The 270,540-nt window shown below is 43.3% G+C and overlaps 2 protein-coding genes across 3 annotated transcripts; one reads left to right on the top strand and one right to left on the bottom strand.

Annotated features, from left to right (window-relative positions):
• Positions 1-13,262: 13,262 nt before the first annotated feature.
• Positions 13,263-59,399, bottom strand: LOC143982500 (uncharacterized). The gene is made up of 5 exons (XM_077481292.1): positions 59,319-59,399; positions 28,719-28,977; positions 25,825-25,858; positions 19,487-19,607; positions 13,263-19,417 (listed from the first exon to the last, which is right to left on the bottom strand). Exons 1-5 carry the CDS (start codon positions 59,365-59,367, stop codon positions 19,122-19,124), a joined length of 759 nt encoding a protein of 252 aa, XP_077337418.1. The 5' UTR covers positions 59,368-59,399; the 3' UTR covers positions 13,263-19,121.
• A 61,585-nt stretch (positions 59,400-120,984) lies between these two features.
• Positions 120,985-250,889, top strand: AXL (AXL receptor tyrosine kinase). Of its 2 annotated transcripts, none has more exons than XM_077481279.1 (20): positions 120,985-121,476; positions 153,868-154,069; positions 159,556-159,656; positions 161,775-161,957; positions 180,296-180,376; positions 184,874-184,989; positions 197,985-198,180; positions 206,060-206,199; positions 206,300-206,444; positions 206,526-206,543; positions 206,947-207,079; positions 207,166-207,257; positions 213,189-213,284; positions 222,747-222,824; positions 223,225-223,317; positions 231,599-231,720; positions 235,453-235,562; positions 236,529-236,688; positions 242,879-243,015; positions 247,051-250,889. In XM_077481279.1, the coding sequence occupies exons 1-20, from the start codon at positions 121,413-121,415 to the stop codon at positions 247,454-247,456; spliced, it is 2,673 nt and encodes an 890-aa protein (XP_077337405.1). In that variant the 5' UTR covers positions 120,985-121,412; the 3' UTR covers positions 247,457-250,889. The 2 variants fall into 2 exon arrangements, with proteins under 2 accessions (XP_077337405.1, XP_077337394.1); XM_077481268.1 differs by having other exon boundaries at positions 206,944-207,079.
• Positions 250,890-270,540: the final 19,651 nt, after the last annotated feature.

Here is a 270,540-nt window from a genome sequence, read left to right as displayed (position 1 = left end):
TGGACTGTGAGTGCAAGTGTGATGTCTTGTTGAGAACCTGTGTATTGTTGAGTATTAGTGTCAGGAAACTAGTTGTTAGTTCATTTGAACAGAGTATAACCCCCAATCCCCATTAAATTAGTGGGTACCATGCCCATCAGGTGTGGAGATGCGACTCAGTGTACATCTTGCAGCATGTACGCGTTCCTTGATCATCCGATCATGGGCAAATGCTGCTGTGCAAAATGTAAGCACATTGTTTCCCTGGAAGCCCAGGTTCTGAATCTAGGGAAGCAACTGTCAACACTGAGAAGTCCCTCCATACTAAAGGAGAGTTGGGATCGTACCAGGCAGGTGCCAGCAGGGGCCACCACAGAGGTGGGTGGAGATAAAGAGGGGCAGGCACCAAAGCAGAGTAGATTGGTGAGAGTCAGGAAGGATAGAGGTGAAAGAGTCAGGGAGGCCGGTCCTGGACTGGAACTTCCCAATAAGTATGCCACGTTGAGTGACATTGGTGAAACCAGTCAGGGACCAACACTGCTGGAACTGAGTTACTCCCCTAGCTGCTAGGGGTATAACTCCTCCAGTGAGGGTGGGAGTAAAGCCAAGGGAAAAGAAAGACAGATTCTGGTGGTAGGGGACTCAATTATTAGAAGCACAGAGAGGTCACAAGACCTGAAGCGCCGAACTGTATGTTGTTTATGGGGTGCTCGGGTTTTACACATTACGGATCTGGTGGACAGATTACTGGGAGGGGCTAGGGAAGATCCGGCTGTCATGGTGCACGTTGGCATCAATGACAAAGTCAGAGGAAGATGGAGTGTCCTAAAAAACGATTTTAGGGACTTAGGAGCTAAATTGAGGAAAAGGAGCTACAAGGTAGTATTCTCAGAAATACTACCGGTACACATCAGAAAGACAGAGGGAGATTAGGGAAGTAAACAAGTGGCTGAGGAGATGGTGTAGAAAGGATGGGTTGGAGTTCCCGGAAAACCAGGGCGATGTCTCAGTAGGTTACCAGCTCTATAGAAGGGACGGACTGCACCTAAATGGGAAAGGTGCAGATCTGTTGGGAGTGAAGACGGGCAAAAAGTAAGAGGGGCTTTTAAACTAGGAGATGGGGGGAGGACCCAGAGATAGGGATAGTGAGCGCGGAACATATTCCAGAGGCTAATATTGGGGGTATTAGTAGTAGGTTTACTAAAGCACCTAAACCCAAGGTAAGTATAGTAACATGTCCTATTTTGAAACCCCAGAGCAGCCAATAAAGAGATAATATGCGACCGGTCTAAACTACGTGGCATGTTCACCAATGCCAGGAGTCTGGTGGACAAGATGGGAGTACTAGAGCTACTGTTGTACGAGGAGAATTTCGATTTTGTAGGAATAACTTGGTTAGACAGCTCTCATGATTGGCTGGCAACTATTCAAGGGTATTCCCTAATCCCAGGGATAGAGAGGGTAAAAAAGGGGGAAGGGTATGCCTGTATATCAAAAATGATGTACAAGTGGATGTGAGAGATGACATCACTAAGGAAGGGAGGTGGAATCCTTATGGGTAGAGCTACAAAGGGAGGAAACTAAGGGGAAAGTAATACTGGGAGTATGCTATAGGCCCCCTAACCAGAGGGAGGAGGTGGAGGCGGACCTCCTATCACAATTTGGATTAGCGGCAAGAATGGGAAGTGTCATTATAATGGGGCATTTTAATTATCCAGACATAGACTTTGTGGAATGAACCGCGCATTCATCTAAGGCTCGCCTGTTCCTAAATGTCTTGCAAGACAATTTCATGGGTCAGATGGTAAATGCACCAACTAGAAACAAAGCATTACTAGACCTACTGATTGCCAACAATACAGACCTGATCATGGATGTGGAAATACGGTGCAATTTAGGAAACAGCAATAAAAGGTTAATTCGTTTTAGTATAAATCACACAAATAGGAAACATGGCGGGAATATGAAGACACTGAATTTCAAAAGAACCAACTTCCCTAAACTACGAGCCTTGCTAGAAGATACTAATTGGGATAAAATCTTAGGAACAAAGAACACAGAGGAAAAATGGGAATGCTTTAAGAGAATATTAAATAAGGGAATTAGCCAGTGCATCCCAATGGGAAATACATTTAAAAGAGCTAATAAAAGTCCTGGGTGGCTTAACTTGAACATAAAAATGCATATTAAAGCAAAGGAGAAGGCCTTCAAAAAATACAAGGCTGAGGGATCATCATCAGCATTCCAACTTTCCAAAGAATGCAACAAGAAATGTAAGGGTGCAATCAGGACAGCTAAGATAGTCCACGAAAGGCACATAGCGGAGGAGAGTAAAGAAAATCCTGAGAAATTATTTAAGTACATAAATAGTAACAAAGGGAGATCAGATCATATTGGTCCCATAAAGAATGATGAAGGGAATCTGGTTACTAAGGATGGAGAGATGGTGAAGGTATTGAATTTATTTTTCTCCTCAGTCTTTACGAGGGAAACTGGGGACTTCCGTACCCAAAACTGCAAGGTTTATCCTCATGACATGTCACAGGAAGTACCTTCATGGCTAACAGAGGTCAGAATTAGAAATAGACTTGAAAAACTTAACATTAACCACCTGCCGCCCGCCATATAGCAAAAGTGGTTTAGATATCCTGACTGGACGTCATATGACATCACCAGGATATCAAGCTGCTGCGTGTCCCCAGGGGTGCATATCACAGCGATCGTTGTTGCGGTGTGTCAGACTGACAGAGACTCTTTACTACGTGATCAGCCGTGTCCAATCACATCTGATCACAATGTAAACAGGAAGAGCTGCTGATTGCCTTTTCCTCACTCGTGTCTGTCAGACTCGAGTAGAGGAGAGCCGATCGCCTGCTAATCTGACAGGGGGGTCTGTGCTGATTGATTATCAGCACAGCCCCCCGAGGATGCCAGCACTTGACTACCAGGGAGGCCTCCAGGACCACCAGGGATGTCACCACCAGGTATGCCACCCTAGACCACCAGGGATGCCACCCTAGACCACCAGGGATGCCAATCAGTGCCCACAATGGATGCCAATCAGTGCTCACAATGGATGGCAGTGCCCACAATGGGCATCACTGATTGGCAGGCATTATTGTTTAGCACTGATTGGCATCCATCAGTACCATCTATTAGTGTACATCAGTGCCACCTATCAGTGCCCATCCATGCCCATCTGTGCCACCTATCAGTGCCCATCCCTGCCGCCTATCAGTGCCCTTCCGTGCCACCTATCAGTGCCGATCAGGTCCACCTCATTGGTGCCACCTCTTTGGTGCCCATCAGTGCCCATCAGTGCCCGTCAGTGCAGCCCCAGGAGTGCCCATCAGTGAAGGAGAAAACGTAAGTCTTGTAACAGAAACAAAAAAAACTTTTTTTTTTTTTTTTTTAATCGGTCTTTTATTTATTTGTTTAGCAGAAAATAAAAGCAATCTCTATTGTGCGAACAAAGTTATAAAAATGTAGTTTGGGTGCAGTGTTGCCTGACCGCGAAATTGTCATTCAAAGTGCGAAAGTGCTGAAAGCTGAAAATTGATCTGGGTAGGAAGGTGTATAAGTGCCCTGTATTGAAGTGGTCAATAAGTCACCGGGACCAGATGGCTTGCACCTGAGGTCCTTAAGGAACTCAGTCAAGTAATTGCCAGACCATTGTTCCTCATTTTTACGAACAGTCTGCTGACTGGAATGGTACCAGCTGATTGGAGAAAAGCCATTGTAGTACCAACATTTAAAAAAGGCCAAGATACATCCCTGGGAATTACAGCCCAGTTAGCCTAACATCAATTGTATGCAAGCTCTTGGAGGAGATGATAAGGCACTATATACATTTTATAGCTATGACAATGGTATCGTTAACAGTAATCAGCATGGATTCATGAAGATTGAAGATTCATGAAGAATGAAGACATTCTTGCCAAACCAATCTATTAACCTTCTATGAGGAGGTGAGCCACCATCTAGATAAAGGAAGGCCCGTAGACATAGTGTGTCTGGATTTTGCAAAAGCATTTGATACAGTTCCCCATAAACCTTTACTGTACAAAGTAAGGTCTGTTGGCATGGACCATAGGGTGAGTACATGGATTGAAAAATGGCTACAGTTCAGAGGGTAGTGATAAATGGGGAGTACTCGGAATGGTCCGGAGTGAAAAGTGGTGTCCCTCAGTGTTCTGTCCTGGGACCAATCCTATTTCATTTATTCATAAATGACCAGGAGGATGGGGTAAACAGCTCAATCTCTGTATTTATAGACAATACTAAGCTAAGCAGGGCAATAACTTTTCCACAAGATGTGGAAACCTTGCAAGAAGATTTGAACAAATTAATGGGGTCAAAACAACGTGGCAAATGAGATTTAATGTAGAAAAATGTAAAATAATGCATTTGGGTGGCAACAATATGAATGCAATCTACTCACTGGAGGGGAACCTCTGGGGCAATCTAGGATGGAAAAGGACCTGGGGGGTCCTAGTAGACAACAGGCTCAGCAATGGCATGCATGGCTGCTGCAAGCAAAGCAAACAGAATATTGGCATGTATTAGAAAGGGGTTTAAGTCCAGAGATAAAACAATAATTCTCCCAATCTACAAGACTCTGGTCTGGCCAAACCTAGAGAATGTTGTCCAGTTCTGGGCACCAGTCCTCAGGAAGGATGTGCTGGAACTGGAGAGAGTCCAGAGAAGGGCAACAAAACAAATAAAGGGTCTGGAGGATCTTTGTTATGAGGAAAGGTTATGAGCACTCAACTTATTCTCTCTGGAGAAGAGACGCTTGAGAGGGTATATGATTTCAATGTAGAAATACCGTACTGGTGACCCCAAAATAGGGTTAAAACTTTTCAGTGAAAGGGAATTTAATAAGACATGCAGACATTCACTAAAATGAGAAGAAAAGCAGTTTAACCTTAAACTGCATAGAGGGTTCTTTACTGTAAGAGCGGTTAGGATGTGGAATTCTCTTCTGCAGGCAGCGGTTTCAGCGGGGAGCATCGATAATTTCAAAAAACTATTCGATAGACACCTGAATGACCACAACATACAGGGGTATATACAATGTAACACTGATATAAAATCACATACTGTACATAGGTTGGACTTGATAGTCTTTTTTCAACCTTGCCTACTATGTAACTATGTAACTATGTTTGCTTATAGCAGTGAATGACATTGCTATAAGCAAGCATTTTACTGAATGAAACTGATTCAATCAGTTTGTTTTGTTGTGATTAGCTGTGATTGGTCAAAGCTAATCCCATGATACAGGTGGGCTTTGATTGGCCCTGTCTGTACCATGTGATCTAATTTGACCAATCACAGTTAGAAACACAATTGTACACAATGGATGGCATGAAACAAAGCCATCTATTGTGTACAACTGTCATGTGACCTGCTGTGATTTCTCACTGTGGTCACAAGGTACCACAGCACCTGTACACCATACCCCCCCCCCCCCCCCAACTGTCCTGGATTCCGCAGGACTGTCTTGAGTTTGCAAGTCAGTTCCGGGATCCTGCGGATCTGGGCTGGAGTCCTGGAATCCACAGCTGGAACAAGTTCCTGGCAGTGGGATTGATTCAGTGGGGGTATTTCTCAATGAATACAATGCACGCTCTTGTGCACTGCACCTGTTGAGCATTCTGGTATATCTGCCCTCTCCACCCCCTCCCTACTTCAATCAACTTGTCATTGGTTGCTAGGACCACGTTATCACACACTAGAAACAATCAACCTCCTTGGAAGACGCTTTAGGACCTCCCAGCCTCCCTCCCAGGACCTCCTAGCCTCCCCAGCTTTTGGCTCCTGCTTCCAGCTCGGTAAGGGGACTTTGACGCGTACAGTATATATTTTGTGCTGCCAGCTTGCAGACATCCCAACCTGCAAATGCTTATTTCAGGGAGGTTTCAAACTCATTTCAGGGAGGTGACGCTTCCCGTCAACGCTGACCCCCTCCCCAATAAAATAAAGCCTTACCAGTGCCAATTAGTGCCAATTAATTCAGCTATACCAGTGCCCAATGAAATGCTGCCTGTTCACACAGCTGCTGGGGCTGGGCTGCTGGCTCTGGGGTCTGGCTGCTAGGGTCTGGCTGCTGGGGCCAAGGTCTAGCTGCTGGAGCGGGGCTGCTGGTCCTGGGGTCTGGCTGCTGGGACAAGGGGTCTGGCTGCTGGAGTTGGGCTACTGGTCCTGGAATCTGGCTGCTGGGGCCAGGGGTCTGGCTACTGGAGCTGGGCTTCTGGTCCTGGGGTCTGGCTGCTGGGACCAGGGGTTTGGCTGCTGTAGCTTGTCTGCTGGTCCTGGGGTCCGGCTGCAATGGGGCTGGTGAGCCATCCCAGTTAGAGAATTCCCCAGAAAGAAGGGGGTGGGCTGAGGCAGAGGGGGGACAGTCCATACTGCTGTCCCCAGCCTTCTGCATGGGTACTATTTTGGGCGGTCGGTTTGGCCGATTCAGCAGATAAGGAAAGGGGTGGGTGGAGGCAGAGAGAAGACTGTGATCTGCAGGCTGTAGTAATTAAAAGAAAAAAAAAAAACTTTCCCCTGTCAAGCGGACTTTTTCTCCACTTTTGGGTACATGACAGTCCTGGTCTGCCTGGCGGATTGATATAGAAGGGATTATCATGTACTTGTTGCACAGGAGATCACTGCGCAGCAGCACCCGAAAATGGAGAAAGAGTTCCCCCACTGCTCACACACCCTAGTGACTTCTGGTCCTCTCCTCCTCTCTCCTGAACTGTCCACTGTCCTCCCTGTCTTCTCCAGGCTGCCACCTTGCCACTGCTTCTTTCCACACATGCATGAAACGGTCTTCTATCTTGCACTCCTCTTGTCACCTTGTAAGTTTAACAGCACAGCACAGCTCCTTACCCATCCAAAGCTTCTGCTCTGCCACTGCCTTTCCTGACCGCACTGCCTCCAAGACCGCACTGCCTCCAAGATGCTGAGAATGTCCTCTTCCCCCAGATGCATTTTCAGGGGTCCGCAGAACAGTGAGCACATTCCTAATTCTACCAGGAATCTATCTGTGTGCCCCACAACAGCCCACCAACTCTATAGTTGTTTCCCACTTTTTTTGCCGGACAAAAGACAAACATGCCCCCTAGGCACTAATGTCGTGTACACACGGCCGGACTTTTCGTCGGACAGAACTTCAAAGGACTTTTTGACGAAGTTCCAACAGAGTTCTGCCAAAATGGACTTGTCTACACACAATCACACCCAAGTCTGACGGATTTGACCGTGATGATGTACGACCGAACTAGAATAAGGAAGTTCATAGCCAGTAGCCAATAGCTGCCCTAGCGTCGGTTTTCGTCCGTCGTACTAGCATACAGACGAACTGATTTTTCCACCGGACTCGAGTCCGTCCATCTGATTTTTCAAGAGCAAAGGTACTATGAAGCCCACACGTGGTCAAATTGTCCGGCATTTCGTTCCGACTAGACATGTGCATTCGTTTTCGTCCGAATGCATTTTCGTCCGAATTTCAGCTATTTTCGTTTTCGTTTTGACAAACGATAACGAAAGCACAGAGTCCGAAAAACGAAAGATCCGACATAAATAAATGCTTTATTTTCGTTTTCATTGTTACAACAGTTCGATATAGAATAGGAGATTTGACGGGACTCTGACAATAACAATCTGTCTATAGAACCTGTGGTCGAATGTGCCTAACCTTACCTCTATTAGTCCAAGATTATATAGAGAAAATATTTGACAGAGAAAAAAGATTTGACAGAGAGAAAAGATTCTGCAAGTTACTGTCCTAAAAAGTGTTTGGGGACCCGGGTCCTGCCCCAGGGGACATGTATCAATGCAAAAAAAAGTTTTAAAAACGGCAGTGATTTTAATAATGATTAAAGTGAAACAATAAAAGTGTAATATTCCTTTAAATTTCGTGGGGGGGGGGGGGGGCGTGTCTATAGTATGCCTGTGAAGGGGCGCATGTTTCTGGTGCTTAGAACTGTCCCTGCACAAAGTGTAATTTTTGCAGGAAAAAAAGTCCTTTAACCACCTCCCGCCCGCCCTATAGCCGAATGATGGCCGTAGAGCAGGCGGGTTCGTTCGAGCGGTCGTCCCTGGACGTCCTTGTGTTTACTTCCGCAATGCGCGCCGCCGGGGGCACGCATCGCGGAAGTTTTGTACTCGCCGTGTCTCCCGGAGACAGGCAAACATAGATCGCCGTGAACGGCCAATCAAAGCGGCCGTTCACAGCGCGATCGCAGCTGCCAATGGGAGATGATCTCAAATGTAAACATATGAGATCATCTTCCATTGCCGTGTCTCTCCCTCCTCACACAGAGACAGCGTGAGGAGAGAGAGGATCTGTGAGTGACATATTTCATACTGTGACTAAAATCTGTCAGCCCCAGTGCCAACTGTCAGCCCCAGTGCCATCTGTCAGCCCAGTGCCAGTGCCATCTGTCAGCCCAGTGCCATCTGCCAGTAGTGCCATCTGCCAGTAGTGCCAGTGCCGCCAGTGGCACCTGCCAGTGCCACCTGCGAGCGCCAGTGCCATCCGTCAGCCCCAGTGCCGTCAGCCCCAGTGCCGCCAGTGCCAGTGCCGCCAGTGCCAGTGCCACGTGCCAGTGCCACCTGCCAGTGCCACCTGCCAGTGCCAGTGCCACCTGCCAGCGCCAGTGCCACCTGCCAGCGCCAGTGCCATCCGTCAGCCCCAGTGCCGTCAGCCCCAGTGCCGCCAGTGCGAGTGCCGCCAGTGCCACATGCCAGTGCCACCTGCCAGCGCCAGTGCCATCCGTCAGCCCCAGTGCCGTCAGCCCCAGTGCTGTCAGTTCCAGTGCCACCTGCCAGTGCCACCTGCCAGCGCCATCTGCCAGCCGCAGTGCCATCTGCCAGCCCCATTTGCCAGAGCAATTAGCCAGAGCAAATAGCCAGAGCAAATAGCCAGCACCATCTGCCAGTGCGCCTCTGTATGTGGCCAGGCTGTGTAAAAGTCTCACACATTTGGTATCGTTATACTCAGGAGGAGTAGTAGAACGTATTTTGGGGTGTCATTTTTGCTATGTACATGCTATGTGTTGGAAATATCTTATAAATGGACAACTTTGCGTAAAAAAAATGCGTTTTCATTTTTTTTCCACATTTTCCCAAAACTTCTGGAAAAAAAATGAACCATTCAAACGACTCATTATGCCTCATAGATTATACGTTGGGGTGTTAGCTTTCCAAATTGGGGTCACTTTGTGGGCATTTCCATTGTTCTGGTGCTCCAGGGCCTTCAAAAATGTAAGAGGTGGTTGAGAAATGAAATGTGTAATTTATGCTCCTAGAACGCCTGATGGTGCTATTTCAATATTGGGCCTCTGTATGTGGCCAGGCTGTGTAAAAGTCTCACACATTTGGTATCATAATACTCAGAAGGAGTAGCAGAATGTATTTTGGGGTTTCATTTGTGGTATACACATGCCATGTGAGAGAAATAACCTATTACATTGAAAATGTTGTGAGAAAAAAAATAAAAATAAAAATCTTCATTTTGCAAAGAATTGTGGGAAAAAGATGACATCAAAAACCTCACCATGCATCTTAGTAAATACCTTGGAATGTCTAATTTCAAAAAAGGGGTCATTTGGGGGGTATTTGTACTTTCCTGACTTGTTCGGGTCGCAAGAAATGAGATAGGCCGCCAGTACGTCAGGTGTGATCAATTTTTTATGATTCGCACCACAGCTTGTAGACTCTCTAACTTTCACAAAGACCAAATAATATCCACTAATTTGGGTTATTTTTACCAAAGATATGTAGCAGTATAAATTGTGGCCAAAATTTATGAAAAAAAAAAATTATAATTAACAAAATGTTATCACAGAAACAAAGAAATATGCGTTTTTTTTCAAAATTTTCAGTCTTTTTTCATTTATAGCGCAAAAAATAAAAACCCCAGAGGTGATCAAATACCACCAAAAGAAAACTCTATTTGTGGGAAAAAAAGGACACAAAATTCATTTGGGTACAGTGTTGCATGACTGAGTAATTGTCATTCACAGTGTGAGAGCACCAAAAGCTGAAAATTGGTCTGGGCAGGAAGGGTGTTTAAGTGCCCAGTAAGCAAGTGGTTAAAATCACTCGCAGCTATTATGAATTGTCGGCTCCGTAATACAGAGAACACTCATTGAAAGTCATTGATAAAATAAATAAATAAAAAAGCGTGGGGGTACCCCAAATTCAATTACCAGGCCCTTCAGGTTTTTATTTTTTATTTTTTATTTTTTTTTTATCAATGACTTTCAATGAGTGTTCTCTGTATTATGGAGCCGACAATTCATAATAGCTGCGAGTGATTTTAAAGGACTTTTTTTCCTGCATAAATGACACTTTGTGCAGGGACAGTTCTAAGCACCAGAAACATGCGCCCCTTCACAGGCATACTATAGACACCCCCCCCCCCCTACGAAATTTAAAGGAATATTACACTTTTATTGTTTCACTTTAATCATTATTAAAATCACTGCTCCCGAAAAAACGGCCGTTTTAAAAACTTTTTTTTGCATTGATACATGTCCCCTGGGGCAGGACCCGGGTCCTCAAACACTTTTTAGGACAGTAACTTGCAAATTAGCCTTTAAAATTAGCACTTTAGATTTTGAACGTTGGAGTCCCATAGACATTAATTGGGTTCTAAAGTTCACACGAAGTATGCTATATACTAGCTCCGTCGAATCTTCTTTATACATTCGACAGACACCATAAGCCTTCAAAGACAGATTCGACCGTAATTCATGTGGATTTTCGGACGAATGCAATTTTTGAAAGAAAAACTAAATAAATAAAAACTAATTTCGGGAGTTACTAAATAAATAAATAAATTTTTCGGACGAAAACGAAATTCCGAAACGAAATATTTTACTCTGCACATGTCTAGTTCCGACTGACCTTTGCTGTTGAAAAGTCTGGCCATTTGTACATGGCTTAACAGTTCTGCTACATCATCTTTTCATCCTCCAGATTCCACACGGCAGCACTGACAACTTCCTTCACACCAGGTGTGCTTTGGAGGCAAGAGCATTTGTATTTAGGGGAGGGGAGGTGCTTGTAAGGGGGATTAAGTGAGAGCATTTATGCTAGAATGAGGGGTTTGGGGGATAATTTTTGCTGGGAGGAGGCTTTGTGTCTGGAGGCAGAATTTGGTTTGGGGAGGGGGGATAAGAGGATTTTTGCTAGAAGAAGGGATGGGGGGGGGGAGTATTTGTGCTGTGGGGATGATTTTGGGGGGAGAAGAGGATTTGTACTAAAAGCATGTAATAATTCGGGGTGGGGGCTTTGGTGAAGACAGGGATTTGTATTGAAATGGGGAACAGATTTGTTCTGGGAAGGGGGATTTGGAGGGGGAAGGATTTGTGCTTGGTGGATTTAGAGAGGAAGGGGATTTTCACTAGAAGGGGAATTAGGAGGGGTGGAAGAGGATTCAGGAGGGGAAATTGTGCTGGGAGGGGGGATTGGGATGGAGAAGATCCTTTCTAGAATGGGGGAGAGGATTTGTGCTGGGAGTGTGCAGATTAGTGCTGGATTTTGGAGGGAGGAGAGTGTATTTTAGCTGAAAGGGTAAACTGGGTAGACAGGATTGTTCAAATGGGGGGATTTTGCGGCCTCCTGACACCTACACTGAACATTACACATCCCTGCATTCTTTCCATTTTGTTCTTCTCATCCTGCTGCACATTAAACACTCCTGTCCCCATTCATTCTGTGCATTACATATTACTGACTTCAGCACACACTTCATGCATTACACACCCTGGACCCCCGCACTATGTGCATTATGTATTCCTAAACCTGACACTGACTGCAGCACTCTTTGCATTACATACTTCTCACCAAAGTCTTCATTGTCTCCATAGTTCCTGGTTGCTGTGCAGTCCCTGGCTAATTTAAGTCTTATTTAATGTCAGCTCAGACAAAGTGTCAGCTCTTTGTCTGTTTTCAGTGCAAGCAAAACTATGTAATGGAAGCTTTTAAAAAAAACAATTGTAATGATTGTGCTGAGGTTTATATGTGTCTCTTGCCTTTGGCACAGCAATCAAATCATATTTTGTAGGTACAAGGATGGGCAGGTTTTGTAGCCTATCACCTTGCCTGGCACTACTGTATATCTCCTAGCCTGGCACTGCTGTCTATCACCTAGCCTGGCACTACTGTATATCACTTAACCTGGCACTACTGTGTATCACCTAACCTGGCACTACTATATCACCTAACCTGGCACTAGTGTATCACCTAACCTGGCACTACTGTATATCACCTAGTCTGGTACTACTGTATATCAGCTAACCTGGCACTGCTGTATATCACCTAGCCTGGCACTACTGTGTATCACCTAACCTGGCACTACTGTATCACCTAACCTGGCACTAGTGTATCACCTAACCTGGCACTACTGTATATCACCTAGTCTGGTACTACTGTATATGAGCTAACCTGGCACTGCTGTATATCACCTAGCCTGGCACTACTATATATCAACTAACCTGTCACTATATCACCTAGCCTGTCACTATACCACCTAACCTGGCACTATGGTATATCTCCTAACCTGGCACTACTGTATATCACTTAACCTGGCACTACTGTGTATCACCTAACCTGGCACTAATGTTTCACCTAACATGGCATTACTGTATATCACCTAGCCTGGCACTACTGTATATCACTTAACCTGGCACTACTGTATATCACTTAACCTGGCACTACTGTATATCACCTAGCCTGGCACTACTGTGTATCACCTAACCTGGCACTACTGTATCACCTAGCCTGGCACTACTGTATCACCTAACCTGGCACTACTGCATATCACCTAGTCTGGCACTACTGTATATCAGCTAACCTGGCACTACTATATATCAACTAACCTGTCACTATATTACCTAGCCTGTCACTATACCACCTAACCTGCCACTACTGTATATCACCTAACCTGGCACTATATCTTCCCCTTACTTTTGTCCTTGTCCCCCCATGTGCCCCCCCCCAAATATAAAAGCTGGTGATGCCACTGGCCAGTGCCCAAATTCTATTGCTTAACTGCAGCCGAGAAATTTGAAATTTTTGCCCGTACTATGCTAACAGGGGAGCCTGGATTACAGGATTGGCCTGGAACAGAATAACAAATCTTTGGACAGATATATGCACGCATCATATATAGATTTTTTAACAGCATTCTTTTCTGCTGCCTGTTATTTGACTCCTATGAGACTTTTTCCACCATGGTTCCGTGGCATATAGTTACAACTCCATCCTCTCATATGTTCATTACAAAATTAAGTTTATTGAGCAAATATTGTTCTTAACAATCACGTAGGCTTTTTTAACTCCCATTGTGACACATATATTTATACAGTACTGTCAAATAAAGGATACATAAATATGAAACAGATCCTTTTCCCCACAATGGTTACATAATCACCTCAAAAACAAGTCATTTGGCATCACGAAACTTTCAAAAATCACAAATTTCTCACTAATACACAATAGAGGTACAGTCTTCTGTTAACATAACAAGCTCTGTTCTATACAGAGAGGGCTATAGTAACATTAGATATATGCATATGTGTAGAGGTGCATTTATTTTAGTGTTGGGCAGATGTATTGCCATGCACCAACATGCATTTTATTTGCACAATAACATGCATTATTACTACATTGACATAGGTTTCCAAGGGGTTTTTGATTTTCAAATTTGGAGTGGATAGGGTTAAACACCATCAGCCAGGGCTTGTTAATACCTGTTATTAACACATCAAGAACACATTTGATGCATTGCTATTGACATCTATGGGCCTCCCAGCACACTAAAATGCATACAGTAAAACCTTGGATTGCGAGCATGATTCGTTGCGGGAACATGCTTTTTATCCAAAGCACTTGTATATCAAAGCGAATTTCCCCATAAGAAATAATGGAAACACAGATTATTCGTTCCACAACCATTTATTCATAAGTCCTTCAGTTTATGGTCCATATAAAAAGATTATAGAAATGTGATGGGTTGTGTAACCATAAAATGTCCATCCCCAAATGGAAGCCTCCACAAGGGGATTAGAAGCAAAATCCAGCAGGAAATACAGAGTATAAAAGAGAAGAGAGGCACCGGACTTTCCGGCAGACTAGGCCCGTCGGTCTTCCCGACAGACTTTTGGCAGAGTTCCGAAAGAACTTTCCGAACTAACGGACTTGGCCACACACAAACACACAAAGTCCATTCCAAAGTCTGTTAGTTTTGAACGTGATGACGTAAATGGGACTAAAGGAAGTTCAATAGCCAGTAGGCAATAGCTGCCCTTGCATTGTATTTGTTCCATCGGACTAGCACACAGACGAATGGTTTTCCCGATTTTTAGTCCGTCGGAATTGAGTCCGTCAGATAGATTTGAAACATGTTCTATTTCTAGGTCCGTCTGATTTTTATTTTTTTTTCAAAAAACGAGCGGACTAGCCTACACACGATCGGATTGTCCGATGGACTGATCCCGTCGGACCTAGTCTGCCGTAAAGTCTGGTAGTGTGTATGTGGCATAAGTGTAGCAATATGGTTACATTTAATGAAGGTACGACATTTAGCAACGTACATGGTTGATGATTAAAAGAGACACATCTAAGTATGCAGACATCCGGGGTAAAGCTGTCCACATAGACCATCCTCCGCACAGCCAGCTCTCATCGCTATCAGACTGCAATTGTGACCAGGAAGACTACCCTGCAGTAGAGCGATTTGAAAGAGAGGCTTGAAGCACTGGAAGGGATGACATCAATGGTGGTGTGGTGGATGGTTTGTGGACAGATTTACCCCAGATCCCTGCATACTTAGATGTGCCTGTTTTAATCATCATCCGTGTGAGTTGCTAAATGTTGTACCTTCAGTAAATGCAATCATATTGCTACACTTAGTGGCACCTCTCTTCTCTTTTATACTCAGTTGTGACATGACGCTACTTGTATATCAAGACTTCACTTGTATATCAAGTCAAAATGTATTAAAAAATGTTGCTTGTCTTGCAAAACTTTAAAGATACAGGGAAGAGAAAAACAGGGGACTGGAGGGTAACCAACCTCCGGGACTTTTAAGACGGTACCAGATATAGAGGCAAGATAATCACATGCCAAAAAATAAAATCAATATAATTTTATTAAGAGTACAAATACATAAAACATTTCCGGAAAAGGAAAATATAAATATATGTAACAAGTCCTAAAGTACAAAAAATGGTACAGAGTCATGAATAACTACACATGTTACCGAACTTGTACATTAAATATGCTGCATTTTTCTCTACATGTTTCGCTCTCCTGAGCTTCTTCAGGATTTGCAGCGTATACAGTTACACAAAGAAACTGAAAAAAATACAAAGTAATAAATAAATTTATTAGATGCATCTCAGAAATTTGAAACAAATATTTCTGTGTTAGATTAGGTATCTGCTCTGACCAACCTCAGTTGATCAAGGCAGATACATTCCTTATTAGTTGAATTATTAGAGCAAGGACATATATTACAAAGTAATATGGAATAAAGGCATGTTAATATATTGAGGAACTATATATACATCATTTCCAGCATTGAAACAGAACAGAACAGTCTTAAAGTTGACCTCCAGTCCCCTGTTTTTCTCTTCCCTGTATCTTTAAAATTTATATTCTGGGATGTGGTACCATTTTACTCTCTGATCAACTTCATCTTTTTAAATCTTTTGTCTGTATTGTCTTGCAAAACGCTTTCAAACCAATTTACTCTCAAACCAAGCTTTTACTGTAATTGCATTAAGAGGCTCTTAGAAGTCAATGGCAGTCAGGGCCGCTGATAAGGGGGCACCACCAGCCCTCCTGTACGAGGTCTGGCCCCCATAAGTTCAACAGGGTGCCTGGGTGATTTATAAAGCAGGCAGTTCTCTGGAGCATTGGGGAGGGCAAAATTACTGTAACCGATTTCCCTCCCCTGTGCACCCCCCCCCCCCCCACAGCGCTAATGACTTCTTCTATCCTCCCTCTGGCTGGCTTTCAGCTGCTGTAGGGGAGTCACAGGAGGATTATTTCAAATAAATCCTCCCCCAGCTCTCCCATTACCCCCTCAGGGTCCTACCTTCCCCTCTTCCTGCAGCTTCTAACCCCCCCCCCCCACCCCCCCCTGCAGTACTTCCAGCTTCTCCTCCTCTCTCCCTCCTGTTGGATGTCAGCTGCTGTGTGATGCAGGGGGATGTAAGGAACAAGAGCAGGGAGGAGGGCAGAAAACATCATGCTTACCAGTCCCTTCGTTTCCTGAATGAACATACTAAGTGTTGCTCCTGTGTCCATACATAACTTAAGCATAGTAAACTGTGTTGGATGGGAAGTCTCTGTACAGAGTGCTTCATGCTCATTTATTCTAAAAAGAATAGGTTAACCTATCATAACATGTGACATGTTACACCCATATTCGGACCATCCCCTGCTCCCTCACGATCTGACAGCTAGTGAGGATCTTCCCCCTGCTAGCTGTTACCAGCCCAGCCGTATCACTCCTTTACAGTATTCTGTAAATGGAAAACTTTTTAAGTGCAGCTAATGCTGCAGAGAAATACGCAGGAAGAGGAATTGAGAATTCTGCATCTTCGATTTCTTTTTCTGTCTCAAAAATAAGATATCAGGGGTTTGTTTAGACCCTAGATATTTCACCAAAGTTTTGCTTAAAGTGGAGCTCCACTCAAAAGGGGAAGCTCTACTTATTTGCCATCTCTCCCCCTCTGCTGGCACATTTGGCACCTTTCGGGGGGGGGGGGGGGTGATTTTGACAGGTACCTGCTCCCACTTCCAGCTGACTCTGCAGCAGCAAACTCATCTGGAAGTTCAGCCCCCTCCTCCGAGGCTGGGCAATTCACAAAGTGATTTGCACATGCACAGTAGGTAACTTGCTGTGAAGCCGTGAGGCGGCGACAGCAGCACCCAAGAGCAGATTGAAAAATTGGTTCGGGTGAAGACCCCACTGGATTCGTTTAACAGGTAAGTGTCCTAATATTAAAAGTCAGCAGCTACAGTATTTATTTTTTTCTGAAGGAGCCTGGAGCTCCACTTTAAGCACACCACAGGGCTGTCAGGTAGGCTTTACCGGGTTCTATGATTTCTAACAGCACTGCCCTGATGGCAGTGCATTAAAAAGCATATAAGTGTTTTATGTGTTTCGATGCATTGTCAATAATAATAAGACTTGGCCGAAGGTTGTGTACCCTATCCCCTCCAGATTCTAAATTGGAAAAAAACATTGGAAAAGCATATCAATAATGCATGTCAACACATAAAGGAAATATATGTTGATGCATGACAAAGCAAATGTCCAACACTACAAAAAAAAGACCTCTATGCACATGCACAGATCTAAATGGGCCATCAATATTTTCTGAGTCAATGATTAGGAACAGATGTGCAGATCAGAGTTTTGACTTTACTCTGACCTTCTAATCAGAATGCTTGAACATACTGAAGCCAAAGACGGACATAGTTTTAGACTTGATCGTTATGCCCTCTAGTGGGCCTTCTCCTAAATTTTCACTAATACTTGTAAATGGATGATTTATTTTTTTTACTTCCTTTCTCTTTTATTCATGATCTCGATATTTTTTTTGAATCTACCTTCATGTATTTTGTAGGCCTGATGAAGGAGGATTTTAAGCCCCCAAGACACATTGACTGCCTTTTGCCGTCCAGTTGTCACTTGTGATACTAATAAAGAACTTTGGACTCTTGAGACAACTTTTTCTCCTTTTGATAAATCTCTGCATGAATTTCTCAATTTAGGTGACCCCCTACATATCTTGGGGGTTCCATGCTTTGTAAGGTGCTGATGAATCCAAGCCACAAGGCTCAATTAAAGACTAATTTGGACAGTTTGAAGATATTAATCCAGCACCTCACCTACACTACCTACCCCTCAGACTAACATAATTTGTTTATTCTGTGACCACTGGGGAATAACTTAGCCCATTTAGGCCATAACACAAAATAGAAATTTTGACTAACGCGGAACATGGGCAAAGCACACGTTTGCTTTAAGACCTTTGACTTTCCTGCTGCTAGGTACACTGTGGAAGCAATACAAAGATGCAGATATGATATGCCGGCATAATTTACAAGGTACAGAGTAACAGGAATGGCTAAGACTAATAAGGGCTTGTTTCAAAGAGCTGGGCTTGCTGTGCTGACAATTGAATTAGCGCTTAATGGGTAAGTCCACCCAAAAATGATATTTTAGCTATGCATCAAAGCTGGAGGGCTGAGACAACCCCTGGCGCCTCATATGTTTTGGAGATCTACTTGTCATAATTCTTGACCACTTAGAAATTTTTCAGTGTTCTTCTCCATCTTTGCATGTTTTAGAACCATCTTTGAAATATAATAGGGGTTATGGAACCCTCATAATGGCCATTGCAGGTGTGCAAACCCAAACACAGAGATGTCACCACTAGAGTTCCCAAGAGATATATAAAATGGATAGGTGGTTTAACTCTCCACCATCTACCAAAACCTACAACATTAGCTCTGGTGGACTTTTTATTATAGGAATGTTTCTGACCTATACTTAGCCCAATCTCCATGTAAGCTATTTTGCTGAATAGGTCACATGGGGATTTTCAAAAATTCTATAACATGTCTGCTATTGGCTCTTTCACATCAGGTGCATTGTGCTAAGTTGATTAGCATTAGAACCTTTGATCAATTGTTGTTTTTAGCCTCACATGCTCAGAGCTGATAGTTTTATGAGGTTTGGTAAAGCTGCTTGTAGTGGGTTTAGTTTAACCAATAGGATTAAAGTTCAATTATTTTAGTGATTCAAATAAGGTTTTAGGGGCTCAGGTAGAGAGAAGGTGTTTTAGAGTTAGGGACATTTTTTAGGTTGATTGAGACAGTTCTGCTTTCAGAAATGTTTTTAACTTCTTTTTGCTTCACATTAAAAAAATCAATAATTAATCCACCAAGGTAAGTTCTTATGGCCTAGAACAAATATTTACCTCTGTAAAAAAAATAAAAAAAAATATACACATTTTCCAGGGATGTGAAGCAGTTTTCCCACTGTCCTTTGACCAATATCAAGTTCCAAGAAGAACAATGTAGTCTTACTGGGGGTTACAAACAGAAATCGCTTAAAAGGCAAATCCACCGAAATCAAAAGCATTGTAATCCTGGTCTATACCCTCAAAATCCACATCATACTGGCCACCCTCTGCATCTGCTGAGGGATGATACCCTAACTCCCGAAAATCCGGAGAAGCAGGTTCAACAACACGGGTCCCATGACTTGAGGTGACCATGTATCCCAGGGTTGGTCCAGCTGCAGCTCCACCCATAAGCACACATGCCGTCTTCACACCCCAGTGCAGCTGGGAGCCATGGCGGAGGCAATGAGGGGGGCACTTCCCTTTACAGTGAGCTGCTCTACCTGTAAGAAGCAACAGGAGTTAATGAGAGCTGCTATAAAAAAGAGTCTCACAGTAAAGGTATCACCTACCTTCCTTCTCTTGAGTTTTATCCTTACTTTGGCTGGAAACATCACTAAAACAGCATCTTCGGATGGGTGATGTATGGTGGAGCATGCAGCTGGTTGGAGAGAGTGGAGGCTGATACAGGCTCTAGAAGAAAGTTTAAAGGTTTGACTTTTTCAGAAAGAGAGTAACTAGTAAAAGAAGTAACTATTAATATGGTAAAATTCCTGTAGAACAGTGACAATGCTATTTTTATGTCAGGAAAATTAAAACTGAAGCTCCACACCACTGATACGAGGTCCAGATCCATTTTTTTGCATTAAAAGTCAAGGGTATCTTTTAGCCCCCTAAAAGAATGAAGACATCTCCTCGATGGTACCACTGTGGCGGTTCTCATTCTTACTGACTATAAGAATCTCACATTCTTGTCTGAGACTAAACCCCAGAAGGGCGCGATGGGCTCTTTTCTTTTCTAGTTTCAATTACATTGTCTCATTCTTACCCGGTACTAAGGATGTAAGGGCTGACACTTTGTCACAACAATTTTCCTCCACTTCCAAGATGGAGCCAGTTTCAGTTCCTGTGATTCCTCCTGATTGTATTCTGGCTATGGTTCGCACCAGTCTCCCTTCTCCTTTGGGTGCCAAAATTCTTTCTGCTCAGTTCCATGCTCCTCCTGAGAAACCTTGTGACCGCTGCTTTGTCCCAGACAGTCTCGGTACTGCCATGCTCCAGACTTACTATTCTTCCAAGGCTTCTGGCCCCCCTGGGAAGAATCAACTCTTTTGGGCCATTTCCCAGCAATTCTGGTGGCCTAGTCTACTTGCTTATGTAACCACCTTCGTAGCTGCCTGTTCTGTGTGTGCTCAGCCTCAGAGTAAGACTCCATGACACATTCTAGTGGGCCTCCTACAACCCATACCCAATGGAGAGAGGCGCTGGACCCCCCTGTCTATAGATTTCATTGTGGAGTTACCCAACTCCCAGGGCAACACAATTATCCTTATGGTGGATGACCGGTTCTCGAAAATCTCCCATTGTATTCCACTTAAGAAGTTGCTCATTCTAAGGAACTGGCTTTCATTTTTGCTCGGGAGATCTTTCGCTTACATGGGCTACCCGAGGTGATTGACTCGGACAGGGGTAGTCAGTTTGTGTCCCGGTTCTGGTGAGATTTTTGTGCTCAGTTGGAAATTCAGCTTGCTTTCTACTCTGCATATCACCCGCAGTCTAATGGGGCCGCAGAACGAGCCAATCAGTCCTTGGAGCAATTCCTACGTTGCTATTTTTCTGACCATCATAACAACTGGTCAGACCTCTTGGCATGGGCGGAGTTTGCTCACAATAGTGCCTTGAATTCTTCTTCCTGATTGTCCCCGTTTATGGCGAACTATGGTTTCCAACCTTCCATGTTGCCTGACTCATTTTTTTTCCGCAGAGTATGCCTGCGTTAGATAAACATCTCTGTGGTCTTCGTTCCACTTGGGTACAAGTCCAGGATGCTTTGCGACATGCTAATGATAGGTACAGACTCCATGCTGACTGCAGAAGCCTCCCTGCGCCTTCCTACCAGGTTGGGAACAGAGTCTGGCTGTCATCTAGCAACCTCTGACTTTGTGTTCCCTCTCTGAAGTTCACACCTCAGTTTATTGAGCCTTTCCATATTCTTTGTGCGATCTCCTGTGTTCCTGTTAAAGACTTGCTTGGCTGACATTCTTTCTGTCTCCAGATCCTGCTTGCTTTTCTACTACGCTCCTCTCTGGCTCCCTGACGTTTTGACTTGTCTGACTATCCGTTCTGGTTCCTGAACTCTGGCTAAGTTTTAACTATGTTTACTTTGTTTACCTTTTTTTATTATTATTAAACAAGTGTGATTTAACTGTACTTCGGTCTCGATCTGATTCATGGTTTCTGGCAGGGATATTGTATTGAATTCAGATTAATATGGAGATCTTCTTTTGTTGTATCTGGACCTCTTAGCAGTGGTGTGGCACTTCAAATTCAATGTTTGTTACATTACACTACAAGACAAGGAGACCGTGGAGATTCCTAGGTGTGTAGAAGCAGCCTGCCCGGGAACCAGATAATTTACACATCAATACCTTAAAGGCTAAGTTCATCTTTGTTTATCTTTTTTTCTTTCTAAATTCCAGCTCCCCTATGTACCAATATATCATTAATGTACTTATTTTGCAAAAATAAAACAGTTTTCCATTAATTCTACACAGTCTTACATAATTCTCTTCATAGCCGTCTAAACACACTGCTCAATTACTTCTGCCTTACTTCCTGGTCAGACTTACCTAAGTCATGACACAGGAAGGGGTTGACCAGCTGAGGGTAGATGATGCAGGGTGTGTGCTAACAAGATCAGCTGGTCAACTCCTTCCTGTGTCATGAGAGAAAAAGATTGTGAGGGAAACTGTTTCTTTGATCATAAAATTCATCTTCTGTACTGAATAAAAGTGCCACTTGGTTGCCTTTTACATACTTCATTACTCCTATTTCTGCCTCAAAATTCCAAGAGGGCAGCCTCTATTGCACCAGCTGCAGTGTGTTTAAACAGCTATGAAGAGAGTGATGTAAGACTGCATAGAATTAATGAAAAGCTGTTTTACTTTTGCAGAATAAGTACATTAATGCTATATTGGTACATAGGGGAGCTGGAATAAAAATAAATAAAAAAAAAGTGAACTTAGCCTTTAGGATAACAGTACCAGCAAGATAACCCTACAGGTTCAAGGTTATCATTCTACATTCCTCAAATGCTATTTTTATTTTGATAATGGCATTTATTCTCTCATGTAAAGTGCACTGAAGTTTGGTATAAAACAGTTTGCTGCAAACAAAGGGTAAGAATGTCTCATGGTGCCTATATATACCGTATATACTCGAGTATAAGCCGAGATTTTCAGCCTCTTTTTTGAGGCTGAAAGTGCCCCCCTCGGCTTATACTCGAGTCATCGCTGTCTGCCTGCTCGATCAGCGTGTCGAGCAGACAGACAGCGGACATTCTAAAATTCAAAAGCCGCGCCTCCGCCTCCGCCTTCGCCTGTGATAGGCGGAACACTGAATTTCCCAGCAGTCAGTGTTCCGCCTATCACGGACATCCGCTCATCCTCGTACTACGGACGAGGATGAGACGATGTCCGTGATAGGCGGAACACAGGCTGCTGGGAAATTCAGTGTTCCGCCTATCACAGGCGAAGGCGGAGGCGCGGCTTTTGAATTTTAGAATGGCCGCCGAGGCGCTGACGAAGAGCGGCGATCCTGGCAAGGCACGGGACGGAGGCAAGGCAAGGCAAGGCACGGCACGGGACGGGACGGAGGCAAGGAGGCAAGGCACGGCACGGGACGGAGGCAAGGAGGCAAGGCACGGCACGGGACGGAGGCAAGGAGGCAAGGCACGGCACGGGACGGAGGCAAGGAGGCAAGGCACGGGACGGAGGCTCGGGACACAGGCTCGGGACACAGGTAGGCTGGACACACACACACACACACACATGGACACACACACACAGGGATGGATGGATGGAGACACACACACACAGGGATGGATGGATACACACACACACAGGGATGGATGGATGGATGGATGGAGACACACACACACAGGGATGGATGGATGGAGACACACACACACAGGGATGGATGGATGGATGGACACACACACACACACAGGGATGGATGGATGGATGGACACACACACACACAGGGATGGATGGATGGATGGACACACACACACACAGGGATGGATGGACGGACACACAGGGATGGAAGGACACACAGGGATGGACGGACACACAGGGATGGACGGACACACAGGGATGGACGGACACACACACAGGGATGGACAGGCATGTCTCACCCTCGGCTTATACACGAGTCAATAAGTTTGCCAGTTTTTTGGGGGGTAAATTGGGGGCCTCGGCTTATATTCGGGTCGGCCTATACTCGAGTATATACGGTACCTGAAATAATCTTAAAATCAGTTTCTGTGTCCTTGTAGAGCCCCTTGAATTTCAAGCGTAGGTAGTACACAGTGGTGTTGGGTACAGCATAGAAACTGATCATCTTCCAAGTTTTCTTGTTAAAGCTTAATTGAACAAGCTGAAGTTAGAAGCTGATTGGCTACTATGCACAGCTGCACCACATTATGAGTGCTCCAGTTTTAGTAAATCTCCCTCTACGTGTCAATGGTCTGATTTTACCCTAGATTTGCACTACAAACAAGGTATGCCTGTTTATTGATGGACCCCTCCTTAATGCTTAACTTCTACATTAAAATTAATAAACGACTGTATCAGTGTAAAATTTAGTTAATATACTCATTCTACCCCTGGCTTCTGTATTGTGCCATTCTTCTGACCAGATCTTAGATAATGTCGAGTAGCCCAGATTTCGCCAAATTTTACTTTTATCCAACTATGAATTGCTAAACAGGCTGAATGGTTCAAGGCAACCCATTACCAACATCTTCCATTAAAGTCTAAGGACAAAATGTTTACCATTATCATTGAAAGTAAAAGTAAAAGAAAATCCCACATTTCCCCCAGAAAAGTAATAGCGTGGTAATCTTCCAATGGGGACACTAGTTCTGTTGACCTGGGGGGCCCCAAGGACTTCCTTTTTAATTTGCAGGGATTTCCTCCCACTTCCTGTTTGGCTATGGGATAGGACGTGAAGGGAAATCTCCCCAATGGGACACAGATGGCAAGAAAAACAAAACAAAAAAAAAGACAGGGGTTATAACCTTCCCTGGCTCTATCCAAAATGAAAAAAAATATATATTTTGCCTATATTTTTTTTTTTTCAGTCAAAATCTGGTTTAAAGTGATTAGAGTGATTAGGGGTTAATCACATCATGTGTGGTAATCTGCGTTAATCTGCACAGATCAACACAGGCTCACCTCAGATCATAGGGCTGCCTTGAGGTTGCTGCGTTTTTCCACAATGCACTGCAGTTTATCTGAAGTCACCACCTGTCACTGCACCACATTGAATGACATTTCAATAAAGTTAAAAAAAACAATGCAAGGCACCACCCGGCACCACCCTTCACCACCCCTGCACAATGAACTCCAGTCTGCACAATAAAACAAGCCGTACGACTAGGGTGAATGAGCCCTTACAGTTACATTACCTGCTGCCAAAATTAGGGGATTATGTAAAAAATGTGGATGAAATTCTATGTCCAAAGCAAGAAAGTAGCTTCCAACTGTCATTTCTCAAGTTCTGGTCTCAAAATGAGCCAATGATTTTGACTATTTGCAATGGGCAGCAAGAAATGTTCCTGTTAGTAAGCCTTGCACCCAAAAATGTACTGGTTTTCTCATAGCTTCCAACTGTCCCTGATTTTGAGGGACTGTCCCTGATTTGGAGCAATGTCCCCCTGTCCCTCATTCCTCCTCATTTGTCCCTCATTTTGGTCTAATCTATATAGATGTATATAAAATGCACTTTTTATCTATTAAAAATGGTTTTCCAGTGCTAAACCTTTCATCTGATTTCTAAATTGCTGCATTTGTAAATTCCAAAAGCCAATATAAAGGAATAGTAGTGGTAAAAAAAAAAAGAACTTGTGGGTTTAACCAATATTGTTTTTTTTTGTACAATTCTCCTTTAAGGGGGTGTGGCGAGGGGTGTGTCCTATGCCTGCATACTTTTGCTGATGGGCGTCCCTCATTCCCATCTCAAAAAGTTGGGGGGTATGGTTTTCTAAATGTAATATTAGGGTTAAGGCCCATACACACGATCGGACTTTTTGACAACAAACATGCAAATTAGCTGTTTTGGAGCAACATTGGACAAACTTTTTCCGTTTTCATCGGACTTTTGTTGGCTGTGCGAACGGACAAACTTTTTGACAACATAAGTCCGATGGAGCAAAGTCCGATCGTGTGTACGCAAAACCATCGGACTTTTGTACAAGGTACAAACACGCATGTGTATGAGGCTTTAGATTGTGACAAAATAATACTTAGCTGGTTTCTTCTTATAGATAGTGTCTGCAAGTTCTGTGAACTGCCACCCAACAACACTGCCTATGTCACCTTTCCAAATGCCTATGTCACTGCCTATGTCACCTTTCCAAATCAAGGTGATTAAATGCTATATATGGGGAGAACATATTATTTAGCTAGAGGACAAAGACACAATAATACACACAATCACAATTTACAAATCTTACACACAAGGATATGCATACTTCTTTTCAAAGTAGAGCCCAGTAAAATTAAAAATTGCAATCACATGGCTGAAATAAAGGTTTTATCCATGTGATACAGCATTGTTAATTGAATCTATAAAACAAATATATATATTTTCAAAACAGGATAATGTTGTTCAGTGTGGTTTTACTGACCTCTTTCACTTTCCTTAAGATATTTATCCATTTGCTACAAAGGAAACAGTAAAAGGACTAAAGTCATAATTGTAAATTTGTTAAATCATAAAAAAAATACAGAACTGTCACTAAGCCTGTATACTATGCACAATATTCTACAAATTCTGCTACTTTAATAAGGTATGGTGCAGGATAAGGAAAATATATAAAGTTAGATATGCAGGGTTTTTTTTTCAGCAGGAACTAGGGGGAACTCAGTTCCACCACCTCCGCCTCAGGTCTTCTGCTCCCTGCTCAACACTACCAATTGGTAACACTGAAGTCCAGCTTCTGCATTTACAACTGATAGCTTATCACCCAGTAGCTCCCATAGGTCAGATCTCCTGTGCAGATCCCACTGAGTATAGATATGTAAAAGATATATATAAAGTTACAAACAATAGAGGGTACATTTCCATATATGCATCCCTGTTTTTCTAAAAACAATTTCATCCTTACTGGTATTTTACATATATAGCTTGCTTAGCTTCTGACTTCAGTTCAACCCCTTAAAGTACCAAAGTTATTGTACACCTACTACAGTCTAAATTAAGTGTCCCCAGATTGGGACTGAGATTTTATATCTAAAAAATCATAAATGTCAGCTTCACAGCAATTATGAAAAATATAAGGCACACTTACACTATATTATCAAATGTATTGGGACGCCTGCCTTTACACACACACATGAACTTTTATGGCATCACCGTCTTAGTCCGTAGGGTTCAATATTGAGTTGGCCCACCCTTTGCAGCTATAACAGCTTCAACACTTCTGGGAAGGCTGGCCACAAGGTTTAGGAGTGTGCCTATGGGAATTATTGATTATTCTTCCAGAAATACATTTGTGAGGTCAGGCACTGATGTGAATGAGAAGACCTGGATCTTAGTCTCCACTCTAATTCCTCCCAGAGATGTTCTATTGGCTTGAGGTCTGGGCTCTGTGCAGGCCAGTTAAGTTCCTCCACCCCAAAGTCGCTTATTCAAGTCTTTATGGACCTTGCTTTGTGCACTGGTCCAAATCATTTGGTGGAGGAGGAATTGTGGTCTGGGGTTGTTTTTCAGGGCTTGGCCCTTTAGTTCCAGAGAAGGGAACTCTTAAGGTGTCAGCATACCAAAATGTTTTGGACAACTTCATGCTCCAAACTTTGTGGCAAGTTTGGGAATTAACTCTTCCTGTTCCAGCATGACTGTGCAACCCGATAGAACACCTTTGAGATGAATTTGAGACTGGGAGCCATACCTTCTTGTCCAACATGCCTGACCTCACAAAAGTGCTTCTAGAAGAATGGTCAAACATTCCCATAGACACACTCCTAAACCTTGTGGACAGCCTTCCCAGAAGAGTTGAAGATGTTATAGCTGCAAAGGGTGGGCCAACTCAATATTGAATCCTACGGACTAAGAATGGGATGCCATTAAAGTTCATGTGTTTGTAAAGGCAGATGTCCCAATACTTTTGGTAATATAGTGTATTATGGGCACAGATTGCTGCAGATGAAGAACAATTGCATTGACTTCCATTTTTAAGCTGATTGCCAAGGAGAAAATAAAACTCTTGTTTACCCAACCCTGCATACCTAATCTATATATATATATATATATATATATATATATATATTTTTTTTTTTTTTTTAATAGAAATCTAAAAGCTCTAATTACTTACTTAAGGCATGTAACTATGTAGTAATATAGTTGCCAATGTAACTATGTATATGCCATAGCTGGTCGATGTCTCTGGAAGTTGTTAATCACTGAAGTAAACACCACTACTCCAGTGATCTCCACTTGCTTCCAAGTCCCGTGCCAAACAGCTGGCCTGCTTGGTGAACACAGGAGGTGGGCAGCTCAACACAGGAGCTATTCATAGAACGATTTGCATTTTCTAAATGAAGGCAAAGCATTCTCTGATTGGATGAGGTGAAGAGCAAGCCTCTCTCTCCATTTCGTCCAATCAGAGAACTCTTTGCATTTATTGGGAGAATGCAAAGCATTCTCTGAATGGCACCCATGCCAAGCACCCGACCTGTCTTCAAAATGCAGGAGACCAGCCTTAGCACTGAACTCAGAAGTGAGTGGAGATCACTGGAGTAGCGATGGCTCATTCAGTGATTTCCATATTCCAAGGTCATTAGCCAGGTTTGGTATAGGTATTGTTACATTGGTTCAAAATGGACCAGTGTAATTATGTATAAAATACCCATACCTGGAATTCTACTATACTGACTCTCATGGGTTATTTTAAATATGTAACAAAAAACTGGCCACTGCCCACACCTATAACTGGCCTTCACAGTGAGGAGCCCATGGAGGGCATATGGAGGGCATATACATATAAAACAAAGACAATTCCAAAGCTCAACTCACCAACCAGTCTGCTGACCAACCAAATTAACCTGTCTAACTGTCTGTTAAAAGCAGGGGTTTAGTTAGCACACATTTGCAAATGCATGTGTAAGCTGCAAGGCCTATTTTAAATATGACCAGAAGCTTGGTTCAGCATGCACAGCCAATGTGTTTTAACATTTAGCCCTATTCAGCCTTTCTCAAATGTTTTAACATGGAGGATTCCCTTTCAGTCTCAGGGAACTTCTGCTAATAATTACTTTATTTACAGATCATATACATTAATGTGATGGTCAGTGGGAAGAATGATCCTTACATTTGTGGTCAGTGGGAAGAATCCCCATCTTACAGATAGCTAAAAAGAGCATTGTTGTCAGTAGGAACCTGAATGGAAAAAAAAATCTCCTTGCTTAAGGAACTCCTAGCAAACTCTGGAGGGACCCTGGTTTAGAAAGAATAGTCCCAGTCCTTCAGACCAATCTTTAAGCAATTAGATGAATAGTCCAGGTCTGCTAAATGTCCAAATACCTGCATTCCTGTGAATCTGGAGCCAGGAGCAGTAGTGTTCTCCCATCACTCAGAGACAATCCTAAACAGCTGCTCTTCTGTGTTCCAGCTGGCAGCTTGGGCATTTCTCCCAGCTCAATGCCCTCTAATATTGCTTGGCATCGAGAGAGTAATGGGATCTCCAGGTCAGCTGAGGAATCGGCATCCCGGGACACGAGGAGGCTACCTTCCTGTGTAAGTTGGAGATACCTTTCTTTCCACTGCTTGAAAAGGAATCCACCTATGGATGAAGAAACATATGCCTTATTTGACAAGAAACACATGAGGTGTTGCTAAACTGAAAGTGCAGTAACCCATAGCAACATCGTCAGAATTCATGTTCAGGAGGCCCATTTCTAAAATATTGTTTTGACCTTACCATAACAATATGGCTACTTAACAAAAACACGCACACATATGGCACAGTGGAGTGCTTCCCGAATGTGTTTAGCATAGCCAAAGCCCAGTTTTGTTACCATCTTGGATAGAGTGGCGTGGAGAATATATGGATGATTCCGCACATAGTCCAAGATTCCAAAAAATATTATCCACACAAAGGCATACAGCTAAAAGCCTGCATACACTAACTAACAGGTTTAACCTTAAAAAAGGTTCTCAGTCATAGCTATGATTAAAATGGCTTTTTTAAGGTTGAAAAATGTTAGCAGACACAGGGGTCAATCCACTGATGTTTAATATATGCGATAACATGGTCATGTGATTAATTTAAATAAATGATCGAATGGGGTAAATAAAATACAATTCACACCAAAAAAATAGCGATTGTGTGGTATTTACCGTACCATGAAATGTAAAATATGCCAGTAAATACGGTCAAAAAACTATGCCGTATGCTCTTGAGTCTAATTCACAAACAAAACATAGAGTTAAAAAAAACACGTAATATTTATCACCAGGGTTTTGCTGGCAGTATCACATAAGCTATTTGTCAGAAACAGCCTGCCCCCCCCCCCCCCAAAAAAAGTTGGTTGCTAAGGAGTGGGCCGGGAAATCGTTTGCTGAGTCTTTAAAAACGGACTCCACAGCTGTCAGTGGAATTCCCTGATGACAGCTGAATGTAAAATAAATATGTTGTAATTAAAAATTATGAAAAAAAAAAACATACCAGGCCCTTTGAGTCTGGTATGGATTTTAAGGGAAACCCCATTTTTTTTCTTTTTTTTTTAATGGCCTGGGCTTCCCCCAATTCCATACCAGACCCTTATCCGAGCATGTAGCCCGGCAGGCCAGGAAACCAAACCATACCAGGTCACAGAGCCCCCTGCCCCTAAGCACCTTGTCCCCATGTTTATGGGGACAAGGGCCTCTTTCCCACAATCCTTGGGCTGTAGGTGTGGGGGTCTTATATGAACCTGAAAGCCCCCTTTGTGAATGAGTAGGGTACCCTAAAAAAAAAGTGTAAAAGTGAATAAAGACAGTACAAAAGTTTTTGACAATTTCTTTATTAAAATATGCAAAAAAACTGTCCCCCCATGTAAATCCATCGACAACAATGCTGCTGCCAAACTGAATTTTTTTTCAAAAAAGGTCCGCTCACCACAACGCTCCCATGATCTGGCTTCCCCGCTGTGTGACGTTTCTTAAAAAGCTTGTGAAGTCACTGATCGCTGCATGCTGGGCCTGGTATGCATTGGGGGGGACCTCCATGCAATTTTTTTGCCGGCATGTTTTTTTTACATTCAGGTGATGAGTCGCCCGTTGTTAAGGACAAGGAGGCCTTAGCAACCAGCTCAATGTGGTACATTACCTCATGAAAGAATGCAGCAATTACCACTCAACCAAACAAATACATTCTTAGTGAATTGCACTTTTAAAACTGATTCACTGCAATCGCTATTTTACCGCATTTTGGCCATTATTGAACTCTTAGTGAATTGACCCCACAGACATTTACCGTATATCTTTATATAGATAAACAACATTTTTTGGAAACTTGGATCCTGTGGCATCATCCATATATACTCTGCAGCTTGGGTCACGAAAACCTTTCCCAGCACCGGTGCTTTCCCTCAAAGCAGAGGACAATGGAGGTGGATCAGATATACTTTTTGTATAACCAATAGAATTGTCTGGTCACATTTTTATTGCTAAAATCGCAACATACAGGCAGCATACCAGAGATTACAGATTTCAAATCTATACTGAGATTTTAGTTGTAACAACAACAAAGTTTGCAAAAGGAGAGAGAGTTGAGGGCGTTCTGGTGGAGGCGAGTGGCTGGTCTTGGGTGATGGTGAAGAGATGGCACTTCAGGCAACACTTTATGGAGGAGAAGCAACTCTGGAAGATTTGTGGAAGAAAGAAAGGCGTCTCTAAGTGCAGTATTAAAAGGTTTAATATAGCATACAAGGGGTTAAAAATACTTACAATATCGTAGAGATAATCAGGCATGTAATTATCGAGTCCTCATATGATATCTTGGTCCTTCCTCGGGTGTAGAGCGTGGAGAGCCATCCAGAAGCTGTCAAGAATCTCCAAGTATGTGCAGGAGTGAGGAGGCAGTGAGGTAGCCTAGGTTCCGGGTCCACGCTGGAATGCACAAGGCCAAGGGTCTGACGAAGGAGCCGTGCATGCTCCGAAATGCATTACTGCCCTTCACTGATGCCATTGGCCTCATGCGTTCCAGGGTGGACCTGGGAACCCAGGCCGTCTCACTGCCTCCTCGTTCCCGCACATACTAGGAGATTTCTGACAGCTGCTGGACAGCTCTCCCTGCTCTCTCCACCTGCGAACAGAGGAAGGACCAAGATATCATATGAAGACTCGATATTTTCATGCCTGATTATCTTTACAATATTGTAAGTGTTTTTAACTCCTTGTGCGCTATATTAAACCTTTTAATACTGCACTTAGCCCTTGTACACACATTCGGACATTCCGACGGAAAATGTCTGATCGGACTGTGTTGTCGGATAATCCGACTCTGTGTGGGCTCCATCGGACTGTTTCCGTCGGAATATCCGATCGACAAAATTTTAGAGCTGGGCTATAAAACTTTCCGACAACATGATCCGATCAGACTTTGTCCGATTGTGTGTAGAGAATTCCGATCGGACAAAGTGCCACGCATGCTCAGATCAAATTCCTAGACCAAAGCTATTGGCTACTAGCCTGAACGTAGTCCCGTCGTAACGAAATAACGTCATCATGTTACGTACGATCGGATTTTCCGACAACTTTGTCCGACCGTGTGTATGCAACACAAGTTTTGGACAAAATCCGTCGGACAAAATCCGACGGATTTTGTTGTCGGAATGTCCGACCGTGTGTACAAGGGCTTAGAGACGCCTTGCTTTCTTCCACGTGGTTTGTACAAGCTTTTCTGTTATTACAACTAAGATCTCAGTAAAGATTTCAGATCTGTAACCTCTGGTGCGCTGTCCATTTTTGGAAACTTGGATTCTCACGGTAGTGGCTGTGCACACTCTTCAAAGCATGAAAAGTGAAGGTACAGGGTGGATTTTTGCTTATGTTTTTATTGCTGTCTGTGTCCCTGCTGGGGAGATTTGGCCTCTCTGTTTTCCATTGCAAGTGAGATTTTGGGCCGAAACAAACTTTTGCAGCACTATGAAGTGTACATTTTTATTAATACCTGTACGTTTGTTTGTCTATTTTATGGTGCTGCCTTAATGCAATGCATGTTAAAGCTTGACATCAGACACAACATACATTAACACATAAAACAAAGAACATTAACATAACACACAAGAACAGAAAGGTGTGAATAGGTCCTAAAAGTGAGGGAAAATCTACAACTATGAGCTGTCACCAAAACAGGAATAAAGGAGAAATCTATCCATATGGACAATTCTGGTTTATGTGTGCGTACATATGTGCGTGTACAGTGGGCTACATAGTAATATAAGAATAAAATGTTAATAAGAGACTAAATCTGCTGGCTGAAAAAGCTTTTTAATATACAATATTACATATGTAAAGAAAAAAAGAAACACATTTTCCAAATCTTTTTTTTTCTATTTTTGACCATAATAAAGTCTATAAGAATTAATGTATATGGGACAGTCCTCTGATCCTCTTATCTCACTGCTGACTGAAAATAAATTTCATTTCTAGGCAGAGACCATGTGACCTAGACTGACTATGATAGGAGATAAGGGAAAATGTATTCATGGCAAGCATAAGGTTACTTTTTTTTTTTTTTTTTTTTTTATTCAACGTATTTTTAATTTATGTCATCACCCTCCACCTCATGTAAAAAAAAATCCACGTTCTGTGCATTTTGGAGTGGGCCTTTTTGCACTGAAATTAACAATGAATTTCTTTGTTAACTCTTATGCCGCTTACACACGATTGGAATTCCGGCCAGAAAAAGACCGATGAGAGCTTTTCATCGGAAAATGCGACCATGTGTATGCTCCATTGGAATTTAGCTGTCCGAATTTCCACCAGCCACAAATTGATAGCATGTCCTAAATTTTCCCGACGGAAAAACTTTCTATCGGTAATTCCGACCATGTGTATGCAATTCCGACACGCCAAAAATCACACATGCTCAGATTTAACTACAAGACAGAAGCTATTGGCTACTGGCTATTGAACTTCCTTTTTCTAGTCACATCGTACGTGTTGTATGTCACCACGTTATAAATGATCGGAATTTGATGTGACCGTGTGTAGGCAAGACAGCTTGAGCCGAATTCCATCGGAATTCCATTGGGAAAACCATCAGAGCTTTTTTCGACGAGAATTCCGATCGCGTGTTCGCGGTATTAGCCCTTGTACACATGGTCGGACAAAGTTGTGTTGCATACACACGGTCGGACAAAGTTGTCGGAAAATCCGATCGTTCAGAACGTGGTGACGTTATTTCGTTACGATGGGACTACATTCAGGCTAGTAGCCAATAGCTTTGGTCTAGGAATTTGATCTGAGCATGCGTGCCACTTTGTCCAATCGGAATTCTCTACAAAGGATCGGACAAAGTCCGATCGGATCATGTTGTCAGAAAATTTTATAGCCCAGCTCTAAAACTTTGTCGGTCGGATATTCCGACGGAAACAGTCCGATGGAGCCCACACACGGTCGGATTATCTGACAACACGGTCCGATTGAACATTTTCCGTCGGAATGTCCAACCGTGTGTACAAGGGCTTATTCTAACAACGTATTACCTATCCCTAACTCCCCAAAGGAACTGTATTATTGTGGTAGCAATTGGGAAGGTTCTCCGCACAGTAGTTGGGTCTTTTGGAGGAGCTGTGTGCCATTAGGCTCCTGCCCAGCTGCCTGCATGCCAGCTCTGAGAGTGAAGGGTCTTTTACCTGGCTGCAGGTTACCAGGTAAATGTAAAGATAATAATGTGGCGCTTACTCAATAAGGAAAACAAAATAAAGTGCAAATATGAAAAGCAGTTATATCAGTACACATAAATGGTGAAAAAATATTGAAAAACATGTGCAAAGTTGGAAACACACCACAAATGTGTATGGGAAGGCAATACTAAATGCTTAAGAACAATAACGTAATGAATCCAAAAAATATAATAAAGTGCTTTTGTAGAAATCCTTGGTGCAAAAAGTTCAGTTCATTATAAGTGATAGTAGCTTCCACCCTCCGTAGTACACCAATAGTGTGCCCCAGCCTCTCACGTCAAGTTAAGACCCCTACAGGTCTAGTAATGCCTCTGTTGTTACACAGGTTACTAGGTACCTCTGCCTATTCACAGGTGTGGCCTCTTTGAATTGCTGAGGGGGTGGAGCAGATAATCTTATCTTTCACGTATATTATAGGCCAAAAAGAAAATACAGCCTCATAGTGAAATACCGTTTAAAACTTTTATTAACATTAAAAGCCTAAATGGGTACTCCCATATTACAGGCAAATACAAGCATGGAATTAAAATCTGGCAACGCAGTAGCATCAACGAGCCCTTCCCAACGCGTTTCTCCTACACAGGCATCATCTCCTAAACAGCCATCCCCAGATGATGCCTGTTTAGGAGAAACGCGTTGGGAAAGGCTCGTTGATGCCACTGCGCTGCCAGATTTTAATTCCATGATTGCATTTGCCTGTAATATGTGAGTACCCATTTAGGCTTTTAATGTTAATACAAGTTTTAAACGGTATTTCACTATGAGGCTGTATTTTCTTTTTGGCCTATAATATACGTGGAAGAATCTCTGTCCTCAGTCACCCCAAAAGGTGGATAGCCATTTCATCTATTTTTGGGTCATCTCTATGTCTACTCTGGTACCCATGATAAGTTACAAGTTTGCCAGCTGTTTTTTCGTGTGGATTTACATCAATCAACTCGTGTGACTCACTAGTAGGGATGAGCCGAATACCCCCCGGTTTGGTTCACACCAGAACTTTCGAACGGACCCCAAATTTGTACGAACTTTAGAACCCCATTGAAGCCTATGGGACTCGAACGTTCGAAATTAAAAGTGCTAATTTTAACGGCTAATATGCAAGATACTATCCTAAAAAGGGTTTGGGGACCTGGCTCCTGCCCCAGGGGACATGGGTCAATGCCTAAAATGTTTTTAAAAATGTCCGTTTTGGCGGGAGCACTGATTTTAATGACGATTAAAGTGAAAAAAAAGTGAAATATTCCTTTAAATATCGTGCCTGGGGGGTGTCTGTAGTATGCCTGTGAAGTGCCACGTGTTTCCCATGTTTAGAACAGTCCCTGCACAAAATGACATTAAACAAAAATAACATCATTGAAAACTGCTTGCGGTTTTAATGTTATATCTGGTTCCTGCAATATGGTTGAAAACCATTGAGAAAAATGGCATGGGTAGCCCTCCCTGCCCATTACCAGCCCCTTTGGGTCTTGTACGCATATTAAGGGGAACCCCCTACCCATATTAAAAAAGGAAATGCGTGTGGCCCCCAGGCCCTATATACTCAGAACAGCAGTATACAGGAGGTGCAAACAAGACAGGGACTGTGTAGGTTTGTTGTGTTAAGTTGAATCTGTTTGTAATTTTCAACTACCGTATATACTCGAGTATAAGCCGAGATTTTCAGCCTCTTTTTTGAGGCTGAAAGTGCCCCCCTCGGCTTATACTCGAGTCACCGCTGTCTGACTGCCCGAACAGCGTGTCGAGCAGACAGACAGCGGCCATTCTACCTTTCAAAAGCCGCGCCTCCGGCTCCGCCTCCGCCTGTGATAGGCGGAACACTCAATTTCCCAGCAGCCTGTGTTCCGCCTATCACGGACATCGTATCATCCTCGTACTACGGACGAGGATGATACGATGTCCGTGATAGGCGGAACACAGGCTGCTGGGAAATTCAGTGTTCCGCCTATCACAGGCGAAGGCGGCGGCGCAGCTTTTGAATTTTACAATGGCCGCCGAGGCGCCGACGAAGAGGGCACGGGACGGAGGCAAGGCAAGGCACGGCACGGGACGGGACGGGACGGAGGCAAGGCACGGCGGCAAGGCACGGCACGGGACGGAGGCAAGGAGGCAAGGCACGGGACGGAGGCTCGGGACAAAGGCTCGGGACACAGGTAGGCTGGACACACACACACACACACACACACACACACACACACACACACACACACACACACACACACACGGATGGATGGATATACACACACACAGGGATGGATGGATGGATGGAGACACACACACACAGGGATGGATGGATGGAGACACACACACACAGGGATGGATGGATGGATGGAGACACACACACACAGGGATGGATGGATGGATGGACACACACACACACAGGGATGGATGGACGGACACACAGGGATGGACGGACACACAGGGATGGACGGACACACAGGGATGGACGGACACACACACAGGGATGGACAGGCATGTCTCACCCTCGGCTTATACACGAGTCAATAAGTTTGCCAGTTTTTTTGGGGGTAAATTGGGGGCCTCGGCTTATATTCGGGTCGGCCTATACTCGAGTATATACGGTAGTACATTTTTAAAGTGTAGCTCCAGTCAAAAAAACTATTTTTAAGCTTTTTGGAAAACATAGGGAAGGGTTATCACCCCTGTATAATTTGTTTTGTCGTACATCTTTTTTCATCTCACTTGCTGTTGTCTCCTTCCGTTTGCAAGTAGGAGATGTTTGTAAGTTGGATGTTTGAAAGTAGGGGCCTGCCCTATATGCTCTGCAGAAATGGCGGAACAAGGTGTTGGTTTTGCCACAACATTGTAAGCTCTCAAAGTGACTCTTGGTGGGCGCTGGAGCGATGCTGTGAACGATTATATCAAGAATTGTAATTACATGCCATTGTTGAACAGTGGTAGAAAAATTGACCTTTGGTGGTTGTGGTGCTGGTGCCACAACACTATAAGTCCTCGCAGTTACTCTGGGTGGGCACAGGAACGGGCCCTCCTGTGAAATATTATATCAAAAATTGTAATTAAATGCCCCTGTTAAACAGGGGCAGAAAAATTGGGCCTTAGGCATTGGTGCTGGTGCCACGACACTGCAACCTCTCCCATATACTCTAGTTTTATTGCAGAAATTAGCCCTGCTGCAAAGCATTGCATCAAAAATTGTACTTAAACGCCCCTGTTAAACAGGGGCAGAAAAATTGGGCCTTAGGCACTGGTGCTGGTGCCACGACACTGCAACCTCTCCCATATACTCTAGTTTTATTGCAGAAATTAGCCCTGCTGCAAAGCATTGCATCAAAAATTGTAATTAAACGCCCCTGTTAAACAGGGGCAGAAAAATTGGGCCTTAGGCACTGGTGCTCTTGCCACGACACTGCAACCTCTCCCATATACTCTAGTTTTATTGCAGGAATTAGCCCTGCTGCAAAGCATTGCATCAAAAATTGTAATTAAACGCCCCTGTTAAACAGGGGCAGAAAAATTGGGCCTTAGGCACTGGTGTTGGTGCCACGACACTGCAACCTCTCCCATATACTCTAGTTTTATTGCAGGAATTAGCCCTGCTGCAAAGAATTGCATCAAAAATTGTAATTAAACGCCCCTGTTAAACAGGGGCAGAAAAATTGGGCCTTAGGCACTAGTGCTGGTGCCACCACACTGCAACCTCTCCCATATACTCTAGTTTTATTGCAGGAATTAGCCCTGCTGCAAAGCATTGCATCAAAAATTGTAATTAAACGCCCTGTTAAACAGGGGCAGAAAAATTGGGCTGATGGCATCACCCAGAACCAGAAATGTTCTTCCAACATATCAGCGGAGGAGGAAGAGGATAGACAATCAACATAACAGGACAGTCACTCAGCATCAGCATAGGCAGTCTTGAAGGGATGTGATATTTCAAAAAAAATTATTCGGTTACATCAGCTTCAGGTGCTTGGTAGCTGTGGGTTATCCAAGACTGATTCATCTTGATGAAGGTCAGTCGATCAACTGATTCGGTGGACAGGCGCACCCTGTGATCGGTAAAAAAAGCCACCAGCAGCACTGAAGATGCGTTCCGAAAGAACGCTGGATGCAGGACAGGCCAGTAGCTCAATTGCATACTGTGCAAGCTCTGGCCAGTGATCCATCCTCAAGACCCAGTAAGCCAGAGGATTTTCGGTGGGAAAGGTGTCCAAGTCTGACCTTGTCCCTAGGTATTCCTGCACCATGTAAATCAGACGCTGGCGATGGTTGCTGGAACCGATCATACCTTGGGGCTGCGGACTAAAAAATTGCCTGAAAGCATCAGTCAGACGGCCACCTTCTCCATCCTTTGGACCGATGCCTCAGCAACACGTTGTCCAGGACCAGGAGTTTGTAACCTCCCAGTCTCTGGGAACGCAATGCACAGACCTTTCTGCAAGGCCTCCCGGAGATGTCTCATCCTCTGCTCCCTCTGTGATGGCAAGATAAGGTCGGCAACCTTACCCTTGTACCGTGGATCAAGGAGAGTGGCCAGCCAGTAATGGTCCCTCTCCTTGATCCGAAGAATACGAGGATCCTTCCGCAGGCTTTTCAGGATCAGGGAGGCCATGCAGCGTAGGTTAGCTGAGGCATTCGGTCCGGAGTCCTCTGGGTCACTAAGGACAACATGATCCACAGCTACCTCCACCCAGCCACGTACAAGTCCACGGGTTTCTTGGGACTGTAAATCATCCCTACAAGACTGCTGCTGCTGCTGATGCTGAGTGCCAGCCTCCACCTCCATGCTGACACAATCATCCTCCTCCTTCTCCTCCTCCTCCTCATCCTCTTTCTGTGTGATGGGTGGCACAGCAGGAACACTGTCTGGATAAAGGGGGCCTTGAGAGGCAAGGAAGTCCTCCTCTTCCTGCCTCTGTTCTGCCTCAAGTGCCCTGTCCATTATTCCACGCAGCGTATGCTCCAAGAGGTGGACAAGAGGTACAGTGTCACTGATGCATGCACTGTCACTGCTCACCATCCTTGTGAGCTCCTCAAACGGTGACAGGACAGTGCATGCATCCCTGATCATGCCCCACTGGCGTGGTGAGAAAAAACCGAGCTCCCCTGACCCTGTCCTGGTGCCGTAGTCGCACAGGTACTCATTGATGGACCTCTGCTGCGTGTGCAGCCGCTGCAGCATGGCCAAAGTTGAGTTCCACCTGGTGGGCATGTCACATATAAGGCGGTTCTTGGGCAGGTTCAACTCCCTTTGGAGCTCAGCCAGCTGAGCACAGGCATTAAATGATCGGCGGAAATGCACACAGACTTTCCTGGCCTGCTTCAGGACATCCTGTAAGCCCGGGTACCTGCCCAAGAACCGCTGCACCACCAGGTTAAAGCGGAGGTCCACCCTAAAGTGGACCTTCCGCTCATTGGATTCCTCCCCCCCTCCGGCGCCACAATTGGCACCTTTCAGGGGGGAGGGGGGTGCAGGTACCTGTACAGTACAGGTATCTGCACCCACTTCCGGGATAGCTCTCTGCGGAAAGGGGCATAGATTACGCCTCTTTCTGAAAGTCCCCCGCTGCCTGCTGGGAAACACACAGATCCCAGAGGCAGCGGGTCCATCCTTATTGTGCAGGGCGACTCACGCATGCGCAGTAGGGAACCGGGAAATGAAGCCGAAAGGCTCCACTTCCTGATTCCTATACCCAAGATGGCGGCGGCAGCACCCGAGAGATGATCGAGAGATCGGCTTCGGGTGCCGACATCGCGGGCGCGCTGGACAGGTAAGTGTCATTATTTTAAAAGTCAGCAGCTGCAGTATTTGTAGCTGCTGGCTTTTAAAAAAAAAAAAAAAACGCTGACTCCCGGCGGACTCCCGCTTTAAAGACGTGAGCTACACAAGGCACAGCTGACAAAACATCCGCCCCAGTGTGGCTCCTGTCCCCCAAACAAACCAGCGCAAGCACGGCATGGCATTGTTTTTCCTGCGTACTTGCGCAGCCCCTGGAACGCCTACGGAGCACCGCTGGTTCTGAGGAAAGAGCACTGGAAGAGGCCATGGAGGAAGAAGAAGAGGAGGGGGTGGAGGAGAGAGGTGTGTCACAACCAATAGTAGCATTTTGGAGGCGTGGTGGCGGAACAACCTCCAACACTACTGCACCTTGTCCTGCATCCTTCCCAGCTGCCAGAAGAGTGACCCAATGGGCCGTGAAAGACAGGTAAAGTCCCTGTCCATGCCTGCTGGACCATGAGTCAGCGGTAATATGCACCTTACCGCTGACCGCCCTGTCCAGCGAGGCAAGGACATTGCCTTCCACATGCCGGTAGAGAGCCGAAATCGCCTTCCGTGAGAAAAAGTGGCGTTTGGGGACCTGCCACTGAGGAACCGCACATTGTACAAACTCACGGAAGGGGGCCGAGTCTACCAACTGAAAAGGCAGCAGTTGAAGTGCTAGCAATTTAGCCAAGCTAGCATTCAACCGCTGGGCATGTGGATGGCTGGGAGTAAACTTCTTTCGCCGGTCCAGCAGCTGGGGCAGGGACATTTGTCTGCTATAATCGGACGTGGGTGTACTGCTAGCAGAGTGCCCGGAAGCACTTGGCTGTGACACACCTAATTCTACACCTTCATTCCTCTCAGAGCAGGTTTCAGAGAGGACTGAAGGTCTAGTGGGGTTGGAGATGCCAGCTGATGAGGAGCAAGGAGAGGTCCGCTTTGTTCTTTGGTGTGGGTCTTTGAGGTGCGCTTGCCAGCGAGCTGCATGGCAGGTCAACATATGTCTGGTCAAGCATGTGGTGCCCAAGCGGCTGATGTTTTGGCCACGCGAGATACGCTTGAGACATATGTTGCAAATAGCAGCAGTGCGATCTGATGCACTCGTCTCAAAAAAGGCCCACACCAAAGAACTTTTAGAATAACGCGCAGAGGCAGCGCCCTGCACAGGCGGAGCTCTGATGTGTGATTCAGTCGGTGTGCTGACCCTAAGCTGGCCCCCGGAGGGCATCCTGCCTCGTTGGACATGTGCCTCCTCCTCCTCCTCCTCCTCCTCTCTCCTACCAGGCACCCACGTGGAGTCAGTGCCCTCATCATCCCCTCCCTCTTCATCGCTGTAGCAAACCTGTCAGTATGCTGCAGCTTGTGGAACATGACTGCCAGATTGCTGTCCTTCTTGAGCATCCCCTCTCTCTGCATTCACACTACTGCCTTCCTCTAGCTGAGTGTCATCATCAGAGCCTACAAAACACTGGGCATCCTCCTGGAGCATGTACCCAACACTGTGCTCAAAGAGTTCAGGAGACTCCTCAGGAGGACGTGGTGGGTCTAGGGAAGGAGTCACTGATGATGACATTGAGACGAGGGAAGACGATGCGTTGGCAGCTGCTTTGCTAGTACCCTGAGACTGGGTGAGAGAGGATGAGGAGGATGAAGAGGGCTTGGTCATCCACTCTACCAAGTCGTTGACATGTTGCGGCTCAACATGTCCAGCTGCCGGAAAGAAGGACAAGCGTGTCCCATGGCCATGTGCTGATGGCGATGCACTGCGTCCACGACCAGCACTGTTGTCTCTAGACACAGAGCCTGCTTGCCCTCTTTTATCGGCTCATGCCTGTCTGCCTCTCCTTGCTGGCCTTCCAGACATGGTAATGACCTGAAGGGAGTTGGGAAAACAGCAATTGGGTAGTGTATATTGTGCTGGAGGCACACAACACCCACTAACTCCTGCAGATGCCTTTATTATAGAACACCAGCAATAAAGGGTAGATAAAGGGGTATACTGTACTGGAGGCACACAACACCCACTAAGCCCTGCAGATGGCTCTATTAGAGAACAGCAATAAAGGGTAAATACAGATGTATACTGTGCTGTGCTGGAGGCACACACAACTTCCAATAACTCCTGCAGATGGCAGATGGCTCAAATAGAGAAGAGCTATGTAGGTGGATATAGCAGTTTGTACTGGGTACAGAGCACGCAGACAGCACGCACAAGCTCCTAACACTGACTGCAAGCTCTACAGAAGAGCAAGATCGAAAAATCGGCCGATAACGATCGGTGTATACTGTGTTGAAGGTACACAGAACACCCACTAACTGCTTCAGACGCCAACACACTACACAAGGCCGCCGCGCTGGCGGCCTTATATAGTGTGGGGCGTGTACTACACAGCCTGAGCTATGATTGGCCACAGGCATCCTGCCTGTGGCCAATCATGGCTCTCCTCGCTGCTGGCGCTGTGATTGGCCAAGCATGCGGGGTCACAGTGCATGCTTGGCCAATCATGAGCCAGCAATGCACTGCGCCATCGCAGTGCATTGTGGGCCGTGAGCGCCACACGAATTTGACGTGAACGGCCCATAATGTTCGGAATTCACCGAACAGGCGAACAGCCGATGTTCGAGTTGAACGTATGTTCGACTCGAACACGAAGCTCATCCCTACTCACTAGGTATATACCTAACTGGGTCCATAACATCTGGTAAGCCTCCTCTCAAGTGGTGGTGGATTTCTGCAAAGCATTCACTGAAGTCACTATAACTTCTCAAGATATTGTACTTTGTCACCATATTGTTTCACTTATGGACTCTTAACACGTTTACTTTGGTGGATATACAAATATAAAAAAATGTTTTTTGTATATTTGGATATAGTGTTGTCTAAAACATAGAATCATTAATAGTGTTAATTTATGAGGAGTTTTTTATCACTATTAATGTTGATTGTATTTTATTATATATTTTTTACACTGGTAAAAGATTATATAGATATTGCCATATATATAATCTAAGTGCTGCACCTTTTTTATTATTACACCATTTTGTTTGTTGCAGTAAGTCTGCGGTGCTGGCAGCTATTATTTATTAATTTATAAATACCATACTGGTGACCCCACAATAGAGATAAAACTTTTTCATGGAAGGGAGTTTAACAAGACACGTGGCCACTCATTAAAATTAAAATAAAAGAGGTTTAACCTTAACCTCTTCCGATCCGCACTATAGCCGAATGATGGCTACAGTGCAGACTTGCTGTGGTGGGAGGGCGTCAATAGACGTTATCCCATGCTCGACCAGCCTGTGCACCCCCTGCAGGGCGCACGACACGCTCTGTGATCCCGACCCCTTACCATGTGATCAGCCAATGACAGCTGATCATGTGATGTAAACAGAGCCGCTAATCGCTGATAGCGCGAGAAAAAAAAAAAACGATCACAGGTGGCTGTGAGAGGGACATTGATTCCGATCATGGATAGCCTCTGCAGAGTTCTGTGCCCACCTGTGCCACCTGTCAGTGCCACCTACCAGTGCACAACAGTGCTGCCTATCAGTGCCCACCGGCTCCACCTACCAGTGCCCACAGTACCCCCCATCAGTGCCCACAGTATCACCGATCTGTGCCCACAGTGCCACCTATCAGTGCCCGCATTGCCACCTATAAATGTCACCAATCAGTGCCTCATCACCAGTGCTGCCTATCAATGCCACCTACCAGTGCCCATCAGTGCCATCTATCAGTGTCCATCAGTGCCATCTATCAGAGACTCCTCTTAGTGTCACCCATTAGTGCCACACATCAGTGCCACTCATCAGTGTCACGTATCAGGTCCCATCAGTGCTGTCTTATCAGTGTAGCCTTATCTGTGCCTATCAGTGCAGCCCATCAGGGTCCATCAGTGCCCATCAGTGCAGCCTATCATTGCCCATCAGTGCAGCCTCATTAGCGAATGAAGGAGAAAAATTAACTGTTTTGCAAATTAAAATGAAAACCCAAGTGGTGATTAAATAGCACCAAAAGAAAGCTCTATTTGTTTGAAAAAAAATGATAAAAATGTAATTTGAGTACATGCATGACCACGCAATTGTCATTCAAAATGTGACAGCGCTGAAAGCTAAAAATTGGTCTGGGCAGGAGGGGGGTTTAAGTGCCTCTAGGGTTCCTGGGTTCTTGGGTTCCTTCCCTCTGGATATCATGCACTAGCATGCCTGGAATGAGTTCTTATAAGACAATTCCAGGGATTTCTTTCTATGGTATTTGCAAATTTCCTTGCTTGTGTTCAAGACCAAACTAAACTCTGTGGAGGCCACTAGACAGTCGATACCTTGGGGCACCTCTTGCAGGTTTCTGGAGGTGTCTTGTGCATGTGATCTAGTGGGATAACTTTGAACTAAGTAGTGTGCATGTCAGCTGCTAGATATAGATGACCATCATTGTACATTACACGCACATAGGTTGCACCAACATTTTTTTACAAACAACAGCTGAAAGGTGAGCTTTTAAGAGACAATGGGGGTTATATACTAAAGGCAAATCCACTGTGCCCTACAAGTGCACTGCAAATTCATTTGGAAGCACAGTCACTGTAGATCTGAGGGGGACATGCAAGGACAATTAAAAAAAAACATTTTTGCTTGCACATGATTGCATGATAGAAATCAGCAGAGCTTCCCCTCATTTAGGATCCTCCCCACAGATCTACAGTGACTGCACGTCCAAGTGCACTTGTAGTGCATAGTGGATTTTCCTTTAGTAAATCAACTCCAAACTGTTATGTGAACCAGATGTCTATGGTTTATGTACATTAAGATGTTATTGTGTACATTACATTAATGTATTTTCTCTATAGAGTCTTTTATGTAATGCTGCGTACACACGACTGGACTTTCCGGCAGACTAGGTCCGACAGGATCAGTCCGTCGGACAATCGGATCATGTGTGGGCTAATCCGATCGTTTTTTCAAAAACAAAATCAGACAGACCTAGAATTAGAACATGTTTCAAATCTATCCGACGGACTCAATTCCGACGGACTAAAATCTGGAAAACCGTTCGCCTGTGTACTGGTCCGACTGACCAAATACGACGCAAGGGAAGCTATTGGTTACCAGCTATTGAACTTCCTTATTTAGTCCCGTTTACGTCATCACGTACAAAACGAATGGATTTTCGAACGGACTTAGTTACTTAACACTCACTTAGCGAAATGGGGTTCACATTTTGTCTCACATTTTCTAAATGAACCCTTGGTATCAATTCTAATCATTTTACACATCATCTCTTCTCTAGAGGAGTAGTACACGATCCAGTATCATCTCTCCACCCCGTTCAGTGCCTGGGTATATTGTGTGTGGCCAAGTCCATTCGCGTGTACGCGGCATAAGGCTTTCATTTCTTTGATTTTCTTTTTCAATCTTTTGTAAACAATTAAAGAAAGTTTCATTGTAATTTTCTTTCAAGATCAAATAAATATTGTTTTGTATTTTGATCCATTGTTGCAGGCCCCTTAAGCCAAGCCAAAGGTGGAATTTGGACCTCAGCAACCTTTGACAGTGAACAGATCACACAGTGTCTGCAGAGTTATTCTACCAAATTGAAAACGATATGTCACCAGCACACCAACAAGCTTGTTTCAGTGCACAGCTGTTTTTTCTTATATAATCACATAGATAAGTAATGTTTCAGGACAGTGTAGGGATTCCTCCTCAGACATGTGATGAGTCTAGGAGGTTCTGAAATGTCTGATGCTTCGGAGGCCAGATAAAAAATCTGGGGTCTAAAAGACCCCAGATTTCTCCATAAAGAGGACCTGTCAAGGCCCATGCTATCACAAGCGATGAACAACAATAAAGTTGATAAAAAAAACTAAAAATAAAGGTACAGTGATTTAAAAAAAAAATGAAATGATTTTTTTTTTTTATCACGCGCAAAGGTGAATGCACACATCGGTCCCATATGCATATGTAAACAGAAATTGCACCACACATGTGAACGTCAGAGCGAGAGCAATAATTCTATCACCAGACCTCCCGTGTAATTTTAAACTGGTAACCTGTAAAGCAGGGGTCCCCAACCCCCGGGCCACAGGCCAGTGCCAGTCTGTGGCCTGTTGATGACAGGGCCACACAGGGCTGTCACATGCCTGTTTGTCCTCTCCTGGCTCCTCCGTCCACCTGGCCGACAATGTCATCCAATCAGGGAGTGGATTGGAATGCGGAATCGGATCGAGCTGCAGATCGGAAAGGAGAGATCCTTCTACCCCCCTGCCCTGCTGAGAGGATAACATTGTTGGGCTAGTGGGGGAGCTGGGAGAAGACACAGGGACTGATCACAGCCTCTGCCCTGCCAAAGGTATGAGTCCAGGGGAAGCAAACAATAGGATGGGGAAGTGTCACGTTAGAGATGGGGGGGAGGCAGGCTGCAGGGGCACTGTGATGGAGGAGGCTGTGATTGCTAGGGCACTGTAACATAAAGGGGACTGCACTGTACAGGGGCACTGTAATCATGGAGCCCCCTTTATATCACAGAGAAGTCCCCTGTACATCACAGCTCCCCTTTATAGTGCAGTCCCCTTACATTACAGTGCCCCCTTTACAGAGCAGTCTCCGTTACATTAACCACCTTCAGACCGGACCATTTTGCTGGTAAATGACCAGAGGTCTTTTTACAATTTGGCACTGCGCTGCTTTAACTGGTAATTGCGCGGTCATGCAATGTTGTACCCAAACAAAATTTGCGTCCATTTCTTCCCACAAATAGAGCTTTCTTTTGATGGTATTTGATTGCCTCTGCGATTTTTATTTTTTGCGATATAAACGTAAAAAGACCGCAAATTTTGAAAAAAAATGATATTTTCTACTTTTTGTTATTAGAAAAATCCAATAAACTCAATTTTAGTCATACATTTAGGCCAAAATGTATTCAGCCACATGTCTTTGGTAAAAAAAAAGTCAATAATTGTATATTTATTGGTTTGCGCAAAAGTTGTCACATCTACAAACTAAGGTACGTTTTCTGGAATTTACGCAGCTTTTAGTTTACGACTGCCTATCTCATTTCTTGAGGTGCTAAAATGGCAGGGCAGTACAAAACCCCCCCAAATGACCCCATTTTGGAAAGTAGACACCCTAAGGAAATTGATAAGTGGCATGTTGAGCCCATTGAATATTTTATTTTTTTGCCTCAAGCGATTGAATAATGACAAAAAAAATTTTTTTTTTTTTTTTACACAAAGTTGTCACTAAATGATATATTGCTCACACATGCTATGGGCATATGTGAAATGACACCCCAAAATAAATTCTGCTGCTTCTCCTGAGTATGGGGATACCACATATGTGGGACTTTTTGGGAGCCTAGCCGCGTACGGGGCCCCGAAAACCAAGCACCTCCTTCAGGCTTTCTAAGGGCGTAAATTTTTGATTTCACTTCTCACTACCTATTACAGTTTTGAAGGCCATAAAATGCCAAGATGGCACAAAACCCCCACAAATGACCCCATTTTAGAAAGTAGACACCCCAAGCTATTTGCTGAGAGGCATTTTGAGTCCATGGAATATTTTATATTTTGCCACAAGTTGCGGGAAAATTACAAACTTTAATTTTTTTTTATTTTTTTTTCACAAAGTTGTCACTAAATGATATATTGCTCACACATGCTATAGGCATATGTGAAATGACACCCCAAAATAAATTCTGCTGCTTCTCCTGAGTACGGGGATACCACATATGTGGGACTTTTTGGGAGCCTAGCCACGTACGGGGCCCCGAAAACTAAGAACCGCCTTCAGGTTTTCTAAGGGCGTAAATATTTGACTTCACTCCTCACTACCTATTACAGTTTTGAAGGCCATAAAATGCCAAGATGGCACAAAACCCCCACAAATGACCCCATTTTAGAAAGTAGACACCCCAAGCTATTTGCTGAGAGGCATGTTGAGTCCATGGAATATTTTATATTTTGCCACAAGTTGCGGGAATATTACAAACTTTTTTTTTTTTTTTTTCACAAAGTTGTCACTAAATGATATATTGCTCACGCATGCCATGGGCATATGTGAAATGACACCCCAAAAAAAATTCTGCTGCTTCTCCTGAGTACGGGGATACCACATATGTGGGACTTTTTGGGAGCCTAGTCGCGTACGGGGCCCCGAAAACCAAGCACCGCCTTCAGGCTTTCTAAGGGCGTTACAGTTTTGAAGGCCATAAAATGCCAAGATGGCACAAACCCCCCCCAAATGACCCCATTTTGGAAAGTAGACACCCCTAAATTTAGGGGTACACTAGTGAGACTAGGTAATAAATGGCGGGTGCCCTGAAACTATAAAAAAAATAACTAACCAACCAGCATCACCTGTAACAGTTATATGGTGATCACTGGTGAAAGGGTTAACTAGGGGGCAATCAGGGGGCTTTATGCGGTAGTATATGGGGGTCCCTGGCGCTATAAAAAGCTGCGGCGAACCTAAATACCTACCTGCCTAACTAGCGTCACCTGTGACACTAATACAGTGATCAGAAAAACGATCGCTTATTAGGCTGGGTTCACACTGGAGCGATGTGGGAACGCCACGAATGCGCGGCGGGTTCCCGCATCGCATGCCTCCCGGCGGCAGTTCACACTGCCCTATGCGAACTGCTGGGAGTGTCAGTGAAATGTTAATGACACCCCCAGATCAGTTCGCATATCGCAGTGCGATCTGCAAACTCGGATCGCATGGTGTGAACACCCATGCGATCCGATTCTGCTGCGGACCAAAAAAAGGGTCCCGTGCGAGTTTGCGGCGGGTGCGGCGGGTGCGACACGAATTCAGCCATACTATCTGTATGGCTGAACTCGAATCGCACAGAGATCGGATGTGATTTGCACTGCAGTGCGGTGCGAATCACATCCGTTCTCATAAACCGCTGCAATGTGAACCCAGCCTTAGTGACACTGGCGACGGGGGGTGATCACGGGGTTAAACCTTTATTGGGGGGGTTAGGGGGGTACCTTAGAACTAAAGGGGGCTAACCCTAACTGCCCTAACAGTTATTACAGTCACAAATGACACCCGCCGGGTGATCAGGGGGTTAAACCTTTATTAGGTAATAAATGGCGGGTGCCCTGAAACTATAAAAAAATAACTAACCAACCAGCGTCACCTGTAACAGTTATATGGTAATCACTGGTGAAAGGGTTAACTAGGGGGCAATCAGGGGGCTTTATGCGGTAGTATATGGGGGTCCCTGGCGCTATAAAAAGCTGCGGCGAACCTAAATACATACCTGCCTAACTAGCGTCACCTGTGACACTAATACAGCGATCAGAAAAACGATCGCTTATTAGGCTGGGTTCACACTGGAGCGATGCGGGAATGCCACGAATCCGCGGCGGGTTCCCGCATCGCATGCCTCCCGGCGGCAGTTCACACTGCCCTATGCGAACTGCTGGGAGTGTCAGTGAAATGTTAATGACACCCCCAGATCAGTTCGCATATCGCAGTGCGATCTGCAAACTCGGATCGCATGGTGTGAACACCCATGCGATCCGATTCTGCTGCGGGCCAAAAAAAGGGTCCCGTGCGAATTTGCGGCGGGTGCGGCGGGTGCGACACGAATTCAGCCATACTATCTGTATGGCTGAACTCGAATCGCACAGAGATCGGATGTGATTTGCACTGCAGTGCGGTGCGAATCACATTCGTTCTAATAAACCGCTGCAATGTGAACCCAGCCTTAGTGACACTGGCGAGGGGGGGTGATCACGGGGTTAAACCTTTATTGGGGGGGTTAGGGGGGCACATTAGAACTAAAGGGGGCTAACCCTAACTGCCCTAACAGTTATTACAGTCACAAATGACACCAATGCAAAAAAAAAAAAAAAAAAAAAAAAAGCAATTGGTGTCACTGTGACTGGGGGGGCAGGGGTAATTGGGGGGTGATCGGGGGGTAAAGGGGGGGTGTGAGTGTGCCTGGCATGTTCTACTGTGTAGTGTAGTGCTTGTGCAACTCACCGATGCTCTCTCCTCGGTGCCGGAACGAAAAATACCGACACAGAGGAGAGAATACATCACTTCCTCTCCTGTGTTTACATTACAGGAGAGGAAGTGATGTCACGGGACATTTTCATTCGTCGGGAGCGATCGCGAGGGGGTGGCCATGAATGAATGGCCGTCCCCTCGTCCGGGATCGCTCCCGAACGAATACCGACCGCCGCAGGCACCGGGCGGGGGCCCGATCGGGCCCCCGACCCGCGGGCAGGCAAGGACGTACATGTAAGCCCTTATGCCTGCCCGTGCCATTCTGTCGACGTACATCGTCGTGCGGCGGTCGACAAGTGGTTAATGTAACAGGGAATTGTGATATAAATGGGACTGCACTGTAAAGGAACACTGTGGTGTAAAGGGGGGGGGGGGGGGCTGTGATGTGAAGGGGAAGTGAGGACATTGATATAAAGGGGGAACTGTGCTGTAAAGGGGGGCTGAGGACAGACTCCAAGAAAGTTTGCCAAAGGAACTCAACTCTCTGTAACGACAATACATAAAGAATCCTGAGTTTATATGCCTCGTACACATGATCAGACTTTCTGACAACAAAAAGGTGGAATTTTGTCCAAAGAGTGTTGGCTCAAACCCATCTTGCATACACTCGGTCACAAAAATGTTGGCCAACAATTACGAACGTAGTGACGTACTACGTGGTTTTTCAGCTCTTTAGCACCACCCTTTGGGCTCCTTCTGCTAATTTCGTGTTACTAGAAGTTTGGTGAGTGTTGATTCACACTTTTCATTTTGCGTTTTCATTTAGCGCTTTTCAGTTCGTTTCTGAACGGATGTTCGTCAACCAGACAGTAATCGGAGGAGATAACGTGTTATTTATTATTGGCCTTGGAGTTATTGCTTTGACATTATTTGTTTAGTTGAATAATGATTTGATTTGGTATATTTTCTATATTTTTGGATGCATAGAATGCACTTTTTGGTTAAGTTCTATTGGCAGATAGCATGTCTAATTTATTTTTTTAATGCACAATAAAAACAATTGTGGAGAATAATACTTGTCTATGTGTTTTACTTCAAATGACAGTTTGGGAGTAGGCAGTTACATTTAAAAAAAATACAATGTAAAATTAACAAGGGACACCAACATAGTTGTATCTTTGTTCATAAAAACTACAGGATAATGGTGTTGTGGTAACGTGCACAAATAAAAAAAATAAAAATAAAAAAAAACATAATAATAATATATCACTTGAAAAAAAAAGCCTTTGAAAATTAGTTTGCAATAATTCCATCAGTATCACCAGCAAAGCAGCTTTATTATTATCCCATTAAAGAAGAAGAGAATTGTGCGCTGCATTTGGAGATTTCATAATTTGCCACGTCACGAATGTTAATTCTCCATTACGAATGCCAGTTTACAAGACCGACCGCTTCTGCTTCCGAGCATGCGTGTTTGTACTTTGGACTTGTGTCCGACAGACTTGTGTACACACACTCAGAAAATCCGACAACACACATTTGTTGGCGGAAAATTTGAAGACATGTTATCCAACATTTGTTGGCAGAAAGTTCGACAACAATTGTCCGATGGAGCGTACACACGGTCGGATTTTCCGCCAACAGCCTGACATTGAACATTTCCCGTCGGAAAATCTGATCGCGTGTATGGGGCTTGAGACTGCTTGGGAGATATTCATTCGGCGGAGGTCTGTCTGTCCCTCTAGATGTATTCGATTCTGCCTGCCGTCTCGTTCTCATATTTATTCTGAGCTCTCGGACATGTGTGGATTACAGGACGTTCCCAGAGCTCAGGAACAGTTTCTATGGATTAAAAAGCAATTATATCTGTAGCAGTGACACTAATCTTCAGCAGGACACACAATATACCCAGGCACTGAACAGGGGTGGAGAGATGATACTGGATCGTGTACTACTCCTCTAGAGAAGAGATGATGTGTAAAATTATTAGAATTAATACCAAGGATTCGTTTAGAAAATGTGAGACAAAATATGAACCCCATTTCGTTAAGCGAGTGTTAAGTATCTAAGTCCATTCGAAAGTCCATTCGTTTTGAACGTGATGACGTAAGACGGGACTAAAAAGGGACATTCAATAGCCAGTAGCCAATAGCTGCCCTTGCGTCGCATTTGGTCCGTCTGACCAGCACACAGACGAACGGTTTTCCCGCTAGGAATTGAGTCCGTCGGACAGATTTGAAACATGTTCTATTTCTAGGTTCCTCAGATTTTTAAAACGAAAAACGATTGGACTAGCCCACACACGATCGTATTGTCCGACGGACTGATTCCGTCAGACCTAGTCTCCCGGAAAATCCGGTCGTGTGTACGCGGCATTTTGTTCTTGTAATATTACCCGCTTAAGGACCAAAAGAAATTGCCCCCTTAAGGACCAGACCATTTTTTACGATACGTCACAGCGTCACTGCATCGCATTAACTGACAATTGCGCGGTACCGAGACGCTGTACTTATTAAGGGGGTATTGTATTTTATTTTATTTCAAAAACGAGCGGAAATTTTTTAACAAAAAAAAATATATTTTTTACTTTTTGCTATAATAAATATCCCTCCAAATTTTAAAAAACAAATTTCTTCCTCAGTTTAAATCAATATGTATTCTGTTACATATTTTTGGTAAAACAAATAAGTGTATATTGATTGATTTTCGCAAAAGTTATAGTGTCTACAAGCTATGGGATAGATTTATGGCTTTTAAATTTTTTTTTTTACCAGTAATGGTGGTGATCTGCAAGTTTTAGCTGGACTGCGACATTGCGACGGACAGATCGAATACTTTTGACACTTTTTTGGGACCAGTGATATTTATACAGCGACATGTATACATGTCACTGGCAGGGAAGAGTTTAAAACTAGGACGATCAAGGGGTTAAGTGTGTTCCCTGGGAGGTGTTGCTAACTGTATGGGGGCTGGGCTGACTGGAGGAGGAGAAAGATCCCTGTTCCTAATTACTAGGAACAGACAAATTGTCTCTCTTCCCCTGACAGAACAGAGATCTGTTTGTTTACATTGACAGATCTCCATTCTGCATGTCTCCTAAAGCGATCGTGGGTGGCCGCCAGACATTGAGTCGGCCAGCCCTCTGGTTGCCTCCCCTGCTCGTGAATGGGAAAATCTTTGTGTACATGCCCGACGTACAATGTCGATGATTCATGCAGGGGAGCCAACTTGCCGCAGTACAATTGCGGCGGGCGGTCCATAGCTAGTTAAAGTGGTTGTAAAGGCACCATATTTTTACCTTTGTGCATTTTAGGTAAAAAACCTTGTGTGCAGGAGCCCCCAGACCCCCCTATTACTTACCTGAGCCCCCTCTCGATCCAGCGATGTCCAAGAAAGCCTTGCCTCTCTGGGGACTTGCATTCCTGATTGGTTTTTGGCAAATTGGCCATTGGCTCCTGCTGCTGTCAATCACAGCCAGTGAGCTAATAAGGAGATGGAGGAGGCGTGGCCAGAGGTGCAGGCTCGGAATAGGGGTGTCATGCCCTCTCCACTGGTCAATCTATTATGGGAAAGGCATGTGACTCAAAGCAGCGACTGAACAGAAATACAAATATTTTGTCAAAAAACAACCCCCATACAAGTGTCTCAACTGTGATTTAGCTGTATGGCTAGAGTTACCCTTTATTAGGGCAGTACAAAGAGTAATGTGATGACTGATAAAGGACAGCAACTCAGAAAACCTTTCATCAGTTCAGAGTGGTCAAAAAAATGACAATGATTGCTGGCTGATTGTTATGAGCTATGGCACTTTGTGATGTCCCTTATGGTGGCTATACACACTTTGATAAATGATTGATTTACTTTTCGATTGATTTCCTGATATTTATCTCCTGATTTCAATCTATAGCTGACAACCTATTCATTCACTACGACACCAGGGAAGTGGATCAAATTCAAGGCCAGCACTACCAATAGGCAAGGTAGGCACCGGCCTAGAGCGCACACCAGTCGGGGGCGCTGGAGGTGCCTCCTCTTCATTGGCTGGCTGTGCGGGACAGCCTGAGAAGGAAAGGAGACTCTCTCCATGGACAGGCCCCCTCTCCCTGTGTCTCCCCAAAAATAAGGGAAGTTGCCCGGGTCTGGCTGTCTGACTATCAACACCTCCCCCTCCTCTTGTCTGCAGTATCCCCAGGTATGGCGGGTCCTGGCGCAGTGCCCAGGAGGAGGAGTCTTATCCCTCAGCATCAGGTGAGGTCTACACAGTGCCCGGGGACACCCATCTGCCCCCTCCCCCGATCTAAATAATGATGAGGCCGTCTGTCTATATACTGCCATAGCCTGCCTGTATGCTGCCCTAGCCTGCTTGTATACTGCCCAGCCTGCCTGTATACTGCCCTAGCCTGCCTGTATGCTGCCCTAGCCTGCTTGTATAATGCCCAGCCTGCCTGTATACTGCCCTAGCCTGTCTGTATACTGCCCCAGCCTGCCTATATACTGCCCCAGCCTGTCTGTAAACTGCCCCATCCTGCCTGTATACTGCCCAAGCCTGCCTGTATACTGCCCCAGCCTACCTGTATACTGCCCCAGCCTACCTGTATACTGCCCCAGCCTGTCCGTATACTGCCCCAGCCTGCCCGTATACTGCCCTAGCCTATCCGTATACTGCCCTAGCCTGTCTGTATACTGCCCTAGCCTGTCTGTATACTGTACTAGCCTGTCTGTATACTGCCCTAGCCAGTCTGTATACTGCCCTAGCCTCTCCGTATACTGCCTTAGCCTGTCCTTATACTGCCCTAGCCTGTCCTTATACTGCCCCAGCCTATCTGTATACTGTCCTAGCCTGTCCATATACTATCCTAGCCTGTCCGTATACTGTCCTAGCCTGTCCGTATACTGTCCTAGCCTGTCTGTATACATCCCCTAGCCTGTCTGTATACATCCCCTAGCCTGTCTGTATACATCCCCTAGCCTGTCTGTATACATCCCCTAGCCTGTCTGTATACATCCCCTAGCCTGTCCGTATACTGCCCTAGCCTGTCCGTATACTGTCCAAGCATGTCCGTATACTGTCCAGGCCTGTCTGCATACTGCCCTAGCCTGTCTTTATACTGTCCAAGCCTGTCTGTATACTGTCCAAGCCTGTCTGTATACTGTCCTAGCCTGTCTGTATACTGTCCTACCCTGTCTGTATACTGTCCTAGCCTGTCTGTATACTGTCCAAGCCTGTCTGTATACTGTCCTAGCCTGTCTGTATACTGTCCTAGCCTGTCTGTATACTGTCCAAGCCTGTCTGTATACTGTCCTAGCCTGTCTGTATACTGTCCTAGCCTGTCTGTATACTGTCCTACCCTGTCTGTATACTGTCCTACCATGTCTGTACACTGTCCTAGCCTGTCTGTACACTGTCCTAGCCTGTCTGTATAATGCCCTAGCCTGTCCGTATAATGCCCTAGCCTGTCCGTATACTGCCCTAGCCTGTCCGTATACTGCCCTAGCCTGTCCGTATACTGTCCTAGCCTGTCTGTATACTGCCCTAGTCTGTCCGTATACTGCCCTAGTCTGTCCTTATACTGCCCTAGCCTGTCCTTATACTGCCCTAGCCTGTCCTTATACTGTCCTAGCCTGTCTGTATACTGCCATAGCCTGTCTGTATACTGCCCTAGCCTGTCTGTATACTGCCCTATCCTGTCTGTATACTGCCCTAGCCTGTCAGTATACTGCCCTAGCCTGTCTGTATACTGCCCTAGCCTGTCTGTATACTACCCTAGCCTGTCCATATACCTATGGACCACAACTGAAGAAATAGGTGAAGAGGCGCCACCAAAATCTCCACCCCGCCACCTCCACTGTATACATGGAGAGGGCAAAGGGGATGGACTCAGGGGCAGAGTCAATGAGGGTGTCAAAATGAGGTTTTGCCTAGGGTGTTAAAAATCCTTGCACCAGTCCTGATCAAATTCATGAAAAAAACATCTCAGTGCTGCTGATTAATGCAACCCGATCAATAATTTTCTGTACTGGACGATTAACTCATCCAAGTCTAAAATCATCAGAATAGAAGCTACAGTATTCTTGCTCCAATGTTTGCCACTTTGATCATTTTTATTAAATAACGTGTTGCTCAGATAATAGCATTGAAACATGTATGGCCACTGAGCTTACACATGGTTCACAAGTGTAGTTCTGGACATATTGTTTACCGTATATATTATGGTATATATTATAACAAAATTCTGTTACAGAGACCTAGGTACCTCCCAAAAACATCAAGTCAACTACAAGTCAAAATATCCACCTGGGGCGTGAATAGGGTAGCCATCCTTTCTTCAAGCCAAACCCTGAACACTTTAGCGGTGATTGTGATAGTGGCGGACAATCTGTCACTAACAGATCCTCGCTGGGAGGTACACTAGTGGACTGACACTGACATCTCTAGTGACACTAATACAGTGATAATACTGTACACTGTCATTGTACTAATGACACTGGCTGAGAATTGGTTAACATTTAGGGGCAATCAAGAGGTTGACTGTGTGTCTAACATTGCATAATTTGTGCTTTTTGTGCTGTGAGTTGTGCTTATATACAGAGTGCAGAGTTCAGGTCATAGTACATACAGGGTTCAGGGCACAGTATATACAGAGTGCAGGGTTCAGGGCACAGTATATACAGAGTGCAGGGTTCAGGGCACAGTATATACAGAGTGCAGGGTTCAGGGCACAGCATATACAGAGTGCAGGGTTCAGGGCACAGTACATACAGAGTGCAGGGTTCAGGACACAGTACATACAGAGTGCAGGGTTCAGGACACAGTACATACAGAGTGCAGGGTTCAGGACACAGTAAATACAGAGTGCACGGTTCAGGACACAGTACATACAGAGTGCAGGGTTCAAGGCACAGTACATACAGAGTGCAGGGTTCAAGGCACAGTACATACAGAGTGCAGGGCTCAGGGCACAGTACATACAGAGTGCAGGGTTCAGAGCACAGTATATACAGAATGCAGGGTATAGAGCACAGTATATACAGAGTAAAGGTTTTCGGGACACAGTACATACAGAGTCCAGGGTTCAGGGCACAGTATATACAGAGTGAAAGGTTTCAGGGCACAGTATATACAGAGCGAAGAGTTTCAAGGCACAGTATATACAGAGTGTAGGGTTCAGGGTACAGTACATACAGAGTGCAGGGTTCAGGGCACAGTACATACAGAGTGCAGGGTTCAGGGCACAGTATATACAGAGTGCAGGGTTTAGGGTACAGTATATACAGAGTGCAGGGTTTAGGGTACAGTATATACAGAGTGCAGGGTTTAGGGTACAGTATATACAGAGTGCAGGGTTTAGGGCACAGTATATACAGAGTGCAGGGTTTAGGGCACAATACATACAGAGTGCAGGGTTCAGGGCACAGTACATACAGAGTGCAGGGATCAGGGCACAGTACATAAAGAATGCAGGGTTCAGGGCACAGTACATACAGAGTGCAGGGTTCAAGACACAGTACATACAGAGTGCAGGGTTCAAGACACAGTACATACAGAGTGCAGGGTTCAGGGCACAGTATATACCGAGTGCAGGGTTCAGGGCACAGTACATACAGAGTGCAGGGTTCAGGGCACAGTACATAAAGAGTGCAGGCTTTAGGGCCCAGTACATACAGAGTACAGGGTTTAGGGCACAGTAAATACAGAGTACAGTTTAGGGCACAGTAAATACAGAGTACAGGGTTTAGGGCACAGTACACACAGAGTTCAGGGTTCAGTGCACAGTAAATACAGTGTGCAGGGTTCAGGGCACAGTATATACAGAGTGCAGGGTTCAGGGCACAGTATATACAGAGTGCAGGGTTCAGGGCACAGTACATACAGAATGTAGGGTTCAGTTCTCTCTCATTACTCCTTTAAATTGCATTCTCATGAACAGATGCGTTGACGTCACGCCAGCTGATCAACATATCAGCTGGAGTGGCTTTGTGCTCTGCGCATGAGCAGACCAATCTAAGGCATTTTTCGATGGAGGCCATTTCTTGATAGAACACCAGCACATCCCCACATTGCAAACGCTGCCTCTCTGCAGCCAGATCGTCCAGGAGGTGTAGGCATTCAGGTACCAGGATCAGAGAAGGTGCAGCCTACCTCCCGAGGCCCCCCTCTGGCCCATGACAGTACTGCATTCAGGGAGGCAAGCTATCAAAAAGCTCCGATCCTAGGAGGGCAGATTTAACTGACAGGCTGGGAGGGACTGATGTTGTGTCTGGGTTCCATCCCGTGCTGGTGGCAACCCTAGGTGTCAAGGCAAGCTGAGAGTAGAGACCTCAAAGTGGCTCTAAAGGCAGAAGGTTTTTATTTTAACCTTAATGCATTCTCTACATTAAGGTTAAAAACCTTATATAAGCAGCCGTCCCAGCCCCCCCCCCCCCCAATACTTACCTGAGTCCTACCGTGATCCAACGATGTGCACAAGAGCCTCAGGTCTCCGGGGACTCTACCTCCTCATCGGCTGAGTTATTGGCTCCTGCTGCCATCAATCACAGCCAGTGAGCCATTGAGGAGAGAGAGGGGGTGTCGCCAGGGCACAGCTCTGTGTGTGAATGGACACGCAGAGCAGCAGAGAGGAAGAGGAGGATTGGGGCTGCTCTGTGCAAAATCACTGCACAGAGAAGTTAAGAAATTACATATTTGTTTTGTTTTTTAAAAACAAGTGATGGACTCAAGGTGTGACCACCAGCCTAGATGGAAAAGATGTGAAATTTACAACTATGTTTTTTTTTTTTTTTTACGAAAGGCAAATCCACTTTTACACTGATAGTGCACTTGGAAGTGCAGACGCTGAATCTGAGGGGCGGATCTGAAATGAGGGGAAACTCTGCTGATTTTATCATCCAATCACGTGAAAGCTAAAATGCTGTTTTTTATTTTCCTACATGTCCCCCTCGGATCTATAGCGACTTTACTTCCAAGTGCACCTACAGTGCAAAGTGGATTTTCCTTTTAGTAAATAACCCCCTATATGCAAACATGCATCGGAGTCCTACACAGATCCAAAATTCAATGTTTTTACCCAAAAGTGGTTGCATATCTTGGAAAGTGTGGACTGGAATGGGACAACCTGATGAAAATCAAGATTGTCCCTACTTCACATGGACTAGATGTAGTAGTAGCTCTTCCATCACGGAAAGGCCCCAGGCTTTCTAAATCTGGTATATAATAATGAATGCTTTCATTCCTAGATGTGCAATCCGTTGGGTCCTGATGGGTTCCAACAAAATATTTTAAAGCAGTAGCTTGAACATCCCGACTGCTGGGGATAATATCCGTTCAACAGTTAAATTCTCAGACCAGCTAGTATCCCATGAAACAGACATTTAGGCCCCCTAAATAAAAAGGTTGCTCCCAACAAGATCACCGCCACATTATACAATAAGCACTGTAGATATACAGAGAAGATAGAGTCATCACAATGATCGGCACCAAGGGATGACCTCAGGCTGCTGGCTGGCATGGCTTACTAGCTCACTCACCATATTTCTTGAGGTAGCCTTGGTGTATGGGGGACGAATCCATCTCCATTCAGATCTTCCATCAGAGACAGAGAGAGACAGATGGGAGTGGGGGGCAGCGCAGGGATGCAGCAATATGACTGATCCCTTAATCCCAATGGCATCCTATCAGAGAGTAAACACATCACCCCCCCCCACACTGCCAGCCTGATTCACATCAACATCACACACAGCTGGATGGATGGCAATACTACTAAATGTCTGCATCCCATAAGAGAGACTTATGGGGACCCTCATCTGGCTGGCTCTACAACGAGCATTTGAAAAACATAGTCATACTGTAAAGGTATCCGAAACAACAAATCTTAAAATCGATATTTTCATTGCCTTAAGAATGTAGGTGAAAATAATAAAAATGATATGTGCATTAGCACAGGATTATATATAAACCACTGCTCTTTACAGCACTAGTATCATTGCCCCATTTATACAGTATACATTCAATTACTATTGTAACCCATTCAATGTGATTTGGGTATATATTACATTATTATTATTATACAGGCTTTATATAGTGCCAACAGTTTGCGCAGCGCTTTACAACATGAGGGCAAACATTACAGTTACAATACAATTCAATACAGGATGAATCAGCTCGTTAGAGCTTACAATCTAGGAGGGAGGGTATTACATTTCTAGGAAAATCATATCCCAATATTAGACTTAAAAAAAAATATATATTTTCCATCAAATAAACCTATTTTTCAAAAAATCCTTGACTTATTGTAGGGAAGGAGCAGCCTATGGGACCAGCGCCCCTAGTGCCATGTGCCATGGGAGGAAGCACCATCCTCTTCTTTTAGGCCACACATGCGCAGTATGTACTTTATTCTGTTGCAGTCACTGAGCCCATCATAGGTGACAAGAAAAAGTATGCACTGCTTATGTGTGAGCTGAAAGAAAAGGGTGGCATTCCCTCTCATGGCACTAGGGAGCGCTAGTCCCAATGGCTGCTCTGAGGTTAGAATAACTCAGGACTGAGCCATTGTTTGCTGTAGAGGATTTTAACAGAGTTTACTTTCTCTTTAAAGCGTCCCTGCTCTGCCCTGTTCTGCCACACACAAATGCTCACGGGCAAATAGGTCCAGCATGCGTTTGTAAATGGCAATTGCACCACACATGTGGAATATCGCCATGAATGGGAAGTAATTTTAGTGTCAGACCTCCTCTGCAGCTTTAAAAGCCTTTTAAAGTGTCACCTATGGAGATTTGTAGGTACCGTAGTTTGGCGACATTTCACAGGGAGACGCAGTTTTGTGAAATGTTTAGTATCTAGTCGCGTAACCTTATCTTTTATATTTCCACAAACAGTTGGGTATTATATTTTGTGTTTTTGTGTGTTAAAATTCATTAAAGTGTAAGGCCGCGTACACACGCGGGGACTGTTCGCTCAACTTTGTCCGCTGAACAGTGTTTCAGCGGACAGTCCGCTCGTGTGTGGGCTTTCAGCGGACAGTTTCAGCGAACAGTCTGCTGAACAAAGTTTTTCGGAATTTCCGAAAAACTGTCCGCTGAAACTTTGTTTCAGCGAACAGTCCCCTCGTGTGTAGGCTTGTTCGTCAAACTAAGTTCCGCGCATGCTCAGAAAGGATTTACACGCCGAAGGTTGCATTGCAGTGTATAGGACGTCGTTTTCTAGTCCCGTCGTACGTGCCGTTCACGTCATCGCGCACGGTTTCAGCGGACTGTTCGTTCATCGTGTGTGGGCAAGTCCGTCCATGCTAAGTTTGAGCGGACTGTCCGCTGAAACTGTTTGACAAACAAAGTTGAGCGAACAGTCCCCGCGTGTGTACGCGGCCTAAGAGAAAGGGAATGTGGGACTTTAAATGAGGCTATTGATTTGTGGAGGTAGAGTAGTTTGAAAGTATATTTAATTGGCATATTGAATGTGACAATACATAACAATGATGCACATAGTAAAAATGATTTCATAGATAGATAAATAATTGAAAATTCATATATATATATATACACATGTCATTTAAATGGCGCTATGCAGTGTGGTAAATGATAAGAAAGAGGGTATGGTATTTGGTTCTAGATGATGAATCTAAATTGGTTCCTATTAACGGGCATATGAATGCATCCTGAAAGCCCAACGAGTTTCGTGTGTGAACACTTCCTCAGGGAGGGATGCTCAAATTTGGTCTACAATAAACAAAATGGAATTATACTAGTAAGGCACTGAACATACCAGGAAAAAGCAATTGCCAATCCTGATTACTTACATAGAGTGGAATGCAATGGTATGTAGCAGGGCCAGGACCAGAGGGTTGTCTAACCCAGGAGAGGAGGTATTCTGAAGCCGCGTGTAAGAAAGGCACACAACAAGCACCCTCAGAACACAGATTTCCAATCTTCATAGTGTATACGAAAGATGGATACAAGTGATGACTGCCAAAGAGTCTGGATAAATATAATATCCATAAATAAATGGTTTTGGTGAAAAAGTGGATAAGAGTAACCAGGTTAGAGTGTATATAAGAAGGTGAAAGCCTTGTGAGGTGGTGATAGTATACGGAAAACCAAGATATCAAAGTGTGACTATTGAAATGAGAAAGTATATACAGAGACATCCAGGGCAGTACCAGATTACCATGTTCATATTTGGTTGTAGATGATGAGTCTAAATTGGTTTCTATTAATTTTCAGGATGCATTCATATGCCTGTTAATAGGAACCAATTTAGACTCATCATCTACAACCAAATATGACCATACCCTCTTTCTTATCATTTACCACACTGCATAGTGCCATTTAGATGACGTGTATATATATATATATATTATATATATATATATATATATATATATATATATATATATATATATATATATGAATTTTCAATTATTTATCTAAAGATCTGGGGCTAGAGCCCATAGCAACATGGTAAAAGTCACATGCTTGGGCGGGCATACACATGTATATAATATGTGTGTGTATATATTCCCAGAGAGACTCCCCTTACATTAGGATCCCCAGAGAGCCTCCCCCTTGCATCAGGATCCCCAGAGAGCCTCCCCCTTGCATCAGGGTTCCCAGAGAGCCTCCCCCTTGCATCAGGATCCTCAGAGAGCCTCAGACTTAAATCAGGGTCACACGAGAGCCTCCCCCCTGGATCAGGGTCCCCAGAGAGCCTTCCCTCCCCTTGGGGACCCCTGCAGAGACTCGGGGCTATGGGCCCGAGATTCGGGGCTATAGCCCCAAAAGCCACCCCCTAGTGACGCCACTGATCTGTACTAACATTTTGTCATTAATATATGCCTCTTAATCAATATGTATTTGTCTATGTATTCATGAGGTCCACAACATGTGTGCATATGTGTGTATATACTGAATATGAAATAATTTTTACTATGTGTATCGTTATTATGTATTGTCACATTCAATATACCAATTAAATATACTTTCAAACTACTCTACCTCCACAAATCAATAGGCTCATTTAAAGTCCCACATTCCCTTTCTCTTAGCCCTTGTACACACGGTCGGAGATTCTGACGGAATGTGTCCGATCGGACCGTTTTGTCGGATATTCCGAGTATCCGACGGACCAAGTTTATCAACTTGTTGGTAAAATTTTCCGACAAAATGCTCTGATCGGACATACTCCGATCATATGTAGAGAATTCCGATCGGACAAAGTGCCACGCATGCTCAGATCAAATTCCTACATCAAAGCTATTGGCTACTAGCGTGAACATAGTCCCGTCATAACGAAATAACGTCATCACGTTCTGAACATCGGATTTTCCGACAATTTTGTCCGACCGTGTGTATGCAACAGTTTCGGACAAAATCCATCGGACAAAATCCGACGGACAAAATCCCACGGATCTGGTTGTCGGAATGTCCGACCGTGTGTACAAGGGCTAACACTTGAACCAGGGATGGAGGCACATTTAAAGTCCCAAAATCCCCCCATATTTCATAAAATTAATTAAAGTGTATTTTTTCTAAAAAAAAATATGCGTTTGATGAACTGCAGCGCAAATATTGCATGACATAAAAATATGTAACACCCACCATTTTATTCCATAATGCCTCTGCTTAAAAAAACTATATAATGCTTGGGGGTTCTAAGTAATTTTCTGGCAAAAAAAATTTACATGTAGGAGAGGAATGTCAGAATTGGCCCATTCATGTCTGCCAAATAAACTTTTAACTTCTTGCCAAAAAAGGCGAGGCCATCGGGTAATGCCACCATTTATGCTTATAGGTACCACTATCCAAACAATTTCAGGTGTGATTTTAAATGGCAGATTGTCTTTAAACAATATTGTGCTGTGTTCTATATGCAGTTTTATGTATGACCACAAGATGGAGAAGATAGATAACCAGAATACAGCTCCTACAAACATCACCAAATCACATAACACTGACCGCTGTCTCGCCCATGGCTGCCTGTTTCCTATTATTCCAATTTTACAAACCCACTGGTACCCACCGTACTAGAAAAATATGCAGATTCATGTAATTGCTTGCTGCGGGTGACTGTATTTTTCTGCCACTTTTCATAAGTTATCAAGGGAAAATAAATGGAAATGTAATTAAATGATTTTAGAAATTTTTATTTTAGTTGTTTTGCTTGTCCCCAAACTTCTTTTTTCATATCTTGTTTTACTGCATAAAGATGTAAACCACTAGCTTTTTTTATGAATAAATTTTTAATAAACATATTAAAGGTTTCCCAGAGCACTTATTTAGCTCAAGAGGTAGCTCAGCAGGGATTGTCTTCCTTGCAACTCAGTTTATCTAAGCCAATGAATACAAAAGCAGTCACCACTTATGGGTCATCAACATATTGATACATATAATGATATAGCGCTCTTTAAAAAATAAAAATAATATATGAAATTATTTAAAAGTTCAATTAAATAATAAGCGACTTCCAATGCGATATCCTCGGATATGGTAATCAAATTAATACGCAGAAGAAGGAATAGTCATAATCCATTTAGTATGTAAAGGAAGAGGGGAACCATCACTTTTACATACGAAATGGATTATGACTATTCCTTCTTCTGCGTATTAATTTGATTACCATATCCGAGGATATCGCATTGGAAGTCGCTTATTATTTAATTGAACTTTTAAATAATTTCATATATTATTTTTATTTTTTAAAGAGCGCTATATCATTATATGTATTTGTGTATATATATTGTTTCCAGCAATATTTGTGTTAGCAGCTATTTTCGTTTTATATAGACTTATTTTGCTTTCAGCGCAACAAATTTTTCTTATATTTTTCATCAACATATTGAGTTATGGAGTCTGTGAACATAAAGCTTTTTTCATGAAGCTGTAAATAAATATAAATGCATATGTGAAAAGAAGCTTATATATCCACCTGCTGGCTCAAAAAAAAAAAAGCGCAAAATGTGAATATGTAAACAGTGCCTTGAAAAAATTGTATTCATACCCCCTTGACATTTTCCACATTTTGTCATATTACAACTAAAAAACATACATGTATTTAATTGGGATTTTATGTGACAGACCAACACAAAGTGGCACATAATTGTGAAGTGGAAGGAAAATGATAAATGGTTTTCAATTATTTTTTTACAAACAAATATCTGAAAAGTGTGGTGTACATTTGTATTCAGCCCCCCTTTACTCTGATACCCCTAACTAAAATCTAGTGGGACCAATTGCCTTCCGAAGTCACCTAATTAGTAAATAGAGTCCACCTGTCTGTAATTTAAAGGAGTTGTGAAAGCAGAAGGTTTTTTTTATCTTAATGCATTCTATGCATTAAAATAAAAAAACTTTTGTGTGTCAGCAGTCTCCCAGCACCCTCTAATTACTTAGCTGAGCAATGTCCACAAATGTCTTAGCTGTCCGGGACACTCCTCCTGATTGGCTGAGACACAGCAGCAGCGCCATTGGCTCCCGTGGCTATCAATCAAAGTCAGTCATTCAATCAGTGGAAAGAGGGGGTGGGGCCGGGCCGGTACTGACTGTCTGAATGGACACACGGAGCTGTGTCATGGCTCGGGTGCCCCCATAGGAAGCTGATGACCGTGGGGGCACTCAACAGGAGGGAGGGGCCAGGAACAGCAAAGAGTTATCTGAGCAGAGGAGGATCCAGGCTTCTCTGTGCAAAACCAACTCCACAGAGGAGGTAAGTATAACGTTTGTTATTTTTTTTTTAAACGAGACTTTACAATCACTTTAATCTCAGTATAAATATGGCTGTTCTGTGAAGCCCTCGGAGGTTTGTTAGAGAACCTTAGTGAACAAACAGCATCATGAAGGTCAAGGAAAACACCAGACAGGTCAGGGATACAGTTGTGGAGAAGTTTAAAGCTGGTTTAGGTTATGAAAAAATATCCCAAGCTTTGAACATCTCACAGAGCACTGTTCAATCCATCATCTGAAAATGGAGAGTATGGCCCAACTGCAAACCTACAAAGACATGGCCATTCACCTAAACTGACAGGCCGGGCAAGGAGAGCATTCATCAGAGAAGCAGCCAAGAGGTCCATGGTAACTCTGGAGAAGCTGCAGAGATCCACAGCTCAGGTGGGAGAATCTGTCCACAGGACAACTATTAGTCGTGTACTCCACAAATCTGGCCTTTATGGAAGAGTGGCAAGAAGAAAGCCATTGGTGAAAGGAATCCATAAGAAGTCTCCTTTGTAGTTTGCAAGAAGCCATGTTGGGGACACAGCAAACAAGGTGCAGACAAGATCAAAATTGAACTTCTTGGCCTAAAAGCAAAATGCTATGTGTGATGGAAAACTAACACTGCACATCACCCGGAACACACCATCCCCACCGAGAAACATGGTGGTGGCAGCATCATGTTGTGGGGATGCTTTTCTTTAGCAGGGACAGAGACGCTGGTTGGAGTTGATGGGAAGATGGATGGAGCCAAATACAGAGCAATTTTAGAAGAAAGTCTGCAAAAGACTTGAGACTGGGGCAGAGGTTCACCTTCCAGCAGGACAACGACCCTAAACATACAGCCAGAGCTACAATAGAATTGATTCAATTAAAGCCTATTCATGTGTTATAATGGCCCTGTTAAAGTTCTAAATCCAACTGAGAATCTGTGGCAAGACCTGAAAATTGCTTTTCAAAGAATCTCTTCATCCAATCTGATAGAGCTTGAGCTATTTAGCAAAAAATGGGCAAAAAATCTTACTCTCTAAATGTGCAAAGCTGGTAGAGACATAACCAAAAAGACTTGCAGCTGTAATTGCAGTGAAAAGTGGTTCCACAAACTATTGACTTAGGGGGGCTGAATACAAATGTATGCTGCACATTTCACATATATTTGTAAAAAAAAAATGAAAAAAATTTATAATTTTCCTTCCACTTCACAATCATGTGCCACTTTGTGTTGGTCTATCATATAAAATCCCAATAAAAAACATTTACGTTTTTGGTTGTAACATGACAAAATGTGGAAAATTGCAAGGGGTATGAATACTTTTTCAAGACAGTGTATATAGCTGTATATAAAATGCACTATTTACCTATCAAAAAGTTTCCCAGTGCTAAACCTTTCATCTGATTTCTAAATTGCTGCATTTGTAAATTTCAAAAGCCAATATAAAGGAATAGTAGTGGCAAAAAAAGCACGTTTGAGTTTAACCCCTTCACACCTAAGGTTAAAACAAATCCTAATGCCTAAGCACAATTTTTCAAATTTGACACGTGTTAGTAAATAACCACATTGTGCATCAACCTTGTTGTTTTCAGAACAAATTGGTCTTTTATTTGGTAGTAAATGGTTATGGATATCTCCTGATTTTGTTTTTATTACCAAAGTAAAACTGGCCCAAAATAGTAAAAAAAAATAAAAAATGTTTTTAAATGCAGCTGTATATTTCTTGTTATTACCATAACCTACCACCAAAGAACAACCCAAAATAAAGTGTCCTGCTCCTGACGATCGCAGCGATACCACATACGTACATGTCAGGTGTTGTTTGATACATAGTGCAGCCCAGAAGCAATAGTGTGCATTTTGCTTCTTTTTTTTGTTGTCCTAGCTAAAATATACTGATCCTGACCTTTGGCCCTGACCCTTGACCCAATCACTAAAACTGGCACTGACCTAAATCAAACCTTGATCTGCTGTAGGTATTTTTTCTTTATTTTTTTACACCACTTTTTTCTTTACCTTTATGCAAGGAAAGGGAATGATACAATGTATCTTTCCTCTCCATTCACAGAAAAACATAGGGGCGTGCTTCGCAGTGACTGATCACTGGGGTAGCCAATCAGAGGCTATCACAGCGATCAGCTGACCTGGAACCAGGAGACATGGGTCCTGATCATTAGTATGGAGCCCGGGCTCTTGGTGAGACCCCGGTCGACCCCGGTCTCTGTGCTGGGAATGCTCTGTGCGGGGAGATACACATATATGTGGCCCCACGGAAAAAAGCTCAGTGCAGTGAGGCCACAAATATGTGTTATGTCAACGGGAAGGTCCAAACCAGTCATTTTTTTTGTAGAATTCTCCTTTAAGGGGACATAGCTGGGGGTGTGTCCCAGGGCCCGGGACAAGGAGTGGGCAGGAGGGGCGGCTGCCCCTGGCACAATGGTTTATTGCAGGGGTAGGGGGCACCCTGACCCTAACCCTAAGGGAAAGGGGTGCGCAGTTTGGCATTTTGCCCTGGGCACTGGATGACCTTGTCCCGGCACTGGTGTGTCCTATGTCTACATACTTTTGCTAATAGGTGTGCCTCGTCCCCATTTCAGAAAGTTGGGAGGTATGCCTATAGTATATTTGATTCTCAATAATTTGCCATTTTTTTTTAGATTATAAGAAATTTTAAAACCAAGTAAAACAAAAAAAAAAAATGCACAATAGCAGTTCAGATATTCACATCACGAGCCTTCCATAGGCTGCTAAAAGCCTGATGAGGGCTACAACATTGATTGCAGGTTCAGCTGCGTGCTCTGGAACATGCACAAATGATTTGCCAAGAAAAGTTTTCCCAGGCACATTTTCTGGAATGTTTTGAAGAGCCTCCATGGGCCCCAAGTAACACAGCCACACTGCTGAGTCCAATGAAATAAACATCAATAGTAACAGAAAATTGTTTATGGAACAGAAAGGCATAAAATCACTTTACTTCCTTTCCTTATCGTCTACCACCAAAGATGGTCATAGAAAAAAAAAAAAATGTTCTTATGAATAAAGATTCAATGCTGGTCTATTTTTCTATGTCGCGTACACAATCGGACATTCCAACAACAAAATCCTGGACTTATTTCTGACGGATGTTGGCTCAAACTTGTCTACACGGTCACACAAATGTTGTCGGAAATTCCAAACGTAAAGAACTCGGTGACGTACAATACGTACGACGAGCCGAGAAAAATGAAGTTCAATAGCCAGTGCGGCTCTTCTGCTTGGTTCTGAGCATGCGTGGAATTTTGTGCGTTGGAATAGTGTATACAGGATAGGAATTTCTGTCTGCTGAAGGATCTATTGATGCTTGGCTGCTGAGAGATTCGTTGTTGCTTCTGGGGGTCTATTGTTGCTGGGGTGGGGTCTATTGTTGCGAGGAGGATCTGTTGGTTTAGGGGGAACCATTGTTGCTGGGGAAGCAGTCTAATGTTGCTGAGCAGGGAAAGGGGGGGTCTATCAGGGCTGTCTTTAAGGCAGGGCAAAAGGGGCAGCTGCCCTGGGCCCTGTCATTGTTGTGGGGCCCAAAGTAGCTGCCTCATACTTGCCAACTATCCCAGTTTAGATGTCCTTGTCCCTTGAAGTTTTAGCCCTGTTGTTGTGTACAGATGACTCACCTGCAGACTCTGTGTTTACATGTAAATAACTGGCATTCATATGCAAATAGCAGCGGAATTACTAAGCAAATAGCTGTGGCCAGCTGCATTGATATGTAAATAAAGGTGGCATTCATATGTATATCCTGCTTCCCTGCAGTGAGAAGATTATATGCTGTAACCTCTAGCAATCAGTGAGCAGTATTACTGTACAGCAGTGTTTCTCAATTCCAGTCCTCATGGCCCACTAACAGGTCATGTTTTCAGGATTTCCCTCAGATGAAACAGCTGGGGTAATTACTAAGGCAGTGAAACTGATCAAATCACCTGTGCAAAATAATGGAAAGCCTGAAAACATGACCTGTTAGTGGGCCATGAGGACTGGAATTGAGAAACACTGCTGTACAGTAATCTCTAGCAACTAATTAACAAGCAGAAATCATTTGCTGTAACCTCTAGCAACTGATCAGTGAGCCATAATGTGTGCTGTAACTTCTAGCAACCAGTCAATAAGCAGTAATGATATGCTGTAACCTCTGGCAACCAATCACAATCACAATTGCTGCCTGATCTGATACAGTAAACTGATTTTAAGTTCATCTTCTATTTATTGTATGTCTCAGAGCAGGTGGAAAGTGAAATTGCATGGGAGGGGGCCCCCCCAAAAAAAATTTGTCCGGGGTCCAATCAATATTAAAGACGGCCCTGGGGTCTATTGTTGCTAAGGAAGATCAATTGTTCCTGGCTGGGGTCTATTGTTGCTGGGGGGATATGATATTGCTAGGGGGGGTCTATTATTGCTGGAAGCAGAGGATCTATTTTACCGCTTTTCTTGTTATAATTAACAAATTCCATAAAATTATTTAGCACCACGAAATGGAACTTGGTTCTGTATTCTCTAAAAGGGGCGATACTGGGAGGTAGGTAGGTGGTGGAACCAATGGTTGGTGATCTTAGGTGGGTATGTGGCAGAGACAAGGGATGACTCTTGGGGGACCTATTCTCTGAAATAAAAAAACTGGATATTAGAAGGTGGCTGGTTGTACAAATATGATTCAACCAAAATCGGAATGCTGTGAGGGGGTATCAGCTGAGGGGTGAAGGTACATCCCAGAGTCCTGGTTATCTCTGGGAACAATAGTTGTGATCAATGATTTTCTTATGAGCTGTTGGCCGGTGTTCTGTCAAATTCTCCAACCCGTCAGAAACTCCAACTACTTAACTTCCGGTTTCTTGAAACGAGCAGTAATCTGAGTTTTTGACGAATTGGTGGTTGGACACAACACTGGCGACCGAATAGAGTCCGGTGCAGGATATTATGAGGGGAGTATCTTACTTCGCTTTGATACTAGCCACATGGCCGCCTCCGAAGCGATGACAACTTTGTCCTCATTAGCCGCTGTGCTGTCAAAACAGCTCAATCTTCCTGTACTAGACTCTATTTGATTTAAAGAGAAAGTAAAGGCTATTTAAAAAAAAAATGCAACCTGCAAGGCAAAGGCATATTGAGCTAGTATGCATAGCATACTAGCTCATTATGAATAACTTACCTGAGAATGAAGCCCCTGAAGCGGTCCTCCGTCTTCATGTTCGCTGTTGCCATGTATCCCGGAGTGACTTCCGGGTCTCGCTGCTCCGGCGCTGTGATTTGCCGGAGCCGTGATGACGTCACTCTCGCGCATGTGCACGGGAGCCGACACGAGCGGCATATGGCTGTGATCTGCGGCCTGCCCAGTGCGCCTGCGCGCCGCTGTCTACGGCTGTCGGCTGTCTTTTTGTAAATATCTCCTAAACCGTATTTCTTTGGACCTACAGGTAAGCCTTAATCTAGGCTTACCTGTAGGTCAAAGTGGTTTGTAAGGGTTTACAACCACTTTAAATAAACCGGAAGTGATGTGGTTGGAGTTTCTGATGGGTTGGAGAAATTGACAGAAATTTAAAGTGGTTATACACCCATACATACATTATACCCGGTAAAGTAACTGGCCTCAGGCATACCTCCCAACTTTTTGGGATGGGAATAAGGGGCGCCTAATGGAAAAAGTATGTAGGCATAGGAGACACCCCCTGCCACACCCTCTTAAAGGAGAATTATACAAAAAAAGTGTTAAACACACAAGTGCCTTTTTTTTTTTTTACCACTACTATTCCTTTCTACTGGCTTCTGAAATTTACAAATGCAGCAATTCAAAAATTTGATGAAAGGTTTAGCCCTGGGAAACACTTTTTTAAAGCTAAATAGTGCATTTTATATACAATTATATAAAAAGGGACTGGAGGGTAACCAACCCCCAGGACTTTATCAACGGCACCAAGTATATTCAATCAATACTTAAAATCAATGAAATTTTTATTAGTGTACAAAAAACATTGTTTCAAACAAGTGAGACGGTTACATCTGTTTACATATAAAATACAAAATACAAAATGTGGGTATACAAAAATTGGTATATGAGCCTACAAGACTTCATGAATTACCACATTTATATACGATTTGAACTGCATTGTTTCTTTCCTACATGTTTCGCTCTTCAGAGCTTCCTCAGGACAATTGCAGCATACAGCAATCAACAGAAAACTGAAATTGTACAAACAAATTATTAATTTAAAGATACAAATACACAGATAGTTTTGTACACAAAAAAAACCAAAAGACCAAAATCAGGGACAGTCCCTCCAAATCAGGGACAGTTGGGAGCTATGCTCAGGTGATACACAGAGATTAAACAAATCCTCCTACATACGTTATACGTGTTTATTTTCAGCCATCTGTTCTCTACAGCTGTTCAAAGAGCAGAATTTGTAAAGCTTGTCTGAGAGTTCAGAAAAAAGAGGGCAGAGAGCTGAAGTTACACTCTGCATTGCTCAATGAGAGCTCTGATTCCGCGTAAACACGATCGGAATTCTCGGCGGAAAAAGCGGTGACGTACAACACGTACGACGGGACTAGAAAAAGGAAGTTCAATAGCCAGTAGCCAATAGCTTCCATCTTGTAGTTGAATCTGAGCTCCTGTGATTTTTGGCGTGTCGGAATTGCATACACACAATCGGAATTTCTGCTAGAAAGTCTTTCCGTCCGGAAAATTGAGAACATGCTATCAATTTTTGGTTGGTGGAAATTCGGACAGTTAAATTCCAATGGAGCATACACACAGTTGCATTTTCCGATGAAAAGCTCTCATCTGCCTTTTTCTGTCCGGAATCGTGTGTACGCGGCATTAGAGTTGATTGGAGGGAAGGGACCTGCCCCCCTTTACACAGCACAAAGGAACAGGGCTGAGGCTGTCAATTACAGGCGGTGTGCTGGTGCTCCCTCCCAGTAACCTTTTTATCTCTTGGTGTCAGGAGAATGTTGCAGAAGTGATTCATGCTAATAGCAAAGAAACGAGGCAGCAGACAGAAATGACACTTTGTGCTCTTAATTGTGACAAGTACACACTATAAAGGGATATGCTTTATTTATATTTCATGTCTGAGGTTTACACCCACTTTAATCCTTTCCCAACCAAAGGTCATGCCTAGATACTTTGGCCTAATTCAGAAATGGCAGCATGTGTCCGTTACCTTTATAATAACTCTGAACTGTGAATAACTTGCATGCCTAAATAGTTTTTCGATTTTTTAATGGCATAAGGGTTTTTGATAAAAATCCTGCTCTGTTTTTTTTAATTATTATAGTTAGATAAAAGTGCAAAAATATTATAACAATAAGGGTATTGCGAAGAATAGACCTCCTATTTCAGAGTGCTAAGATCTGCACTGTCACACTGGTAAGGATGGCATATGGGGGTCGAGGAGGAGGCCTTCTGTAGAAACACTTTAAATTGGCCCAGGTAACAAGTCCTCTTTAACCAGTAGAGATCCGCGCTATAGCCAAATGACGGCTACAGCACGGACCTCCTTTGCCGGGACTACGTCTATTGACGTCGTCCCGTGCACAAGCGGCCTGCGGGTCCGAGAAAGGGGTCGATCCCGACCCCTTACCACGTGATCAGCTGTCAGCCAATAACAGCTGATCATGTGATACAACGGAGCCGGTAATCGGCTATTATTCCTCCTCGCGCTGACAGCGCGAGGAGAAAAAAAAAGAGCCGATCACCGGCGGCCGTGATCGGGACATCAGTCCCGATCACGGCCAGCCCTGCCAGTGCCCACCTGCCCCCTGACAGTGCCAGCTCATTAATAAATAAGTGCCCCCCGTCAGTGCCACCCAACAGTGCCCATAGTGCCACCCAGCAGTGCCGATAGTGCCACCCAGCAGTGCCCACAGTGCCACCCATTAGTGCCCACAATCTGCCTCAACAACGGTGCTGCACCCCAGTGCCACATATCTGTTCCCATCAGTGTCATCTACCAGTGCCCATCAGTGCCCATCAGTGCCGCCCATCAGTGCCCAGCAGTGCCACCTATCAGTGCCACCTATCAGTGCCCATCAGTCCCATCTATCAGTGGTACCTATCAGTGCCCCTTAGTGCCACCCATCCGTGCCACCCATTCGTGCCACCCATCCGTGCCATCTTATCTGTGCCCATCTGTGCCCATCAGTGCCGCCTTATCTGTGCCCATCAGTACTACCTTATCTGTGCCTATCGGTGCCACCTTATCTGTGCCTATTAGTGCCGCCTTAACTATGCCTATCAGTGCCCACCAGTGCAGCCTATCAGTGCCCACCAGTGCAGCCTATCAGTGCCCACCAGTGCCGCCTATCAGTGCCGCCTCATCAGCGCACTTCAATGAAGGAGAAAAATTACCTGTTTGCAAAATTTTATAACAAACTATTAAACATGATTTTTTATTTTTTTTTTGCATCTTTTTTTGTTTGTTAAGCAAAAAATAAAACTCCGAGCTGTAATTAAATACCACCAAAAGAAAGCTCTATCTGTGGGAAAAAAATGATAAAAATTTCATTTGGGTACAGTGTTGTATGCCCGCGCAATTGTCATTCAAAGTGCATCAGCGCTGAAAGCTGAAAATTGGTCTGGGCAGGAGGGGGGTTTAAGTGCCCAGTAAGCAAGTGGTTAAGCAATCATTGTGGCCACAACTTTTTTGCTTAACATGAAGAATTTCCCTTCCGAGAAATCCATGTCCTCTGCCTAGGAATTGCTGGGCATTATCGCAACTGGGTGTAACTGTTGTTTTACAGTCTGAGGTGACGTTCTAAAGCTGGATTGCTGACCCACCCAAATGACATAAGGGAGACCCTTGCAGAGAATTAACCCTGTCCTAGCTCGGTCATTATATACCAGACAGGGACAGCTGTCATTAAACTGAGATCACCATCCTGTGAACATCAGAAGACATATATAACACTACAGCTTACCAATCCTTATGTGGTGGTTGCATTAGCTTTCTTTCTACAGTCAAAGAACATGTGCACTAGGTACAAAAAATACCACTGATCCTTCCAGACGTGCAGTGTCCTTGTCACTTCCCATGAACTGAACTGTGATTAAAAGCAATGCTATCATTCTCCTGTAAACTAATAACCCCCCCCCCCCCCCCCATATAATGGAGATATGGAGAAGAATTCAACTTGGGTGAATCTATGACTCCCTCCATAGACACGGTGGACAAGTAAATGTAGCCACACTAGGACAGAAGGTGTGTAATCACCAAGTGTAAGGCCTCATTTACATGGGTGGCTGAGGGTCAAGCAGTCACTGCGCGGTGCTGCAGAGTTTGAGTGGTTAACACAGACAGATAGAAACCAGCACAAGGCTTTTAAACAGTCTATCAATTTCTGCTGAAAATCTATCCACCATGGATCACTTTTCAGAGTGGCAGTAAATACCGTTGCATATCTAAACAAGCCCTAAAGTAGGGATATGCAATTAGCGGACCTCCAGCTGTTGCAGAACTACAACTCCCATCAGACATAGCAAGACCCTGACAGCCACAAGCATGACACTCTGAGGCAGAGGCATGATGGGACTTGTAGTTTTGCAACAGCTGGAGGTCCGCTAATTGCATATTCCTGGCCTAAAGGAAAAAAGTCTGAAAAAAAGAAAAGTAATGCCACCTCATCTAAAGCCTGGTAAGCTGCAATATACTTTCCTAAATCAAAAGACTTTGGTAAGTTTGCTCTATACGTAGTAATGTGGTCAATGCAATAAACGTGTAGCACTGACCCCCGAAGGAGCGGCTGGTTTTGTTTGGGCTTACCGTTACCTTCACCACCTCGTTGCTCGTCTAGGGGTATCCCGAGGTTGATGGCCCAATAAACTGCAGAGACCAACACTTGAATCCCTTTAGGAATTTTTATTTGCAAAAACCGTTAAACAGAACTCAGTTGGGAAAAGAGGGTATGGGTAAGAAAGCTCACGTACTCTTGGAACTGCTGACACTTGAAATTTTTCTCTCTAGGCGATCCATGGAATAGCCATTCGCAACTGGATATTTCATCTATCGGATAGTTTTTTAGTTTTCACTTTTAGTGAATTTAGCAGCCGACAGGTGATTTAAGTTTAGCAAAGTCTCTGCCACAGATTTGGTTGTAGAACTTTAAAACAGATCAGAAAGTCTCTCACAGAACTTAGTTGTAACTGAAGGATGAAATTAGGAACTCTCTTACGGTACCAGTATCTTGCAGCTGGCCTGGCGATACAGTAAGAATGTGGATTCACTTGGTGTCCTTTCAGCTTAGCTTCCAGGCTCTTACTGAGCAGGCAGCCTCGTGCATGGCTCTCTTCTGAAGAGTCCCCCCTGGTTGCGTTTGCAGTTGCTGGGCCTCTCCAAACCTGAGACAGCACCGGACCACCTCGGAGCCCTCCTTCCAGTTACTGTGCCTCTGGCTAGCCAGCCCCGAGACTCGGAAATGGATGGATCTGCACCCCAGGCCATGAGGGCCTCTGGGGGCTGGTCAGGAGGACCAGGACCAAAGAGTCAGCACATACTTCTGGACCAGAACCCAGAACCATGTGATCTCAGCACCTTAAGTACCCTCTCCCGGAATACACAGCGAGACAACGCACCCGCTGATTGGCTCCAAAAGAGAGATCGGTACCCAATGCGTCCAACCAGACTGCGTTTCAATGCCTGTCAAAGGTGACACCTACACCTATGACCAGGCAGAACATAGTACAGTCCAGCCAAACTGATGCCAAAACCATAATTTACTGAAATCAACCCCAAAACCCAACTAGGGTCTTAGGAAAAAACTAAATTTACAAAACATAGCACGTGCTCTTCAGGAGCCCGGCTCTACAAACAGAACAAGCATGTCAATCAATAAATGATCATTTTCATAGTGAAGGAACAAATGGTGCTGTTATCAAACTCTGTCCCTTGCTATCGCATAGGATGCACAACATCTCTTGTGATAGCGTGGGCTGTGACAGCTACTCTTTATGGAGAGATCTATTAGACCCTATATCTCTCCCCTGGCCGCCAAAGGATCAGATCAAGCTGAGATTAATTTGATCTGATGCTTCAAAAGCTGGTAAAGGCTAGTTTACATGAGACTGGTTTCTGACTTCGCACAGTGGTGGGAACAACATCAGTTTTTCCTCACCGTGTGCCTGGAACCGGATGCCACAAGTCACATCCTTACGGGGCTCCCTGATCGAACAGTAGAGCCTAGTAAAGATGTTGTGTGGGAGGGGGAGCTCCTGTCGCCTGTAAAAGTAATCCAGCAGCTGTAAAGCTGATCAGCTTACTTTTACTAGAAATAAAATCATTGGCTGCAAAATCAGTCAAGATGGACACCTGAGCGGATTTTCCGTCGGAAAAAACTCAAATGGTTTTTCTAACGGAATTCCGCTGAAGCTTGGCTTGCATACACACAGTCACACAAAAGTTCTCGGAACTTTCGACCGCCAAGAACACGGTGACGTACAACACTACGACGAGCCCAGAAAATGAAGTTCAATGCTTCAGAGCATGCGTCAAATTGTTTCCGAGCATGAGTAGGAATTTTGCTCGTCAGAATTTGTTCAGACGATCGGGAATTTCCAATCTGAACTTTTTCTGACCGAAAAATTGAGAACCTGCTCTCAATCTTTTGCTGGTGGGAATTCCACCAGCAAAAGTCTGATGGAGCATACACATGGTCGGAATTTCTGACTGAAAGCTCACTTCGGACTTTTTCTGGCGGAATTTCCGATCGTGTGTATGGGGCACAAGACTCATTATCATTGAAAGTGAAAGTAAAAGAAAATCTCAAATTTTGGGTTGTCCCCAGAAAAGTAATATAGGGGAAATCTTCCAATGGGGACACTAGTTCTGGTGACCTTGGGTCCCCCAAGGAATTCCCTTAATTTGGAGGGATTTCCTCTCGCTTCCGATTTGGCTATGGGACTGGAAGTCAAGGGGAATTTCCCGAATGGGACACAGATGGTGAGAATAAGTCTTAGCCCTTGTACACACGGTCGGAGATTCCGACGGAAAGTGTCCTATCGGACCGTTTTGTCGGATATTCCGACTGTGTGTGGTCTGCATCGGACTGTTTCCATCGGAATATCCGACGGACCAACTTTTCCAACTTGCCGGTAAAATTTTCTGCCAAAATGCTCCTATCGGACATACTCCTATCATGTGTAGCCTACTCCGACGGACAAAGTGCCACGCATGCTCAGATCAAATTCCTAGACCAAAGCTATTGGCTACTAGCCTGAACATAGTCCTGTCATAACGAAATAACGTCATCACGTTATGTACAATCAGATTTTCTGACAACTTAGTCTGACCGTGTGTATGCAACATCACTTCCGGACCTCTTCCGGAATTAATCTGTCGGAATTACTCCGACAGATTTGGTTGTTGGAATCTCCGACCGTGTGTACAAGGGCTTATAGGGGTTACCCAAAATAAAAAAAAATGTTGCTTATAGTTCTACTTTTTTCTACTGTTGAGTCATGGAATGTTTTGGAAGAATTTATAGAGCTCTAGTCTTATTATCATTGAAAACCACTGTCCTAGAGATAGGCTTTCATTGTTTTAGATACATTTTGGTTTGTTGCATACTGTCATTTTATCATTTCTTGTCTCCGTTAATACAACGAATGTACTTTATTTTTTTTCTTATCCCCTGTAATCTAGTGTTTGGTTTCTGTTAAGGAGGTAATTCAGTGAAAACTAAGTCTGTTCCTGCTAAAACACTTGGCTGTTTACCTTGGTTACTGATACTGAGAGCTCCGGGGAGAACAAGCATGACGTATAGTAGTGGGAATTCGGTGCGCTGTATATTGATTTATGTGTAAAGGTGTACAAAGAGGTCATGTAATGATGTAGTAGCGTGTATACTGGACCTGGGTTCTTTGTATACAGATATGTGTGTTGAAGAGGCTGTATGCAGTTCAGGGTATTGTGACATTTGGGACTTGGGCTCTGTGTATATACAGTATCTCACAAAAGTGAGTACACCCCTCAAATTTTTATAAATATTTTATTATATCTTTTCATGTGACAGCACTGAAGAAATTACACTTTGCTTCAATGTAAAGTAGTGAGTGTACAGCTTGTATAACAGTGTAAATTTGCTGTCCCCTCAAAATAACACAACACACAGCCATTAATGTCTAAACCGCTGGCAGGAAAATTGAGTACACCCCTAAGTGAAAATGTCCAAATTGGGCCAGACTAGCCATTTTCCCTCCCCAGTGCCATGTGACTCGTTTTATAAGGTCTCAGGTGTGAATGGGGAGCAGGTGTGTTAAATTTGGTGTTATCGCTCTCACTCTCTCATACTGGTCACTGGAAGTTCAACATGGCACCAAAGTAAACTCATTGAGGATATCAAAAAAGAATTGTTGCTCTACATAAAGATGGCCTAGGCTATAAGAAGATTGCCAAGACCCTGAAACTGAGCTGCAGCATGATGACCAAGACCATACAGCGTTTAACAGGACAGGTCCCACTCAGAACAGGCCTTGCCAAGGTTAACCAAAGAAATTGAGTGCATGTGCGCAGCGTCATATCCAGAGATTGTCTTTGGGAAACAGACGTATGAGTACTGCCAGCATTGCTGCAGAGGTTGAAGGGTTGGGGGCCTGTCAGTACTCAGACCATATGCCGCACACTGAATCAAATTGGTTTGCATGCCTTTCATCCCAGAAGGAAGCCTCTTCTAAAGATGATGCACAAGAAAGCCTGCAAACAGTTTGCTGAAGATAAGCAGACTAAGGACATGGATTGCTGTCCTGTGGTCTGATGAGACTGAGATAAACTTACTTGGGTCAGATGGTGTCAAGCATGTGTGGTGGCATCCAGGTGAGGAGTATAAAGACAAGTGTGCCTTGCCTACAGTCAAGCATGGTGGTGGGAGTGTCATTGTCTGGGGCTGCATGAGTGCTGCCGGCACTGGGAGCTACAGTTCATTGAGGGAACAATGAATACCAACATGTACTGTGACATACTGAAGCAGAGCACGATCCCCTCTCTTCAGAGACTGGGCCGCAGGGCAGTATTCCACATGATAACAGCCCCATAAACACCTCCAAGATGACTACTGCCTTGCTAAAGAATCTGAGGGTAAAGATGATGGCCTGGCCAAGCATGTCTATAGACCTAAACCCTATTGAGCATCTGTGGGGCATCCTCAAATGGAAGGTGGATGAGCACAAAGTCTCTAACATCCACCAGCTCTGTGATGTCATCATTGCCAACCTGTGAAGCTCTAGTGAACTCCATGCCCAAGAGGGTTAAGGCAGTGCTGGAAAATAATGGGGGCCACACAAAATATTGACACATTGTGCCCAATTTGGACATTTTCACTTAGGGGTGTACTCACTTTTGTTGCCAGCAGTTTAGACATTAATGTCTGTGTGTTGACTTATTTTGAGGGGACAGCAAATTTACATTGTTATACAAGCTGTACACTCACTACTTTACATTGTAGCAAAGTGTAATTTCTTCAGTTTTGTCACATGAAAAGATAGAATAAAATATTTACAAAAATGTGAGGGATGTACTCACTTTGTGAGATACTGTAGGACATGCTGTAGTAGTGTGTATACTGGTTTGAATGTAGTGCTACTCTATGTATACTGGATTTGGGCTATGCATATACAGGGTATGGTGTAGAAGTGTGTGTAGTGGGCCTGAGTCATTTGAATACATGTCTTCCTGTTTTAGTCTACAGTATGTTTTGGATCTGGTGTGTATATATGACAGTCTTTCTCAACCATGGCTCTGTGGAACTCCATGGTTCCTCCAAAGGTTTCTAGAAGTTCCTTGAGCAATGATCAATGTCTGCCTCCTAGATAAATAAGAACTGACACCAATTCCTTTTTTTTTGTTATCTCTAAGGGGGCATTCTTCCCACTGACCACCAGTGTAATTAGATTTCTCCCCACTGACCACCGATGTAAGGAGCATTCTTCCCACTGACCACCAAGGTAAGGGGCATTCTTCCCACTGACCACCAATGTAAAAGAACCAATCTTCTTATTGACCCCCAATGTAAGGATCAGTCTGATCACTTACTGCCAGTGTAAGAAGCATTTTTCCAACTGTCCACCAGTGTAAGATGAATTATTTCCACTGACCACCAGTGTAATGTGAACCATCTATCTTTGACCACCAGCGTATGGAGGCCCTTTTCCCACAATGTTAGAGACACTTTCCCAATGGGTAAGGGGCTCTTCACTGACCTCAAATGTAAGACAGGACTTTTCCACTGACCACCAAGGTAAGATGGTCCTTCTCCTACTGATCACTGATCTAAGGGGCCCTTCTCTGCTTTATAAGAGGGTTCTTCACTGACCTCCAAAGTAAGGGGGGACTTTTCTATTTACTACCAGGGATATTAATCCTCTGACCACCAATGTAAAAAAAAATACTGTTTTCACTAACTGTAGTTTCTTTCTGACCATTTGTATCAGTATTCATTTTTTTATTACGGAAAATAATTTTACGATATAGAACAACCATGGGTGTCAAATATGTGATGAATGGCATGTTCCATATTCATCATTTATCTGCTACTAACTATTCACTGTGATCTACCATGAGATGTAGATATAATTATTTGCAGGAGTTCTCTAAATCTGAAAGTTATTTTAAGGGTTCCTCTGTATTAGGAATGTAGCTGGCTGCTGCCACGGAGTGTGTGTTAAGAGTGGGCTGTGCATTCTTGTGCCCAATCTCCTGCTTCACCCCCTGCTTTCCTGAACGGCTGCCATGCTACGCAGATTGTGTGAGATCTTGCCCACCTTTTCTGTTTCTCTCTCTGCCAGGCTGCTGTGTACAGAGGGACTATGCTTTGATTACAGAGCAGTTGGAGGAGCGGGCTGTGTCCCTCTCACTCCTTGCTTCGGGAGCACTGAGACTTCTGGAACAACTGAGTTGCAAGAATATGGGGGCAGACCTGTTGCATGCAAGCAGTGGCGAGTGAAACTACAGAGCTTAATCCTTTACTGCACACAGATAATGCAATAGTGACTGCTCCTTACCGACAGCCCATCAGACATCCATTACACACTCTTAAAGGGACAACTTCACGTGTACCACCTTACAGAAGGGCCCCGATACAAGACGGCTAATACTGACAATTAGGCACTGGGTACTTTGTAGCCACCCACAGGGGTATCCCTTTGTCTAGAACATATACACCCACCCACTATTGGGGTTGTATGCATAGTGGGTACACAAGGACCTTTATTTTTTGGGGTAGTTAATAACAATATTCTTAACCCTGTTTGCACCAGTTATAATTTGGTTTAGCATCACTACAGATCAGTTGCGTGCCACTGCCATCCTATGGGTCAGTGTTCACATTATCTAGTACAGCATCTTTACGCGTGTTAAATTGACTGTGCATTGTGTAAATGCATTGCCATAATACATCCTTTCAATCTACATTGTTGCAGAATATTCTCTGTGAATTATTATAGAGCAGTAGCATAGTCTAAGCTGCACAGGTGTGTCAGTGGGGACCAAGCAGCTTAAAGCGTTGTGGCAGAACTGGGTTCCCCACCCCTGCACAGCCAGGCAACAAGCTTTTTCCACACTTTCTCCAAACACAAAGAACAGTCATTGAGCTTGGATTTTGTTGTTTTATTAGGGGTAATAACCTAGATGGGGAATATAAATTTTGGGATGCCCGTCTGGATTGAAACAAACAACCAGGGACAACTTCCTCACTATGTACACCCTCCAGAACTGTCTTCTTCCTGAACACTGACGGTCTCTGATAATCAAAAATGCAAGAGCCCCTTAAGGACAAGAGACTTTCAGTCCCTTTAGAAAGTAGCACAAAGTGTTGTAGGCTGTAGACACTGATGTCCTCTGTAGACATTGATCCCAGCTCTACTGACGGCAGGGACTACCAGCCCACCTGGCTACTCTGAAGATTTCTCAGGGAAAGAGAAATGAAAGATTAAGAACAATGCTATCTTACAGAAAGGCTTGCTTCATGTGGTATTCTCCACCCTTGCATATCTCTAGGTGTGCTGATGTACTCACACTGTCCTCCTTGCTGCTCCTTAGGCCAGCCGGCTTGAGCTTCAGTCTAAGGCAGAGCCCCCTCCCAGACAAGGGGCTCCCCTCCAAGGTCACCAACAGTCTCCTCCGCACTCTATCTTTCACCGAACTCCCCTGCTGGCATGACACATCCATCTTTAAGGGCTGGCTCAGCCATCCTGCAAGGCCCACTGCCTGGGGATTGGCCAAGCTCCCCTAAGTATGCAGATCAACCCTTCTGGCCTCTGCCCTTTAGCTTCTGGAAATTTCTTCAAACTTCCAGAACTAGGGAGAGGCACCAGACCTTGCCTGTATGAGTCATTCAGAATGACCTGCAGTAAACCCATGACCGAATTAAGACTCACAAGTTAACTACAAGCCAAAACATTAATATTCCTATACTCACACCAGCATACCTCCCAACATTTTGAGATGGGAATGAGGGACACCTACTAGCAAACGTATATAGGCATAGGACACACCCCTTGCCACACCCTCTTAAAGGAGAAATTAACCAAAACAAAAGGTTAATTAAATCCACAAGAGCTTTTTTTTACCACTACTATTTCTTTATATTGGCTTTAAAATTTACAAAGGCACCAATTTAGAATTTGGATGAAAGGTTTAGCACTGGGAAACACTTTTTGAAAGATAAAAAGTGCATTTTATATACAACTATATAGATCAGACCAAAACGAGGGACAAATGAGGGGGAAAAAAGGACGGAGGGACATTGCTCCAAATCAGGGGCAGTCACTCGAAATCAGGGGAAGTCCCTTGAAATCAGGGACAGTTGGGAGCTATGACACTAGTAGCTCACTAGAGGGCACAATATATTAATTCTAGGGCCCGCAGCTAAGCGGAGTAAAAAAATGAGCGCTCATTCAGAGTTCGACTAGAGATCTCTATATCCCTTACATCCTCTGACAAACAAACATGGACACTTATTTAGCAAGGGCTCGAAAACACACCCTTCCATTACATACCTGACACTCACACACATGCAGGATATACAGTATATATACAGTAAACAATTTTAAACAAGCTGTATACAATCACAAATGACAACATATACACAAACACATACACTGTACATGAATGGGCACACAACTCTCAAAAAACAGACACACACTAGGGTTAATTTACTAAGACCCCTTTCACACCAGGGCGTTTTGCAGGTGCTATAGTGTTAGAAATAGTGCCTGCAATCCGCCCTAAAAAAGCTGCACCATTGTCTGTAGTGTGAAAGCCTGATGGCTTTCACACTGCAGTGGTGCGCTGGCAGGACGTCAGGGAAAAGTCCTGCCAGCAGCTTCTTTGGAGCGGTGAAGGAGCGGTGTGTTTACCGCTCCTCCACCGCTGCTCCCCATTGAAGTCAATGGGGCGGCGCTGTAATACCGCCGGCAATACGCCGCTATTGCGGTGTATTGCCTGCGGTTTTAACCCTTTCTCGGCTGCTAGCAGGGGGTAAAAGCACCCCGCTAGCGGCCGAAATGCACCGCAAATCCAGCGGTAAAACGCCGCTATTTTTTACACCCACGCTATGGGCGGTGTGGTGTGAAAGGGGTCTAAAGGCAAATAGACTGTGTACTTTGCAAAGTGCAGTTGCACTCTACAAGAGAATTGTCTCCAGAGTTTAGTAAATGAGGAAAAGCTATTGCATTCATGTGTACATGTTTGATACACACACACATTCTGACATGTACCACATATAGGGTTGCCACCTCATCCCTTTAAACCCGAACCCATATGAATTACTCAGGTTCTGAGGCTAATTTAAGGCAGATAAGGCACCAAGTGAGTTTAATTACCATCTTAAACGCTTGCCTAAACCGCCTCACGCCGATATACGGCAGCAGAAGGGCTCGTACAGGCAGAATCACGTACCTGTACATTGCCCTTTAAGAGGTGGTGCACCCGCGCGCCCGCGGCAAGCTCTGCGAGTCGGGTCGCGGGTCCCGCGGACTCATTCGCCGTGTGCATACCTGCGATTGCCTCACGGGGAGGAAGAACAGGGAGATGCTGATGTAAACAAGCCTGTCATCGGGAGCAGAGATCAGTGACGTGTCACATGTAGCCACGCCCCCCACAGTTAGAAACAGGCCAAGGGAAACACTTAACCTCTACACTACACTGAGTCGGGTCGTGGGTCGCACAGACCCAGTCGCCATGGGGATACCCGTGATCGCCTCACGAAGAGGAAGAACGGGGAGATGCTAATGTAAACAAGCATCTCCCCATTCTGCCTAGTGACAGTGTCACTGATCACTGCTCCCTGTGAACCATGATGTGTAACACGTAGCCATGACCCCCACAGTTAGAAACACTCCCCAGGACACACTTAACTTTTACACTGCCCCCTAATGGTTAACCTCTTTACTGCCAGTGTCCTTTACACAGGAATCAGTGCATTTGTATAGCACCGATTGCTGTATAAATGACAATGGTCCCAAAAATGTGTCAAAAATGTCTGATGTGTCTGCTATAATGTTGCAGTCATAATAAATATCACTGATCGCCGCATTTACTAGTAAAAAAAAAAAATTATTAATAAAATGAATAAAAATGCCATAAAATTATCACCTATAAACGCTATAACTTTTGCGCAAACCAATCAATAAACACTTATTGCAATTTTTTTTACCAAAAATATGTAGAAGAATACTTATCGGCCTAAACTGAGGAAAAAAAAAGTTTTTTTATATAATTTTGGGGGATATTTATTATAGCAAGATGTAAAAAATAATGTGTTTTATTCAAAATTGTCGCTCTTCTTTTGTTTATAGCACAAAAATTAAAAACCTGCAGGGGTGATCAAATACCACCAAAAGAAAGCTCTATTTGTGGGAAAAAATGCCGTAAATTTTGTTTGGGAGTCACGTTGCACGGCCGCGCAATTGTCAGTTAAAACGACGCAGTGCCGAATCGCAAAAAAGTGCTCTGATCGGGAAGGGGGTACATTCTTCCAGGGCTGAAGTGATTAATGAGCCACAGAACCTGCGTAACTAATATGTGTTCAGGTTTAAAAGGATGAGGTGGCAACCGTAACCCCATATACACAACATATACACTGACATATACACCCATGCATATATACAGACACATACACACACAGCGCACTGTTTCCCTCTGGCCTCCCTCCCCGCTCGGCCCCCTGCTCCTTTATCCAGGCTTTTTTTCTCATACTCTCCCAACATACTGAGGAATTTCTAGGTCAGATCTGTGCGTCTCGCTGAGTTCTCAAACCCTGTGTTATTATCATTCCCCCCTCCCTCCCCTTCTTCCCACCAGCCTCCACCCTGTGTGTGTCTGCCCTCCTCTTTGTTTACCTACTCCCATGCCCATCAATCCTGCTTCTTGTTTTCCTAGTAGCCCTGTATGCCCCCCCTGATTATCCCCTGATCCTTCTTCTCACATCAGTCACAAATGGGGGAGGGAGGGGGGTACACAGTTAAAGAGGTGCTTTTGAGGTGCGTTACCACTGAACGCCATATAACGCGCTTTTTCAAAGATGCAGCAAACAGGATTTTAATGCACAGCGGCCTGGATTCCATCTAAAATGTACAGATGTGAATGGGGCCTAAGAGGCAAGAGAACCACCTCCATGGACAGCAATGTAAACATACCTGTGTGTGCCTTACTTTGAATACAATTAGACACAATCCTGCTGGTTCACACAGCTTACACTTTGTTGTAGTTCACATCAAAATCATGTATCTTTTGAGCCACTTTGTAGGAAATATGAAGTGAGTGTGAATAATACATCACCATCTCTTCCCAACTGTGTTTGTGCGTGTATGCAAAGAACGCATTTTTTGTGTCAAAAGTACACAACTATGCAAAGTGAATGGCAGCTGGTCTTCTGTATTTATTTGTCCCTTAGACCCCTTTCACACTGAGGCGCTTTTCAGGCGTTTTAGCACTAAAAATAATGCCTGTAAAGTGCCTGAAAAACGCCTCTCATGTCTCCCAGTGTGAAAGTCCTAGTTACATAGTTACATAGTTAGTCAGGTTGAAAAAAGACACAAGTCCATCCAGTTCAACCAAAAAATAAATAAATAAATAAAAAAAATATATATATATATATATATATATATATATATATATATATATATATATATATATAAAATAAATATCATACCAGCCCATATACCCAATTCTATACCCACAGTTGATCCAGAGGAAGGCAAAAAAACCCAGCAGAGCATGATCCAATTTGCTAAAGCAGGGGAAAAAATTCCTTCCTGATCCCCCGAGAGGCAATCGGATTTTCCCCGGATCAACTTTACCTATAAATTTTAGTACCCAGTTATATTATGTACACTTAGGAAATAATCCAGGCCTTTCTTAAAGCAATCCACTGAGCTGGCCATAACCACCTCTGCAGGGAGTCTATTCCACATTTTCACAGCTCTTACTGTGAAGAAACCTTTCCATATTTGGAGATGAAATCTCTTCTCCTCTAGACGTAAAGAGTGTCCTCTTTGTTGACTGTAAAGTGAATAACTCGACACCATGTTCCCTATATGGACCCCTTATATATTTGTACATTTTGATCCTATCCCCCCTTAATCTCCTCTTATCAAGAGTGAATAAATTCAGTTCCTCTAATCTTTCCTCATAGCTGAGCTCCTCCATGCCTCTTATCAGTTTGGTTGTCTTTCTCTGCACTTTCTCCAGTTCCCCGATATCCTTTTTGAGAACTGGTGCCCAAAACTGAACTGCATATTCCAGATGAGGTCTTACTAATGATTTAAACAGGGGCAAATTATATCTCTCTCTCTGGAGTCCATACCTCTCTTAATACAAGAAAGGACTTTGCTCGCTTTGGAAACCGCAGCTTGGCATTGCATGCTATTATTGAGCTTATGATCTACCAAAACCCCCAGATCCTTCTACACTATGGATCCTCCCAGTTGTACTCCCCCTAGCATGTATGATGCATGCATATTCTTAGCCCCCAAGTGCATAACTTTACATTTCTCAACATTAAACCTCATCTGCCACATAGTCGCCCAATTAGACAGAGCATTGAGGTCGGCTTGTAAATTGGAGACATCCTGTAAGGACGTTATTCCACTGCATAGTTTGGTGTCATCTGCAAAGACAGAAATGTTACTTTTGATCCCAGACCCAATATCATTTATAAAGATATTAAAAAGTAAGGGCCCCAGCACTGAACCTTGGGGTACACCACTGATAACCTTAGACCATTCAGAGTAAGAATCATTAACCACTACTCTCTGAATTCTGTCTTTTAGCCAGTTTTCTATCCATCTACAAACTAATGTTTCCAAACCTGTAGACTTTACCTTATACATGAGCCGTGGGTGTGGAACTGTATCAAACGTTTTTGCAAAATCCAAATATATCACGTCCACCGCCACCCCTCTGTCCAAGGTTTTACTTACCTCCTCATAAAAAGAAATCAGGTTTGTCTGACAACTTCTGTCTTTCATGAATCCATGCTGTCTGTTGCTCAAAATTTTTTTTTCCTGCAAGAACTCGTCTATGTGGTCTTTTATTAATCCCTCCAGTATCTTCCCAACTATAGAAGTTAAACTAACGGGTCTATAATTACTTGGTAAAGACTTTGTTCCCTTTTTAACCACATTGGCCCTGCGCCAATCCAGTGGTACTATTCCTGTCATTAATGAGTCCCTAAAAATTAGATACAATGGCTTTGAAATTACAGAGCTCAATTCTTTTAGGATCCGTGGGTGGATGCCATCAGGTCCAGGTGCTTTATCCACCTTTATTCTGTCCAAATATTTCTGGACCATATCACTTTTGAGCCATTGTGGATTTGGGGCTGCGTCAGTACTACCCCCATTATGGACATGAGCTCCCCATGCTCCTTTGTATACACAGTGCTGAATAAAGTATTTAATAAATTAGCCTTCTCTTTGTCCCCAGTCACCCACTCCAGATTATTTTGCAAAGGGCCTACATGCTCAGACTTAACCTTTTTACTATTAATATATTTGAAGAATTTTTGGGGGTTTGTCCTACTGTCTTTTGCAATCTATCTTTCATTTTGAATTTTTGTATCCTTGATAGTTCTTTCACACTGGGGCGATGCTCTTGTGGGACGTTCTAAAAAGTCCTGCAAGCAGCAACTTTTGCGCAGTCTGGGAGCGCTGTATACACCTTTTCATAAACACCCTGCCCATTGAAATGAGCAGCGCTTCCGAAGTGCTTGCAAAGAGCTGCGGCATGCTCTGCAACACGGGCACATTTACCCTTTCTTTGGTCGCTAACCCTGCTAGCAACTGAAATGATCTGCTAAAATGACGGTAAAGCACCGCTAAAACTGGCGGAGCTTTACCACTAACGCGGAGCAGCTACAATGTGAAAGTAGCCTTATTTATATTTTTCTTTATTTTTCAAAGAATATTTAGAATTGGGGTCTGCGTTTTTGCCTCCCACCAACTCCCCCACCCCCTTAAGATGCATTAGGCAGCAGGCATGCTGCTCCCATGATGCTTCGCTTCATGCCCATGGCAAAATTGACCCAATTTATAGCGACCATTGGGTGGCAAGCTCACCAAACATTACACAACGCCATGCAACCACAATGCATGCGGTTGCGGCATTTTCGTTGGCAAAAATGGGGTTATAACAGGCAGTGAGGAGGCATCGCATTACTTCCTTAGGCTGGATTCATACCTATGCATTTTTAGTGCTTTTTGCATTTTGCAGATTTGCACTACAGTCCATTTAACGTGGTTTCCTATGGAACACGTTCTGTAGTGTAAATCTGCAAAATGAAAAAAGCACTAAAAATGCATAGGTGTAAATCAAGCCTTACAGTGCTTTTTGCATTTCGCAGATTTGCACTACAGAATGTGTTCCATAGGAAACCATGTTAAATGGACTGTAGTGCAAATCTGAAAAATGCAAAAAGCACTAAAAATGCATAGGTATGAATCCAGCCTCACCGCCTGTCAGTAGGCTCTGGAGCGCAATCCGAACACGTATCAGGGTTCAGGCAAGGGAGATTTATATGCATGTCTAAATCTACCTTTATAATGCTGAATAGTATTGTGCACACCACTGAGGCCTGGTTCACACCCATGTATTTTTTAGTGCATTTTCAGTTTTGCAGAAACACACTACAGTACCTTTAACATGGTTTCCTATGGATCACGTTCACATCTGTGCATTTTATGGAAAGGGCCAGGAACTTTCTTCTGGTTTTTGGTTCCATAGACTTCTGTAGCGCCGGGCTCCTAAAGAGCACGCGCTATGTTTTGTAAATTTGTAAATAGCTTTTTCCTAAGACAGTAGTTGGGTCTTAGGGTTAATTTCACTAAATTGTGGTTTTGGCATAATTTTGGCTGGACTGTACTATGTTCTGCTTGGTCATAGGTGTAGGTATCACCTTTAACAGACATTGGAAAGCAGTCTGGTTGGACGCCTTGGGTACCAATCTCTCTCTCGGAGCCAATCAGTGGGTGCATTGTCTCGCTGTGTATTCCGGGAGAGGGTACTTAAGGTGCTGAGATCACGTGGTTCTGGGTTTAGGTCGAGAAGTATGGTCTGACTCCATGTTCCTGGTCCTCCTGACCAGCCCTCAGAGGCCCTCATGGCCTGGGGTGCGGATCCATCCGTTTCCGAGTCTTGGGACTGGCTAGTCCGAGGCGCAGTAACTGGAAGGAGGGTACTAATGTGGTCCGGTGCTGTCTTGGGTTTGGAGAGGCCCAGCAACTCAAAACGCAACCAGGGGAAGACTCTTCGGAAGAGGGCCACGCACGAGGCTGGCTGCTCGGTAAGAGCCTGGAAGCTGAGCTGTAAGGACACTAATTGAATCCGCATTTCTTACGGTATCGCCGGACCGGCTGCAAGATACTGGTACTGTAAGAAAGTTGTCCTCGGCTATAACTAAGTTCCTGTGAGAGACTTTTCTTTGTGCATCTAAAGTTTTACAACCAAGTCTGTGGCAGAGATTTTGCTATGCTTGAATCACTTGTCGGCTGCTAAATCCACGAACAAGGATTTATCCGGTAGCTGAAATATCCAGTTGCGAATGGCTATTCCCTGGATCATCTAGAGAGAGACATCTTTAAGTGTCAGCAGTTTCCAAAAGTGCCTGAGTTTTCCTACCCATACCCTCTATTCCCAACTGAGAGACTGTGTTTATGTTCAACGTTTTATGCAAATAAAAATTCCTAACTGGATTCAAGTGTCAGTCTCTACAGTTTATTGGGCCATCAACTTCGGGAACCCCTAGACGAGCAACGAGCAGGATAAGGTAACGGTAAACCCAAACATAACCAGCCGCTCCTTCAGAGGTCAGTGCTAGACTTCAATAAATCAAAAATGTGTATTGAAAAACGCAAAATGCACCTGGAGTATGCAAACTGCAACCTGCATAGGTGTGAATCAGGCTTCCGGGCTTATTTCCGCACTGGAAAAACACCATTCACCAATAGGAAGCTTTGAAAAAATATATTCTATGTGCCATGTTCTTATTGCAATACAGCTAGGAGGTACAGCGCCGTTTTACTGCAGTACACTAAGGGCTTTTTCACACGTGAAGTTGGGGGTGGTAAAACCCTGTAGTCGAGCTGTGGTTTTACTGCCCCCCCCAACCACTACCCCCCTTAAGCTACTGAGCTATTGGGGATGTAAATAAGAATTATACCCCCCTGTCACTTTCAGTGGGTGACAGTAAATGGGGCTGCTCTAGTGATGCGACCAAGCTGTTAAACAAGGCTGTGAGGAGGCAATAGAACATCTTCTCACCATTTGTCAAATGCCCTCTGAAGAGCAATCTGAATATGGAAAACTGCTCAAAGAGTACAGTGCATGTGAACAAGCCCTCAAAGGCACCACCTGTCACAACACAGCGGGGCACCACTGTTTATCATTACCTTTGATGGGTGGTACAGCTGGCCAAGCATGGCCCTTTCAAGTGACTGGGGGCACGCGGAAACTGCCCCACAACCAAGTGCAATGCAAACAGTTACATCACAGAAAGTAATTTAGGGGTTTCAAAAAGGAGTTAAAGAGAAGCTTTAGTGCCTCCTTAACACTTGTCAAGTGCGTGGACAACACTAGAGTAAACGAGTTCTCACATCTTTCAATATAGGCACTTTGCGTAAAGACAGCCTATTTTTTTCCATCACAGTACTCTGTGGTGTAGTAATGTACATACAGTAACACTGCACTATTTACTGCAAGGCATGCTAATGCACATTACATTGCTTTGCTGCAGTGCATTTCCAATCAACATGAATGGCGTCTCAATGCACCTGAACAATGCATGAGTGCTGCAAACACCACAATGCAGAACAATGCTTTTTGTTTTGCGTTGTGCTGTCTGCAGGAAAATGCAGTCTGCCCCATTGTCATAGACATTTATTCTGAATGGAATGTTTACTGCAACACAATGTCAAAGCATGACAACACCTGCATTGCAGGGCCCTTAGTACATTGGGTGCCACAAGGTTTAGGAGTGTGTTTATGGGAATGTTTGACCATTCTTCTTTCTTTTGTGAGGTCAGGCACTGATGTGGACATGAAGGTCTGGCTCGCAGTCTTCATTCTAATTCATCCCAAAGCTGTTTTATGGGGTTGAGGACAGGATTCTGTGCAGGCCAGTCAAATTCCTCCACCCCAAACTCACTCATCCATGTCTTTATGGACCTTGCTTTGTGCACTGACCCAAATCATTTGGTGGAGGGGGATTATGGTGTGGGGGTTGTTTTCAAGAGGTTGGGCTTGGCCCTTTAGTTCCAGTGAAGGGAACTAAGGCGTCAGCATACCAAGACATTTTTCCAACATGACTGCGCACCAGTGCACAAAGCAAGGTACATAAAGACATGGGTGAGCAAGTTTGGGGTGGAAGAACTTAACGGGCCTGCACCGAGTCCCTACCTCAACCCGATAAAACACCTTTGGGTTGAATTAGAGGGGAGACTGTGATACAGGTCTTCTCACAAAGCGCGTCTGGACAAATGGTCAAACATTCCTATAGACACACTCCTAAACCTTGTGGACAGCCTTCCCAAAAGAGTTGAAGCTGTTATAACTGCAAAAGGTGGGCCAACTCAATATTGAACCCTACAGACTTGAACCCTACAGGCACGCGGAAACTGCCCCGCAACCAAGTGCAATGCAAACAGTTACATCACAGAAAGTACACACGGTCGGACATTCCGACGGAAAATGTCCGATCGGACCGTGTTATCGGATAATCCGACCGTGTGTGGGCTCCATCGGACTGTTTCCGTTGGAATATCCGACCGACAAAATTTTAGAGCTGGGCTATAACATTTTCTGACAACATGGTCCGATGGGACTTTGTCCTATCATTTGTAGAGAATTCCGATCTGACAAAGTGCCACGCATGCTCAGATCAAATTCCTAGACCAAAGCTATTGGCTACTAGCCTGAACGTAGTCCCGTCGTAATGAAATAACGTCACCACGTTCTGAACGATCAGATTTTCCGACAACTTTTTCCGACCGTGTGTATGCAACACAAGTTTCGAAAAAAATCAGTCGGACAAAATCCAAAGGATTTTGTTGTCGGAATGTCTGACCGCGTGTACAAGGGCTTAGACTGGGATGTGGCCCAATACTTTTGGTAATATAGTGTATGCGCTGCTGTGCATTGCAATAAATGTGCACATTACCACAGCGCATAGATGTGCAGGGGCCCTAGGGTACCCAGTTAAAACATTTTTGGTCTTATGCAAAGTATTGGAAGTAATAATGAGGTGTATAGCAAAGGTGTGTCTCATTTTGACCCTAAAATATGTCAATTGAGTTGGGAGGTAGGTCATACCAATTTGTTGAGCTGAATAATATTTCTCCAGAAAAGAAAGGTTGAACTCCACATTGTAAGCTTGCAGTCTGCTTTATATAAGACCTGAAATGCCTCTTGGAAAGGATCTCTGCGTTGGAATGCCACAGTTAATTCATCCCACCAGTGATAATAAGATTTAATGCGACCTAGTGTCCGCAGCAGCTGGCTGATCCTTCCAACAATTCCAAACAATGTCTAGAGACAGGGTGGTCCTCACTCTAGCTGCTGTTTATGACAAGTGTAAAGGTGACCACCACGCATTTGAAGATTTATGATGCACCCAATTTGATTATACGGAGCGATTATAATATGTGCGATATTCCAACTGCAGCCAAACAGCTATATGTTGGTTGTGGATAAAGAAGGGGCTACTGTTGGGTTTTAAATGCTATGTGCTCACTCCAGGTTTAGCTATCCCCATAAACTGATCACATCCCCTCACTCCTAGGAGTCCACCCTACCCATTAGGTTATCCTGTTTTGAATACATTTACCTTTTTCCAAAGACTTTAGGTTGGTCACTTGGCTCTCTAGATCCTCTTCAGTATTTCCTGGGTGGAGGGTGGTCCTCCAGATGCAGAGATCGGCATTGACATGGCATCATCTCTCAGCTCTCTGCATGAATACATTGCGGATGAAGGGCACAGTGGTGATGCTCATCATCATGAATCAGCATGAATACATTGTGGATGAAGGGCACAGTGGTGATGCTCATCATCATGAATCAGCATGAATACATTGTGGACGAAGGCTCATGAGTCATGATACCTTAGGATCCCCTTATTCCATTGTTGGGTGTTATTCAAGCCAGAGACATGAGGACATCTTCGGTCCAATGAGATGCACCACGGTGGAAATTTCAGACCAAAGGTGAGTATTTAAATTGATTTTTTAATTGAAATTACTTTTTTTTTTTCAAGAGTGGACCTTGAAAAAAAACTTTTCCTTGCTCCAATGAGGAGATTTCTCTTCCTGTTCTCTTTGACACGTGCAACCTGGACAAGAAATGAGGGGAAGGGTTGCTCTTGATAATTGGGACCAGTACCTAGACAGATTTGTCCAGCTACATAGGACAGGATGCAGAACTGTGCCCTAATGCAGAAGGGGAGGGAGCACAGAGGATGGGTGTACTCTTCTGCACCCATTCTCTGTCCCCTTGATCCGACCACCCATGGATGGCATGGAGGGTGAAATGCACATGTGTGGCCAGTTGCTTGCTTTCTAGCAGCTAGAAGTTAGTTGCTAATGAGTGTTTTTGTGCCAGTTGTGGGTGGATGGGCATACCTCCCAACTTTTTGAGATGGGGATGAGGGACAGCTATCAGCAAAAGTATGCAGGCATAGGACACACCCCTTGCCACACCCTCTTAAAGGTGAATTGTACAAAAAAAACAAGATTGGTTAAACCCTCAAGTGCTTTTTTTTACCATTACTATTACTTTATACTGGCTTTTGGAATTTACAAATTCATCAATTTAGAAATCAGATGAAAGGTTTAGTGCTGGAAAACACTTTTTGATAGAAAAAAGGTAAATTTTATATACAACTATATAGATCAGACCAAAATGAGGGAGAAATGAGGGAGAAATGAGGAGAAATGAGGGACAGAGGGACGTTGCTCCAAACCAGGGACAGTCCCTCAAAATCAGGGACAGTTCGGTGCTATGGATGGGGTGGAGAGTGGGCATGTTGGAGTACAGTGTGGCACTTTAGCTGTCAGAGCAGAGATGAATCCATGGCCCTCTGGTTGCCAGCCACTGATCAGGAGTGTGTGTATGGTGACCAGGTGCCCCCCTCACCACTGCGCCTGGGGCAGCTTCCCCTCCTGACTTCCCCTTACTGATGTAATATCCTGTCAAAGCTTTTAAAAAGTATTCCCCTTTACTAAAATTGATGTTCCTGTTGTTGTCTGTGTCCCCATTGGGTGAATTCTTCTCAACATTTTCCATTGATCTGTGGTCCAGTTCTGATGCTTACATGCCCATTGTGGGCACTATTGGCAGTGGACACGGGTCAGCATAGCCACACGGACCAGTCTGCGAGTGAACAGCGCCATACACAACAAACTGCAATGCCCATGTTTTCTGCTTTCAACGCATAAACTTCAGGAACAACATGTTTACCTGCTGCCTAATATATCCCACTGAATTTCAGATGTAAAAAGAAAATCAATGTAATTCACTAAGGGTCAGTTCACACTAGGACGACTTGTCAGGCGACTTAGCCGCCTGACAAGTAGCGTCCCGCTCTGTACAATGGAACCGTTCTAATCGGAGCGACACAAGTCGACTTAGAAAGGGTTCCTGTACGACTTTGGGGGCAACTTGCATTGACTTCTATACAGAAGTAATTTTGCAAGTCGCCGCAGCGGTCGCGTCTGGGTCGCCTGAGGCAGTCGCGCTGTAAGTCGTGCTGCCTCAGTATGAACCGACCCTCAACCTGTGCTGAATTATTTTTTTTCTTTCCTTGCACGTGATTGGGTATTCTTTGCGAAGTGAAGCGTTACTCCATTTACTAAGTCGGGCATTAACTGCATTTTGCAAAGTGCACAGTCTATTTGCCTTTAGTAAATCAACCCTTTAATCATGTTGAATTAGAATGGATTTGCTGTAAAATGTGCTCTAATAGACATCTGTCTCTCTCTTTTTGCAGCTTTTCTGTAGCGTTGCGATAATATCCCTCTGGCCTGTGGGAAAATGTGTTAGCACACAGAATGGGCAGCGCTGTTCCTTTGACTGCAGTCCGTGGCATTGTCCCAGCCAGCACACATCCAGGAAAGCTGAGTCAGAGGAGACGCGTGTGAACCACCGCCGAGTCACCCTTCTCCTTTCACCCCACAGCCAGCCATGGCCTTTGTCTATTCTTCTCCCTGCCCACAATTCACCTGAATGTCAGAATACCATCCATCTCTCCGCTCTCCCTGCTCCTCAGCTCACCCCCCAGGATAATAACTCACCAAGTCACTCTGAATTCCCCACACTGAAAGCACTATAAAATCCAAAAGCAGATTTATTACAATGCAGCTTACCAGATCTTAAATGCGATGGCTGCATTCAATTTTCTTCTTTAGGCTTTCTTTCTTTTATTTTTATCTGGGGATCCAACCAGTATGTCTGTTGACTAATGCCGGGTACACACGATCGGAATTCTCATCAGAAAAAGCTCTGATGGTTTTCCCGATGTAATTCCAACGGAATTCCGCTCAAGCTGTCTTGCCTACACACGGCCACACCAAATTCCGACCGTTTAGAACGCGGTGACGTACAACACGTACGACGGGCCTAGAAAAAGGAAGTTCAATAGCCAGTAGCCAATAGTTTCCGTCTCGTAGTTGAATCTGAGCATGCGTGATTTTTGGCATGTCGGAATTGCATGCACACGATCAGAATTACCAATAGAACGTTTTTCCGTCTGTAAAATTGAGAACATGCTATAAATTTTTGGCTAGCGGAAATTCGGACAGCTAAATTCCGATGGAGCATACACACGGTCGCATTTTTCGATGAAAAGCTCTCATCGGTCTTTTTCTGTCTGGAATTCGTACGCGGCATAAACCTTAAAAACCTCTCCTGAATGATTTAACTTGACATATAGTAACCCACGTTTAAAACATCCATTTGGCCGCGTTTACATGCCACGTTTACGTTCAGAAGCGTTTGAGAATAATTTTTTTTTATTATTATTTCGAAATATGGTAATAATAGGGGCGCTAAAAAATATAAACATCAATTACAAACAAGTGTGAAACTTAGTGCTCATGCACACGGACGTTTTAAAAAACTGGCTGCAAAGCTAGCTCCGATGCCTGGAAAAATTGTTGTTAAAAACTTGATTTTTACCACGTTTTGCATTGGCGTTTTTGCGCGTTTTTGCGCGTTTTTGCGCGTTTTTTAGCGTTAGCGTTAAGTAGCGTTTTTTAAGAAACACATCTCTTGGCTATAGCACTCAGAAAACAAAGAAAATATGTTGCGCGTTTTTGCGCGTTTTTGCGCGTTTATGCGCGATTCGCGTTTTTACAGCTCTAGCTCCACGCCACGGAACGCACTGGTCCTGGGTTTTTTTTACAGCTTAAAAACGCCTATGCCATTTGCAGCTCAAAAACGCCTAGGTGGGCATGAAGCCATAGACTAACATGGACAGCCGTTTTTAAGCTGCAAAAAAAGCTCAAAAAAGTGGCTGTAAAAACGTCCGTGTGCATGAGGCCTTATTGATCATAGACAACTAGAGTGATAGACAGCCTATCACCATATATTAATAAACATGAGACAATTGCAAAAAAAAATAATAAATAATAAAGTCCCAATTAGATGCTAGAGAACAACATATATCCACAGTCCATACAGTGATTCATTTAGTGATAAACTCCGTCTATATCCATATGCCAAAAAACGACTGAAATCTTCTACAAGATTGTGAAACATCGTGAAGCTTCCTGAGGACGTGAAAATGAAACGTACGTCGAGGCGGTACCTAGTCACGTTCGTATACGCACAGTTCCAGACGTTTTGGTTGTCGGCTGTTTTCGGTGGAACGCACGCCGTACACAACGAGGAACTACGCATCTACCACGAAATGATTGGTTTAAAACAAGCAGCCCCAGTGCCAGGTCGGGCACCGGGAAATGTAAGCAACCATTTGGCTTTATGTTTTTAAATTTTTTTAATTAAACGGTGTTACACTATGGATATTGTTTGCTCTCCTTTTTTTTTATGACCTGTCTGAATCTATGAGGAGGAAGGTTCTTTCCATAAGAGATCCATCTTATTCCATGTGAGCAGGGAATTCACCTGCATAAGCTCATTTGACTATCTTTTTAAGTAAAGTAGTCAACACCATCTGGTAAGAAGACAACTTTATCTTCACGGTTGGGGTGTTTTCTGTGTCCAAAATTTGGTGAAGGGACGTTTCACAATCTTGTAGAAGATTTCAGTCGTTTTTTGGCATATGGATATAGACGGAGTTTATCACTAAATGAATCACTGTATGGACTGTGGATATATGTTGTTCTCTAGCATCTAATTGGGACTTTATTATTTATTAATTTTTTTGCAATTGTCTTATGTTTATTAATGTATGGTGATAGGCTGTCTATCACTCTAGTTGTTTATGATCAATAAGTTTCACACTTGTTTGCAATTGATGTTTATATTTTTTAGCGCCCCTATTATTACCATATTTTCAGCACGACAAGTTTTTTTCTCTTGTTTCTAGGGAGCAGCTATTAGTGTTTCACTTAGCATAGTATTGAATCACTGATTATTTATATATATTTTTTTCACATGGTATTTTATTAAGTGGCGCGGAGTTTATTTGCTGCTGTTTTTCAGTCGTATTTACACATTATTTCAAAATAGCCAAAAATGAAAACTGTAAATGAAATTGGCTAAAATCAAGTTACCGATTTTCGCCACGTTTAGAAGCGATTGGCGCTTGAAATGCCTCTAAACTCAGCGTCTGAACTCATTTTCTTTCCAAAAAAGGCCTCTAAACGCAACTGCCTAAAAACAACATTAAACTAAACCTGTGCACATGTACACATGAGAAAACATTGGGTGAGTTCAGGGGCAGCTGAAAAACGCATCCAACTGCCTCTGAATGTCCGTTTACCAGCAGCAATCTACATGAGGCCTAATGCCTCCTACACACAATCTGACTTTCCGACAACAAAACCGTGGATTTTGTATGAAGGGCTTGGCTCAAACTTTTCTTGCATACACACACACAAATGTTGACCAACAATTACGATCGTAGTGACGTACTATGTGGTTTTTCAGCTCTTTAGCGCCACCCTTTGGGCTCCTTCTGCTAGTTTCGTGTTGCTAGAAGTTTGGTGAGTGTTGATTTGTGCTTTTCTTTTCGCGTTTTTCATTTCGCGCTTTTCAGTTCGTTTCTGAACAACCGTTCGTCAACCAGACATGTTGCGGAATCGGAGAATATAACGTGTTATTTATTATTGGCCTTAGAGTTATTGCTTTGACATTATTTTTTTGGTTGAATAATGATTGGATTTGGTATATTTTCTATATTTTTGGATGCATAGAATGCACTTTTTGGTTAAGTTCTATTGGCAGATAGCATGTCTAATTTTTTTATTTTTTTTTAATGCACAATAAAAAAACTGTGTAGAATAATACTTGGCTATGTGTTTTACTTCAAATGACAGTTTGGGAGTAGGCAGTTACATTTAAAAAAATACAATGTAAAATTGACAAGGGACACCAACATAGTTGTATCTTTGTTCTTAAAAACTACAGGATAATGGTGTTGTAATAACTTGCCAAATAAAAAAATAAAATAAATAACAAGCATAATAATATTATTCTTGACATCAATAGAAAGAAAAATCCTTTGAAAACGAGTTTGCAATAACTCCATCAGTATCACCAGTAAAGCAGCTTCATTATTATCCCATTAAAGAAGAAGAGAATTGCTGTATTTGGAGATTTCATAATTTGCCACGTCACGAATGTTATTTCTCCATTACGAACGCTAGTTTACAAGACCAACTGCTTCTGGCTGGTCCTTGCTTTCAAGCATGCGTGTTTGCACTTTGGACTTTTGTCTGATGGACTTGTGTACACACGCTCGGAAAATCCGACAACAGACATTTGTTGGAGGAAAATTTGAAGACATGCTATCCAACATCTGTTGGCAGAAAGTCCTACAACAATTGTGAGATGGAGAACACACGGTCAGATTTTCTGCCAACAGCCTGTCATCAAACATTTCCCATCCGAAAATGTGATTGCGTGTATGGGGCTTTAGAGTTCTCTTACAGTTAGAGGGACACAAATTTACCACTGACAGGGTTGCTTACAATTATCAGCATTTATTTATTTGTGTAAAACCCTTATACCAATAAAAAAAAAAAACAGGTGTTCTATCGAGAAATGGCCTCCGTCGAAAAATTCCTCCGATGCATCTGCGCGTGCGCAGTATGCAAATGTAACTCAAGTTGGTATGTTGATCAGCTGGCGTGACATCAACACGGCGCATGAGCAGATCGTCAGAGGCAGTATCTGGCGGCCCGTCCATTAGGGGCTCCCAGGTGCCATCCCCTCTCTCCTCGCCACCCCCTATATGCAGTGAATATGTCGCGGCCACCCCCTATTCATGTGTCTGGCCCCTTTCAGGACGCCGGGCGAATGAATTACAGCGGCTGGGGGTTTTTTATTAAGCACCTGATTAGAGCCAGAGTGTCTAATAGTAATCAAAATACGGTGGGCAGAGGATATGACCGGAGCCCACGCAGATGTGTTGCAACTAGGGTTGCCACCTTTTCTTCAAGCCAAACCCGGACATTTTACGGCACAAGGCATTTTTATTTATTTTTTTGCAGTAAACACGATAGGATTGTAAAGACCTGGGACACATTTGAATGCCCCAAGGAGAGGAGTAATATGGAGCGCAGAGTGCAACGTGGCAAACAGCGGGTGTGGCCAAATTGGTCTTGCTGACATCATTCAGACCCCTTTCACACCACACCGCTGATAGCATGGGTGGTAAAACGCTGCTATTTGCGGCGCATTTCGTCCGCTAGCAGGGCGCTTTTACCCCGCGCTAGCGGCCAAGAAAGGGTTAAAACCACCGGAAATACGCCGCAATAACGGCATTTTGCTGGCGGTATTACAGCGCTGCCCCATTGATTTCAATGGGGAGCAGCGGTGGAGGAGCGGTAAACACACTGCTCCTTCACCGCTCCAGAGAAGCTGCTGGCAGGACTTTTCCCTTACGTCCTGCCAGCGCACCGCTGTAGTGTGAAAGCCCTTTGGGATTTCACACTACATACAATGGTGCAGCTTCTTTAGGGCGGATTGCTATTTCTAACGCTATAGCGCCTGCAAAACGCCCTGGTGTGAAAGGGGTCTCAGTGATGTTAAACCTGCCCCCAGACAGCTGCCCGAAGCCAAATCTTTGATGATCCCTAGGAGCACCATCAAATCTATCATAACCAAATTGAAAGAACATGGCACAACAGCAAACCTGCCAAGAGACGGCCGCACACCAAAACTCGTGGACCAGGCAAGGAGGGCATTAATCAGAGAGGCAGTACAGAGACCTAAGGTAACCCTGGAGGAGCTGCAGAGTTCCACAACAGAGACGGGAAGATCTGTACATAGGATGACAATAAACCATACGCTCCATAGAGTTGAGCTTTATGGCAGAGTGGCCAGAAGAAAGCCATTACTTTCAGCAAAAAACAAAATGGCTCGTTTTGAGTTTGCGAAAAGGCATGTGGGAGACTCCCAAAATGTATGGAGGAAGGTGCTCTGGTCTGATGAGACTAAAATTGAACGCTTTGGCCATCAAAAAAAATGCTATATCTGGGGCAAACCCAACACATCACATCCCCAAAGAACACCATCCCCATAGTGAAGCATGGTGGTGGCAGCATCATGATGTGGGGATTTTTTTCAGCAGTCGGGACTGGGATACTGGTCAGAGTTGAGGGAAAGATGGATGGTGCTAAATACAGGGATATTCTTGAGCAAAACCTGTACCACTCTGTGTGTGATTTGAAGCTATGACGGAGGTTCACCTTCCAGCAGGACAATAAACCCAAATACACTGCTAAAGCAACACTTGAGTGGTTTAAGGGGAAACATGTAAATGTGTTGGGATGGCCTAGTCAAAGCCCAGATTTCAATCCAATAGAAAACCTGTGGTCAGACTTAGGCCCCTTTCACACATGCGGACAGTATGTCCGTATTTCATCCATCCGTCTGCGGATGAAATACGGGCATACATTCATCCCTATGGGATAGCGGGTGTCTGCGGATGAACATCCGCAGACACCTGATATCGTCCGCCTCCGCTACTGTCCGATTCTGCAGACGGAGGAAAATCCTATTTTTCTATCCGTCTGCAGAGCGGATTGGATGAACATGGACAGACGGTCCGTGCTCGTCCGATCCCCATAGAGGAGAGCGGAGAGCTGACAGGTCGGTCCCTGCACAGTGTGCGGAGACCGCCCTGTCCGCCGCCGGCTCAGCGGGGACAACGGAGCGATCCCCGCTGAGCGAGCGGATCATCACGGGGCGGATCATTACTGATCCGCCCCGTGTGAAAGGGGCCTAATAAAAAAAAAATCTTCATAGTTGTGGGCATGTTCTTTAAATTAAATGATGCAAATCCTCAAACAATCCATGTTAATTCCAGGTTGTGAGGCAACAAAACACGAAAAATGCCAAGGGGGGTGAATAGTTTTGCAAGGCACTTTAGCATAACATGAGAGTTTATTGACTGACTGTAGAAAAAAAACATCTGAAGCCAAATACAGCAGCTGTAAAAACGTAAAAAAAATGTCCAGTGTGCATGAGGCCTCACTGTAGCAGGGCGGGTTTTGGCTGTATTGAACGGTGTATTTTCTGTCTGTTGCACGGAGGCTTGAGTGTGTTAAATGGCGGGTTTTGGCTTTGTCTAAGGGTGGGTTAAAACACACACAAAACCCTCCCTTCAACACACCCACAACCCGCCCTGCAATAGGCAGAATCTGACAATTATTCTCCCTCTGCACTTAGCAGATCGTCGGATACTGCCTCAGGCGGTTTGCGTATGCGCCCTGTTGACATCATGCCAGCAACATATCAGCTGGAGTGACGTTGTGTACTGCGCATGTGCAGACCCATCAGAGACATTTTTCGATGAAGACCATTTCTCAATAGAACACCGTAACTTATTATAAAGCGTGACTTGGAGGTTAGCTTCAGTTTGTTAGTGTATTTAAATCTGCTAGTCAGGGCTTTTTTTCTCAAAGAATAGGTGCAGGTATTCTCTATTCCGAGTAACCCCTTGCTTCCACCTCCAATCCACCTGCTATTTTTAGAGAGTACAGAAGCAAGTATCATTTTATGGTGCACTTTAACAAAGTAATTTGTTAAAGGAGTTTAAAGTCAGAAGGCTTTTTTACCTTAATGCATTAAGAAAAAAAATCTTCTGTGTGCAGCAGCAACCCCCCCACCAGGCGCCCTAATACTTACCTGATCCCCATCCTTGTCCAGCGATGTCCTTCAGCCATCCGGGACTCTCCCTCCTGATTGACTGAGACACAGCAGTGGCGCCACTGGCTCCCACGGCTCTCAATCAAAGTCAGTCAACCAATGAGGAGACAGAGGGGGTGGGGCCGAACAACAGCTCTGTGTCTGAATGGACACATGGAGCTGCAGCTCGACTCAGATGCCCCCATAGCAACCTACTTGCTGTGGGGGCACTCAAAAGGAGGGAGGGGCCAGGAGCACAGAAGAGGGACCCAAGAAGAGGAGGATCTGGGTTGCTCTGTGCAAAACCAACTGCAAAGAGCAGGTAAGTATGACATGTGTTTATATATATATATATATGTAGCGGGGTCTCTTTAAGAACTATAAAACTACTGTTCCCAGAACCCCGCTGGTTCCCAGGATGCTTTGAGTTATGCCCCAGAGACTTATGGGGGAGGAAATATAAGGAGGGGGAGAGGCCTAGTTCGCTCTCTTTGGACACCCCCCTCTCTTCAAGCAAGAGGAGATCTGTGCTGAACTGCTGAGGCACAAGGCCTGAAGCCTGGGCCTTGTGCTCTTTTCCAAAGAGCTCTCTGCCAGCCTAGTTGCACCTGAGAGACATTTTCTCATCCTTGCTGCAGTACACCAGAAGGATTGAAGACTCGGAGGTCGGTGGATTCCTGTTCCTAGACGAAAAGGCAGAGAAAACGGACTTGGACTTGGTGAGAGCTGTTTAAAGACAGATGCTTTATCTTTATTATTCGTTTGGATTACAAAGTTGTTCTTCAAGTGCACCACCGAAAGATTGCTAGCGAATATTGTTTTACTGGACTTCCATCTAGATCAGTCAGGCCTGACTGCATAGGTAGACAGTGCTGGGTGTTTACCCATGTGGGGAAGTAGCTGAAAAAGGGCAGCGCTAGAGTTGCATAGCAATACTTTATTATGCTGATTACTCTGTTTATCTTTATTACTGGTTACTGCAGGGACCTGCTTATGTGTTGCAATCCAAATGTTTGATTCATGTTATTCCTTTTATAAAAACAATAAGTAAAGTCAGTTATATACTTTCAAAGATTGTCTATGAGCTTGAGTTACCCACGCACGCACACACACATATTTAGAGTATAAGCGATTTAATGTGTATTGCTAGATACTAACTGTGCCAGAGTGGGTAGTGCAGATTGCTGGGGGGTTGGCGGAGCTGTGCTCAGGACCCAAACCAAACTTGCGGCCCTCTTAAGTGAGGGTATCGCTATATATATATATGTATATGGAGAGAGAGAGAGAGAGAGAGAGAGAGAGAGAGAGAGAGAGAGAGAGAGAGAGAGAGAGAGAGAGAGAGAGAGAGAGAGAGAGAGAGAGAGAGAGAGAGAGAGAGAGAGAGAGAGAGAGAGAGAGAGAGAGAGAGAGAGACTTTAATGACAACATGGAAAGCTGTAAAATAGATCCCCTGCAGCCAACAACAATTGACCCCATCAGCAACAATAGATCCTTCCCTCAAACGTAGATCCCTCCAAGCAACAATTGCCATCTCCCCGAACCCCTCCCCAGCAACAAAATCCCCCACCAGCAACAATAGACCCACTAAAACAATCAATCCTCACCAGCAACAATAGATCCCCAAGTAGCCACCATCAATAGACCCTCCAGCACAATCCCTAATACCAGTACTTACAATCAATGCTGGAGGTGTCGGAACTGTGTTCCTGCTGAGAAAAATGCCCTGCTGCTAGTACTCCTAACACTCCCCTCCCCCCTACCCAGATTAACAATGCTGCTGTCCAAAGGTGTCCCCTGTGCTCCTTCATCCAGAGTGGGGCACTGTAAGACCTGGTTCACACCTATGCGTTTTTGGGTGCTTTTTGCAGAAACGCACTGCAGTCCATTTAACATGGTTTCCTATGAGACACGTTCACATCTGTGCGTTTTTCAGCCGCTGCATTTTTGGAAAGGGTCAAGGCCTTTTTAAATGCAAAACTGTGCTTTTTGGGTTCAATAGACTTCAATGGAGATGCTGCAGAAAAGCATGTAGTGTATTTTTGACATGTTTTGATGTGTTTTTGACGCCTTTTGCGCTTTGCATTTTTTAATCCGCCCAGCAACACATTTTTCCAAATGAAAAACAAAAACATAAAAAATGCAAAACCCATCAAATACTGTGTGTAAAATGCATGTTCAAAAACACAAATAACTGCAGAAACAGGTCAAAAGACAACTGCATAGGTGTGAATCAGGCCTATTACAGGAGGTGTGTTACTGGCCAGATCACCAGGTGAAAAGCCTAAAAAAGAAAACAAATGCTTCCACCACATCAAATGATTGGTAAACTGCAATATACACGGCATATACACTGTAATATTACATTTTTGGTTTTGGGTTGAATATTGCTTGAAGTCCAGAGGCAGGCTTAATTCTACAGGGAAGTTGTAGCAAGTTAGAACCTGAAACAAGTTTAAAACGCCCCAGTCAGTCTCTTAACCACATGCCGACCAGCCATCGCAGTTGTACCCGGTCAGTCTCTTAACCACATGCCGACCAGCCATCGCAGTTGTACCCGGTCAGTCTCTTAACCACATGCCGACCAGCCATCGCAGTTGTACCCGGTCAGTCTCTTAACCACATGCCGACCAGCCGCCGCAGTTGTACTGTGGCAGAATGGCACGGCTGGGTGAAATGATGTTATGTAACGTCGCTTCACCCTGTGGCCACTAGGCGGCGCATGTGCACCCCCCCCCCCCCCCCCCGCTTGCTCCCAGAGCTGATGCAAGTGCCCAGCGGTCTTGATCACCGCCGGGCTCCTGCGATTGCTCAGGGCACACAGAGAACCGGGAACTGTGTGTGAGTTATTTTGTAGATGCTATAACTTTTGCGCAAACCAATCAATATACGCTTATTGCGATTTTTTTTTTACCAAAAATATGTAGAAGAATACATATCGGCCTAAACGGAGGGGAAATAAAACAATTTATATATTTTTTTGGGGATATTTATTATAGCAAAAAGTAAAAAAATAATGCGTTTTTTTCAAAATTGTCGCTCTTTTTTGTTTATCGCCCAAAAAATAAAGACCATAGAGGTGATCAAATACCACCAAAAGAAAGCTCTATTTGTGGGATAAAAAGGACGCCAATTTTGTTTTGGAACCACGTCGCATGACCGCGCAATCGTCAGTTAAAGAGACGCAGTGCCGAATCGCAAAAAGTGCCCGGGTCTTTGGCAAGCCGAATGGTCCGGGGCTTAAGTGGTTAAGGTGGCCATACACTATACAATCTGTACAATTTCCTTTAGATTTTCCATTGATTATGTAGTAGAAGGGTCTGTCTGCTTTAATTGAATTTCAGTAGTTGCTTAGCTGTGTCCTCGTATGACAAAGTGTTGGTAAATCTAAAGGAGAATGTACAGAGAATGTAAGAGTGTATAGGGACCTTCAGGCCTCTTGCACACTAAACCTAAAAAATGCCACGTTTACCCGTATTTGACTTTTTTTTTCAGCCTGTAAACGCACCTCTGTGTGGCCCTGCACAAATAGGCATTTACAAACGTATAAGAAGAGCGTTTCGAGAGTAAAAAATAATCACTGGTGCATTCAGGAGAGAAGCTTTTGGGCAGAAAAAACTCTAAGGCTGGGTTCACACTTATGCAATGCCAGCCATCGCATTCGCACCACATTGCTGTGCACATCACATGCGATGTCTGCGTGATGCAAATTCAGCCATACCATTTGTATGGCTGAAATCGCATCGCATGGTGCAGGAACCTTTTTTTGGTCCGTGCTGGAATCAGATCCCATGGGTGTTCAGACCCGTGTGATCCGCTTTCACAGTTCGCACTGTCATTAACTTTACATTGACACCTGCAGCGGTTCGCAGAGAGCAGTGTGAACTGCCTGCGAGTTTGATGCGATTCGGGAATCGCTGTGGTTCCTGCATCGTATAAGTGTGAACCCAGCCTGAAAGTGCCTAAGCGTGTGTAAGGCTGGGTTCACACCATAGCGATGCGGGAACGCCACGAATCTGCGGTGTTTTCCCGCATCGCATGCCTCCCGCCGGCAGTTCACACTGCCCTATGCAGACTGCTGGGAGTGTCAATGAAATCTTAATGACACCCCCAGACCAGTCCGCATATCGCAGTGCGATCTGCAAACTCGGACAGGAATCAGATCACATGGTGTGAACACCCATGCGATCCGATTCTGCTGCGGACCAAAAAAAAGGGTCCTGTGCGAGTTTGCGGCGGGTGCGATGCGAATTCAGCCATACTATCTGTATGGCTGAACTCGCATCGCACAGATAGATCGGATGTGATTTGCACTGCAGTGCGGTGCGAATCACATCCGGGTCTCCCACCCGCAGCGGTGTGAACCCAGCCTAAAGGTAAATAAATGCTTATGCCCTGTACACACAGTCGGAAATTCCAACGGAAAAGGTCCGATCGGATTATGTAGTCGGACAATCTGATCGTGTGTGGGCTCTATCAGACTTTTTCCATCAGAAATTCTGATGGAAAAAGTTTGAGAGCTGGATCTAAAAAATGTTCCACAAAAAAATCTGATCGTTTGTAGAGAATTCCGACGGACAAAGTGCCACGCATGCTCAGATTAAATTACGAGACCAAAGCTATTGGCTACTAGCTTCTACGTAGTCCTGTCGTACGTAACAAATGTCACCTCATTCCGAAACTATCGGATTTTCTGACAACTTTGTCCGACCGTGTGTATGCAACACAAGTTTCGATCAAAATCCGGCGGCAAAAATCAGACGGATTTTGTGGTTGGAATGTCCGACCGTGTGTACAAGGGCATGAGGTGTGTTTAGCACTTTAGTGTTCATTCATACCAATGGCCAGAATAAATTATTATTTAGGCCAATGGAACTAAGAAATGCCCAAATGCTAGTGTTCAAAAGGCGGCTTTAGGTGTATTTTTTAGGCTGCTTTTTTCCTACCATGAATAAAGTGTCCCGTGTGCATGAATCCTTAAAGCGTAGATCCACCCTAAAATAAAAAAATTACATTAATATTCTCAAAAGATATTTTTTTTACTTACCAGACACCCCTGTTGCTAGGCAATCTTCCTAATCTGCCTCTTCCTATTCCGCTGCACTTCACTTCCTCCTCTTCGGCGAGCTGCCCCGTTATCTTCTGGGAAATGTCTGTGTCCCAGAATTCAACAGGGCCATTCACAAAACACTGCACAACTCACGCATGCGCAGTAGGAAACGGGCAGTGAAGCCACAAATCTCCACTGCCTGCTTCCCTTTGTTAAGATGGTGGCGCAGGCACCTGAGCCGATGGATGGATCAGCCTCGGGAGGGGGGCGACATCGCGGGCTCCCTGGACAGGTAAGTTTCCTTATTAAAAGTCAGCAGCTACAGTGTTTGTAGCTGCTGACTTTAAAAAACTAAATTGTGGCTGGAACACCGCTTTAAAGTGGAATTAAACTCAAAAGGCAGCTTATAAGAGAAACGACATGCTGTATCTGACTGCTCTTATGCCGCGTACACATGGTTGGATTTTCCGACGGGAAATGTTCGATGTGAGCTTGTTGCCGGAAAGTCCGACCGCTTGTATGCTCCATCAAACATTTCCTGTCGGAATTTGCGCACACAAATGTTTGAGAGCAGGTTTTCAAATTTTCCGACAACAAAACTTGTTGTCGGAAAGTCCAATCGTGTGTACACAAGTCCTTCACACAAGAGTTCACGCATGCTCTGAATCAAGCAGAAGGAGCCGCAATGGCTATTGGACTCCCTTTTTCTCGGCTCATGGTAAGTGTTGTACGTTACCATGTTTTGGGCCAAATTTGTGTGACCGTGTGTATGCAAGACAAGTTTGATTTTCCAACAACAAAAACCTAGATTTTGTCCCGAAGGATGTTGGCTCAGATCGTGTGTATTGGGCATTAGTCTTCTATTGAATAAACATTCAATAAACAGTGTGCATTCAAATCACATTTTGGTTGTGCTGGAATGATGGACTCCCGTGCACATACACAGGATAACATATTTCCCTAATTGGCCAATCAAGAAGGCGAAAACCTGACACCCAGAAGTAGCCGGGGAGAAGATGTCAGAAGCCGGAAAGGGATTTAATTGCTGCATCGCTGGAATGAGGAGGTGAGTATTTCTGGAGGTTTAGTTCCACATTAAAAGGTCCAACCTGAAGTTCCCTGCATGAGGAAGATGGTCCATGTTTCCTGCCGTCTCTCCATCCCATCACTGCATCCTTGGTAAAGTTGGCCGAGCACTGTAAAATCATAAAGTACAATCCCCAACTCCAAAACTATGTAACATATGGACATACACTATATTGCCAGAAAGTATTGGGACGCCTGCCTTTACACTCACATGAACTTTAATGGCATCCCAGTCTTAGTCCGTAGAGTTCAATATTGAGTTGGCCCACCCTTTACAGCTTCAGATGTTCTGGCAAAGTTGTCCACAAGGTTTAGGAGTGTCTATGGGAATGGTTGACCATTCTTCCAGAAGCGCATTTGTGAGGTCAGGCTCTGGTTTTGGACGAGAAGGCCTGGCTTACAGTCTCTGCTCTAATTCACCCCAAAGGTGTTCCATTGAGTTGAAGTGCAGACCAGTCATGTTCCTCCACCCAAAACTCGCTCATCCATGTCTTTATGGACCTTGCTTTGTGAATTGGTGTGCAGTCATATTTGAACAGGAAGGGGCCATCCCCAAACTGTTCTTACAAAGTTAGGAGCATGAAATTGTCCAAAATGTCTTGGTATGCTGACATCAGTCAAGTTCCTCCACACCAAACTCGCTCATCCATGTCTTTATGGACCTTGTTTGTGCCTGGTCCAAATCATTTGGTGAAGGGGGGATTATTATTATTATACATGATTTATATAGCGCCAACAGTTTACTCATCGCTTTTCAACGTATAGGGGGGGACAACACAATTACATTACAATACAAAAGGTACAGGAGGGCCCTGCTCGTAGAGCTTACATTCTAAAGGGAGGGGGTGGTGGTACAAAAGGCAATAGCATTATGATTAGGATTATGGTGTCTATTTATGTGGCATAACATCATCTTTTATCTTTTTAACACTTGGGTATTATATATTTTTTTGCACATTCAAATTCAAGTGTTTTCTTAAAAAATTGTGTTTTAAAAAACGCAGCGTAAATATTGTGTGACATAAAAATATGCAACACCCTCCATTTTATTCTCTGGGGGCTCTACTTAAAAAAATATGGGGTTTCTAAGTAGTTTTCTGGCAAAGATTTTTACATGTAGGAGACGAATGTCAGAATTGGCCCGTGGTGGAACTAGTTTATAAATTGCGTCTGCAAAAAGATGCAAAAAAAGTTTATATTCAAACTATAACGACAGTAAAACACTACTGGGCTGTGCTTAGGCTGCAAGGAGGACGTTGGCCAATTGCATTTGCTGTAATTATTGGGCACATTCCCTGTTCGATGCAAAAAGATAAATATATTGAATGTGTTCCAAATTGAAATACTACTTAAATCACGAGGGACGGTGATACCAACAAAGAGAATGAATGGACGCATTCCATGCATTGTATCTGTCGCATTTGTATTGATCAGTTTGATTCCTAATGACTAACAGACCTTTCTTGTCAGACGAGTCCAAGGATTAAGTCCTCAGAGTGCCACACATGATGTCCCCTCACTCATTAGCTAGTTAGGAGATCGAATAACTGAGATGCCTCTCCACTTCCAGCCTGGGCACTGACTCCCTTCTACCTCCAGGGACTGGATCAAAGGTTCTTCCTTGCTGCAGGCATCTTTCACACCCTTTGCTAAGGGAGTTAATCATGTTTTTGTAACCTACAGGGTCAAGAGATCAGTGTCACCTAGTGAGAGGGTCTGTCCAGAGACGGCCACATAGTGTCATGTTTAATAGATTAACTTCACTTTTTAACTTGGACAGTCAGGACACATGCTGGCCATACACAATCAAAATTTCATTGGCCTATTAAACCAATTTGTACCAGCAACTGTTCAAAAATAAGCTCATCCTTCTGGACCTAACTTGACGTGTTGCTTAAAGGAAGCCTGTTCTTTGCCCATGTGGGGCAAAGCAATACGTTTACATTAATGGTGGTCCCACTAGAAGCTCTTCTTCCCTTTGTTTCCACACCGCTAGGCGTTAAGAGAAATAACCATTACTTCTGGAAATGATGCAGATGCAACTGTCCCTCCTTCTCATGTGACGGCTCTGGTGCTTGGTGTTTGGCCAGTTATACACCCAGTGTTTGGCCAGTTATACATGTCACATGGAGGCAGTGAGAGGGTATTAGTCCTGTGTATGCCCAAAATCAAGACTTGGGAGTTACTTGGGGTAACTCTCTACTGTCCTGGTGGCCAAATGTGGTGATGGGATGTGAAAGAAAGGTGAGTATAAGTTGCTGTTGGGGTTACCTGCATAGAAAAAGCATAGGTTCTCTGTGAAGGAAAAGTTGTGAAATATGAAGGCTACCGTTTCTAACTAGTGATGAGCTAAGGTTCCAGCCAAACCCATATCAGCCTGACCTAATGGAAGCTGTGATAGCAGGCTGCCAGCCCAACCAGGTGTGTCCATGAAACCACCTGCTGGCCGAGGGCATAGTCTAAATATGGCCATATTTCAACAGTATCATTGACTAAATGTGATCATGTGGCCATGTTAGGCCAATCATGTTACTAGCATTCCGCCACTTTGTTCCGCATGCTGGGGGGTGGGGAACTCTATGGCTGAAGCTGGTTGGGCTGGTGGCCTGCTATTATCTGACTATTTCCTGTGGGGTTGGCCTGAACTTTGGGCCATCACTTTTCCTAACCTCTGAAAATGCTAACTCCTGGCTGTCGTGCTGATCCATTGGATTCTTGGAACAAGTATACATATCAGAAGCTCTAGCTTGCCTCAGTTCCTATGCTTAGATGGGTTCAGTCACTGTAAAAACATTAAAGCAGGGGCAGAACTACCAGGGTTGCAAAGGTCATGTTCTGCCTCTGCAGGGGGGTGGGGGGAAAAGTCATATGGCTTGTTTGTGACTTTCTGGCGACTTTGTGTTTTAACGTTGCAGTCTATGGCAAACACCAAAGTCACAGGGGCTTATAAAGGGCTATGCAATGGGAGTAAAAGGCTCCAGGATCAATGGGTAGGGCCCTGGGCCCAGAGGGAAGGTCCCCAAGCTTGGAGGGAAGGGCTCCAGGGCCAAAAGAATGGGTAGTGGGACCGATGGAAAGGGCCCCGGCGATCAAGGGGACCATTTATGGTTTCTTGCATTGGGGCCCTGAATGTTCTAGTTATGCCGCTGTATTAAAGGAAACCTTTCCAGGGAAAACCATACAAATGCTTTGACAAAGCGCAGGAGCGCGAAACATGTAAGCAGGAGAGTCGGCATAGCAACCTTCCCCTTCACAGCCTTCCACGTGACAAGCCTCTCATGTGATCCACAGCCGCTCGGACAAGCGGCGCTGCAAGCAGTGCAGCATTCTCTAAGCTGCCTATGTGTACAGCTGATATCATCTGGTGACTAAGCTTGATCCTTACCACCCAGCGTGCAGCACTACACCTCTGCCTCCAAGCCGAACGCTTCAGATGGAGCTGAAATAAACACCTCCCCCTCGGTCATCAGACTGGACTCATCAGCTCTGCAGCCCATTGAACACCTATGAAGTGAGTGTCCCTAGGAACGTTGTTCCATTCGTTTACACTGACTTTTCATACAACGCTCTGGGTTCTTTCAGATGATTGATTGCATTCATTAGGCATTCGATAGCTGTACACATTGGTCTTTGGTTTTCACCTTTCCAAAGTTTTAATTGAGAGATCTGAGGAGCTTTTCATTATCAAACATCTGTCCGTTTTATGATTGGTGTTTTTTATGTGTTTTAGATCCTGCAGGGATCAGATGTCTGTGTTCATTGTTTACATTTAATAAATGACATTTTAAAGTCTTTTTCACATCAATCTACTAGTCCCTTTGATGCGCTGTTTTTGATCATTTTTTCTGCTGCATCCATTTTTTGCCAAGTCCATAATGGGTTAACAGCCGCACATTGAGACCATCTACAGGACATTTATTTAAATAAACGAACATCCCACGAGATAGCCAAGCGCTCTTAAAGAGTCCAGTCATTTGTGCGCCAACTTTATATTGTTTTGTAAAACCATACAAATGTCTATTGCCTGGACATCATCTTGACCCTTTGTCTTCAGTACCGTGACTCACAGGCCCGGAAAAAGCATGCAGGTCAAAAATTCTAACTCTGTGGGCGAAAGGGAAGGACTGTTCATCAATCTGAAAACCAGCTTGTAAGTGGAAGTTCCTTGAGCTGGTATAAAAATGACTTGAAAAGGGGAAGAAGGAAGATTAGGAGAAACAAGTTGCATGAATGAATTTCATTTTCCTCTCAGGATATTTCACAACTTATTCATTGAGTTCTCTAAAGACAGAAATAATGTAAATTACGTACCTCCTAACTTTTCGAGATGACAAATAACAACACCCTTCTGAATAATGTATGTAGGCAAATGACACATCCCCACCCCACCCCTAATCTTACAGACCGAGAAGAGTTTATCCGTAAAAAACAATAAATAATCTAGAGGTTGGATAAATGATTTAGTGCAGGAAAATGTTTTATAGAGTTCTATACAGCAAACCAAAATGAGAGACAACCGAGGAGAAAAGTGGGGCAAAGAATGAAGATGAAGGGATGAAGAATCTGGTGCGAAAAGATGGGACTGTGAGGTTGATTTACTAAAACTGGAGAGTGCAAAATCTCCAAATAAAAAGCAGTTAGGAGCTATGATATTACAATATAAATTCAACTGATTCTGAGTCTAAAGGCCCGTACACACGATCAGACTTTTTGACAACAAACATGCAAATTAGCTGTTTTGGAGCAACATCCGACCGCGTGTACGCTCCATCGAACAAACTTTTTCCGTTTTCATCTGACTTTTGTTGGCTGTGTGAACGGACACACTTTTTGACAACATAAGTCCGATGGAGCAAAGTCCGATCGTGTGTACGCAAAATCATCAGACTTTTGTACAAGGTACAAACATACATGCTCAGAACCAATGCAAAAGATCAGACAACAATACAGAAGTTGACCAAAGGGTGGCGCCGGAGTAATTGAACATCCTCTTTTGAAGTGTCGTCAGTACGTTGAAACATCACTACGTTCGTGTTTGTTGCCTAAAAAGTCAGATCGTGTGTATGAAATACAAACTTGTGGACTACGCCCTTTGTACAAAAGTCCAGGGGAAAGTTTGTACAAAGTCCGATCTTGTGTATGAGGCTTTAGAACGACAGATTCATTATAGTGCCGACCTCTATGTACAGTCTTAAGGCCCATACACACGATCAGACTTTTTGACAACAAACATGCAAATTAGCGGTTTTGGAGCAACATCCGACCGTGTGTACGCTCCATCGGACAAACTTTTTTGGTTTTCATTGGACTTTTGTTGGCTGTGCGGACGGACAAACTTTCTGGCAACAAAAGTCAGATGGAGCAAAGTCTGATTGTGTGTACAGAAAACCATCAGACTTTTGTACAAAGTACAAACAGGCATGCTCAGAACCAATGTAAAAGATCAGACAACAATACAGAAGTTGACCAAAGGTGGCGGTAAAGAGCAGAAAAACCACATGATTTGGTGAAAGTTGGCTGAAAAAGTCCTGCTGTGTGTATGCAATACAAGTTCTCGGCTGACGCCCTTTGTACAAAAATCCACAGGAAAGTTTGTACAAAGTCCTATCATGTGTAGGAGGCTTAAGTAAGATTTGTCTAGACCAGTGTTTCTCAACTCCAGTCCTCAAAGCGCACCAACAGGTAATGTTTTCAGGATTTCCCTCAGATTAAATGGCTGTGGTAATTACTAAGGCAGTGAAACTGATTAAATCACCTGTGCAAAACAATGGAAAGCCTGAAAACATGACTTGTTGGGGCACCTTGAGGACTGGAGTTGAGAAACACTGCTCTATACATTGATCAATGTTTATGTTCAACAAGCGGGTGGAATGAAAAAAAAATAATGATTCCCCCATTCACACATTCGACCAAGTCTTCTGTGCCATTGCGTTCTGATGGCATGGAGCCTTCCCCATCAGAACACACTGATTTGTATTGCTGGCTTTTTTTTTTATTTGATCAGCCAGCAGGCCGATCGTAAAAAACTGAATAACGCTGTGTTATTGTATTCTGACAGCAGGGACTCCTCCACTGTAAGAATACACTGATCAGTGCTGCAGCCAATTGGCTGCAGCACTGATCAAACACACATTTTTAAGCAAGCCCAATCTTGAGAAGTCAATCATTAGATCGGCTTCTCACAAATGGATATGGCCATAGATGGATTGAAACCTGAACTGGATGAATTTTGACCCATCTATGGGCAGCTTTACACTGGCTTTACATGTTAATATTTCTCTAGTTTAACTGAGCAGGCTGATAGTACGTTCTCAAGTGAAGTTTGTCGAGCCAGGTGGTGTCGACAGGACCATGCACTGCTTGAATTTCAGCTAATTCACAGGAATCAGTCAAAACTTGAACCGTGTGTGGCTAGCTTTACTGGAACAAGGGGGATGAGGATTATGGAATATCTTTTCTACAAACAATACTCGTTCAATTGTTGCAGTGACAGAAATGTACGTTTGTCTGGTTTTGTGTTTTACGTCACTGTGATTGAATGTTTGGTCACATTCACTATTTTATAAATATTTCTTGTTAAAGGGGTCTTCCAGATTCCGATAAGCCCCCTGTCCTCAGACCCCCACAACCACAGCCCAGGGTTGTGGGGAAGAGGCTCATGTCCCCATCAACATGGGGACAAGATGTTTTGGGGGGGGGGGGGGGGGGGCAAAGCTTTCCTATCCCTAAAGCATTTGCGCATGTGGCCTGTTATGGTTCGGGGGGGGAGGGGGATGCTCACTCACTCCCTTCCTTTCCTGACCTGCCAGGCTGCATGTGTGGTATTTTGGAAGAGGACCCCACACCATTTAAAAAAAAAAAATGTTGTGGGGTTCCCCTCCAAATTGATTCCAGACCTGAAGAGACCCCATATGGTTTTTTTCCCCAGATTTTTTTTGATGCATTTTGTGTTTTTCTTTCTTCACTTTAACATACTGTATAGCTGGTTTCTAAGGAGTGGCCCGGGAAGCCAGACACCGCATCTTTAACAACCGTTGAGTCATAAGCTGTCTGCGGGGTTCCTCTCCCTAAATGTAAAAAAAAAGAATTGCTGGCGAAAAAAAAAAGTCCATGACTCTTTCCAAAAACGCACCAGCTGAAAAACGCATAGATGTGAACGTGTGCAATAAGAAAACATGTTAAATGGACTGTAGTGCGTTTCTGCAAACTGCAAAATGCACTAAAAAACGCATTGGTGTGAATGTAGGGTAAATAGTAGCTGCTTCTTTGCACATGCAGCAACTGGAGTTCAAATTCCAACAGGGACAACATGGGATCTTCTGCGTGTCTATGAATACACTGGTCTTCACCTACAATTTAGGTTTGATTCTGACTAAATTGGACTTAAGTTGTCCATACACATATAGATTTTTTTAGTTTTTCTGCTGAATGAAAAAAAAATCAAACAGATTCCTCCATGCATGCTATAGAGCATGGATGGAAGAATCTCTCCCTGCAGCTAATACCCCAACAGTGGCTGAGTCTGATTGGATGCAGCCTCTGTTCAGCCAATAATTTTCTACCCAGCTACTTTGATATTTCGTTTGAAGTATGCTGGACAGTAGGGTGTAAACAAAGCCACTCACTGATTGAATTTCACCTGTTTCTTGATGAACTGGATGACATTTGTATAGTATATGGACAGTTAAAGATATCTGTATATATGTTTCACTATTCCTAGGAGCCGGAACATCAGAAAATATGAAAAAATGTAGGACTGGTCAGCGCTGGATTTATAAGGGGGAAAAAGGGGCAACTGCCCTGGGCCCCCCTCTATACAAAAAAATTATATAAAATGAATACTAATAATAAAATATAAAATGTATAATAAAAAAAAATACTTTATTTTATTTAATGTATCTTAGGAAGTAATATTTTGCCTGCCATCATCTGTAAAAGTTTTTACTCTTAACTTTTATATTGTGTAGTTTTTAAAAAATAATTTTGGCTTGACCTCAGAATAATGTTGCGTCATGGATTTAAAAAATGTGTGACCGTCATTGAGAATGTAAATCAGCTCTGTGTAACAGCCCCCCCCCCCCCCCAGAATCTGGAGTGCCCAGGATGCCCCAATGTCTAAATCTGGCCCTATGCTGATTCACACCACAATTTCTGCATTCTGGATGCTTAATTTGCATTTGCGTTTACATGCATTTTTGTTGCGTTCTCAATGCGTTCCAGTGCGGTTTTCCTCTTTTTTTTTTTATTTTGACACTTGAAAACATCTTTATTTTAATTCAGGACAATGTGGAGGGGGATTTACTAAAACTGGAGCACTCAGAATCTGGTGCAGCTGTGCATAGTAGCCAATCAACTTTTACCTTCAGTTTGTTAAATTAAACTTAGACAATAAAACCTGGAAACTGATTGTTTTCTATGCGGAGCTGCATCAGTTTTCACACTTTCCACTTTTAATAAATAACCCCCAATGTGTTCAGGTGCTTTGTATTTGTACATTTATGTGCATTCTAATGCGTTTACATGTGTTTTGCCATGTCCCAGATCTGTTCTATACAGAAAAAATGCAGCAAGTTCTACTTTTGTTGACTGCACTGGTGTGAACTAGGGCCATTGGAATACATGGGAAATCAGGAAAGATTTTTTTCCCCTGCTGGAGCAAATTGGATCATGCTTTATTGGGGTTTTTTGCCTTCCTCTGGATCAACTGTGGGTATAGGATTGTATATATATATATATATATATATATATATATATATATATATATATATATATATATATATATATATATATATATATATATATAGGATTGCACATATATTTTTTTCCCCTTTTGTTGGTTGAATTGGATGGATTTATGTCTTTTTTTCAGCCAGACACTAGACATGGGCGCCGTCAAAAAATTTGTTTTGTTTCGTTCTGTTTTTGTTCCGTACGAAAAAAAAATTGTATTTCGGAATTTGTGTACAAAATTCAATTCGGATTCGTACAAAATATGAATTTTCATTAGATTCGCAAACTTTTCGTTAAAATAATGAAAGTTCGTTATGATGCATTTATCATTATGAGGGGTCCCCACCATCCCTGTGCTGTGCTGACTTCCTCTGATTGGTGAACAAAACACCAGTCATGTTTCTGTTAATTTGGATCCGAAAGTCATTAACGAAATTTCGTATTTCATATGAAATTTGTAAGCATTGAAATTCCCATAGGGTTCCCATCATCCCTGTGCTGAGTTCCCAGGTCTGTATACCTGCTGTGCCCATTATGAGGGGTTCCCACCATCCCTGTGCTGATTTCCCAGGTCTGAGTGTACACCCGCTATGCCCATTATGAGGGGTTCCCACCATCATCCCCGTGCTGTGCTGACTTCCCCTGATTGGTGAACAAAACACCAGTCATGTTTCTGTTAATTTGGATCCGAAATTCCGAAATTCGTTAAAGAAATTTTGTATTTTGTATGAAATTCATAAGCATAGAAATTCCCATAGGGCTCCCACCATCCCTGTGCTGACTTCCTGGGGTTTTAACTTTTAGGTTCGTTAACTTTTCGAAACAATTCCGAATTTTCTTTATGATGAATTTATCATTATGAGGGGTTCCCACCATCCCTGTGCTGTGCTGACCTCCTGGGTTTTTAACTTTTCGTTAATTATGAATTTTCGTTATGAATTTGGATCCGAAATTCGTAAACAAAATTTTGTATTTCGTACGGAATTCGTATGCATAAAAATTCGTATTTCGGATTCGTATGAATCGCACATGTCTACCAGACACTGGGGGAGATTTATAAAGACTGGAGCACTCAGAATCCGCTGCAGCTATACATGGTAGCCAATCAGCCAATCAGCTTCTAACTTCATCTTGTTCAGTTAACCTCTAAAGCGGAGTTCCCACTGTTACATTTTTTTTTTTTTAAGATCCATATCTTTTGTTTATAAGGCTTATTTAGAGCACTCACGCTTATGTTATTAATCGACACTCGATTGCCGATTTTATAGAGGAATATATCTTATATTCCCGTTTTGTGTCAGTTTCCATAGTGCTTGTGGGCATGTGAAGCCCACAAGCACTATCTTTTGGGCTCTGGTGCAGCTGAGCGACCAGCATGTATTGACTGTTCTTGCACATGCGCCGTATGTACGGCGCAGCGCCATATACTTCTGACATTGCCATCACAACGGGCATCGTCGTTGGAAATGCCTGCCCCCATTGTGATGGCAGCGAAGCCTTCGGTGCTGCCCTGTGACTCCTGGGAAATGATGACAGACATCTCCCAGGAGCACTAGTGAGCACACGCGTGGGAAATGACGTCAGGCACTTGGAGAGGAAGAGGCAGATTACGAGGGACCCCCTACCCCCTGAAAAGGTGAGTAAAAAGATTTTTTTTTCTCCAAAGGTTGTTATTGATATTTAAGGCAGCTGAAAAATGTAAAAAATAAAATAAAATTATGACTGGGACTCCGCTTTAACAATAAAACCTGGAAGCTGAATATTTTTTTTCATAGCTGCACTTGATTTTTCACTCTCCAAACAGCTTGTACATGATTGGATGTTAAAGCGGAGCTCCACCCTAAAGTGGAATTTCCGCTCATTGGAACCCTCCCCCCCTCCGGTGCCACAATTGGCACCTTTCAGGGGGGAGGGGTTGCAGATACCTGTATAATACAGGTATTTGCACCCACTTCCGGCATAGATAGCCGCAGATTCCGTGGGTATTTACGGCACTTCCTGCGGGGCCCCCGCTGTCTGCTGGGAAACACACGGATCCCAGAGACAGCGGGGACCATCCTTATTGCGCAGCGTGACTCGCGCATGATTCCCCTTCTCCAATGATTCCCCTTCCTGAAGATGGCGGCGGCAGCACCCGAGAGCTGATTGAGAGATCGGCTTCGGGTGCCAAAATCGCGGGCGTGCTGGGCGGGTAAGTGTCCATATTTTAAAAGTCAGCAACTGCAGTATTTGTAGCTGCTGACTTTTAAAAACAAAAAACGGCGGAACTCCCGCTTTAAAATCAGCAGACCTTCCCCTCATTTCAGAGCTTCCCCTCAGATCTAAAGCGACTGCACCTCCAAGTGCACTTGTAGTGCAAAGTGGATTTGCCTTTAGTAAATCAACCCCTGTGCATGTGTTTCTGATGCAGATTAAAAAGCATGTGGTGTGAACTAGCCCTAATGTTTTATATATTACATAAAGCACAGTGTAAAATTTAGGTGACATGCTCATATGGGAAATACATTTTTTCCAATGTCCTCCTGGACTCGATGACAGGTGTAGGAGTCACCTCCATGTCATAATTGCATTACGATGGAAGTTCAAGTGCAGATCCTATAAATGCTGCGGAGCCTACACTTCCCAGATCTGACACCAACTGTAAATCACTTTGCAAAGCGCACAGCTGCCTCTAAAACACATTGGTGTGACTGTAGAATGGTATGTTGTGCCTCTCTGATCTCCTGTGTTCTACTCATTCCTCAGCCTCCTCCCTCCCCTCTTCAGCTTCTACATAGGAATGCTTCCTTTGCTATTGTACAAAATCTTCCAGTGGGTGTGTGTGACTCACAAATGGAAGGGCAGACTCCAATGAGCATAGACAATCCTCCCTTCTCCCTCGCCCTCCCCATCTAACGTGCACTCCCCAATTCACTTTCCACAACTTTACAGCTATTGGAGACGGGGACAATCTTCCCTTTTATCGTTAAAAGTTAACTTTGTCATTTCTTATGGCCATTTAAAAGCTTTGACCTGGTGCTTTAGTGGCTGGTGGCATTTCAGACCTGCTGTGATTTGGATTTACAAACCTTCCTGGAGACTTTAACACTCTCTTCTGTTTTCTTTTATGGATTTTGGGGCATATTTGAGTTCATTGAATACATCGTTTTTGGAAAGTTGTTGAGAACTTTTTGGATTTTTGTCTTCGATGAGGAGTTAACATCTTCTGAGCCGTACGGGGATTTAGAAAAGGAGAACGCCTCGTCTCCGGGATGGGTTTAACGTTTGGGGTGCTCTTTCTCCTGGGAATTCTCAGGGCTTTGTTGGCACAGAGTGGTGAGTACAAACAAAGCCATTGTGCGCTGATTAGAGGACCAGTGACAGGGAGACAGTGTAAAGAATGTGTTGTCTGAAGCCTAGACAGATAAAAAAGAATGCTTTATGTTCCAAAACTTCTACCAGTTTCTTGTATAGAGATTTCAGGTCACAAACCTGTCACTTGCTTACGTACAGACAGACATAGACGTCCTACAGATGGGAAAATTGGGCCACCGCTTCTCAACAAAGGGTTTTAATGATGGTCAATCTGACAGATGTGGGCAGTCCACTCAGGTGATGACTTCCAATAGCTTGAGATTGGTTATCCCACATATATGCACCCATACAATCATTGAAAGATCTTTCATCACCTTGAGCAATATCTACGGTAATTGTTGACTCAACATTGTAGATAACTTAAACATGTGTGTACATCTCCAGGGTCTATACCAGGGATCTGCAATTAGCGGACCTCCAGCTGTTGCAAAACTACAAGTCCCATCATGCCTCTGGCTCTGGGTGTCATGCTTGTGGCTGTCAGTGTCTTGCTATGCCTCATGGGGCTTATAGTTCTGCAACAGCTGGAGGTCCGCTAATTGCATATCCCTGCTCTATACTATCCTTTGTCAACCAGGGTTCTGTGGAAAACTGTGGTTTCTCCAGAGGTTGCTAGGTGTTCCTTGAGAAGTGTCAGATTCATTTCATGCCTACACTGACCACCAATGTAAAGTGTCCCTTCTACATTGACCACCAATGGAAGGGGTCACTTTAAAAAGATATTGATAAGATAGAGCAAGTCCAGAGATGGGTAAAAAAATGGTGAAAGGTCTGAGATAAAACATGTCAGGAGAGAATTCAGGAACTTAATATTCAAAGTCTGGAGGGAAGAAGGGAAAGGGAAGACATGACCACCAATGTAAGGTGGACTTCTATACTGACCACCAATATATGGGGGGCTTCCACACTGACCATCAATGTACTTCTACACTGACCATACATGTAAGGGTGACTATTACACTGACCACTAATGTAAGGGGGACTTCTACACTGACCACCAATGCAAGGGGTCACTTCTACACTGAGCACCAATGTAAGGGGGACTTCTACACTGACCACCAATGCAAGGGGTCACTTCTACACTGAGCACTAATGTAAGGGTCACGTCTACACTGACCACCAATGGAAGGGGTCACTACTACATTCACCACCAATGGAAAGGGTCACTTCTACACTGACCACCAATGTAAGGGGTCACTTCTGCACTGATCCCCAATGGTAGGGGTCACTTCTACACTGGCCACCTCTGGAAGGGGTCACGTCTACACCGACCACCTCTGGAAGGGGTCACGTCTACACTGACCACCAATGGGAGGGGTCACTTCTACACTGACCACCAATAGAAGGGGCCACTTCTACACTGACCACTGATGTAAGGGGGACTTCTACACTCACCACCAATGCAAGGGGTCACTTCTACACTGAGCACTAATGTAAGGGTCACTTCTACACTGACCACCAATGGAAGGGATCACTACTACATTCACCACCAATGGAAGGGGTCACTTCTACACTGACCACCAATGTAAGGGTTCACTTATACACTCATCACCAATGGAAAGAGGTCACTTCTACACTGACCACCAATAGAAAGGGTCACTTCTACACTGATCACTAATGAAAGGGGTCCCTTCTACACTGACCACCAATGTAAGGGTTCACTACTACACTGACCACCAATGTAAGGGTTCACGTCTACACTGACCACCAATGGAAGGGGTCACTTCTACACTGACCACCAGTCCAGAGACAGTAACAAAAATGATAAAAGGTCTGAGGGATAAAATACATGAGGAGAGACTTCAGGAACCTAATACGCACAGTCTGGAGAAAAGAAGGGAAAGGGGCATGATTGAAACCTTTAAATACATCAAGAGAGTGAATAAGGTTTAGGCAAATTACCTTAAACTAGCAGGAGGAAAGTTAAAAACAAATTTTAGAAGGTATTCCCGAAAGGGTAGTTGATGCTTGGAATAGACTTCCAGCAGAGGTAATAAGTCAGTCAGCAGTAAGTGGGTTCAAACATAATTGGGACAAACATAGATCAATGCAAAAAAAATGAACAAAAACAAAAGAATGCAAAAACATGTATAAATAACAAAAAATAAATAAAATAAAGGGCAGTCTTGATGGGCCACTTGGTCATTTTTTCTGCTGCCACTTTTCAGTGGAACTGGTAATTTTTACACTGACCACAAGGGTCAGTCCAATTTTTACTCTGTGAAGTTGATTTACTATACTGGAGAGCACAAAATCTGGTTCAACTCTGCATAGAAACCAATCACAATCAGCCTGCAGGGTTTATTGTCAATTTGTTACTTAATTGAACAAATTGAAGATAGAAGTATATTGGCCGCCATGCACAGCTGCACTGGATTTTGGACTCTCCAGTTTTAGCAAATGAACCTTTGTGTGTTTCTTTTCTGGCTATTATTATTAATTTAATTTAATGACTATTAGTTACTCATTATGTGTTTTTTATTTAAGAATCTCTACAACCTTCTGATGACACTTACGTGCCATTAGCTGTAGGGCTAATATTTTTAGTAGGAGTTCCCTGAGAATGTGACCTAATGACTATTTCATTGGTTCCTCCGTGGTAAAAAGGTCGAGAAAGGCTGGTTTATACATTTTATATTGTACATTTGTATCAAAAGAATTTGAGGCATTTCACAGTACTTTTCAGGTAAGATAGTGATGATTTTATTGACAACCAGCAAAGGCCACCTTCCTCAAGTAACCCCCTTTCCTGAGGAAATTGGCTGTGTTCCACCAAAACATTGATTGTCATTTAAATCATCACTTCTTCACCGTACAAGTTCTGTGAGTAGCTCAGATTCCTTCATACCACAAGTTACACCCAGGCTGCTGCTATTCAGCTTTGTGTCAGTACCTATTCATCATCAATGTTATTGCATCTATGTCTTTGTGTTTACATCTATATAATGGAGTAAGAGCCGGTTCACACAGGGGCGACTCGTCAGGTGATTTAGCCGCCTGACAAGTCGCGTCCTATTCTGTGCAATGGAACCGTTCTAATCGGAGCGACTCAAGTTGCTCCGACTTAGAAAAAGTTCCTGTACGACTTTTGGGACGACTTGCATTGACTTCTATACAGAAGTTATTTTGCAAGCCGCCGCTAAAGTCAGATCCCGGTCGCCTGAGACATTTGCGCTGCAAGTCGTGCTGCCTCAGTGTGAACCGGGTCTAAAGTAACCCTGTAGCAAAAAAAAAAAGAAAAGAAAACCAAAAACTAAGTTTGCTCATACTTCAATCTTGCTTATGGTGCCAGAATTTGCCACTGGAGGCCCCCATAAATTCCCGTGCATATTCCAACTTACTCAGAAAATCTAAATTTGCTCAGGGCTCAGCAAGCTGCCCCAGTGTGTCTGTGTTTGGGTCTAGGGATTGGCCATTCAGTCAAAAAGTGCTACATTGTAGGAGGTCATACACACATACCTCCATACTTGGAAGTACCAGGTGTCTGTGGAGGCTCTGGTGGCAGATCTTAGTGGCATAGGAGCAAGACAAAGTCACCTCGTTCCGTTAAGCCCGAACACATATGAATTACACAGGTCCTTTTTCTTTTTTTTGCTGAATTACTTTAATGATGGCAAAATTAATGCAAATTAGTAGGCTTCATGCAACAGCTATGCCTTGATCAGCAACTGTTCCTTTTCCTCAACAGTAAAGGGAATCAATGTTTCGCCACATATATGCTGCTTCACGAAATGAGATGAATCAGGGGGAAGCACAGTGTTTGTCTCTTGGCGTAGTGTTATTTTTAATGAAACGGGCAGATTTCTCATTGCCTGCCTGTCTTGATAGGAATTCTGCCAGTCATAGAATAGGCGTACAGCAACCAATATTTGCAAGTGATTCAAGCATCGCCGTTTGTGATAATTGGCAGTCTACACTAGACACCATCATGTGCATTGGAAGCACTTGTTGCCTTGGGCAATTTTCCAGCAGGTTGGGAAATCTGAGACCAGTCTGTGATTGTTATTCAGTGTCTACATAAAAAAGAACACTCGCTGTTTGGTTTCAGGATTGTCTCAAGAACAAACGGTGAATGTTTTACCATGGCCTGGTCAAAGTCTTGAACTCAGACCAACTGAGAATCTGTGGTACTATTCGGTAACGTTTGGCACAAGCATCATCTACATAACTTGAAAAACCTGTTACAAATATGCCAAGAAGAACAGATCAGAATCACTCCTGGACAATGTAGAGTTAATACATATATAATGGGAGTGACAGCTTCAGAACTCCTCTACCTTTAATACATATTGATGGTATAGAGGTAGGCCTCCCACTGACAGTAGACGGGAGAAAACTATTCAGCCTCAGGTCACTCAAGAAGACACGTGGGGACTCAATGAGGTTGGACGAGAAGCGGTTTAACCATAAGCGAAATAGGGGTTAGCCCTTGTACACACGGTCAGAGATTCCGACGGAATGTGTCCTATCGGACCGTTTTGTTGGATATTCCGACTGTGTGTGGTATGCATCGGACTGTTTCCGTTGGAATATCCGACGGACCAACTTTTCCAACTTGCTGGTAAAATTTTCCGACAAAATGCTCCGATCGGACATACTCCGATCATGTGTAGCCTACTCCGACGGACAAAGTGCCACGCATGCTCAGATCAAATTCCTAGACCAAAGCTTTTTGGCTATTAGCCTGAACGTAGTCCTGTCGTAGCGAAATAACGTCATCACGTTATGTACAATCGGATCTTCCGACAACTTAGTCCGACTGTGTGTAGGCAACATCACTTCCGGACCTCTTCAGGAATTAATCCGTCGGAATTACTCCAACGGATTTGGTTGTCGGAATCTCTGACCGTGTGTACAAGGGCTTAGAGTGGAAAGGATGTGGAACTCCCTTCCACAATTTATGATTTCATCAGGAAGTGTCACTAATTTCAAAAAACTTTTCCGATGGGAATCTTATTGACCATAATAGAGGAACCTGGGAAGTGATAGAGGCATAAATACACGCACACACACACACACAGGTTGAGCTAGATGGACTGGTGTCTTTATTCAACCTTACCAACTAGGACAACACCACTAACATAGGACTAATAGTGCTTTATCACTTGGCTTGGGGGGACTTCTCTTTTTCAATGAGGTTTGTTCTATTTTCTAAAGGGGTAACGGGGAACAATAGTTGCCACAGTAATATTCCAGCCAGGATAACTTCAACCAACCCATTGGTCTTCATTCCCTATAAGGCATGACTATGGGTGACAATTGGAAGGTAGCTATCTCCCTGAAGAACCATATCTTTCTGCCGGTCCTTGAGTAAGCCTTTAAAGCCAAAGAACAATTTTTATCAGATGTTGACAGTGGCATACATGTCTTTTTTGATCATTCCCTCTACTATAAAGCATACGTAAGGAATGGATCTGCTTTTAGAAAGGTGAGCCATTTATGGTATTTTTAGCACAAGCTATGGTTGAACAAGTGGCATTGGTAGGAAGAATAATATTGGCTTTGCCTTATACACAAAGATAAAGGTACTGTACAATCTTGTTGCCATTTCTCATACTGGGGATATGAGGCTCTTGATACATACACATTTGCTCTGTTGAATAACACCATCTTCTAAAATCTAGATAACTTAAGATGGATTTCTCTCTTTGGCACATCAGAAATCACATCCGATATAGCATGGACCTTTCTTTACTTTCCTTATATACACAGCAATCAGATGCCTGGTTGTCATAACTCAGATTGCAATTTGATCTTATAGCTCAAAGTGTTCTAAAAGGGGTAGAAGCTTTCATATAAGCTGAACATTGATAGGCAGCATTGCATTGCAGCACATACTTCTATAGACTTTTATGGCTGCACACCCAAGTACAGTATATAAGCTTATGGTCCATCTGCGCATCATATGTGTGGTCAATGGTGCTTTGAAGATCAGATTTGAAGATCTTTGAAGATCAGATCATAAAAGAGCATGTCATGCAAAAGTGAAAACAACATTTTACACTTTTTATTGCCTTACTACTCTCCTTCCATTAACTTGAGTATTACTATACATAATGCATACAATATTGAACTTATTTTTTTTTCCCTGTGATGTCTTTATTGCAATTCACAAATATCTAAGTATCTTTTGAAGCTTTTTTATGTCTGTTTTCTTACCGCTTAAGGCAAATTCCACCAAAAACATAATTTTCAATTTCAGGTAGCGACAAATGATTAATTATCCTGCCTATTATATAGTTCATTCAAAGACTTCAATGCTGTGCCCTTCCCTAAGCCCCTAAAGTAAGGCAGCCCTTAAAAATATTTAAAAAAAAATTGTTCAACCAGTGGGTTAAACAAAAAAAGTGCTGATTTACCCATCCACACATTTGAAGTGGTGGGGAATCACTCCCGCTGCGCTACTGTGTTCTCATGGTGGTGAGTCTTCCCTGCCATAGGAACACAATGATCAGTGTTGCCGGCTACAGAGTGGTTGTATCAATAGATCGACTTCTGAACAACCAGAGCGCCTATACAGCGATCAAAATTCAGCCAGTCTCTGCTGAATGTATGGTCGGCTTAACACTGTTGCTACCGTAACTAAATCAAAACAGCAGCACCCTGTAGATGAAGTTGATTCATACTTTCCAGTGGGTTGTTTGTTAAATCATGGCTCTCTTGAAAGGCTATACAAGCTGCTTGTATCTGACATATCCAGGTCTGTTGGAAACTTGGATCCCTGTTGTGCACTCTGGTTCCTCCTGATAATCTCTATGTCAGTATAGAACACAGTAATGGCATGGTGGCTGGCAGGAGCACCACAGCAGATAGTTGGGCTTACCCTCTAGAACAGAGATTCTCATGCAGGGTTTCATGGACCCTAGGGTTCTTCCAGAGTTTGTCAGGGGTTCTTTGAGCTGTGAATGATTGACCACTTATTTGATTAAAGCTTCATAGTTTCTGTTCTATCGCCACTTGGCAGAGCAAGCGAGATGACACCAATTATTTTTTTTAGCTATATGTAAGTGTGGCATTCTGACCACCAGTGTAGGATGGGCATTTCCCCATTCCCATAAATATAAGGGAATATTGTAAGGCTAATTTTTTCCAATGACCCCTGATAAATTTATTTTAGCAGTAGTTCCCCAAGACCTGAACATTATTTCAAGGGTTCCTCTTGGGTAAAAATGTTACAAAAGGCTACTCTACAAGTTCTAGGCCCTAGTTATTTGCACTACAATATGACTGGTTCATAATACCACCATTTGACTTTGGAATGGCCAAAGCAGGCACAATGCGAAGTTCTGATGGGGTTAGGTTGATAGTGGAGTCCTTAAAACATAAACAACATAAATAACATTATTCTGCTTGTCAGTATCCACGCAGAACTGAAATTACAGTTTTTGGTGTAGTTGCTCCTTACAGAGCCAGATACAGTAGGTTATCATGGTAGGAGACCAATATTATATATGTGCGCTCCACCTTTGTGGCTGAAGAATTCCCTATGCTTCAAATAACATCTACATATGGATGGACCTTTGTCTTTTTCACTCTTATCAACTATGTACCTTTGTATTCTAAATGGGGTAAATGTTAATTTCTTAATATATTCCCCTAAAAGGCTAATACATTGAAAAAAGGGTAGTAGTAAATTTTGTCACCTAGGCCCTTGCCTTTCCTAAAATTTGGGCCTGGTTTTGGGGAAGAAATCTCTCAATCGTGTCTTATATCTCTTTGGCACAGGTCACTCAATGGGAGAATTTGGTTCTGCCTTCCTAAATATACAGTTTCATTCTTCTTGCTGCATTTAACAGGGAAAGTGAAGGTCTCTAATGCCTTGTACACACGGTCAGACATCCCGACCACAAAATCCGTCAGATTTTTTCAGACGGATTTTGTCCTAAATTGGTGTTGCATACACACGGTCGGACAAAGTTGTCGGAAAATCCGAACGTTCTGAACGTGATGACGTTTGTTCGTTACAACAGGACTACGTAGAGGCTAGTAGCCAATAGCTTTGCTCTCGTAGTTTGATCTGAGCATGTGTGGCACTTTGTCCGATCGGAATTCTCTACAAGCGATCAGAAAAATTCTGATCGGATTTTTTTTCCGGAAAATTTGAGATGCTCTCAAATGCTCTCAAATTTTTTCCATCGGGATTTCCAACAGAAAAAGTCCAATAGAGACCACATACGATCAGATTTTCCGACAATATAATCCGATCGCACCTTTTCCGTTGGAATTTCCGACCGCATGTACAAGGCATTACAGCAGTCAGTCTGGAACTCATGTTTATTGATTGTGCACATAGAGACTCTAGAGATATAATAAAAGCGGTGAATGGGTTAAGCTCGCTTCTAGCCAAAGCTGTTTTTTATTTTGTACAGAGCAGTAAGTAATATTTTTTATGATTTATTGATATCTGTGTCTCCATTAGGGAGATTTACCTTTTCTTCCTATCCTCCTGTCCTAATAGCAGAGTAGCAGAGGGGCAGGGAGGGAAGGGAAGGAACAAAGACAGTAACGAATGGGAACGTATTTAGTAGACTGGAGAAGGATCAGAACATTTGTTGGGGTTTCCTTGCTCTCTGTGTCTTCCTGCTCCATTGATACCCACACACTCTGTTTTCTTATCCTGGTGTTGGAAGAACAGGAAGTTAGGTGAAATCTCCCCACAGACAGCTACACAGTAAAAACAATGTGGAGGTTCTGATGATTACTACTGAAAATCAAAAATTAAATAAATAAAAATGTTTGGCTAAAGAGTTTGGCAGTAATTTAGGAAATGTATATACAACAAAAACATGAGATTTGGATGGACTAATCCTTTAAAATTGAACTCCCTGAAAACCTTTAATTTTCAGTATATCAAGGTGTGCCAGTCAGCCAATGCCCCATGTGCTCAGTTTGAAATTCATTGTTTATGTCCTTACATGAATATTAAGTCTTGTGGGTACATGTATACAGACGCTTCCTTTGTGCCCATGGTGTGTCTGCTCTGATTGTTGGCACTGCATAGAGGGATCCCTGAACAATGCAAGGACACTGCTTGGCAATGGACATGAGAACTCAGGCTAGACAATGAGTTGAACCAGTGATGAAGCTCTTGGCAGTAGGGTGTACAATAGCCAGAGGTTATATACCAGATGCCAATCCCTTAGTTTATATCCTACCAGAATCAATCTGGTAAAAGGGAAGAGATACCTACACCACTGGTAAATGAGAGGGAGCATTGACAGTTTTACCGAAGATGTTGCCTATTGCACCATGGAGGTTGTCTGTCCAAAATTTCCCACTGCTGCATGTTTGAACTCTGTTTGCATGTTGGCACTCTGCTTCAATGCTATGAATTGTTTCTGTTCAGAAGCTAGACATGTCACCAAACCAGTCTTTAGCTTTTATCATCACCCTGTCCCTGAAAACCTTTACCTTACGTTTACAGGGACAAGGTAATTGCTCTGGTTAAAGTCCCCCCTGGGCACATAGGCTGTCTTCACCTTAATGTGATTGTAAGGATTTGTTTAAAAAAACAAAAACAAATATATTATACTTACCTCCACTATGCCTGCTCTTCTGGAGTTCCTCAGCGGCTCTCGCAGCTCTCGTGGCTCTCACGGCTCTCGCGGCTCTCGCGGCTCTTCTCCACATCAGATAACCCCCTAGGAGAAGCTTTCTCCCGGAGGGTTACCTTGCAGGCACGCTCCCGATTTCAGCATTCGGCACCCATAGAGGCCAAATACAGGACTCGGCCCCGCCCCCCAGGCTCTGCGTCATTCGATTTGATTGACAGCAGTGGGAGCCAATGGCTGCGCTGCTATCAATCTATCCAATCAAGAGCCGAGAACCCCGGGCAGAGAGACAGCGCGTCCCCTTGATTCAAGTTCTAGGGGTCAGGTAAGTAAAACGGGGGGCTGGGGGGTCGGTCATTGCCAGATGTTTTTTTACCTTAATGCATAGGATGCATTAAAGTGAAAAAACACGTAGTTTTACAACCCCTTTTAGCTGGCCACACACCAGGAGAATTTAATTAGAAAACTCTAGTTTTCGGAACGTTTGATTTTCTAACGGTTAGTGGGGCCAAATCGATGTTCATTTTCGACTGTAGTAATGAGAAAAATCAAATGAGCAGATGGAAAATTTTTCTGAAACATACAAAATTCTAACTGTAAATGTGTTTTTTGTTCAGAAAGAAATGTACATATTGTAATAAAACCTGGTTACTGCATCTGGGATTTCATTCTATTAGCAGATCTGGATGAAAATTGAAGGGCTTTTGATGAAATTAGTTGACTCAATGATGTCAAGAAAGAATGTTTCTGACAAATGATTTTTCAGAATTTCAGCTTTCAAGACAAAAGTTAGATGAGGGACAACAGAAGGAGAATGTAAATACATGTGCACTTATGTGGCTAGATATTTAGAAAACAGCCTTAATGAATACGTAAACCCAACATTTCATATTCCTGATATGTGCCTGCTGTACTTGTATGAGAATGTCTCCTGTTCATTGCTTCCTTTCTGTGAAATCCCTGGTGCTCCTGCCAGTCCCTCTGCTTTCCTATTAAAAAAAACTGACCACACTAAGCTGGTCTTTCACTGAGAAGATCAGTGTAATTCTGTTTCCCCTCCCCCGTGATTTTTTTTAAAGAAATTGTTGTATTCTGGTGCCTACAAAGCCCATGGTTTTGTTAAAAATTGTTATGAGAACAGAACAAATGTGATCACGTATTAAAAAAGGGAAGAAAAGGGTAGTTATAATGTTTTTTTATATCTATACACAAATGGTTTGCTTTCACTTCTATTTTAAATGGAATGGGTGGCTTTACAAGGTCATCATTTATAATCACTTTAGGAGCTTCCAATGATATTAGTTGGCCCAATGATGGCAACTTTTTAAGACTTCTGTCTGAACATTTGAAGCAAAATCTCTGCCTAGCTTTAGAAACAAAAAGTAGGTGATGGACCACAGCAGGAGGTTATAGATACAAGTGTACTGATTTGGGTAAAGCAGGCCATACATGATTAATGAAAAATTAATAGACTCCCCCATCCACACATTCAAGGAGCTATTGAAGGCCTCTTAAACCCCCCCCCCCCCCCCCCCCAGGGAAAGAGAGCCTTGACTGATGGGGGCATGGCCAGATGCCGGACAAGGGAAATGATTGGTGGAAACATGGGGGGTGGGATGGGAACGTGTGCCCCAGGGAATTCTGGGTCTTTCGGAAGAATCAGATGGAAGAGCTGCCCACCCTCCCACGTTTGAGTGATTTCTTTACTGGTTAAATGTGTTCACATGTTACGTGTTGGAATTTAATAAAGCCGTGGCCTTGTCCTTTCCAACCTAATGGTTGTGTTTTATTTAATGGGGTAAAAGGGCAAGGGTAGTGGGGGATTTATGCCATTGGTTACATTCCTTTGGACCTGGGTCCATTGCGCCTCAGCAATAATGAATTCTGACAGCGGGGAGGTTTTCCTGCCATCAGAATACACTTATCAGCACCACCGGCACTAGCTGCTGTCACTGACTGAGCGATCATTTTCCAAGAAGCTGGTTGTACAGAAATCAAATGAGATAATGGGGTTGATATACTAAAGGCAAATAGATTGTGCACTTTGTAAAGTGCAGTTGCACTTTGCAAGAACAGTTGCTCCAGAGCTTAGTAAATGAGGTGAAGCTCTGCTGACTTGCATCATTTAATCATGTACAAACAAAAATGCTGTTTTTTTTTTTCCCTTGCATGTGATTGGGTATTATTTTCAAAGTGAATCTTTACCTCGTTTACTAAGCTCTGGATCAACTGCTCTTACAGGGTGGAACTGCACTTTGCAAAGTGCACAGTCTATTTGCCTTTAGTAAATAAACCCCCATTGACTTCTGTATAACCCCTGCTGAACCAACCAAATTTTGATCCATCTATGGCTCGCTTACATCTAATGCCGCGTAGACACACGACCGGACTTTCCAGCAGACTAGGTCCAATGGTCTTTCCGACTGACTTTTCAGCGGAGTTCTGACGGACATTCCAAACGAACGGGCTTGGCCACACACGAATGGACTAAGTCCATTCGAAAGTCCGTTCGTTTTGAACGTGATGACGTAAGACGGGACTAAACTAGGAAGTTCAATAGCCAGTAGCCAATAGCTTCCCTTGCATCGTATTTGGTCCAGCATATAGACAAACGGTTTCCTGATAGGAATTGCGTCCGTGGGACAGATTTTAAACATGTTCTATTTCTAGGTCGGATTAGCCCACACACGAACGGATTGTCCGACGGACTGATTCCGTCGGACCTAGTCTGCCGGAAAGTCTGGTTGTGTGTACGTGGCATTAGAAATAGAAAACAGTCTTCTGCCTGGGATTTGCCACACTAGTTAAAAAGGATATTTTTTAGAAAGAGCAGGGAAGGATTAGAACCTCTGTCAGGTTTTAATTGCAGTATCCTAGATTAGTGGTTCTCAACCCTGTACTCAAGTACCCCCAAAAGGCCATGTTTTGGGAATTTCTCTTAGATAAAATAGCTGTCCAAAATACCAAGCCATTGACTCTGATTTAAAGCACCTGTACGTGATAAAAGAAGACCTGCAAACATGGCCTGTTGGGGGTACTTGAGGACAGGATTGAGAACCACTGTCCTAGATGGTCAGGATTTCACACAAAATGATATCAGGTGTTCTCTGAAATGGACACATAAAGCAATAAAAATACATTTGTAATAGAATAGGGTGGCAAATCTATATAATTTGTATTGCTGTCTGTGATCTTGTTGGAAAGATTTTCTCTCTCTTGGGACCAGAGAAATGGGGAAATCTCCCCCATGGACACCCAGATAGTAGTTAATACCTAAAAAGGATTTTCCAACACTTCCCACTCTATAAAAAATTTAAAGAAAAATAATAGTTTTCATGGAATGCCACTTTAACAGTTTCAATACCTTTTTTGGTAAAGGTCCTTTTATCCAATAAATGTCATGACACCTTCTAATATTCCCTGGTTTAAATTTTTTTTATAATAAAACCTAAATCTAGTACAATGTCCTACTGTAGCAGTACAAACATGGAAAGTACGTTTTCAAGGCCAGCTGCTTTCTTTGTACCTTGTTAGCATGCTCTTAATGGTCAAACTGTAACAAAAGATAGGCATAGCGAGATGTGGGGGGTCCTTGGCCTTGGAATTGTTTCAACATTACTAAATATTTCTGGAGAAAAGTATGCTGGAAGATTGACATACATTTGCAGATGCCTGTAGAAATAAAGTTGCCAATACACTAAGGTTCTATTTGTATCTTTGCATACCGTATGAGTTCATTTTTGCATTATCACTTGTTATGATGTGCATTAGTGTAAGCAAAGTAGAATGAGAGCTACTGTATATGGTCATTGCTATTTATTCCAAATTACACTCCAATGCACATATATACTTTATCTCACAAAAGTGAGTACACCCCTCACATTTTTTGATGGGTGAAAGAAAAGAACCACTACTTTTTCTTTTATATTGGCTTTTGGAATTTACAAATGCAACAATTTAGAAATCAGATGAAATTCTAGTGCTGGAAAACACTTTTTGATAGATAAAATATGCATTTTATATACAACTATATAGATCAGACCAAAATGAGGGACAAATGAGGAGGAATGAGGGACAGAGGGACATTGCTCGAAATCAGGGACAGTCCCTCGAAATCAGGGACAGTTGGGAGGTATGCTGTAGGGTATAGCCCAGTGATTCTCAAACTGTGTGCCATGCCACACTAGTATGCCACAGGAGATTTGCAGGTGTGCCATAGGATTTAAAATTGCTAGCTTTTGAAACCTTAAACATATCGAAAAATTAAATGGTAGATCGATGTTGCAAATGTTAAAACAGTAACATATATAAAAACACAATCTCTGTCAGTCTGTCATTCATTGGTTCTTTTCATATCGTGAGAATTGTGCGAGATCTCGGAAGAACTCGATCCCTCTAATTATATTATAATAATTGAGATCGCTCCATTCCAACTTTGATGCTTATTATAAATAAAGTTTGTTCATTGTTTAGTGATGGAGAAATACTTAATCAAGTGTGGAACTCTGAAAAGAAACTGTTAAATGAAAAGCAAGGAAGCAAGCAAAAGTAAAACTAAAAAAGTTCTTCATCACAAAAATTGTTAAATCTTTTCTGGTGTGCCATGAAAATTTTTAGATCTTTCTGGTGTGCCGCAAGACAAAAAAAATTTGAGAAACACTGCTGGAGTTGATCGAGCGGGGAAAATATACCGGGCGGTTGTACAGAAATCGATTGGTAGATCAACTTCTGTACAACACCCTTGCCCATATACGGCCAGCTTTAGGGAAATCCCCTTTCAAAGTGTTACTAAACCCAGGACCCCGCATTCACTATATCAGGTCTCCCAAAGTACCCACTGTCTGTACAGTGCTGATTGGCCCTGTGCTGATCACATGCACCCTTGCCCAACAAAATAAAAAACTCTCTAGCAATACATACCAAACTGAGCATGTGCAGAGTGCCTCCGAGGCTTTGATTTATCAGCATATGGATTGGGGATAGTTAAAAGAAGGGGAAGATCAGAGGAGATTGGATCAGACAGCCTTTTTACACAATGCAGAGAATTAACCCTTAGGTCCCACAGTGAGTATAACAAGCATGCTTTACTGTATATACAGACTGATTTCATTGTTGTGGGTTTACTAATGCCGCGTACACACGACCAGACTTATGTCCGACAGACTTTCGAAGGAGTTCTGCCGGAGTTCTGACAGAGTTCTGACGGACTTTCCGAATGAGCGGACTTGGCCACACACAATCACACCAAACTCCGACGGATTCGAACGTGATGAGGTACGACTGGACTCGAATAGGGAAGTTCATAGCCAGTAGCCAATAGCTGCCCTAGCGTCGGTTTTAGTCCGTCGGAATAGCATACACACAAGCAAATTTTTCGGTAGGAACTGGGTCCGGCAGAGTTCTGGCGGAAAAATTTGAAGCATGTTCCATTTCTAAAGTCTGTCAGACTTTTGCGAATCAAAAGTCCGTTGCAGCCCACACACGATCGAATAGTCTGCCGGAATCATTCCGTCAGACTTTGGATGTTGAAAAGTCTGGTCGTGTGTCGTGTGTACGGGGCTTTATAGAGCTGCCCATATAGAGCTTGGCAAACTGATGGAGAAATCTAAAGCCTTGTACACACTATAGCATTGATGGAGAAATCTAGGGATTGATATCGTGTATGGCCAGCTGTCACTGGAACAGGTTTCCCCAATTAAAGATTTGTCTTCTATTATTTTTCTGGGGACAACTCAAAATTTTGAATGGTTCCTCATTATTACCCCTGGTGACAATAAAGTTGAAGCCGTTATAGTTGCAAAGTGTGGGCCAACTCAATGTTGAACCCTATGGACTAAGACTGGGAACCCATTAACATTCATGTGCATGTAAAGGCAGGCGTCCCAATACTTTTCGTGATATAGGGTATTTGTTCATGCTGGAGTGCCAGAGTCCAGTTGGCAGAGCAGTGGTTTGGCTCTCAAGCATGCTGATGTCACTGGGCAGCTTATAATACAACATTAACCTCCTTAGCGGTATTCCAGAGTGTGGCTCGGGGTGGATTTTTAGTACCAAAAGTGGTAACCCGGAGTCACACTCGGGATTGCATCGCAGGATCCAGGCAAAGTTACTTACCTTGTCCCCAGGATCCTGCCATGTCTCCCCGCTATGTGTGCGAGCCGTGTCCTCCGCCGTATTTATCACAGTGCTGAGCTCCGTTCCCTGCGAGCGCTGCGACGCCCGGGGACGGAGCATGGCGCCAAATTCAAAAAGTTAAAAACACAAAATACATACAGTACACTGTAATCTTACAGGTTACATTACTTTATGAAATTATTTCACATCCCTTTTGTCCCTAGTGGTTTGTCCAGTGCCCTGCATCCAGTTTTATATTATATATACTGTTTTTTCTTCCTGGAAACTGGAGATTGTCCATGGCAACCAAAAAGTGTGCCTTTACTTAAAAAAGCAGTTTTAGACCAGCTAGAAAACAGCGATAATAAATTAGAATCACTTGCGGAATTGAGCGATAGTAATTTGTGGGGAAATTCATCATCAAACACTGAAAAGTAATGACAGTGACAATTCTGAAACTGAGCAAATTTCAGTGTTTTTGATTTGATTACATTATTGAATAATTTTTATTATTATTATATTATTATTTGTTATAATTATTTATAGTTATTTATTATATTATAATTTATGATTTTGTTTCAAACTTTATCATACCCGGGATGTCTACTAGACTCTGATTTGGACAGATTTAAGTGAGTTATTCCTAACAATTACAGGACTACAATATAAAACACCAAATTTCCATGCAAAACAATGTACTGCTTTGAGCATCAAAAATCTGAAATAATCATACCGCCAGGGAGATTAACCACTTGCTTACTGGGCACTTAAACACCCTTCCTGCCCAGACCAATTTTTAGCTTTCGGTGCTCTCACACTTTGAATGACAATTACTCAGTCATGCAACACTGTACTCAAATGAATTTTTTGTCCTTTTTTTCCCACAAATAGAGCTTTCTTTTGGTAGTATTTGATCACCTCTGGGGTTTTTATTTTTTGCGCTATAAATGAAAAAAGACCGAAAATTTTGAAAAAAAACGCACATTTCACATTGTTTCTGTGACAGAATTATGCAAATTATTAATTTTTCTTCATAAATTTTGGCCATAATTTATACTGCTACATATCTTTGGTAAAAATAACCCAAATTAGTGGATATTATTTGGTCTTTGTGAAAGTTAGAGAGTCTACAAGCTGTGGTGCGAATCACACAAAATTGATCACATCTGATGTACTGGTGGCCTATCTCGCTTCTTGTGACCCGAACAAGTCAGGAAAGTACAAATACCCCCCAAATTACCCCTTTTTGGAAAGTAGACATTCCAAGGTATTTAGTAAGAGGCATAATGAGCTTTTTGATGTTGTCATTTTTTTCCCACAATTCTTTGCAAAATTAAGATTTTTGATTTTTTTTTCTCCACAAAATTGTCATTGTAATAGGTTATTTCTCTCACGTGGCATGTGTATACCACAATTGACACCCCCCCCAAAAAATTCTGCTACTCCTCCTGAGTATTACAATACCACATGTGTGGGACTTTTTCACAGCCTGGCCACATAGAGAGCCCCAACATGCAGGTAGCGCCATCATGTGTTCTAGGAACATAAATTACATATGAGATCATCTCCCATTGGACACGCCGATCACGCTGTAAATGGCCGCTGTGATTGGCCGTTTACAGCGATCTGTGTTTGCCTGTCCCCGGGGGACACGGCGAACACAGAACTTCCGCGATGCGCGCCCGCGGCGACGCACATAGAGAGGCCCAACATGCAGGTAGCGCCATCATGTGTTCTAGGAACATAAATTACACATCTAACTTGTTGACTATTTATTACACTTTTGAAGCACCAGGACAATGACACGTGACACTGATGACAGATGGCACTGATACATGGCAATGATGACACTTATACGTGGCACTGATGACACGTGGTACTGATGACAGATGGCACTAATATGTGGCACTGATGACAGATGGCACTAATATGTGGCACTGATGACTCGGGGCACTTATACGTGGCACGGGTGACACGTGGCACTAATACGTGGCACTGAAGACACGTGGCACTAATATGTGGCACTGATGACAGATGGCACTAATATGTGGCACTAATACGTGCCACCGATGACAGATGGCACTAATACATGGCACCGATGATGCGTGACACTGATGACAGATGCACTGATAAGTGGCATTGATGACACGTGACACTGACAACAGATGGCACGTGACACTGACAGGTGGCACTGATGACAAATGGCACTGATACGTGGCACTGATGACAGATGGCACTAATACGTGGCACTGATGACAGATGGCACTATGTGGCACTGATGATAGATGGCACTGATGACAGATGGCACTTATACGTGGCACTGATGACAGATGGCACTGGGGACAAATGGCACTGGGGGCAGGTGGCACTGGGGGCAGGTGGCACTGGGGGCAGGTAGCACTGTGGTGGATGGCACTGGGGGCAGGTAGCACTTTGGTGGATGGCACTGGGGGCAGGTAGCACTGGGGTGGATGGCACTGGGGTGGATGGCACTGGGGCGGATGGCACTGCTGGGGGAAGATGGCACTGCTGGGGGAGGATGGCACTGCTGGGGGAGGATGGCACTTTTTTTTTTAACTTTTTTTTTTATCAACTCCAGGCAGAACGGCTGCCGCTGCAGCCGTTCATCTCTCCCCTCTCACACTGTCTGTGTGAGGAGGGAGAGCGGCGCTGAGAGATGATCTCATATGTTTACATATGAGATCATCTCCCATTGGACACGCCGATCACGCTGTAAATGGCCGCTGTGATTGGCCGTTTACAGCGATCTGTGTTTGCCTGTCCCCGGGGGACACGGCGAACACAGAACTTCCGCGATGCGCGCCCGTGGCGACGCACATAGAGAGGCCCAACATGCAGGTAGCGCCATCATGTGTTCTAGGAACATAAATTACACATCTAACTTGTTGACTATTTATTACACTTTTGAAGCACCAGGACAATGACACGTGACACTGATGACAGATGGCACTGATACATGGCAATGATGACACTTATACGTGGCACTGATGACACGTGGTACTGATGACAGATGGCACTAATATGTGGCACTGATGACAGATGGCACTAATATGTGGCACTGATGACTCGTGGCACTTATACGTGGCACGGGTGACACGTGGCACTAATACGTGGCACTGAAGACACGTGGCACTAATATGTGGCACTGATGACAGATGGCACTAATATGTGGCACTAATACGTGCCACCGATGACAGATGGCACTAATACATGGCACCGATGACGCGTGACACTGATGACAGATGCACTGATAAGTGGCATTGATGACACGTGACACTGACAACAGATGGCACGTGACACTGACAGGTGGCACTGATGACAAATGGCACTGATACGTGGCACTGATGACAGATGGCACTAATACGTGGCACTGATGACAGATGGCACTATGTGGCACTGATGATAGATGGCACTGATGACAGATGGCACTTATACGTGGCACTGATGACAGATGGCACTGGGGACAAATGGCACTGGGGCAGGTGGCACTGGGGGCAGGTGGCACTGGGGGCAGGTAGCACTGTGGTGGATGGCACTGGGGGCAGGTAGCACTTTGGTGGATGGCACTGGGGGCAGGTAGCACTGGGGTGGATGGCACTGGGGTGGATGGCACTGGGGCGGATGGCACTGCTGGGGGAAGATGGCACTGATGGGGGAGGATGGCACTGCTGGGGGAGGATGGCACTTTTTTTTTTAACTTTTTTTTTTATCAACTCCAGGCAGAACGGCTGCCGCTGCAGCCGTTCATCTCTCCCCTCTCACACTGTCTGTGTGAGGAGGGAGAGCGGCGCTGAGAGATGATCTCATATGTTTACATATGAGATCATCTCCCATTGGACACGCCGATCACGCTGTAAATGGCCGCTGTGATTGGCCGTTTACAGCGATCTGTGTTTGCCTGTCCCCGGGGGACACGGCGAACACAGAACTTCCGCGATGCGCGCCCGCGGCGACGCGCATTGCGGAAGTAAACATTAGGACGTCCAGGGACAGCCTCCCGGACGAACGCGCCTGCTCCACGGCGGTCATTCGGCTATAGGGCGGGCGCGAGGTGGTTAAGCATAAACACAATAAAACAATAATAATAATTAAAAATAATAATGCCACATTCTTTACTGGTTGTGCAGCCTGGCCGTATAAAGTAAAAATAAGTAAGACTGCAACTGGACTTTCAGGATCTGATCTGATTGTTCAGAAAAGACCTTTTGGCGATCCACCTGACATGCACATCTGTTGTTTGGTCAATGTTAGGAACTCTCTGCATCATCCATTGGTATAGAGCAGGGGTCTCAAACTGGTGGCCCTCCAGCTGTTGCCAAACTACAAGTCCCATCATGCCTCTGCCTGTGGGAGTCATGCTTGTAATGGTCAGCCTTGCAATGCCTCATGGCACTTGTAGTTTTGCAAAAGCTGGAGGGCCGCAAGTTTGAGACCCCTGGTACAGAGGGAACTGGGTTATAGCATTCCATCCTACTTTGTTATTAAAGATATTCACAAAGTTGGCTGAAAAAGTCCAACCCGCCACATCCCTGCCAACTTCTGTAACCCGCCAGCATGACCATTCATGTCCCATACAAGGGAAGATTGTTCTAAGATTGCAAGAAAAGTTCATGACTGATGAAATTCTTCACCAACGCATTTCCATCCGGGATGATCAAAGCAAACTGCAGTATGTTTTCAACTTGTAGTAAACTGTTGAGTTTAGCAAAGTTACGAATTTGTCTTTTTTTTCCCCTTTGTCCTGTATTCTGTGTCATGTGACCAGCATGTCATGTCACCAAACCAGTTTGTATCTTGTATTATTTTACAAGACTGAGAGATTATTAACAGAACTAGAGCTATATAGATTGTTAGTTTGGGCAATTGTTGCCTCTCTTGAGCAATGAATTGTTAGGAAAATGGCCCACTATGAAATGGGTGTATATACATTTAGGTGTCTATTCACAGTAAATATAGCTTTAGGCATTAGATTATCCTTAACAGGGGACTATAATGTATGTTTAGTGAGCGCACTTTATACGTTACTATTGTAAAAGCCATCTGAAAGTAGTTTTTACTGTAACTTTTACATTTTTCTGTGCTTTCTGTACTATATTTTTATGTTTGTATTCAGATCTTTCTCTAGTGGCTGATCGGCATATCAGTCATGCACTCATCATCAGTGTTAAATATCTGCTAATCCAAAATATAAAGGAGTATGTTACTTCCAGTTATATAAGTTTAGACTGACATATGAAATCTGGGCATGCAGGGGTTGATTTACTAGCAGCAAATATACTGTGTACTTTGCAAAGTGCAGTTGCTCCATAGCTTAGGAAATGATGCGCATCTTCACTTTGCAAAGAATACCCAATCACATGCATTCTGTGCTTGCACATGATTTGATGATAGAAGTCTGTAGAACTTGTGCTCATTTACTAAACTCTGTAGGAACTGCACTTTGTAAAGCGCACAGTCTATTTCCCTTTAGTAAATCAACCCCAGACTGTGCAAATTTCCTGATGAGCCAGCTAAAATAAACTCCCCGCTCCCACCCCCCAAAGACAGAAAGTCCTCTGAGGCTCTAATCCCCCTCAGCCTCCAATGTCACCCAGGGAAAATCCTGGCTGGAATGTGGGACCCTAATGAAAAATGCTTATGCAGGGAAAAGCCACAATGTGGGGTTTCCTCCTTTTTGGGCAAAAGTACTTTTCCAGGGGGCATAGGGAGGGGTTTGTGGGTGACACTGATGGATGCCATTGTGTGTTTTATACTATTTATTTGTAGCACCCCCTTTACATGCAGGTGAATTTAGTTGGCCAGAGGAGCCAGGGTTAAGTTGTTGTTGTTAGTTATTTGAGAGGCTATGAAGACTCAGTCACTGCTGCCTTCCCCTGGCTTCTGGAGCTTAGGAAGGTTCTGGAACTTGGAGGGTGGAGAGACAGTGATAAGGCCTGAATATTTATGGAGTTTCTTCCAATCCCTGGGTGAGGATGACCCAGAAGGTGGAGAGATGACCCTTAAGTATTGTGGAGCCTGGCCATGTGGGAGCAGAATCCAGTATCCAGAGGCCTAGAGGAGATCCCTTAGCTGGGGGGCTCTGCTTCCAGGAAAAAGGGGCCAGACAGGAAGACACATTGAGACAGAGAGAGAGAGAAATCAGCAGGTGAGTCCTCACGCCATTCAGCTAGGCTTAGCTGAGCCAACCTGGGAGCCATTGGGACCTGTCCAGCAGGATGCCTACTCATAAGTCACCATATACAGTATGCTACAGGATATTTACAAGGGACTGAGTGAGTAATCTCAAATTTTCCACAACACAAAGCCTATAGAGAAGAAGAAACCCGGTGCAATACCCAGCTAGCTATCTGGAAGGGACAGCTTAAAGCTACTTAGCCTACTACAGCTACCCTACACCTTTGGGGATCCTAAGTTGGAGCCAGGTGCTTTGGCATTTTGAAGATAGAATACCTGCAATCAGTAGTTGAGTCTATCATTGCCAGTCAGGCTGTAAAACTTTTCCCATGGAAACACAACCTTGTGATCTTTGGTATAAGTCAGAGACAGTTACTATATGTCATCAAGTTCTACTTTACCACAGTTCATGGCATACCACACCACCTCAATCCCATCCAAGTTGATTACCCTAATAAACTAAAACAAAGCCCTTGGACTGGTTTTATGATTGGTGTGCTTGTTTAACCTCCTTAGCGGTAATCCCGAGTCTGGCTCGGGTTGGGAATTTCATTACAATAGCGGTAACCCCGAGCCAGACTCGGGCTTGCACCGCTCGATGCAGGGGAGGACACAGGTAACGTCACTTACCTTGTCCCCTGGATCCAGCGATGTCCGCCGCGCTGTGTGATCGAGCCGTCCTGCGCTCGATTCACAGTGCCGAATGCCGCCGAGCTCCGTTCCCTGCGACGTTACGGCGCACGGGAGCGGAGAACGGCGGCAAATTCAAAAATGTAAAAAGACACAAAAGACACACAGCACTGTAATCTTACAGATTACAGTGCTGTAGTAAAAAATACACACCCCCTTTGTCCCTAGTGGTCTGTGCAATGCCCTGCATGCACTTTTATATTATAAATACTGTTTTTTACTGCTTGTAATTTGGAGATTGTCCATAGCACCCAAAACATGTCCCTTTTTCATCTTTTTTTGGATTTGATTACATTATTCAATAATTTTTATTATTCTTTATTATATTATAAACTTTATCATACCCGGGATGTCCGCTAGACTCTGGTTTGAAGAGATTTCAGAGCGTTATTCCTAAGAATTACAGGACTACAAAATAAAAGCCAGATTTCCATGCAAAATAATTGTACCGCTTTCAGCACCTTATTCCAGACTGAATCATACCGCCAAGGAGGTTAAAATACCTGTGTCCTGGCTGTGCATGCAAAGGGGGACCCAAAATCCAGCAGACCCTAAGGGGGTAGTGCTACACACACAATATTACCAAAACTATTGGGATGCCTGCCTTTACACACACACATGAACTTTAATGGCATCCCAGTCTTAGTCCATAGTTGGCCCACACTTTGCAGTTATAACAGCTTCAACTCTTCTGGGAAGGCTGTCCACATGGTTTAGAAGTGTGTCTATGGGAATGTTTGACATTCCTTCCACCCCACAAATGTGCTTCTGGACGAATGGTCAAACATTCCCATAGACACACTCCTAAACCTTGTGGACAGCCTTCCCAGAAGAGTTGAAGCTGTTATAGCTGCAAAGGGTGGGCCAACGCAATATTGAACCCTACGGACTAAGACTGGGATGCCATTAAAGTTCATGTGCGTGTAAAGGCAGGTGTTCCAATAGTTTTGGTGATATAGTATATATTTTATATATGATGAAAAAAATTGTGGTCGATACAAGAAGGGGTAATTTCCAATTTTTGCTTCATTTAGGTTTATTATACTTACTTCCCCAGTTGCCTGTCCGTTTCAATGTTACAAACTCTTCAACATTCATTACTTTCAGGATTGTTGGGTGCCCATGTTCTGTGCTGCATATTGTAGTTCCATCACCCAACCCCGCCTACATCATTATAGAATAGAACAGTAATGTAGGAGTATGGAGACTCAGGATGTAGTGGGGGACACAGCCATCCGACCTTCTTGGAAGTGTCAAATGCTGAAGATTCTAGGCCCTTGTACACATGGTCGGAGATTCCGTCAGAATGTGTCCGATCGGAGCGTTTTGTCGGATATTCCGACTGTGTGTGGTCTGCATCGGGCTGCTTCCGTCGGACCAACTTTTCCAACTTGCCGGAAATATTTTCCGACAAAATGCTCCGATCGGACATACTCCGATCATGTGTAGAGAATTCCGATCGGACAAAGTGCCACGCATGCTCAGATCAAATTCCTACACCAAAACTATTGGCTACTAGTGTGAACATAGTCCCGTCGTAATGAAATAACGTCATCACGACGGATTTTCCGACAACTTTGTCCGACCATGTGTATACAACAGTTTCGGACAAAATCCGACATCCGATGGATTTGGTTGTCGGAATCTCCGACCGTGTGTACAAGGGCTAACAGAGGCTGGAGTGCTGGAATGGAACGGAAAGGTAGGAGACAGGGGCTGCCAGAGAGGTACTAATTCTTCTATCAGTGTAACTTTCAGATGTAATTTTGCAACTGAGGGGGTCACTTTAAAGTTTTTAGTTTTTTTTTAGTTTGGTTGTGTTTACTCTAACGTATCCTTAGCTTTGCTCCCTGCATAGGCTTATTGAATAGATTCACAGACTTTCCTGCAGTGCTGTGTCCTTTGTTTGGAGAATACAGTTGTGTATTACTGCCCAGCAGATTCATCTCATCAATGAAGACTGTCTCATTCAGCTGCATGGTCTCCCACACTTTGTGTACAGATGGAATTATCGCAGAAATCTTAGTCATTTTTGACTAATGCAAACAAGCTGAATGAGTGTGCTGCCATGGATCTGACTCATTCTCCCAACATCTCCAGATCAAAGCTCCTTCACGGTTTAGGGGAACTCCAAGTCAATCTAACAAAAGGAGACTTTCTACCTTATAGGGTACTGAGCGTTCTGCTTTTCTGTGTTATGTGCCAGAAATCACTGAATAGTAAATGTGAAGAAGAATGTTATATAATCTCTGGAAGATTATTCATTCAGAAACTGAACAGAACTATGTTCACTTTTACAGCATAATTATTGGTGAGGGTTGGCCTAAAATAGGCATATGTACTAAAAAGCAGCCAATACAGTAGATGACTCGATTTCCTTCCACCCAGAAAGAAAATCAATTGATTTCCCCATCAACACAGTTAGTATTGATGTTCCTCCCTCAGCACTATTGTGTTTTATTGTGTTGGCTGGCAGAACTCAATAATTACGGCTAGATGGCTACAGCCACCCGCAGTAGTGAAATGCAAAAAAAACAGCACGTTGCTTGTACTCAAGTCGATCAATGGTTTGGATACAATCAGCCTACCCATACATGGATCAAATACTGGCTGAACCAGCCGAATTTCAATCCATGTATTGCTGGCTTTATAAGAGAAGCCATCTCCACATGGGCAATAGTAAAGCTGTAAATTCACTGTTACATACAGTAACTAATGTCCTGGTGTACTCTTCTGGCAGGAGCTCAAGCATCTTTGCACTAAAAATAGAATTGCGCGTTCTCATAGCTCCACCACTCAGGTGAAGTTTACACTTGAGTGTAGCCTGCCAATAACGTTGCACTGTATTTTGCAAAGAGGAACAGTGCATTTTAATCAGGGCTTTTTTTCTCAAACAATAGGTCCTGGAACTCACCCATAACCCCCCAAGACCCCTCCACCCACACACACCCTCCAAATCACATCAAATAATGGGTGTGGTCAGTCAAATTTCACGAACAGTAGGAGGGTCTTAAAGGGGCATTAAATACCAGGAGTGCAGAGTTCAGGGGGGGGGGGGGACACACAGAGTGCAGAGCTGTCGGAGCCAGAGGTGGTGGAACTGAGTTCCACCAAGTTCCCCCTGAAAAAAAGTCCTGATTGTAATATACTTGGGCTCCTTGCCTGTATGAGTTATTATACTCAAAAGTATGAAAAACAGGATAGAGAATAAAGCTGGCCATAGATGGATCAAACTGCAGCCAGTTCAGCAGTGACTGGCTGAATTTCGATCCATCTATGGCCTCTCTAATGATCAACTCCAACCGAACAGGACTGTAGTAAATTTTCATTCAATCAGTGCACACAGCCCGCATGCAGCCCGGATCAATGTATTCTGACAGCACCTCCTAACACTATACAGAGGAACAGAGCTGAGGCTGTCAATCACAGGCTGTGTGCTGAAACTCCCTTCCCCTGCTCCTTTTTTTCTCTTGGTGTCAGGAAAACTTGTCAGAAGTGATTCATGCTGATAGCAGAGGAATGAGGCAGCAGACAGAAATTACACTTAGTGCTCTTAATTGAAAGAATTACACACTATAGAGGGATATGCTTTGTTTATATTTCGTGTTTGAGCATACAAACACTTTAAAAAGGAAGTAAAGCCTCCTAAAAAATATATATATATATATATATATATATATCCTGCAAGGCAAAGGCATAATGAGCTAATATGCATAGCATACTAGCTCATTATGAATTACTTACCTGAGATCGAAGCCCCGACATTGGTCCTCGTTCGTCTCTTCCGACGCCATCTATCCTGAAGTGACTTCCGGGTATCGCGGCTCTAGCGATGTGACTGGCCAGAGCCGCGATGATGTCACTCCCACTCTTGCGATCTGGTGCTGCCACTAACGGCATGATCGCTGTTAGAAACGGCACGCTCAGTGCGCCTGCACCCGATGTCTGTTGTTCTGAGCATGTTCTGAACAATCTGGGGAAAAACTTGGGATATATTTCCCAGGAAATCATTATTATTGCTGAGATAAGACTCAGTCCAGGGATGTGCACAGAAGGCAATAACGTGTAAACTTGGCTGGTGTTCAGAACAATAAACAAGGTCTAGCAATCTGGAATTTAAACCGCCCTATATCTATTGGTATTTCAACTTTTACCTACAGAGATTTGTCTTTTAAATTTAGCCTAGGTTCCTCCAAGAGCAATTGTGAGCCTGTAGTACATGAACATCCTCTCTATAAAGCCTAACATGTGTGACAGGGTCAGATCATTTATCATTTCTGTCGCAGTTATCAGGTTCAGTCATCGGAAGCTCTCACATGGCCTTGTCCTTTGTCCAATAAGACCTGTTTGACAAGCCCCATCCCTTGGGAGGTGGGGTGGGGGGGGGGGGGGGGTCTAAAAAGTTATATGTGCACCAGATTTTAGACAACTTTCATGTATTCTGCTGACAGGACAGAGATAAGCCATTGTTTGGGGTCTGCATTCTCCCATTACAAGATTGGCAGGTAGAATGTAAGAAAAGAAAAACAAAAACTTTTACCTTAATTTGCAAAAATCAGCCTGAGAAAAGTACTACTAGCGAAACTGACAAAATTGTGCAAGAGGTACTTCTTCTTTCTGGTTTTTATAGATGTTGTTTTTCTAGTTTTAAACCTCAAAATTCCATGTGACTGTTTCCACTAAATTGACTATATATGCAATTATGGGTTTTCTGTGCATGAGCTAAACTATATTACCAAAGGTATTGGAAAACCTGCCTTTACACGCACATGAACTTTAATGGCATCCCAGTCTTAGTCCATAAGGTTCAATATTGAGTTGGTACCACCTTTTGCAGCTATAACAGCTTCAACTCTTCCGGGAAGGCTGTCCACAAGGTTTAGGAGAGTGTCTATGGAAATTTTTGACCATTTTTCTAGAAGCGCATTTGTGAGGTCAGGCACTGATGTTGTGCGAGAAGGCCTGGCTGGCAGTCTCTGCTCCAGTTTGTCCCAATGCATGTCTTTATGGACCTTGCTTTGTGCACTGGTCCAAATAATTTGGTGGAGGGAGGATTTTGGTGTAGGGTTGTTTTTCAGTGATTGGTCTTGGCTCCTTAGTGCCAGTGAAAGGAACTCTAAGCCCTTGTAAACACGGTCGGAGATTCCGGCAACCAAATCCATCTGAGTGATTCCGACGGATTGATTCCGGAAGAGGTCCGGAAGTGATGTTGCATACACACGGTCGGACTAAGTTGTCGGAAAATCCGATTGTACATAACGTGATGACGTTATTTCTTTAGGACGGGACTACGTTCAGGCTAGTAGCCAATAGCTTTGGTCTAGGAATTTGATCTGAGCATGCGTGGCACTTTGTCCGTCGGAGTAGGCTACACATGATCGGAGTATGTCCGATCGGAGCATTTTGTCTGAAAATTTTACCGGCAAGTTGGAAAAGTTGGTACGTCGGATATTCCGACGGAAACAGTCCGATGCAGACCACACACAGTCGGAATTATCAACAAGACAGTGCGATAGGAAACATTCCGTCGGAATCTCCGACCGTGTGTACAAGGGCTTAAGGCATCAGCATACCAAGACATTTTGGACTATTTAATGCTCACAACATTGTAGGAACAGTTTGGGGATGGCTCCTTCCTGTTCCAACATGACTGCGCACCAGTGCACAAAGCAAGGTCCATAAACATTCCATAACATAACATAAAAATGTGAGGGGTGTACTCACTTTTGTGAGATACTCTATATAAGTACCATAAATAAATCATTTTTAACAGGGGTTCCCTGAGACCAGAACATTTTTTCAAAGGGTTCCTCCGTGTTGAAAAGGTTGAGAGAGGCCGATCTATACAGTGATAACAATCAAAGCTTTTCCTAGGTCATTATCTTTATAGTGATAAGATTGCACCATATTGTATAGTAGTAGAACATATCTGTGCTGATAATCAACACTCTGTTCTATGTATTAACAAGATAATAAGAGCCTATTGAATGTCCCAACAAACACGCTGCTTTGTAACACAATGGAAAGTCTTTGGATCTGTTGTGCTCGTAGTAATCTTTCCTAAGGTAGAATTGTGTGGAAATTATTAGACAATCAGCTTGCAGTGTATGTTGAATGAGTCAGTAGGTCTTTGGCAAGGCTCACCCAGCCAGTACATGAGGAAAGCCATTCATTATCACAGAGAAAAGAGTGATTCAACTACACAGAGTTATCGGTCAAAGGCTCCGGCTCTCTTCACAAAGTTACTCCGGGACAATGACATCTCTACACACAATGTCCTCACAGTGAGCCCGCTGCTAGAAGTTCATATGAGTGCAAGACAAAAGGATATGAATAAAAACATTCCCGAATATGTTAAAACCCAAGTCTTATTGGGGAAACTCTAATGTTCAGTTCAGTAAGCACTGAATAACTATTGGATTTTTTTTTTCTAAGTTTCTTTATTCAAGTTTGATAGCCCTATACAATGTTAAAACTTGTATTATTAACTTGTATTGTATAATTCTCAATAAATTATTTTAAAAAGAAAAAAGAAAAAAGGAATTATTTTTCTTTAAGGGAAAGAATTTTGAATTAATTTTCCTTTCGTTAAACTTTTTAAATGAATACATTTTTAAACTGATGCATTATATCCATCTTCAAATAACATAGTTCAACTAAAGATACAAAAGAAAGTAGATCTAAACACAATTACTAACATTTCCTACAAGCACTAACATTAAGGCTCGGTTCACACAGGGGCAACACGACTTTTGGAGGCAACTTGGACGTGGACACGACTTACAACACTACTTTAAGTCGCCCCAGGCCAGGTGACTTGCCGTGGCCAATCAGAGAATGAGCTCTCAGGGGGGAACTCCTTTTGAGAGCTGATAATTCTCTGAGAGTCGCCTCCGTATAGACGGAGATCCGACTTGTAGGCGACCTCCATTGAAATCAATGGGTACCAGTCGCCTACAAGTCAGATTGAAGTAGTACAGGAACCTTTTCTGAAGTCGGAGCGACTTCAGTAGTGCGCATTAAGACAGCTCTCATTCACTTACATTGATTTCTACATGTTGTGCGAACCTGAGGTGACTTGGGGCGACTTGAAGTCGGATCTGTGTCGCCCCTGTGTGAACCGGCACTTAATGTAGTTTCAAAAGTTTTTTTTTCTTTTTTTTTTAATCTGCAATTTGTATAACAAAAATCAAATAATTGATTGTGCTCAACCTAACTATACCTACTATAATAGCTGCCGTATCAATATCACTGACAATATTAACAAATTATTGTGCAAAAAATGACAGCACTTCTCGAGCATCCCAAAGCATATAAAAAAAAAACTGCAATAAATATAATCAATATGAAATAAAATACAGTAAAATAAAAAGTGAATAAATAATTTATAAATGGTGAATATATAAATTAATTATAAATTAATCTTTCACTGTTATTCACTAATATGTTATTTATTCACTAAGACCCTTTTGGGCTAAAAATAGCGACGTAAAGTGCCTGAAAAACGTCTCCCCTGCAGTCTCAGGGTAAAAGCCTGAGTGCTTTCACACTGAGGCGATGCCCTGGCAGGACATTAAAAAAACTCCTGCAAGCAGCATCTTTGGAGCAGTGAAGGAGCGGTGTACACACCGCTCCTACACCACTCCTGCCCATTGAAATGAATGCACATCACTGCCGAACCGCACGGCAAAATGCTGTTGCAGCGGTGCTTTGCGGGTCGTTTTAACCATTTTTCGGCTGCTAGAGCGGGTTGCTAGCAGCCGAAAACACCACAGATTTTTTTAGCGGTGCTTTACCGCCGACGGCGCCGATGTCCCAGTGTGAAAGCAGCCTTATTTATTATATAATATGAGTTATATTTATTGTATGTATTTATATTATTTAAAGTGGTAGTAAAGTCCTATGACAAAAGTTTGGGCTCCCACCACATACTAGCACATTATAATAGACTTACCTAAAAGCGAACCCCACCAGCGGTGTACACCACTGTCAGTGCCTCCATCTTCTCCAGTCTTCCTTCCAGGTTTGCACTCTCCAGCCATTTGAATGGCCAGGCTGCTATTATGTCACTCGCACATGTGCACAGTAGTCACAGTCATGGAACAGTGCTCTCTATGGACGGCATACTCCAGTGTGCCGCCCATTCAGAGGGCAGTGTGCATGTGCAGGTGACATCACAGCCACCACAAATGTGAATATCTCCGTCCTAAACTGTACACATTGAGGAGATATTCACTGTACCTACAGGTAAGCTTTATTATAGGCTTACCTGTAGGTACAAGTCACAAAACAGAGTTGACTACCGCTTTAAGGTATCTGAGTAGCACTGTAATGTTATGCACAATTGTTTATTAAAATAAACCCTGTTGACTTAGCCATGGTGTCCCTTTTAGGCACTCCCTGTTACAGGATTACAACTGTCTCTCAGTTGTGCTTCTACATTGCCATCCTGTCACATGCCCAGGGTAGAGACTAAAAACTGCTGATTGTAAAAATGGTGAAAAAAAGTAGTTTTATAATAAAAAGGCAATTGATTATGATACATAGTGATTTAGCTAATTAAATGCCACCCGGTTAGGCTTTAGCTTTTCTAATTCAAGTTGTACCAATGACACAGGCTTTATAGAGCACAATGGCATTTGCTGATTGCATGTGTGTGACGTTCCCTGTCAATTAGGTCTCCCTGTTTTAGTGGTGCAGTCCCCTGTCGTTCAGGTGAGGTAGTAGCTGGGTATTTAAGGGAAGCAAGGTCAAAGTGTAGAGGTCAATAGGAGAACTGAAGAACTAAAGAACTCTTACTTGTGTTTCTCTTGCCTTTACCACATTTTTGGAAACATTCTGGAAAGCATTGATAAACTATGCAAAAAAAAGAGTAAACTTTTTTTGTAATTTTGACTCTGTGATGTGTTTGGTAAAGCTATTAGCACAGGTAGGCCAAGCTTGACTTGGCGGGTGTCTATATGCAGCAGTAGGGTAATTCTTAGCACTGCTCTCATAAGTGCTGGACTGATCAGACATTCTTCCAGAGATACCTCCCATTCAGCCAAAGCCTGGAAATACAGCCAGATTTGGTTTGGGAGTGATCTAGTAGGGCAAGTCTGTCTGCTTGGAAAGAAGGTTCCCTTGGGTGCATAGGCCTGATTACTCAGGCCCCAGTGTGTCATAGGCCTCGGATGTTTGGTAGGACCCTCTGTGAATCAGGCATAAAACCACTGGAGACAGAAAAACCTCTTGCAATTGTGCAACCTGAATAATATAGGAACCTGAATTATATAGTGAACCAGAGGAACAATTGTTGGAGTCTCAGATCTGCCATTATTGAAAACTTTAACTGCAGATCTCGGTGTGGGAACTGGATTAACAACCTACAGTAAAAGGGTGCTTGAAGGCAGCTGGCAGAAGAGTTAGAATCTGAATATGTCCTTTTTGCTGTTGACCGCCTCCACCTCCCCCCCCCCACCCCCATTATATGGGAGAGAAGTGGCATTACCATTCCACTCTCCTCACTGTGAGAGACCATATTTTGTAATATGTTGCTCATCATATATACAAAGATCATATAAAATATATTTGAAATGTTGCACTGGAGGAAAATTATTTTAGGTGTACCTATTATGTGGGTGTTTAGACTGACTTAGTGGAATTTTATGTATACATTTTGTGTCCCTGGAAATCCCAAAATATAATAACATTGCCTAAACATCTATCCACCAAACAGTTCATTGACATTCAGATAATGTTTTGGTAGAACTACATGGACCAATATGATAAATCTATCTAACTCTCCATTTCTGCATTCTAGATATCTATTTTACACTGAATCCACTCAATGTTACCTCCTCACTTGGGAAGGATATTGCTCTTCGATGTGATGTACGTGGAGAAATGGAACCACCTCCAGATGTGGAATGGCTGAGGGATGGACTAACTTTGGCCTTTGCCGACACTAACCAGATCCAGGTGCCAGAAGATGATGACAAATGGCTGCTCATCAGTGAATTGAGGTAGGTGGAATATTTAACACTGGAGCCGGGTCAGTCATTCGAGTGCAAATCTGGAGATGAGCGATGAGAGGTGGCTAAGCAACCTGTCACTTTTCTAAAACATGTCTATTAATAAACTGCCAGTCTTGGATTTTGGAAGATCCTTCACTACATTAAAAAGAAACTATGTGCGTTTATAGACTGTGCACTTTTAGCAACTGATAACATTAGGTATATCATTTTAGGGATTTGTTTAGTGTTGGGGTTAGGTTAGAGGAAATTTATAGGATGGCATTGATACTTGATCTGACATTGTTACTAAATCTGCCAATACTAATTGCCTGGCTGTCATGCTAAACGTTTTGCTTCTGCATTTTCAGTCATATAAGGACTTCTGACTTTACTGATCTGAATATCTGTACCATGTCAGCGACACAGAAGGCAATGAAGCCATTAGGTTAATGCAAAAGCTAGGCAACTAGTATCTTCAGAAGTTGGCCAGCAATGTCTGCTCATGGTCTAGTGATTTCAGTATTCTTTGAGTCACAGACCCACACAAAATAAAGTCAAAACTCCTGATTACCACACTCACTATGGGTCAATGACTTGAAAATAATAATAGCCAGTGGAGCAATTGGCAACCAATCAGCTAGGATTTTTAAAGTGCAAGCTCAGGAATGACTGCCTGCATATTGCTCTCCGATTAGGTTTCCTTAGGCCGCGTACACACGGGCGGATTGTCTGGCCAACTTAGTCCGCTGAAACGTGTTTCAGCGGACAATCCGCTCGTGTGTGGGCTTCAGCGGACTTTTTCAGCGGACAGTCTGGCGGACTAAGTCTTTCGGAATTTCCGTAATACAGTCCATCCAAACTTGGTTTCAGCGGACAGTCCGCTCGTGAGTAGGCAAGTTGGACGGACTAAGTATGGCGCATGCTCAGAAAGGATTTACACGGCCGAAGGTTGCATTGCAGTATATTGGACGTCGAATTTCTAGTCCCGTCGTACGTGCCGTACACGTCATCGCGCAAGCTTTCAGCGGACTGTCTGTTCGTCGTGTGTGGTCAAGTCCGTTCATTCAAAAGTAGGACGGACTGTCTGTCGGATTGTCTGACGAACTTAGTTGGGCAGACAATCCGCCCGTGTGTACGCGGCCTTAAAGTGTAACCTTCCTCAGAACCTCTGAGGAAGAGGGTACTACCCACGAAAACACATAAGCCAGTTGGATCTAGGAGATGTCCCCCCAAGCCCAGGAGCATGTGGAGTGGACAGAACAACTTTGTCACTTTGATGAGCCTTGTCTGTTTTATAGTCTGTAAGTAGATATAGGCTGATTTTTACAATAAATGGTTATTGGGATAATGTGCTAGGCTGGTGCACTCTCACTTTCTTAGTTACTTCCTGTCCTAGGCCTGTCCTAAGGTAACACTACTTAGCCAATGGAGTGTGCCTGGATTAGCAAAGCTATCATCCTAGAACAGGAAGTATGTTAGACCTATGAAACACCTCTCCCTCTCCTCATCTCCATTACATAGAGATACAGTGTTCTTTAGATCTCAGAAGAAGATAGCTAGGAAAGCTGATAACATTGTTTGAAATATTAGTTCAGTGCACAGGAAGTTCCAAAGACACTGCATTTTTTTTTTTTTTGGTGGGATCAATGAGTATTTGCATTCTTTGTATTTGCAGAAATAATTCTTAGCCTGATTAAAAAGATAACCAATGCAGTCACCGTATCCTAGGACCAATAGGCTTCAATATATAAAGCTTTCATTCTTAGGTTTTCTATATCCTGTAAGCCCAGCCTACATACCATAAATAAAGCCAGATAACCATATCAACTTTCATAAAAAATGAAACAAGTACAAGCCAGAGATAATTTATATCTATTTAAATATAAAAATACACATGAAAATCTTTCATATCTTTTTATTTCCTGGGTGAAAAGGTTGAGTGTCAGAAATATAATTTAATATCTTGTTAGGGCAACTATCCTAGTGACCGGCACATAGCATGCTATAAATATCAACCTGACCAGTCACCACAATAAGCTGTATGTTATGTGGAAATTCTGTAATCCGGTACTGGAATGCAAGTATTAACATATCTAAGTGCAGGGAATTTCAGTTCTGTAAACATAAATGATTTTGGTAATATCTTGGAGGGACTTGGATTTCAGAGAAAGTAAAGGACACGAGGTCAAAGCAGAATGTGGAAGGAAAATTAAGTAGCCTATGTGAAGCAATAGGAATAGCTGAGTCTGGGCTGGTCCTACCATAAACTTTTGACCCTATGATTCTATTCTATTCTTACGTCTAAGCTCGCACTGTCCAGCTTTTATATTTCCTTCCACGTTAATGTTTGTACAACCCAAGCAAAACGTTGTCACTGTACTCCCAAGCTGCACTGCAGATATGCCTGTACTAGCATTCGCCATATTTTTTATTGTCTTATATGGGCAGAGGTTTTTAATTAACTAGATTTATTGTGGTTTTCACCAAGTGGAGTGTATTTCTGCCCTTACATTGAGCACTTCCTGTACTGTTAACCAAGCCTCCTTCTCAATCCAACATTTCTATGGCAACCCTGCTTCCCTGTTCATAGCTTACTTGTTTTATTTCATAGTATTTACTTGTGCCAATGTCTACTGTTTGCCTTTGTCAGACTTATCAACTTCAGCTGATAAGACTGCAGTAATGGCCAAGTTTAGACTGTATGTGAGGTCACATGGTGTGTAGGAGGAAGCTCTGAGTGATTAGCAGAGTTCAGTGCTGTGCATAGGAAGTCCTGATAACAGATAGATAAGCACATAGAGAGTGTGCCATAAATCAGGGGAGATCTGGGCATGCTCAGTGACTTCATTCTACAGAACAACAAGGATTACAACAATACTAAGCAAGTAAGGAGATATCTACAAGCAGTGTTCATTAGGGTTTTTTATGCTGATTTACATGGGACAAAGTTGTGGGGGAGGGTTTACAACCACTTTAAGACATCAAAAGGGGGCCTTGGCATGATCAACTTCTAGTATATATGGACTTCTAATTTCCAGAGGTCTACTTCCTCTATTTTCAGCAAACTTGTCGTTTTTTTTTTCCAATGTTTGGCTCATGCTTTATTTATTTATTTTGCCTTCCTTTGGAAACAACTGTGGGTATATGATTTGATATATAGGATTGTGTATGTATATATATATATATATAAAATATTTTTTTTCCTTCTTCTTCTATCGGCTGAACTAGATGGACTTGTGTCTTTTTTCAACCAGACTAACTATGTAAAGTCAAGGTTGGCCTCCACATGAAACAGCGAAGATGGATGACTCCCCCTGCTGGGCTATTGTATTCTAACAGCTGGCAGTGGTGGATGTCAATATGCCAAAACAGTGGCTGCATTCGATTGGATGTAGCTGCTGTTCAGTGAAAATAATCAGTTGAATGATCGACCTTTGTTGAAAGGAATTGGGATGATAGGGCCACTCACTATGCAAATTTTGGCCAGTAACTGGCCAACAGTTTATGGCAAGAGGAGAGGGGAAATTAAGATGTGACTGCTCCTGGTTTCAGGGATCCCAGGGCACTGACATCACAAAGGTGTGTGCATTGCATTCTGTGTATCACTTTAGAGCAGGGGTCTCCAAATTTTTCAGTACAGGAGCTACATTGTATATTTTACAAATAATCATGGGCCAAAAAAAATCCCCTAGAGGGTCCTCCCTTACATCAGAGTTCCCACTAACATCATGTTTCCCATCAGAATTCCCCTAATCAGGGTTCCCATCAGACTCCATTCTTACATTAGGGTCACTATCAGCGACAACCTTATATCAGGGTCCCTAATAGGGTCCCTCTTTCATCAGAGCTGAAGCAGAGACCTTAGGCAGCCTCTGTTGACCTGAATTTCCAATCCGTGCATATCGCTGGCCCTAGCTGTGGGCCGGATAAAATCTTGTATAGGGTCAGATGTGGCCCATGGGTTGTAGTTTGGAGAACCCTGCATTGGAGTATTTACAGTGAAAAAGGGATACTTTAATGCTCTTTGTAATTCTGTTTATAGACTTTTTAGCTGCAGGCCAATTGGTTGCCCTTGTAGTCTGCCTATTGTGATTGATTCTTTCCTAAAACCAATTGTCACTGTTTTCTTCCCTAACATGTGGAAAACCTCTTTCAAACTCACAGCACAGCTGCATTAGTGGTAAAGCGCCATTTACCACTAATGCAGCTGCAGCACTTTACCGTTGTTTTAGCAGCACTTTTCAGCTGCTAGCGGAGCACATTTAACCCCTGCTAGTAGCCGAAAAAAGGATTAAATGCACCCGAAAAGCGCCACTACCGAAGCATTATGCAGGCACTTCAGCAGCGGTGCCCATTGATTTCAATAGGCAGGGGCGGTGCGGTGGAGGAGGGGTGTATACACAGTTCCTTAATGCTCCAAAGCTGATGCTTGCAAGACTTTTTCTAAAGTCTTGCAAGTGCACCGCTTCAGTGTGAAAGCACTCAGGATTTCACACTGGGGCTGTAGAGGAGGCATTTTTCTGGCGCTTTACAAGCGCTATTTTTAGCCCTTTAGCACCTGAAAAACGCCTCCAGTGTGTAAGTGTTCTTAAGAATTCAAAATTTTGTGAAATACTATTTGGTGCATTCAAATATCTGTGTACAGTAATCATACTTTAATGGTCTTCTGTCAGTGTCAATCCTTCATTTTTGGTTATTTAAAAAAAAAAAAAAATTATTCAAGACGTGGCTAAACGCGGCATGTAAATGTGGCAAAGCGGACATTTTAAACATTGGTTACTATCTGTCAAGTTAAATTGTTCAGGAGAGGTTGTAAAAACGCCCGGTGTACATGAAGCCTTAAAGCAGCAAAGTCTCAGTGTTTTTTCACATCTTGCTCACGTTCCCTGGTTGGCCTTCATATACTTCTATTGTTAGATTAAGGGCTAAACTACATTTGCAATTGCAATCTCACGATTCAGAGTTTTGGCAGTGGCCTCATCTACAGCACATTAAGTTCCATGTGTTGCTAATTAAATGTTTGCCAAAAACAGGTTTAATCTCATAGTAGTGAGAGATTAATAACTCTTTTAGTTTGTCCTTTGTGCTAAATGACCTGCTATATGCTGCCATCATTTTGTAGTGTCACTTTTATTATTGTTATTGCTTTTTTTTTCTTTTTTTTTGCTACGCTCCCATTAACTTCTTTTATTGTGCTATACCCAAGGCTGTTGAGTTTTGTGACAACACTTTACATACAGTACAATGCTCCTTATATAAATTAGCTAATCTCCAAGGGTAATGAAATGTTTATATTGATTGCACCCTTGGTGCTGTATTCCCCGTACTGCTGTGCCTTGCTCTCATTTCTGTCTCTGCACCTCCATCTTGAATTGGCTGATAGATTTGACCATACAGTCTCTATACTGGTCCCTCCATCCTATAAAAAATATTGTTTAATTAATTGTATAACTAATTTTCTTATTATTGAAGCTATTTCATTTGTTCTTTTTCAGTATTGGCTCTCTTACGTTGTCAGACTCAGGCTGGTATCAGTGTTCTGTCTCCGATGGGCAACATGTAGTGCTGTCTGATGCAGCTTTTTTGCAGCTAGAAGGTAAGACGGCACCTGAGGTCTGTTTAGAGGACAACCAAAGGTTCTTGTAGTAGACAGTCTAAACAGGAGCTAAATCCAGGTACTATACGATGAACATGCCTTATGTAGTGAGAGAATAACTACCTTAACCTCCTATAACTGAGCCACATCCTCCATTTATGTCTCATACGCTCTCCCTCCCAGACACTGCAGCTCTAAGTGGGAGAGTTTTAGCAACAGAGCCAACTCTGCCAGTCCAGAAAGCAGTTGGTGGTACAACCAAAACTTTACAGGTTTGCCAATTAGCAGTGACAATGCTTAAAGCCACCCATGTAACTTTTTTCATCTCGCTGTAGTACAAGACACAGCCTACATGAGAGCAAAAACTCTGCTCTGAAGGAGCAGTGCAGCATCGTTGCCACACAGGAAGCTGCATTAGGTGGACTTCACTGGAAGGATCAACAGTTGTTTTGGGGAATTTTCAAGAGACTACACGTACACACAACTAGTTTTTTGACTGACAGTTCAGGTCGGAGCTGCTGAACTAGCAGTCTGATGTTAGTACAGTGATCTCCCCTGCTGCACTATTGTTTACTGACAGGGGGGCAGCCATTGACTGAGAGCACTTATCGGAAGCTGGTGGGCAGACCTTTTTCAGTGATGACCCTTCCACAGAAGGGCCGACTTCTGTCAGACTGGGCACATATCGACCGGTTTCTATTAAACCAGCTGATGCCATCCAACATTTGGCCCATGTGTACTAGGCTTAAGAGACAACTTTTAGTGCAGAGGCACTTATAAATATGGGTGCAGAAAATATATTTTTTTTCTATGGAATGCCATAGTTCTACTTTAATCAGAAGTAAAGTGGACCCAACAGTAAGCCTCATACACACGATTGGACCTTCTGCCAACAAAATCCTGGAATATTGTCTGAAGGGTGTTGGCACAAACTTGTCTTGCATATACACGGTCATACAAATGTTGGCCAACAATTACTAACGTAGTGATGTACTAGATGTTCTACGTGTTTTTTCAGCCCTTAGCGCCACCCTTTTGGCTCTTTCTGCTAATTTCATGTTAGTAGAAGTTTGGTGAGTGTTGATTCGTGCTTTTCATTTCGCGCTTTTCATTTCATTTCTGAATGCCCGTTCATCAACCAGACATGTTGCGGAATCAGAAGAGATAACGTGTTATTTATTATTGGCCTTGGAGTTATTGCTTTGACATTTTTTTTTTGGTAGAATAATGATTTGATTTGGTATATTTTCTATATTTTTGGATGCATAGAATGCACTTTTTGGTTAAGTTCTATTGGCAGATAGCATGTCTAATTTGTAAAATTGACAAGGAACACCAACATGGTTGTATCTATTATAAACTAGGGGATAATGGTGTTGTGGTAACTTGCACAAATAAAAAAAATAAAAATAATAATAATATTATTCTTGATATCACTAGAAAAAAAGCCTTTGAAAATTTGTTTGCAATAATTCCGTCAGTATCACCAGCAAAGCAGCTGGCTCTCAAATTTTCCGACAACAAAACTTGTTGTTGGAAATTCTGATCGTGTGTACACAATTCCAACGCACAAAATTCCACGCATTCTCGGAATCAAGAATAAGAACTGCACTGGCTATTGAACTTAATTTTTCTCAGCTTGTTGTATGTGTTGTATGTCACCGAGTTCTTGACATTCGGAATTTCCGACAACATTTGTTCGACCGTGTGTATGCAAGACAAGTTTGAGCCAACGTCTGTCAGAAAATCCACGGTTTTGTTGTCGGAGTGTCCGATCGTCTGTATGTGGCATTAGGCCCCATTGAGTCCCAATGCATGAGGCTCTGTCTTTTAGGGTAAGCAGTAAGAACATTTAGAACGCCCTTAGTAATCTAATATGGACATCTGCATCACCATTTAATGGCCTTGAAATATTATTGGGCGTGATTGTATTGAGATGGGGAGAGCTTAGCTAATAGGAAGAGTGCTTGATTTGGAATTAACAGTCTGACAAAAATACCTTTTAATTTAGTTTCTCTTTATGTTATTAATTTTGTGTTAAAACACTTAGATATTTGTTTTAAAGAACTATGCATCTGTAAAGCAAAGTATAATATTATCACAATTTGGTTCTCCCAGGTTTGCCGATCTTCATTGATGAACCAGAGGACATGCATGTCTACTCCAATCTGCACTTTAATCTGAGCTGTGATGCTCATGGACCTCCTGATCCTGTGCGGGTAATATGGCTGCAGAATGGTGCGCCTCTCAACTCTTTGGCTGATGAGCTTGCACTGACACCTTCATTGCTTCAAGTGAGAGGTAAGAGGCCCAAAGAACAGTGGTGTAGTGGTTAGCACTCTCACCTAGCAGTAAGAAGGGTTGCTGGTTCAAATTCCAACCACGACACTACCTGCCTGGTGTTTGCATGTTCTCCCTGTGCCTGCGTGTTTTTCCTCTGGGTACTCCAGTTCCCTCCCACAATCCAAAGACATTCAGGTAGGTTAATTGGCTTCTTTCCAAAATTGGCCCTAGTATATGAATGGGGACATTGGATTGTGGGCTCCTTGAGGGTAGGGACAGATGTGAGTGTGAAATGTACAGGGTTAGGGACAATTGTAGACAACTCACTCAGGTTGAACTGGATGGACTGGTGTCTTTATTCAACCTTAATAACTATGAAACTATGAAACTATGAAACAAGTCTGATCATAAATGTAATGAAGTCTGTCTAGTTGTGTATAGCAGTGGTACAGTTTTGCACTGGGTTAGTCATTGAGTAAGGCATAAAACTTGGTGATGAATCATACTAATTATTGGTTAACATAACGTATTAAATATGCAAGCTTTCAGGGCCCATTAGATCCCTATCATAAAGCATCATTCTATTCTGGAAATGGTTCTGAAGCTCATATATTTATACACTGAGTTCTCTTCCCTTTCCCTTTGTAACTCTGTGCATGAATATGTGGTTTTCAGGACCATTTTGAGAATTGTATGAAGCTTAAAGAACGGACCTGTTATGTGTGTCACAGACAGAAGGCCACAGATGAAAAAGGAGGCACTGGAACATCTTGGAGAAAAGAGATTTAGCCTCCAAATATGAAAAGGCTTCATTACAGTAAGAGCTGCGAACATGTTGAATAGATTCCCTGAGCAGATTGGTTTAAAAAAAGGATTCTTTCCTAAATGCACAAAATATAACTGGGTACTAACATTTTTTCCTGGGAATATCCATATGCCCCTTGGTGGATCAGGAATGTTTTTTGTTCAAATTGGATCATGCTTTAGCCCTGGTTCACATTGATGCTACTTTGAAATCGCGCTACTTCACTTGAAGTCCGATTTCAGGTGCTACTTGATAGACATCTGTGTGGCTTCATGCACAGATGTCTATAGAAGTCACACCTGAAATCGGCAAAAGTAGTACAAAAACTACTTTTACAAATCAGTGTGGCGCCGAAAAATCGGTGTCACTCTGATTGGAACAGTGCCATTGCCTCCAATAGGCTGCAACTTGTCATGCAATTTGATCTCTCAAATCGCATGACAATTCGCTCCAACGTGAACCTAGGCTTTTTGTTTATTTTTGCTTTTCTCTGTATCAACTGCGGGCATTGGATTTTGTATACAGAGGTTTTAGATTTGTGTGTTTTTTGTTTTATTCTCTGTATGTTGAACTGGATGGACTTGTGTTGTTTTTTCAGCCTGACTAACTATGTATGCAACCAGGGTGTAGTTATAGCAACTGGGGGAGACAGTGGCAAAAGCTTCCAAGGAGACCCAGGGAGCTCAGCATGCCTGCTTGTATAGCAAAGGTGAGAGCCCTTAGAAGGGTGGAACTGCAGGGTCCAAGGAGCTATCTGGTCTTCACCAGAGCTCCTGATGGTGGAGATGGAATTGGCTGCTGACAACTCCCAGGTTGCGGGCCTCTGACTTACCCAAGCAAGCAGCTTACTGGAGGCTGAGAATTATTATTAGGCAGGGACCAGTCTCTTGTAAGCACAGAGATTCTAAGAACACAAGCAGGAGTGCACAGAGTCACCGAGACAGGGTACAGGCTGGAGGCAGGTTGGTATGCATTGAATCACAAGGTAGCTCTAGAGGCAGGTTAGCATGCATAGGTACACACAAGGTCACAGGAGACCAGGCTGGTAAGCTGTGAGTCACAAGAGGTAATTGGAAGCAGGGCACAAGCAGGACTGCACAGTGTCACACTGGAGTAGATTTTCGGCAAGGGTGAATGGGATCACTAATGCAGAGAGCAAAGTGGAGTGCACAGGGCCATAGAGGAACTTTAAGGACACAGAGAACACTGGGGACCACTGTAGGTACACAAGAGCTGGGTTAAGGCTGAACAAACATTGGGAACACTGGAAGTCATTGAGATAACATTAGGAGGAACTGAGAAGTTATTTGGGAACACAAGGAGTCTGGCTGCTAGTGTGTGAATAAGCTACTTAAACGCAAGCCCTTCAGGATAGTACTCCTGTGATTGGCTGTGGCGCTGGTGGAAGCAGGTAGCCACCGGCTATACAGAGAGGGCACTAGCCGGCTCAAGAGCATGGAACAGGAGTGTCAAAGGATGCAGTGGATCCTTGCATCTTTAATGACTTAAGTTACCCAAAAAACAATATCGCTCAAACTCCAAATTTTCTGGTGGTGTATATAAAATAATGAGTACTGTATTTTAAGCTTTAGGGCTGTGACAAATATTTTCCATTTTAAGAAAACAGTGAAATAATGGATTTATTTTTGGTAATGGTGTTGGACATTCTTTGTGTATTCACATACCATGAAAGTCGATAGTGTGTTAAGGTCTGATAATTTGCCATGATTCCATTATGTCTTGTAGGAACATGTCATGGCATTTAAATAGACAATAGCAAACTAATTAATGATCTCAGGTACACTGGCTTACAACAGCTTTGCTTCGAGCAACGTATTGTCAAAAGGAACTGTGAGCGTTGAACAATTGTGCTATTGTTACGTATGCGTAAAGGAAATGTTGTTTTAACATGTCCTAATTATTACGATATATATTTTAGGTTATAAAGTCATTTCCCCTGCTATTTCCGAAGTTTCTTACTGTAAGTTAACAAAAACAGTGCTTTGGTTGCTGATAAAGAAATAATTATTTTTACACAATACACACATTCTATAGAACTTCTTGTTACTTCATTATATTCCAGTATGAGTCATTATGTAAGATTAAAGTAGAGCTCCATCTTTCTTTTTAGTTTAGAGTAGAGTGGGAAAAGAATAACTGCCATGTTTTTACAGCTTGCATGGAGTAATAGGATGTTTGTAAGGCCGTAAGGCACCTAGACAACTTTCTTGAGTAGGCTTCTAACTATAAAACAGTATTAAAATCCAGGAATAACCGCCTATGTTGATTCCTCTTGCAATATAAATCTAAGCCTTGATGAAGGGGGTTTGTGCATAGCCCCGAAAATACATTGGTTGTCAGATCTTGATAGACCCTTTCATTGCAAAAAAAATCGTTTGTCTGTATGCAATTCGGATGCGCTGAAAATCACGCATGCTCCGAAACAATTAGACGCATGCTGGGAAGCATTTGAACTTAATTTTCTGGGCTTGTCGTAGTGTTGTACGTCACCGCGTTCTTGACGGTCGAAAGTTCCGCAAACTTTTGTGTGACCGTGTGTATGCAAGGTAAGCTTGAGCGGAATCCAGTCGGAAAAACCTTCCAAGTTTTTTTTAATGGAATTTCTGATTGTGTGTATGGGGCATTACTCTTCTACACTAAAAAGTGCTTTATTTGGTGTGTTTGACCTCCTTCGGTCTTTTTCCTGTGGGTGTCTCAGCAGGGGATCCTGGATTGATTTCCTGCTATGTCAATATGGAAATGGATGTCACATATGTCATATGTGATATCCGTGTTTTTCCAAAGTTCCTCCATCTTGTGATGGAGGAAAAAGAGACCTATGAAATCCCAAATGGTGGCTGGATGTAAGCAGAAGTTGGTCTGTGTATATTTGGTTAGACCACTAAAAGCAAACCTGGACATAAACTTATGAGCTAACCTGAACAGACCCAGATGTGGGCGAATATAGGTGGACGCACATCCACTTACCTCAGACCACCCATATAGATATATTGCGGTCTGTTTTTGATATGTGTAATTACAGGTCGAAAAACAGTCTACCGAAATGCCCATGTGAAAGGGACCTTTCTTCCCGATCTTGTAAAGGGGTAATAAGTGAATGGAAGTTTCCTCAAGCAGACAGAGTTTTTGACCCTTGTAAATGATATTCACAACTTAAGGGCCTGTGCCGATAGTTATTGGTTTGTGTTGATTGGGAAATGTGGCTCCTTAAAAAGGTTCTTACCTGTTAAGGGTTGTAGGACTTCAGAGATCCAATGCTTCCTCTTGGACTATTTTCAAGTCCTTCACTGCCTTGAGGCCCGGATGTTGGCTTATTGCCCCTTTTGAGTTATCTATATATGCATTAGTTTTCTTTATGCATAACATTGTTGGAAGAATGAAATCACTTCTACTTAACTTTGTAAGTGCAAAATCTAGGGCAGGCAAAAACAAGACCAGACAAGGAGATTTCTACACTAGAGTTAACCTAAGTTCTATGAAGGTGGTGCATTACTCTACTCACTTTTTTACCCAAAGTTTAAAAAGTTCTATTTCATCACAATAATGTGAATATGAAACATTATCTCCTAAGTACACAGACAGAGGCCCGTGGAAAGGGTCCATAAGAGTTGAGCACTGCAAAAGGCAGAATCATTTTGGCAGACCTTTTGAGTGCCTTAGTGATGTAATACCCTGCTTAGCATTGATCAGCTGGGATTATCAAACTGACTGATTCCATCACTTTCCTGTGGGATTTACTAAATCATGACCTGCTGGAGGTACTTCTAAAGGGCTGAGATCCAGAGAGATGCTAACAATTAGGATGGTCAGGGAGGACAGGAGAGCGAGCCTTTCGTTCTCCGCTCTTGTTACTTCTTCCTTGTCGTGACTGCCTTCCAGGGACTTTTCAGTCTTATCCTATTCTTAGAGCTCTTATTTCTTTGTCTGTTTTTGGGGGAAATTCATAATTTCCACTGACATCTGTCTTCGGGGAATAAGGAAAGCACAAAATCTGCAGAGCTGGCAAGAGGGAGGGAGTGAAATCCCAAAATATAAACCAAAAGCACATTGACCGTCCAGAGGATGAGACACGTCAATGTACTCTAAATCAATGTATTTACTAGCACTTTACCTTGTTTGTTATGGTGATGAGCAGTTTGTACCATTAACAAGAAAGCCCGAGTCATTCCAGAGTTTATTAATACAGGCAATGTTTACTGGGAAAACCATTGTGTAACCAGCGACCGACCAGCAAATAATTACAAGCTGACTTAAACAAGACATCCAGAACTTATAAATATGTATATTATTGTCCTAAAAAAGCTTAGAAGAACAATAGAGTAGTAATTAATTGCAGCCATTTAGAAATCAGCTTTTCGTATTTTATTAATTTGCTAAAAATCACATTTCTGATTAGTCTGTATGATGGTAATAGGTTTACCATAATTGTAAACCCTTACATATACCCAGTGAAGTGACACACACTGATTAAACTAATCCTCCTACATAAGTTGTACCTCTTCATCTGCCATTTCCTCTTTCCTACATCTGTTCAAAGTCTTTTCAAAAAAAAAGGGAGCGGAGAGCTTAAGTTACACTCTGCAAAGCTTAGTGAGGAGAGCTCTGATAGCTGATTGGAGGGAGGGGACACCCCCCCGTTCAGACAGCACACATAGCACACACAGAGCTGGGGCAGTCAATCAGCTTAAACTCTTAAACTCTCTCCCCCATTGCTGGGCCAAGGTCATCTTGAGCACAGGGTGAACATGCCAATTTGCACCCCCCCCCCCCCTCCCCCCCAAAGTTGTATGAGCATTGAATGTCAGCAAAAAACCCTCCCTCAAAAAAAACCCAAAAAACTAGCATTAACCTGCATGATCATACCCATTAATCCCCTTCCTACAAATCTGCCCCTGCTGAAATCCCCCATCCCAGTAAAAATCCCCCCCCCCACTGCCCCCAGTTCAAGTCCTCTCTCTCTTTATCTCCCCAGCACAACCCCCACCCCCCCAACAAAAGAAACAATTCCTCCTTCTAGCACAAATCCTCTCCCCCACTCCAAATCCTCCCTCCCTTTCCAACACAAATTCCCCTTCCCCATCCTAGCACATATCCCCCCACATGTTTTCCTCCTAGCAAAAATACCCCTATTAGCACAAATCCACCCCCCCCCCCAACCAAAAAGAATATTTCCCCTCTACCATATTACTTTTATAGCACAAACCCCTCAAATCCCTTCTCCTGGCACAAATCCCTCCCCCCAACACAAATCCCCCTAAATCACCACCAAATTTGCCCTCCTAGAAGAATTTTTCATTCCTGTCGATTCCCAAATTCCCCTTCTCATGGCAAATCCCCTCCCCTTAATCTCCTTGTGGTGCCCCTCCACACCTCACATGATACCACAATGCCCAGGGTAGCTGCTCCTTCCTTTTTCAGAAGTGATATATGCTGATAGTAGAGGAACACTTATTGAAACAAGTACACACTATAGAGGGATGCTCTTTGTTCATATTTCATGTCTGAGATTTACAACCACTTTTAAGCTGGGTTCACAAATATGCGATGCGGGAACCAGCGAGATTCCTGTGCAGGTTCCAGCATCACATCTAACTCGCAGGCAGTTCACACTGCTCTCTGCAAACCTCTGCGGGTGTCAATAGAAAGTTAATGACACCCCCAAATCGGATACTTTTCTTCAGCAGGGAATGGGAAGATGCATGGAGCCAAATACAGGGCATTCTCAGAAGATAACCTGTAATGCCGCGTACACACGAACGGACTTTCCATCAGAATAAACTCTGACGGTCTTTCCGACGGAGTTCTGACAGAGTTCTGCTTAAACGAACTTGCCTACATAAGATCACACCAAAGTCCATTCGTTTAGAATGCGATGACGTACAACGGGACTAGAAAAGGAAGTTCAATAGCCAGTAACCAATAGCTGCCCTTGCATCGTTTTTGGTCCGTCGGAATAGCATACAGATAAACAGTTTCCCGATAGGAATTGATTCTGTCGGGAAGATTTAAAACATGTTCTATTTCTAGGTATGTCAGAATTTTTGAAAAAAAAGTCCACTGAAGCCCACACACGATCGGAATATCTGATGAAATGATTCCGTTTGACCTTTTCTGCCAGAAAGTCCGATCATGTGTACGCGGCATTAGAGTCTGCAAAAGACTTGAGACTGAGGCGAAGGTTCACCTTCCAGCAGGACAACGACCCTGAACATCATGCCAGTGCCACAATGGAATGGTTTAGATCAAAGCATATTCATGGGTTAGAATGGTCCAGTCAAAGTCCAGACCTAAATTCAATTGAGAATCTGTGGCAAGATTTGAAAATTGCTGTTCATAGATGCTCTCCATCCAATCTGACAGATCTTGAGCTATTTTGCGCAGAAGAATGGGCAAAAATGTCCCTCTCTAGATGGTCAAAGCTGGTAGAGACATCCCCAAAAAGACTTGCAGCTGTAATTGCAGTGAAAGGTGGTTCTACAAAGTATTGACTCAGGGGGGCTGAATACAAATGCCCCCCACACTTTTCACATATTTATTTGTAAATAATTTAGAAAATTGTTCATCATTTTCCTTCCACTTCATAATTATATGCCACTTTGTGTTGGTCTATCACGTAAAATTCCAATAAAAAATACATTTACGTTTTTGGGTGTAATATGACAAAATGCAAAAAATTTCAATGAGTATGAATACTTTTTCAAGGCACTGTAAGTGTGCATATCTCATACTCGATGGACTGCTGGAAAGCTGACAATAAGTGTGTTAGACATAGCTATTACAGTGATAGCTGTGACCTTTCAGGTCATAAGCAGCTGCCCCACTGCACACTGACCACAGGGGGCACTCACTTGGTACCACCTCCATTCACAAAATCCCTTGTATTTTTCAAAGAATACAAGGCCTTGTGTGATTGGGTAAAGTGAGGATCCTGATGTCACTACCCCATCTCTCAACCTTGTCCAATGAGAGGATTAAAAATAATGAAAAAATACAAGGCATTCTTGTAACAGTGGTCAGTGTGCAGTGGGGTGGCTGCTCACATCGAACCCAGAAGAAAGTGGTTATAACATCATAGTAGCGCTGAATACTATAGTGATTTCCTTCTTCCCAATTATCCATTAGGTATGAGTAAACCATACTTCCATGGTGCCAAGCTGGACCAATGTAATTATGCATAACAAATAATTCTTGTAGTTCAGCTTTAAAAATACAAGAGCCTATAAAATAGAGAGTTGTGTGATGGGTGGAATGGTAAAGAGTGGCGAAGAGCTCTGTCTATCAGTAATGATCATTTTGGCCCTCTGTAAAGACCAGGCATCAATAATGATGCCTTTTTAAAGTGAACCTGTCAACAAATTTATGTTACCAAGGTATGCCTTGGCGGCACAGTGGTGTAGTGGGTAGCACTCTCACCTAGCAGTAAGAAGGGTCGCTGGTTCAGATCCCAACCACAACACTACCTGCCTGGAGTTTGCATGTTCTCCCTGTGCCTGCGTGGGTTTCCTCTGGGTACTCTGGGTTTCTTCCCACACTCCAAAGACATGCAGGTAGGCTTATGTCCAAAATTGGCCCTAGTATATAAATGGGGACCTTGGATTGTGGGCTCCTTGAGGGTAGGGACCAATGTGAGTGTGCAATGTACAGGGATGGGGACAATTGTAGACACTCAGGTTGGACTGGTGTCTTTATGTAACTATGCCAACCAGTCATATACAGCGGTAAGCAGAGATACCTACAGTATACTTATCTAACTTTTTGCCATGAGAGCCCTTGAAAATGCACTTAATTTGAAAATGGCAGCTTCCACCTCCAAAGCCTTGACCATGACCCCTTCCCTTCATTATCTAGTGCAGTTATGGCGAACCTTGGCACCCCAGATGTTTTGGAACTACATTTCCCATGATGCTTATGCACTCTGCAGTGTGGTTGAGCATCATGGGAAATGTAGTTCCAAAAAATGAAAACATCTGGGGTGCCAAGGTTCGCCATCACTGATCTAGTGAATGCTCTAAGCTCCTATAACCAACAAATGCGGTGGTAGTCTCCTAGGATGTTTAGAAAGATCATTTAATGAATGTGCAGGAACCTATACAAAGTATGTAGACACCCCTTTCAAATTATCAAGTTCAGGTGTACAAAACCAGGTTCACAAAGACGTGGCTTGATGAGTTTAGTGTGGAGGTGTCCTGCACATATCTCTGATCTCAATGCTACTGAACACCTTTGGGATGAATTGTAATGCTGAAAGCAGGCCAGGTCTTCTTATCCAACATCAATTCCTGGCCTCACAAGTGTTCTCTTGGGCACAAATGTCGACAGACTCCCTGAAAAATCTAGCAGAAAGCCTTCACCGAAAAAATTGAGGCTGGTATACCTGCAAAGGTGGGCAAACTCCATACTAGTGCTGATGATTTTAAAATGGGATGTCCAAAAAAACTTATGTAGGTGTGATGGTAAGGTGTCCTCAAACGTTTACTCATCAGATAACAAAAGCTTGAGATCTACGCTAAATTTATTATCTGACCGGCAAAAAATTGTTCACCCTTTTTAATTGTAGACATGCCAACAATATTATGTAGTAGAGGGATGCTGGGAGTTCTCTTCCCTGTATGACGTAACTGATCTGACCACAAGGCAGCTGTGTTGTTGTCTCCATTGCTCTGCCTAGGGAAGGGAGGGGGGTAAACCAAGGTCTGATCAATTCCAGATGCTCCAGTTTCTCTGCAACACATCTGGCAGAATGTAGAGAATCTGGTACCCAGCTGATTGTTGGAGGGGGTTGTGTCTCAGTTACTGGGATTGTATGTTAGGAGTCCTAAGTCCAGTATAGGTGATGGAGGAGATGTGAGCGATGCCTGCAGTGTGCCTTCCCTTTGCCTCTTCCCGTTCTGTATCCCTTCTCTCCATCACTCTACGCTCCCTGCATCCATCTTCAGTCATTGTCTGATCCGCATTCCTCTCCCTGTGGTATTTTTCCCTTTTTCAATCTCACGCTCTCTGGGCACAGTTATTATTAAAAGCATTTCCTCCCAGCTAAAAATACACGCAGACTATTGCTGTTTATTATGAAAAGAGTAAAAACACTCTCATTAACCCGAATTATTCCACATGGCAATAATAATGTAACAATACAAAGTACACACAATGTGCACATACCACAGCAACGCTATAGCGACAGACTTATTTATGGAGGAACTCCTGGCAAATATGAAAAAAATCATATTTAATGCAGTTATGTATGAAAAAGTAATTAAGTGTATTTTTTTAAAGCGGAAGTCTAAATTCTTTTTTTGTTATAGTGTTCCATTCCCCATGCGACAAAGTCCCATCTTTCTATGTATTGTGGAAAACTAGCTATGTGGTCAGGTAGAACACCCACCCACCGCCCCTTCCTCCATGGCCATCTGACAATGCAGCTACCAAGGAGATGGCTGCATTGATAGCGGGCGCTTATTTTCAGCTCCAAGGACTTGCACAAGACAATGGCCAAGGGCAATGCAGAAGGATGGTGGGTGTGTCAATCTCCAGTCCCTCTTCATTCCTCTTGCCTTGCATGTCTTGGGCATATGTTTGGAGCCAGAGATAAGCGCTAGCTATCAATGCAACCTTCTCCTTGCTAGCTGAGTTGTTGGATTGCCATGGAGATAAGGGGCAGTTCTTTCTGACCACATAGCTAGCCTTCCACAGCACATAGAAATATGGTATAAAGTACTACCAAATACCTCCCCTTCCTCTTTCCTCCATGAACGTCAGACAATGCAGCTCTCAAGGAGATCGCTACATTGATAGAGGGTGCCTATTTTCAGCTCCAAGACAAACGCCAGCAAGAGGGATGCAAAATGAGGGTGGGCATGTCAGCCTCCAATCCCTCTTAATTCCTCTTGTCCTACTTGTTTTTGGCCAAGTGCTTAGAGCTGGATATAAGTGCTAGCTATCAATATAAAAGCCTGCTTGCTAGCTGTGTTGTTGGATGGCCATGGGGGTAGGGGCGGTCCTGTCTGACCATGTAGCTAGCCTTCCACAGCACATAGAAAGATGGTACAAAGTCCTGCAAAGAACCTCCCCTTCCCCTTCACTCCAGGAGGTCAGACAATGCAGCTAGCAAAGAGATAACTGCATTGATAGAGGGTGTTTATTTTATGCTGCAAGACAAGGTCTGGCAAGAGGAATGCAGAAGAAGGCAGGGGCGGACTGACGACTCATGGGGCCCCCGGGCAATAGGAGATTATGGGGCCCCCGGGCAATAGGAGATTATGGGCCCTCCAGGCAATCAGAGATTATGGGGCCACACAGTATACACACACACAGTATACAATCACACAGTATACATATACATGTACACACAGTATACACAGACATGTTTCTATTGGCTGAGAAGGTACTGGAGAGTTGGGGCAGCTATAATCTCTGGATTTTTAGATCAAAAGGATGTCGGTAAGGGACATTTCAGAGACATATGTAAAAAAAAAAAACACAGATTTTTAGATACTGTCCCTGGTTTTACTGAGGCTGGCAACCCTGATGGGGCCCCCTAGTGGCCAGGGCCCTCGGGCAGTGCCTGGGTAGCCAAATGGTCAGTCCGACCCCTGGAAGAAGGGTGATTTTGTCAACCTCCAGTGCCTCTTCATTCTTCTTGCTCTACCGGTTTTGGGCAAGTGCTTGGAGCCAGAGCTAAATGATAGCTATCAAATGTAATCATCTCCTTGCTAGCTGCGTTGTTGGATGGCTATGATGGCAGGGGACAGCCCTGTCTGACCATGTAGCTAGCCTTCCACGCCACATATAAATATGAGACAACATACTACATGTACTTTTCCTCCTAGGATACAGAACACTGCAATTAAAAGAAAAAAGTAGATTGTTTTTCTGTCTCTTAAGAAATTAATAGACAGAAAACAATCTAACCTTTGCTGAGAGAAGCTACCAGAAGCTGTCAGTGTTGACCTGAAAATCCTAGGTGTCAGTCTGGCTGTCTCTAGAATTAAAGTATATGTATAGCCAACACGTTCTTTTAGTTTTAGAGTGGGGAAGGCGTAAAAGCCCTGCCATGTTATTTTTTGCTATCTTTGTACTATAAGAGTAAATTTTTCTTCACTTTGGATTTCCCTTCACTTTCTTTCTCAAAGTAAGGGAAATCCATTCTCACCAGAAGAGGGGTCCCCATTGGAAGATTTACCCTACTTTTGTTCTAGTGACAATGATTTAATGTTTTTGATTTTCTCTCACTTTATGGCATCAGTGGCCACCAGGAAAAATAGAAGGGGGGAAGCTACCCAATGAGGACACAGTCAAAAAGTCTAACCCTTCCCTACACTGTCCAAAAGTGAAGATACACTTTAATGACCCAGGGCAATCACGAAAGCTTAGAAACTCAAAGCAAAGTCAAAACACATGATCTGTCTGTTCCAGGTCATTGTCTCAATAAACATAAAAGCCCCTGCACCAGCATTAAAGCCATCCACATGCATTCTCAGAAGAGTGGTCAGCCTACATAATCTCTCAGTACCGATTTTCTTTAAATGCTGCTTAAAGTGGTTGTAAACCTCTTAAATTAAAAATGAATAACTCATATCATTCTATAGGGTATACTTGCCTCAACCCAAAGCACCTAGATTGATTTCTGTCTCCTCTCTCATTCAACTGCTATCTGCATGAGTTACCATTGATAGGTGTCTTAAACCACACTGAAGATATCCAGATATGAGCCTGTAGATACAGAAATGCCTAGGCACCCTCATTTTCTAACCTACTATTTTCTTGGAGGAAATCCAGACAAAAGGATATATTGTTCATGGAGCTGTTTAGGCACAAGTAAAATTTTGCTATAACATTTACTGTTTGAGTTTATGTGCTCAACTTGTATAGCTTGGCTAACTATGCAATTCTGAATAGGTTTATTACTTCATCGGTTAATGACCTAATTTCTATATATAGTGTTGACCTGAGGTTAAAAAGTTGTAAGACGTGTCCTCTAGTTGAGTCATCCAGAACTGAAGGGCCAACACTGCTTTTTACTGCTTATATTTATTGGAGTTTCTGAAAAAGGGACTACGTGTTGCTATTGACAAGCAATCCAATTATTCCCTTTTTAAGGGTCCATGCTTAAAAAAGAAGCAGCTCAATGTTATCCTATGTGTCCATGGCATATGAGCGTTTTTTTTTTCTGCCAAGGGAACTGCCATTTTTTTAAGTCCAGTGTACATGGACCCTAAATATAATCTATTTTATTCTGTATTTTTATCCAATAATGTAATATAATTACAGAAAAAGTTTTGATATAGGCCTCAACGGTTGACACAAGTTTTGAATACATGGGGGGGGGGGGGGGGGTACCATCATCCTTGCAATTGAAATAAAAGAGAAATTGTTAAGGAGCACACCTTGTGTGGTCCTAACACAGGACTAAATGGACTATCTGTGGCAGACCCCCCTGTTGAGAAACTTGGTCTGGTGACAACCAATGGGAATCCTTCCTGTCGCCATTGGCTGGACTATATAGATCGCCTGTAAGGCATCTTCTTTTATCTTATCATTATGAGAAATTCCTCCGCCATATGCCTTTGCCTTGATTGGATGTCCAGCGAGTCAGACTGTACCCCGTTTCCTCCCAGCGTTAACCTTGTTCTTCTCCAGGCTATCTCAGTATCTGGCTATGTGCGTCTGCTTTATTGCCCCTTGTGCCTACTGTAGGGGATCGCTGCCCTCGTTTGTCTTCTCATTTGGATGAATTGTGTAATTCCTCCTGAAGAAGCAGGTTTTTACCACAAAACATGTAAAGGATTCAACATACTGCCAAAGAGTAACTACATCTCATTAACAAACAACATCTTGGATCACTAAGAATGTTTTGTCAAAAAATGTTTTATTGTTATATCTTCTCTTTATGGATATGTGTCTTTGCTTTTAACTATGGAATAATCACAGAAAAGAAAGAACAAATGCAAAGTAGTTAGCACTCTTGCCTGGTAGCATTGATGTCCTGGCTTTAGCTCCCACCATTTATACTCATGGCATTTTCTATGTCCATGTTGTGTCTTCATGGCTTTCCTCTGATAAGCCAAAATGTAATGTCAAAGTAACTGGAGCCTGACTGCACCATACTATTGCTAAGGTAATAACAGTTCCCTCATGGTGTTTGCAACATGTGTTAGTCTTCCGTTCAGTCCAAATCCAAGTTTGGCCAAACCCAGAAGATAGCTGTCATTGCTGGGCCAGTGAGGTGCAGCAGATGATTCCCCCACACTGCAGATGAAAAAGTGACGACAATGATTGCAACCTTGTTGACCTAATATGAGCATATGGCTGCAGTATATCCTCCAACCCGGAGGTGGGATCACACTGTCTCTTCAGGTTGGTAGGAGTCCAATTAGGAGGAAATGTCCTACAGCCATCTTGAGGTGGATAGTGATTTGACGGATGCTGAAGTCCCACAAGATCTGGACGGCCATATTGATGTAGAACCCTGTACAAATAGGGGGACAACATCATTCGAGGCACATGCAGCGAGGCATTAAGTAGGGAAGGAGCTCTGCTTGGTAGGGAAAGTGTAGGTGCAGACTAGGGAGAGGTCCCGAAAGAGTATGGATGTAAAGGTTACCATTCCAGGGTGTCCACGCTGCGCTGTTCCTGGACAGATTGCTTTGGGCCATATTATACCGCAGCAGTCTCGTGGAATCTAGCAACCGTTAACACTAACACCACCCTTCAGTGAAGCACTCTTCTGACACAATGAAATTGTAAATTAAACTTGTATCATTCATAAGTACACTCCTCCTTACCAGTATTCTGCAGGCAAGGAAACAGTGTTACTCACAGATTCTGTGGTGCCAAGACTATAATTGACTGTTGTGCCTTGGCTAACTATTGAATTTGTCCATCTCTAATCATAAAAAAAACATCGCCAAGCCACCCTATCTCCTGTTTTTTCCATATGTCCTGTACACCACCTAGTCTTGCCTACATGGTTATATTATATCAATGATGTCACAAGCATCCCTGTGGCAGCTGCGGGATGGAGAATCTTCCACTTGTCGCCCATTGGTCCAGCAATGAGCACTAACTCTCTGGTTCATAGTGAACCCAAGCTCATCCCTACTCCTCAACTCAAGATTGAGCGCCACAATTTCTGGTACCACATCCTTTCCCTCCCATGAAATTCTGGGAATCCTGCTGCTCACTCATTTTCTGCCATTTACCAGATTAATGATGGTATGGGGAATAATACTGATTTGGGCAGAAGTTGGGGGCCCCAAGTATAACTAAGTCCATGGGTCTAAGGAGTTCCACAAAGGATTAAGATTTTTTTCAAGAGTCAAACTGATAACCAGGGGGCACCAAAAGGTACTTGCACCATGGCACTGTATGCCATAGAATTTTTTAAAGCCAGATCAGGTTGTGTTTAATTATCTTCTATCCAAACTGAGGCAGGGATGAATGTAATTGTTTTTTTTCTGTAAAGCCTTGTAAAAAAGTGCAACTATCATATAAAAGAATAAAATAAATGAGAAGAGAAGGGTGATTTATTTTTTAATAAAGACTTGGCATTGATATTCATTATTTGTTACACTTTAAGCCTAAGCAATCATAGATTTAGGTTATATTAAAGTATATTTACACAAGACAAACAGTCATGCTTGTGATTCCTTTATGCCTCAACGGTAAATAACAGAATGAGAATTGAGCAATAAGGTATTAATAAAAAACATTTGTTGATCTACACCTTGGTATGGCCCAGTAGCCACCTAGTTATGTTCCCTGTATACCAAGTGGCCATAACAAGCACCCTCGATGGTCAGAGAAACTAAGTGAAGCTTTTCCAACTTGCTAAAAAAAAACAGACTCCATATTCTGTGCATGCTCTGCATTCTCTCCCAAAGATGCTAGGAGCTGTGCTGTGCATGGCTGCATCCAGTTAGGAGGATTCAGTTAGTTTATTAGTTTGAGAATCACCTGAGCAACAATTACATTTCAAAATTGTGAGGAGTCAGAAGAACAAAACAGTTACGTAAAGGTAGAAAGAAATTTAACTAAAAGGAGAAAATGAAATAATGTCACAGCTAAAACTTCTCAGAAAAGAAGACCTTGTGACCTTGAAAACACATAGGCTGCAGATGTTGACCTCCTACCAAAAATGCTAGTTTCTTGACTTTTTCTGCCTTCAAGACTTGAATAGAGTATAAACGATGATTTTGTCCATATGACTGCTTGACCAACACCCCCCCTTCACCTTATCCAGGGTAACTCACAAGACATTAGAACTGGAGTTTAAGGGTCAAAGCATCCTTATGTTAAACCAAATGGTATAAATCACATATACAAAACATACAAACAGTCAATGCAGTCTGAAAATTCAGAGCCCCAAAGTCCTTGTAGGTACCACAACTTCAAGTATCTGCTTAACCAAACTTAGGCCTCCAGCCGCAAAACACCAACTGGGATACAACACCATTACTAGCAGATACAACCCAAACAAACTACAGGGAGCGGTACTCAAGATGGGTTCCTACCAATGTACATTTATCAAGCACATACAAGGACCTTGTACCCTGCCAGCTGCCATGACTTTCCACCAAGGGAACTAGCCCAAAGATACCCAAGAATGTAACCACAAAAGGGGAAGTGAGGGTGGGAATTTGTCCCGACTTGAGTGAAGACCTCACCAGGATCCTCTTACTGGTTGACCCTTGAAACCCCTCTCATTCCATCCCCTCCACCAATCTGGTTTGTGTCCCCTTACTGTTAATTTTAAAACCTACCTAAAAACTCCTACTGTTCCAAACCCCCTTTTAACCCTGTCATGTCGGCCCTCCGTATAGGTTTCTTTTTGCCCTACTCTGAGCCTTACTTTCTAAGTCTCTGAGCTAGACCAAGTATGTAACCAAAGAAGAACTCCTGCTCTGTATACTTTCTAGGTCAGTCACTCAGATAGTAATGAAGCCATTAGATAAGTATGACAGCCTGACAAACAGCAGCTTCATAAGGGGGTCAGATATTGAAGCCATTGGAGAAAAATCACAGCCAAACAACTAGAAGTTTCAAAAGTAAGTCAGCTATTTGAAGCCATTGGATATGACCCACAACTGGGCAAAGTAGCATATTTATAAGGAGGTCAGCTTTTGAAGCAATTGTCAACAACAGTCAGGCAAATGAAAGTTTCATAAGGCGGCCAGCTGTTGAAGCCATTGGATAATAATCACAGCCAGGCAACTAGTGTTTAATGAGGAGGTTATCTATTGAAGCCTTTGGATAATAATGACAGCCAGGCACTTATCAGTTTCATAAGGAGGCCAGCCATTGAAGCCATTGGATAATAATCACAGCCAGACAACTAGCTTTTTATCGGGAAGCCAGTTATTGAATTCTACAACTTCTCAGCACAGGATTCCTTTAAGGTTTTCTTATGTGTTCTGTTCAGATTTTGCATGCCTGGTCCTCCTCATTCCTCGCTGTGGAGGCTGATATAGCCTATGACGTACTAGTAGTTTGTCTTTGAATGTTTCAGCTATTAGATCATATTAAATGGAACAGTTAGACTTGCCCTCCTAGTGAAAGATTTTGGAAACGATATTCCTTCCCAGAGGAGACCTTATATTTTCATCAAAAGCCAAAACTAATACTCATTCAGAGAGCAGAGCAAGGAGAGGTGCCAAGTGTGCCATCCTCCCACATAAAGAAACATACAGAGGTGAGGTAACTGGCTCTGAGGCCCCAGCGCTCCTAGTAGATGATATGGATGTGATTTGTAAAATCAGTGCTGTCGCCATTGTATCAGTTTTCTGCACACGATCATGTCTCTCGGGTTTGGTAAAAAAATATGTCAAGAAAAGTGTTATTTTATATATGCTTTTTATGTGCAAAAAAATGCCTGTTGATTCTGCCAGAAATCTTATAAACTGTAATGCGAACAGAAGAAACAACACGCCAAATAGTCAATTCAAAGTCCACATAATCTTTATTCTTGACAATAATGTCACAACCAATAAAAAAAACAGTAGCCAACGCCTTTCAGGAGCCAACAAAAAATCCCCCTTCAGGGATAATGTATGAATTATGTAATAATTTGTGCTTTAGCCCCAAATAAAGGAAAATATTTTGGTCCCCAAAATGCATTGGATACTTTTTTTTCTATTAGTTGTGACACCATTCTCAAGAATAAAGGTTATTTGGACTTTTGAACAGATTATTTGGTGCTTTGTTTCTTTTGTTCATAAGTGTGTTTCTGGCATGTGAAAACGGAAAACAGATGCAGCAACCACATCCAAGGACTGATAAACTGCAATATACTACATTTTTATTGTTGGGTTTAAATGAGATTGATGAGATGAGTATGGGTGTATATTCTGGAAATGTTTCCATATCTGTGCAGTGAATTTTCAGTACGAAAGGCTTGTAAGATGGGCATTTTTGGAGGTTGAAAGAACATAGGGAGTTGAGTCCAAATGGGGACTTTCCTTTCGTGAGACTGATAGGTGGAAGTTTGTGATAGTGAATACCTTGCAGTATTTTAAAATACCCATTCTTTTCTCTCTAGGTCTGAATAAAACCTCCCAATTTTCCTGTGAAGCTCATAATGGAAAAGGTGTGACCACATCCAGGACTGCAACAATTAAAGGTACACTATATAGGCTAATGGAAGGTTATACAATGTACCATACTGTATAAAAGTTACAATGGTAGATAATTCATATAATGGGAGACAAAACAGACCTAGCGGTTGAGATCTGTTATGTTATAGAATGTCCAATAAGGATCAAATCCTGGATAAACAGTGTGAGTGGGGGGGGGGGGGGATCAGATTCTTTATAGTACAGTGTATGCACATGGGGGAGCTGGGGGTAGTCATGGCTATATCTTGTTTTGGTGTTGTGTGTATGGAGAAGATTTTGTAATGTACAGTTTTCATGGGGCAATTCCTATATTGTATATTGTATTTATGGGGAAGTTTTGTTTTGTTCAGTATCCATGTTGGGCTGTCAGAACCAGTACAATGGTTAGCTGGGGGCATTAGACCACATACTGTACATAGTAGGCATGTGAGGGGGGAGAAAAATTGTGACAGATCCTGTACAATGTGTGTAAGTGTTTGTGTTTGTGTGTGTTTGTATGTGTGTGTGTGTGTGTGGAGGGGGGGGGGGGGGGGTAGGCAGAATCAGTATATTACAGACTTGGTGGGGATTGGGTAAAGTTGGGTCATTTCCTGTATTGCATAGTGTGGGTGGGCAGGTAGTGGCATGAGATCATGCTTGTACAGTGTGGTTGAAAAAGGGTGAAGTTTTGGTTATATTCCTCCAGTGTGTGGGGGTAGGTGGTGGCTATAGATCCTATATTGTATAGTGTAGATATGTAGGTTGTGGCATTAGATCATATCTTGTACAGTGTGGGTATGTAGGGATGTAGTTGAGTCATGTCTCTTATTGTACAGAGTGGTGGGTAAGTGTTGAAGATAGGTCCTATCTAAACAGAGTGGATGGGGAGTGAATGGGGGTGTAGTTGCGTTATATACCTTATTGTACAGCGTGTGTTGGTAGGTGGTGGCATTAAATCCTATATTGTATAGTGTAGCTATGTAGGCTGTGGCATTAGATCATATATTGTATAATGTGGGTAGGTAGGGACGTAGTTGAGTCATGTTCCTTATTGTACAGCGTGTGTGGGTAAGTGTTGGAGATAGATCCTACTTTTACAGTGTGGGTGGATGAGGGTTAAGTTGAGTTATATCCCTTATTGTAGAGTGTGGATGGGTAGGTGGTGGCACTATATCCTATATTGTATATAGCGTAGTGGGTGTGGGTAGGTAGGGATGAAGTTGGATCATATCCCTTATTGTACAAGGTGGGTGGGTAAGTGGTGGAAATAGATCCTATTTGTACAGTGTGGGTAGGTGGGGATGAAGTTGGATCATATCCCTTATTGTACAAGGTGGGTGGGTAAGTGGTGGAAATAGATCCTATTTGTACAGTGTGGGTAGGTGGGGGTGAAGTTGGGTTATATCCTGTATTGTACAGTGTGCGTGGGTGGGGTTGATTTTGGGTCATGTCCCATATTGTATGGTGTGTGGGCAGGTCGTTATGTTTAATCCTATATTGTATAGTGTTTGTAGGTGGGGGTGAAGATGAATTGTGACCTGTATTGTATAGTGTGGGTGGGGAGTTGTTGGTGTTAGATCCTATATTGTACATCTTGGATGGGTAGGGGTAAAATTGGGTTATATCCCTTATTGTACAGTGTGGATGGGTAGGCGGTGATATTAGATCCTATATTGTACAATGTGGATGGGTAGGCGGTGATATTAGATCCTATATTGTACAATGTGGATGGGGTTGATGTTGGATTATGTCCCATATTGTATAGTGTGGGCTGGTAGGTGGTCATGTTTGATCCCATATTGTAAACTGAGGGTGGGGGTGAAGTAGGATAATGTTGTGTATTGTATAGGAAGGGGTGGGAAGTTGGTGGTATTAGATCTTATATTGTACATCTTGGATGGATAGGGGTGAATTTGGGTTATAATTTTTATTGTACAGCGTAAGTGGGTAGGAGGTGTTGTTTTATCCAGTATTGTACAGTTTGGATGGGTAGGGGTGAACTTGAGTTACAGTATATCCCTTATTGCACAGTGTGGGTGGCTAGATGGCGGTGTTAGATTATGTAATGTACAGAGGGCGGGAGTGAAGTTGGGTCCAATCTTGTATTGTATAGAATCAGATCCTGGATTTTACAGGGTGTGGTGGTGGGGTTAATTTCTCCCCTCTCTGTCATAAGCTAAAAGGTACGTCCAGAGTTGGGCATTTAATGATAGGTTTGCTCTCATTGTGCCTGCATCTTAATACAGGCCTGATTGTATAGATGAGATCCTGAACCTTACATTATGGAGGGAGATGAGTCAGGGGTCCAGCTATGGTGCAGCAGACTGAACCCTTTTGTATGAAGGGTTACACGGTAAGATGCTGGTATAAAGACCGTTTCATGAACCCACGACCTGCGGCTTCACGCTAATCATTCCCACCTGTCAGTAGGGCTGGTGACACATCCTTGTGGAAGATTCTTGCTGGAAAAATGCGGCTGATTCATTTGTTTAGATCCAGCATGGTCTGACACAGTGCCCACTAACTCCGTTGGCATCCACGGGAGGAAAGGAAGGGGGAACCAGGCTTCTGTTAACTTCTACATATCTGGAGTGATTCATTGTATCACAATTTCCTCTCAATAAGGATTTGTCTCAAACCATAATACGCTCCTTCCCCACCTGCTGTCTCCAAGCTTTGAAATATATTTGTATAACAGAACCAGCAGAAGAACGGGATTGACTTTACTGGCTGCAGTGTCAAATATTTTAACACCAGTCAGAGAAGAAGAATCTATCAAAAAATGTAACCTTGGCAAATCATATTAAATAATTCATAATTAGAACAATATGAGGGTGTGTCTCCGAATATATTCGATGTTAGTGCAAAACTACATTTTTAATAAAACTTTCCATTTTGCAGCTTTAGGAATATTGGTCAATGTGGCACAAAGTGCAGCACGTGTTTGCAACCAATTAAAATTCTTCATGGAAACATGTTACAAGTAAAACATGAAGGCTGTCGTCAAGATCTTCTGCAAATGCTGGTTGAATGGCAGTCATGCTGATCCTCTGGTTTGAAATGTTTTAGTCACTAACCTAGAACAGTGTTTCTCAATCACCTGTTGGGCCTCCCTCCTTCTGAGCCTCTAGCCAGTTGTGGATTACCTAACAACCCACATTCCTTCCCAGCTCCCATAGTGCCCCCTAACCTTCCATAATGGTTTGCAATGACCCTTAACCTTCCACAGTACCCCTGACCTCCTTAAAGCCCTCTGAGCTGCACTGCTCCCCAACCACCCACAATGCCATCCAGCAACCTACAGTTCCCCTTAGCTTGCTGCAGAGCCCCCCAATCTCCAACAGTTTCTGACGACCAACCACCACCTTCAGGGCTCTATAGTCCCCCACAATGACCCCCAGATCCCTTCAGAAACCTCATCCCCTAAATAACTTTGGAATACCCCTTTCCTCACAATGACTCCCCAACCACCCACAATGCCTCCCAGCACCCTGAAATGCTCCCTAGCTTTCTTCAGAGCCACCAGCCCCCCTACCCCATGGTTACCCCATGTCCAGCCCCCACAGTGCCCTGCAGTGCCCCCACAGCTATCCACAGCTACCTCCAGAAACCTCATCCCCTATGAAGCCACAAAGTCTGCTGCAGATTTCCCTAACTAACTCCAGAGCCCCCATTTCCATTTCCCCACACTGCTCCCTTGCTTAAGAGTCTGCAGCCCCCCCCCCCCCCAATACTTCACCTAATCTCCAAGAGTTTTCTTCAGCCCCCTCAGGGCCCTACAGTTACCCCCAGATCCTTACAGAATCTTCATCCCCTAAAGGGTCACAAAGTCTGCTGCACAGTCCCCTAACTTCCTCTAGAACCCTTATTCCCCCACAGTGACACCCAGCCTAATCCAGAGCCTTCTAGCATATCAATTCATATTTTTTATTCCCTTACTTTTATAGTGGGGGTAAACTTTTTTGGAAGAATTTACTGAGCCCTGGTCTCAGTAAAGCCGAGAAACACTTACGTAAAACATGTATGCAAATAAGCACTTTCAATCTTCCTGACTTTCTTGATCAACATACTTGTTCCAGGTTAGTGCAGCCAGTGGATCAGGTAAGTCACCAGTAAACTGGTATTTTCAGAAGGACATCAGCAATGGTAGCATCCCCTGCCCCATGCTTCTCTCATGATTACTTTCACTGATTTAATTGTGTAGAGCTACTCCTAAAGGAGCCACTGGGATTTTGCCTAGGTTCTTACCCGGTGGATTGCCCTGCATGAAAAAAAAAATGGGCATTATTGCCTATAGCAGCCAACTAGAATTATTTTAAAAAGATTCCATAAAATTAAACATGGCACCTGATTGGCAGCTATAGGCAAAAATTCCACTTTTTGCTCATTTCCCTTTCTCTATCACCCACATTGTCCTTAGCATTGTTTTATCTAAAGGGCGAGATTATATTGCACCAGTGAAGTTTTCTATTAATGATGTTTCAGTGTTAATAAGCAATTAACCATGTATCTGCCAATTGCAGTTCTACCAAGGAAACCGGTGGACCTAAAACTGGTGACTCGGGATACAACAGAGCTGGAGATATCATGGCTTCCTGGAGAGAGTGGAGCCCAGCAGGTGTATGTGTGTACTGTGCAGGTAGGGGACACAACATTACAGATGCTATATTGCTCTAATATTCATTAACATGCAATAAAATCATTTTCAATGTTATGGATATTTTTACAAAGTTACACTGATCCAGCTTGTACCACTGTAAAAATGTACAGTGAAAAGAAACAATAATAATAATAACACAAATGATCACATTTTGTTGCTTTGCAGCCTGAAATGAAGACAAACACAGTTTTTGTTTTATCCAGCTGTAATTACGAATGCAACTTATAACATCTAAGTGAAAGACATAACACCAACATGTCAGAAAAAAAAACAAAAAACAGAATCACTGAGTTGGAAAAAGGATCACCCCCTTTGTTAGTATTTTGTTGGACCACATTTTGCTTTAATTACAGCCTTTAGTCTGTTGGGATGTGTCTCTACTAACTTTGCACATCTAGACTTTGCAGTGTATGCCCATTCTTATTTGCAGAACTGTTCAGCTACTGGACTGCAGTCTTCAAATCATTCCACAGATTTTCAATGGGTTTTAAGTCTAGGCTCTGACTTGGCAATGCAAGGACATTAACCTTTTTCACCTTTAATGACTATGTGGTTATTTTTGCTGTGTGCTTTGGGTCATTGTCATGTTGGAAAGTAAACGTTCTACCTTCTAATACCGTATATACTCGAGTAGAAGCTGGCCCGAATATAAGCCGAGGCACCTAATTTTACCACAAAAAATGGTGAAAACGTATTGACTCGAGTATAATCCTAGGGTGAGAAATGCGCAGCTACTGTAAGTGGAAAAGAGGGTCAACAATGCCCATTTGCAGCCTCACTGTGCCCATTTGCAGGTATAGGCCCCCCAAACTTCAAACACGGTAGTTAAGGGTTCCCAGATGCCCCCTAGCTGCAGCCAAAAAAAATTGGGGTCTTTAGACCCAAAGGTCCCAAAATGACATTGCTGCAGATGGACACAGTTGACCGGCTTTGGGGCCCTGTATCTCGGGGCCACTTGGTGCTAGGAACCCCAAACTTGGCGTGCAAACCCCACCGGAACTAGCACGGCAACATATCCATATACCCCATAGCTGGGGTTCCTAGCACCAAGTGACCCTGAGATATGGGGCCCCAAATTCCGTTTGGAAAAAGGCAAGCACTTTTCTGCAGCAGAGAATGACATTTTCCAAACTGACTTTGGGGCCCCGTATCTCAGGGTCACTTAGTGCTAGGAACGGGCCGCCACTGACCGCATGTCCCATGGTATCTTGTTGTCTGCAACCAGTTATTCCTGTATTGACTCCGCCACCTGAAACTCCTCCTCTCAGCACCTCTGTAGTTCAGAAGGCAGGCTCTGTGAAATGTGTGACACAGCCGTGCCTACTCACGGGACATAGTGACTACGTGTCACAGAATTTAAGGAAATGAATGCGTGAGGATCTTCAAAACTTTGCAAACTTCAAGATCGTTTATTGAAAATATGAAGGAATATCAGCCGGACTCCACTTAACTCCTCTTAGCCCTTGTACACGCGGTCGGAGATTCTGACAGAATTTGTCCTATCGGACTGTTTTGTCAGATATTCCGACTGTGTGTGGTCTTCATCGGACTGTTTCCATCGGAGTATCCGACGGACCAAGTTTTCCAACTTGTCCATAAAATTTTCCGACAAAATGCTCCGATCGGACATACTCCGTTCATGTGTAGCCTACTCTGACGGACAAAGTGCCACACATGCTCAGATCAAATTCCTAGACCAAAGCTATTGGCTACTAGCCTGAACGTAGTCCTGTCGTAACAAAATAATGTCATCACGTTATGTACAATCGGATTTTCCGACAACTTTGTCCGACCGTGTGTATGCAACAGTTTTGGACAAAATCCGTCGGACAAAATCCAACGGATTTGGTTGTCAGAATGTCCGACCATGTGTACAAGGGCTAACAGTATTTTCTAACAATCAATAAACTGACCGCATAGAGCAAAGTCTCCACATAAAAAACAACTTTCCTTGATGCTTTTCACCACTTGCTTGCAAAGATAGAGGTTGATCATTCATATTTTCAAAGGAGAGTGGAGACAGACTATCATGGCCAGCACCAGGTTGTCCATGTACAAGAGAGGCCAGTCTTGAGATCTTTGTCTAGATCCAGTCTATGGGATCTGTGTGTGTTTCTGGTTCAAGATCCTTCAGATGAATAGGAGTAGACTAGAAATAATTGAAATACAATGTGGAAATTAATATAGAAGTTTACATTTTGACCATAGATACGCTTTAAAGTTTTTCAGATCCTCCTAAATCTGAAGCATGCTGGAGTTCTAGGATAGTGACAGTTTAATGGGTCAATACTTCCTGGAAACAGAGTTGGCTAATTCCATCAACTGACCTGCCATTAAAATGAATAACCTTTGCCTTTTCCACTTCACACATCTGTACTAAGTATGTGCTTGCCACATAATGGGAGGTAATGGCATTGTCACATTCCTTGAGATACGTTTCTGGACAGCAGTGAGGGATAATGTTGATCAGACATGGGACATCATTACTTACTGGTAACAATAGTGTCTGCTGAGAGTCTGGAATACCTTTAGGTGATCTGTCTTTTATCACAATCCATGCAATGTGTAGAGGGATGGCGATGACGTATTTGCAGGCTGGCATGTTTAGTAAGTAACAGCGGGATGAGTGTGATGAGTGTAGCCTGAAGGCTCTTTACCTACCAATACAAACGTTGAGTAGGGCAATTTTTTGGGATACATCAATTGTAAAGTTCGTTATTTTAGTAGCTAATAACCATTATATCTGAGCAGAAAGTTTCTTAGGCCTCATGCACACCGGATGTGTTTATCATTGCTCCTAGGGGTGTGTGGTTAGTTTTTTGCCTCTGAATGCCCTTGCATGTCAGCCTATGGGGTTAATTTACTAAAGTCAAGTAGACGTTAGTTAGACATTTTGCAAAGTGCAGTTGCTTCAGACCTTAGTAAATTAAGTAAACCTTCACTTTGCAAAGTATACCCAATCACATGCAAGGAAAAAAAAACAGAAATTTTTGCTTGCACGTGATTGGATGATGGAAGTCAGCAGAGTTTCTACTCATTTACTAAGCTCTGGAGCAATTGTTCTTGCAGAAGGCAACTTTGCAAAGTGCACAGTCTATTTGCCTTTAGTAATCAGGGCAGCACAGTGGTGTAGTGGGTAGCGCTCTCGCCAACAGTAAAAAGGGTCAATGGTTCAAATCCCAGCCACTAGCACTACCTGCCTGGAGTTTGCATGTTCTCCCTGTGCCTGCATGGATTTCCTCCATGTACTCTGGTTTCCTCCCACACTACAATGCTGGTAGGTTAACTGGCTTCTGTCTAAATTGGTTCTAGTATGTGAATGTGAGTTAGGGGCCCTTAGATTGTAAGCTCCTTGAGGGACTGATGTGAATGTACAATGTATATGTAAAGCACTGCATAAATTGACAGTGCTATATAAGTACTAATAATAATAGTAAATCAACCCCAGTGTGTCCATGCACATATAGGCATTTAGAGGAGTTTAAAGGCAGAAAAAAACACACTGCCAGCACATCCAGGAGCAGTGGCATTCTGATAAAAAAAAAACACTTGATGCCTGTAAACGTGCCTGCACGTGTGTAAATGTGTCTAAGTGCTAGGCACATTTAGCACTTAACTGTTAATTCACTAAATTATTATTCTGGCAAATTGAAATGAGTTAATGTCCAAGCGCTTGACGTGTCTAAACGCATTACACACGTTTACAGGTGTCAAACTTTTTTTTCTGCCAAAACACAGCTGCCAGGGGGCAAGGCATCTAGGAGAGGAAGCAAAACATCCAGTGTGCATGATGCTATAAAGAGACCCCTTACCATCTTAAAAAATGACAAGTAAAAGCATGTATTCTTAAATGCTTATTTGCTGAATTTTTGCATCTATGACTTCTTCAGGAAGAGTAAATTCTGTAGCACAGCCCCCTCCTTCCTTGCATGTCACAGCCCACTCCTCTTCTAGGAGTGTCTAATTGCTGTCTATGCTGCCCTAGCTCCTCCACCCCTCCCCTCATATCCCTACATTACCTTTAATGTAGCAGTCATGGGAGGAGCAAAGGGAATGCTATAGAGTGCCAGCTCTGTGTCTTAGCCCTTGTACACACGGTCGGAGATTCCAACAACCAAATCCATCGGAGTAATTCCGACGGATTAATTCCGGAAGAAGTCCGGAAGTGATGTTGCATACACACGGTCAGACTAAATTGTCGGAAAATCTGATTGTACATAACGTGATGACGTTATTTCGTTACGACGGGACTACGTTCAGGTTAGTAGCCAATAGCTTTGGTCTAGGAATTTGATCTGAGCATGCGTGGCACTTTGTCCGTCGCAGTAGGCTACACATGATCGGAGTATGTCCGATAGGAGCATTTTGTCGGCAAGTTGGAAAAATTGGTCCGATGCAGACCACACACAGTCGGAATATCCGACAAACCGGTCCAATAGGAAACATTCAGACGGAATCTCCGACCGTGTGCACAAGGGCTTATGGGGGTGCTGACATCACATCAAAGATGGCGGTGCCCATGAGCTGTTTCAGGGATTTTAAATGTTTACTAGGTAAATAACATTCACAGCCCCCCCCCCCCCCCCCCCCACAAAAAAATAAAAAATTACCACCAGCCGCCACTGAATATGCATATAATACATTGACTTCACATACTATATACTTATAGGCAGATTCTTGTAGAAATGTATGGGCTTGCAGTAGGGTCTCTTTAGGATAATAACATTAAAACCAACTTAGGAGTTGCATCTGCAGCTCACAGAACATCAGTGTGATGTTTAGTGGGAAGAATGCCCTTATGTTGGTACCTAGTGGAAAGAGTTTCAACTGTACAGATATCTAAAGACATAATTGGTTTCATCGTGAACTTATCTGCGAATCAGAAATTGCTCATTGCTCCTAGGAACCCCAAAAAACCTCTGGAGGAACCCTGGTTGGGAAAGGCTGCTCTAGATCATGAGTCTCCAAACTGTGGCCCGCAAGCCAGGTGTGGCCCTTTGCTTGTCTTTATCTGGCCCTTGGAGCACCATTCCTTTCACTGACACCAAAGACGGGGCATTATTCCTCCCACTGACACCAGTGATGGTCACTATTCCTCCCACTGACACCAATGATGTAATATTTTTACTTCCACTGACCACCAAGCATATAGCACTGCTTAATCCCACCGATGCCAGAGCATTTTCTGCTCCCACTGGCTACAGATCTGTCCCTCTACAATGTGAGGGGCAGTAAACTGATCCTTTAGTTTGAAAGTTTGAAGGCATCTGCTCTAGTTTGTTAGTAGGTGATCCTTATTCTCATCTCAAAATGTTGAGAGGTATGTTCTCAAGTCAGGTGGCAGCCCAGATTGAATATGGAACAAGTACAGTGGGGGACAAGCAGGTAGAAGCGTTTTGCCCTAAAATCAGTGCTTAATCATTATCATTGAGGTAATGAATAACTGCTGACTTTAGCATGGAACATATCTACCTGCTTGTCCCCCACTGTACTTGTTGCATCTGTCATTTGGTTTTAATTTTTATATTGATTTGGTTGTAATGTTTATATTGAAATAAAGTTGATTGTTGGAGTGCAGCCGTCCAGATCTTCCTTGTCTTCCATTGTGCAGGACAACTGTTCAGGTGACAGCTGTATAAAGGGAATTTCCAATTTCTTTGGATAGATTTTCTCTCACTTCCTGTTGTGACTCTGGAACAGGAAGTGAAGGAAAATCTCTCAAATGTCCACAGACAGAAAAAAAACACAGGGGTTCTCAGCCTTACCTAATCGATTCCTAACACAAACAAAACATTCAAGCTTTAGTTTTAATTTAACTTGCCTATGTGCAGGAGTGTTAACTGACAAGCTGACCATCCCCTGTGAAGCTGTTTAATTCATAGGACCATAGGTCCTCCGTGTGTAAACAGACAGTGAAAGAGGAAATGTTTCTTGCTGAATGCAACTTCTTACTTCTGCATTCATTCAGGACATGTATAGAAACGAAACTATTTGTGGGTATTGTTTTTAAGAAGACGTTTTGTGTAATTTGTCACAGAAGTGCTTTTTGATTAGGTTCACTTAAGGTGGAACATTTCCTTTAGACTATTAAGAAATGAGCAAATTTGCAATACAGCCATATCAAGTGGACAGGTCATGTAATGTCATAGATCAGGGGGTCTGCAGACTTTCTAAACAAAGGGCCAGTTTTCTGTCCTTCAGACTTTAGGGGGGCTGGACTGTGGCCAGTGGGGGTAGAAATTGTCCTGGTGTCAGTTGAAATAATCAGTGCCCCATCTTTGATAACAGGGGAAGAAATAGTGCCCAATTTTTGCTGGCAGTGGTAGGAATTATGTCCCATTGTTGGCGTCAGTGGGAGAAATAGTGACTCGTATCAGTGGGTGGAATTGTGCCTCAAGGGCAGGATAAAGGCAAGCGAAAGGCCACATCCGGCCCCTGGGCCCCAGTTTGGAGACCACTGTTATAGATGTGCAGCACTACCCCCGAAGGAGCTGCTGGTTAGATTTGGGCTTACCATTACCTTCTGTTTTACTCGCTTCACGTCTAGGGGTGTCCCGTGGTAGATGGCCCAGTAACTCAAGAGACTGACAACAGATCCACTTGAATGGATTTTATTTGCAAAAATGTAGACAATGAACAGTCTCTTAAATTGGGATCAGAGGGTTGGAAAGGAAGTTCAGGTACTCTAATACCCCGTACACACGAGAGGACTTAAGTCCGACAGACTTCCAAAGGAGTTCCGTCGGAGTTCTGCTGGAATTCCGACGGAGTTCTGACAGACTTTTCGGCTGAACGGACTTGGCCACACACAATCACACTAAACTCCGACGGATTCGAACGTGATGACGTACGACCCGACTCGAATAAGGAAGTTCATAGCCAGTAGCCAAAAGCTGCCCTAGCGTCGGTTTTAGTCCGTCGGAGTAGCATACACACGAGCGGAGTTTTCGAAGGGGACCGGGTCCGGCGGAGTTCCTTCGGGAAAATTTGAAGCATGTTCCATATTCTAAAGTCCGTCAGACTTTGGTGAATCAAAAGTCCGTTGCAGCCCACACACGATCGGATAGTCTGACGGACTCGGTCCTTCGGACTTTGGATGTTGAAAAGTCCGCTCGTGTGTACGCGGCATTAGTGTCAAAGTCAAAATGTTGAAGAACTTGCTTACTTTGACTGCATCCAGAGAACAGCCATTCGCAACTGGATGTTCACTCAAGTTGGACAGTCCTTCTATCACAAGGCCTAGCAGCCAACAAGGTGCTTACTCAGGAACAAGTCTCTGCCACAGACGTTGTTGTAGAACATACAAGATAATGTCTCTGCCACAGACGTTGTTGCAGAGCACGTAGGGAAACTAAACTTGAAGAACAGTCGTAGGATACCTGGATCCTTCAGCTAGCTCGGCGATATCCATGAGACCGGATTCTCTTGGGTACTCCAGCCCTTCCAGGCTCTTGCTAAGAGACCAACCCGTACGTGGTCTTCTTCTGAAGAGTCTTCCCCTGGAATGCTTGAAGTCACTGGGTCTCTCCCAAACCGGAGACGGCACCAAATGCCTCAGAATCCTCCTTTAGTTTCCTTTCCTCTGGCTAGCCAGCCCCAAGACATCAAGATCGGGTGGATCCGCACCCCAGGCCATAGCCTTCCTGGGGGCTGGTCAGGAGGACCAGGATCATGAAGTTAGTACATCATTCTGGACCGGAACCCCGAACCATGTGACATCCGCATCTTAAGTACCCTCTCCCAGAAAGCACAGCAAGAGCGCCACTCCCACTGGACGGGCTCAGAGAGAGAGTAGCTTAAGCACCTAACCAGACCCTAGTTCCATGCCTGCCAGGAGAGACAGTGCCCTCGGTGGCCAGGCTGAACATCTCACAATCCAGTCAGACTGATGCTGAAGTCCAAATTTAGACAATTGTACCCAAACCAAACTGCAGTTTAGGTATAACCTTAACTTTGAAAAACGCATAGCGCGTGCTCTTCAGGAGCCGCCGCTACAGATGTAATGTCTTATGTCTATTTAAAATGTAACAAATGTTTAATTGGCCTATTCATATTGAAGGAGTAATATATTAATGTCTGTATAGGATATACCGTATATACTCGAGTATAAGCCGAGATTTTCAGCCTCTTTTTTGAGGCTGAAAGTGCCCCCCTCGGCTTATACTCGAGTCATCGCTGTCTGCCCGCTCGATCAGCGTGTCGAGCAGACAGACAGCGGCCATTCTATTCAAAAGCCGCGCCTCCGGCTCCGCCTTCGCCTGTGATAGGCGGAACACTGAATTTCCCAGCAGCCTGTGTTCCGCCTATCACGGACATCGTATCATCCTCGTACTACGGACGAGGATGATACGACGTCTGTGATAGGCGGAACACAGGCTGCTGGGAAATTCAGTGTTCCGCCTATCACAGGCAAAGGCGGCGGCGCAGCTTTTGAATTTTACAATGGCCGCCGACGAAGAGGGCACGGGACGGAGGCAAGGCAAGGCACGGCACGGCACGGGACGGGACGGGACGGATGCAAGGAGGCAAGGCACGACACGGGACGGATGCAAGGAGGCAAGGCACGGCACGGGACGGAGGCAAGGAGGCAAGGCACGGGACGGAGGCTCGGGACAAAGGTAGGCTGGACACACACACACACACACACACACACACACACACACACATGGATGGAGACACACACAGGGATGGATGGATGGATGGATGGAGACACACACACACAGGGATGGATGGATGGATGGATGGAGACACACACACACAGGGATGGATGGATGGATGGATGGAGACACACACACACAGGGATGGATGGATGGATGGACACACACACACACAGGGATGGATGGACGGACACACAGGGATGGACGGACACACAGGGATGGACGGACACACAGGGATGGACGGACACACAGGGATGGACGGACACACACACAGGGATGGACAGGCATGTCTCACCCTCGGCTTATACACGAGTCAATAAGTTTGCCAGTTTTTTTGGGGGTAAATTGGGGGCCTCGGCTTATATTCGGGTCGGCCTATACTCGAGTATATACGGTAATAGAATTATATTAGGATCATATGCAGTGGTCAAGTCATATTGGAGATATAATGTTCTATGTCTTTATAGGATATAATAGAACAATACACTTTGCAAGTGCAGTTGCTCCGGAGCTTAGTAAATGAGGGGAAGCTCTGCTTACTGATATAGAAGACTGATGTTTAGGCAGGGCTGCTATTAAATTTAGTTGCCCGGCGATATTTGTCTTGGCCAATTGTTAGGAGATCAATTGATTTCCCCCTAATTCTGGAATTGTTGCACTTCTCTCTTCTGTCACTAGGTGGCCTGGTATCTGGTGACATTGGATAAGACAAGGGCATAGCATGGACAGATTAGGAATGAATAGGGTGTCTCAGCCAATGGGCTGGGATTTTCTTGGGTCCCTTGGCCTGCTGGGACAGCCTATTTATTTGGGTGGAGTCAGGTGATCAGGGTTCTGTGCCACCTGGACGGCTGTCTGGGTGGATGTTATGTTAGGCTGTAAGCCTTAGGCCTATCCTGGGGACATCTGGCTGTTAGGCTGTCTGGGGGCCTATCCAGAAGAAGGAGAGCAGCATAGGGTTGGGACTGCGGGCTTGTAGTCCAACCAGAAGTAATGGTTCCAATTGTGGTCAGAGGTAGAGGGGAAGCTGTTGCAACTATGGGACCATCCATCTTGCTACCGCAGACCAATGTAAGTAAGCTGAGGCCAGTACCAGAGCAGACTTCTCACCAGCCGGGGATGGTTGATATCAGTGGGAGAAATAACACCCCATCATTGGTGCCAGTGTGAGGAATAATATCCCACAACTGGTGTTAGTGGGAGGAATGGTACCCCATCTTGGTGTCATTTGTGGATGGAATAGTGCCCCAAGGGCCAGATAGAGGCAAGCAAAGGGCCACATCCAGTCCCAGGGCTAATTAGACAATCAGGCGTTTTATTTCTTTACTGATCAAAATGCAACCCATTGTTTTTAATAGGCCTATATACAGGTATGTAAACTTGCGCTGCATATAGATGGAAAAAAAATACAAAAATCGCCACTTCTGGACAGCATTTTATGCACATAAGCTCACATATGCGTATATACTTATGTATACTTACCCCAAGAAAAGCTAGAAGAATTGTTATGCACGTGTATGCATTCATGCGAAAATGTGCAAATATGCACATTTACTATACGACCCTGCCTTGTGTTTTTCCGCAGGAATTTTCTGCCAGGAATCTGACGTTCAGACACATCAGTACCGTGTGCAAGTACCCTACATGGTACATTTCAGAATGTTTCCGACACAATTCGTTTTGGAGAATTGAATCCCACTTGCAAGTTTTTATTTCCTTTGCCTCTCGCGTTTCCTCATTTGCTGAACCACTGTGGTCTCTTGGGGACTTTTCTATGTTACAAGAATTTATCACAGTGAGGAAGAGTGACAACAATTACTTTGTATTCTAATAATAGGGAATAGTCAGTGAAACTTTGTGGTTTAATGACATCATTAATACAAAAATATACAATATTAATTATAAAATATGTGTTAAAAGGCTATATTTATATGTGACTTTCACCAAACATTCACTGGTAGTGAATCAATCACTGTCATTTAACCACTTCATCATGTCCTGTCATAGCACATAATTGGCTGGACGGGAGCAGCGCCAATGCAGCTGGACGTACCCATAAGTCCTCCCAAATTGCCCGCTGAGCGGCAGAAACTGTGACCCTCTGTGTCCACAGGACACAGACGATCACTGATTTTTGTATGCGGTTGCTGTGAGTAATCCAGGTACCAATGTGATCGCACGTGAACATTAGTAAACAATGCTCCCATTTTTTACTACTGTGCGAGATCTGTTATTGGTCACAGTGATCATATGGTTCCAGAGCCAATCACAGTGGCCCTGTACCATGTCATAGCTGTAACCAATCACAGTAGTACACAAGGATTGATGATTGAAACCTCTACGCAGTCTTTTAACGATTGCCTATTACAGTGATCATCACTGTAATAAGCAATCACAAAAAAATCCTGATACCCCCCCTCGGGAGTAGTACAGAGACTATGATAACACTGCACTGCTCTGGTTGGTGACAGTATGTAATAAAATATAAACATATATAATATATATATATATATGTGTGTATATATATATATATATATATATATATATAGTAAATTCTATAACTTTTAGATAGACTGAATAATATACATTGTGCAGGGAGACATCCCCCTTGGGACTATGAAGTACTATATGGGCAAAAATTGTCTTATCTATAGAAACATACATTTTATTTTATTTTTTTATGTACTTCTGGTTCAAGTTGGTTTGGTTTTGACATAATTAAAAAAAAAAAAGAAGCTGAATGTACAAAAAACATGACATGGAGGTGAAGAACAATCTTTATTGTATATGCAAACATTATTGATCTGGATATATTTTAACATCTAACCTTGTTTATTGCACTATGATAATACTATGTATGAACATTTGGTGAATAAAAATATTTAAAACAAACAAAAAAAAAGAATAATATACATTGATTTGGGTTATTTTTATCAAAGAAATGTACATTTAGAAAACTTATGAAAAAAAGATTATTTGTTTGCAAAATTCTATAATAGAAGCTAAGAAAAATATATATATATTTTTAATTTCCAATATTTTTTTATTTTTTGGTTATATAGCAAAAAATAAATAAAAAACCCCAGTGGTGGTAAATACCACCAAGAGTAAGCTCTATCTTTCTAAAAAGAAAAATTATAGAAATTTGATTTGGGTACAGTGTTGCATGACTGTGTAATTGTCATTCAAACTGTCACAGCGCTGAAAGCTGGAAGAGGGTGAAAGTGCTCCTTCTGTCTCAAAGACAATAATCACCAGGATAAATAGAGGAGTGAATCTCTCCTAGGACAGGGGTAGGCAACCTCGGCACTCCAGCTGTGGTGAAACTACAATTCCCATCATGCCTCTGCCTATAGGAGTCATGACTGTGAAGGTCTTGCAATGTCTCATGGGACTTGTAGTTTCACCACAGCTGGAGGGCCAAGGTTGCCTACCTCTGAACTAGGACATAGATAAAAACCTGGCAAAGGTTCTAACCTCTCTCTACTTCATCCACAACTACAATACAAACTTTTACTATCACATACACTTTAAAGTTCAAATCCGGATAATAATTGTTTAATAAAATATGGTAATAAGGGCTTGTTCACTTGAGAGGCTGGGCCCAGGTGGTTGAACAATCGTCTGAAAAAGGCAATGCAGATACTCAGAGCTGTACATATGCAATGGTCACAATGCTTTGCTTCACGTCTATGCCAAAAATGAAACCACATGTCGCATTTGGTGGGCGGTACCATTGGCAAATGTGACCCATTGAAGTGAATGGGGGTCAATGCAACCACCCAGCAGCAGTGTGCAGTGCTTGGGTTGGCATTTTCAGTTTTAAAACAAGCAGAGAAGAGGTGACAAGTCGCCTTCTTATCGCCAGTCAAACACTCTCTGAAAAGCGATCCACCACCATCACTTTTTAGAGGGGGTGGCAATAATAGATGCACATCTGAATGAACAAGTTCTTAATATGTCTATTTGTAGTACTTATTATAAAGGCAAATATGCAGCCAAAAAGAACACTGCTATTTCCTTCGCAAAGTTAGAAATAGCAGAAAAGTGACCAGATGCCTATAATAACAGCCCGATGTATAGATCATACACAAAAACAATAGTTGCCCATTAGACTTTAAATGAGACATAATACATAAGTCATAAAATATCAATTTATTATACAAGGATATGACACATACATATTATGTACACATAAAAAATAGTTTGGCGTGTCAAGCCGGTTAGTTACATATTGTTCACAAAGTTATTTTAAAAAAAATCATCGATACAACATTGTTTGTGGCAGGTATCTAACTCTTGGTTTTATTTCTTTAGGCTACCACACCTCACAATCATCTTGGCCTGGTGCCCCATCACAAGATCTATAACCAGAACATTAATGTGCCTCCTTATAGCCACATAATCACCGGCCTGGCTCCCTACACAATATATGATGTCCGCGTGGCCTGTCTGAACAGTGAAGGGGTGTCCCACTGGACTGAATGGGTTGCTATGGAAACCATGGAAGGAGGTATGAAGGAGTGGCCTATGCTGAAATATATTCAATAAAGAATCTATGACACTTTTTCTGGTGGTATTGACCTTTAAAAACATCCTGTGCAGAATTCCTGTAGCACCTTCCTAGTTAGGTTGCTAGGATGTTAGACAAATTTGGTTTCTGGCTCCTCTGTAATCAGTGTAGCAACTGTAGATTGCTTTTGGCTGTTCTGGATTTCACAGGGTACAGGTTTGATTGCTCTCCCTTGCTTTCTAGAGGCTTCTGGAACATATGAGGCTGGACAAGGCAAATGGGCAGCCTGGATATTTATTGTTCTTCAGGCAATCACTGGGAAGACGGACCCAGTAGGTGGCTGAAAAGCTCATAAACGGTCTGAGGCTTGAAGCAGCCAGGCCCTTGTCCTACTAGAGGAGTTCCCATCCTAAGGCTCTCTACCCCACTCTGTCCCTCCTGGTAGAATGCTGGAGTGTGCTGCATGTTCATTGAGGTCCTAGATGTGAAATAGCTGGGAGGTCTACTTCTAAAATCTGAAGTTAATCAAGAAAATTTCACCAAAGGACCTGGTATGGAGAGCTCACTGAAGAGTACCCCATGAAAGTTGGAAGAGGTCTTATTGTCTTGTGGCGTTCTGAGCCTTAACCTCTCCCTCACTGTGTGCAGTGGATACTGGAAGGAGGCATCCAGTGATCCTGTGACATTGTGAGTACTGACCAGTGCTCAGGGTTCTAGTGACTGTGTGGTGTATTCCTTTGGGTGGAAGAGCCAATGGTAGTTCTGTCTAGGGTAGTTTTGAAAAAGGGACTCAGTTCTGCTATCTGTACTTGCTACTGCATAGAAATTTTTCAGGGAACCTTAGCAAAATGGAGAGTCCTCCTGCAAGTATTTAGTAAACCTGGAGTATCTTATATCCCCCAACACCCCATCCAAATTCTTCAGCAGGAAGGATTACTGAGCCGGAGTGAATGAACTGTTGCTGTGTGCCTGGCTGCCTCTGCACCAACCTTGCAAACTAACCAGTTAAATTACAGCGGCTCTTTCGAAGGTAACTCTACATTCATGAAAGATTAGTGACAGTTTCAGTAACAGATCCGACACATATGACAGATTCAGTAGTTTTGATTTGCATCACTTTTATGATGTGGTGTTGTGGACATGACAAATTCAAAATATTTGCAGAAATCAAAACTGAAGGTTATTAAGACCAGCTCAAAATTAGCGCACAGAAAGGCAGAGGTTTTTTTTGGGGGGGGGGGGTGTTGTGTTAACTTTATTTTATTGTGTTTTATATTTGCTTCACTGGTTGCTAGGATGCAGAGGTCGACAGCTTCCTAGCAACCAGTGAGGCAGAGGTACAGACAATGGTTTGATCCTGAACTCTGAGACTAGTTCCCCCTCAAGTCCACCTTCCTTGTAATTTACAGCGGATGGCAGTGGGTGGTTTCCATAGTCGCTCTTGAGTCTAATAGCTGTTTTGGAATCCACCCACTGTCAATCACAAGGCAAGTGGACTTAGTCTCTCAGAATCCCCATTGCCCCCCCCCCCCCCCAAACAACTCAATTGTGTGGCTGCTGCACCTGATGTCAGCAGACAACTATTGGTCTCATTAGCGGCTATGGGGTCAGCCCACTGTCATCTACTGTCAATCCCAGGCACAGTGGACCTGATAGAGAACTAGTTGCTCAGAGTTTGCCATTAGGCTCTGCCCACCCTGCTGCAAAACTCCTCGGCCATGCACCTGTTTGTGTAATGGGCGCAGGGCCTGGGAAGGGAGTTGTAGTCCAGTATCATTTATATCTGCCTGTCCTCCATTCATAGAGTTCAAGTTACTGTCATAATAAAAACCCTAAATGAAACCCCTAGACTGATCTTTTGAGCCGGAGGAAAAATGCAAAAAATGCTGTGTGCCTGTCAGCATATGCTGTGAGTAGGTGAAATAGGCCAGATTACAATTGGCTCCTGTGGGGGTAGCACTACTTGTGGGAGCTCATCCTGGATATTTCTCCCAATGTATACAGCAATTGCCAATAGCAACCAGGTGGAAATCAAGAAATTGGAGGACTGTAAATGAATCCAAGCTATTCTGTAAGGAGAGGGATCACTGCAATATCGCCACTAATGCCGCGTACACATGACCGGACTTTTCGACATCAAAGGTCCGACGGAACGATTCCAGCGGACCATTCGATTGTGTGTGGGCTGCAGCGGACTTTTCTTTTGCAAAAATCCGACAGACTTTAGAAATGGAACATGTTTCAAATTTTTCCGCTGGAACTCCGCCGGACCCAGTTCCTACCGAGAAATCCGCTCGTGTGTATGCTAGTCCGATGGACAAAAACCGACGCGAGGGCAACTATTGGCTACTGGCTATGAACTTCCTTATTCTAGTCCAGTCGTACGTCATCATGTTCGAATCCGTCGGACTTTGGTGTGATTGTGTGTGGCCAAGTCCGTTCCTTCGGAAAGTCCGTCAGAACTCCATCAGAACTCTGCCGAAAGTCCGTCGGACCTAGTCCCTCGAAAAGTCCAGTCGTGTGTACGCAGCATAAGGAATTTTCCCAACAAATAGTGCCTTTCTTCCCAACATTACACAGCAGTTGCCTATAGCAACTAGGAGCAAATACATTTGGGAGGCTTCTATGGACAAGCCAGTCTGGGTGAGGGAGAGAACTTATCACAGGATTGTTGATGAGGAATTTCTCAGCAAGACAAGCTCAGAAATAGAGCTTTTTATGGTTCTTTTGTTCTACAGTTCTGGGATATCCCTTGCTCCCCATCCCTATCCAAATTCTAATAAAAACCCTAAAAGAAACCCCTAGACTGATCTTTAAACCAGAGAAAGAATGCGGAAAATGCTGTGTGTGTATGTTGAGAATGGGGAAATAGGCCCAAATTACCAGTGGCTCCTGCGGGGTAACACTGCATACAGTATTAATGGAGGAGGGGAGCAGAAAGGATGACCATAATAAGTGGGCACTCTTGATGAATGCCTGTCACAGACCAAGTCAATCATATTAATGCCCACAGCACTGGAGGATTAGGGCTACAGGAGTATGGGGGGATGCAGAGGACTTTAGATTTAAACTAAGAAATCAGCCATTAGGGACAATGTGCATTGAATTTAAGTACCGTTGCTTGTGCTGACTTTTTAATTTTTATTTTAACTAAACTAAGGCCGCGTACACACGGGCGGACTGTTCGCCCAACTTTGTTCGTCAAACAGTTTGACAAACAGTCCGCTCAAAATTAGCATGAGCGGACTTGACCACACACGACGAACGAACAGTCCGCTGAAAACTTGCGCGATGACATGAACGGCACGTACGACGGGACGAGAGATTTGAAGTCCTATACACTGCAATGCAACCTTTGGCGTGTAAATCCTTTCTGAGCATGCGCGGAACTTAGTTTGAGGAACAAGCCTACACATGAGCGGACTGTCCGCTCAAACCAAGTTTCAGCGGACAGTCTTATGGAAATTCCGAAAAACTTTGTTCGTCAGACTGTCCGCTGAAACTGTCCGCTGAAGCCCACACACGAGCGGACTGTCCGCTGAAACACTGTTCAGCGGACAAAGTTGGACGAACAGTCCGCCCGTGTGTACGCGGCCTTAGACTTTAAATATTATTTTTTCGTTGGTTTCACAGCTTATTTTTAAATCAGCAACTTTATTGAAATTACAGCTGCTTCTTAAGTGTACCAGCTTGTCTGTGTACCACGTCGACATTCTTTCCAAGTATCTCTGTGTTGAACTTGTCTCTAGTTTTTTTTTCTTTTTTCTGTCTCTGTTTCAACCATCATGTAATTCTGTTTTCTTGGTGTCTGTGTTTCTCCTAGCAGAGGAAGGAAAGCAACTGAACCCTTCAGAGGGGCTCCTATTCAGCTCGGGCCCCCCAGGTTAATTAGTATACAAGACACACACATTTCTGTCTGTGTCAGCACCCTTGCCACAATTCCGGTAGTGGTGGGCCCAGCGTCTCTCCACTTCTCCTTCTGATATGTCCATTTATTTCACTTCACTTTTTTTTCTTTTTTTTTTTTACCACTTTCCTTTGTCTGAATCTCTTTGTCTCTCCACAGCTCCAGAGTTGTCATTCCGTGACTAGAAAGTAAAAATGGAAATTAGTAATTATTATGATACACAATGCAGGGAATTCCATAAAAAGGTCTCAGGGAGTTGAAGAGGGTTTAACGCCTCCCGTAAAGTTTGGCTGGAGTCCTTGGCCAAGGCAGGATTCCCCACCTGTTGTGCTTTAGTATATTTTGATGTGAAATAGGGACATGTGCTAAGTTTAGAAGCCCACCTAATTACAATATATGTCAACCTCATACTTGGCAGATTCGCTGAGTGGTTTTGGCTTTCACGATGACGCATGTGAATTTTAGAGCATGGTTTATTTGATAAGGCAGTGCAAGGAGTAATGCTAAATATGTACAGCAGGGGTGTCAAGCTCAATTTCATTGCGGGCTGCATCAGCATTATGGTTGCCCTCATAGGGCCGGTTGTATCCATAAGACTATATAAATGTATCTACTCTTTATTATATTAAATAATTGCCTCTGCATTCGATTATTACTGGTTTTATTAATAATTTAAGAATCTGTGAAGGGCAGGTGCAGACTACCACGGAGCACACACTTATTGCAGATGATGCAAGTCTGAAAAGAAGGGTCGCACACCTATGGTATCATCCACAAGAAACTTTATTGGTGACTGAAAGACAGATCATGGTTCTGTCATTGTGTTCTGTCTGAGCAGTCTCCAATAAAGTTTCTTGTGGATGATACCAGGGGTGTGCGACCCTCCTTTTCAACTGGCAGAGAATTGTATTATTCTCATAATAATTTACCACTTCAGCCCTGGAAGATTTGGCTGCTCAATGACCAAGCCATTTTTTGCGATACAGCACTGCGTCGCTTTAATTGACAATTACGTGGTCGTGCGATGCTGTACTCAAACAAAATGTATGTCTTTTTTTTCTTCCACAAATAGAGCTTTATTTTGGTGGTATTTGATCACCTCTGCGTTTTTTATTTTTTGCGTTATAAACAAAAGAATTTGTGACAGTTTTGAAAAATACACAGTGGGGTTAATTTAATAAAGGAAAATCCACTTTGAACTACAAGTGCACTTGGAAGTGCAGTCGCTTTAGATACTGAGCGGAAGATCTGAAATAAGGAGAAGCTCTGCTGATTTTATCATCCAATCATGTGCAAGCAAAAATGCAATTTTTTTATTTTCTATGCATGTCCCCCTCTGATCTACAGCAACTACACTTCCAAGTGCACTTGTAGCACAAAGTGGATTTGCCTTTAGTAAATAAACCCCAATATCTTTTACTTTTTGCTATAATAAATATCCCATTTTAAAAAAAAAACATTTCTTCAGTTTAGGCCGATATGTATTCTTCTACATTTCTGTTGGTAAAAAAAATCGCAATAAGCGTATATTGATTGGTTTGCGCAAAAGTTATAGCGTCTACAAAATTAGGAATAGATTTATGACATTTTTGTTTATTTATTTTTTGCTAGTAATGGCGATGATCAGTGATTTTTATTGGGACAGCGATATTGCGGCGGACACATCTGACACTTTTGACACATTTTTGGGACCAGTGACAATTATACAGGGATCAGTGCTATAAAACGGCACTGATTACTGTAAAAATGTTACCGGCGGGGAAGGGGTTAACACTAGGGGGCGATCAAGGAGTTAATTGTGTTCCATAGTGTGTGTTCTAACTGTGGGGGGATGGGACTGACTAGGAGGAGAGAGAGATCGGTGTTCATACTTAGTATGAACACACAAGCTGTCTCCTCTCCTCTGAGAGAACCGGGATCTCTAAAACTCCGGCGGCTGGTCGGGAACCGGTTAAAAGCAGATGTCCAGAGCACCCCAATCCTCCTTACATCAGATATCAAGAGCCCCCCCCCTCACCATCATAAGGCAAGAGTCCCTGCCCTTCCTTACATCACAGTGCATCCACCTTACCTTGTGCTGCTGCCTGAAAGAAGCTGGGGGTGTCACTGGCAAGCAGAAAGTGCAGGGTCTGTAGGAGGACTGGAGTAAGCTACCAGAGCCTGCTGAATGCTGAGACCAGGGGAGGCAGAGACAAGAGGGTGGCCAACTTTTACCAATATGTGCTTCACTTCACCCCGTGCCAACATGTACTGCACTCACCAGAAATAGTTGACTTCTTGTGTACACAAAAAAGTTAAATAGCATTTTTTATGGTATACACATCCGGGAGTAGGACCAGTACTACTGTGATGCATGAACCATATGCTCAATCCGATAAGTATCCTCAGGTAATTATTGGCCACCAACTCTGCTTGTCTCCAAAGTCCTCCAAAAACCTCCCAGTGTTGGCAAAAGAGAACATCAAAGAGGAGAAGGGAAGCCTCCTATAGTGAAATACTGTTTATTAAGACCTTAAAATAAGGTAAAATTACAGTTACAATAGGTTAAAATGTGTTGGGCATTCATACAAGTGTACCAAGAAGCACTGCTGGTGATCCAGCGTGCGTACCACCCGACCAGAAATAACGTAACCAGAAGTCACGTCCACCGCATTTCGTCATACAGATGCAAAATTTGGTTTTACTTGTAACCTTTTGTTGGTTTCTTACAGCACCTGCACTTATAGTAGAATATGGGTTTCACATATACATTTATTCACTAGTGTGGGTGTTTTTTGCTTTATAGATGGGCAGATGTCTGCCCAACCTGTCAAGTGTTGGAACCCATGTTAATTTAAATTTGTCCACCAGACACCAGTGAAACACGTATGGGTTAACTCTTCATTTTGCTGGATACACACTATGCAATTTTCTGTAGTATTTTTTTCTTTATATTTACCAAAACCATATGAGGTCATACCTTAAAGCCCCATACACACTATCAGTTTTTCTGCTGAGTTTTTCCTTCAGATTTACTAAAACCATATAATATGAGGTCAAACCCTAGGAGTTTCAATTTGTATGCAATCAGGCAGGCCCTTGCACTACATGGTTTTGGTAAACCTGAAGGAAAACCTCAGCAGAAAAACTGGTAGTGTGTATGGGGCTTAAGAGTTTCAATTTGTATGCAATCAGGCAGGCCGTTGCACTATATGGTTTTGGTAAATCTAACGGAAATCAGACAACAAAAGTTGTATAGTGTGTATGGGATGTTACTCTGTCGAAGAAAATTGGGAGTTTTTTGGGGATTTACTAGTTGTTGAATCTAACTATTGCCGCGTACACATGATCAAATTGTGTACTTAGCCTGCCGGACCGCATTTCACCGGACAATCCGAACGTGTGTGGGATTCAGTGGACTTTTTCAGCGTAAAGTCCGGCGCCCTTAGAAAGTAGTTTTGCAGCCCAATATTTCCGCCAGACTTGGGTTTCAGAGGACAATACGTTCGTGAGTATGCTAGTCCAGCGGACTAAGAATGACGCATGCTCAGAAGCAAGTACGAAAAGGAAGCTATTGGCTACTGGCTATTGCACTTCCTTTTTCTAGTCCCGTCGTACGTGCTGTACGTCATCGCGCTAGCAAACGCCGGACTTTCCGTGTGTCCGTGTGTGGCCAAGTCCGTTCGGTGGAAAAACCGCCGGATTGTTTGCTGGACTAAGTACGCCGGACAATTCGATCATGTGTACGTGGCATATGTAGCAATCTGTGCATTATGTTAACTGCTCCTTCAACTACACACTTAATCATTTAGAAGCTCACAGTAATTTTGCAGACTATGACCACATTATGGGTATAATTTGCAGGGATGTTCACATTACAATCGGTAGGTTAATCCATTATACTATCTAATCCAATCCAAAATTCTCTTTATGTGACTGAATGTTCTCTGTCAAGATCCCTCATTTATAATATACTTTTGTTCCTTCCTGTAGTTCCATCTGGTCCACCTGAAAATGTCACAGCAATAAAGAATGACACTATTACCCTTGTGACGTGGAGGGAGCCAAACCCCCCCCTAAATGGTGTATTGAGAGGGTACAAGCTGGCATACCAATCAAAGGACCAACCAGAGGTATGAACTGAGTACCAGTACTGTTCTGTGTGTGTATTTGACTTGTGCTACTATACCTGGCTACCCGTTTACCTAACCCGCACATAATGTTCTATTTTAGGTTGTGATGGATGCTGGGTTTAACAATGAGGTGACCCTGGAGATTATCCATCCAGTGCATAATCTGACAGTGAGGGTTTCTGCCTATACAGTTACTGGTGATGGCCCATGGAGTGATCCTGTTATTGCCACTTTCAAAAATGATGGTAAATATTAGCTATAGAAGATTGGTCTATGATCGTTTTATGCTTTACAGAGTCTTATGTATCATTTTATTTTTCTTGCAGATCCATATTCTCCTCAAGGTGAGACACAGCAAGCTTGGAGTGTGTATCTGTGTAGGCTTTAACGTTGCAGACCTCTTTTATTTGTGTCACCCTGCAATTGACGATTTAGACTTAATGCCTCATAGTTTTCTTTCTGTCTGTGTCAACTTCCATTGGAAATGACAGGTTCCATATCTCTTAGCTTTCTTCTGTCAGTGTCACCCCCCATTGGGGGAACAGGGTCCATGTGCCAAAACACGATCCCATTCATGTCACCCTGCAATCAGTGGGATAGACTCCATTTCCTATAGTTTCTTTCTGTCTGTATCACACTGTCTTGAAAGGATAGACTATCTTTTATAGCTCTCTTGTATTCCTTCAAAGGAAGAGACATAGATAATATCCCATGGCTTCTTAAAACATTTCCCTTTCCACACAGCAGTCAGAGATACGGCGTCCTCTCCTTTTTCCTGGCACTGGTGGTATGTGGTTTTGGTAGTTGCGGTGGCAATATTTGGCGCTATCATGCTTGCTATCTTCCTTGCTCGGCTTCGAAGGAAGGAAACACGATATGGGTAAGTGCTAATGCTTTTGGGTATATATGCGTGAAGGACGTTTGACTGAAATATATATTTCTGATGTTGTTTCTGTGTATCTATAGGGAGGCTTTTGAACCAACTGTAGAACAAGGAGAATTTGTGGTCCGATACCGAGTGAAGAAGTCATATAGCCGACGAACCACAGAAGCTACCTGTAAGTCAGCCATATATCTCCATCTAAAAAGTTATTGCCAAATCATCCCAGAGGGTGCAAAACAGAATATTATCTGAAGGCATGTATTTGTAGCAGTACCCCTGTAGAGGCTTCTGAGAATTGTGCATTGTCTGTCACCCTGCCCAGCCCTGCATTCACTTCAGGCACTCTGAGTCATGAATCAGGGATATAACTTATATAATCTTCAGTTCTTTCTCCTCCTGCACATGGCTTCCTCTCTAATCTTCATGTACAGCTAGCATAAAGTGGTTAGGCTTGACACTGACTCAGCCATGCCTTAGCAATTGCCTTTTGCAGGCAAGGACCGTGGACCCCTATTGTGTAGCAAAATAGAAAGCCTCTGGTGCTAGCTGTCCTACATAATCCTGCTGATCCCAGTAAGCCCTCTTCAGGCCCTGTCAGCCCTTCCAGCTGCAGCTGTCTCTTTCCACTGTCCCTTCCACCACAGTCCAAAGTTATGGTTCTGCACCCATCTCAGACTGCAAGCTCCCAGTCCTCTCAGGCATGCCTCCCCAGTCCTCCTGACTGTGCCTCACTCACCAGCCCTCTTGGCTGCAACCAGTTGTCCACCCTGGAGTCTCTTAGTAGTGCTCTCTCTCGCTGTCCTCTCCTTGCTCTCTCTTGTGCCTCTGGTCCAGGACCTCTTCATGCGTTCCTGAAGGTGGTCCCGACTACACCCAAGCTCATGCCCAAGGTCACCCCCCCAGATTGGGGAGCTCCCTCAAGGGCCCTGATAGCCTCCACACTCTCTCACTCCAGCTCTTCCACCTGAGAACTCATCCTGACTGTGCTGACCCCAGGTATTTAAGGAGGCCTGACCCCTGCCATTCCAGCTTGGGGATTGGTCAGGGCTCCCCAAATCACCCCAGACAGCTCCACCTCTCCTCCTCTCTTTCCAGATCTTTCTAGCAAGCTCTAGAAAGAAGGGGGTGGTCTGGTGATGCTGCCTGGCAGTCACCAGCTGCTACCCTGAGCCACTACCAGCCCAGCCCAGTCCAGTCCAGATGAAAACAAAACAAACAGGCCTGACTGCAAGCCAGACCTGCCTCAATGTACCTGTCCTAACACAAATCTTATCTCTAGCACCTACCTACCTAGAGGGTGCTACATATGTTTCTGGGTATGGTTGCATACAATATACAGGAATCACTCTCGAGGTAGGGCTCATGGGTTCATTTGCTGTGCCTCAACCACTGAATGAGAGCAGTCATAAGCCATCCACTTTTTTGAAAGTGTGCTTTACTAGTAGATGGGTACCCACACCAGACACTGTTTTTTGCCTTGTAACAATGGCAATACAAAAATATAGTAATACATTTTACTGGGGTCTAACCAAATTGGCTCCAAAATTGTGAACATGTCTAAAAGTGTTAAAATAGTAGGGGTATTTGACTGGTACGAGGGGCTCTATATACTCAGTAAGGCGTTAAGTATATTGAGTATAAGTGTTGAGTAAATATGTCAGGATTATTCATATGTTTTGCTGAAAATTTTCCAGCAGGTTCCTTCAACGAAAATCAGTTGAACATTTGACTTTTGTCAAACAGAGTAGGGCAGGCAAGGCCACCCACTGTGCAAATTTTCCCCAGTTCGCTCACTGTATTGCCAGGTTAAAGTGGAATTAAAGTCTTTTTTTTTTAACTTGTACCTACAGATAAGCCTATAATAAGGCTTAACTATAGGTACAGTGAATATCTCTTAAACTTGCACTGTTTCAGAGATATTCACACTGCTTCAATCAGTCACATCACAGCCGCATGCACTCTTAAGGAACAGCATACCCTTGAAGAAGTGGCGTTATCGCGACTCCGCCAGTCAGACCGCCAGAGCACGTGAACCCAGATGAAAGATCAGGTGAAGATGGAAGCCCTGTCAGCAGTGACAGCACTCCACTGTAGGGCTTCCTTCTAAGGTAAGCATTTTAGAATGTGCTAGTATGCGATGCATATTACCACATTACAACATTGTCTTGCAGTTTTTGTTTTTAAAAAAGACTGTGATTTACTACCACTTTAAGGCTTATTTTGAACTTATACGGCTAATTTTTTTAGCTTTGTGGGTGAAACCAGGACCAGAGGGATGCAGGGAGGCAATAGTAGACAATATGTGGTGCGTTTAGGTAGGGGCTTTTAGTTCTGAAGGTCTAAAAGGGCTGACAGGTTCAATTTTTTTCCCCCTCAAACTGTATTTTAAATCATATTTGAAGTTTTTTGTATTTGTTTTAGCATTACACAAATACATTGTCTGTTATAACAATCTGCAATTTGCATTATGATATGACAACACAATATGAATACAGAGCAATAACAAATAAAAGAATAAGAGGTAACTTGTCAAACATGGAAATCTACTCTGTGTACCATTGTGTATACAGTAGGTGCTTCAGGGAATGGTCTTTATTTGGTTTCTCGTTCTACTTGTAGGTTATAGTTTTAGAAGCACATGAGCATTGCAAGATGTACAATTTAAAATGCAAAGGAATGACATTCACCTTTAGAAATGTGTTTGCGTGACAAAAGTTTTTCAACCTTCTTCCTCAATTTTTCAGCTCTCTAAAGTCAAAACCAAATATCCATTTGCACCCATTAATTGTCAAAAAAAGCGAGCAAACATTTCCAAATCAGCAAATTTCAAACAAATCTCTACAGATCTTCTACCTTAAAGCAGGCCATAGACGGATCAAAATTCAGGTGATTCAGCAGGGACCAGCCAAATTTCAATCCATCAATGGGCAGGCTGGTTGTACTGAAGTTGATCTATTGCTTGATTTCATTACAAACAGCCTGTTGGTTTTTATTGCGTACGATTACTGCCACTGGTGGCAGCAATCATTGTATTCTGGTGGCAGGTAAACCTAATGCTGTCAGAATACAATAGCACAGCGGAAGGGATTCCCCCATTAAAACTGACTGTGTTGATGGGGGAATTGAGCAATTTTTACTCATTCAATCCATGATTGAAGGAAAGAAAACAGCTTAATGTATGGACAGCCTTATGCCGCGTACACACGGGCGGACTGTAGGGCGTACTTAGTCCGTCGAAACACATTTCAGCAGACAGTCCGCTCGTGTGTGGGCTTCAGCGGACTTTTTCAGCGTGCAGTCTGGCGTACTAAGTATTTCGGATTTTTCGAAATTCTGTCCGTCGTACTTTGGTTTCAGCGGACAATCCGCTCGTCAGTAGGCTAGTTCGACGGACTAAGAATGGCGCATGCTCAGAAAGGATTTACACAGTGGAAGGGTGCATTGCTGTGTATTGGACTTCCTATTTCTAGTCCCGTCGTACGTGCTGTACACGTCATCGCGCAAGCTTTCGACTGACTGTTTGTGCATCCGTGTGTGGTCAAGTCCGTTCAGTCGAAAGTATGACGGACTGTCCGTCGGATTGTCGGACAGTCCGCTCGTGTGTACGCGGCATTAGTTCCAATAAGTAGCCCATTCTGCTTCGTGGTATCCCTAAATAGGCATCTATGAATGAATGAATGAAATACTTGTATGGCGCACAATGCGAACTGAATCACCTCTAGGTGCTGAATCTATCCACTTAATCTATGGATTAAGTGAAATGGTGAGGAAAACTGAGAAAAAAAGAGAGGATGAAGAATAGATAAGAACAAGAGGTAAAGGCACGGGGTGCTGGCTAGAAAGGGAAGACAAGATGGGGGTTACAATTTTTGCCCAATTCCTCTGTCCACTTTTTCCTGATAGGTACATTTTAATTATGGTTCCTTTTCCCTAACCATAACAATTACGACTGATTGAAGGAAAGTCAGATGGTAACAGTGTGCCAGTAGTACAGGGCTGAAATGTTATGGGCGACGTATATGTCCTTGTTAATTGTCAAGTCTCTGATTACTTCTGTACTGGCGTGTAGCCTAAATACCTTCAAGGATGAAGTCAGCTACTTACAGATAGCCTCCAAAAAGTTAGAAAAACACTGAGAACATTTTGTTTATTTCTAACAAAATAAATTTCAAAATTGAGCTAAATCCTGTCTTATGTAAGATATGAATATTTTACGGCTGCTGACTGCTCTTGGTCATTGCCAGATGTCAAGATAGGCCCCTGAGTGTATTTGGAGGAGAAGGACTGAATTATGGAGAAGGTCGCTGTAGGATAGGTGGGGTGCCCAGTGGACTAGATTCATGTACAAAAGATTTGGAGGAGTCTGCAGGGAATCTGTCTGCACTTGGGTCATTTGGCTGAACATCAGGAAATTCCTGCTCATGTTTTGTGTTTAATAGAAATGGGACAGAGACAGCTCCATAGTTACTGCGCAACCCTCCTCCCGGCTATGGTCACCCCGTTACTCCAGTGAACATCTGTTGTGGCTTCTTAAAAGCCAGAAAACTGGTTTTCTAGGAATTAAATACTGTAAACCAAGAAGCTATTGGGGTTTCGAGCATAAATAAAAAGCTATTTTGCTATAGTCATTTTCCAGATGTTACAGAGAGACTGAGAAGGTATGGTTAATCTACATCTAGGTGTGCAGCAATAAGTATAGCTCGACTCCTATTCTGATGTCAGATATCAATCAGGGTAACCCCAATTCACCTTATTAAAAGGCAATGCCATCCAAAATTAAATGAATCTGTATACATTGTAAATTATGCATAATTTAATTGATTTAACAAAGGTTAAAAGGCTGTTCACTTTGCAAGGGAAGTTGCACATTGCAAGGGGATTTTCCTCAGGGATTAGTGAGTGAGGTAAAGCTTTGCTGACTTCCATCATCCAATCATGTGCAAGTAAAAATGTTTTTTTCCATGCATGTGATTGGGTATTCTTTGCAAAGATAAATTTCACCACATTCACTTAAAAATGTATTTGTAAAGTGCAACATCTTTGAGTAAATTAACCCCAGTATAGCAGCAGGAGCTTTTTAGTTGAATTCTCCAATGTCTTGCTACAGTTTTTAAAGACACTGGTAGTAATATTTTGCTACCGTATGTTGTGTCTTGTTACAAAGTTTGGCCCTATTTCTCTCCTCATAGCCCCCGTACACACGGTCGGACATTCCGGCAACCAAATCCGTCGGATTTTGTCTGACGGATTTTGTCCGACGGATTTTGTCTGACGGATTTTGTCCGAAACTTGTGTTGCATACACACGGTCGGGCAAAGTTGTCGGAAAATCCGATCGTACGTAACGTAATGACGTTATTTTGTTAGGACGGGACTACGTTCAGGTTAGTAGCCAATAGCTTTGGTCTAGGAATTTGATCTGAGCATGCGTGGCACTTTGTCCGATCGGAATTCTCTACACACAATCGGACAAAGTCCGATCGGATCATGTTGTCGGAAAGTTTTATAGCCCAGCTCTAAAACTTTGTTGTCGGATATTCTGACGGAAACAGTCTGATGGAGCCCACACACAGTCGGATTATCCGACAACATGGTCCGATTGGACATTTTCCATCGGAATGTCCGACCATGTGTACAAGGGCAAAGAGGTGAACATACCTTGTTTATTGATTGAAGAATATTGCTGTGCTAAAGTGATAAAGTGGAGTCTTACTTACAAGGTCATTCCGCAAAAGAACAAACTTGCTTCTTGAAGAAAACATGTGCCTGACAGAGTTTTTGTAAAACATTTATTGGACGCTGCTATGAAATATGAAGGGCTTCTGGAAAACAAATTATATAGATGAATAACTTGTTAAGTGTTCTTTGCATTCTTTTACATACATTTGAGAAAAAATAAACCTGGTGTCTGTTGAAGAGTTTCTGAATTGGATTACGACTGTCCATAGTCCAGGGCAGACCTTGAAATGAGATCATTGCACTTCTATACAACATTTCATTTGAAATATATATTTATCTTTGAAAATATCTCTGTCTTTTTTTCCTTTGCTGAAATATCTGTTGTCAAGTTATAACATCTACACATTACCTGTTTCTTTAACCTTTAGTAAACCGGCTTGGAATCAGTGATGACCTGAAAGAGAAGCTCCGGGATGTTATGGTGGACCGGCACAAACTCACTCTTGGAAAGACCCTTGGAGAAGGTTGGTAAAGCCACTAACAGAAAATGTTTTCCTCATTACCTGAAATATCCTTAAAGCAATAAGGAATGTCTTGAGTTTTTCAAAAGCATGTACACTAAGATTTTGAGCTTAGAGTTCCCTAAGCCCCTTCGGTAGTGACCATATTGGACAGTGCTATGGCATTGGTTGTGTGACCAGCCACTGTAGACAACATTGGGCAGAGTTAATTTTTTATTTATTTTTTAAATCAGCTGCTCTATCTTTGTATATCCATTCCAGGAAGACTGTTAAACATAACGTTAAAGTTACTATTTAGTATAGGTTTGGGTCTAACTATCCTCTTGAAGTATGATATGCATAGATGAGTAACATTTGAAAAATCATTCTTATACTGGATTTATATGTGTGCAAAATGGGGCAAACGTTGGAGCTTACTTATCTTATTTGTGTGGTAACTAGAGCAATTCAATATTAGCCCTTCCTATAGGGTCTTTGTGAGAGATCAAGCCTGAATACTGATATATCTTTAGGTGATAAATTAACCCTGGGGTTCTCCTTTTGGATATTGCAGTACATTATAATGAGAATACACTCTGCTTTAATTTGGATAATTTTATTTCACAACTAAACATGTAATATAGGACACACTCATGATGCCAGATATACAGAGCATTGTGGGCATTGGAATGAGATAACATAACATAAGCTGCTTTCCTTCAGCTTGTCTCTCTCTAACTGAAAATAAAGCAGCAATTTTAACTAATTCTGCACTCCCACAGACTCCTCTGTGCTGCAAGAATGGTCTCAGCAGCCTGATAGCTAGGTGTTCCCCTTTAATGTGTGGCCACTCCCCTCTGGAAGTGTTTCCTCTGTACCAGCTCTGTGTAAATAGTGGGATGAGGAGCAAATGTTGGTCTTCGGTCTGTAGGAGAACAGGATGCAGCAATAAAAGGAAAAACTTCCCCTGGGGGCCTGGGGAGGGAAGACATGAGCCATGTGGCCTGCAGATGACACTATAGTAAATGGCACTACAGCTCCCTCTGTGACATGGGCTCCGGGGTTTTGGTGGGAATGCTAGAGCCCTACTTTGGACCATTTTAAATCACAAGCCTGTGAAAAAAGTGCTTTGGGTGTAAGGGGTTAATTCAAACTATTGTCAGGGGATGTGGGAAGATGTTCTCAGACCAGCATCTGTGTATGTGATGTCTGCATGGGCTTGTCAAGTGAATACTATAAAAGTAGCCCTGGAAGCCCTGTTTGTAGGTGGGGCCCCAGCTAGGGTTGTCACCTTTTCTTCAAGCAAAACCTGAACATTTTAGCGGCACACAGCAATTTTTTTATTTTTACTTTTTTAAGGAGGGAGATGTAAAGGGGAACTCTGATGTAAGGGGGCTTCTGCTCACCAAATCCCCCACTTACATCAGAGTTCCCAGCATTCTTCTTCAATCAGGTTCCCAAAGCTTTACATCAGAGTCTGCAGAGCACCACTTATATCCAAGTCCCCCTTACTTTAGTGTACTCACTTGCTTGGAGGCAGTAGAGAGAAGGGAGGGTGGGAGAGACTTCAGTCATAGACAGTGGATGGTGAGCTCACTCAGCTGAGGATTGGGGCATCAGCACCCTTCATCCATAATGGATCTGACGGCTGCTGGACTTCGAATTTCGCATCCACACATTGGAGAGCCACAGATCGGGCTGAATAATGTGTCCAGGTTTTAGGCAGTCTGAAACCTGGACACATGATTCAAAACCCGACTGTCCAGGTCAGTCCCAGATTGGGGGAAAACCCTAGCCCCAGCTACATGTACGGCCACTCAGAACTGAGTACCCTGCTTACAACATCTTCTTCCCTATGTTCTGACAATTGGATGCCCCTGATATCATCAAAACCAATATAGGACCCATAGACCTGCATTGGGTGTAAGGACGCCAAGTAACAGTCCACCACTGGAGCATAGGGGAGCACCGTCTGCTGTGGGAGGAGAGGATCAGTTAAGTAAAACAGCTTTTCACATCTCCTGGACTTAAATAAGCATTTAACCCTTGTAGAGCAGGGGCAGCTCCACTGCAAAGGGAGATTTTTACTTTTCCTGCAGTTTGGCTTTGTAAAGGAAATTAGTAATTTCTGTATATAATTGTATTCTATTTTGTATCTATTGCACACTGCCCTTACTGTGCACACGGCACTAATAATGTTTTCATTACATGTTTGCATTCTTTCGAGTCCTGATTAGAATTAGTCTGCCTATGTTACGCCCCTTGTTACCATAAACGTACAATTGTAATATTAATGTGATACCTATGTAATCATGTGTATAAAAACCTTCAATTGCATCATTATAAAGCAGAACGGTTATGTGGAAAGATGCGGAGTGTATTTTATGTGTCCGTTCCCTACTGCAGTAATTATTATTAATTTGGAACCACTAATCAATATGAGGATAGGAGTTGCCTATCTATACATTTCCAGGTCAGCTTTCAATTTTCATAATTGCCTTACAAAGAAAAGCAAATTTGTTTTTTATTTTTTGCATAATGAACAAAGAAAATATATACAGAACAATACACATTCTTCATAATCCCCAGTGCAACCCGTCTGATTAAAGAGTTAGAGCCGCTTGGAGTAATCTCTATAGAGACTGGCCTCCAGCATTTCAGACTTCCTCTAGGAATTGACATTGACTTTGTATTTAATGAGATGAGTCCCTCCTGTCTGTTGCATGTTTTTCTATGTGTGGGAACAGTCGCACAGTAACACGAGCCTCGCAAGCTCCATTTCCGTTCTCTGTCTTATCCTACACAGTCTGGAAAAGCAATCGGAAAACAGTCCTTGTTCTAATGGCTTCCTCTGTCTGCCTCCTGGGATCATGGACTCCAGGCAGGCTTGGCCCTCTTATTCCTGCAGGGCAGCTTGTTAACCCAAGGGCTGCTGACTTTTTATGCATCCCAAGGAAGGAAGGAAGGAAGAAAGGACAACTAGTGTAACTCTGTTATGTGTATCAGTCCCGGCTAACATGAATCTGCACCATATGTATTAGACATCAGGTATGTTTAGCGCCTGTAAAGAGTATAGGTCCCTCAGGGCCAATTTATGGCAATATAATCTGAGAGTAGAATAAAAATGTGTTCAAAAGGGAATTGTGTCTTTATTATTACTGTATAAGTATGTATGGATATGTGATTGGCTTACCTTCTTGTCAATCATGTATCGCATGTGTTGAAAAATGCTGCTGCTCCTCTATGTTCTGGAGCCAAGGGTGCGTTTCAAGCGGTGGAAATTATGTCATTAACCTGAAGTTGATACAATTTATTGTGACACACATATAATTATTATTTATGCACAGAGCAGCTTGGGAGAATTAGTACATTTATTGTACATTATTAAAGGGGAAGTCCACCCTAAAAAAAAAAAAAAAAAAAAAAAAAATGCATGAAAAGGCTCCAAAAAAATGTTTTCACTTACCAGAAAGGGCTGTTGCTAGGCAGATCGTCCTAATCTGCCTCTTCCTATTCCGCGGTGATCTTCTGTGTTCTCCTCCTCGTGGTGTCTTCTAGGAAAAAGGGGCACGGTGTGTTGTGGGAACCGTGTGTCTCACAACACAGCGTGTCCCATTCACAAAGTGCAGCCTGTTTCCCTTACTTTGAATGGCGGCGTCAGGACCTGAGAGCCGAGGGACGGGTTGGCCTCGAGCGGCCGACATCGCGGGACCCCTAGAAAGGTAAGTGCTTAGTAAAAGTCAGCAGCTAAGGCCGCGTACACACGCGCGGACTGTTTGCCCAACCTTGTTCGTCAAACAGTTTCGGCAAACACTCCGCTCAAAATTTGCATGAGCGGACTTGCCCACACACGAGCGGACTGTTTCAGCGAACTGTTTGCCAAACAGTTCGCTCAACTTTTGAAATGAACGGACTCGCCCACGTAAGGAGGAGGCAAATCCGCCCATTTTGAGCGCGTGTACAGGTAGGCGGGGCCCGCGAAGGAGACGTCGCGGGCTCCGCCGCCTGGAATGGGCTTAAAGGGGAAGGCGACAGCGACAGCGGCGACAGAAGACCGGGCCACCGCCTGTAAAAGAGCTACAAGAAGGCGCGGTGGCCCGGCAGAAGAACCGAAGGCGGCGACAGAAGAACGGAAGGCAGCGGCGACAGAAGACCGGGCCACCGCCTGTAAAAGAGCTAGAAGAAGGCGCGGTGGCCCGGCAGAAGAACCGAAGAGGGGGACAAGATCCCCGAAGTCGGGAGAAGAGGCCGGCGGCGGGGAGGAAGAAAGCCGGACTCCTCCGCTAGTAAAAGAGCTACACACACATAGCGGAGGAGTCCGGCGAGAAGACCCCCGAAGACGGAAGACCCCCGAAGCTGTGCAATAAAATATTTTTTCCCCTGTGTTGTGTTTTTTTTTGTACTTTATTTCACAGGTGAATGGGTAGGGGTACATTGTACCCCATACTCATTCACATAGGGTGGGGGGCCGGTATCCGGGGGCCCCCTTCTTAAAGGGGGCTCCCGGATTCCGATAAGCCCCCCGCCCGCAGACCCCGACAACCAACGGCCAGGGTTGTCGGGAAGAGGCCCTTGTCCTCATCAACATGGGGACAAGGTGCTTTGGTGTGGGGGGGGCCGCGCGGCCCCCCCTTCCCCAAGGCAGCCCCCATGTTGAGGGCACGCGGCCTGGTACGGCTCAGGAGGGGGGGCGCGCTCGCTCGCCCCCCTTTCCTGGCCGGCCGGGTAGCGTGCTCGGACAAGGGTCTGGTGTGGACTTTGGGGGAACCCCCACGCCGATTTTTTTCGGCGTTGGGGTTCCCCTTTAAGCCCATTCCAGGCGGCGGAGCCCGCGACGTCTCCTTCGCGGGCCCCGCCTACCTGTACACGCGCTCGAAATGGGCGGACTTTCCGAGCGGGAACAGTCCGCTCATTTCGAAAGTACAGCGGACAGGCCCACACACGGGCGGACTGTTCGCTCAAACACAGTTTCAGCGGACAGTTTTTCGGAATTTCCGAAAGACTTTGTCCGTCCAACTGTCCGCTGAAACTGTCCGCTGAAAGCCCACACACGAGCGGACTGTCCGCCCAAACACTGTTCAGCGGACAAGGTTGGGCGAACAGTCCGCCCGTGTGTACGCGGCCTAAAATTTTTTTCTAGCTGCTGACTTTTACTTTTTTTTATTTCGCTGGCCCACCCCTTTAAGCCTCATAGATAAGCCCCATATATGCAACATTTATTCACTATTATTCTGCACTCTATTTACTTATTTTTAGGTAGCACTGCTCCCTTTGTCTTGTTCAAATAAATGACAGGTGCGTGGACCTGCATGGATCTCCAAGCTCATTCTGTAGTGTACATCCATGCAGATATGATGTCTGTCTAGAATGCTGTCTGTCTATGTTCTGATCTGTGCATTGGAGCCATAGGCATGTACGCTCCAGTATGCATTTGAAGATCTGCGCAGGTCTGTGCAGCCACGTGCCTGTCCATACCTCCCAACTTTTTGAGATGGGGATGAGGGACACCTATAAGCAAAAGTATGCAGGCATTGGACACACCCCTTGCCATGCCCCCTTAAAGGAGAATTGTACAAAAAACAAGATTGGTTAAGCCCACAAGTGTTTTTTTTTTATCACTACTATTCCTTTTATATTGTTTTTTGGAATTTACAAATGCAGCAATTTAGAAAACAGGTGAAAGATTTAGCGCTGGAAAACACTTTTTGAAAGATAAAAAGTGCATTTTATATACATCTATATAGATCAGACCAAAATGAGGGACAAATGAGGAGGAATGAGGGACAGAGTGACATTTCACAAAATCAGGGACAATCCCTCGTAAACAGGGACAGTTGGGGGCTATGCCTATCATTGATTTTGCACAGGCTACCTGCATGGGGCTACATGGATCACCTGTGTATCCTGAGGTTCCAGTGCTCACACCCAGCATAGTGACCAAGCTGTTACCTGGGAAAAGTTTGTGGGCTGCTCAGGCTCGATAGGGAGGGGGTATGTAGACAGTGCATCCGCAGCTGCTGCTGGAGTGCTGACAGGGCATGACGAAGCTCCACGGGGCTAGGTGAAATGCGTTGGGGGTGTGGCTTGGCCAGAGTCCAGGCTGAGGTTGCCACTCCACAAATTCACTGCAGAAGGACACCATAGATGTGTGACTTCTAGGGGTCATTTCTTCTTTCTTGAACAGTAACCAAGCTGGCCAGTCTCTGTTTATGATCAGGAGCCAGCAGGATGAGCTCCCAATCATGTGACCACTAGGACACCCAACCACAGTAATCATGCAATCCGGAAGTTTGTCCTGCCCTCCACCCCAAAGAGGAACGTCACCCTTACTATCAAATGGAACATTTTTAGATCTTAAAAATTGTCCCTGTAAAGATCCCACGATCTGCCTCCTGAGATGAGTGATGTAGAAATCCCAGGAGACGATTCACAGGACCATTTGCATATGCATCGCAACAAATCTCAGAGTGACTTGCGGTATACCTGCGCATCTGTGGGGTCCAGGCTTAGATGAAAATGATGGATGAATAATGGAAGTTTAGAAAAAATAAATAATACTTTAAGCAAAAAATAATAATTATATGGAGAGGGCAGGCATGGAAGAGCAAAATGAAGGGTGAAGGTCCCCTTTAAGACTCAGTTAAAGGGCTGTCAGTAGGGGATTGGAAGGGGTTCAAGTATATCTATTCCCATTAACAATATTGTATTATAATTCAGGTTGGTGGTTGCATTTGTTTTCTTTTTGCAGGCTAGTACAGAAAATAAGTATTGCTTCTACCAGTAATCTACTATCTTTGTAAGGCCGGCCATAGGCTGTTCAAATCTTGGCCGGTACAGCAGGAACCAGCCGACATTTGAACCATGTGTGGGCAGGTTGAATGTACCAAGTTGATCAATCTATCAACTTGGGTAGAACTAGCCTGCCGGATCTACTTGTGATTATTGCTAGCGGCTGCTATAGCAGCTAGCAATAATCACTGTCTTCTCCCGGTGGGAAAAACTTCCCTCGCTCCCCCCTGCTGGGAGCGGACAATGGCTCAGCAGGAGGGATTCCCCTGTCAGCACTGTCTGTGTTGATGGTGGAATCACATTTCTTTCCTGACAGTTATGGTTGTTCTGAGTTATATCTGTAGACTACAGAACACTTCCACCATGGTATAGAGATAAGAAGTGGGAAAGCTGTTCTGTAGACCTAAATCACTTCCTTTCCTAGGCTGTCAATGTTCTTCTCCATAGATACAGTACAGTTATTGAAGGTTGTCACCCTAGGACAGGAAGTGTGTTACTGACAGGATCACCAGGTGACTCTAAAGGGGAAAAAAAAGAAGAAAACTAAGGCAGTGACCACCCCCTCCAGGGACTGTTAAGCTGCATACATTATATTTAGTGTTCTTGAATTCAGGCACTTTAAAGATGAATTCAAGGTATGTTTATTTTTGCATGGTTACATTGGACTAGCTTTAACTTTGCTTAACAAGTTTGCAGCACTGTGGTCCTGGATTCAATGCTGAATCTATATGTTTGCATATCATCCACATAATATCATGGCATTCCTCACGATAATGATTCTGATGTTTATATGAGTGTTGTGGGTCACATTCTAAGCTCCACTGATGCAGAAGCTGATGTAGCAAGGTCCCAGGCCTCCTTCGATCTAATGATGACCTCCAGGGCCACAGATAGCTGACATCCTTCTTTATGTGGTGGGACAGAGTGGGTGCAGAGTAGTTAAAATTATTGGGTGCCAGACACTTCTTGAATTCAAAAGAAAGTTTATTTCTCTTAAAAAAACTTTTTGGGGGGAGAGAGGGTTAGGGCCAGTACACCCTTAGATAGTTGCTAGTTCAATTGGCAGACTCCGAGATTTCAACAGGAGGACAGCCATACAGGGAAAAGCATCTGACAAGATGCCACATCTGCATGTGTAGAAATGCTGTCTCCTATGGCAACAGTCTTTAACAGTTTCCAACACAAAACATAACAGTCGTTTCAGTTCCACTACAATCACTCCTTGTAGTTCTTCAGCCCACTGAGCTCCCAGTCTTTCACTAGACTTGCTGATTCACTGCTACAGAAATCCCTTGAGCTCCTCCAATCTTCATGGTAGTATCTTCCACAATCGTCACCCCTGTCTCTCTGCTGGGTCCCTAGCTTGGCACTCAAGATACCTCTCAAGCTTCACTCGGTCCCTGGCTTGACACACAAGGCTGCTCTGTAAGCGTCACCTCTGCTGGCTGGGTCCCTGGCTTGATTCCCACTGAAGTTTCCCAATTCTTCACCGTCTCCAGTTGGTGAGAATTCTGCTCCGGTACTTGCTTCAATCACTCACTGTGTTCCCTGGTAATAAGGTGGATGGTCCCTTACTGGCAACAGCTTCCCCTCTACCTCCGACCACGACAGGTTCTCCGGTTGGCAGAACCGCCAGTTTTGATTGGACTGCAAGCCGTAATCCCAACCCTACGCTGCTCTCTCTTGATTCTGGATAGGCCCTCAGACAACCTGTGCCCAGGATAGGCCCAATCTCTGGCCTAGCATCCTGGGTAATACAACACACCCAGACAGCCATTCAGGTGGCACAGAACAGTGATCATCTGACTCCACTCAAATATATAGGTTCTCCCCGTAGGCCAAAGGATCCAAGAAAACCCCTGCCCATTGGCTGGGATACCCCATATACCCATAATCTGACCTTGCATTGCCCTTCTCGTATTTAATACCACCAGGTACCTGGCCACCTAGCAGCAAAAGAGAGAAGTGCAGAAATGACAGACTTAGGCTGGGTTCACACTGCTGCGATGCGGGAGCGCTGCGAATCCTCTGCAGGTTCCCACATCGCATGCCTCCCGGCGGCAGTTCACACTGCCCTATGTGAACTGCTGGGAGTGTCAGTGAAAAGTTAATGACACCCCCAGATCAGTTCGCATATCACAGTTGGATCTGAAAACTCGGACAGGAATCGGATCGCATGGTGTGAACACCCATGCGATTCGATTCTGCTGCGGACCAAAAAAAGGGTCGTGTGCGAGTTTGGGCCGGATGCGATGCAAATTCAGCCATACTATCTGTATGGCTGAACTCGCATTGCACAGACATCGGATGTGATTTGCACTGCAGTGCAGTGCGAATCACATCCGATCTCGTCACCGCAGCAGTATGAACCCAGCCTTAGAGTGAAATCAATTGATCACTAACAATAGGCCAAGATATATCTAGCAGGTAAATTTAGATGCAACCCTGACTAAACACCAGGGTGCTACAGTGATAAGAATGGTTTAGTATATTCTGTGAAGTTCAGGAAATATGTTTTCACTCCGCTTGCTATCTGAGAATTTCTGTACTTATTCTGATGATTTGTGCTAAAATGTGAGTTGCCTTTTAGTGGAGTAACTAAGTTTGAAAAGGGAGTTTGGTATGTTCACACGACTCTTGAGTATACTCAAAACTTTGTGACTCTAATACATAAAGAACATTTATTTTATTCCTCAGGAGAGTTTGGTTCGGTCATGGAGGGTCAACTAAACCAAGATGACTACATCCTCAAGGTGGCTGTGAAAACCATGAAGAGTAAGTACTTGTGGCTGTGTCACCCATCATTGGTAGGGTCAGGTGCCATCTCCCATAGCTTCCTTCCGTCTTTGGCCTCATGCACACTGGGTGTACAGGTGCACCATCCAGTTCCGCTGCCGCAGCCTGTCAAGGAGCTGACAGCTCCTGTGGCTGGAGTGGTACACTTTATTCAAAAACGAGTGTATGGCCAGCCTTAGGTAGACTTGCTGGCATACAGTCAGTTGGCAAAAAGATTGACAGTCTATTAAGACGTATTTAGCATTTCATAGTTTCACTCTTAATGCAGGTGTAGGCCAGGTCTCATTGTTCCCTCTTTCTGTACATCGCTATACTGTAAACTAATGATTGCAACAATGCCACTTATATTTACAGTAGGCTTTTTGATCTTGCCTTACAGTTGCCATCTGCACCCGCACTGAGATGGAAGACTTTTTAAGTGAAGCTGTCTGTATGAAAGAATTCGATCACCCCAACGTCATGCGTCTCCTTGGTGAGTGGTGTGGTTTTGATCCATAGCCTATTTTGACATCTATAGGCATGTGGGGTGTATAAAAACATAGATAGGTGGAAGAGGAAAATGACCAAGCAGTTTACTGAGTTGGCTTTTTTTTTATGTTAAAATTGTTTAAAGTAAAAAAAATACTTCTTAAGGTTAGTTTTGAGCTTTCCTATGGCTAATCTGAGATCATGTTTCTAGGTTCTTGATCTTAGTTTCATCTTGGAAATACTATACTCCTGAACCGGATTTCACAACCTTAGTGTATTTAAAGATTTCAGTCTGTCTTATCAATATCTTTTTGTAAGTGAGGTCTCCAGAACTGGACACGGTATTCTAACTAAAGATCTACAGTATATAGAGGAATCAGGACCACCTTCCTACTGTTGGTGACTCCTCTAATTATAACTACAGATCTATATATAGAGAACTCAGGACTTCCTTCCTCCTGCTAGTGACCCCTCTAGTGTTAACTAAAGATCTATATAGAGGAATCAGGACCACCTTCCTACTGTTGGTGACTCCTCTAATTATAACTACAGATCTATATATAGAGAACTCAGGACTTCCTTCCTCCTGCTAGTGACCCCTCTAGTGTTAACTAAAGATCTATATAGAGGAATCAGGACCACTTTCCTCCTGCTGGTGAACCCTCAAGTGATAACTAAAGATCTATATAGGAGAATCAGGACCTCCTTCTGATGACCCCTCTAGTGATAACTAAGGATCTGTATAGAGAAATCATGACCTCCTTCCTCCTGCTGGTGACCCCTCTAGTGATAATTAAAGGTCTATATAGAGTAATGAGGACCTCCTTCCTCCTGTTGGGGATCCACCTAATGATAAAGATCTATACAGGACCTCCTTCATACTGTTGGTGATCCCTCTAGTGATAACTAAAGATCAATACAGAGGAATCAGGACCTCCTTCCTCCTGCTGGTGACCCCTCTAGTTATAGCCACAGATCTATAAAGAGGAATCAGAACCACCCCCTTCCTCCTGCTGGCTAGATCTATATAGATCTAGTTATAACCACAGATCTAGAGTACTCAGGACCTCCTTCCTCCTGCTGATGACCCCTCTAGGATCCCTCTAATGATAACTAAAGATTTATATAGAGGAATCAGGACCTCTTACTTACTGTTGGTGACCCCTCTAATGACACACCTTAGGATTCTATTTGTTTTTCTCACTGCTTGGCCATACTATTTGCTCATTTTGTAATCATAAATATTCTCCCTCCGTAGTTCTGGCCAACACAATACCCACAATATTGTATTCTGTCGCAGTATTTCTTTCCCCTAGGTGCATTTTTTTTATTTTTATTTAGAAATGTTGAACTACAGTTCTTCCAGCAAAGCCAAATCATGCTCAATGTTACAGACACCTCCAGGAAAAAAAAAAAAACGCCATTTCAAACCTTTGTGTCATCACCTAAAAGACATACCTTGCCCAACAAACCTTGAAAATACTTTATTATGACCACTAGATGGAGCTGAAAAGCATTTCAGCGCATGCGCAGTGGGTGCCTTCACAGCCGGGTGCCCACAGTAAGAATGCCGGCACCGCAAGTGGAGCGGGGAACGAGGGGGGGCTTCGTTCCCCCACATCGCTGGACCCTGGGACAAATAAGTGTCCAATTATTAAAAGTCAGCAGCTGCAGCATTTGTAGCTGCTGACTTTTACATTTTTTTTTTTAGGGGGCACCCCACTTTTAAAATGATTTTTCCTTTTCAAACTGCAAATCTGTAATTTTCTGCAAAATGCAACATGACTACCTGGAGATATTCTGTACAGAATGTGTACAGAACCCCCCCAGAAATGTCATTTTCTGCTTGTGTGGTTGGCTCGTTGATTTTCCCAGAAGTGTTCACTAAGATACAAATCAGATTTTTGCTACCCCCTGCAACAAAAATAACATTTTGGTGAGACCCTTCCAATAGGAAATAACAGCTAAAGGGATGCAGACCCTGCAACTTTCCTCATTGGAGCCCTGCAGGTGTAGCAAGCTGGTTGATAATTATGAAACCAATCCCATTAGACTGAGCGCATGGACACAGACAAACACACAGGGATTTCTTCAGAATAACAAAAGGTAGGAATATGCATCAAAGTTACCGCATTTATCGGCGTATAACACGCGCCCCAAGTTTAGGAGGGAATTTTAAGGAAAAAAACTTTTAGGAGGGAAGTTTAATGAAAAAAAATACATTTAAATGCCCATCAGTGCAGCCTTATCAGTGTCCATCTGAAGCCTTGTCAGTGTAATTTGCAGCCTTATCCATCATTGTACCCTTGTCAGTGTCATATGCAGCTTTGTCATGCAGCCTTGTCCATCATTGCAGCCTTGTCCCGTTGTCAGTGTCATTTTCAGCCTTTCAGCTTTGTCAGTTTTATTTTTAGCTTTCATTTTTAAAAATGGCGCTGCCGAGATGTCCTGTGTATCTCAATGGCGCTCGGTAGCTCTCGGCCGCCTTCGGCCGTTCTCGTTGGCTTTCGGCCACCTTCGGCCCTTCCCGTCGGCTTTCGGACGTTCTCGTGGCTTTCGGCTGCCGAGAAGGGCCGCAGGCGGCCGAAAGCCGCAGAGAAGGGCCGCAGGCGGCCGAATGCCGCAGAGAATGGCCGAAAGCCGCCGAGAAGGGCCGAAGGCGGCTAAAAGCCGCCCAGAGGCTCCAAAATGGTGGAGGATCTGCGTATTAACACGCACTCGCGATTTTCCCCTGATTTTAAGGGGAAAAAGTGCATGTTATACACCGATAAATACGGTAGTTAAAATCCTTGCAATGTACATAGATCACCCAAAGGGGAATGTTTTTTTCTCAACAAAAGTGGAGTTACGCTTTAAGTTAAAATTGAGATCTAAGTTCCAGCCGTTAAAAATAAGCAGCAGAAATAATGTCATGCAGAATCTGACATAACAAAAATGTAAAATATCAAATATCTATTAGCCAGACAGAAATCGTTATTGGATGCCAAATAGACAGCAAATCCCATTGACTTATAGTAGAGCTAATGAATCACATTAACACATATTGCGGAGTCTTCTCATGTCTGAAAGACTAAATTTCACAGATGATGAGAGATGACTTCAGAGATCTGAGTGTTCCTGAGATACATTTCCAGGAACGCTGTGTACTCTGATTGTACAAAAACAACAAAAATCTATTTTCAATGCTCTTATGTCAGTGGAAAGTGGTAAACGCAGAAAGTTTAATATTTATTGCCATGATCCCAATCTGGTAGGATTTTTGCCTTGAAGCGGCACAAGGGAACTCTGTGACATAGTGGCGTCACTTTGATTATCACATACAGGATGTTTTATTACATTTGATCCTTGTGTAAAATGAGTGTATTGTTTTAAGTGAAAATAAACCCTTGCCGCCGAGCGTACAAAGATTTGCGTACTCGGCTTTTGTGGGTTATACCAGGGTGATGCCCGCAGCTGCTGACATCATCTCAGTACTGTTTTTTAGAGCCGGCGATTGGCTTTCCAGCAATAACAACCCATGCAGCTAAAAGCCGCTCGGCTGTTATACAGGAGGAGGACGCCCCCCCTCCCGCCACCTCCCGCGCTCTTACCGGGGCCTCCGTTCCATCGGGAGCCCCGATCAACCAACCGCAGCTTCTGGCGGCTAGGGACAGACTCCTAATTGTAAAGACAGAAGTGACGTCATGACGTCACTTCCCGTTTACTCGGCTGCCAATGGCGCCGGTTTTAAAAAAATATATAGTATTCAGAATCGCCGAAAATGGTGATCTGAATACTTTGAAGTGTAAAGGAGGGATGAGGGTCTTTTAGACCCCCGATACCTCCATAAAGAGTACCTGTCACCACCTATTACTGTCACAGGGGATGTTTACATTCCTTGTGACAGCAATAAAAGTGATCAAAAATCTTTTATTTTTTTTAAAAACAATTTATTAATTTTAAAATAAATAAGAAAAACATTTATTTTTTTAAAGCACCCCCGTCGCCGCGAGCTTGCACAACAAAGAAAACACATACGGAAGTCACGCCTGCATATGTAAACGGTGTTCAAATAACACGTGTGAGGTATCGCCGCGATCGTCAGAGCAAGAGCAATAGTTCTAGCACTAGACCTCCTCTGTAACTCTAACCTGGTAACCGTAAAAAAAAAAAAAAATTAAAGCATCGCCTATGGAGATTTTTAGGTACCGTAGTTTGTCGTCTTTCATGAGTGCATGCAATTATAAAGCCTGACATGTTTGGTATCTATTTACTCGGCGTAACATTATCTTTCACATTATGCAAAAAAATTGGGCCAAAGTGTCCCTTTTCCCAAAAAGTTGTGTTTAAAACACCGCTACACAAATGCCGTGTGACATAAAATATTGCAACAATTGCCATTTTATTCTCTAGATTCTCTGCTAAAAAATATATATATATATATATTTTTTTTTTATAAACATATATATATAATGTTTGGGGGTTCTAAGTAATTTCATAGCAAGAAATATGGATTTTAACTTGTAAACACCAAATGTCAAATAATAGGCTTAGTCATGAAAGGGATAAAGTAGTAGTAGCTGAACACATTGAGCACAATAAAATGAACATTCCCCAGTAAACTATTTGTTCAAAATCTTACCCCAGCAGTTTCAGGTTGCAGTGTTCAATGCTGGCGTCTTCAGCTCTCTCAGCACAGCTTCCCTGAACTTCCAGTGCTCATAAGAAATAGTTCTGTATGTGTGAAATAGTGCTGTATGTGCAATGGGGAGGCTTGTTATTGTTCAACAACAAGCCTCCCAGATCTCCTTTGACACATTTGAACTGGAACTAAACTCTCTCAATCATCATTACGTACGTACGTACGTACAACGGGACTATAGAGAGGGCAGTAGCCACTAACTTTCGTCTCATAATTTATTCTGAGCATGCGTGGCACTTTGTCCGTCGGTATTGTATACACACGATTGGAATTTAAACGATCGGATTTTGTTGTCGGAAAATTTTAGATCCAGCTCTCAATCTTTGTGTGTCGGAAATTCCGACGGAAAAAGTCAGATGGAGCCCGCACACGATCGGATTTTCCGAGAACACAGTCCGATTGCACATTTTTTTTATTGGAAAGTCTGACCGTGTGTACAGGGCATTAGTCCATAGGGTTCAATATTGAGTTGGCCCACCCTTTGCAGCTATAACAGCTTCAACTCTTCTGGGAAGGCTGTCCACAAGGTTTAGGAGTGTGTCTATGGGAATGTTTGGCCGTTCTTCCAGAGGCGAATTTGAGGAGGTCAGGACTTTGTGCAGGCAAATCAAGTTCCTCCACCCCAAACTCGCTCATCCTTGTCTTTATGGACCTTGCTTTGTGCATTAGTGTGCAGTCATGTTGGAACAGGAAGGGGCCATCCCCAAACTGTTTCAACAAAGTTTGGGATAGTTCACTCTAATTCATCCCAAAGATAGTCTACAGGTCGAGGTCAGGACTCTGCACAGGCCAGTCAAGTTCCTCCGCCCCGGACTTGCTCATCCATGTCTTTATGGACCTAAAGGCAGATGTCCCAATACTTTTGTTAATAGAGCGTACTACTACATCACTCAATGTGGCCCCACCTCAGTGAGGTTGATATAGCTGATTACATTTTAGATACCTTACTTCCATCTAAAAAAAAAATGTCTTCCAGTCCCAGAATTGTTTTTCCAGAGCGCAAAATGGCTTTCCACACTGCATTGTTAGGTATCATTCCGATTGAAATCCAACATGTTCAGATAATAAAGCAACTTTTTTATCTTGTTATCTGTTAACATGACTAAAACTTATGGTAAATGATTATGCATAGAAATGAGTGGTAAGATTAGCAGTAAAGCCCTACAAAATGTGAAACCACTAATGCATGATTCATTTTGGGACACTGGGTTAGGGTAGAGGGAGGCAAGAGCCTAGAAAATTGTGTCCTTTGTCGCCATCTAGTGTCAGAAGTTGTGTACTACGCCAGCCGCTATATTTCCTCATCAGAGGATTTAGCCCACTCCACCCTCCTTCTCAATGCAATCTATCATTTACTACAGCAGATCCCCAGATTCCACTGAAATATTTTTCTCTGGTTAAAGCCATCTGATTTTGGGTGGGGTCTGCATTACCACAGTGTTTATCAGTCTGAGCCAGAATGTGTTTTTATTACAACATCATTTTACGTAGAAACTGTACCCGTCCCAGTACAAAATGATTAGTAATAAAGTGATAAATAGGCTGTAAAACAGCTGTGCTATATCATGTAAAAAAGATACATGACCACAATATTTTTTAAAAGGTTGTTAAAACTGTTTATTATTTATGGAAAACAGTAAAGTGTTTCCTATACAAATATTTTTTTTTTATAACAAACAAGGAAAAAGGGCACTTCCTTGATTGTTATTAAACAATTATGAATCACAGTGATAAAAACCAACAAGTGACCCCTTTAAAGTGGTGTTTACCCCCCAAAAAACATAAATTCTTTATTGTGCACTAAATCAGTAGCACAAAATGAATTGGATAAATTTTTTTTTTTTTTACTTACCTTGTTATCCCTGTTGCTATGCGGTCCCTCGAAATCTGCCTCTTCCAGTGCATGGGTTAAACACGTCACTTCCCTGGGCAACACCGAGGGCTAAAATCGTATCCCTGTTGCCATTACAATGGGGCGGAACTTCCGACGACCTCGTCCGTTGTGATGGCAACCTGAGCTGTTGGATTTCAGGTTACTGTGCATGCGCGAGATCGGGGATAAATGGGTGGTGCATGCTGGTCGATCAGCAGCACTGTATCCTGGAAGAGGATGCCTTTTGGCTTCACATGCCCACAGGCAAGATGACAACCAGCAGTATAAAATGTTATAAGTTTTTTTATTGGGAGAAAACGGACAGCAGAAATCTTTAAAAACAGAACAAGTGAGTTGCATATTTAAATATCCTAATTGTTGTCATTTTGCCCAAAAAAACAGAACGTTGGAGACAGTGGAACCCCGCTTGTAGGCTACTTTCACACCAGGCTGGTTTTCAGGCGCTTTAGCACTAGAAATAGCCTCGGAAAAGCGCCTGAAACGCGCCTCCCATTCATTTCAGTGGGACGTTTCACACTGGAGCGGGGCGCTTGTGGGACGTTACAAAAAGTCCTGCAAGCACAATTTTTGGGGAGGTTTGGGAGTGCTGTAAATAGCGCTCCCAAAATGACCTTCCCATTGCAATGAATGGGCAGCGCTTCCAAAGCGCCTTTAAAGCATTTACCCTTTTCTTTTGGGTAAAAACCTCCCCGCCTGCAGCCGAAAAGCAATGCTAAAACAGAGCTAAAGCGCTGCAAAAACGAGCGCCGCTTCAGTGCTAACGGACAGGCGTTCCAGTGTGAAAGTTTCCCAAGGTGTAACGACACCAAAAAGAAAAATAGAAAAGAAAACAAATAAGTAGACTCTTGATTGCTTACTATACATATACTATACTCAAATCAATAAACACATGCCATGCTGACATTAGTCACTATCCATAAAACAATATGCTAAATTAGTCCATATGTAGTAAAGAGGAAACTTAGTCTCCTACCAAATTGCAATGATTTTACGTTTTACTACATATGGACTAATTGAGCATATTGTTTTATGGATAGTGACTAATGGCAGCATGGCATGTGTCTATTGATTGAAGTACAGTATATGTATAGTGAGCAATCAAGTGCCTATTTTTTTTGATGTCAAAGCTAAATTTATACTTTAAGAATCAATGGCTGTAAATGTTTAAAAATAATGTGATATCTTTAATATAATTGGAAACCCTCCACACGATCGGAAATTCCACCAGAAAAAGTCAGATGAGAGCTTTTGATCAGAAATGGTTATATAAAAAAAAAAATGAATATGTACTTTCCTTTGGAGTGTCTGTTTTGTGACCATATAAACCCCAGTCCGTCACACTGATCAGAGTGTTCTGGCGGGGGGGGGGGGGGTGTCCCTCTGTTGGAACACAACAGCTCAGCCGGAGAGATCGCCGAACTAACCTCGCAAGGTTAGTACAGTGTGTCCGACTGGAGCTGAGAGTTTTTTTTTTTTCATGCAATCTGCGGGGTATCACGAAAAAAAAGTTACTGTAATGTGTACCCAGCTTTAGAGCTGTCTACACATGCTATAAGTAAATGCAATCATTTATCAATCAGAAGCACCAAAAAGACACGCAGACATATCTCACTTGGTAGAAAAAGAACTTTGAGAGCTTTTAAGAAAGTATAAAAGTGTTAAAATGAACACTGTTTATTGATATGTGCTCCTGTCTGTCTCGTTTCATAGGTGTGTGTCTGCAGAATACAGAGAATGAGGGTTACCCATCACCGGTGGTCATTCTGCCATTCATGAAACATGGAGATCTGCACAGCTTTCTGCTGTACTCACGGCTGGGTGATGCCCCATTGGTAGGTATATGTCCTGACACCTTCCTTCAGACTTACAAAACACTGCGTATAGCCTGAGGCTAGTATACAAGGGGTTCCATAAAGATGAAGACATTAATTTAAAACCACAGGTACTGCATAGCTCCCTACTGTCCCTGATTTAGAGCAATGTCCCTTTTTCCTCCTCATTTGTCCCTCATTTTGGTCTGATCTATATAGTTGTATACAAAATGCACTTTTTATCTTTAAAAAAGTGTTTCCCAGTGCTAAACCTTTCATCCAATTTCTAAATTGCTGCATTTGTACATTTTAAAAGCCAATATAAAGGAATAGTAGTGGTAAAAAAAAGTCCTTGTGGATTTATTAAACCTTATTTTGGTTAATTCTCTTTTAAAGTGGTTGTAAACCCTTTACAACCACTTTATACTACAGGCATGCCTATAATTAGGCTTACCTGTAGCTACACTGGATATCTCCTAAACCGTGCAGGTTTAGGAGATATTCCCTGTATTTGAACGTGCCGACATCATCAGCACATGCGCACTTAAGCAAACTGTTGTACTGTGCCGTCGCCGGCGGGTGCCACGCGCATGCGCGAGAGTGACGTCATCGCGACTCTGGCCAATCACAGCACCGGAGCCACGATACCCAGAAGTAACCCCCCCGGGGAGATGTCAGCTGCCGGATCTGTGAACGAGGACTGATGCGGGGGCATATGCATACTAGCTCATTATGCCTTTGTCTTGCAGGTTTGTCTTTTTTTAGGATTTTTTTTAATGGGTTTACAACCACTTTAAGGGGTTGTGGCAGGGTGCAGGTCCTATGCCTAAATACATTTGTTAGTAGGTGTCCGTTATTCCCATCTCAAAATGTTGGGAGCTATGGGTGCTGCCTTAGCCACCTCGAAGTGTATTTCCACTTTGGCAGTCAAATTGAAGAAAATTCTTCTATATATTTGTTATGTGTTCCTATTCACACAGCATGCCTAATTTATATATATATATATATATATATATATATATATATATATATATATATATATATATATATATATATATATATATATATATTATATATATATATATATATTTCGTTTTAGATATTTTTCAGAGGAGTAGGTGTCACGGCTGATTCATGACATGACACCACTTCCGGTTTACTGGAGCCTTAAAGACACCAGATTTTTAAAAAAATGACAGCATTCAAAACATCCAAACTTGGCAGTTTTAATGCTTTTAAAGGGGTTGTAAATGCTTGTGTTTTTTTACCTTAATGCATCCTATGCATTAAGGGGAAAAAACACCTCGCTGTCATGGCCCCCCAGCCCCCCCCCCGTTTTACTTACCTGAGCCCGTTCACCTGCCTTGCACGTCACCCGGCTTCCTCTTCTCCACCGGGTCTGGACGTTGATTGGATAGATTGATAGCAGCGCAGCCATTGGCTCACGCTGCTGTCAATTACCGGGGGACAGGATTGAGTCATACAGTTGGCGTCTATGAACGCCAACTGTATGACACGGGATTGCGCCCACAAGCTAACCCCCTTCGGGAAAGAGCTTCCCAGGGGAGGTTAGCTTTAGCAGGGAGGAGCCGAGACAGCCGTCGTGGGACCCCAGAACAGCAGAATTGGGGCCACTGAAAAATGACCTGCACAGTGGAGGTAAGTATAACATGTTTGCTATTTAAAAAAATAAAAAAATTTAATCGAACCTATACAACCCCTTTAAAGTGGAAGTAAACCCATCGATTCAAACAGGTAAAAAAAAAAGGCATGCCGGGAATGCTAACTGCACATTGGCCCTGCTCTCAGCCAAACTATCAAACCATCCAATGGCTGGTATCATAACGAATCACATGTGCAGCACCATAGCAGTTGAAGATTAAACAGAGGCAAAGATGGCAGCTTCCTTGGATGAAAACGATAGGGGAGTTTACTTCCACTTTAAGTGCAAAGGAGGGATTTGTGGTGTTATAGAATCCAGATCCCTCCAAAAAAATACCTGACACCTGACTATTACTGTTACAAGGATGTTTACAGCAGTAAAAGTGATCAAAAAATAAAAAATGTTAAGGGACAGTTTTTTTAAAGTGCCCCATTCTTCACGTGCAGAAGCGAAAGCATACGTAAGTCACGCCAGCAAATGCAAACAGTGTTCAAACCACATGTGAGGTATTGTCGCGATCCTTAAAGAAAGAGCAATAATTCAAGCACCTCCTCTGTATCTCCAAACTGGTAATTGTTAAAAAAATTTAAAGCAACGTCACATATAAAGACACCAGTTGCTCCACCCCCTGGGAACTCTCCATCAAATTGCTACTCAGATGGTACTTAACCCCAGACAGAATTTCTCGATTTAATCACTTCAACCTAATTTATGCTGGAAACACTGTGGCCAAAAAGGCGACCTCCTCCATACCTTCTGGGGGTGCCCTAAATTATAACAGCGTTCTAGACATTTAAACGCATATCCAAAGTCACCCAAATATCTAGCATACCTTCTCCCAGCCTAGCACTCCCATCTCTGGAAATGGAAACACTCCCACAGAGGAGTGTCATAACACATAACTACTCATATTCTACTGGCTGCTAAACTTAGCATCACAAAAAGATGGAAAAGCCCTAACTCTACCACCCTATGGGATGTGATAGATCTTACCCAATGGCACTATTTGCATGAACAAATTACAGCGATCCCTTCAGACAGTTAGAACACTTCACTTGCAAGTGGCAATCGTGGAGTAAATGGAAAACATTAAATCTATGAAAGATGAACCCCTCGTCCTTTCTACTGCAAGAATATATAGGAGACAACTGCCATCTAGCCAATGATGGTGTTCTCCTGCTCGGTATACTTATCCGAAACCGGTGCTCCTCCTCCTTATTTCTGAAGATATCAAATATATATGAACTAACCATATGTGAACTGATGTAAAACACTTGTGATAATTACACTGTATACCTTAAATTCCTATACAACTGATAATGATGTTCTGTTTTATTTTTCTTGTCAACTGAAAATTCAATAAATATCTATTAAAAAAAAAGTATTAAAGCATCGCCTATGGAGATTTTTAAGTACCGTAGTTTGTCGCCATTTCAACAGGTGTGCGCAATTTTAAAGCATGAAATGTTAGGTAACATCATCTTTCACATTACACAATCAAATTGTGCTAAGTTTACTGTTTTTTCTTCTTAATTCATGAAAGTGTATTTAAAAAAAAAAAAATGCAGTTAAAAGACCGCTGCGCAAATACAATGTGACATAAAATATTGCAACGACCACCATTTTATTCTCTAGGGCAGTGATGACAAACCTTGGCACCCCAGATGTTTTGGAACTACATTTCCCATGATGCTCATGCACTCTGCAGTGTAGTTGAGCATCATGGGAAATGTATTTCCAAAACATCTGGGGTGCCAAGGTTCGCCATCACTGCTCTAAAAATATAGCTCCCACTGCTATCAATCTGTCCAGTAAGGAGGGAGAGAGTGGAGAGAGCTGCTGCTCTCATGCACAGCGCTGGATTGAGATTGGGTTCAAGTAAGTATAAAGGGGGACTGGGGGTGATACAGAAGTTTTTTTTTATCTTAATGCAGAGAATGAATTAAGGTAAAAAAAAAATAAACTTTAGGCTTTAGAACCACTTTAATAAGTGCAGTTTTATTTTGGATAACCTCTTAAATACCATTATGGTCATATTGATATATATGCTTTATTTCTATACTGACCCCATCTTAATTATCATTCAACAGTTCCTTCCAACACAGACGCTGGTGAAGTTCATGACGGATATAGCGAGCGGCATGGAGTACCTAAGCAGCAAGAACTTCATCCACAGAGACCTGGCGGCAAGAAACTGCATGTAAGGACCTAGAGAAGGGAGGGAGTGTTTGTTCTGGGCTACCAGTGCTAGACGGGGACTAGAAAGTTTCTTTGAATGTTACCAACATGCCCTTCATTCCTCAACTACTATTGTCCATTCTAGGTTTAACTCTAATTGGTTTATATGATACAGGTTTTTTTAGTACATCGATGGAACTCAGTGGTTTTCCATCTCAGCATGGTCTACTAAAGCAAGGAAGCACACTAAAACTGTCAGCCCCATCAGTCCCCATAGAAAATTCTATTTTCCAGTGTGTTCCTGTAGACCAGCCTTGTTATACATGATTTCTCTCTACTTTTCTTGCATGACTCCTTATCTTTAACCATTTCACACCCCCTCCCTGGGTTTTAATGCAGGGTGGTCGCTGTGATTGGCTGTCACAGTCGTCACATGGAGCCTGTTCTACTGTTCATAAACAGAGACTGGGAGCTGTCTGTGGCAGAGTGGTCACCTTGGTGGGATTGAGTGAATGAGCTCTCAGCAGAGAAAGCTTATCTGTACATGGACACATATATGTGTGGTATGTCCCACCCTCCTTGCCACGGAACATATATGTTACGCGATTGGCAAGTGATTATCTTGCTCCTTCTATTCTGTATATAAGGGTTTCATGTTCTCCACTATATTGTATTTATATGTTATATCTTTACAGCTTCTCATTCATTATTTTCCCTTCTCATCCATGAGCCATTAAGAGTTTATAATACATAATAATACATAATAATACATTTGCCCATGCACAGTGGAGTCATCCATTTGACAGGCTAAAATAGAATGACAAATTAACCTGCTGTAGTAGTATTGCTTTTTAATAATCTCCATCTTTCTGTTAACTGATTAAAACCATATAAATTACACTTTATTACTTTAGTACTTTATTACTAATCCCAAACTTCTTACATGTCTTCAGCATCACGTCTCATTAGTCTTATTGCCTCCACCCAGGTTGAATGAGAACATGAATGTTTGTGTGGCAGACTTCGGCCTGTCCAAGAAAATCTACAATGGAGATTATTATCGCCAAGGCCGGATTGCCAAAATGCCAGTCAAATGGATTGCCATAGAAAGTCTAGCAGACCGTGTCTACACCACCAAGAGTGATGTGGTGAGTACAGTGGCATTCTAATAGGGCAGGAGCCAAAGTCTTTGCAGGGACCATGTGAGGGGCAATATTGGGCAGCCTATAGTTCTGGTCCTAACTATAGGTTGGGATAGAGTGAGGAAAAGTTAAAATTTGTCCAATCTTTATGTATGACTTTGAGGACCTGTGGCACCTTTGCAAGAAATAAAAGCTACAATCATCACACGGGCACAACACAAAAACACTAAAATATTGTTCAAAGTTCTAATCCTTCTTTTCGCTGCTAAATTATAATTTTTTTGCTTCTGTCTGTGGCCGGGTGTCCTCATTGGGGAGAGGTTGAAAAAAAAAAGTTATAAAACAAAAATCTGCACTTAGGTATATGTGTATAGTTGCAGCGTCCCCAGAGAAGGATCCCACAAAGTGTTATCCCAAGTAATGTGCGTGATAAAAACAGGGAAATGGCGCTGCTGGGAAGTGATCCAATATAATCTCTGATACAACAGGGAGACTCAACAGAAGTGGGTATGTATATTAATACAACCCTGATGTAAGTAACATCTAAACTCCAACCAAATGTGAAATGTGTTGCATTAGCACCATATAAATGGCTTCTTGTGAGTGAAGAGAGTCTTTCTCATAAGAGAATATGACATAAAAAATATATGTATAATACAATCTAGTAATAAGTGACATAAGAAAATACCATCAGATAATAAATGATTCCTTAATTGCAATATAAAGTGTCCAAAGTAGTTAATTAAAACAAATGTAAATGGTTAATGAAAAAAGTAGTTTGAAATATATAAGATGCTATAAAGAAAAAAGTCCATATGACAATATATAACATCCTTTCATGTTAGTATCCAAAAAATGGTAACTATTTATCCTCTTCTCTGCGATAATAAAGTGACTTTTTGTGCAAAAGATAAAGTGACCAAGTGCATCCAAAATAAGGTGACTCCTTGTGCTCTCCCTCAAGTGTGCACACTCACCAGAAGCCATCACCCCTGCAGGGGTAAAGAGCGTATAATCAGATGTTTTACCAATCCGCATGTCCCAAGGAAACAATGAATCCTCTCAATGCAACCCAAAAGATGTATGAACCGACATCCACATGCAATCAGAAATGGGCATCCATAGCGTAAATCCAATTTAAATATGTTTATTAATATATGGTGCATAAAACAGTACTGTAGTTTAAAAACGGGGCTAGACAACAGTATGCCCCACCAACAAGAATGGCTATAAGGTGACCAGTTCTGTGGTCTGGACGGCGTGCGTTCCAAAGACGGATTAAAAAAAAAACGGAAGTGACGTTGATGTTGATGTATACCAAGTATTGCCTGTCTTGCGCGTTTCGTCACTGGATGTTGTCTGAGGTGTAGCATCAACGTCATTGGTACATATCAATGCCAACATCACTTCCGGCCACTTCACCTTATTTTGGATGCACTTGGTCACTTTATCTTTTGCACAAGAAGCCACTTTATTACCACACGAAAGAGTATATAAAGTTACCATTTTTTGGATACTAACATGAGCACTTTGCGTAGAAACATGCATATGGGACACTGAAATGATTTATATATTGTCATATGGACTTTTTTATTTATAGTATCATATATATATTTCAAAATATTTTTTTCATTAACCATTCACCTTTGTTTTAATTAACTACTTTGGACACGTTATATTGAAATTAAGGAATCATTTATTATCTGATGGTATTTTCTTATGTCACTTATTACTAGATTGTATTATACATATATTTTTTATGTCATATTCTCTTATGAGAAAGGCTCTTTTCACTCAGATGAAGCTCTTTATATGCTGCTAGTGCAAAACATATTTCACATTTGGTTGGGATTTAGATGTTACTTACACCAGGTTTGTATTAATATATACCCACTTCTGTTGATTCTCCCTGTATCAGAGGTGATATCGGATCACTTCCCAGCAGCGCCATTTCCCTGTTTTTATCACGCAGAAAAAAAAAAAGAATCATCTATAGGTTGTCTTAGTAGCATTCATTATCATCAGCATAGATTTACCATTGCATATCAAAAGGGACAAACAATATACCACAAGTACAGTGCTAATACCACCCATCAGCGTATTCTGAAATAAACAGAAATTCAAGGCTCAGAGGGGCAGAGATGGGCAGAAGAACAGACAGATGTCTCACCAGTCAAGGCTCAGCAAGAAATCTGCCCGTCGCTGGCTGGCCTCAGTATGTGATGATGTCATGGGGTCTGGAACTCCTCTTTTTTATGTGGAAAGAGAAATAAACATGATCCTGCAGCCAATTAGATATATTGTGCAAAGTATAATATTTCCAAAATTGCTGCATTTATCAGTGAGATCATATGACTTCAGATTGCACAGGATTTTTTTAGCTGCTTCTTGTTATTTTAACCGCAGTACAAAGGGACCTCAATTCCCTTTAAGCCTGGGTTCTAAAAGTCATGTAATTACATTTCTGTTTAATATAAAATTGTTTCTTGAACAGCATGAAAATGCCGAAATGAGGTACCCTACTTATACTTACATTATATTGAATTGCAGGTTCACGTTAATGGCAGCTTCACCAGTTCATTAAAGGAGAGGTATGGTCAAAGCTATTTTAGCTATACTTCTCCTATGGATCACAGGAGTGCAGTTTGTTCTGCACTCCTAGGATCCATTTTCAACCAACAGCGGGCTGAAGTCACAGAGCCGGTCCAGGCCCTGAAAAGACCCGACCATATGGTTGGTATCGGCCCAGAAGCCTGGACCGGCACTTGGCTCAGCTCGTCAATGATCCACTTAGAGCCTGAGCCAGACCCTCTCACCCCCTCCACAGCCCAGCGTTCCAGTGAGCGCTGGAGGGGAGAGCAGAGAGCCACTGACTGACAGCCATAGCTTTCTATTTAGAGCGGAGGGGGAGAACTGAGCGATCACAGAGCCGGTGGGGGACAGATGCAACATTGGATCGATACTGCATCCACCTAGGTGAGTATAATTATTTGCTTTTATAAATCCAGAACTTCTCTTTTAAGCTGGATATACATGTTTTTAATTAATTCAACCAGCAGGTTGAACAAAAAAATCCTGACAGATTTCTGCATAAACAAAACAATGTGTGATGTGGAATCCTCTCCCATAAAAACTATTGTATTCTGACAGAGGGGACCCACCCCTCCCCCCCAACAACCACCAGGATACACTGATCATTGCTTGCAGCCATCGCCTGGCTTTAAATGTAGTGGTTCCTGTTAAACAGACAGTGGTACACATGTACATGTGTACCAGACTATACCCTTATATTCCCATTGTTCCCTTGCCACTCTGTTTAGGAGCCTGGAACAAACAAAGGAAGTGACTTGGGTCTTACATAAGCTGGCCAGCAAAAAGTTAGACTAATCTGCTTTAACTGCACAGAGGTTTTAGCTGCATTGGTTTGGAAGCCACACTGCTTCATCAAGGCACTAAGGACAACTGTGGTCCCTGACTCTAAAGCAGAGGTCTCCAAACTTTATAAACAAAGATTATTGTCCTTCAGGCCTTAGGGGGGCCGGACTGTGGTGAGAGTGAGTAGACAATTCCCTGTGTCAATGGGAGTTGACAATGTCTCAGAATTGGTGGTCAGTAGGAGGAATAATGCCCCATCATTGGTATTAGTTGAAGGAATAGGGCCCCTTTGTTGGTGTCAGTGAAAGAAATAGTGTCCCATTGTTGGTGTCAGTGAAAGGAATAGTCTCCCATCGTTGGTGTCATTGAAAGGAATAGTGTCCCATCTTTGGTGTCACTGAAAGGAATAGTGTCCCATCGTTGGTGTCACTGAAAGGAATAGTGTCCCATCATTGGTGTCACTGAAAATAATAGTGTCCCATCGTTGGTGTCACTGAAAGGAATAGTGTCCCATCGTTAGTGTCACTGAAAATAATAGTGTCCCATCGTTGGTGTCAGTAGAAGAAATAGTGTCCCATTGTTCGTGTCTGTGGAAGGAATAGTGTCCCATTGTTGGTATCAGTGAAAGGAATAGTGTCCCATTGTTGGTGTAAGTGGAATAAATAGTGCCCTATTGTACTGGGTATTTTTCTTCACTCCCAATGGCTAAGCAATATGGGAGAAAAGAAAAGGTAAGTATCAGCAGTCAGCCGTGAATAACGCAGCATTTTCATTAGCACGTTTTTTTCTTTTCAGGATCAGAACGCAGATGTTTTGTTTTTTATAGGCCCATGCACACAACTGTATAAAGATCAGTAAAGATGGACTGTAATGTGTGCTGTAAATATTTGTGATAATACTGACATGCATACTGCGCAAACGTACTTTATTTGGGTGCAAGAGCTGCTTATGTCCTAGCAATGTAGGACTCTAGGCAGCAATGGTCTGCCAGTAAAGTTGTATAGTAATGCTTTATTCACTCTTGGACAGCTTCTGAAAAGCGATCTGTGGTGGTTGTTGTGCAAAGCATTTCATTTAAAAGGGCGGGTTTGACAGACTGTGCTGCTTTTCAACAATTTCAATACATTTTCAGTGGCTTCTATGCAAGGCATCATACTGTATGCACAACTCCCTCTGGTTGTGTGGGCAGTTAGGAGGCGTAAGACCACCTGTTTTTACCACCCACTGGCTGCCTGTGTGAAAGAGGCATAAGATCTCATTGACACTAACAGTGCTCTCGATGTTCAGATCGCTCTTTAGGAAGCGACAGGAGGTGAAGAGGTCCTGCATTCCCTTCTCATCCCTAACTCTTGATTCCTACACTAGCACACCCCAACCGGGGGCTTACAAAGTGGCCCAGTTTACTTGAATAGGTCGCATTGCACAGGTGCTATGCCTGCCTAAAGCAACAGGTGGTATTATTCTTGCCGGGGCCATGAAGTAAAGCACGTCATGTATGCAACCCAAGTTATTGCATCGGTAGCTAAAGGGTCTAGCTGTTGGGAGGCGGTAAAAAGCGATCAACTACGGGTTCTTACTACCTCCCCAACTGCTATTGTGAACAAGCTCGAAAAGATGACCATTGTGGTCACCCCTGGAAGTGTTAGGCCAGCCAGAAACAGTGCAAATTTCTTTCCTTCAACCACGGTTTGCAGGAAATAAATCTGCATGATTCCCTCAACAACATAGACATTGCTGACAGGGAAATCCCTCTTGCCAAGCAATTGTCTTCTCCTGGCAGGGGGGAGGGTTGGGTGAGGAAAAGAGTCCCCAGCGGGAGAAGATAGTGATTATCGCTAGTGGCTATAGTAGCTGCTTGAGATAATTGCAAGTGAATCCGGTAGGCTGGTTGTACCCAAGTTGATGGATCAATCAGCTTGGCACATTTAGTCTGCCCATTAACCTCTTGCCAACCGCCTCACGATGATATACGTCGGCAGAAGGGCTCGTACAGGCAGAATCACATACATGTATGTTGCCCTTTAAGAGGCAGCCAGTGGGCACTCGCGCACCCGCGGCAAGCTCCGTGAGTTGGGCCACAGGTCCCGCGGACTCGATCGCTGTGGGGATACCCACGATCGCCTCACGGGGAGGAAGAACGGGGAGATGCTAATGTAAACAAGCTTCTCCCCATTCTGCGTAGTGACACTGTCACTGATCTCTGCTCCCTGTGACCAGGAGCAGAGGTCAGTGATGTGTCACATGTAGCCACACCCCCCACAGTTAGAAACACGCTCCAGGACACACTTAACCCCCACACTGCCCCCTAGTGGTTAACCCCTTCACTGCCAGTGTCATTTACACAGGAATCAGTGCATTTGTATAGCACTGATTGCTGTATAAATGACAATGGTCCCAAAAAAGTGTTTAAAATGTCCGATGTGTCCGCCATAATGTCGCAGTCACGATAAAAATTGCTGATTGCCACCATTTAAAAAAAATATATATATTAATAACAAAATGCCAAAAACGATCCTCTATTTTGTAAACGCTATAACTTTTGCGCAAACCAATCAATAAGCGCTTTTTTTTCTTTTTACCAAAGATATGTAGAATAGGTATTGGCCTAAACTGAGGAAAAAAATAGTTTGTTGGGCAGCTTGCTTTACATGTAAAGAATATAAACAAAGGTAGGAGGAACAAAAATACTGTAAATATATATCGATTGTCATCATTACATATATTAACTGCATTGTTTTAGAATATAAGTGAGTGTGGACCTTCTAAATTTGTGTAAAGCGGTATCCCTGTATAAACTGACTGACCCGAATGTCTTTTTTAGTGGTCCTTTGGCGTCACCATGTGGGAAATTGCCACAAGGGGCCAAACTCCTTATCCTGGAGTGGAGAACAGTGAAATTTATGATTACCTAAGACAAGGGAACCGGCTGAAGCAACCTCCGGATTGCCTGGACGGATTGTAAGTGATATATTGCTGTACTATTTCCAATTCTGAAATAAAACTGTTGCAGGTTTGGAGGATTTCCATCAACATTTCGCCAAAAACGGTCATGCTGCGGACTTTACTGTTACCCAATCAAGCAGCCAAACATTCAGAATTGCTGTGGAAATCAATCCACCACTCACCTTTTGACAGCCAAAATTTTAAAGCGACAATTTGGCAACTCCGAATTGGTAAATGATTGAAGAAATTGGTAGTACAATGATAGGGACCATTCAGTTCCATCTAACCTCTTTGCTTTTACAATTACTATTAAATTGCCATATGTATGGCTGGTGCAAGGGGCAGCATCACTTTTTACAATTTTTTCTTGAAAACAACAAGTATCTAATAAAGAGGAAAATTAAGCCATTGGGGTTAATTTACTAAAACAGGAGAGTGCAAAATCAGCTTCCAGGTTTTTTTTGGTTGCCAACGCTTAACCGCTTGCCGACCGTATAATGTACATATATGGCAGCAAGGCGGCACACCTGTGCCAGATCACATACTAGGTATGTGATCTGGCCTTCTGGGTAGGGGGCAGGCAGGCATCGCCGATGACCCGGCCGTGCTGTGGTAAAACACAACAGATGCCAATCAGCGGGTGCCAACCAATGGACGACCGCCGCCACCCGCCGGTCATCAGGAATTCACACAGGACAGAGCCCTGCCTATGTAACCAAGGCAGAGCCCTGTCCTGTCAGTGGGGAAGTAATTAATTTCCTTTTCCCGCAAAGCAGGGAATAAAATCCATTACTTCCCTTAGTAAAAGCAGCACACATAGTATTATTATTATTATTATTATCGATGTATATAGCTCCAACAGTTTACGCAGCTCTTTACAATGTATAGGGGGGACAACACAATTACAGTACAATAAAAAAGGTACAGGAGGGCCCTGTAAACACAAATACTAGCTAGGCACAAATTTACCTCTTTGATTGCCCCTGATGTTTAACCCCTTCCCAGCCAGTGTTATTAGTACAGTAACAGTGCATATTTTTAACACTGAATAGGGTCAGTGGTTCCCAAACAGTGTCAGAATGCCCACCGCAATATCGCAGTCCCATTATAAGTCGCTGATGGCCACCATTACTAGTAAAACAAAATTAAATAAATAAAATTCTGGTATATATACCATAGTTTGTCGACACTATAACTTTTGCGCAAACCAATCAATATTCGTCTATTGGGATTTTTTACCAAAACCATGTAGCAGAATACAGTACAGTACATATTGGCCTAAATTTATGAAGAAATTCGATTTTTTTATTTTAGTTTTATTGGGTATGTTTTATAGCAGAAATTAATATCGTTATTATTTAATTTTTTCAAAATTGTCAGTCTTTTTTTGTTCACAGCACAAAGGAAGCTCTAATTGGGGGGAAAGGACATACTTTAATTTGGGTACAGCGTTGCATACCTGCAGGATTATTAGTTAGAATAATGCAGTGCCATATCGTAAAAAATGGTCTGGTCATGAAGGGGGGTAAATCTTCAGAAAGTCACGTGGTTAACTGAACAAGTTGAAGTTAGAAGCTGATTGGCTACCATGCACAGCTACTCCAGATTTTGCACTCTCCAGTTTTAGTAAAACAAACCCATTGTCTACTGTTGCATATATATGCGTGTTTTACATGTGTTTTTAAGTGCACCACCATTAAACTGTATTAGAACGTACGTTTCATGAAAGCGCATCAAAATCCTGTATGCTGCATCTTTTTTTCATATATTGCACATTCTAATAGAGTTTAATGGCAGGACACCTAAAAAAAACATGTAAACCGCACATAAAAAAGGCAACACATAAAAATGTTACTGTACTGATGTGAAGCGGGCCTAAAGGAAGTTGGAAAACAAAATTTAATGGACAGATCACCAGGTGGGGGATTTAGATACACTTTAAGTCACATGGAACAAGCATGCATTTGCCAAAGCCAGCAGAAAATTAAAGCTGTTGATTTGCATATGGGCAAAGCAGCCAAGCAATTAGCATTTAAACAAGAAAAAAAATCTGTAATGGCAGCATATTCTCAGCAAAGGGTTCCTTTGAGAAGGAATACCTATAATGTTAATATATAGAAGAAAAAAAAAAATTGAAAGCTCAGTAGAATGGCTTGTTACTGCCACCCAGTGGGCATAAGGGATACTATGTTTGTTTGAACGGCTCCCAATGTTGACGAAGCCCATGATATCTTTATATGCAAGAACAGCAAGGACAAGTAATCAGGCATTGTTTATATATAGTTAGTAAATCAATCTAGAGAATCTTAAAAGAGGGTTACATACAAATAAAAATCTAATTTATTATGGCCCCCATGCACACTGGGCATTTAGCCCCGGGGCATGGGGTTACAGCGTTTACGTGCACCCGTTGCCTGAAACCTTATAAGTATCTTTAGTATAGTATAGTATAAGCATAGAATGTATGGTAGGAAAGACGAATGTTACAGTGCATTGGCACATTAACGACTCTGTCATATGGGTTCAATCAGTGTAGCTTTTTGGTATAGCCATTTTGGCATTTGTGTATATTTACTACAGGATACAATTATATATAAATATATATAGTATATAGACTATTACCAAAGGTATTACAATCACTGCATCTTTTGGATACATGTTCCCTGAGAATAATCTCTGTGGCATTGATGGTAACAGTAAGCAAGACTTTTAATCATTTTTCATATAGTTTTGTCTTAGATGAAGGTGACAGCTCACTCACCTAGACACCTATGTTGGAAATTTGATAAATGTTCCAGTTGATGAATGCTCACAATATTTCAGTATGAGATTATTATGTATGATTCTAAGTACTGATAGCTGTGCCATAACTGATATCAGATGGGTCAGACCTACAAGTGCCATCTGCAGTGGGTCAGAGCCAGCTGATGAAATTTTCCATTCCTGGTCTGAAATTCATTAGACCACATCCTGTTCTTATGCTGGGAAGAAGCTGACAAGAGTCTGCCTGCATAATTTTTTGGAAGTCCAGACCACATGTTTACCAGTAGTAAGTGCATACATTGATACAGTGGTTTTATCCACAATAAAGTTTGCTGTCATCATTTTCTCAATGTTATCCATAGTGAATCACCCAAAGCCACAGAGTCTTTAAAGCTGTGGTTGACAGTGGTCTGAACATGGTAGACTAATTGTACTTTGGAAAACAAACTTGTGGGTGCACCTGCTGGAACCTCAGACAGACTTTAGTCCTCGCCTAGTTCAAGAATTATCCTCACAGAGTCTCTAAGCACATTAAAGTAGAACCTCTGCCAGGTTATCATTTCTGTCTGCATCCCCGTTGAGGAGATTATCATTTGGAGGTTCTGGGACAAAAAAACAAGGAAAATTCAAAAGTTTACAGTTTTAACAAGAGTATGTAAACTAGGAGTAAAAGAGTAGAGGTAAATCTTCCAACGGCGACATCAGTTTTGTTGACAGCTATCAAGGGTGAGGTTTACTCTCACTTTGGAAATATTTCCTCCCACTTGTAGTCATGCCTTGTGTTGGGCAGTCTCCAAAATGTGGACAGAGATTTAAATAAACTTGAAAAGTTTTAACCTTTTCTCTGGCTTCTGATAGGCCTTGGATACAACAGTGGTGATATCTTCCATCATAGCTGCTGACTTTGTTCTCCCCCACCTCTGATTTGTGGGTGGTATTATCCATTCAAAATATTTCCACTATTCCTATAGTATTTTTCAGAGTATAAAATACCAATTCAACAGGGAAAGCCCTTATAAAGTCCATATCAGGTATGCAGATCCAAAACCTCAAGCAAAAGTATCTCAGAAATAGTGTCTCCAAAAATGATAAGAAACTGGGTTGTGTAGCACTCTAACATCCAGCAAACTTTAGATTATGGTGTAATGTCCAATGTAAGGGACCAAGAAAAATGTTGCATCAATGCTTTTCATTTCTGTTATTCTCTTATTACTGCTATGTACATTATATGGAACAACTAGTCAAATTGCATCTGATTCAAGAACTATTGTTTGTTATTTCCTCAAGGTATGAATTAATGTCCAGTTGTTGGCAGCTAAATTCTAAAGATCGTCCCACATTTGAGACCCTTCACAGGGAATTGGAGAAAATCCTCAAGAATTTGCCCCCCGCCAAAGATCCTGATGAGATTCTCTATGTCAACATGGAGAAACCATATTCTTCTACCTTCACTGAAGAGTTGGAACTTGGAGCTGTGGGTGGTCTGGATGCAAAGGATTTCGGGGATGACATTTTCTCAAAGCCTAGCGCAGTCACTGCCGAGATTCACCAGCCTGAGAACACCAACCGGTACGTTATGTGCCCAGGACATGAAGCCACGCGTTTGGTTACAACAATGGATCATCCACGCTACAGTTCAACTGTGGAAGAAGGGACATTGGAAGAGTTATTGGCTGGTCACGGATTCAGATAATACACTGAAACCTGACAAAGTCTATTTTTACAAGACTCAGAATATTGACGCTATGTTTCTAACATCATTTTCATGGAGTTTTAGCCTTGTCATAGAGTACTTACTTTTTAACCAGCCATCCTCATTCCATAGAGGCATTACGTAGCAAAACGTCTCACTGGTCTTCCAACTATAGTCTCTTTATATAACCACTATTGTCAAAAAAGGAAATATAATGCCTTAATGGTTTTTGCGGACAGAGACATGTGACCAAAGTCCAAGTGTGACGTCTTTGATGGTGCTCTCATGGCAATTCTTTATAATGTGGTACGAAGAACCATGTAAGGGAATATGTATTAAAGCTGAAACAATTAAGAGACTCAAGCATTCCATTAAGTTAGTGTTTCATAATCCCAGAACTGAAACGAAACAGGTACAGAGCATTACAAACTCCAGCACACAAAAATGAACTGAATATCCTCCTAATGGAGTTTCTGATTTGGTGATCCAAATGGGTCTACCAATTCAAAGTCGGTAGTGATTTTTTAAGGCACTTCATTGTTGTACCATTAGTCTTCTGTAGTTCAGTTTACATTAATGTAGTCTTCTGTAGTTCAGTTTCCATTCATTTGCTTTGAAGGAAGTAATTTTGTTTGAGAATTGGTTGAAAGGCCAATATTTCAAAAAACTGTTTGCCCAGTTATACAAGTCTACTTATAGAAGCTTTCCACCTTCAGTTATTCAAAACTACAAGGCTGTACAATCAATACTGAAATCCCAGTTTCCTTATAAAATCAAAAGTCCTTTCACTGTGTGTGTTTGATAAATATGGCAGTTGGGGGGGTTTAATTATTGGGGCAAGTAAATGTTTGGTTCTCATAAAACACCTACACCGATCTCTGTTACTATGTCAACATTGATCATATATATACCCTTAGCCACATAATCTCTTTAGAACATAAGGGATCTTAGAGACATAGTAGGACTTACACAGAGTTAAAGGGTTTAAAGTGTGTCACTTTTCTAGATGACATCTGTGAGCACAATAATAATCAGTATTATCATTACAATCTACACTGAGAATGACATTGCACTATTTGTTCTCTTTCTACCATGGCAATAAACGAATGCAGTCAGGGAATGACAGTTAAGAAAACGGATCTATTTTTATATTGTTTCTACTCTTGATGGAACAGATGTAACACATCTTTTTCCCTCTACCTGTCACATTACAATGGGAGGGAAAACCACCATTTCTCATAACTCCCCTGGTGTTACCCTACATTGGGACGGCCAGACTCCATGTATCATAATTCTCGTCTATGCCACCTTGCACAAGAAAGCATAGATTACCTTCCCCATCTATGTTGCCTTGGTTTGGTAAGATTTTTTTTTTTCTTTTTAATGTTTCTATTCTGTTTCCACGTTTTTGTAATCGAGTTACACAAGCCAAACCAGCTAAATGACACTGCCATATACCCATAATCTGTTTGGTTTTTGGTATTCCTGCTTCTTCTGTTAATTTGATTTCCTTGATCCTCACAGCCAGGATTATAACGTTTAAAACAGTTATGGGCTACCTGTAGGCCTTCAACTACAAAGAAACCTAAAGTTCTAGAAATTCATTGTAGTGAATAGTCATAGGTTACCCAAATTACAAGTGTATTCACTTAGCTTTTTAATAAGATTGGTTTATTAAACCTGGAACAAAGAATTTCAACTAAACTTCCTAGTCAATAAACATGCCCCAATCTGATGTACCCCAGTATGTCCACTTTAATACAAACCTATACCTTGTTCAATAGCACCATCTCTTTTGTTGTCCAGAAATGTAAAACAATTTGGAGGTATGACTATAAATTCTATGTGTACTCATGCAGTATCCATCATTATATAGGAGAGGTAACATCTTCTTGGTGCTGTATAAGGAATAGCACTATGTCTGACATAATGGACTTTTAGCAAGTACTCTTTACTATCCTCCCTTTCAGATTGACACTTAAGACCCATACACACGATCAGACTTTTTGACAACAAACATGCAAATTAGCTGTTTTGGAGCAACATCCGACCATGTGTACGCTCCATCGGACAAACTTTTTTGGTTTTCATCGGACTTTTGTTGGCTGTGCGAATGGACAAACTTTCTGGCAACAAAAGTCAGATGGAGCAAAGTCTGATTGTGTGTACAGAAAACCATAGGACTTTTGTACAAAGTACAAACAGGCATGCTCAGAACCAATGCAAAAGATCAGACAACAATACAGAAGTTGACCAAAGGTGGCGGTAAAGAGCAGAAAAACCACATGATTTGGTGAAAGTTGGCTGAAAAAGTCCTGCTGTGTGTATGCAATACAAGTTCAGGGCCGACGCCCTTTGTACAAAAATCCAAGGGAAAGTTTGTACAAAGTCCTATCGTGTGTATGAGGCTTTACTTTTAATGACAAGTCCACCAGAAATGATATTGGAGTTTTGGTAAGCCCCAGTGGGTTTAAAGGGCAACCATCATCTGACATACCTTCAAGACCCTATTGGCGAAATCTCCTGGTTGTTTGTATGGTATCTGCAACCTAGATGTATTTGTTTATTCTCTGTTATGGAGAATCCATTGGGGATTTTATTTTGCCTTAGTACCATCGTCAATTACTTTTTATGTTTGCCACATAAAGTAGGAGAGCTAAGTGTCTCAGAAACAGGCCCTCTGAAACATTGGAGGAGGGGAAAAGTGTAGGACCAATTTGATTTCTAGCCTCAGTTTACTAACCTACACTAGAAAAGTGGCATTTGAAATCTTTTGGTGATAGTAAAGAACACCTAATTTCTCAGTATTTACAGGTTTACGCCATGCAGATTAGTCATTAGTCCCTTAATGTTGTAAATCACTAGTCAGTTGGCTAAATTTTAATATTTTTTTCAGCTGTCAAAATGCCTGATATTTAAAGTATTGGTGGGCTCTGTTTGGCTGAATCACTCACTGGCTACTTATGGTTCTCAGGAACATTTTAGCAAAGTGTTGTTTCCTGCTATATTCTTCTCCAATAAAACAATGACATGTAAAAATCTTAAAGGGAGACGGGCAATCAAGTACAGAGATCTCATCAATGGTGCACACAAATATAAAAGCCAGTAGAGGTCAGCCCACCAGAATCCTTCCAAAACTGAATGATGACTATTGAGTGGACTAATTCACAATGTAATTAAAGGCATGAGTGCAATTTGATTAACTGTTACCACGTTAATGAAAATATATGCGTGCAGAGAAACCTCTTTTTGGGACAAAGTGACATACGTTACAGATAAAATTATCCGTAAGTAGAAAATGGTGTTACTTTTTTTTACAAGCAGTTTTGTTATAATGTACTGTATATACCTATTTTTTGTATATTAAATGAAATATATATTTCTGTACACTTAGAAAAGCTTAAAACATCAAATAAATGCTTATTTTTCATCAGCTTACGTTATTTATTGGTGTTTATTAAAAACACACAATAGAGAACAATTTTTGCCTGGTAAATGTATTGGTGTTAATGCCCATAATCAGTAAAGGACGTGCTTTTATTTATTTCACACAGCTTTATTTATATTTTAGCCACCTTTACATACAGGGCATATGGTGCCTTCAAAAATTATTCATATACCTTGAAATTTTCCACAATCTGATACCCCTAACTAAAATCTAGTGGGACCGATTGCCTTCAGAAGTCACTTAATTAGTAAATAGAGTCTGCCTGTGTGTAATTAAATCAGTATAAATACAGCTGTTCTGTGAAGCCCTTAGAGGTTTGTTAGAGAACTTTAGCGAGCAAACCGCATCATGAACGCCAAGGAGCACATACCAGACAGGTCAGGGATAAAGTTGTTTAAAGCAGGGTTAGGTTATAAAAATAGAGAACTGTTCAATCCATCATCTGAAAATGTAAAGAGTATGGCATAACTGCAAACCTACCAAGACATGGCCGTCCACCTAAACTGACAGGCCGGGCAAGGAGAGCATTAATCAGAGAAGCAGCCAAGAGGCCCATGGTAACTCTGGAGGAGCTGCAGAGATCCACAGCTCAGGTGGGAGAATCTGTCCACAGGACAACTATTAGTCATGCACTCCGAAAATCTGGCCTTTATGGAAGAGTGGCAAGAAGAAAGCCATTTTATGGGTGGTAAATACCCCCTTCTTTTTTATTTATTTCTTCTAAGAAGTTGATAGGGGTACATTCCACATAACCCACATGAAGCAAGGTAAAGGTTTTCAATTTTAATATATATATTTTTTTGTCTATTTGTATATTGCACTAGAGGATGAATTAGGGAGGGGGTAACACATTCATAAAATAGATATGCACGAGAATACTATTATATAGTTTATATTGTATATAGTGGGGAGCATTCAAGGGCAAAGAGTACACTAGCATCAAACATAGGTTGAACACATCACTTAGCCAATTTGGCTGGTTCCATTAGAGCACTTAGGGGAGGATCCTATCCCCCATACAGGGGTAGGCAGGGAGTGAGGGTATGGGTACAATGTCATAAGGGATAGGTGGGGGGGGGTTTGGTGTGTGTGGATTTTTTTTTTTTTTTTTTTTGTCACAGATGATGGGATGATGATTAGAAGAAAGAGGAAATAGGTATATTATAATTATGCAAGTAACGATATATGGTGTTAGCCTTGAAAAAAGAGGGATGCATTTTTGAAGGATAGAACATGTGGGGGCAGATGGGGGGAGGGATGGGGGATGGGAGTATTTCCAACCCCTCTCTCCCCCCCATTCTTCCTCCTTCCCTGCCCTTCTTTTTCTTTTTTTCTTTTTTTTCACAGATGGTGTTATGATTATAAGAGATAAGTATATCACAATTATATATATAATAATATAATGTATCGGCACTATAAAATGAGGGATGCATTTTTTTAATAGATAGAATATGCAGGGGGGGGGGGTGGGGGCATTGGGGGGAAGAAGTGGAATTCTCCCCCCTGTCCCCCCTTCCCCCCCCCCTTTTTTTGTCTTTTTCGCATTGATCCCCCCTGCTTCATCCCCCTACCCCCGCCACCCCCTTGTCCTTTGTCTTTTTTTCTCTTTCTTTCTTTCTTTTTTAACCCCCTCCTCTTTTTTCCCTCCCTCCTTTGCGCTAATATCCTATGGGTACAGTAAAGATATGCTCTTATAATATTAGAGGATTAAATTCAGCAGCCAAGAGATCACAGGTCCTATATTCGCTACACAAACAAAATGTGGGTGTTGTCTTCTTTCAGGAGACGCATTTTCGCTCAGATCATATACCCAATATACAAAATGGATACTATTCAACCTGTTATCATGACTCCTTTGCCTATTCCAAGTCCAGGGGAGTTTCCATAGCAATACATAAATCAATACCCCATCAATTAATTTAAATTTGGAGGAAAAGAGATGGTAGAGCAATATTAATAAAATGGCCATATACGGTAAAAAGTATACTTTTATCAATATATATCTCCCTAATCAGGATCAAATTAAAATAGGTAGGCAACTCTTTTTGGACTTAATGGAAAAGGCATAAGGGGTTACATTAATAGGCAAGGATTTTAATTTTGTTCTGGATCGGGATATGGATTCCACAGCATCTCTAATAACTAATAGACAAATAATGAGAAAAGGAAATTTAAGGTTATGATGAGTAAATATCATTTGGTGGATATATGGAAGGTTTCCCACCCATTAGAAAGGGATTATACATTTTATTCAAAAGTACATAGGACATACCATCGGCTTGATTATTTTTTGATAAACCAAATAGGAATGGCTGTAGCTTCCTCCCCCGAGATAGGTAGTATGGTATGGTCTGATCATATGTCGATATTTCGCAGGATGGCCATGTCAGAGGGGAACAGGGCAAGAGGTTTTTGGAAGCTAAATTATAACCTATAATTCGATGAGGTATGTATATCCGAGATTAGGTTAGCAATAACAAACTTTACGGGGGACCATGGGAAAGATATAACCTCTTTACCGATTCAATGGGAAACATTGAAATGTATAATACGCGGGTTATTTATAAAGCATGGATCGAGATTAAAAAAGATAAAGGGGACTAGAGTAATACAGCTATCGGGAGAGATAACAAAATTAGAAAAACAACGTAAACAAAATCCACTACAGGAGAAAATCATAGAGTTAACAACAAAAAGAACAGAGCTACAAACTCTATTAAACGAACAAACATTATGGATTAGAGACAAGACCCGATCTTTATATTATCAACAAGGAAATAAACCGGGTAAACTCCTAGCTAGGGCACTCGAATAAATGGACCATCAATAGTTAAGTTTAAAACCAAATCAGGCGAAATGGTATATGATCCAAAAGGGATATTGAAAACATTCCATATATATTACTCAAGGTTGTATGATATTCCTTCTCCACTAGCCGAGAAGGACCCTAAACCATATCAGCAAAATATAGACCAATATATAAAAGATACCCCTATACCAGTATTAAAAACAGTAGAAGTGGAACATCTAGAACAGGAATTCTCAGAGGCAGAAATACATACAGTAATAGACTCATTAGCGATGGGGAAAAGCCCAGGTCCGGATGGTTTTACCCCTCGATTTTATAAGAAGTTCAAAGATCTGCTCATTCCTATAATGAAGCGAACATTTAACGCAGCATCCACTTCCCAGCCTTTTGTTCCACAGGGTATGCAAGCATATATCTCTTCAATACCGAAGCCCGAAAAGGACCATACTAATTATGGAAATTATTGTCCTATTTCCTTGACAAATGTTCACCTTTGAATCTATTGGAAGATCATAGCCAACAGACTCACTCCGATACTTCCAACATATATACATTTAGATCAAGTAGGATTTATAAAAGGAAGAGAAGCCAGGAATAATACCTTGAAGACAATAATGCTTATTGAACATGCCCGGATGCACACCATCCCATCTTGTTTGCTTACAATTGATGCGGAGAAAGCCTTTGACAGGGTGGGATTGTGCTTTCTCCGGGAAACCTTAAAGCGGAGGTCCACCCTAAAATGGACCTTCCGCTTATCGGATTCCTCCCCCCCTCCGGCGCCACAATCGGCACCTTTCAGGGGGGAGGGGGTGCAGTTACCTGGATAATCCAGGTAACTGCACCCACTTCCGGGCTAGCTCTCTGCGGAAAGGGGCGTACGTTACGCCCCTTTCCGCAAGGGCCCGCCCCCTTCAGCAAGTGCCCCGCTGCCTGCTGGGAAACACACAGCTCCCAGAGGCAGCGGGGACCGTCCTCATTGCGCAGCGCGTCTCGCGCATGCGCAGTAGGGAACCGGGAAATGAAGCCGAAAGGCTCCATTTCCTGATTCCCATACCCAAGATGGCGGCGGCAGCACCCGAGTGTCGATCTAGCGATCGGCTTCGGGTGCCGACATCGCGGGCGCGCTGGACAGGTAAGTGTCACTATTTTAAAAGCCAGCAGCTGCAGTATTTGTAGCTGCTGGCTTTTAAAAAAAAAAAAAACGCGGAGTCCCGGTGGACTCCCGCTTTAAGGCAATGGGGAATGGGCCCAAAGCTTTTGGAAAAGATAACGGTTCTGTATCACAATCCCACTGCTAGGATTAGGGCAAATGGAGAGATATCCGAAGCAGTCACCATAGCCAACGGAACCCGGCAGGGTTGTCCGCTGTCTCCATTGCTGTATGTGTTAGCCATGGAACATCTAGCGACAGCCATTCAAAACAACAGAGATATACAAGGAATGAAAGTGTGGGAAAAAGAATATAAAATGTCCATATATGCAGATGATCTGCTGGTGTATGTTACGAATCCGTGGGTGACATTGCCGAATCGAATACATGAATTTAAACGTTTTGCTAAAGTAAGTAATTTTAAAGTGAATTACAGTAAATCAGAGACGCTGAATATAACATTAGAAAACAATACAGTAGAACTTCTTAGGAATTCTTTTTCCCTAAAGGCAATTAAATATTTGGGAACATTTATCCCTAGAGAAATAGAAAAGCTCCAAGGATTTAACTATCTCCCGATTACGCAAAAAATAATAAAGGCATTTCAACAATATGATAAGGGGACTTTTTCATGGACAGGTAGGATAAATATTGTAAAAATGGACATATTGCCCAAAATCTTATATATATTCCAAACTATCCCAATATTTCCTCTAACAAATATGTTGAACCAATTACGGAAGGCGATAGGGAGTTATATATGGGCGGGTAAGCCGGCTAGAATTAGTATAGAGACATTAATTCGATCAAAGAAGGATGGTGGCCTGGCCCTCCCGGATTTATCAGAGAGGATATACTTGCTTCATTTTGAGTTAGTCAAACAAAACCAAGAAAAATTGTAATATAAATCTTGAGAGCCTCCATTGTAGGAGCAAATATATAATAATAGATAGATTAGGGCAGGTATGACTGGAGGGAGCCCACTGGGCACCCAGCAAATAGCACAATGGCAGTGAAGGTGTCCAGTGTGCCCCCTCACCAAATAACCAACAGTACAAACAAATGGCAAAAGCCTCAACCTATAACTAGCCTTAACAGCAGGGGGCACATGGAAGGGCGATGCATGTCAAACAAAAAACAAGACAAAATTCTAGCTCAACTTGTCAGCCAGTCTGCAACAAACTAAATTGTCCTGTTTAACAGTTCACCTTAAAAACAGGGTTTTCGTTTACACGCATTTGCAAATACATGTGTAAGCTGCAGAGGCTGTGACAAGGCACTCCAGTATTATCTGCAGTCCTGATTATAAATCATGAGAGCCTCCATAGTAGAAGCACATACAGTATACAATAATGGATAGATTGAGGGCATGTATGCCTGGAGGGAACCCACTCCTCCTTAAAGGAACATGGGTGCACTGGACACCCAGCAAATAGCACAATGGCAGCGAAGATGTCCACTACGCCCCTACATCAAATAACCAATGGTACAAGCAATCAGCAACTGCCCCAACCTATGAATGGCTTTAACAGCAAGGAACACATGGAAGGGCTTTTTATTTTGAGTAAGCAATGCAAGGCCAAGTAGTTACCAGTTAGCTTTGCAGTACTGGGACCATGGCTTCAACTTTATCCAGGTGTTATATCTGCATAGAGTTTGCATGCCCTCCCTGTTATTTTGTTGGTTCCACTAGGTGCTCTGATTTCCTTTTATTGTTAAAATACACACTGGATGAGTAATTTTCCTCCACCTATATTGGCCATTGCAGCAGGTGCTTCGATGGCTGTTGTAGAGATAATAGACACCCCTTCTCAATTCTCTTTCCTTTCTAGTTGGATGCTTTTCAAGATGGATTTATATGAATAAGATGTAAAGCAAAAGCAGACTGTTATGTGATCAAAAATGATTCTGGCTAGTGAATAATATGAAAAGGGGAGTATGTAAATGTGAAGATCCATATGTGCTGTTCTGATGAACGTGATGGTTCAGCATTGGACAGCAATGATCCCCTTACTGCCTTCAATGATCCAACCACATTGAGGAAATAATGTTGGAATAGTTTTACTAAAGGCAAATAGATCACTTTGCAGGTGCAGTTGAACTCATTTTGCCCAGAGCTCAGTAAATGTGGTAAAGCTCTGCTGATTTCCATCATTTAATCATGTGTTCTTGTGAAAATCAGTGCAGCTGCACTTGCAAAGTGCACAGTCTATTTGCCCGTAGTAAATCCACCCTATTTCTTCTAGTATTATACTAGACTCTTTTACCCAACTGTGACACATTGGGGTTTTGTAGCTCAGTGGTAGTGCCAAAACAGTGAGTTTACTCCATGCCACAAGTCGTTTTCATGGCTCTCCTGCCCACTTTTATTTTTAAAGAAAGTTCAAAGTTCATACAGGTATGTCTTCCCACGCAGGGGGTTCTCACCATCCCCATGGTCAAAACATAATACGTAGCCTCCTGTCTCTCTTGGCAATGTTATTGCTCAGATTATTACCTTTTGGTCCTTCTGGCCATCAAACATGTCTACGTGTACCTTAGCTCTGTGTCTTTCCTTGCAGCTCCCTGCTGCTTTACCCCTCGTGTACTCTCTCTCAGGCTTGGGCCTTGGTCTTTCCTGACCTGGACAGCATGGTTCAGACCTGCACCTCTCACCGCTCTCACCGCTACCTTCCCACACTGACCCCCCTTGTGAGAGTGGGGTCCTGACCTCTAATTCTGTTACTCATATGAAGCCAGCACACACCTGTACCATTAGTTTGTTTGCTTCCTACAAAATCTGGCCTAAACCGTCATATTAAACAATAGCATGGGTTAGAGCTGCCACACACATTTCATTCATCTGCCAGAGCTATTAGCAAGTGATTTATTTGTGCTGGACTCATTTAGGGCTTGTTTACACAGGTGTTGGTCCTCTTAAGAGCGATCCGAGATAGACCGATTTTCAGAGTTTGACAGGCAGTGAGGAGGCTGTATGTCATCTCCTCACCTCCTGTTTAAACCCCTAAAACCCTGCACCACCCCATTTCAACTACACACATAGATGGGGTCTAGGCCCAGGGTATACAATAAGGGAGAGACCACACACACATTTCTTGATGCAATTAATCGTGTAGAATGTATACAGTTTAGCAGTAATGAATAAAGAGGGTTTTGTTGTAGGCACTGTTTTATAAAGCAATATAGTAGTTGATATTTATACAGCTTGGGCCTGTATTACAGGAGGACGGCTTCTACTGGTGGGATGGCGGTTTGAGATGTACTGGGGAGTGGATGGTGTCAGTAGAGCAGGGGCGGACTGACAACATCCAGGGCCCCGGTACCAAATTAAGCAAGGGCCCCCTGTCAGGCCCTGCCCATGACCCTTCCCTGGCCCTCTAATGACCCTCCCCTGGCCCCGCTCCTTCATTTTGCATAAAGTACAACTTCTGCCTTCTGCATTAGAAAGTCTCTGTTAGAGAGAGCCCCCCTCCTCCAGGATCCATTGGAGACTTCAAAAGAGTCTAATGGGGGACCTGGAGGGGGGTCTCTCTAACACATGGGTCTTCAAACTATGGCCCTCCAGATGTTCAGGAACTACAATTCCCATCATGCCTAGTCATGTCTGTGACTGTCAGAGTTTTACAATGCCTCATGGGATGTGTAGTTTGGCAACAGCTGGAGGGCCGTAGTTTGAGGATCCCTGCTCTAACAGATACCCTTTCAGTGTCCATTGTAGAATCGGTTGGAGTCCCCCCTTCAGGTCCAATTATAGACTGAAAAGGAGTATAATAAGACCTGGAGGGGGGCCTCTTTCTAACAGAGTCTGCAGTGAACACCTTTATTTACTCTGGTCCTCACAGGACCCCCTCCTTGTGTCATGACTCTCACCCTTGCCCATAGTTGTGCGCAGCCTATTGTATTAGGATGTGCACCTCAAAGCTCCACCACACATGCCTTTGTGACATATTAACCGTCCTCTTCCCCACTCCTCATCCTAAAACAATGGGGGGGGGAGCAGGTGAGCACACAGGGGGACCTGGGCAGCAGAAAGAAAAGGAACTGGGACAAGAGGGGTGGCATACATTGGTACCAATCCCCTGTATTTTCCTCCCATGGCAGCTGAATATCAGCGAGAGAAAGAAGAGGAGAAGCCTACTTTCAGCTGCTTCAGAAGAAAATACAGATTGGTCCCTCTGTTCCCTCACCAGCCTCCTATCCTATCCAGGTTCTGGGGGTTGGCAAGTAAGGATCGTGGCTTACCTGTCACCTGCCCACAATTGATGGGTTGCCAACTCCAGGATTAGAGATTGCTATGGATGGTCAACGTGACCGGTTGGCTCCTGTGGATGGCTGGCTGGCTCCCTGCTGTGGGTGGGCCAACGTGACTGCTGGCTCCTGTGGGTGGCATGGATGACACCCTGTTGTGGCTGGCTGGTTTCCTGGTGTGGGTGGGTCACCGTGGGTGGCTGGTTAGCACCCTGGTCCTGCTGTGGGTGGGTCACCATGGGTAGCTGGCACCCTGGCCCTGCTGTGGGTGGGTCACCATGGGTAGCTGGCTTCTGTGGGTGGATGCCTGGCTCCCTGCTGTGGGCCAGTGGGTGGGTGGCTGGCTGGCATGGTGCACCCTGCTGTGGGTAGCTGGCCTGGGTCCCTGCTGTGGGTGGGTGGCTGGCTGGCAGGCACTGTGCATCTTGTTGCAGGTGGCTGGCCTGGCTCCCTGCAGTAGGTGGGTGGGTGGCTGGCATGGGTTTTTATGCTATAGCTGCTATCAAAGTTAGGTGATGCCTAATTGCAGAAGGTAATACCTGCTCCACACTGCCAGGATCCCTATGCTGGTGGACGCCAGTACTGCGGCCCAAAGTTGACATAATTCCAGCAGGAAAAAGCTCTTCTGACAGCTCAAAACTGCCAGGAGACACCTGCTGGTGGGCCTCAGTACTGCACAGCAAATGATCGATATTACCAGCAGAGGGAACCTTTCCAGACAGAGGAGGGGATGCTGACAGAGAGGGGTGGACTGACAGAAGAGGGAGACTGACAGAGAGGGGTGGACTGACAGAGGTGGGGCTGACAGAGGGGGGCTGACAGAGGGGGCTAAAAGAGAAGGGTGGACTGACAGAGGAGGGGAGGCTGACAGAGAAGGGTGGACTCACAGAGGAGGGGGGCTGACAGAGAGGGGTGGACTGACAGAGGGGGGCTGACAGAGGGGGGCTGACAGAGGGGGAGGCAGACAGAGAGGGGTGGGCTGACAAAGAGGGGTGGGCTAACAGAGGGGGGTGGGCTGATGAAGGGGGTGGGCTGACAGAGAGGGGTGGGCTAACAGAGGGGTGTTGGTTGACAGAAGGGGTGGGTTAACAGAGGGGGGATAACAGAGGGGGGTGGGCTGACAGAGGGGGGTGGGCTGATAGAGGGGGGTTGGCTGACAGAGGGGGGCTGGCAGAGGGGGGTGAGCTGACAGAGGGGTGTGGGTTGACAGAGGGGGGTGGGCTAACAGAGGAGGTGGGCTGACAGAGATGGGGCTAACGAAGGGAGGCGGGGCTGGCAGAGGGGGACTGACAGAGAGGGGGGTTTACAAAGGGGGCACGGCTGACAGAGGGGGTAGATGAGAGAGACCTCAGGAAACACACAGCGGGCCAGATCGAGAGATGGGACTCCAGCAGCAAGTGGTCGCGATCACTCACAGACCAGCCGCGCTTGGCCACATCCACAGTGATCAGCTCAGAAGAGCCAATAACATGATGATGACGTGGACTACAAGTCCTAAAATGCCACCACATGCGCCCAGTCACCACAGCTGTACCCCTGGCCGACTTCCTCAAAGAAAAAAATAGCGGGCTGACTGAGCCGCTCATGGGGCCCCCCTGACTACGGGCCCTCAATCGGTGCCCAAATGACCGAATGGTCAGTCCGCCCCTGCAGTAGAACAGTGGACTTGTCAGTAGGACAGACATTGGTGTCAACAGGGCAATGGATGGTGTCAGTCGTTTTTTATTTTTTAATATTTTTTACAATTTTTTTTAGGAGCTCCATTGGGGGGCTTTGGTGAAATAGCAGGGGGAATCTGTGCGACAGGAGGTGATTATGGTGTGCCCAGGCACACCTGGCAAATACCCTCTGTGCACGCCTATGTGTTCCTATTAAATCCTGGTAATTTTTGAGGCCAATAGGCAAGCTATTGTCATTAAAATGGCACACGAAGCTGGTCTTTGCAAAAGGTGACCTCAAAACAAAAAATAATGTATTTAAAATTACTTAAAAAAGGAAGATCGGGGCTTGTGGTTGGTTGAGATCAAAGTCTGTCAGAATCTAAGGGGGAGCGGCCGATGTGTGTGTGTGGAGAGGCTTCTGCAGGTTGTAGTGGCTTCTGTGACAAGAGAGACCGACCGAGATTTACCAGACAGACGCCGGGAGACACCGACCGAGACTTACCGGAGACACAGGCAGATGGTCACCACCGGGAGAGAAGGGTTGACACTTACTAAAACGTACGGTAGATACAGAGATCTGTCTTTGCTGTGAATATTGACCAATCATCATGTGATTCCCCTTGTGTATCCAGCTGAGGACCTATCTATATTTGCATTTGTGGGCTTGTCATCCGGTAAGGAGGCCCTCTATGTGATATTGGAACACTTGGATTCGTCAGATTATCCGTTGAAATCACTGGGTGTTTATATTTATTTTCTGCATATAAGCTTGATTCACATTGTGTGGAGCCAAAGTTTGTCTATGACTTCAAGTCTTCAAAAACTTCACAGTTGCCGTATCCATTTGCGAATTAAAGGCCCAGGCTTGGTTAAAGCCAACTGCGCATTTGGCTTACTTTCTGGTAAGCAGAAATTTTATAAGGTGGTGGTGCACTTCGCTGTGGATATCACTGGTGCTTTTTTTCGTTTGGGAGTTTTTTCTGTTTGGAAGTTTTTTTAAATAATCACTGTGGATTTTTAATTGGGACTATATAACTTTGTTTATTCAACATTTGTATTGATTTATTTTAAATAATTATTTTTATTTTTATTCGTTTTTTTTCACCTATTTTCACAATATCACTTGGATTTGGTTAAATACATAGGTCTCATTTTAGCACAGCTTCTCCCCTTTATTTAAAATTACTGTAGCAGGGAAGAGAGTCCTTTTAATGCGACTTTGAGAATGACATGAAAAAAACATACATGCTTGGGAGATGCTTTCAAGCTGTATGTGGTGCTATGGAATCGCACTCACTAACCAGGGTGAGATCCTCATTTTTAAAAGCATTTCAACTGTGCAGCCCGCTGTCTAGCCACACTCTGCTCTGCCTTCATCTCTTTTGCTGGGATGTACAAAGAAAAGAGAGCCAAAGGCTACCCTAGTGTGATATTGTTTAATGACAAAAATGCAGATTCAAGTTAAAAAGGGTTACTCACAAACATGGATCAGAGGGTCTTATGTACAGCAAAGTGGATGTCTCCTCTCCTGGCCTACATGGATGGGTTGGCTCCCAAAAACGAGTAGTATGGATGGAGGATGTTAGAACAATCTCCGTTTCCTCATCGTGTCAGGCTGTGTTTGCTGTATGACACGCGCGCGGTCCAGCCGGCGCATCGTGACGTCACTCGTGGCCGTAAACGGAAAACCAAGTGAGTGTAATAACTCCTCCCAGCTACCAGAGCGATTGCCACGACAACATGTTTCGGAAGCCTGGCCTCCTTCTTCAGGTCACGCCCTTCTCTCCTCTAGCCTGCATTTGTGTATGTGAAAGCCTCCCACCCCTCCCACGGAACAGTCAATGCCATTCAACAGTAGACATGTGCGCCGTCAATAAATTTGTTTTGTTTTGTTCCGTTCCATTTCGTATTAGCCATTAATTCGAATTTTCGTAATGCTCGTTAACTTTTCGTAATAATTACGAACGTTCGTTATGATGACTTTATCATTATGAGGGGCTCCCACCACCCCTGTGCTGTGCTCATTATGAGGAGCTCCCACCATCCCTGTGTTGTGCTCATTATGAGGAGCTCCCACCATCCCTGTGCTGTGCTCATTATGAGGGGCTCCCACCATCCCTTTGTTTGCTCATTATGAGGGGCTCCCACCATCCCTGTGCTGTGCTGACTTGGGTTTTTAACTTCATCATAACGAATAATCGTAATTAACGAAAATTTTTATTTTGTCCGATTCTGAATCTCCCATCGACTACCAGCACCAGTCTCCCACTCCCATATTAAAAAATGTAATTTTCCCAAACACCAGTGACATTTCCATTGTAACGGAATTTGGATCCAAAATTCGTAAATGAAATTTCGTATTTCGTACAAAATTCGGAAGCATAGCAATTTGTATTTCGGATCCTCCCGAATGTACGAATTTAGGAAATTTATACGAATTTTTGATTCATACGAAACTAATCGCACATGTCTATTCAACAGGTCAGGAGCATGGAGCTCACAACAGGAGCTAATATATAATAATAATATCTAATATATATTTAAAGAGGGGAGGGCCTCATACATAGCAACAGTGTTTGGGAGAAGCGAAATATATATATATTGTACATATACACATTTAATGCATTTTTTTATCTTTTAATAGAATCAAAATGCAAAAATTCAAAATACAGTAGATATAATGTTTAGTTATACTATTTGAAATATATAAAACTTTTAAAATATTAAAAAAATTATTATTATATATATATATATATATATATATATATATATATAGATATGCATACATGTGCATTGAATGATACACACATATACATAGAATACAATATAATATAATAAAATAGAAAGAAAATGTGATTCTCGTCATTGTCATTAACCACATAAATGTTTAGAGTAACTAGTATCAAATTATTATAAATTATCACGTTATAACTTAGAATCATCCTTATTTTCATCCTTATTTAATTAGACTCATTGATGAATTGATTTGATTTCTAATGATTCTATATTAGTACTAACCTGCCCATCATTTTTAATTTTTAATTATTAATTTTTATTTTAAAATTTTTAATATTCCTACCTTCTGATCTTTGGTCCTTTATTCTAAAATTGATTGTAGAATCAATTACTCTATCAGACGTATGCAGTATTAGAGGGATTATAAATATATCAAATATGAGAGAAATATGAGAGATAATATAATATATACAATATATGCGGAAAAATGTATCCCTTAACGTAATGGTAATTTTTCATATCAGAGTACCTATTTCAAGTTCCTCATTTAACCCATGCTGTTTAAAGTGAAAATCCAAAAAGATTCTCATTTACATAAACGAGCAGATCTTTCGCCTTCCGGGATCATCATAGATATAGACTCAATGCCAAAGAGTTCCAAACCTTCAGTGCTACCACCATGTTTGTGTTTGACATGATGTAGGACACTGTGCTTTTTTATGTTCTTCTCTATAAACCTACGATGTTCACTGAAACGTGTCCGCATGTCGCGCATCTTACCAACATAGATAAGTCCACATGGGCACCTCAGTCCATATACAAAAAACAGGGTGCTACAACTGATGAACTGCTTAATATTAAAAGCACATCAGTCTTTGTTACAGAATCTTTTTTGACCATGTGAGATGGATCTACAGGCTTTACATTTAGTACCTTTACACTTAAAGCATCCTGCAATGTTAAAGAATTTAGGAATATTTGCCATCCTGACACTCTGTTTTTCTTTAAGAAGACTAGGAGCAATAAGGCTTTTGACGTTAGTTGCACATCGAAAACTAACCTGGGGTTTATTTGGGAGCACTCTCCCAAGTGCTTTATCTTGCCCCATGATTGGCCAATGTTTTTGAATTATTTTCGTATTCGCCCAATGTTGGTTTATTGAATCTTGTGATGAAAAGTGTACCATGCTGATCTTTAGCGGAAATTGGCATATCCCTAGTAATGATTCCTTCTCTATATCGGTCAACTGCCCTTTGTATGTATTGGGGTTCATATCCTTTCTCCAGAAATTTTCTAGTTAAAACAGTGCCTGATCCTCATAATCCCTAATAGTACTACAATTTCTGCGTAAGCGGCAGAACTGACTTTAAGTGATAGTCTCTTTCCATTTTGGATGGTGGCAACTCTTATTATGGAGATAAGAGTTGCCAGCTGTTTCCTTGAAATTTGTTTTGGATGTGATGTTTAGTGATGGCCGAACGGTTCGCCCGGCGGTCGTTTCGCGGCGAATTTCCGACATTCGCGGTCCGCACGTTCGAACGCCTTTTTCCGTCGTTCGCCGCGGCGGACTTACGTGTTTAATGTATACAAGAACTTTAACCTTTGGTGACACGTTTATCATGTGATACAGGACAGCCAATTGAGACATGACAGCACATGGACACTTGTACATTCCCCCTAACCTATAAATACACCCGATCCGGTGGCCATTTTACATTCTTTCTTCTGTTAAGATAGGGACAGGTTCCTGTGTGGAGTAGGGAGAGATAAACCACTAGCTATTTGGTACACAAAAGTTCTTTTCAGGACTGGTATAGGTGTTAGGTGTTGATAGGTTTGCTGTGCTGCTGATTCTTGCAGCAGCCTGAGTGTCTTTTGTTAGTTTAGAGAAAGGGAAAGGACGGTGTATGCTACAGGGACAGCCAGATTAGTCTTTCATCATCATCATCATCATCATCATCATTAGCTGTTACTATCAAGGTCCACAAAAGAGCTGTTCCAGTAACCACTAATCGTTCTCTTTTTTTGCCAATTTGTATAGGGACAGGAAGGAAGCAGTGTTGTCAGGCAGTGAGGGTAATTTTAAAGACTTGCTGTTATTATTAGTTCCACAAAGGTTCTTTTCAGGACTGGTATCAGTGGTACAGTAATAGGCTTGTACATGTATAATATTCTTTCTTCCAAATATAGAAAGGATATTATACTTGACTGCTGCCCTTCTGCTGCAGTCTGCTAAACATTCACAACTCACTTGTTCCACAAAAGTTCTTATAAGGACTGGTAACTTGGTATAGGGTGCTACGGTACATAGGCTTGAGTGCGGTACAGTCTGCTGTTCTGTAAGGACCGCTATCGGTCCACAATAGATAGGGTTGACGTGCACCACTGCTGACCGCTGCCCTATACTGCAGCAGTCCTTCAGCGGTATAGGGACTGACGTACAGTCTGCTAATCACTAACACACAACCTGCTTGTTCCACAAAAGTTCTTATAAGGACTGGTAACTTGGTATAGGGTGCTACGGTACATAGGCTTGAGTGCGGTACAGTCTGCTGTTCTGTAAGGACCGCTATCGGTCCACAATAGATAGGGTTGACGTGCACCACTGCTGACCGCTGCCCTATACTGCAGCAGTCCTTCAGCGGTATAGGGACTGACGTACAGTCTGCTAAAAACTAATACACAACCTGCTTGGTCCACAAAAGTTCTTATAAGGACTGGTAACTTGGTATAGGGTGCTACGGTACATAGGCTTGAGTGCGGTACAGTCTGCTGTTCTGTAAGGACCGCTATCGGTCCACAATAGATAGGGTTGACGTGCACCACTGCTGACCGCTCACCTATACTGCAGCAGTCCTTCAGCGGTATAGGGACTGACGTACAGTCTGCTAAACACTAATACACAACCTGCTTGTTCCACAAAAGTTCTTATAAGGACTGGTAACTTGGTATAGGGTGCTACGGTACATAGGCTTGAGTGCGGTACAGTCTGCTGTTCTGTAAGGACCGCTATCGGTCCACAATAGATAGGGTTGACGTGCACCACTGCTGACCGCTCACCTATACTGCAGCAGTCCTTCAGCGGTATAGGGACTGACGTACAGTCTGCTAAAAACTAATACACAACCTGCTTGGTCCACAAAAGTTCTTATAAGGACTGGTAACTTGGTATAGGGTGCTACGGTACATAGGCTTGAGTGCGGTACAGTCTGCTGTTCTGTAAGGACCGCTATCGGTCCACAATAGATAGGGTTGACGTGCACCACTGCTGACCGCTCACCTATACTGCAGCAGTCCTTCAGCGGTATAGGGACTGACGTACAGTCTGCTAAACACTAATACACAACCTGCTTGTTCCACAAAAGTTCTTATAAGGACTGGTAACTTGGTATAGGGTGCTACGGTACATAGGCTTGAGTGCGGTACAGTCTGCTGTTCTGTAAGGACCGCTATCGGTCCACAATAGATAGGGTTGACGTGCACCACTGCTGACCGCTCACCTATACTGCAGCAGTCCTTCAGCGGTATAGGGACTGACGTACAGTCTGCTAATCACTAACACACAACCTGCTTGTTCCACAAAAGTTCTTATAAGGACTGGTAACTTGGTATAGGGTGCTACGGTACATAGGCTTGAGTGCGGTACAGTCTGCTGTTCTGTAAGGACCGCTATCGGTCCACAATAGATAGGGTTGACGTGCACCACTGCTGACCGCTCACCTATACTGCAGCAGTCCTTCAGCGGTATAGGGACTGACGTACAGTCTGCTAAACACTAATACACAACCTGCTTGTTCCACAAAAGTTCTTATAAGGACTGGTAACTTGGTATAGGGTGCTACGGTACATAGGCTTGAGTGCGGTACAGTCTGCTGTTCTGTAAGGACCGCTATCGGTCCACAATAGATAGGGTTGACGTGCACCACTGCTGACCGCTCACCTATACTGCAGCAGTCCTTCAGCGGTATAGGGACTAAGAGTTTTGTCACAGGGTCATTTAAAAAATGACATGCAGAGGAAGAGGCAGGCCCTTCCGCAGGGGTGGTAGGGGTAGGGCAGGAGCAACAGGCTTGAGCCAAAGTGGGAAGTTGCAGAAGGTGCGTTCAATTACTTTAAAGGATGCACCAGACTTGGTTGAGTGGCTCGCTCAGCCTTACTCTTCTGCACCCTCCTCATCCTCTCGATCTGCACCCTCTTCTTCACTCTCTGCTATGTGCACCCCCAAAGACACTACCACCAACAACACGACCACCACCACCACCACCACATACCTTCCGCTTGAGTCACTGGAATTATTTTCCGATCCATATCAAGAGGACATTTCTGATGCGCAGCCACTCTTGGTATTGGATCAGGAAGAGGAGGTAGCAACAAGCGCTACTCAGCAGTCTGACGCCAGTACCCAGATCAGCCCAAGGAGGAGGTTGGTCCCCGGTGTTGCTGCCTACTCCGAGATCTCTACTTATAGCGGTGGGGAAGGTGACGTTGATGATGACGTGTCTAGTGATGTCACGTGGGTGCCCACAAGAGAGGAAGAGGAGGGGAGTTCAGAGGGAGATATGGACCAGCAGATAGGGAGGAGAAGCAGCAATGACTTACATTGCACAGCAGGGACAAAGCAGACTGCAAATGTATCAGGAGCGAGTCATCGACCATGTACGGTCACATCTGGCGCTCCCAGGACACCGGCACATGGCTCCGCAGTGTGGGCTTTTTTTAACGTGTCCGCTGCTGACAATAGCGTTGCCATCTGCAATCTTTGCAGTCAACGCGTTAGTCGCGGTAAGCCCAATACTCACCTAGGGACGACCGCCTTAAGAAGGCACATGAGCAGCCATCACCGAGCCCAGTGGGAGCAACGGAACACACAAAGCCACACTGCAGGCTCTCACCGTCCAGCCTCGTCTTCTACTTCTCCTTCTCCTCTCTCCTCACAATTGTCCTCCACTCCACCTTCCATCACGCCAAGCTCACATTTTTCTGCAAAAAGGCAGGCTTCCGTGGGCCTAATGTTTGAGCGTAAAAAAATGATGATGCCGGATAACCCTCTTGCCCAACGGTTGGCGGCTGGCTTGTCAGAACTCATAGCCCGCCAACTACTGCCATATAAACTGGTGGACTCGGAGGCCTTTCGCAAATTTGTGGCCATTGGAACACCACAATGGAAGGTCCCAGGAAGGAAGTATTTCTCAGAGAAGGGCATCCCAGAGCTATATGGCCATGTTCAGCGGCAAGTGAATGTATCTCTGGCACACAGTGTCGGTGCCAAGATACATCTGACCACAGACACGTGGTCTAGCAAACACGGGCAGGGAAGGTATATCAGTTTTACTGCCCACTGGGTGAACCTTCTGACGGCCGTCAAGCATGTAACCCGTGGCACCCGTGTAGATTTGGTTTTACCGCCACGGATTGCATGCAGGCCTGACTCTTCTTCTCCTCCTCCTACTCCATCCTCCTCCCTCTCCTCCTCAGCTGCCTCCTCCTTTTCCGCTGCTAGCGTCTCTTCCACTGCACCGCCCAAGCTCCCCAGAACCTATTCCACATGCCAGGTGAGACGTTGCCATGCCGTGCTGCGTCTGTTGTGCCTGGAAGCAAAGAGCCACACTGGCCCGGCACTCCTTTCAGCTTTGCGTTCACAGGCAGATGAGTGGCTAACACCGCTCAATTTGACAGTTGGTAAAGTGGTGTGTGACAACGGTGCCAATCTGCTTAGCGCATTGAAACAGGGCAAAATCACGCACGTGCCGTGCATGGCACACGTCTTAAACTTGGTCGTGCAGCGATTCCTTGTCAAATACCCTGGGGTCCAGGACATCTTGCGGCAGGCAAGGAAAATCTCGGCCCATTTCAGAAGATCTTACACGGCCATGGCTCGCCTTGCTGACATTCAGCGGCGACACCATCTGCCGGTCAGACGTCTTATTTGCGATTGCCCGACGCGATGGAACTCAACCTTCTATATGCTTGATAGGCTGCTCCAGCAGAAACGTGCAGTTAACGTCTACCTGTATGAACTCTGCGAAAGAAACGGTTCTGGGGAGCTGGGTTTTTTTTCACCGCGCCAGTGGCTGCTCATGCGCGACACATGCAGACTTCTGCGGCCATTTGAGGAGATCACCAAACTGGTCAGTCGCAGCCATGGCGCCATCAGTGACATGGTACCTTATGCCTTCTTTCTGGAGCGTGCATTGCGTCGTGTCATTGATCAGGCTGTGGAGGAGCAGGAGCGGGAAGATGAGGAAGTCGCAATGCTGGATGAATTCCCAGGGGGGGCTACTCTATCTGAGACAAGTCAACAACAGGAGTCTGATGAGGAGTCAGAGGAGGATGGTGCCGGGGCGGATGAGCAGGAGCAAGAAGAGCATGCTTTAAACCTTTCTGGGATCCCTGTTGTGCGAGGATGGGGAGAGGAGAATGAAGAGGACGACATTATCCTGGATGATGAGCAGGAGCCAGGCCACCACACCGCTTCCACTTTAGTGCAAATGGGGGCCTTCATGCTCCAGTGTTTTAATAGGGACCCCCGTATAAAAAGCATGAGGGTCAAGGACCAGTACTGGGTGGCAACGTACTTAGACCCCCGGTACAAACACAAAATGGCGGAAATGTTACCGCCGTCGCAGAGGGCTGTCAGAATGCAGCACTTCCAGGCCTTGCTTCGAGAAATGCTGCATTCTGCTTTTGCGTGCGCTGGCAGAGGAGCAATTCCCACTCCCAGAGAAGGATTTGCGGGTACCAATCCAACAGCGCCTGCAAGAAGAGGCCGGTTTGAAGATGTGTTGGTGACTTCGGATATGAGGTCATTCTTTCAGCCGACCCATCGACAGGTGTCATCCGGATCCAGCATCAGGGAACGCCTAGACCGTCAGGTGTCCGACTACATTGGGTTAACGGCCGATGTGGACGCTCTGAGGAGTGATGAACCCCTAGACTACTGGGTGGGCAGGCTTGACCTCTGGCCAGAGCTTGCCCAATTTGCAATCGAACTGTTGGCTTGCCCCTCATCCAGTGTCCTGTCCGAAAGGA

This window comes from Lithobates pipiens, unplaced genomic scaffold (assembly GCF_037356315.1).
Source record: "Lithobates pipiens isolate NorthernLeopardFrog02 unplaced genomic scaffold, aLitPip1_a1.2 Scaffold_1, whole genome shotgun sequence".
NCBI classification, from domain to species: domain Eukaryota; kingdom Metazoa; phylum Chordata; class Amphibia; order Anura; family Ranidae; genus Lithobates; species Lithobates pipiens.
This window is presented reverse-complemented; position numbering and strand designations above follow the sequence as displayed.

Bases quoted from the DNA above. Each gene is read 5' to 3' on its own strand.
- AXL (XM_077481268.1), top strand. From the start codon at position 121,413: ATGGGTTTAACGTTTGGGGTGCTCTTTCTCCTGGGAATTCTCAGGGCT. The intron at 222,825-223,224 runs GTAAGTACTTGT...CTTGCCTTACAG, and splicing joins GGCTGTGAAAACCATGAAGA to TTGCCATCTGCACCCGCACT. The intron at 223,318-231,598 runs GTGAGTGGTGTG...CTCGTTTCATAG, and splicing joins CAACGTCATGCGTCTCCTTG to GTGTGTGTCTGCAGAATACA.
- LOC143982500 (XM_077481292.1), bottom strand. From the start codon at position 59,367: ATGGAGATGGATTCGTCCCCCATACACCAAGGCTACCTCAAGAAATAT. The intron at 28,978-59,318 runs GTGAGTGAGCTA...CTTCATCCATAG, and splicing joins AGGCTACCTCAAGAAATATG to GTGGATTCCTTTTCAAGCAG. The intron at 25,859-28,718 runs GTATTTGGACAT...TTTCCTTTGTAG, and splicing joins CCAGATTCACAGGAATGCAG to CAAATGGATAAATATCTTAA.